This window comes from Arvicanthis niloticus, chromosome 2 (genome assembly GCF_011762505.2).
Source record: "Arvicanthis niloticus isolate mArvNil1 chromosome 2, mArvNil1.pat.X, whole genome shotgun sequence".
NCBI classification, from domain to species: domain Eukaryota; kingdom Metazoa; phylum Chordata; class Mammalia; order Rodentia; family Muridae; genus Arvicanthis; species Arvicanthis niloticus.
This window is the reverse complement of record NC_047659.1, coordinates 97,298,132-97,510,026: the sequence shown is the minus strand read 5'-3', so window position 1 is coordinate 97,510,026 and position 211,895 is coordinate 97,298,132. Positions and strand designations below refer to the sequence as shown.

Sequence of the window (211,895 nt, the reverse complement as noted above, 5' to 3'; positions counted from 1 at the left end):
ATACAATATTTCCCACCCCCTAGCCCAACACCATGGGGGTTGCTTTATCCTCTATTCTGTACCTTAAAAAACCAAAACAGCCATCCTTCGTGGGGAGCCTGGAGCATGCTTGCATTTGTCTACTTGGCATCTGAGAGTGCACGAGGTAGTTTTCAGGGGTTCTCTATCAATAATGACACTAGCAGCACACTTACCTTATCAGGTGGACTTGCAGGTCATTTTGAGCCCCAAACCAAATGTTTCCTTATAATATTATGCCTAAGATACATTCCAGAGGGGTCACTTCAAAGTGTCACACTCCAAAATTACTTCCATTAACTTTTCACTTGTTGAGGAACTACACTACTCATGTGAGCAGTGTAGGATGTTCTTTGGGTGACTAACCTTTGAGGGTTTTATTTTTGAATGCTACTTTTACTAATTATATAAGAAATTAACGGGGGCTGGAGAGATGGCTCAGCGGTTAAGAGCACTGACTGCTCTCCCAGAGGTCCTGAGTTCAATTCCCAGCAACCACATGGTGGCTCACAACCATCTGTAATGGAGATCTGATGCCCTCTTCTGGTGTGTCTGAAGACAACAACAGTGTACTCACATGAAATAAATAAATAAATCTTTAAAAAAAAAAAAAGAAATTAACACAATGTATTTCGATAACACTCAGCCCTTCCCCAGTTCCTTTCAGGTCTACTCTTACCTCCCTACTCACCCCTACTTTGAGGTTTCTTTGTGTGTGTGTGTGTGTGTGTGTGTGTGTCCATCTTGCCTTGGACCAGGAGTCACACTGTTTGAAGAAGACTGGTTCTTTGTCTTCCAGATGGCAATGGTTCCTCACCAGGTGGTGGCATTTCATTCCTACCTCTTCTCCATGTTCAGATTTTGTCCAGTTTGAGCTGGTGCCGGTCATCAGCATGCTGTCCCACTCACTGTGAGTTCTTATGTGCAGCTGCCTTGCTGTGTCTGGAAAACTGTGTCCTGAACTTACCTCTGGAGCTCACCATTTTTCTTTTCTCCCTTCCTTGTGGGGAGAGGTATGGTATGGACGTCCCATTGACAACTGAGCATGCCACAGCCTCGTATTCTCTGCACACTGACGAGCTGAGGGCTTGCACTAATTTCTATTTACTGCAAGACGCTTCTCTGATGAAGGCTGAGAGATTTTTCTGATCCATGGATATAGCAATATGTCATCAGGAATCATTTTAATACTATGTCCTTTTAGCAGAACAATAGAAGCACCTTCTCACGTAGGGCCTATGATCTGTTTAGCCACAGGCTCTTGGCATCATTAATAGTGCCAGTTATGGGTTCCAACTCATAGGACAGGCCTTTAGAAAGTGGTTGGTTACTGTGGTGGTTTTATTGAGCATGTTCACTGCTGCTCTATTCATAATAGCTAGGAAATGAAAACAACCTAAATGTTCCTCAACAGATGAATAGATAATGAAAATGTGGCAATATGTACATTATGGAATACTATTCAGTTGTAAAGAAACATGACACAATGAACTTTGCAGGTACGTGGATGGAACTAGAAAAGATCATCTTGATGAGGTAGTAGCCCAGACCCAGAAAGACAGATAGATGTCATATGTTCCTTATCAGAGGCTCCTAGCTTTGAATCTTCGGGTGTGAGTACATATCCTGGAGTAACTGCAGAAACCAGGAAAGTACAGAGGGACCGATGCTGGGTAGGGAGGGGGTGAAGCAATAAAGGGGGTGAACAGCAGAGTGCATGTGATCTGATGGGGCGGATGGGAAAAGTGGGGTGGCTGAGGCTTTAATTAGGGTTGGGAAACATACATTCAGAAGAAAGGAGGAGGGCAAACTAGTAAGGATGTTTGAAAAGGTCATAAGGAATCACACATTGACTATTTACCTAAAAGAAAAGAAATCCATAATACACTCTAGTTTGTATATGAAGAAGACACATGTATAGTTTAAATTAGGTTCTCTCATCTGGGCTGAAAGTGATCCCTCCAAAAGCCAAAGGCTACCTAAGAAAAGCCCCAACGTCTGACATGAGGAGCCATTTTTTAAGTTGTTGGTCAGGAATGTCCGAGAGACCCCCAAAACATAACATGCTGGTGCTCTTGCCCCTGGCTGTCTACCATAGTTGGAAGGTAAGTCCCTTCTGTTGAAGACACCATGAGCCTCAGACATAGGGCCCAGAGCCCCCAAGTTTGAACTTGTCTTATTATTTTCTCCTCAAGGACTAGCTTTCATGGTACCAGAAGGCACCATTCAAGCTTCCAAAGAAGAAAAGCAACCAAAAGTCTTAACAGAGATATGATGCCTATGAACCACATCAACTGTGAGCAGAGCACGATACCCCCATGGCGAGAATACCTTGACAGTAAGCAACAACTCTCTAGTTGAACTTAAGGCCTGCTCAACAAGAGGAAAATCAGATTTGTCATTAGAAACCTAGACAGCTACCCAGGGCCAGTGAAGTCATGGATCTTGGAGAAGAACCTACAACTGACACTTTACCAAACCAGAGTAGTTCTCAACTACACTTTAAATGTTTGTCCTTCCATCCTCAGGTTAGTGTAGTCCTCACTTCTAATCAAGGGAACGTCTCTTTCAACACAGATCATCACAGAAAACCACAACCAATCAAGACGCAGACATGGCTCAGGAAATAAAACAGCAGAAAGATTGTAAGAGCCAGAAATTCAGGGAACTGGCTCTGACACTGTTTTCTAGGAATGCTAGAAACCACACCCATGAAGGCTCACCAATGTGACGGTCCAAACAGGAGCTGAACAAGGACAACAGCAATAGACATGCTAACGTCATGCTAATGTGGTTGGGAGGGAAGACCAGAGGCCTCCAAGGACTACAGGCATCCAGGGACTACAGGCATCCAGGGACTACAGGCATCCAGGGACTACAGGCAGCCAGGGAATGCTGAGAATGGGAAACGCAGTCTCCAACAGAGAAGAGCACACAAACTGTTATTCAATCAAACGAAAATGTACAGATTAACATACAGACTGAGCAGGTTGTAGTTATGTATTTAGGAGTATACATGTATATTACATGCATATACACATACACATGTAGCAACAATGAATGAAAAAAGAGGCCCTGGATTTGAACAAGAACAAGGAGGGAAGTATGGGTTGGGGGTCGGAGGGGGGAAAGGGAAGGGGGAATATAGTGTAGTTATACTATAATCTCTAAAAAGAGAAATCGTTAAAAATATAAGTTGTTATAGGAAAAATAGGCTAGGGACCTAAACAGTATATTTTCAAAAGATAATATAAAAATATACAATATATATATAATTATATATAAAAATATATAATATAAAAATGGCTAAGAAGTACCTCAGAAACTGTTGATCATCCTTAGCAATTAGGGAATTTCAAATTCAAACAACTTTGAGATTTCATCTCAGCCCAGGCAGAATGGCTGTACTCAGCTGCACAATTGACAACAGATGCTGGCCAGGTTAGGGGAACAGGGACCCTTTCAGCCACTGTTGTAGAAACACAGCCTGGTGTACCACTCTGAAAACCAGTATGAAGCATCCTCAAAAAACTAAAAACAAATCTACCGTAGGACCAGCATATGCCCAAAGGATTCAACATCCTATTCCATAGACACTTGTTCACTGTGTTCACACGGTAGCTAGAGAGCAGGAACAATCTGTACACTCGTCATCAGATGGATGGGTAGTGAAAATGTGCTAACACACACAATGGAATATTCCTCTCTACGGAAAAAAAGAAATCTCGAAAATTTTAGGAAAGTGGATGGACTCAGAAAAGACTATATTGACCCAGAGAGTCACACATTTCCTCTTACCCATGCTCCCAATTCTCAGACATGGATGCAACACAGAGTAATCACAGAAACTAGGGAAGTATAAAGGGAGCATGTGGGAGTGTGAGGGGGTACCAGAATATAGGGGATATGAAGGAGGAAATGGGCAATCAGGATGGGGGTGCCCATGGGAGCCACTACGGAAGGAGGGAAGGGTGACACGCTTTACACCGAAGTCATTTGACAAAGCCTCAAGGAGTCATATTTCTTTATATGCATCTAAATTATATATATATATATATATATATATATATATATATGATTCATATATATATATATATGATTCATATCTGGCTCTTACAATCTCTCCACCACCTCTTCCTCCGTGTTCTCTGAGCCATAGATGCAAGAGCGGATTCATATATATATATTTAAATGAAGTTCTGCTTCTTGGGTTGACAGTGTTCATTACAAGAACCATAGACAAAAAAAAAAAACAAAAACAAATAAAAACAAAACAAGACAAAAACCTGGTACCCTCTTTTAAGAGATGATCAGGGTAGCTCATGAGACGCTCAAAACAATACAGATTATCAGCTAGGCCTCAGGGTCTGAGGGTGGGCCTCTAATGCTGAAGATACTACATCTGTAGGACATAGGACTAGCATGATTTGAGCTGGATCAAACTGCAAGCCTCCTTCCTGTAGCCTGGCTTCCATAGTACGGGAGAGTTCTATTCAAGCTGCCAAGGGAAGGAAACAGTTATTTTACCACCCAGCCGTGATGATGCATATGAACCATGACAGTAACCAGCAAGGCAAGATATGTATGAGGGTGGAAAAAGTGGCACCCGCACGTTGGTGGCAACCATCAGTGACCTAATAGGGCTTCATGCCCACTCATCAGGAGGGAGTCATGCCTGGTACTGGAAACTTAGCCAGCTTCCTGGGGCTAGTGAGTCATGAACCTTAGAAGAGAATCTAGCACCACCAGCTTACTAGACCAGCATAGCTCCTAACTATGTTTTAAATGTTATCTTTATGTCCACAGATAAGTGTAGCTTCCACTACTCATCAGAGAAGCTTCTCTTTTCACCAAATGGAGACCATTTCAGAATACCACAGCTGGACATGAGAGAGAAAGAGAGAGAGAGAGAGAGAGAGAGAGAGAGAGAGAGAGAGAGAGAGAGAGAGAGAGAGAGAGAGAGAGAGAGGAGAGAGAGAGATTCCTGGGAGCCTGAGTGCCGGTGGATAGATCCACATCACAGCTCCTGCATCTATGGCTCAGAGAACACAGAGGAAAAGGTGATGGAGAGATTGCAGGAGCCAGAATACCAGGAAGTCTGCTGTGAGACTGTCTCTCATAGAAATGGCTGCACAAACAAGGGGAACAACAGGAAGTATCAGGTGAAACGCCAACGTGGAAGGGGAAGTCTCATGTGGTTCAATCCCTAGGCAGAGGACTACAGACAATAATTGCTAAGAGAGAGAGAGTTAGCTTCTCCCTGGGACGATCCCCCCCAAGCAGCCCTGAAATCACACCCTCACAAACAACACACATAGACTCAGCAGATGGTACTGATGTATTTTTGCACATATCAATAATAACCAAAGAAAAAGAGGCTATTCATTTGAGAGCAAGGGAGGGAACAGCGAAAGGGTTGGAGGCAGGGGACTGAGGAGGGGCCGAAGGGGGGTAAGGAAAAGCAGGGACTGATGCAATTTTCCTTTGATTAAAATGGATTAAAGTTAATATATTAAAGTAATTCTACCCTTGGCCCATCATGGCACACTGTGCACCCTTTTCCTGAAAATCACCAAACCCACCCGTTTCTGCATAAACTTCTTATATTCTCTCTTTTCAAAAATAATCACTTAAGCTCATTTTAATATTTTTTCTCATTTTTATTTTGTTGTGCAAAAATATTTTCATTCTGAATTCCTTTTATTTGTGTTTCTAACAACCAGTTTTGGCTGGATAGAAGTAATGTTTGTTAGTTTTTTTTGATGAGAGAACAAAGTTAAAAATTTCAAGGGTGCCTCCAATGACTGATAAAATATTTCCATTTTTTGTTTTGCATATACAACAAAAAATGAGGGAAAATAGTCTGAAGCACTTTAAGATGCAGTTATTCCTACAGTCCACTAGATGGCAGTAAGACTCCGAGAATAGCGTTCCTATGGGTCTGAAAAAAAGGTGCCTGATGATCTGCTTGGAAAGATGCAGCACGCCTGGGACAATATTCCTGCGGGCAGAAATCTTCTAAAAACACTAACTCTTCAAGTGGTAAGGATTTAACTGTAAATTATTTTCATTCCTCACTAACTTATTATTATATAAGTTTAAAAAAAAGATTGCCCATGAATAGATAGACTCTCACATCAGGTAACAGCAGAAGTTACAGAATAAGATTCACCAAGACATCTTTTTATACTTAAGATCTCAGTTAAAACATCTAATCTTCTCATTTTTACTTCAACTATAATCCTGATATTAAAAAACTAGTGAAAAAATAGAACCCCAAATTAAACAAAGTATTAAGGTTCATTCCAACTGAGATTACAGTTGTGCAACCTCTTCGCTGCCTCTTAGGAACTTGCTAGAAACAGGTTCCAGGGCCTTCTGTCCACAAGTTCACATCAGCAGTAAGCAGGACCCAGAATTCATCTTGCTTCATAATGGCCTTTCTGAGGACCCAGGGGGCCACTCACCCTGCCTGCAAATTGCACGAGCCCCTAGGTCCCCTGTTCTTCATCTTGCTGTTTTGTGCTGTGCCTTGTACCACCTGCTACTTAGGGCCGGGCCTTGTGTCCCCTGCTCCTAAGCGCTGTGCTTGGGTTCCCTGGGATGGGATGGAGCATTGAGGACCCCAACCCGAGGAAACGCCAGCATGGTTCCAAGAAATGACTTAAGAGGAGACATAGCATTTATTAGCACATGTGACATGGAGCCTTGTTTCCCTAGGTGTAGAGGGGAAACAATCTGATACTATGAGGGTAGTCCGAGAAGGCTGCCAGGAGTGAGTGGGTTTTGAAAGTGGAGCAGAGGAGGTGGTGGTTGAAAAGGGCAGACACCACGGATAGGAAGAAAGGCATGAAAGAGCTCCTGATGCCAGTCACACCATCACTTACAAGAAGCCACTCCTCCCCATAAACTAAAAACATATGACTCAGTTACAAATGCAAAAGCCTGTCTCTCTCATCCGGGTTATTTGAGACTGTTCATGTCAGTCCCCCTCTGTATCAGCCTGTAGGATTTCTATTCCTTGAAATGAATTCAAGTGTCACATTGTTATTCCCACATATTCATTCCTCCCCTGTCCTGGCCTCCACACCGTTTCTGGGACTGCCTTCCTAACACACAGTGCTGACCACAGATGCTTCCTTCACTGGTTCACCTTGGATAGGGCTCAGTTCAAGGAGCACAGTGTCTCTTGAGAGAAAGTTGATCTTGGGAAGGCCTTCCTTTATGGTATCTTATGACGTTTACATGTCTATCTGTTGCTGAGAAAGCATGCATACCCATTTATATCTAAGCAAATTTTTGGCTCTTTTTTCAGATATGCAAGGTGGTCTAGAGTGCATATCTGCATTTTCTGGCCTCTCCTCCTCTACTCATAAGCAGTTCACTTAAGCCAAACTGACAGAGACTGATATAGCACTGTGTTTAAACCTGCTGCTCCAAAGACCGTGAGGGCAGAAAGCCCCTCCTATTTATGGAACCCCTGGGGTGTGCACAGACTGACATTTTACCACTGTGGTAGTTGTCTTCAAAGACGACTTCAGGAATCCATGATGCCTGGAACCCACATCCTGTGAAAACCACACACTGAGTCAGAGCCGACACTGGCACCAGAGCAGGTGTGGAGAAGGTGAAGAAGTGTCTCACCTGAAGTCAGGTTGTGAAACCCTGCAGTTTGGTCTCTGGATCACACACTTAGGGAGGGGCTGGTCTCTAAAGCAGCCTGATGGAGAGGCTCACTCAGAGAGAAACTGAGGCTCCCCACTCAACAGCCAACATCACTTTGCCAATCGTATAGATGCACACTCAGAAAGTGAGTCCTCTCATTTAGGGTTGAGTGTTCCCAAATCCCTCCCCCTTTGCACACTGTCCAGTTGTGTGTCTCTGTAGTGATTCCCATTGGCTGCAAGAAGAAGCTTCTCCGATGAGGCCAGAACAAGACACAGATCCATAGACATAGCAACATGTCATTAGGAGGGTCATGACCTGTCTACTGTCAGGTTTTAGCCATTTTAGCAGTGTCAGGCATGGGTCCCATCCCATGGAGTGGGTCTTTGCTGAGTGGGAACCTTGTAGTTGGCATTGCTGTCACTCTGGTTCCTCACCTGGATCTGCTCAGTACCCATAGGCCTCAGTTGTTTGTTTCTCTTGCTCACTGGTTCTCATTGCACTGCATTCAAGGTCCCCATGACACAAGAAGAAAAAGCTATATATGTGTGTGTGTGTGTGTGCGTGTGTGTTTTAGCTGCATGTCTGTTTGTGTCCCACATGCATGCTTGATGTCTGCAGAGGCCAGAAGGGGGTGTTGGATCTCTTGGGTCTGAAGTTACAGATGGTTGGGAGCTGTCATGTGGGTGCTGGGAGTTGAACCCAGGTCTCGGGAAGAAAAGCCAGTGCTCTTAACTGATGAACCTTGAAGCTTTTACTAATGTTCTGTAACAATTGATTCTAGTGCCAATTTTCTCTCATAGTGTCCTGTCTCTCTGTCTCTGTCTCTCTGTCTCTCTCTCTCCTCTCTGCCTCCCTGCCTCCCTCCCTCCTTTTCTCTCTCCCTCCATCCTTTCTTCCTTCTTTTCTTTCTGAGAAAGGTTGTCATGTAGTTCAGGCTTGCCTTGTACTTCCTATGTAGCTGAGGCTAGCTTTGAACTTGTTGCTTTTACCTCCTTCCTGCTTGCTTTAGAGGGGGCTGCACTCCAGGCCTGGTTTTTCTCTCATTGACACAATGCATTTCCTGTCTTCTTTGCTCCATTCAAATAATTCCAGTTTAGGCACACAGCTTCCTTCACAACAATGGAGAAGACACTTTGAATCTTAGGTTCTTCACTTGTTTCTATCTCCCATTGGCTTCCTTCCAAATTCCTGGCCAGAGCTCGCTGCCCCTCTTCCCTGCCCCTCTTTCCTCCTATTCTCTGTCAGTCTTCACAAAAGGACCTGGCTGGTGCTCACTCTCTGTCCTCCGATTTACCACAGCTCTCAGCGAAGAATTCTTTCCAGCTCCTCACTGTCCAACTCAAAGACCACATAGGCCCTTCAATGAAAACCTTTTTACTGATAATTTTATTATCAATCTGTTGTTGATAGAAATGAAACCCAACAGGGCCCTAATAAGCAATTGGGAAAGCATTAGGAGACAGCAAAAGCCACAAACACAGGCCTGGGTGGTGCAGAAAGAGGCTCAAAGGAAAAACACAACACAACAACAGTTAACAACAACAACAACATAACCCATGGACACAAAATAAGGCTAATGTTGAAAGAAAAACACACATACACACAAAAAAACCAAACCAAAAAACTTCACAAGGGGGAAAAAGGCAACGATTTCACAACAGTGGTTGGAAAGTCCAGCCCCTGTGGCAGGGGGAGACAGGAGTCTTACTAGGAATTTCAGGCCAGAAACGAAACAACCCCCCCCCCAAAAAAAACCTAAACTAACAACTTCCCCAATGGGTGTAGTGGTACATCTTTGTAATTTCAGTGTCCCAGAGGTAGAGGCAGAAAAATTAGGAGTTCGCGGTTACCCTCAGCCACACTGAGTTGAAGGCCAGCCTGGGCTATATGAGACTTCACAGAAAAGGAAAAAGAAAACTGCTACTCACGCTTTCTACAAGCAGATTATGGAGTCAGACCTGTGGGGTCTACGGGTTTTGGGGGGGGGGGAGCTCCCTGTGTATTCAGAGACCTTCCGGTATTAGGTCATTATCTGCCATGTCATCTCTGCCTAGGTACTCAGATGTGCAGATAGATAGAGACCTGCAGTCTGTCCAAGGCTGCTGGGTTGTGGGGAGCCAGAATGGCAGGGATGGGAGACCCCACCTGGCCCTGGGCTCAGGCAGCAGTAAAAGTAGCTCTGCCCTCTGACTGACTCTGTTCCCTGACTGATGAGGACCCCAGGGCTTGATAGAGAGGTGCCAGGCTCTCCAGCCTCACCCCTGGCTGCGTTTTTGGAACTCCTGCAACTGGTAGGGTACAAGGCTGAACCAGGTCCATAGGGCTATGGGTTACCCCGGTAAGGTTCTGCTCCTGCATGTGCCTGAACCTGAGGGACCAAGTCTCAGCTTACTTTTCCTTCAGGGTGAGCCTGGAGGCCAGCACCTTGCACTCCTCTGAGTTGGGGAGGACATCTTGAGACGTTTCTCTAATTCTGGATGCTGCTTCCAGCTGGACAAGGAGACCCAGGATTCAGGAGTCTGAGTTTGATCTCTGTGAGCTCATGATAGGAGGAAATCCATTCCTGCAAATTGTCTTCTGGCATCGCCAGGCACTCTGAAATGGGTGTTTTTATAGTCACCAAACTCATGCCTTCTGACTTCCAAAGCAATTTCCTCTTTCCAAGTAGAGAAACCAAGTCGTTGACACTTGGGAATGCCGAGTTCCTCCTGTGCATTTTACTCACTTTGGGAGAAAATACTTGGTCTGCCTTCTTGCCAGGTGATGCCCTGTCATCAGAGCACGGACTTTGATCTCAGACACTGGTTTAAATCACCATACAAGCTCTTTTCAAGGCCTGTCACACTCAGTGAGCTATTTAACCTTGGTTGCTCTCACCTTTAAGAGGATAGCATCCCCTTTACAAGGTTAGTGAACATCTTCAATATTTGACACGAAGAATCTAGTACAGTTTTGGTTTTGTACTGATTAAGCCTGGCTCTACAAAGGTACTCGTTACTGCTGTGGCTGTTTCAGCTCAGCTAAAGTGCCGTATCACAGAAGCAGGCAAGTTCTCCGCACAGATCCAGAATAAGGTAGAGCATGTCTAGAAAAAATATGACACAGAGTAGGAGATGTCTCAGAGTATTCTGATCGTCACTTTTTGTTTTTGTTTTACCGGTTCCTAGAAGCATGCCTGTCTGAGGGAAGCCGCTGGATTCTTCTAGCTCATGAAGTCTATATCATAAAGTTTTTAGTGTCACATACAAAGGTAGACAATACATTGCCTAAGATAATTTGGCTGTGGTTGGTAATATTTCAGCTCTCCATAACTGCTGACATGTGTTTAATCAATCTCAAATATTTAATACAGAAATGCCCCCCCTCCCTCCACCCATTGGAGATCTTAAGTCACCGTGCTCCCTGTTGGCCGAGTATTGAATTTTCTGTGTGTATCAAATTTTGTTTCATGGCCTCTGGCATTAAGAAGGCTATTCTTAGGTAGAGGTGAAGCTGAGTAGGTAGGAAATCCTCAGTGTTCAGAGGAAAGAAATGGTTGTTGATACCATTGAGAAAGTAATTTCTGGATCATGTAAAATTTATTTGCTACCACGATCCAGGTCTGAGTTTGTGTCTTGTGCATTTGACATAACATTTACATATGACGTAATAGGGATGTCACACCTGGAGTTAAGATAATCAAGAACACAGTGTGGGCTGTCAAAATAATGCCAGCCAATGGGGAAAATGGGCATTTAATCATGTGAAAATGATGCTTGGGCATCAGTGTCATCTGACGGTGTGGCCTTCCCATTCCCCCAACCTCCCCACCTCCTGGGGCTGTCAGCCACCTGCCCTCAGGGCCAATGGGAGCAAAAGCATCGAGCAGGGTTCCGACAGCTGTGTGATGGAAGAATGTCTGAAGACCACTATGGTAAGACAAATCTACTTTACTGTCCCAGGGGTAGGGTATATAAGGGCTTTTAGGGGTCCGGGTGGAAAGGGTTGATTGGTCATAATACAGCATCTAATTATTATTTGGGCAGGAAGTCAGAGCAGGACTCGTATGCAGAATTCTGCAATGCTTGCAGAGAGCTCTGTATAAGGTTATTTTTTGGACAAAGTCAGCACCTGTCTTTAGGGACACTCTCCAGACAGGGTCAGGCTGAGAAAGGCACTCTTCCATTTTGTGCTGAGCTCAGAAAGCCATCTGGTCATGGGGGACGATGATAGCAGGGCTCTCCCATGTGAGGGTATTGAATTTTGACTTTAGGAATTTCAGCAATCCTTAGTTATGGTCAACTTAATCACATTCACGCCTCTACCGTCTTCATGTCTCAGCTTCACGACCCTCTCACAATGTAACTTTAATAACATAATCCTTACCTTTCTAGTCCTGTATTAATTTGTGTCTCTATTTTGGAACAAGATCTTATCATAGGAAGAACTTTTATTTTACCGTATAAAATATTTATTCAAAGCATTTTGGGCTGGAGAGATGGCTCAGCGGTTTAGAGCACTGACTGCTCTTCCAGAGGTCCTGAATTCAATTCCCAGCAACCACATGGTGTCTCACAACCATCTGTAATGGGATCTGATGCTCTCTTTTGGTGTGTCTTAGGATAGCTATAGTGTATTCATAGACATTAAATTAAAAAAAAGCATTTTCTCTAACTTGTTTTGTATCAACAATCCATTTCATAACTGACTTTATAGCTCTCCCTTATTGTACAGTAGTATGATGGTTATTTTCTGTCTTATCTGAACATGCCCTTTTTCTCAATAAAACAGCTCAGATGCTAAGTATATCACAAAACAGCACAGCACATGAGTTCTAGACATGAGAGAAGCAGGTGGTTTATTAATGCAATATTTCTGTTCCCCCACATTTGCTCGTACATGGCTTCTAAGCCACTATATTACCTGGAAGACTCATCTACCTTTTTTTTTTTTTTTTTTTTAAACCAAAATATCATTTTAGTAAAGGCTGTCAACTCTAATGCTCATTTCAGTATCACGATGACCCTGGCAGTGACATTCTGTTCTAGTTTATCCCTCTATGTAGAGTCAATAAGCCACAAGGAAATGCTCTCCCTTATTCAAACAAATACAGAATATAGAATACTGCCTGGCAAGTCCGCCAAACACCTCACATGTGTGCATGTGTGCATGTGTGCCTTAATGCACACATTTAATCCCTCCATTCTGGGAATGAATTCCAAATAAGATTCAGGGATATGGCAAACAAGCACACCCATCATTTGGCAAAGGGCTGTTCTAAACATATCTCTTTGAATTAACTGCCCGGACTGTACCGTCGTTGGCTAGTAGTATTTGGACATACTGTAGGGCAATATCATCCATCTGAGGGCAAGTACTAAAATTATAGTCAAATAGCAAAGATGAATGTGTGTATCATCATCTCTTAAAAACCAACCCAATTTTGCTGAATGTGAAAAACCTGATTTCAACTCTAAAGTTAGAAAATGTTCAATGAAAGAACGGTTGTCTCCTTGAGATGTATAGGGTGTGGAGCTAGGCAAGTGTTTGGTGTGAGTGACTATGTTGATTTAGCTGTGTGACGTTTTTATTCATGAGTTCATTATAATAGTTATTATTTTCCTTTTATTGAAAATATATTTTTTTCTGACATAATATATTGTGATTATGGTTTCCCCTCTGTCTACTCCTCCCAGTTCCTCCTCACACCCTCCCATCCAAATTCACTTCCTTTCTGTCTCTCATTAGAAAACAAACAGACTTATAAGGGATAATGATATAAAATATAGTAAGATAAAACAAAAGCTAACACATTGGAATTGGACCAAACAAACAAACAAACAAACAGAGGGAAAAGAACTCAAGAGAAGGCACAAGAACCAGAGACCCACTCATTCACACACTCAGGAATCCCTTAAGAACAGTAAACTGCAGAGGACCTGATGCAGATCCATGAAGGCCCTGTGCTTGCTGCCTTGGTCTCTGTGAGCTTTGATCACGTTGATTTAGAAAAGGCCTTGTTCCCTTGTGTCCTCCATCCCCTCTGGCTCTTATACTCTTTCTGCCTCCTCTTCCATGGGGTTCCCTGAGCCCTGAGGAGAGGGATTTGATGGAGGCATCCCATTTAGAGCTGAGTGTTCCAAGGTCTCTCATTCTCTGTATAATGTCTGGCTGTGAGTCTCTGTATTTGTTCCCATCTGCTGCAGGAGGAAGCTTCTCTGATGCTGGCTGATGTCACCAGGAGTTATTTTTAAAAACACACCGTCTTTCCAGTAAACTTGCACCTCATGTATTTATAACTATGGGAAAGCACTATTATCCAGTCACTTATTTCTCTTAGTTCCTTTATTGCTTTTTAAATGCCACACAACACACAACCACCTATTCCTTCTCCAGTTTCCAATATGTCTGGGTTTAAATTCCTTTCCCACTTTTATAAATTTATTTTCTTTTGGCTTCCTTATTATAATTAGGACCCATTTAATCTAACTCTTGACTCTCTGGTTTTCATTCATTCGTACCAACAATAACGGTGACAATAATGGGAAATCCTGGAAGATTTTGGTGTTTTCCACGCTCAGATGAATAGAAAATAGAATGCAGAAAATGAAACCATAACACAACATAAAATAACCCTCCTATGAGATAACGTTTTTAGACTAGACTTATTAAACAAAAAACTTAGCATAACTGAAAACTGTGTGGACAGGAATTATCATCTACTCAATTGAGATTAAAATCATGATGGCTCTCACGTTTCTTCACCTGGTTTTCTAGGTCCACTCTGAAGAGTGAAGCTATAAAAAGACGGTAGGACACAGAGATGTATCAGTCTGTGCCCTTAATTTTCTTTTTCCTGTGACCTTTAAACATATGTATATATCACTAGCTTTGGAATATATATTTTTGCTTCAGACATGAAGCTCAAAGGTATGTATCCTGTTAACTACCTAATAAGTCTTAGATGTCTTATAGAAATGCCAAAAGCAGTAACATAAAACCCGCCATTCTTTCTATCCCATGGGCACTGTTCTCTTAGTCTTCCTAGCAAATTAAATAACAGAATCCATGATAGGTATGGTGGAGCAGACTTTTAACCCCAGCACTCAGAGGGCAGAGCCAGGCAGATCTCTTTAAGTTTGAGGCCAGCCTGGTCTACATAGTGAGGTTCATTCCAGCCAGAGTTACACAGTGAGATTCTTCTCTCTCCCTCTCCCTCTCCTTCTCCCTCTCCCCGTCTCTTTCTCATATATATATATATATATATATATATATATATATATATATATATACACATATACATATATATGTATATATATGCTGATACATATGAAAAATGTATTTTTAGCACATACACAATTTATTCTATACATGGAAGCTAAATTTCACTTTGAAAATGCAGACTCATATTAGGTCATATCTTTAGACCTTGTCTTTGCCTGAGCTTTCACCTCTCTGGTTTGGTACAAAATGTCCTTCCAAAGACACATATATTAAAGGTATAATCATCAATGCAACAGTGTTTAGAGATACAGTATTGATACGTTATTAGAGCTTGAGGCTCCAATTTTATCAGTGGACTCCCCACTGTTGAATTCTTGCTAAATGGACCATTAAAAGGCAGGGCATGCTCTAGAAGGGTATAATGTGTATCTGATTCATCCTTGTCAACCTCCTTTTCTCCATCATCCTCCCTTCGTTCTACCCTTCCTTCCTTCCTCTCATGGTTAGATAGTATAAAATTTATAAAAAATAATATATCTGTATTGAAAGCAGATTCTTCTCTCATACGATATACTTAACCTCAGTTTCCCTTCTCTCCACTCCTCCTAGCTCACCCCAACCTACCCTCTCGCCCAATTCACTCCCCCTCTATCTTCCATCAGAAACAAGCAGGCCTCCAAGACACAATAACCAACTAGGACTAAACAAAACACAATAAGGCAAGGCAAGAGGCCTGGCACTGAAGCTGGACAAGGCAACAGAACAGGAGGAAGTTCTCAAGAGCAGGTAAAAGAGTCAGAGACACACAGGAGTCCCATAATACACCGAGCTAACAGCCACAACATATACACGGAGGACCTGGTACAGATCCATGTAGGCCCTGTGTTTGCTGCTTCAGTCTCTATGTGAGCCTGTATGAACCCTGCTTAGTTGAGTCAATGGGCCATGTTCTCCTGGTGTCCTCTATCCCCTCTAACTCTTAAAACACTTCCTTTCCATCTTCCACAGGAGTCCCTAAACTCCAAGGGGAGAGAGACCTCCACTTTAGACTCTCTGCATGATGTCTGGCTGTGTGGCTCTGCGTTTGCTCCTGTTTGTTGCTGTCAGAGGAAGCCTCTCTGATGACAACTGGACAGGCACTGATCCATGAGTATAACAGAATATCATTAGGAGTTATTTCATTGATTTTTTTTTTTTTTTGGATTAGTCATGCTTAGTTCTACACTAGGTCTCTGGGCTATCCAGTCTCCAGTTTCTGGCCATCCAAGCAATGTCTTGGCATGGGTTCACTCTTGTGGAGTGGGCCTCAAGTTAAATCAGACATTGGTTAGTCACTCCCACAAGCTCTGCACCACCATTGCCACATTATATTGTTCAGGCAGGACAGATTGTTGGTCAAAGGTTTTGTAGCTGGGCTGGTGTCCACGTTTTTCTTTCAGTAGTACCTTTCTTCACCAAAGCTCTAGATTGTCAAGGTGAAGACTCCATGCAGGCACCAGCCCCACCTTTCTATGATTACTGAGCTGTAATGGGGTCTGGCTGTCAGGTTTTGGAGAACAATCTTCTGTCCTAGCATCAGCCAGAGTTGTTTGGAGATCACCACAGGATTCCCTTGGCCAACAACTCAACTGAATGCAACTCAGTCCTACCTTTGGAAGCCTTATCTGACTATAAGAGATGGTGAGTTGAACCTCTGTATCCCCCATTACTAGGAGGCCTCACTAGGATCACCCTCACAGATTCTGCTGTGCTGGGTTTTCACCCTTCCAAATGTGCCCCCCTCCAATTCCAGCTGTGAGCATCCTCCTTTGTATATGTCAGGCTCTGGCAGGCCTCTAAGGAGACAGCTATATCAGGCTCCTGTCAGCATGCACTTCCTGGCATCCACATCAGTGTTTGTCTTTGGTGACTGCACATGGGATAGATACCCAGGTGGGACAGTTTCCAGACACCCCCTCCTTCAGTTTCTGTCCCATGCTTTGTCTCCATATTTGTTCCTATGAGTATTTTGTTACTCCTTCTAACAAGGACCAAAGCACCCACTCTTTGGTCTTTCTTCTTCATGAGCTTCATGTGGTCTGTGAGTAGTATCTTGGGTATTCCAAGTTTTTGGGATAATACTCAATTATTAGTGAGTGCATACCATGTGTGTTCTTTTGTGATTGGGTTACCTCACTCAGAATGATATGTTCTAGTTCCATCCATTTGCCTAAGAATTTCATGAATTCATTGTTTTTAAAAGCTGAGTAATATTCCATTGTGTAAATGTACCACATTTTCTGTATTCATTTCTCTGTTGAAGGACATCTGGGTTCTTTCCAGCTTCTGGCTATTATAAATAAGGCTGCTATGAACACAGTGGAGTATATTTCCTTGTTATATGTTGGAGCATCTTCTGGGATGTCCAGGAGTAATATAGCTGGGTCCTCAGGTAATGCTATGTCCAATTTTCTGAGGAACCGCCAGACTGATTTCCAGAGTGGTTGTACCAGCTTGCAATTCCACCAACAATGGAGGAGTGTTCCTCTTTCTCCACATCCTTGCCAGCATCTGCTATCACCTGAGTTTTTGATCTTAGTCATTCTGAGTGGTGTGAGGTGGAATCTCAGGGTTGTTTTGATTTGCATTTCTCTGATGACTAAGGATGCTGAACATATCTTTAGGTGCTTCTTGGCCATTTGAGTTTCCTCAGTTGAGAATTCTTAGTTTAGCTCTGTACTCCATTTTTTAATAGTGTTATTTGGTTGATGCTGAGAAAGCATTTGACAAAATTCAACATCCCTTCATGGTAAAAGTCTTGGAAAGATCAGGAATTCACGGCCCATACCTAAACATAGTAAAAACAATATACAGCAAGCCAGTAGCCATCATCAAACTAAATGGAGAGAAACTTGAAGCAATCCCACTAAAATCAGGGACTAGACAAGGCTGCCCACTCTCACCCTACCTATTCAATATAGTAATGGAAGTCCTACCCAGAGCAATTAGACAACAAAAGGAAGTCAAAGGGATACAAATAGGAAAAAAAAGAAGTCAAAATATCACTATTTGCAGATGATATGATAGTATACTTAAGTGACCCCAAAACTTCCACCAGAGAACTCCTAAACCTTCAGCAAACAGCTTCAGCAAAGTCGCTGGGTATAAAATCAACTCAAACAAATCAGTAGCCTTCCTTTACTCGAAGGATAAACAGGCTGAGAAAGAAATTAGGGAAATGACACCCTTTACAATAGTCATAAATAACATAAAATATCTCTGTGTGAATCTAACCAAGCAAGTGAAAGATCTGTATGACAAGAACTTCAAAGTCTCTGAAGAAAGAAATTGAAGAATATTTCAGAAGATGGAAATCCCATGCTCATGGACTGGCAGGATTAATATAGTAAAAATGGCCATCTTGCCTAAAGCAATCTATAGATTTAGTGCAATCCCCACCAAAATTCCAACTCATTTCTTCATAGAGTTAGAAAGAGCAATTTACAAATTCATTTGGAATAACAAAAAACCCAGGATAGCAATAACTATTGTCAACAATAAAAGTACTTCTGAGGGAATCACCATCCCTGACCTCAAGCTGTACTACAGAGCAACAGTGATAAAAACTGCATGGTATTGGTACAGAGACAGGCAGGAAGATCAATGGAATAGAATTGAAGATCCAGAAATGAACCCACACACTTATGGTCACTTGATCTTTGACAAAGGAGCTAAAATGGTCCAATGAAAGAAGAATAGCATTTTCAACAAATGGTGCTGGTTCAACTGGAGGTCAGCATGTAGAAGAATGCAAATTGATCCATTCTTAAATCTCCTTGTACAAAGCTCAAGTCCAAGTGGATAAAGGACCTTCACATAAAACCAGATACACTGAAGAGAAGTCGAGGAAGAACCTCGAGCACTTGGGCACAGGGGAAAAGTTCCTGAACAGAACACAAATGGCTTATGCTCTAAGATCAAGAATTGACAAATGGGACCCCATAAAATTGCAGAGCTTCTGTAAGGCAAGGGACATTGTCAATAGGACAAAATGGCAACCAACAGATTGGGAAAAGATCTTTACCAATCCTACATGTGACAGAGGGCTAATATCCAATATATACAAGGAATTCAAGATATTAGACCCCTAGACCTTTCTTTACCTAACCTCTTTGGGTCTACAGATTGTAGCTTGGTTATCATTTACTTAATGAATAATATCCAAATATCCACATATAATTGAATACATACCATATTTGTCTTTCTGGTTCAGGATTAGCTTACTCAGGATTTTTTTCTAGTTCCCTCCTCTTGCCAGCAGAATTCATGATATAATTTTTAAAAAATAGCTGAGTAGTACTTCATGGTGCAAATATACACTTTCTTCACAGTTTTTCTCTTGAGAAACATCTATCCTACCAAAGAGTACTTGCTCAACTGTGTTCATTGCAGTTTTATTCATAATAGCTAGAAACTAGAAACCAAAGAATACTCGATAAAAAATGTGATACTTTTACACAATGAAGTATTATTTAGGTGTTATAAATGACAACATGAAATTTTCAGGTAAATAAGTGGAACTAGAAGCTAGAAAACTTTCTAAACAGAACACCAATAGCACAGGTATTAAAATCAACAATTAATAAATGCTGATCTTTTCAGGAAACTGAAAAACTTTTGTAAGGCAAAGGACACTGTCAATAGAACAAAATGACAGCCTACATACAGAATGGAGAAAGATCTTCACTAATGCCATGTCTGATAGACAGCTAATAGTAAAAATATTAAAAAAAAAAACCCTCAAGAAACTAGACATCAACTAGCCAAACATTCAACTCTTTGACTTTCTTTAAGGGATTTATTTATTTTCTCCAATTATTTGTGTTTTCCTGGATTTCTTTATTTCCTCTTTAAGGACCCCTATCACCTTCACATAATTGGTTTTAAGGTCTTTTTCTTGTCCTTCCTTGTTGGAATATTCAGGGCCTTCTGTGGTAGGATAGCTGGGCTGTAATGGAGACATATTGTTCTGGCTGTTATTGATTGTGTTCTTATGGTGGCATCTAGGCATCTGGGTTTGGGATGGCTATAGGTCTAGGTGCTGCTGATTTTTGGGTTGTTCTTTGTTGGGTGGGTGTTTTGTTCCTTGGTTTCTGTTTCCTCTCTGTATTTCTAGAGTATGATGGTCATGTGTTGCCTGATTTAATGACCTGTTTGGCTAATGTGTTCACAGGGAATGCATGCTAGTGTTGGAGTCTGGGATACAGCAACAAATGGGAGGGAGGCCAGGAGGGAATCGTCAGTGGGATCCACAAGAGATCTGGACAGGGGAAAAGAGAGGCCTCAGCTGATGATCTGTTCATCACCAGGGAGAAGCTTGAGAGATTGGTTGTGGGGGAACAGAGAGAGCTGAGAAGGACTGCAGGCAACCTACCTAATCTTCTGGCAGGTGTGGCCTATGGTTGGGCAGGAGGTGGGGCCTGGGACACAACAATAAGTAGTGGAGGAGAGAGGCCAGGAAGGGGCAGTCTGTGGGATCCATAGGGAATGTGGGTGGGGAGGTTGCAGCGGGACTTCTGTGACACTGCTCGAGGAGCCTGAGGAATTGGGTCTGAGGGAACGGAGGGGTTAAATCCTTTTTAACTGAGTCAAAAAGGATTCAAATGCAGATGTGAAAGAAGTTGAGTGAATAAATACTGAAACTGGATGCATCTGCTGCCTACATGATCCAGTAATCTCATAGAGATCATTCAGATACACCAGGCAGATACAGCTATACCACAGATTGTGCATCTATGGCTCAGAGAACATTGAGGAAGTGAAAGGCAGAAAGCTTGTAAAAGCCAGAATACAAGGAAGTCTGCTGTGAAGTAGTCTTCCCTAGAAATGATTGGATAGAGAAGACCAGAACATTGTACTGTCAACAGGCACGCAACATGGAAGGGGTAAAAGTTCATGGGGCCTTATCCCTAGGCAAAGAACACAGTCAATTATCCACAGCTGGGAAAAGCAGAGTTTGCCTTTTTCCAAGGGTGGGCTCCCTTATTGTACAATGTAGAGTGGTCAACCTTGAAACCATATACATATAAACAATGAAAATGGAGTCATCTATCTATCTATCTATCTATCTATCTATCTATCTATCAACTATCTATCTGAATAAGAAAGTGCTATGCAATTGGTTGATGTTAAATCACTACTACAGGCTGTAAGATCAACAAATAGGATCTCATGAAATTCAAAACCTGCACAGCAGAAGAAACTCAATACAGTGAATCTTTGACAGCTGTACATCTGTTAGAGGATCAGTGTCTAGAATATACAAAGAACTAAAACAACAATATTAACAACAATGACAACAACAACAAAAACCAAATCACCAGGAAGATAAACCAATCAAAAGATGAATGGAACTAAGCGGAAACATAAAAGAAGACTATAAATGGCCAGGAATGATGACCTTCTCACCCTTCTCCTTGGTATCTCCATGATTTAAAGGTACATAGAAAGCATGTGGCCAGTGCTCAAAATCTGAGGCCTCTACACGTCGCTCCTCTCTATACTTCTCACTGTGATAGCAAGTTCATGGAGAGCCAGGGACTTTGAAAGACAGGAAAACTACAAGGCAACCTTGCATATATGTCTTAATTGCTGTTCTATTGCTACGAAGAGATAATATGGCCAAAGAAACTCTCTTCCTTACACTTTCAGAGGGTTCGTCCAGTCTCCTCATGGCAGGGAGCATGGTGGCAGGCAGGCAGACCTGGCGCTGGAGAAGTAGCTGAGAGCTCATTTCTGATCAGAAGTTCCAAGTAGAGAGGTGTAGGAAAACTTTGCTAATTAAGGGTGAAGTGTACCATTGACCCAATAGCCTTCTGGGGCTCGGCTGTAATGGGGGACTCCCTTTATTAGCAGAGCTTCTTCCTCTCTGATCTTGTCTGGGGAATTAAAAACCCACACACATAGGCCTGAGGATATCAGGTAGCCTCAGTTACATTACAAGATCAATGTCCTTTCTCCTGATAAGAACCTGTTCAGCCAGCACCTGAGATTCCTGAAATGTTTCCCCATGCTAATGAGGCATTTGGTATCCTAAGCCCTCAGCCAATACCTTTGACTATTCTGGATGTTCCTACCTTTAGTCCTCAAAACTTTATAAGCCTCGAATCACCCAAAGTAAAGTAAAGTTAGCCCCAGTGTGTCATTCATCATATGTACTCACCCGGCTTCCTCCCCACCCCCCACTCACAGTCTCTGCTCCCACTGCCCTCATGGCTGAAGATCCACAAGAGTAGGGAAGACCTGCAGAGAGGGAGCCAGACTGAGCTTGGAATGGCTTTGAAACCTCAAAGCCCACTCCCAATGACACGCCTACTTCAACGAAACCTCCCAATCTTTCCAAATAGTTCCACTAATTAGGAACCAAGCATTCAAACTTAGGAACCTCTGGGAGCTATTCTCATTCAAGCCACCACAGTATGTAATCACTGTCTAGAGCTAGTGAACGTTGCTGAAACACCAGAATGGCTTCTGTAAATCCTGACGTAAGTGCAGAGAGAGGTGGTCCCGTTTACCTGAACTCCAGGATGGAGCAGGCATTGCCAAAGCAATCTACAGAGTCAGGGTATCCAGCACCTCCTCCTTGTGTACACTGAAACATCACACTTGCATCAATAGTTAGGAACCAGGAGCTCTACATTCAGGGCTGGATTAAATAAAATGATTCCACCTTGCACTGGAAACAAATGTGTGAGGATTAAGGAGTTTAATTTTGGAGTGAAATGGCTTTATTAGTGAGAATTTAGCACTTGCTTAGAGGCTCTTTGAAGCTACATCTGCATTCCTTCAAGTGGGCAGAACACTTCGCGATTGGATCGGAGGATTCCTTTCCTTCCGGGCTCTGCCCCAAAGGCACTGAGATTCATAACAGTTTTATGTTTGTCAGGTTTCAATTATGAAAACCTAAGAAAATATGTTTAAAAGGTTATAGACTCCTTGCTTAGTGGAAAAAAATCTGTTCATTTTGTTGCCAGGTGAAGTCCCTGTGAGAATTCTGGTACTTGACTTCCAGTTTACCCCCATGTTTTGTTGAACCTTAAAGATGGTCTAGAGCATGCCCAGTGAGCTTGTGACAGGTCAGTTGAAGCAGGACTTCCCAAACTTTTCTTACTCAGATCAGATCTCATTCATCTGAGAAATTTTATACAGCTCCAGGCATGCAAAATGGCTACACAAACCAAATATCCACTGATAAGAAATTGTAAAGAAGCTCAATCTGAAACAATTCTCTTATATATCATTTATTAAATATGAAGGCCAACTTGCATATCATATGATATACTTTTCTATTGCTATGATAAAACACTATGACCAAGGCAACTTATAGAAGATTTATTTGAGTTTGCAGTTCCAGAGGGTTAGAGTCCATAATGGTGGAGTGAAGACATAGTGGCAGGAACGGAAACCTGAGGGCTCACATCTTGAACAGCAAGTAAAAAACAGTGAACCAGAAATGGCAAAGTCTTTAAACTGTTTCAACCCACCCCCAGTAAAACACTTCCAACAAGGTCACCCCTCCTAAACATTCCAAACTACACCATCAGTATTAGGGACCGAATATTTACTTGCTTGAGTCTCTGGGAGACAGTTCTCACACATTCGGATCAATGTTTACTTTTGTACAAAGAATGAAACCTTGGCTGGATTCATGGCTGTTCAAGTGCTAAGAACAAGTGGCTGTTGGGTGCTCAGCACTAAGCAGGGTATTCACATCATCCCCTTCAGGGCTCCTGGAAGAGAGGATGGACAGAATGCAAGAGCCAAACAATAGGTAGGAGAGAACCATGAAATACTGTCTCATGGGCATGATGTGGCTGAGGCACCCATGAACTCTCTCTCTTTTTTTTTCTTTTTGGTTTTTTCGAGACAGGGTTTCTCTGTATAGCCCTGGCTGTCCTGGAACTCACTCTGTAGACCAGGCTGGCCTCGAACTCAGAAATCCGCCTGCCTCTGCCTCCCAAGTGCTGGGATTAAAGGCGTGCGCCACCACCGCCCACCCATGAACTCTCAACAGCTACTGTTTCTTTCAAGAGGTCTGCAGAAGAGTGAGGCAGCCAACATCTAGTTATAGATGTTGAAAGCGGTCAGAGGGCCCCAGCCAAGGAAATGAATGTCAGTTGAGCACGGTTGGAGGAGAGGAAGCCATTATCTTCAGTTATGTGGCCGCTGGTGAGTTACTTAAGCTCTAGTGGTTAGCTTTACACCCATGCTCACATAAATAACCCTGGCTGAGCCTAGTATTTGATTTTAGTCACAGTTTGAAACCAACGTTAAAACTAGACATGAAAGTGGCATAGGAGCTGGGTAGGAGGAGGGATGAACTGGTGGCTTATGGGAGGATTAGAGAGGACAGGAGAATGACTGTGAATATTATATACACATATGAAATTGTCCAAGTAAATTAATGAAAAAGCTTAGCTGCATGCTTGATATGTAGAGCATTTTAGATCTTATAAAGAACTGATTGGCACTTTAATTTTATGATTATTATTACTTCTAATACTGCAAATATTAATACGTAATACAAAATGGCAAAATTATTTCTATGACCACTTTAGAAATTGCTGGACATTCTGCTCTAATTCTCAGTAAAAACTTACTATTTTTTTTTATAATACTCAACAGAATTTTTAAAAACACTTACCGTTGAGTGTGTACGTGTGCGTGTATGTGTATGTGTGTGCATGTGTGTGTGTGTGTTAGAATGTTGTGGTGCACATGTGGAGGTCACTTTTCTCCTTCCACCTAGCAGGTCCTATGGAGTATGCTCAGATTGTCCAGGACATCCAAGGCTATACAGAGAAACCCTGTCTTGAAAAAAATTAGATTTTTAGATATTAAAATGCTTATGATTATGTGTGACTTCAAAGATCTGATGTAACTGTTTATGAATGGGATGGTGAGCTGGTTTCAATTCAAGAGAAGCTGATGTGGTAGGACAGGAAAATGAGTTGTGTAGGAGAGGAGGTGGGATGAGGTGGGGTGGTAGAGAGGATGGGGTCTGTAGGTAGAGAGGAGGGGGTTGGGTGGGTGGGGTCTGTGAACAGCATTTTTCTGGAGTGCAGGAAGAAAATAATAAAACTTGTGTTTATTCTTATTAACCCCACTTTTCCTCCTCCATCCCTCCTTCCCTTTCTTCCCTTTCTCCTTTTGCTTTCCCCTTCTCCCTCCCTCTCTCTCCCCTCTTGTTTCTCCTCTCTTTCATTTTTATTTCTCACTAAGGTCTTGCTATGAAACCCATGCTGGCCTCAAATCCACCATCCTTTTGTTTCAGTGTCTGTACTGGAACTACCATGTGTCCTGTCTCTCCTGGCTGACCACATCCCGTTGCTGGTGCTACTTTATATGGGAAAGAGATGAAAGGGACCCTGGGGACTTTGACCTTAGAGTACAGGGAGGCATTTAGTTGGATCAGGATGTAAAGGCTAGAGCTGTGGAATAGCACAGACACCTTCCTTCTCTCCTGATGAACCTCATGTGGCAGCCACTGAGAAGAAGGTTCTGGAGACAGTAGAGACAGACTTGCATTAGGAATAATTATGTGACAGGTGCTGGGTGATTGGTGCTTATTTTCCTTCAGTTCACTGCACATGAAATTTACATTCTAAGTCAATCTTTAGTCCATGTTACTCATTTGAGGTGCATTTCATATCAGCTTAATGTTGATAAAAATTTTGAAAAAAAAAAAAGGTTATATTGTCTTCAGTCTTACCACTATAGTGCTGAGACTTAAGACTGTCAAGTGCTGTGCACGGCCACACAGTTTACCCCTCAATCATTCTCTTCCTGTTGTGCTAAGGTCTGGTGCTGCTTTCCTTGGCTCTTCTGGTAACTGTAATTACTGGACTTACAATATTGGCCAATATTGGGTTTAAAAATGGTACAGAGGTTATGTTCAACCTACCTTTCATTGTAAAGTGTTTCTCATTTTAATCCCTTTAAAGAGATCACTTTATTTCTTGTTGTTTCTGGTCTTCTGTGGCATATAAAGGACAACTATGGGTCTTTTTCTAGGAGTTTGAGTTGTGGAATGTGCAAGAGGGAGAGATCATGATTTTTTGTCTATCTGGCTTGCTGTAAAAGCCAGGGAGCCCAGGACAATGCTATTACAGGACAGTGGAATTGAAGCGCCAGGGATCACAAGGGACTTACTTGCTCTGGTTGTACAGACATGATTAAACATGCTTGGTTCTAGCACTTAACTGGCAACTCTGATGCAACTTCTGGGAAAATTCTAGAAATAACTTCAAGCATGTTAGAAAAAAAAATGACCAGTCTTAGAAGGAGTAATAAAATATTCACGGGAGCAAGAATGGAGACAAAGTGTGGAGGAGAGACTGGAGGAGGGACTGTCTGGCTGTATTGGACATATGTTCCTGACCCATCTTTGCTTGCCTATATCCCAGATGTGACAAGTTGCCTTGTCTCAAGTTTTTAGACCTTGTGGGACAGAGAATCAAAAGAGAAATTATAATGACTCTTGTATTTTTCTTAAAGGTAACCAGTTATTCGGTTTAAAACATGTACTGGTCTAGAAATCAATCCAATATTGGAAATAATAGTCTTCATTTGGAAGGCGGGATCTGGTCATTTTCAGAGACATATTTGGAAGTTAGCTGCAGTTCTCTATGATGTTATGATAGCAAGAGATAAAGTTGGGACAGGATCTGGATTTCAAACAAAGGTTAGTGCATGTGTTAAGGCTCTTATAATTGTCAAGCTAAAATTTGTTTAGTCTCTTCTACAGCATTTATTGTAAATTGCATTGACTATATACTTTTTTATTTTTTTATTAGATATTTTATTTACACTTCAGATGCCATCCCCTTTTCCCATTCTCTCCCTTAGAAAACCCCTATCCCATGCCCCCCTTTTCTTTTTGCACATATACATTTTTTAAAAAATGTTAATCATAGGCTTTATAAGTTTGGTATTGCTCAATCAGAGGTGTAACCCACTATCCAACCTAGATATATCAACTATCTTTGACTGGTGGAGATACATGAATCTTTCATCACCTAGCTTCTCCTCTCCTTCTCCTCCTCTTCTTCTTACTCCTTCTCTTCCTCTCAGTATTCCTCCCACCTTAGCTCCTCCTACATATCACCCTTCCTGTTAAAATGAAGCTTTTCTCTCAAAATACAATTAGAGCATAACTACACTAATTTATGTCAGTAAGGTGCAAGATAGACCTAATACCCAGTCCATCATCTTGTTGACTAACCAGAACCTCTGGCATCCCTCCTAACTAAAAGTCTTAGTTCTGAACCTGGCTTTTTTTCTTGGCTTTAGAATGAATGTCAGCTGAAAAACATCCTCTCAAATCTTTTCTCTCAAAGTAAATAGCTGGGATTGGCTATGAGACTATAAGTCTTCAACCCTGTCAGATATCCAGAATGACTGAGTTAACTGAAATTATGGGAAGCACAAACCATAGCTTCTAAAACTTAGCCAATTTATAGAGACCGCTGAACACCTGGACAGTCCCTATACTACAAAACGTTGGAGCATCTGATCTTCAATTCTTGTCTAGTGGCTGTCTCACCACAACTGGAGTTAACTCCAAAGATGCTCAATTTCTTCTTAGAATTCAATATATGAAGCTGTCAGGAGCAGACAGGTCTCTAATCAAAATGAACATTAATACAGAAATGTTTGTAACATCAATTCTGTGGACTTCTGATGTTTTGAAAACCAACTATCCATGTAAGGTAATCTGGACTGTTGCCTGTTAACTCCACTCAGCTATCTCTAAATAAAACATAGAAAACACCCTAACAATAAACTCCAAGCCATGATTTTGCTATAGTCCCTTAACTCACAGGCTGACCATCTCAAATCAGTTAAAAAAGTTAAAGAAGGACTGGGTCTAAGCCTTGTATTCCTAAATGTGTTATACTGGTACAATGCCTATGAGAGTAACAATATTCATCTCACTCATATCAATAAGAAGCTCATACCAATAAAATTTGTAATCAAAGTAAATTGGTGCCGTTTAAGAATTTATATCTTCATCTTGATACTAATTATACAGATTTCTACTAATAGGTTATGGCTATGCAATAAACCCTAGCTAATCCTCTCTATTCCCACAAAACCACTACTTTTTCCTAGAAAGACAGCCCAACATTTACCACCTTAGTCCCCAAGCCCAGGGAATAGGGGCGCTGACTCTTCATTAGCTTCTTCAAGCTGATTATGGGCGTTGAGATATTAGAAGAGGAGTGGGAGGAAGAGCAAATTGACAAGCCTCTGATGCTGTGTCTTCACTGCCTCCAGATGGAATTCCCAGACCTCAGAGGTTTGAGCAGGTCTGCCCAGCTTGCTTGTTGAGTAGATACACCAAGGCTGATCATTCTGCAATATGCAATTCTCAAAACAAATTTTAGTATCAAGATAGTTTTTTTTTAATTGTGTTAGTGTGTTGAAACCTGGCATGTCTGTTATGGGGGTCTATCAGCCAGCTTTTATCTTATTGCCCTGAGTATTAGAAAACTTTGTTTCTCTGAAAAAAGATGAAAAGTGCTGGAAGAAGTGAGTTAGGCTTTAAGCAGAAGCAAGGGGGTAGTGGGCTTGATTATTGCTGGTATAACAGCTTTAATTACATTAATTGCTAGCACCACTGCTTCTGCAATAGTTTTGAGACAAGAAGTTAAGACAGCTACTTTTGTTAATCATCTGGCAAAAAAATGTTACTAATATGTTGCATATACAAGAGGATTTATATAGATGTTTGGAACAACAGATTGATGCTCTGTATCCTATTCAAATTATCAGAAGGAGGTTCAGGGTTTAAGAGTTAGGAGCCATCTCAAGTGTCATGACAAATACCATTGGAGTGGTGTTACTTCTGAAATTTACAATGATAGTCATTATAATTAGAAGAAAGTCTAAGGATACCTGTAGGGTATTTGACATAATTCTAACACCTCTCTGGATGCTTGAACTTTGCATAGTGAGATTACGAATTTAAAGAAAGCTGCTCTGTTGAGCTTTGATGCTGCAGATAATGCTGATAAAATTATCATGGCTTGAGATCAGTATTTCCATTTTGGTCAAACCTCAGTAATGTCATATATAGCTTGATCAGGTTAGCCCCTTTTGTCCTGGGAATTTTTCATTCCTGCCCATTGTGTTAAAGCCTGTCTCTAACTACATCAACAGGTCAGCAGCCAAAGTACATGACTTGAAAGTGAAAATGGTCCCCCAGACAGAGCTATTAATTTAACAGGCTGGCAAGCCATGGATGGGTACAATTCTGCACAGAGCCTTACCAACCTAAGACAGAAATGCATTGCTTTTGATAATGCGTATTCCACAATGGGTAAGGAAGGCATTCTTGTCAGAAAAACCTAAGACAGGCTCAGTCTGGTTTATGCAATAAAAAAGGGGGAGATGTAGAGAGCTTTTGTTGCTGCTGCCTGGCAGGTCAAGGACAAGGAAATGGGCTGCCTGGAAGGAATCTGACATAGGCCAAGGCCAAGGAAATGGAATGCAGGCAGGATTTTGATGTTAGGCTAGAACAAAGAAGTAACCTCAGGCAGAAATCTAAATCCTAGGCTAGAATAAAGAAGTAATTACAGGCAGGAATCTAAAATTTAAGCTAGAGCAAAGAAGCAGGCTTCAAGCATGAAAATGACTTTGAGCTAGGACAGGAAAGTCCTAGTAGGTTCAGATATTTTGGTCATCCTGATAAGCCCTTAGAAATAGTGATAGCAGGAGTGATCACGGGACTCTGTTTATTGTTCTGTGTGTTCTTTGACTATCTGGCTGTATTGTCTTCCTTGTTCTTGACTATTAGCATCTATTGTATTCTATTGTATTGCTAGTTCCTCAACCTAGAACTGACCTTAAATACTTGCATGTAATTTAAATGATATAAAAGCAAAAAAGGAGGAGGAGGAACGGGATAGGGGATTAATGGGGGTGGGGTGGGGAAAGGGGATAACATCTGAAATGTAAATAAATAAAATATCAAATGAAAACAAACAAACAAAAACCAAAGACATCAAGAATTTTGCAGGCAAATAGATGGATCTTGAGAATATCATTCTAAGTGAGGTAATCCAGTCCTAAAAGTACATCCATAGTATGTACTCACTTATAAGTGGATATTAGCCATAAAATACAGGATACCAGGAACAGGTCAATGATTGGGAGGGAAAGTGAAGAAGAAAAAACAAGCAAGCAAGCAAGCAAGCAAACAAACAAAAAGCAAAAGCAGAAAGAAAGAAAGAAAGAAAGGTGGATTGGTCTTCAAATGAAGAGTAAAGCATGATGTTTTTATTGCAATAATATTGAATAATTGATTATTCCACAGAGAAAGATAATATCAAACAAACATTTGTTTCTTAGCCTATGTCAAGAATGTACCAAGGAACACACATCAGTGTAAAGTGTCCTTAAAATGAATTCATCATTAATAAACACTTTACCATTAATATTTTGAGATGATACATGATATCAGCCAAATATGTTTGCATTCATCTGTATTTCTATGTTTGTTCATATTTGTGAAAGAAGAAAGGGTGAGGAGGGGAGAGGGAGGAAGGGAGGGAAAGAAACAATGAAACAACTCAGTATACCTTGTGCTTCTCCATACCCTCTGTCCCTAGTGTAGCCACCCTCACTGGGGATTCATTCATAGGCCTGTGAACACCAGACTACTCTTCTCTCATTCAAATGGTACAATGGTATTGAAAGTGTGTGGGAATTACAGTTCTTCAGAAATGTGATGAGATTGTATACTCATATACTGGGGTTGCTTCATATTAGCTCATTTGAACAAAATGTTCAATTTTTAGTCATTTTGAGTTGATGTTTCAAAACTGTTAATAACTGTTGTTATTAAACTTTCAATCAAGGAGACCTCTAAAAAAACAAAACAAAACAAAACAAAATAAAACAAATAAACAAAAAGTAAATGTTTCACCTCGGGAAAGGAGAGGCAGGCACATCTCTGAGTTCAAAGCCAACCTGGTCCAGGACATCCAGGGCTATACAAAGAAATCCTGTCACAAAACAAAACAAGAATAAAAGTACATTTTTTAAATTCCCCCAGCCCCCCAAAATAACCAGAGCAATAGGTTTGAAGACAGTACATATTCACACACAGAACTCGGAGGAGTCAAGCTGGAGCTGACCTGGAAGCCTCCTCCCTGAGGACCAGCTCTCATAGCATCTAAAGATCTGCACAAGCTGCCAAGGGAGAAAAGCAATTAATAGTCCTACCTGACTATAAAGCCTAGGGGCTGCAACAGTGACCAGCATGGCAGATACAGCCAGTGGTGCCATGGCGGCTGTTACATCTTGGGCATAAACAACAGCAGTCTAATTAGACTTAAGGACCTCAGGTAGGAGGTAATTCAGGCCTGGTACTGTAAACCACCGTAAACCTGTGGCTAGTGAGGCCATGGACCCTAGAGGACCTACAGCTACCACTTTCCAAAAACAGCACCATTCTTAAGTGCATTCCAAAACCTTAACATTATACCCACAGATAAATGTAGCTTCCATCTCTCATCGAAACACTTCCTTTTGCAGTAGATGGACACCATCATGGAAATCCACAACTGGTCAAAATGCAGAGAACTGAATGTGGGGTGCCCAACCTCACCTGAGACATCTATAGTACAACCAATCATACCTAAGACGCAGGGAACATCACAGACGAGGGGATGGAAAAATCATTAGAGCCAGAGGATCAGGACATATGCTGTGTCTTTTGTACAGGATAGGGAAGCTGCATTCTCGAAACCTTCACAGTATGGCTGCCTAAACAAGACCCACACAACGACAACAGCAGCTGACATGTCAGTGTGGAGTGGAAAAAATCTCACTGTAGATAAAGAGCTACAGACAATTAATGGCTGATGAGAGATGAAGACTATCTGCTCCAGGGACATGCTCCCTGATAGGTTATCTAATCCCAAGTGGTCACTCCTAAACACAAACACATATGAGCAACACTAAGTAGACTCAGCAGGTTGTGTTTAAACACACACACACACACACACACACAGACACACACACACACACACACACAGACACACACACGCACACGTACATATACATGCACACACACACACACACACACACACACACACACACACACCAATGATAATTGATAGTAATTAAGGAAGAAGAGATCACAAACTTCAAATGGGGCATAGGAGGAGCTGAAGAGGGAGGAAAGGGCCAGGTGAAATGATGTAATACAATACCTATGTATGCAATTCACAGAGATATGTGCAAAAAAAGGTAGTCACAAACTACCAGGTATGGGTGGCACGCACTTTTAATTCCTGCACCCAGAAAGCAGTAGCAGGTGGATCTCTGTGAGCTGGAGGTCAGCCTGGTTTTATATAGCAAGTTCCAGGCAAGCTAGGGCTATATGGTGGGGAAAAAAAGCATCACAAACTGAAATATTTTGTTTTCATTTAATTCCACTCAAGGAACCAGAATCCCTCAAAAGTAATCCCAAACTGAAAAATTAAAGATCTAATTCCCATGAAATCGACAAAAGGGTTAGTTAACCCTGGTGTCCTCTGCTTCGATGACATTAAGGATGCTGGGAAAGAAGTGTTGCTACACTGTGCCTTGAATGTTGCGTGTGCATGCTTAGCTTTCATTCCTGAGAGAGCCCAGCTCCCTCTGTGATGCCTCCCCATCGCTGATTGTTTAATCTTTGGGAAAACAGGTGGCACTCCAAAGATGCTTGCTTATCCTCCTCAGTCCTGGGCAGCTAGAAGGTTGACAAGTAGATGCTGTAGCTAGCTGGCTTTTCTTGTGTATCAACACAACCTCTACCTTGATTTCCACAGAAGAAGCCATCTTCCAGGAGCAGTCTCTTGGGAGTCCCCTTTTGTTCAGCCCAGCTGGCTGTAGTAGCAGGTAACTGTAGGAGGAGATGCTCCTGAGGGCTCAGACTCTTTCCAAGGAGTGCCCCCCACCCCTGCTTCCCCTCTCTGCTGGGGAAGCTGCTTTCTTAAGTGACAGCATCCTTTCCTGAAGACTGTTGATTCTGGTTGCCACCCAGCAGCTTCCGGTTGTGGTAAGTGGTCAAGGGTGTGTGTGTGTGTGTGTGTGTGTGTGTGTGTGTGTGTTTTGCTTTGTTTTTTTTTTTTTTTTTTTTTTTTTTTTTCTGGGAGTTGAACTTTTCTAGGATGGCCCCCTAGAGACTCAGTTTGTTTTCTGTAATTACTAGAGCTTTCAGCACAGCGCTGCTTTTTTGTGGGTGTGCGTACCCAGTGGATACTTGTTTGATCTATCTGCATTGCTGGGAAAGCCCCTTTCTTGGGAAGAAAGTTAGATCCAGGTTGAGGTGAGTAGGTGGGGGACCATTCCCTGGCTAAGGAGATCAAGAGGAGTTTGCTTGGGACTTACTGACATTTTCTTTCTTCCAAATTCCTGTTTTGGTTTGCTGTTTTCATTCTGTATGGTTGAGCTTTAGTAAATATGTGTTGTTTGCCTTGTCCTAAAAATAATTTTGGGGGAAATTAGTTGAGGATATGAGATGGGGCACTCTCTTTTCCTTGTAGTTGAGATTCAGATTTTTATTCTGCGAGTGCCGTGTCTAAAATGCTGTATGGGAGCGGAGCATCTTGGTTTTAGAGTATTGGGTAGCAGGTTTCTTCTGCACAGCCTGAGGTCCTGTTTATTCTGTGGTTAATTCATGCTTCAAATGTACGGCTCCCACTGGCTTGTGTTTCTGAGGCTCGAGGGATAGATTTTCAGAGCTAAGGTTTGTTTGACTAGAAAATTTAATCATTCGGCTGTTTTGTTCATAGACATGAGAGAGTTTCAGGTCTCAGGTAAACCACCGCCGCTTGAAGAAGAAACTGGTGAGAAATGTTATTTGGGGATTGAAGTGTTTTGACAAAAGAATGAGGAAACAGAAGGGTTCATGTGGGGCACAAATGCCTGTGTCTACAAACTAGCCCTTCTCTCTGATGTGGCTGCATGTCAGCCTCCACTGGAGATGAAAACGCAGGGGGATTTTGCACAGCCTTTATTTACTAATGGGTTTTGTATTGTTTGATACTGTATAAATGAATCTTTAAAAACAGACCAAATAATATTTTGTGCCCTTGGGAGATGGTTTGTAAGTGTATGCCTGAGCACAGAAGTGTTTTGTTCATGCACAATCACACAGAAATTTTTGTTAGTAGACAATACTTGAAATAAGAAGTCTTTCCCTCTCCTTTCTTCTTTTACATCTCTCTCTCTCTTCTCTCTCTCTCCCTTCCTCTCTCTCTCTCTCTCTCTCTCTCTCTCTCTCTCTCTCTCTCTCTCTCTTACATTTTGAGACAGAATCTCACTGTGTAGTCTCAGGTGGCCTTGGAAGTCGCTATGTGGACCAAGCTGGCCTGGAACTCACAGAACTCACAGAAATTCACCCACCCTGCCCTGTGCCTATGCCACCCTCCCTCTGTCCCTCTGTCCCTCTGTCCCTCTGTCCCTCCGTCCCTCCCTCCCTCTCTTATAGTCTCAGCTTCTGAAATCAAATGAACATTCCAGACACTCCTGTGTAATACATTGGTTCTGTTTAAGGATTTCTCCTGGAAGGCTAGCAGAGAAAGCAGCAGCTTCTTAGTTATCTTACATATTTTGCGTGTTGGTGAATACATCTGTAAGTGAGTGTTAGACATTCTGAGTGCTCTGCTTTCCCAGAAACACGTTTCTTCTTTATTATGGGCCCCCTCCCTTTCCCTTGTCTTTACTCTCTTGAGTGCGGTTTGCTGAGCGCCTCTCCTGTGCTGGTCCCTTCCTGGACTGGGTCTTTGAAGGGTGAATCTCCCCTTCACTCTATCATTGCTCTGTGATTGGCTCACTCTCCTCAGCTCCTGGCCTTTCTTTGCCCCTCTTTCGTCTGGTTCTTCGTTAGTGAGGCCATTCACTCCCAGGGCTTCAGCTCTCCCTCACATGCCCACCATTCCACACCTATACATTTGTTTGTTCTGCTTGGCTTTGAAGATGATCAAGAGGCTCATGTAATCAGATTGGATTTATCACTGTCCTTTTCTATTCTGATTCTGCTGTTCCATGTCCTCCTCTTCCTCGACCAGTGCTGTCATAGTCAATGTCATCTCTATCCCCTTAGTGTTCAAATACCATGGCTTAGTCATCACCCGGTGCTCTTGGTTCTGACTCCAACATAAGGATGCCATGTAGACAGTGGTGAGTTAGCCGCAGAGACTGCATGTAGCTCTGCTTTATCCTGGTCGTTGTCCTCAAAACCCTTTCCCTGTGGTCTGTGCTGTGACAGTAATCTTTTAAGCATTTGGACATGGGCTGGACAGGTGAAGAGGACCCAGGTCCAGTTCCCAGCACCCACAGGACAGCTTACAACCATCTGAAATTCCAATTCTAGAGAATCTGATTCCCTCTTCTGGCCTCCATTGATACCAAGCATGCATGGGGTGTACATGCATATATCCATGGGAATACTCACACGCAAAATTAAAAAAATACTAAAAATGAATAAAATGTATACAGTAGACTGTATCTTTGTAAGAAGACTTAGAGAATAATAACAATGGCTATGTAAGCAGAGTTTAATCATCTCATTCTTGTAGACTTTCCCTGTCTTTGTTACTGGCAGGGTTAATCACAGGTTCTTGACCATTGCAATACTGTGTCGTTTCATCTATAAAATGGGGACAATGATGGCTCATTCTTTAGCATTCTGGTGAAGACTGAATGAGAAAACACAAGCTGAGGGCTTAGCCTTGGATCCAGTGTGTGTGTGTGTGTGTGTGTGTGTTATCAGTTCACTATGAGGTCTGTTTATATTAGGCATGAAGCTGTTATCAAACCATAAAACATTAAATCCTCTCTTTCTCCTGTTGTTCCCCTGCCCACCTGCTTCCTCTTCTCTTCCCTTCTTCTCCTAGCCTGCCCTGCTGCCTTTCTCTGCACGGCTTTCCTGCTCCTCCTCTCTTCCAGACAAGCCTCCCTGCCTTCCTTCCCCTTATCGGTTCCCTATTTGGAGTCTGGCTCCCCACATTTGATTCTGCTAACCTCTAACCCCAGTTTTCCTTCCTCCATCTGTGAACACAGCCCATCAGCACGGTCTGGTCAGGAGCGAGACAAGGATGAATTCCTTTAGAAGCTCACAGACTGGGGAAAAGAACACAGGAGGATCTTGGGAATAGGGAATACAGAGGTGATGGAGACAAAAAATAGAGATAAACGTTATGTAAGAGAATAACTTACTGTTGAGGCATGGTAATTAGACAGTTACTCACTTATACGTTTGGCTGCATTAGCCATCACTTCTCTCTCTCTCTCTCTCTCTCTCTCTCTCTCTCTCTCTCTCTCTCTCACACACACACACACACACACACACAGATTCACTTCTATGTTTGTACACTGTGTGAAATCTATGTGCTCCATGATTGCAGATAGCTGCCACTGAAACTGAAGGTGATGGACACGTCACTTATACCTTCTGCCCTTTCTCACACTCAGCTGAACTCACGCAGGGCAGAAGCCTGGCTTTCCCCTTTCTCTCTTTCTGGTTTCATTTCCCGTGGTTAAGATTCATTAAGATCTCCCTTGTTCAGAGTCGTAGAGGCTCTAAGGGCCTGCCCTTGAGCTGGCAGACAAGGCTGACTATAGCTTGTTGGCCAGGTCTCCATGTCCATGGGAAACAGGATCTATGAGAGGTTTGCTTCTCAGTTCTGGGAGGCCGAGGCCTGAGGGAAACAAGGGTCAGCGATTGAGGAAGAACAGGCTCCTTCACGCATCCTCCTAGTCTTCCAACTTCAGGCCTTACTGCTTTTGCAGGTGGGGTTTCAAGGTTCACCCAAGTGCACACCTGGGAAGCAAACAACCTAAGGAGCAATAGGAAGAAAATCCAGGGAACAAGTAGAGGAGATTGAGAGATGTGTAAGAAGAGAGGAAGGGCATGGGGGGTGTGGGCTGGAGAGGAGGAAGTGGGAGGGGCACGGGGAGGAATGGGCTGGAGAGAGGAAATGGGAGGGACACTCATCTGCGGAGAGCTTCTCTGTTAATGCAATAGCTGGAGGAAGCCATTACATGTTCTAGAATCAGAAATTGAATCTTAGGAATACAGGCTGCTCAAAGCAATGTCTGTTTCTTTAGCTTATCAAGGTTGGTCAGTACCAAGGCTTACAGAGATTCGCCTTAGGTTCTATAGTCAGGGACTCTCTCTATACAGGAGGAAACTTTCCCTCTATACAGGAAGGAAAGCAGGAGTTCCAGCCATCAGAGGACAAGCTTCTAACCACCCCTGCCTCCTAGTCCCAAACAGCTTGGCAGCCTATGGCCAGATAAGACCTTTTGTCTTGTGGAGTTTGGACAGCACTTTAATAGAACACCAGAAACAGATATATCTTTCTGAGGAAGACCAACACTAGTATAGGGCATGTATGACACACAGCAAGAATGACAATTTATTAGTTTAAAACGTGTAAAACAACCATCAAGACGACCAGATGTTCACTTTAGCATGACCGACGTGTTCTTTCCCTGAAGGCTTCTGTGGGAAAGCAATTTATTACCAGTAGGTTGCTTGGTGAGTGTGGAATTGGAGCAGGGGGAATTGTTTGTAATAGCCTAATTGCTGAATGGACTCCAATCACTAGAGGGAATTTCCAGTTTAATCCTTAGCTTAAGGCACAGAGTCACCCATACCCAGCTGTGCCCACTTTCACCTTGAGGAGAAACCTCCTTGCCAAACAGCTATATGGGCAAGGCATCCTTTTCCCACACAGCTGCGTTCCCAGGTGTCTTGTTTAGTTATTATTTCAGTCATGAACTCCTTATTTTCTCTGCATTTGTTGGTATCCTCCTTTTATTTTTCTGTTTTTTTTTTTTTTTTTTTTGGATAGTTATCTTTGTGAGCAAGATTCAAAACTTGAACTTGAAATGGAAACCCAAAGAATAAAGAAAAGAGAAAGGACTAGAGGCACAGTTTAGTGTAAAACAAACAAACAAACAAACAACCATGTGTGTCAAGGAATGAAAATATTTTTGGAAGTACAACTGAGGTTTTGTTTTTTTAAATGTACTTATTTAATTTTAAATGAATATATGCTCACATATGTATGTGTGCATGTTAACTTTTTTCTGTATTTTCACACTCCTCATTCATTCATTCATTCATTCATATATATGTATATATATATATATATATATATATACATATATTTACCTACTGATATCAGCCTTCTATGATCCGTCTCCTTATTTATTTATTTATTTATTTATTTGAATTATCTGTTTATATCAGTCTTCTATCTACCCATGTATGTCTATTAATCATCTATGTATCATCTATTTATAGATCATCTACTTACCTACTGATATCTATTGGGGGTACTTATTTGTATCAATCTTCTATCTATCTACCATCTATTTATCAGTTATATTTAAGTTACTAGAACTTCTATAGGTGGGAACTACTTATTGATCCTTTGTGCTGGATGAAGCCAAGGGTAAGATATGATTTATCCTATAGTAAAAGATATTTTACAATTTTATATGATTTGGGGTAGTTTTAAAAAGTGGGGGGACATAATCATTTGACTCTCATCTACTTAGTACTTACATGTGTCTGGATTTCAGAATCTCAAGTTCCTAGTTTTAGGGCTAGAGTTTATGTCTCACAAACTTCTGTCACCCAATTGTGTTTACTGTATTTCCCTAGCACTCTAGTGACCCAGTGTTCAACAAGAGTTGACTTTCTCTTTACTCTGACACATTTCTTGGTGGAACAGGTGGCATGCAGGGTATTTTGGAGAGTTGCTGAATGTGCAAGACTGAAAACACTTTCTGTATAAGCAAGGGGCCATGAGTATGGAGCCTCAGAACTTGCAGAGAGCCTGGTGTGGTAGCATGCATTGGTAATCCCAGTGTTCCTATGGGAATACAGAAAGTGACGGCTGTAGACTCTCTGGAAGTGTGCAGGCTAACTGTCCTGGTTTATGCAGTGATGGATAAAAGATCCTGCGTTATTCAAGGTGAAAGGCCAGGTCCAACATCAGAGGTTGACTTCTGACATCCACATGTGAACCGTGGTACACTCTCATACACATGTGCCTGAACAACAACAACAACAACAACAACAACAACAACAACACACACACACACACACACACACACACACACGCATTAAAAAAGGAATGAGGCTATTTCATCTCTCTTAATGGCCCAGTCCTTCTATATACCACTAGCTCCTATCTCCTAAGCACCCTAAGCCCAGGTGAGGAAGAGCATCTAAGGGTGAGCGAATTTTGGTGAGGAATAGGAAGAATAGTATAGAAATTATAGTACTGAAGGAAGTTTCATTTTCTTCAAGTTTGACTGAAGTCTGCTGCACTGGCCCCAGTCTTTTAGAAACTCTGCCTGCTTGGTCACTGTTATAAGGAAAGGATTGGATTGGTGGAGATAGGCTTTAAAGCAAAGTCTTTCTGTTTTTCCTATAATGTTGTTTTAGAGATTAAAACCCTCAAATAAGATACTACTGAGGAAAAAGTTTCTAGAAATCACACAGAAGTAGTTTAGTTGACACAGCAAGGGTGATGCCACACTCTGAGTTATGGAGTAGAGAATATTTCTATAAGAGTAAAAGTGCTTAAAGTTGAAATGGATCTATTCACTATCTTCAAAATAAATGACTTCAAGACACTTTGGAAGGAGAGAGTGAGAAGCCGGAAGTGAAAACATAAGGCTGTTAGGGAATAAAGAGACTGTGAGGGATAGGGCCTTCTTTGAAGCCTCATTTGATGGGAATTTTGCAACTGAGAAGAATGTGCGGGAAGATTTAAAACAAGAGAAAAGCTGCATGGCTCTTCCACCGTAGCTCCCTCTGTAGTCTGCAGATGCTTTTAGCTTCATCCTTAACACTGGTTATCAGTTAGCACCACTCTCTCAGCCATCTAACAAACCAACAAGGGATTTTGGTCCTGTGAAAGCAGAACATGTTGATTTAGTCCCCAGGGACAATTTTCATGTCTTAACAAGTTGGCTTAGACTTCTTGATTGGTTTTTCTCTTCTGGCCAGATGGGGCACCAGGAGCACCAGATGTCATTGTCACATGCCATTTAATGTCTGCTCTGGCTCCTTTTGGTGATTATTTTGCAGAACAAAGCGGTAACGATAAAAATGCTCTATATGGTGGAAAGACCTGTAATCCCAGCAACCAGGAAGCTGAAGCAGGAGGATTGCTGTGAGTTTGAGGCTAGTCTGGGATATATAGTGAGTAACAGACCTTCAGATCCTGTACCAAAATAGATAAACAAACAAAATCATTAGGAAACCAGGAAAAAGTCCTGTGGGTGAGGACTGCTTTGCCTATGGTATTTTTCCAGAGGAAAGACTTACATAAAAAAAATCCTTTGTATTCTATTAGAAACTGATTGCTTCTTGGGGATAACATCTGAAATGTAAATAAAGTATCCAATAAAAAATTAATTTCAAAAAAAAAAAAGAAAGAAACTGATTGCTTCTGGGTAGAGGTAGTCATTGCCTTTAGTTAGCCGTGTACCCACCAGTGAGTCCACTAGGCTGAAACAGATAGTTCCAAACCCACAGCTACACAGATGCTCCTGCTTAAAATCAGAGAGTCTCAAAACAAAAAGAGAAGCATGACTGTGGGAAAGAGACTTGAAGGGGGGAGGGGAACATGGCAGGGGTGAGAAGGAGGTAAGGGAAGGTTGTGGCGACCAAATGTTTATAATTGTCAAAGAACAAAACTGACGAGAACACTCCTCCTGAGAATCTACTGAGAATCTGCAGTGCTCGAGGTTCTCCTCCAAGTTCTGCCCACTCCCGCCCTTCTTTCCCATGCTCTTCAACTTGCTATGACACCAAATGCACTCATCTCATTTGGTCCTAATCTGCTTTAAGGGTGTTTAGGAGATAGCCATATAGAAGACAGGGGATAGCAAGAGAGATGAAATACCCCCAAACCTCTAGGAGCCTCAAATGGGAATGACAAATCAAAGCCACGCTGGTGCTTGAGTCCTAGAAAGAAAAATCGATAAGAGAGGAGAACCTTTTGGCACATGTATGTCCTCATTCCATTTCTTAGGGAAATAGAGAGCATCGCTAATTCATGCTCAATAAACACACGGAGTAATACTGTGAGCCAGGCATGTGTCAGATGTCAGGAGTAAAACCATGGGCCAGATGAGGTTCTTGTGCCACTGGAGTTTGAGAAGTAATGAGAAGGACAATGTAGTAGACAAATACAGCCTAGAGTGCCATTGACTCTGGGATGAACAGTACCAGGTTTTGTGGAACACATAGGAAGTGGCTCGAGGAGGAAGTGCCATGTGAGTTAATATATGAGGTGAGGAGGGTGGGGCCGTGGTTACATGGCTATAAGTATAGGGAAGAGGATTCATGAAGGCCTCCAGATGGGAAAAAAGCTAAGCTGAGTATTTCTGAAGTGCAGACACGACGAGCGAACAAAGTGTGGAAGTGAAGGAAGGAGGGAGAAACCAGGTAAGACGCATGAGCAGAAACAAGATGGTAGAAGCCTTAACTTTTCTTCCCCAAGGCTAATGTGAGGTCTTCTGGGTTTCTTAGCAGGGTCATGACACGATGCCATATCCCTTTAAGGAGGATGTCTGTAGTTTTGATGTGACACTGGTCTATAACTTCCCAATCTGGACCAAGACAGGCTTGTGAGGATAGGCACAGAGGAAGAATGTCTATGGTCAGCCGAAATGTCCTAGATGACACCCACTGCCTAGGCAGGGATGTGGGTAGAGAGGAGGGATGATCTGGGCAGTCTTGGAACCAATGGCATGGAAAGTGTACAGGAGGGAGCAGGGGAGTTTCTAGTGGGTTATAATTACTCCTGCTTCTGGTAGCACATGGCAGCAATAGCCAATCTGTGTGCTTACCAGTTTTACTAATCTGGGTACTAGGAAAGTCTAGATTCCTACTCTCAGCGTCTCTGTTTGTCAGGTACCCCTCAGGGTGGTAACAGGGAGACAAATGGATGATTTCTGGTGTTTTGGACACCAAGGGACAACCGTGGGGATTGATGAACTTCCTTTTAAACGTCTTTTCTTGTAACTGCTAGGCCAAACGTTCGTCTTATTTGGTGTCTGTGCGTCTGACCACACAGTACTTCTTCCAGTACACTCCATACGTTCTGTGTGTAACTTCTCTGAGCAGGAAGCAGATACATCATTTCTCTCTAACTAACAGAATGCCGCCAATTCCATATGCCTGCTTGCTCTGCCACTTGTTTGCAAATCTTCATGAGCTCATTCCCATAGGTTATGAATGTTGTGTGTAATCTGTTTGTGCATTTGCTCTTTTTAGATCTTTGATAGGGTTTATCTCATAAAAAATTAGGCCAAATGCAGAAAAAAAGATAATAATGGTATTATTTTAGTATGTTGGATAACAACCAAGAGAAGGAGGTATATGTGGATAAGTGAGTAGAAAATTTTGGTGAGTTGCAGCCTGGTTAACAATTCCCTGTTATATATAGATCCCACATCTAGGAGAGTTATCAGCTCAGGCTGTGGGGAGGGTCTAGCACTTTCCAGCAAAAGGCAGATGCTTGTATAACCCTAAGATATTCCAATTGCTGGTGTTTGGGATAAGTTAGAAAAGTTGATTAAAATTTTATGCCAAATCCAGTACACACATATGTGCTTACCTCGGGTTGCCATAAAGCCTTTATTGGGAAGTTCAAAAATTTCACTATGATGTAACATAGTCTGCTGAGAAAAGCTGACAAGTTAGTAGAAATGAGAAAATGCTATGATCTTTGGTGACCAGTCACTAATAATTCTGGATACCAGGAGGAAGACCCAAAGTCAGACCCAACATGAACAATCCATTTTTTTGGTGGGCTGTTTCAGTGAAGCAGAGGGAATCCTATGGCCCTTTGATTGGACAGAGAGGGTCTGAGCCAACAAAAGATGATGAAGTAGAGAATGCCCACAGACCGATCTGTCCAGATTCTTCTTGGCTCTCATTTGTGGCATTTTTCCCCACTGGGGTGTGGAATTGGACACTTTAAACAATGGGGAAAGAGGGGGTCTTAGGACCTACAATCAAAAATATGTCAGAGGACTTCTTCATGGAGGGTTCTCTCCAGAACTATGGGGGGAGTGTTTAGGGGGAGCAGTTTAGCTTTTATGGCCAGATTTGAGGGAAGGGGACTCTGGGTTCTATGACCCATCTTAGGGAGGAGGAATTCTAACTTCTGAGACTTCTTTGAGCTGCAGGGAAGAGGATGAGAGCTCAGAGAGAAGGAGACCAGAGACAAGTATTGCTTCAAGGCCTTCACTTTGAAGTATGGTTTTTCTGAACCCCAATATATTTGTAATACAAACATGCATTTTTTTACGGCACAGAATTATAAGCATTTTAATCTAGACTTATTGTTCTTTATTATGTCAGCAACCTTTCATCTAAATTTTTGTAGGAAGACTGTTGAAGAGGGTTAATATAAAGATACTGAGCATCTTTCAAATACTGACGAGTGTTTCTCTCTCTTTAAAATGTAGGCCAACACTCATGACGTGGTGAAAACTCAGGGTGATGATGTTCTGCAGTAAGAAGAAGCTAGTTGGTAAGGCTTGAATTCTTCAGATGACACAAAACAATAGGAACTGTAACCCTATTTTATATTGGAAGTGTGAGTCATTCAGAAAACACATACACTGATGGTAAGTTAGAAGAGCTTTGACAATTGTGTTTACTCATGTACCTCCCGAGGGCTTGTGAAACAAAACCCAGAAAAGTCCTTACTAAGTTCCTTTGTGTGTTGCTGTGATCGCTCTCCGGGACTCCCCAGCTACCTTCTGATCTCTGTCAATTTGATTTTGCTTATTTTGAGGTAATTAGAAATGACATGCTGTAGCACATTCTCTTTCATCACTATTCTGCTTAGTGAAAAGGTTTTGTTGTCAGTCTGTGTGGTTGTATTGATCTGTGTGGCTGTGTCTCTCTGTGTGGTTTTGTATCTCTGTGATTGGGTCGATCTGTGGGTTGTTCCTCATTTTCTTTCTTTCTTTCTTTCTTTCTTTCTTTCTTTCTTTCTTTCTTTCTTTCTTTCCTTCTTCTTCTTCTTCTTCTTCTTCTTCTTCTTCTTCTTCTTCTTCTTCTTCTTCTTCTTCTTCTTCTTCTTCTTCTTCTTCTTCTTCTTTTTTACTTCAAAGCAGTGTTTTGTTGCAGAAATACATGAATACTTAAAACTGGTTGAGGTAACAAAAATACACTTTGTTTGTTTGTTTGTTTGTTTGTTTTAGTAACTAGTCTTCTGAAAATAGATTGAGTATACTTTCTCTGAGGTATTTGGGACCAGAAGTACTTTTGGGTTTAGAGTTTGTTTGTTTTTTACTTTTTAGATTTGGGAATATTTTCATAGACCTTTTCTTATTGAGTACTCCTATCCTGGAAAGGCAAAAATCTCAAATTCTCCAGAAATCTCAAAGTTTTAAATATCATGCCAGTGCTCAAAAAAGGTTGAGACTTTGGAGCCTTTTGTGCTTCAGAATTTTAGGCTGGGGTGCCCCACTTGCAGTAGAAACAGTGTTCAGTTTCAGAGAGTGTCCTGGTATGGGTTCTATTGCTGTTACAAGACACATGCCCATGGCAATTCTTACAGGGAAGTATTTAGTGGAGGCTTGCTTCAGAGGGTGAGTCCGTTATCATCATGGGGGTAGCATTGTGGTATGCAGGCAGACATGATGCTGGGGAAGGAGGTAAGCATTCTATGTCCATATCTGCAGGCGGAGGAAGAGAGCCACTGGGCCTGCCTTGGGATTTTGAAACCTCAAAGATCACCCTCAGTGACTCACTTCTTGAAACAAGGCCATGCCTCCTAATCCTTCTCTAGGAGTCCAGTTCTCTGGTGTAAATGTATGAGCCTATGGGGTCCATTCTTATGCAAACCACCACAGAGAATATTGAGTTTTCATTTTATCTTAGTCAGTCAATGACAACTACTATGCAGTTTTTCCTTCAGTGAACATTCTACATCTTATTACTAAGATTTCTTCATTTTTTTGACCATCGTGTTTAAAGGCAAAAGGTTGAATTTGAGCTTATATGATCTCTCCTTCTGGTGACATCTCTGGCAGATGGTTGGTGCCTGTATCCACAATTACCTCATGATGCATGGATTCCCTTGTTGAACACATTGCAACATTTAGACTCATAAGAAGCTGAATTCTGTCCCAGTGTAGTGTCTATCTGCAGATTTTATTTATGCCGTGGTGTGTGTGTGTGTGTGTGTGTGTGAAGGGAATCTGTTGACATTCCAGATGACAATCTAAGACTCTAGAATTCTTCCCATTTTTTCATTGTCATATGAAAGACTACACAAATCACTGTTACAGTTGTTATAGTGTAAACATGAGGACAACCAGTTTGAATGTGGCTACTTCCAACAAGCCCTGGTGTTGCAAGTCTTTGTTATGTTAAAAGACCATGGTCCAAATTCCAGGTCTAATTTTACCAATATTTGAAACAATTTCTGTGTACACATAAATGTAGACATAAAAAAGTGGGCAAAACTTTATATTTTATTAAAATGAGGAGTGGGAGGGGAAAGAGAGCAATGGGGAGACTAGTGTTTTGTTTGGAAGGGATATGATTCAAACTACATCTAGAGTACTGCATTTGATGAAGGAGGCCTATACCTGCCCTCTCCCTGTTCTTGTACCTGGGTAGATCCATCTGAAGTTTCTTAGTCACCTTTGCAAAATAGCATCCACCGTCTCCACCTTCCCAGACTCACTGCCGAGTCTTTGTCATCGGTGTGGCAGGCCCGTGTTTCAAATCTGACCTCACTGCATCATCTTTCTCTGGCTTTGCTTCCTTATTTGTAAAGTGAGGCTGGGAATAGCAAGTACTTAATACCATCGCTTTGAAGATTCCTGAAATAATGTCTGTGAAATACTTCGGTTATATCTAGATTTTAGCAAGTGCTCAATAAACATTAGCTCTTGCCATTATCGTTATAGCAAACATTAAGTCTCCAGTCATGAATCATGTGTAGAAAACAACACAACAGGGGCTTATGTAAAGATTGTATTTGTAGTTTATAGAATCCAGTTCAGGTATACTAAAAGGATGAATTTGCTCTGAAGCCATAGTAGCCATAGAGGGAATAAAACTTCCAAAAAATTGAATTTTCTGACTCTTTGGACTGGATGAATACATCTACATTGGCTTATCAAAGAGGAAAACAAACCCCAAGCCCTTTAGCATTTGTTTGAATCACCCAACTTGCTTTCCAAGCTCTTTTATGAGGACACACACACACAGACACACATGCACACACACACACACAGACACACACAGAGACAGACACACACACAGACACACACAGACACACACACATATAGACACACACAGACACACACACATATAGACACACACAGACACACACAGATACACACATACAGACACACTCACACACACACAATTGTGGGAACATTTCTTTTTCTGGATTTAATTCTATTCACTTTTTTTCTTTTTTATTGGATATTTTATTTACATTTCAGATGTGATCCCCTTTCCCCATTTCCCTCCCATGCAGGAACCCCCTACCCAGTCCCCTCTCCTCCTGCTTCTATAGGGATGTATCCCCACCCACCTGCCCTCTCCCACCTCCACACCCATGAATTCCCCCACACTGGGGCATCCAGCCTTCACTAGACCAAAAACTTCCTCTACCACCTATGCCCGACAAGGCCATCCTCTCCTACATATATAGCTGGAGCAGGGTGGGGGGATGTCTCTCCCTGTGTGCTCCCAGGCTGGTGGTTTAGACCCTGGGAGCTCTGGTTGGTTGGTATAATTGCTCTCCCCATGGGGCCACAAACCTTTTCAGCTCCTTCAGTCTTCTCTCTAACTCCTCCATTGGAAACCCCATGATCAGTTCAATGGTTAGCTGTGAGCATCCCTCTCTGTATATGTCAGGCTCTGGCAGACCTCTAAGGAAATAGCTATATCAGGCTCCTGTCAGCATGCACTTCCTGGCATCCACATCAGTGCCTACCTTTGGTGAGTGCACATGGGATGGATATCCAGGTGGGACAGTCTCCAAAGGACATCTCCTTCAGTTTTTGTCCCACACTTTGTCTCCATATTTGCTCCTATGAGTATTTTGTTACTCCTTCTAAGAAGGACCAAAGCACCCACTCTTTGGTCTTTCTTCTTCATGAGCTTCATGCGGTCTGTGAGTTGTATTTTGGGTATTGCGAGTTTTTGGGATAATACTCAATTATCAGTGAGTGCATACCATGTGTGTTCTTTTGTGATTGGGTTACCTCACTCAGGATGATATAGTCTAGTTCCATCCATTTGCCTAAGAATTTCATGAATTCATTGTTTTTAAAAGCTGAGTAATATTCCATTGTGTAAATGTACCACATTTTCTGTATTCATTTCTCTGTTGAAGGACATCTGGGTTCTTTCCAGCTTCTGGCTATTATAAATAAGGCTGCTATGAACACAGTGGAGTATATTTCCTTGTTATATGTTGGAGCATCTTCTGGGATGTCCAGGAGTAATATAGCTGGGTCCTCAGGTAATGCTATGTCCAATTTTCTGAGGAACCGCCAGACTGATTTCCAGAGTGGTTGTACCAGCTTGCAATTCCACCAACAATGGAAGAGTGTTCCTCTTTCTCCACATCCTTGCCAGCATCTGCTATCACCTGAGTTTTTGATCTTAGTCATTCTGAGTGGTGTGAGGTGGAATCTCAGGGTTGTTTTGATTTGCATTTCCCTGATGACTAAGGATGCTGAACATATCTTTAGGTGCTTCTTGGCCATTTGAGTTTCCTCAGTTGAGAATCCTTGTTTAGCTCTGTACCCCATTTTTAAATAGGGTTATTTGATTGTCATGTGTCTAATTTCTTGAGTTCTTTGTATATATTGAATATTAGCCCTCTATGGGATGTGGGATTGGTAAAGATCTCTTCCCAACCTGTTGGTTGCCATTTTGTCCTATTGACAGTGTCCTTTGCCTTACAGAAGCTTTGCACTTTTATGAGGCCCCATTTGTCAATTCTTGATCTTAGAGCCTAAGCCATTGGTGTTCTGTTCAGGAACCTTTCCCCTGTGCCCAGGTATTCGAGGGTCTTCCCCACCTTCTCTTCTATTAGTTTCAGTGTATCTGGTTTTATGTGAAGGTCCTTTATCCACTTGGACTTGAGCTTTGTACAAGGAGATTTAAGAATGGATCAATTTGCATTCTTTTACATGCTGACCTCCAGTTGAACCATCACCATTTGTTGAAAATGCTGTCCTTTTTTCACTGGACAGTTTTAGCTCCTTTGTCAAAGATCAAGTGACCATAGGTGTGTGGGTTCATTTCTGGGTCTTCAATTCTATTCCATTGATCTTCCTGCCTGTCTCTGTACCAATACCATGCAGTTTTTATCACTATTGCTCTGTAGTATAGCTTGATGTCAGGGATGGTGATTCTCTCAGAAGTACTTTTATTGTTGACAATAGTTATTGCTATCTTGTTTTTTTTGTTATTCCAAATGAATTTGTAAATTGCTGTTTCTATCTCTATGAAGAATTGAGTTGGAATTTTGATGGGGATTGCATTGAATCTGTAGATTGCTCTTGGCAAGATGGTCATTTTTACTATATTAATCATGCCAATCCATGAGCATGGAAGATCTTTCCATCTTCTGAGATATTCTTCAATTTCTTTCTTCAGAGACTTTGAAGTTCTTGTCATACAGATCTTTCACTTGCTTGGTTAGATTCACATCAAGGTATTTTATATTATTTGTGACTATTGCGAAGGCTGTCATTCCCTGATTTTTTTCTCAACCTGTTTATCCTTCGAGTAAAGGAAGGCTACTGAGTTGTTTGAGTTGATTTTATATCTAGCAACTTTGCTGAAGCTGTTTGCTGAAGGTTTAGGAGTTCTCTGGTGGAAGTTTTGGGGTCACTTAAGTATACTATCATATCATCTGCAAATAGTGATATTTTGACTTCTTTTTTTCCTGTTTGTATCCCTTTGACTTCCTTTTGTTGTCTAATTGCTCTGGGTAGGACTTTCAGTACTATATTGAATAGGTAGGGAGAGAGTGGGCAGCCTTGTCTAGTCCCTGATTTTAGTGGGATTGCTTCAAGTTTCTCTCCATTTAGTTTGATGTTGGCTACTGGCTTGCTGTATATTGCTTTTACTATGTTTATGTATGGGCTGTGAATTGCTGATCTTTCTATTTAAATGTCAATTAATCCCAGAAGCCACTGGTCACTGCTGCATCTCATCAGGGACCCCCTGGTCAGGGTACACTACTCAGTTGTATCAGTGTGTCCCTGGAGTCAAATCGGAAAGTCTGGAGGTTGGGCTCCTTGATTTAAAGCTCTCCCACTCACCATTATTCTCTGTCTTTAGATTAGGCTTCCAGTCAACAAGATTTTGACAAAAGAAAGAAACAAAAGTAATGAAGGGAAAGGCCTAATTTATTGATTTAGTTTGAGGGAATATACTGAAAATACACTTTACCCTGACCTGCGCCTTCCAGACCTAACCTTGTCTGTCTTGCCTCTTCCCACCTGAGGGCTATTTTTGTCTTTTTTTTTTTTCTGGTCTGACTCTTGTTTTATAGGTCTAAAAATCTGTGTACATGAAATAGCATCTTAATTGTATTTAAGCAATCCCAGCAAACAGTGTTCTAGAGGTCCTTTCCCCCTCTGTATTTGTGTCTTATGTGATTTAACAATGTCTTCCCACTTCCACTTCCAAACATAATAAAAGTGTTTTTTTTTTTTAAACTAAGATTGGATTTAACAAATTATTAGCACCAATCAGATAATTACTTCTTGGGGTTAGTGTGGGATTGGGGATTATAAGGTAACTATCCCTAGTGGAGGTTGAAGGTACCATAATTTCCACTGATATCTAAGGGCCACTTCCGATCCTTATTTGATCACTGTGGAGAACGAAAAAAGCACAGGATGCAGAGACAAGGGCTTTTCCAGCATTGCATTGCTAATCTATTTGTTTGAAGAAAACATCACATATTATTGGCCTTTTCAACTTTTGGGGGTGAAGATTATTTTATTTTACTTCATTTTTGTTGTTCTTTGTTTTAAAAATATATGTATGTATATGTAAATATACCTTATATTTACATATGTGCACATGCCACAGTGCATGTGAGAAGGCCACAGGATATGTATATATACATATATATGTATATCTTTATGTGTGTGTGTGTGTGTGTGCATGTGTTTGTTTGTATGCTCAGTGCCTGTGGAGACCAGAAGGGAGCAGTAGATCTCCTGGAATTTGAGTTACTCATGGCTGTGAATAGCCATATTACTGATGAGAATCAAACCCAGGTCCTCTGCAAGAACAGCAAGTGTTCTTAACCACTGAGCTATCTTTCCTGCACCAGAGTGATGGCTATTCCTGTCATCTACATGGAGTAGGACTTTGAAGGCATTGCCTATTTTTATATTCTGAAGTGGGTTCAGAACCAAGTTTAAAAGAATTCTTCCTCTTCTGTGGTACCTTCTGGAATCACTAAGATGCTTTATGTTTTGTCCAGCCACAACATGCTTCTGCTAGTTTTCTTAGTGGTCACAAACATACAAACCTAATTATCATCTTGACGTGTGTCGTGTGTGTCTTATATTCAGCCAGCAACATGGCAGAGCAGCTCACTAGCTGTTTTCTAGAATGTTCAATTCCAAACTCAGGTCACATAGCATTCAGCACAAGTGGAGTTGAGCAAAAACAACTGGGGTGATTGATTGAAGGGCACTCAGCCCATTTATTCATCTAAATAACCCAAGTACATTACTCGATTTAGTTGGATGAGCAGAAAATGAGGGCAAAAGTCCTCCAGGTTGTTTGGGATGATGTCCTTTGATCTGTTATGAAACATCTCATGAGAAGTGTGGTTTTTGGTTGTTGTTCTTAGCAGACTATTGTGTGTAATTTTGAAAACCATGCTTGCTCTTTGCCTAGTGCCTGGGCCAGCACTATGCTTCAAGATCAGCTGTCAGCTGTCTTACTCAGCCCTCGCTGCCAAGCTGTTCTGGTCTCACTCAGCTCTGTCAACTGGTCAAAACCACCAGCTCTGAGGCTTTTCCATGAATGCCAGGAACTGCATTCCCTATCTGATAGCCAACCACACCACAGCAAGCTCCACCAATGACTGCCCTGGCTGCGCCTTTTCTCCTGCCCACCTGAGTCTGCACAGATGGAAGACACCAGACAGTTCTAATGCTTTAAAATCAGCCCAATAACACAACTGCTGGGCATAGAATTTATTGCCCTAAACTCATCAGCTATCCTATATCAGAATTTCGCTGGTGGCTGAAGCTGCCACCTGTTCTAGTTGCCCCAAGGCCTTACATGGTATCCATCTTCCCTTCCCCAAGGCCGGCTCAAAAAGTCTTCTCTTTATCTCATTCCCTCCTCTTCCTCCTAGGACCCTGACTCCCACCTTTTTCTCTTTGCCCAGTGATTGGCTTCTGCCATCTTTATTGACCCAATCAAGAACCAATTAGGGAAACAACACCTTCATCTACAGCAGACTATAAAGTAAAAATCAGTAGTGGGGCTGGTGAGATGGCTCAGTGGTAAACGTGCTTGCAGCACAGGCCTGGTGACCTGAGTTTGGTCCCTGGTACCCTCGTACACCTATGAACAGGAATGACTGTACAAAGTTGTCCTGTGGCCTTCTTCCATACACTGTGGCATGTGTATATGTTCATGCACACACCATGTACACAATAAAAAAAAAAAACAACTGAAAAGGCAACAGGCAAAACTGTCTGTAGAATTGGGGGCTCACATTGAGTAGACACGTGGGTCTCGGCTTTGGTTGGCCACCATTTGCTTCTGTATTTTCTATACACCATGTTGCTATGGAATTTTAAGCTGTTATTTTTTGTTACACATTCTTAAGTGATTGGCTTGGAAATGATCTTTTATGGAAATCAGCAAGCCCATTTTCCTGGGTTCCGATTGGAATCTGGTGGGCCTTTCACTTTGAGGACTGACACCTTACTCTAGGTCAGAAGAAGTCTTGCACATCTGATTGTTTCCTCTTGTTTACTCTCTACATTCCCTTCTTGGTTTTCTTTTGTAAAATTTCCTTCACCTTACAATTTTGATATACACTTAAATCAAGTTTTTTCAATTATAGCTGTTCTAGTTCATCCATTAAGGGCTAGGGAGGTGGGTCAACACTTAAGAATACTGGCTGCTCTTGTAGAGGACCTGGGTTTGATTTCCAGTTGGTGGCTCACAACTGTAACTCCAGTTCTAGATGACCTGATGCCCTCCTCTGACCTGATGCAAGCTTCTGCATGTGATGGTACACATAAACTCACACTAGTGCACATACACATACATATAATCCAGTCTAGAGGACCTGATGCCCTCTTCCAGCCTTTGCAAGCTTCTGCATGTGGATGGTACACATAAACGCACACTAGTGCATGCACACACACATATAAAAGAGTCAAGGTTTTTTTCAGGTACTTTGATCTTTTCTTTTTTTCTCTTTTCTTTCATTGTTCATATTGTCCTGCTTTTGTTTCACTAATATCATGTGTGCCTGCATATATTTAAGGCACTAGGTAGAATTAAAAAGAAAACTCAGCTTATTCGCCCACCTTCCCAGCATCCTCTCTTTCCCTTGGAAGATGCTTTTGAAGTGGTAATATATCATTCAAACCTAGATCCTTTCTGCTAGTGCTGAAGTTGGTACCGGAGGCCTTATGCATGCTGGGTGAGCTCTCTACTGTTACATTCCCAGCTGCAAACAGAGACACTTTGAGAACGAAAAAGGACCCTGGTAATTACTTTGCAAACACGATACGTGCAGAATGGCACAGTCACTCTGTTTATAACACGCTCTCAACCCTACCTCTGTCTGGATCTGAGTTTGCCCTTGGCCTCTATGGCAGGAATGCTCTTCTCATGTGATTGGCTGGAGTTGCTTCTATTTTTTTTCACATTGACTTCTCTCACTTTCTAGTTTATTATCTAAACTTTCCTCAAAATTAATGGCCTTCTCCTGACAATATTTTCCCTCTTCTGCACATATTTTCCATAACTACATCGGGACATGAGAAGGCATCTGTTTGTCATCTTAATTTCTTTACATCTTTTACTAACACATGCTGACCCTTTGGAGCCAGAAAAACTTGGTGATTAATTATAGAGGTGTGGGGTGCTTCTGTAAATCCTACATCCCCCTGGTGACCAAACTTGTTTCATCACTGAAACCGTACCTGGAAAGAGCTCAGGAAACAAGAACTATTTAATTGTAAAGCATGCATGTCAGAGAAGACACTCCCAGTGGGAACTCTTGCAGGGGATCTGTGTCTAGCGTGTCTAGCTTCCTCTTCCAGGACAGGACTGTTCTTCTGTACACCGCAGCAACATTCGGAAGAAAGCTAATGTTTACAAAGATAATTGAGGCCTAGTGTAGCCGAGCTAAGGGCAGAGAACTGTAAAGATTTAGAGTCAAAACCAGGATGTTTTAGAATTTAATGAAAAGATTCCAAAATCTTCTGCCAGAATTAATTCATGAAAAATTAGTTGATAAAGACAATAATCACCAAAAATAAAGACACAATGATTAAGACTCAATCCTCCCCCCCCCCCAAAAAAAAAGACTCAATCCCAAGGACATAAAAGCAAGCAGAGGGCTTCCTGGATCTAACCAGGTCTTAGGGTAAGAGAGCAATATTTGATTATTTAGGGAGAGCTGGTGGGAATCTATTAGAATACAACCATGGAAGACATATATGGCTCAGCCAGTGAAGGCGCTTGCCACACAGACCTGGTGACCTGAGTTTGATCCCTAGACCCATGTAAAGGTGGGAGAAGAGAGTGCACAGAACTGTCCTCCGACTGTCACACTTATGCTGTGCAATGCAGCTATCTCCTCATACCATACACTCACATGCAGAATATTAATAATATTAATATTATATTAATATTATCAATTAATATAATATTAATATAACATTAATATTATATTAATTAATATTAATATAATATTAATTAATAAATGTTAATATTAATGTTAATAACTTAAAACATTTTAGAATGTGTCTATCTATAATTCTAGGTGGATAATTCCTCCTTGGTTTGTAGGTCAAGGCTGTGGTACTGGAATAAGCACGGTTTGCTGCAGAACTATAGAATTGTGCCCTTGCATGTGGATTACACAAATGTGGAACCTGAAGATGACAGTCCTTTGGATATGCATTATATAAGCCGGGGCCAATAATCATTCAGATGAGTGTATCCAATTTTTGACTTAGAGTTGAAGCCTCTAAGTCTCTTGCAGTGTGTTAATGGCCCAGGTTATTTCTTGCCATTTGGAAAGAGCCTTTCGTACCCCCTCACAATAATACCCACATTTTTTTTTTTTTTTAAATTTTGACAGTGTTTTCTTTTTTTCTCTTTCCTTCTTAATTTTGTGTTAAGGTAGTATTATACAAATAAACCACCTCGCTGGTTTAAGCCCCACTCTCCAAGTACGATTTTGGCTTTTGCCTTACTTGTTTGTTGAAAATCCAGAAAATGTAATGGTCAGGCCTTTAGAGCCAGGAGTGAGGTTTCTCTCAGGTGATTGAGTGCTTGGAAGGCTGCTTCCTGGAGGGATCTGTGACAGGAAGGCTCACTCAGAGGTTGTGAACGGATCCCACCAGCCCAGTCTTGCTATTATCAGCAGCTAGATGACTCAGGCTGGACTTCAGGAACATCCACAGAGACTTGACTTTCCAGGCAAGAAGAGAGCCATGCAGGCGGATGGTAGACAAACAGCGCATACCAAAAGCGATAGGGGCAGAAACATAACCCCAACACACAGTTGTCATTACTTAGGTGCAATCTTCAGGGTGACCTTCAGAGTGAGGAGAAGTGTCTTGATGTCTTAGTCAGTGTTCTAGTTCTGTGAAGAGATACCATGACCATGGCAACTCTTACGAAAGAAAGCATTTCGCTGAGGCTTGCTTATAGTTTTTGAGGTTTAGTCCTTTATCATCATGGTAGGAAGCATGGAAACATGCAGATAGACATGGTGCTGGAGAAGTAGCTGAGAGTTCTTCATCCAGATCGACTGGCAGAAGGAAGAGCACTGGGCCTACCTTTTAAAACCTCAAAGCCTACCCCTATTGACACACTTCCTCCAACAAGGTCACATTTAATTCATCCAGGCCACACCTCCTAATCTTAATCAAGTAGTGCTACTCTCTAAGTATTCAAATATATGAGTCTATGAGGGCTATTCTTATTTAAACCACTAGAAGTTGGTGATAACTTATCTCTCTGCTAATGAGATTCAAGCCAGATTAGATAATATTAAAGGCAGGTTTATTGAGAAGCTACTCTCAGGCAGGCGAGTTCACTGGCCTTAAAAAAGGAGGCCATGGGAATCATCATGGGAAGGAAGAGAGAGGAGAGGGGGAAAAGAGAGAAAGAGTGTGGGGGGAAGGGAGGTGTGTGTGCAAGCATATGCACTCGTGTGCGTGTGCGTGTGTGTGTGTGTGTGTGTGTGTGTGTGTGTGTATGTGTGTGGTCATTATTGTGTTTAGATGCAGGCACACAATGCCACAATATGTAGAGGGCAAAGGACAGGCAGGTGGTCTTCCTTTTCACCCTGTTTGGGGTAGACTCTCTGTGATTTTCCTCTCCATACACCAGGCTAGCCAGGCTGAGAGCTTCCATAGATTCCCTTGTCCCCACCTCCATCCCCCTGTAGGATGTTTTGAGATTGTAGACACCTATGCTGTGTTTGTCACAGGGGTTTGGGGATTTAAACTCCAGTCCTCCTGATTTTGAAAGCCCTTTTTACCAAGTGAAACATTTCCTCAGACCCATTTAGAACTTTCCAACTAGTTCCAACATCCAGGTTGGACAGAAACCATCACCCTTCAATTTACAAGAGAAGAACTCCACAGAAATCAAGGTGACTCCAGTGAAGTCACTTTTACAAGTTACACCTGTTTCTGTGGGTTTAACACGGAAACTCATACCTTATTTTTCTTTCTTTTAGAAGTGGAGCGGGTGGTAAAGGCCAATGACCGTGACTACAACGAGAAGTTCCAGTATGCGGTGAGTGAGTTGGGGGCGGCTTTTCTCAGGGCCAGCAGTGGGATTCATGCTTTCATAGAACCTCACAACAATGAAAAGCTTTCCTTAGCCGGGCAGTGGTGGCGCACGCCTTTAATCCCAGCACTTGGGAGGCAGAGGCAGGCGGATTTCTGAGTTCGAGGCCAGCCTGGTCTAGAGAGTGAGTTCCAGGACAGCCCGGGCTATACAGAGAAACCCTGTCTCAAAAAAACCAAAAAAAAAAAAAACTTTCCTTGTCGGCCAGTTTTACAAGCGCTGCCTGTACCATGTGCTTTTGCATGTATTTCTCCTCTGCTCTAAAAGCTCATATTTTCTCAAGAATTTATGCATAGGTCATTTTGATGTCCACGGAGGTAGTAAAATGTACTGGGAAAGTACTAGAATAGGCTGTTAACATATCGGCTGATGATGAAAACGAGGGTTGTGGCTGATGATTGACGGGTTGACTTTGAGCATCTTCTCTAAGCAACTTTTGGGAAATGTGGAAAAACATACGCAGGATGAGGTTCCTAAGTGCTGAATGACTGTTTATAAAGCAGATAGTGAGAGACATTAGTTCAAATGTTCACGCAGGTGTTGCCCATGGAGGGAGAGTTTTGGTCAAAGAACACTAGTATTTTGTTTCTATTGGCAGCATATTTCAGTGCACCAACACTGCAATTCAGTGCTGTGAAACACTAAGCAGAGGTCCCCACCAGCTCTTCTTTTATCCTGTGTGGTAGTCATATAGACCTGCAATCTAAATTTGACTCTCTGCAGGTTTCCACTCAGAGTCCGGAACTTGTTTCTCTGACTGGTTTCTCACGGTGAAAGAATGTATTGAGACTCTAACTTTATTCATCAATCTTGTGTCTGTCTGTCTTTCTGTGTAGGTCAGAGGACAATTTGTGAAAGCTTGCTCTTTCCTTCCACCTTGTAGGTCTTTGGGTCGAACTCAGGTCGTTAGGCTCTGTGGCAGGTGCCTTTACCCACTGAGCTGTCCGGTTAGCCCATACTTACATATTTTAAGATTTTGGGAAAAATATGTTATATATAACTTTTTGTGGGGATAACTTATGTATTTAAGTAACTAGCTACATTTAATTGTGCCAGTGTATAACAAGTACTTTTACTCTGTGACTATAAGCAAAGCCATATTTTGTAAGATTATACAGCTTTTTTCTCTGCTGTTTTTTTAAAATATAACCTACGAGGTATTTCAATCATAAATATATGGAAGATAACACCACCCCCTTGAACCCACCACCCAGGCAGAGTAAGCATTAACAATTTGCCATACATGTTTCAGGTCTGTCCTTTAAAACCAATAGTATATTAATGATGTAGTAATGATATAAACAAAAACTACAAATGTGTGGCTATGTTTTTTGTTGGTTTCCTACTAGTCCCAAGGTGTTATAACAGTAACCTGGGACCTGAGCAGAGTCTATATGGCTTCCCTGTTTTTGATTGAAGATGTATCAAGGAGAAACAAAATCCATTAAGCCTGCAGAGCCAAGGACAACAGAAACTTACAGTGAGAAGCTGCAAGTGTAGGTCATAGAGATTCATCTCTAGTGGGCAGTGATACAGCTCGGAGGGGCCTGAGGTGCCTGGTCTTTACTGGGCCTCTCCAGAAGAATGAGCTGTAGCTCTCTCAGTCTCACGGGGGCTAATTAAGGGCAATGACTTCATAGAGCCATTGTGAGGACTAAGGCATGAAAGTACATAGTGACTATGTGTTAGTCCCTGTACATGTAGGGTTTGAACTTAAGATTGTTTACTAACTGGAATACCTCTTTAAGGTAGGCCACTCCCTTAGGTGTTTTCTCAGTCTTGCCCAGCTTTAATGGAAGTCTATTTGGAGGGATCCCAGGGAAAACGAACATATTTATTAGAAAGACATTCCTACCAAAACACTGAGAAGAAAACAATAATAAACTCAGTCCTTTTATGGGAGAGATGAAAGGAGAAATGAGTTCTCACGTGTGGTGGAAAGAGCGTTTGGGGCTAACATGGGAACCATAGTTTGAAACTTTTCTCCCAGGACTAGCTTGTGATCTGATTGGTTTATTCCTCTGAGAATCATATATTTCACCTACAAATTGTGAGAAAGTTTCTGTTAGGGTTGCTTGCTGAAGGATTAAATTAGATAATTTTAACAAAATATTTGATAGTAATAACAATCATATCTATTACAGTGGCTCTCAACCTTCCTAATGCTGTGACCCTTTAATACAGTTCCTGGTGTTGTGGTGACACCCAATTATAAAGTATTTTCATTGCTACTTCATAACTGTAATTTTGTTGCTGTTATGAATTGTAATGTAAATATCTGTGTTTTCTGATAGTTTTAGGTGACCACTGTGAAAGAGTCGTTCAACCCCCAAATGGGTCTTGACTCACAGGTTGAGGACTGCTGGTCTATCAGATGCTTCTTGTGAACCAGCTTTAATTATGGATTTTTCTCTTAAACCTGATGGATCTGTGGGCAGGTTCCACAGTGAGTTTGGGAGTCCCTGTAGGGCAGTGATAGGGTATGCTATCACAGTGGTGGTAAGAAAATACATAGGCTTGTGAACTACTTACAGCAGATATCATGTTCCATGATGAAAACCCATGAGATGCCAAAAGTCTCATGACAACCTGTGCACTCTACAGTTGTGGAGAAAGGAGGGTGTCACATGACAAGAGCACAATGTCTGTGAGAGTGGAGCTTCCTCCTTAGATGAGCCAATCTGAAAGAATGCTAAGCCAGTGAAGTACTTGCCAGCTTCCTGTTCTATTCAAGGCATCAACAAAGGCCCTCAGCCTCCTTCAGCCTCCCTGTGGATCATGACAGACACTCGGTTGATAGTGAAGGCAGGAATGGTAACAATGACTGTTTGACACTCACGATGCTTAACAACTAAAGGTTATAGTCCTAAAGGTTATGGTTATATTACTAAATTACCACATTAACATATGTGATCTTCTGACACCAAGTACTTTTGTTGTCTCGTTTTATGTAAGAAGACACCAAGGCATTAAATAGTCCATGTAAGTGACTTTCTCAAATGTATATAGCTAGAATCTGTTGGTGCTGCTGTGAGGTGATTGGCATATACTCCAGTCTCCCAGAGCATCCACCCAGATGAAGGAGATGGGGCGAAGTCTAGGTACTCATCGAAATCAAGCAATTTGATGGTGGGAAGGCGAGACTACGTATGGCTGGTTTCCAGTCTGTGATTTTGCACATGATTAGCATGTTCTTCTTTTGAACAGTCCTAGAAAACAAACAAACAAACAAACAAACAAACAGAAAAACAAGTGTAGAGTCAACTATTTCATTTTTATTTCAATACAGGCTCTGATAATGTTAACCTTGGCAAGTTAAAAACTTGTTTTTGGAAGGTTCTGGGCATTGAAGTTGGGACTGTGCTTCTGCCAGGCAGTACTCTATACTGAGCTATGTCCACAGCCCAACTGACCCATTTATACTCTAAAGATGAAGGAAGGTAGAGGGATATAGGTTTTACAAAACAAGGATTGGCCTCACTTTAGACCTGTGCATATGACTAGTGGAGGAAAGCAATCATCTAAAACTCAGATAAATGATGCAGAGCCCTGAGCATTAAGCCTGCCTGAGCAAGCTTATTGAAGCTGTCAAAGGGCAGGATTTCAATACAGCAGGAACTGTTGTTTATGAACAAACTGTAAACTGCAAAGCACATAGCAAGACATAACCCAGGCCTAGAAAGCAATTACAAGCACCTTTGAGAGTTACAGGATTTAGAATATAAACAAAACGACGATGTTAACGGCTCTAATTTTTATTGATTGGTAAACATGACACTGAGAACAGAAAGGTGGGAAATGTAAAATCATGTGGGGAGTTTCAGATTGCCAAGAAATGGAGGATGGAGTAGGATTGGAGAGTGAAGGGGAGAGTGCTAAGGGCGGGGACGTTCACCTTGTCAGAAGGTGCCCTTGATTAATAATTAGACAACAATAGAAGTAATAAGCAGTTATATTAAAATTGGTTGGGCTGTTGGGATGGTTCAGCAGGTAAAGGGACTTGCTGCTAAGCCCGACAGCCTAAGTTTCAGCCCAGTGGAAGGGTTGAACTGATTTCTGCAAATTGTCTTCTGACTCCCATATGTATTTAGTGGTATGTGCTCCTCTCCATACAAGTAAGTAAATAAACAAATAAATAAATAATAGAAATTTAAAGTAGGTTAATGTTAAAAATGTTTAGTTATGTAAGCCAAGAACTTAAGATGAACGGTAGAAATAATGAAACACCGGGGCGGTGGTGGCGCACACCTTAATCCCAGCACTTGGGAGGCAGAGGCAGGCGGATTTCTGAGTTCGAGGCCAGCCTGGTCTACAGAGTGAGTTCCAGGACAGCCAGGGCGACACAGAGAAACCCTGACTCAAAAAGCAAAAAAAAAAAAAAAAAAAAAAAAAAAAAAAAAACTAATGAAACACTTGTAGTGATAATAAAGTGTGACGTTGGGGATGTGAGATGACTGTGTTTGAGAGCACTTGCTACTGTTCCAGAGGGGACACAGCTTGATAGAGTCTGTAACTCCTGCTGTAGGCCATCTGCCATCAGAAGCACCTGCGTGCCCATGCGTGTGCACGCGCGTGCACACACACACACACAAACACATACACAGACACACACAGACATACATACACACACACAGAGACACACACAGACACACACACAGAGACACACAGAGACACATGTAACTGTGAGCTTTTTCTTTCACCCATGTCTCAGTTCCCGAAAAATGACCTGGAGGCTTATGATTTATGAATAAATGCTTAGGCTAAGCTAGTTCTGTTATCTGATTAGCTCATAATTTATACTAACCCACTTATACTAGTCTATGTCTGCCACATGGTTCGTTACCTCTCCTCAGTGACAACTGACTTCCTTTGAGCCCCAGTGGAGAATCCTCCCACCTTTCCCAGAGTTCCTTTCTCTCTCTGCTGGATGTCCCCCCTTTAAATTCTACCTCAGCTTATTGGCCATCAAATTCTTATTTACAGGTGATGCTTCTACACAGTACACAAGAGATTATCCTTACAAACACACACACACACAGACACAGAGAGACAGACACACACACAAATAATAAAAAATAAAGTATTGTGATATTTTATGTATCTTTAAAAACTCCATTTTATCAACATAACTATGTATATATATTAATGGGATACAATATGATTTTTTCATTATTTAAATACTATATAATGATCAAATCAGTACAATTAGCATATTTACCATCTAGAATTGTATCCTTAAAAAAAAAATGGGTCTACTGTTATTCTCTGTGTGTGATTTAGTCAGTGGATCTCTCCAAGTCCACACAATGCGCCTCTGTTTCTCTGAGACCAATTGGCTCAGGAATAAAATGTCTCGTGAATCGATACATGATTCACGGTATTTTAAAAATAGAGACAAAATGAATTCTAAGTTCAGTATTCCAGGAGTGCCTGCTCTCTACCTAGAAACATATACGTTTGCTGCTTTACTTTTCAAAGATGATCTGAGACAGTGTCCAAAGTGAACACAAAGCTCAAAGGGATTAGGAATATGTGAGGAAAGTGATATAGGTGCTGGCTTTTTAAGTGACCTCAAAACACCTGTGGAAGGGAGCTGTCTGCCTACATTAGCAGTGTGTTCTAGTCCAGTGGGCTTATCTAGCAAGGGAGTACAGAGTCTGCTTCCCAACTTTAAGTAGCATATGCAATCTTCGAAGGAAGAGAAGACCAGCACACTAGAATAAACCAACACTGAGAATCGAAAAGAGATGCTAAATTCTAATTGTGTTATATGGTCTATTACATCAGGGAGAGGAGAACTCAATGTTAGTGAACATTTTGGAGGAAGTTTTGATAGAATGAATAGGAAATGATCTCATGTGCTTATTTGGACTCTCAGTGTTGGGAAGGACAGCACTGAGCAAGGGTCAAGTGTGCCATGTGAAATTATTGCAGTCCAGGCAGATGAGATGAAGCTGCTTGAAAAAGAATGTCATGCCGGGCATGTAATACATGCCTGTTGTCCCAGACCTCTAGGGCTGAGGCATAATTGCTGCATACACAAGCCACGCCCTGTAGTTTTTATATGGCATGACAGGCTCCTAGTAGCTGGGGACCCACCAAATAAAATAGGGTTATACTTGGACTAGAGATTAAATAAACTGCAGCTTAGTACTGAGCAGAACCTGGGTGTGGCAAGAGTTGTAGATTTAGAATTTAAATGTACTTAGGAGGACGTATGTGACATTGAAAAAAAAGGGGAAGTTGGGGATGGCTATCTGTGCAGTGAGGGGCAGACAGTCGGGGCTGATGAGTCAGGGGGGGGGTTGGGTGGGGGGGAAGCCTGAGGAGGAAGGAGAGCAATGGCTGAGGAGAACAGAGGAGAGGAAGATGGAAGTTTGGGGAAGGGAACAGCTCAGGAAATGGGTGGCCAATTGGTTCTAAAGGTGGGTGTAGAGGGGATTGAGAATCACAGGAAAACCCTGTTGATCACAACCAGCTGGAAGACCTTAAGAAAGTGGTTTTAATCTTTCTCCCCTTTGACAATCCATCAGGCTATACATGGCATGCAAAATATTATCTCCAAATTATGATGCCTTACTTTCAAACTCATGCCCGACCTTAGGATATATTCTATATTACCCAGCCATAGACTGTCACCATTTAGGATGTCACTTCTACATCCTAGGAATGTAGGAAACTTTGTGTGAATAATTGGTCAGACATTAAACATGGAGGTGCAACTTTACAGGATCAGATGTTCAAATTGCTATAAACTCGGCATGTAACATGTTAGCAAATGTTAACAACACTGCAATGAATATAAAATCTCATAAACCTTATACACACAGGAAGTATCACAGGCTTGATTCATGGCACGATAAGATCTGAGAGATTCTGATGGTCAACACAACACATCAAGCATGTAGTTGCAGTGCTAAACACAAACTTGGTTGCATTGGTAAAGATCTTGAAGGCATACATGCAACGGTCATGTTCTTCCAACTATTTATCAAATTTCTCAAAGAACATACAATAACACAGAACAGTCATTCTTCAACCTTCCTAATGCTGTGACCCTTTAAAACAACTCTTCACATTATGGTGACCTCCAACCACAAAATTATTTTTGTTGCTTCTTCATAACTGTAATTTTGCTACTGTTACAAATTATACTGTAAATATCTGTGTTTTCAGATGGTCTTAGGTGACCCCTCTGAAAGAGTTGTTTGACCTCCCAAAGGGGTCACCACCTACAGGTCAAGAACCACTGACATAGAGGTTCATGATCTAATTGTGCTTTGTGACCTGGATCAAGACTTGCTGATAGAACCTGAGCAGCGCAGTTTGGTCACACCTATAGAGAATGCTACTCTTATGATTAGCAACTACATATGGGTTCTACTTGTTCAAGGTCATCTCAGTAGCCTCTGCAATGTGGTGTCCTGTATAAAGAGAATGTCTGATTCCTCCCACAGATAGCCACTGGGCACTTGTGCCCAGGGACTGTACTGAATTGTGATGATGCAGTAGGATGGTATTGTGTGGGTTGGCAGACTTCCAGCTGTGTTAGTCGTGAATCACCCCTTTGGTGAAGTAATGTTTTTGACTTTAAGTTATTTCACTCTGTATGTCCAAGTGTCAATGTAGAAGGGCTCCTGTCATCGCTGTGACTGAATAAATAAATATCTGAAAGAAACGACTTAAGAGAAGAAAGCTTTCTTTTGACCCATCATTTTAGAAATCTTAAAATAGCTTCTGTGAGATAATATACAGTTGGAATTAGAAGAATTAAGATAGGTGATCCCTGATGGTAGAATTTCAGAGCCCTGTTAGAGGTTGGAGGCTTCCGGATGGACTTCAGCTAAGATTTAACTGAGAAGACGCAAGAGGAAGAAAGGCAACGGCCCCAGTGAAGAGAACCACAAACCCAGTTTCCTTTGTAGTCACTGCCCTTATGAAACAGGCCCATGATCATTGTGTGAACCAAGTGGGACAACTTAGCAACAATTTTGAAGCTAACGGAAAACCACTCTCTCCAACCGTCACCAAGTGGTTTTTCATCATGTTTTGCAGTTTTATCAGCTGGAACAACATGGCTCTATGATCAGATTGCTAAAATCACAGTTACTGTCATATCTTATGTTTTGTAGGTTGAAGATCAGTCAAAATATTCATGCAAAAATACAATATCTAACTCATGTCCACCGTTAGGAAACCAGTGCTCAGATTTTGTTGTTATTGTTCAGGTGACTATGTCTCTTCTTTGTAAATGTGATAAAATAGTTTGAAATGTGTTTAAGTGGTGGAATGGTTAAATCAAATTAATTAGCATATACCTTGCTTATTACACGTACTTGTTTGTGGTGAGAACCGCTAAAATATACTTTTAAAAAGTTGTCATTGTTGTTTTTGTTTTTTGAGACAAGATCTTAGTCTGTAGCTCAGGTAGGCCTGGAATTCACCATGCAGACTAGGTTGGTCTGAAATTCACAGCAATCCTCTTGCTTTAGCTTTCTAGTACTGAGCATATGAGTCTGTCTTAATTCATGTAATGTGATAATCTCCAGCTGTATTCCTTTTCCTGGAAAAAAATATTATATGTTCTTTTGAGACAAAGTCTCAATAAGGAGCCTTGGCTGGCCTAGAACTTACTATTTAGATTAGGGTGGTCTAGAACTCAGTATGTAGATCAGGCTACCCTAGTACTCACTATGTTGACTAGGCTGGTCTAGAAATCACTATGTAGACCAGGCTATCCCAGAACTCACTATGTAGATTAGGTTGGCCTAGAACTCACTATGTCGACTAGGCTGGTCTTGAACTTTCAGCAATCTTTCTGTCTCTGATTACACATGTATGCCATCACCCAGCAGGATAGTTTCGTTACTCTATTAATCGAGGCAAATTGACATTCCTTTGCTTATTTTGTCCTCTCTTCTTGATACTTCAGATATCCATTTTGCCTTTTGTTTGGAGGCCAAAGCAGAACAAATATTTCTCTGGGTCACGTGACAATCATGATACCTGTGAATGAATGCTTAAACCGGAGTCCTAGAATGATCACCTGGAATTCCATTTCTTTACAAAGAGCTTCTGCTTTTTTCTGTGACTGCTTATGGTAGAATGTTTCAGAGTCAAGCACAATATTCTAGACACCATTTGACTAGTTTGGTGTGGAAGAGGATGCGTTACTGCAGTGGATTTATTAATGAGTGGGAGAGAGTGGCAGCCTGTGGAGAGAGTTGACAGTGACCTCCCACTTCTACTGGTAGTGACAGGGATTGACACTCTGTTATTAAGCCTCCTTTACTATTGTGTGCTATGCATGTTTAGGGAGCATGACTTTCTAGTCTCCATCAATATCTACACTAATGGACCACTTGAATCAGCAGCTCTGTGGGTGGAGTCTAGGCATTTTTTAAAAGAGCCAGGATTCTAATGGTCAATCAGGGTTACGGATCATTGGTCTAGGACTGGGGAGATGGATTAGTGGGTAAAGTACTTGCACACACCTAGAGCAGTGGAGTTCAGATCCTTAGTACTCACAAAGATGCTGGGCACACATAGTGGCTTGCCTGTAATCCCCGGCTTTGGGAGTTAGAGTATCCATGGAGCATGCTGGCTAGCTAGACTAGCCGGATTGATGAACTCTGGGTTCAAGTGAGAGACCTTGCCTCAATATGTAAGTCAGGGAGCAATGACGAAAGACACCAATGTCAACCTCTACCCTCTACTTCATGGATATACATGCATGCATGTTTGTTCACACACATTCACCTGTACGCACATGGACTGGCCTGGATATGTGTGTGCATTCCATTGGATTGTGCTATTATTGTATTTTTTTGTCATACCAAAAAGTGTTTTTAGAAAATAAACATTTATTGAGGTTGGCCTGGATGGTTTATAATCCCAGCTGCTTAGGAGCGGGGTGAGACAGAGGAGTACAGTTAAGAGTGGGCATATAGCTTAGAGGCAGAGTGCTTGCACAGGCCACCACTCCAAAATGAGAAAACTTTTACTAAAAGGCAGAGAGCTGAGCCCAGAGACCTTTGTGTTTTGCCTCCTTATCCCCTAAAACGCACTGTCTAATTTTCAGGGCCACTGATGATCCTTTCTGGGAGTGAGTGACACAGAGCACAAGCTAGTGTGGTCACACAATGCCTCCAGCATTGATTCTAGATTTATTATTTATTAACTTACATGTAATGAGTATTGTGTCTGCATTTATGTCTGTGCATCACATGTGCCTGAGGAGGCCAGAAGATGTCAGAACTTCGGAAGCTATAGTTAGAGCAGGCTGTGAGCTGCCATGTGGGTGCTGGGAATCAAACCCAAATCCTCTGCAAGAGTAAGTGCCCTTATTCACTGAGCCATCTCTCCAGCCCTTCCAGTGTTGATTCTAAACACAGCAGCAACCTCAATGGATTCTTCCTCATGTGTATTGTGTGTGTGTGTGTGTGTGATGTCAGTGTGTGTTTGTGTGTATTGTGTGTGTGTGATGTCAGTGTGTATTTGTGTGTATTGTGTGTGTGTGATGTCAGTATGTGTTTGTGTGTATTGTGTGTGTGATGTCAGTGTGTGTTATGTGTGTGTGTCTGGATGAACTCTGCTTTCTTGGGCAAAAGAGAGAAGAATACCTCAGAGGAGATGACATGAAGGAGGAAAGTTGAGGTGGGAAAGGTTTGGCAACTGTAGCCAATATCCTGTTTGTTTATTCATTCAGGTGGCATGGGGCAGGATCTGGTTGCTTTGGTCGTAAAGCAGTTTTGTGCATTGGTTGTTATTCTTAACTGGGCTCCTCCCAGTGATGCTTGGCTGGATGGCTAGCTTGCCTGCCTGCCTGCCTTCCTTCCTTCCTTCCTTCCTTCCTTCCTTCCTTCCTTCCTTCCTTCCTTCCTTCCTCCCTCCCTCCCTCCCTCCCTCCCTCCCTCCCTCCCTCCCCTCCTCCTCCTCCTCCTCCTCCTCCTCCTCCTCCTCCTCCTCCTCCTCCTTCTTCTTCTTCTTCTCTCTCTCTCTCTCTCTCTCTCTCTCTCTCTCTCTCTCTCTCTCTCTCGATGGTTTCTCTGTGTAGCCCTGCCTGTGTTAGAACTAGCTCTGTAGATCTGGCTGATCTTGAACTCACAGAGAGATCTGCCTGGGATTAAAGGCAGGTGCTACCATGCCTGGCTTGGATAGTCACCTGTTAAATAAATAATTCAGTTCCCATGGCTCCTTGCTATGGAGCCTGGCATGTGGACTTCGGTTCAGTGTCTTACAGTATCTGATCAAACCAGCTTCCACAGAGACTCCAAGAAGACATGGTCTGCTCAGCACTCACACTGGGTTTCTACTGTGTCTCTTATTGAATCTGTGTTAGCTTCTGCCTTTTCATGCATGTCATTAGGGAGTTTCATTGTCAGTCCTGAAGCAAGATTAGGGCAGTGTCTCACCTAGCCTCAACATTTGGTGAAAATTCATTAACCTGTGCATGCTGTGGTCACAAAATATTGAAGAATGACATTTTATTAATTATTATTATTATTTTAATGATACAAAAAACTTTAAAGTCCTCTGACTCCCATCCCTCACCAACCTAGATACTTTTCTGTTCTAATTTCTGACCTGGTCCTCTGTTTATTCCCTCCTTTCCAGCACCTCTTTCCCAGGCAAAATACACCCAACAATTAAGATATTGCCTAATCCTGCCTGTGAAGGGTCCATGGACCAGGAAGACTGGGGCTGTTACAGTAGCAGGGAGACCTGGAGTGGAGCCACAGAGCACTGGGGGCTTCCTGCTAGTCCCCAGTTGCAGCCTTTGAGGGTACTGCTTGAGGCTCTATTACTATGTAGAAGCCTGGTGTGAGCAGAGTCCTAGGAAGGATTATTACTCTTTCTTGTTAACCAGACTCCTCCACTGTGCCTTTGTTATTGTCATAAACACTGAGATCCTGAAGTTTGGCCCAGTTCCCAGACTGCACAGCAGTGTGTGCGTGATCTATTTAGATCTAATTAAAAAAAAAAAAAAAAAACCAAACAACTTGGTATGGACTTCATGCTCCCAAACCTCTCTGTAGTCAGGAAAATGAGCCTGAATGAATGACTGAACTAGCTTTAACATCCACTCAATGCAATGCCTTCTTTGCTCCCAGAAGACTCTGAAGCTCTGAGATGGGCTTTGGCGAAAGCCAAGGGCTTTTGTCCCTAGCAGAGGCTGGATGTATAAGCAGGAGGCACAGACACACCCTGGCAAAGCAGAAGCAAGAGTCAACAGCTCAGTAGCAGAGCTCCCAGAAAGAGTCCCCGAAGTCCGTCTTGCTTTATGCTCTCTTCTCTTTCCAACCCAGCCTCTTTATAATTTAGCAGGAATTTGAAGTCATTTTTTCAAATGTCACAAAAGGGAAGTTAACATTACGTTTGGAACTATCTAAAATGTTTTAAGGGTCTAAGCATTCTGGACAGAGAAACAAAACAACGAAGTAGTGTGATTAAATTAACCTCAGAGGAGAATGTAATCTGTTCCCCTGGTAATTGTCCAAATTAGTCCTTTGTAGATAAATCATTATTTGTAGGACACTGTTAGTTTTAGAACAGGCTTTCAGATGCAGAAACACCAAACTGATGCCTGAGGGTGGAAAAGAGAAGGTCATTGTCATGGCTACCTGGCAGCTTCGGAAGGGCTCTTCTTGAAAAGGCACTGCACCACCGGGCTTAGATGGGAAAGGAGCTCCCAGGAGCAGCTTGGTGACACTCGGATTCAGGCTGCCTGCAAGTGACTGCTCTGGCTGATTGAATTAATGTGAACCTTTCACTGAACTGCAAGGATCAGAGGATCCTTTCCCAAGAGGCAGTCTGGGGATTCCGTATTTCTGATTCACCTGCATAAACACAGCGTTTGAACATAGGACTCCATGAAATGCTACGTTTGGCCTCAACCCTCAAAACTGCTCACAGCCTCAGTTTCAGTTTCCTCATTTGTAAAACACTGTGAAGATGGCTCCCTGGAGGTTCTGAGGACTGTGGACTGTGCTTGGCACATGGAAGGTGGCAACACCTCTTATCTGTGGTGAAACTGTCACCCCGAGGGCCGGCCGCTTGTTCTTCCATCCTTCCTGCGCCCTTTTTCTTTGATAGTACCAGTGATTGGCTAGCCATCTTCCAAGTGAGCACAGTCCCCACTTATGAAAAGACACTAAAACTCCGAGTACACCCAGACACATATAGTAGGTATTTTTTTTGCTATAGATACAATATGTATGAACACACACACAAAAAGTATACACGTGTATCACATATTGTTACATATATGCACATATGTGTGTACATGTAAATACTTTATGTATACATTATCCGTACCATAGAAATAAATCTATAGTAAACATACATCTATAGTAAAGAAAATCTACATTAAGCATTAGTTATCTCAGCTTTAAATTTTTAGCTAAAATACACCTAAAATTTTTCTTTTTTCTATTTTTTTTTTTTTTTTTTTTGGTGTGTGTTAACACGAGGATTGTTTTGGGAACCTGGAGGTAGGATGGGCACCACTAGTATCAGGTGTTTCCACAGTCTCATCAGGGTAGTCTTTCAAAATAATATATTTCTATTAATCTTTGAGAATTTCCTCCAATGTATTTTGAGCATATTCACTCTCCACCCCTAGCTCCTCCCGGATCCAGCCCTTCTCACTCTCCCAACTTCACTTCTCATTTCCCCATCAGGGTCATCTTGAAGTTATGTTAACTAGGAGAGTCTGGTGAGAAGGCTTCCTAAGGAGAAGCTTCTTCTCTGGTAGGGCCTTTCTTAAATAATGGCACCAGTTTACAAGTTTCTTTTCTGTTTATTCCTGCCTTTCTCCCCCATAGATAGAATGCAGATTTACTCTGTATAGATTTCTATCTGTCCATATTTGTAGTCCTGGCTCGACACATAGGAGACCCTTTGCAAACATGAGCTGAAGGAGTGAGCGACTGTGTAATGTTCCCTCTGCTGCTTCTCCCTACAAAAATGCATTTTGCATACAGCCTGGACCCTGGCTGAGGAGAATGCTGTGATGTTGTTGGTAGTCATCATCCATAACTACCTCTCCACACAGCTCCTTCTGCAGCATCCTCACCTCTCCGTTTTCCCACTCTGAGCCCCGAGGAATTGCACTAGGCAACATTTGACTACTATGGAGGAGCTTGGTATCAGAGAGACAGGTGCCACCAGACATGACTGAACTGCCATGTGCCCCACCATGCATTCTTTGGAGAAGCTTTGCGTAAATGTGGGTGTTTCACATATTTCCTGAGTGGTACAATTGTCTTCTGGCCACTTCCTCCTTTCCGAAAAGCAGTCTATGGGCACAGCTCTTTGCTTTTAATTCCACGGTTTAGAGATTCTCATTCCCTTAGCAGGGTTGTTCATTTCCCTGGAATCTAGAGTGTGTCATAGCAACATGACACATGAGTTTTCCTGTATCAGGAAAAGGTAGATATTTGTACAGTTGTCATGACATACAAGTGTCTCATCAGATGAGGAAAGAAGTCTCGATAGTGCTGAAATCATGGACTCTTGTGAAAGCTCCTGGGGATTGGCTTGTGGCATTCACAGAAACACACAGACCACCCCTGAGCTCATGGAAGGTCACATTCTGTGCTGCAGTGTGTTAGGCATGAGTAGAGATAAAGCCACACGTTACACGGAACACGAACGAACCTTGAATGTGTTAGTAATGCTTGTGTTTGGTGTTTGGTTGGAGGGAAAAAACCCTCAAACTAACTTAGATCATGGCAGATGTGAACAAAGTATAGTTAAAAAGCAGAGAGGAGATGGGGAGTCTCAAGGAAGGCCTGCTCTAGTTGCTCTCTCTCTCTCTTTTTAGATTTTATTTATTTGTTTTCTGTCAGAGTCTCAATACAAGGCTTCAAACTCACTGTGTAGCCCAGGCTGACCTGGAACTTTCCACCTTCTTGCCTCTACCTCCTGAGTGCTGAGAACGTGGGTGTGGACCGCCCCACTCACTGCTGAGAGCGTGGGCATGGCCCCATCATACTCTGCTGAGAATGTGGACGTGGGCCTCCACATTCATGTCCATTTTGTTTGTTTTGTTTTTGTACACATCCTAGCCCTGCATTGTAAGTGTTCACTTTATTCTTAGCAGCCCCAGGAGTCAAAGAGTGGTACCTGGGGCTAATTTCTTCCATGTTGGGATGCAACAGGCAAGAGAAAGTCTCTTCAGATCTCAGACTTGACATAAGTCATGTGTCATCTTTTTTTTTTCATCTCAAAAATGGAAAGATGGATTGTGTGGTTGGTTTAAGTGAATCTGAGCCTGACCCTGAAGTTGCAAATGGGAGTTGAACTCATCATGATGGAGAAGTATTGGAGGTGATTGAGAAAATAGTCAAATGCACCTGCTGTTTACAGGATTGAATTTGGAACATAAAAAGTGTGTGTGTGTATGTGTGCATGTGCATATGATGTGTGTGATGCATATGACACATATGTAGTATATATATGTACACACATGCATATATAACATGTATATATGTATATGATGTATAAATATATGTGTATATAGACAACACACACATATTATCCGAGATGTCACGCATTAGTTTCACTTCTGGCTGAGTGGGCCCTTCTGTTGTGCTGTGGCATTTGAGCTGAGGCCTTAATGTATGGGTGTAGCCATCCAGGGCCTTCTCTTCCCTCTTCATACTGCACAGGAAGTGTTTGAGATAGCCCTGGTCCACTATGAGCATTGATCAGGAGCGGCCTCAGGTTAGAAGAGTACAGGAACAAGAAATGATATGCTGGCTGGGTGAAGTCATAGACTAGAGTTTTTCTCACTGTGTCAGAGTTTGTCCCGTCTAGTACATTGGATTCAGGAATCCCCTTGGGGTCATTTCAGGAATCGCTCATGAAATCTCATGCTTGTATAAATACATTGACTTAGCAAAATGTTAGTTGAGGCCTCATCTCCATGGTAGTCCTCTAAATATGTGTGAGATGTTTCCAGGGAACCCCTAAGGAAGGTCCCCAAGGCTTTGGTGTCAATCTAGCAGTGCCTGGTGTTTTTTTATTGGCTCTGCTACGTTCAGCAGTATAGTTATGCGGCATGTGAGAATCTCACTGTCACAGAAGAAGCTTTCCAGGTTACTGGCATTTTCTTTGGTGGCCTGTCTCTGAAGAGGTTTTTAATTCCACTTTATACCTCTGCTGGAGTAGCCAGAGTGAACATAGAAAGGCTCCTGGTCACTGAGCTCCTGTTTGGAAAGCTGAAAAGAAGGTCTGGTTATCCACTCTATCCGAATTGCTACTCGACAGGGGCGGTGGGATTGCTCTCAAAGGAGACTGCAAAGGGCTACAAGGAAGTCGTAATTGTACACCAAGCCAACAACAACCAGGACTGTAACTGAGGCACCATGAGGAAAGAAGGAGATGAACTGTTTCCTTCGGTAAGAAGGTAGCAGAAGGCTAGGTTTGGGGAGTGAGGCAAATGAGGACTAATTCCTCTGTAAAGTAAGGGATGCTTGCTTGTACTGGACTGCAGCAGCAGCAGCACAGAGGTGAAAGTGTGTGTGTGGGTGCTCCACGTGCAGAGTCCCCATCTGGCATTATTGTTCCAAAGCTATGGAACCTTGTGTAAAAGACTCTCTCTGAACCTTTCCTTTTCCTGTAATGGAATGGAAAAAAATAGTACCCATTTCACAAGAATGTTCTAAGGATAGAACAAGTTACAAAAGGTCAAGTTCTTAGAATACTTGGTAAATATTAGCTGTCACCACCACCACCATCATTCACTGTTACTCTCTATACCACCAACTTGCTCAAACCTCTCATCATAGCTCTTTCAAACATCCGTAGTGGTATTTATATACGTGCACAATGAACGGTATTCTTCTGCAAAGAAAAATTAACTCATGAGATTTGCTGGTAAATGGATGGAACTTAAAAATATTATATTGGGTGAGGTCACACAGATCCAGAAGGATAAGTGTTGCATATTTTTTTCTCATCTGCATTTCCTAGCTCCACATCTTTAGAGATGAGTATAACCCAGAGTACTCACAGGAAGCAGGGAAGTAAAGGTGACCATGGGAGGAAGGGGAGGAGCACAGAGACGGGAAGAGCCAGTTAGAGATTTATAAAGGGGGAAATAAAAACAGGGGCTTTGATTGGGAGGTGGGGAGGGAGGTCAAGAGAACAGCCCTCATTCTTACTATGTTGATTCTGTATTTCATCATGTCTTATCACTTTAATCTTGTTATGTTATCTTTGTGAGCCAGATAAGAGTTCAGCTTCCTGGGAACATAGATAAATGGACTTATAAGTGATTAAATAAAACATTCATTATATTTTCAAAGATTCATGCTGAGATGAATAAAATATATTCAATATATAGCATTTAGAGTATGTGTGCACATATACACATATAAGCTCTCTACTTTATTCAATATATAGTATACAGAGTATATGTGTGCATATACACACGTATACTCTCTACCTTTATTTCTTAGTTATTTCAGGGGCAGGGACTCTCACAGGCTGTAGCTTGACAAGTAGGCTAGGCTGGCTGTCCAGTGATTACAAATGACCCCTTCCTCCCACCCCATTTCTGTTCATGGGCTCTGAGGGTGGAAGTCAAACCTTTGTGCTGCAAGGCAAACACTTTACTAACTGAACTGTACCTCAGCCTCCTGAATTCCATATAACAGTAGAACAGAGAGCTTACATCAATATGTACAAAGGGCACTGGCTGTGTAGCATGCTTTATTGCTTCAGTAATATTTTCTTTTCCCTTGGTCTTGTCCTTTTTAGCCTTATAAGAATACATAAATCACATGTACTTGAAGTTTTCTGATGGCACAAGAAGGAATTACAAATTAAAACAATAGTTTAAGGACACATGAAAGATTTTTCATATTAGTATTAAAAGTAAACGCTTAGGGAAGAAAACCGATATAATGAATGGTAGCTTCTACAGAAATGACTGAGTGGTCACCTCGGGTGATTAAAACTCAACATGGAAACACAGTGAGGTGCAATTTCCAAAATACTAATGAAATGCTAGGGTCAGTTAATAGAAGAGCTCAAAACACATGGCAGCTAAGTCCTGTTCTTGAGCCATGCCTGTGTTTAGTATTTGGATGTAGGCACTGTGTCTTAACACAAATGTAGAGAAGCTGGGATGGATTCTGAAGAGGGTGGCCAGGAAGGAACTGCTATAGAAAGTCATGGAGAAGCTGTGGGGTTTGGGATTGTGGGTCAGAGACAGAAGGTGTAGTGCGTTCTGTGAACAACCTTCAAATATTGGAATACATCATCAGGAAGGGCCTTAGACCGAAGGGACATGCCTTGGCACAGAGCAAGAGATTACAGTGAGGCAAAATTACTTTTTTTGTAATAAAGATTGTTTCTGGTAATTCCCTTCCAAAATAAGGACAGGCTACCTAGTAAGCAGTGGGTTTCTCATCCCAGATCTCTAGACATTGAAATCCCTTGTCAGTTTCCCAAATGGATCCTACTTTGGGGAGAGAGACCAGACTGATCATCATCCAAATGCAAATCTGTGCTCCAGCATGAGCCCAGGGATCCTCATGCAACACCACGGGCACTCCTGCAACATCCACCAGAGACTGCACAAGAGGAGAAACACCCCAGAAGCCAACCTGTGTGTGATAAGCCTTGACTCTCTGGGTGATATGACACAGAGTCCTTTCGACTAGAATTAGGACAATGTTATCTTGGGAAATGGAAAGGACTTGGGCCATGGAGCTTCGGACTTCCTAGACAACTAACTGCTCTATCTTGTTCTGGCATAAACTGTGCTTAGCTTTGTGCGTGTGAGAGTTATAATGGGCAACGCCTCTATGCAAACTAACATGATGCTGGTTTTTTTTTTTTTTAGGACAATCGTATCCATACGTCCAAGTACAACATTCTCACATTCTTGCCAATTAATTTATTTGAGCAATTCCAAAGAGTGGCAAATGCCTATTTCCTCTTCCTCCTGATACTACAGGTAATCTTTAAGCTGTATTTCTTCATTATCTACTTGTTGAAAGTATTTCTATAATTACTTAGTTAAATTGCTTATGGTTATATAAGGCTATTCTTATTAGATTTTTAGTGTTATTACTACTTTTTTATCTTAAAAATCAACTCCCATGATGAGAGAGAGAGAGAGAGAGAGAGAGAGAGAGAACATTTATCACTTTTCTGTTGTATTAGCATCTGTCTCCTTAGTCAGTCACTGCTGCTCAAGGATTTCGTGCAGTTATTGTCTTGAGCACATGTCAAGACACTGCCCAGGATGAAGGCAGTTCAATAAAACCAAAAGAACTGAAATTAGAGGGTTTGAAATTTCCCTCAGAAAAAATATAGTTAAGAATAACTGGATATTTCTTGTGCAAAAAACCAAAATCAAAACCAAAACCCAAAAACCAAACAAACAAAAAAACCCAAACCAGATTAAACCAGACCAGACCAGACCAGATCAAATCAACCAACCAAAAGAACCTAATGAATGAACAAATTGCTATTCATGAAAGGAAATGTAGCCCAGGATCTCTACTCCCAGTGTCATAAAGTTGCTTTTGGATTTTTGATGAGGCCTTTCACAGCATTCCAGAATTTGGAATTGATTTTCTAATAGCTCTTAGAGTCTCAGGCTTTTGTTCATACAATTTTATATTTGGAAGGGACAGTTGAGATGGCTCTTTTTAATATTATTTATTGATGAATGTCTGGGAATGTGAAGGGGAGATGATGTGTAAAGCAATGGATTAGCAACCAGGGAGCAATAGTAGCGTCTTCTGCTGCTCACCCAGTGTTTCTGCTGCATCTCCAGGAACCTTTTGCTTTGTTTTCTTATTGTGTCTTTTAAAGTTATTTTTATTTGAATGGACATGTAATGATATACATATTTATGAGGTATAGTGTGAGAATTCAGATCATGCATGTATGTAATGGTCAAGTCAGGGTGATTAGCTTTCTATATCCTTAGGCATTGATCAGTCCTTTGTGTTGGGAAGCCTTGACTCTGTATCTTCTGGTTGCTTATTTGGCCTGTAGTCACCAAGTGTGTTGCAGGATGCTGGAACTTAGTTCTATAAATTTTTTTTTTAGAACTCAGGTTTTTTTTTTTTTTTTTTTTATGTTTAAGAAATCGCACAGAATCTATTTTTTAAAATCGATTTAGTTTTGAGATATTTTTGGGGCTTGGTATCCCCTTCATGACAGTTTCTACTGGACTGTTCTCTGCCTGACGACCCTGAAGCAGATTCCCAGTGAATCCGATTTGTTTAAAAACCCAAAACAAAACATATTTGTCTAATAGGGTCACATGCTTGTTACTACATCTGTCTTAGGTAGTAGCACAAGAGGTAGAGGCACACAGGGATAGTGTGGGAGTCAAAGAGACCCAGGTACATATTTTAGCAGTGTTTGTGTTTGCTAGGATTTTCAATGCCTTAGATGCTTCAGTTGTAAAACTTGGATAGGAAACTAAGGACATGATAGCTTCAGATTGTTCTGACTCATTCACAATGTATTCTGTGTATGGTAGGGGAAGCATTGTGAATGTGGATTCATAGCCCATGAGTTTGTACAAATCATTCTAGCATAGAAACTAACTCAAAATTTCAGAGTATCCAATGATTTAAGATGCAAATACCTGGCTAGCCCCTTTCTAAGGTAGATGATCAGAGGCTCTCTGGCAAGTGTTGTGAGGGGGATTGGTAACTTCCTAAAGACTGAGATGAGAAGCTGACGGAGCAGTGACAATGTAACAACCAGCTGAAAGATGTGTGTCTGAGAAAGAGCTCAAGGACCCTGGTTTTAAGTTTTATTTTATTTTAATCAGTGTGAAAGTTGGCCTAAAAGTATTTCTCAATACGTTTTGCAATTGAATGCCTGCAATTGAATCCTCTTAGCTAGTTTACTTTTGTACAGCTAGCCGAACTAATCCCATTTATTTCTGCAAGTCTTATACAGTTAATTGACACAGTTTAGAAGATGATGTTTTTCTAATTTAAAAAGTCTTAAACAACTGAAAATGTTGCTTCAGCTTATTCCAGAAATCTCTTCCCTGACATGGTTCACCACCATTGTGCCACTCGTCCTGGTGATCTCGATGACAGCTGTCAAGGATGCCACCGATGACTATGTGAGTATTCACATCTGAGAATGCTTGGTGTTTCCATTTTAGTCGTATTTCTACCTTTTCAGAAACAGAGACCTAGCCAGAGGGGCTAAAGAGTGGCCAAGTGTGAGACAGAGGAAGGCTTGTAATTGATTTATGTGATGTTCCTTCACAGTTGTTGTATGTATAATTTTTAATAAATCCATAATTTGATCTGAGTCATTTAAAATTGGCCACACTCAAGTGTATAATGTACTTGCTTAATGCTGTATGTGTCTGTCCCCTAACGAAGTGCTTAACGAATTTCAAGGTATCCATTGATACTATGACATCTGAGGTTGAAAATGAGAAAGCCTGACACAAGTATGATGTGTGTGTATGTGTGTTTGTGTATGTGTGTTTATGTATGTATGCATGCATGCATGCATGCATATATCTATTTATACACACATTTTGAAATACAAAAGGAAAATCATTTATTCTTATAATTATGTCTATGAACTAAAGCTTCATGTCTTTGAAATCACCCCTGTTCATCTGAGGGTGTGGCTGAAATAACTTTGTCCCTGGGTTAGCTTATTGTCTCTATGATACATGTGTCTCTAATTTGGACTCGTTATTGGGCCTTGACAGTTCATATAGAAACTCTTATCTGAATGGCTTCTAGTTTTGGAGCCTAAAGGAAAGCTCCTAATATTTGGATTTTCCCTAGAGATATAAGATGCTTACTTTGCTGGAGCATACAGTACGAAGTTTGATCACTTGGTCGTAAAACATAAACTCATGCCAAGTGTGATTAGTATTTTATTCTGATTTCTGTTTTAAGTGGGTGGTGTTGCATAATATTACTGTTAACCACTAGGATATCTGAAGAATGAAATATATGTTGTTAAAAGCAATTCCTCAGGTTTTAAAAGAAAACCACAGGGCAGACTGATCTGCTGTAGCAAGTGCAGAGTGTGTATGTGAGGGATAGGACTTCCAGTTTCTGCTGGAAGCTCTCAAAACTGGTGTAGGTCTTCTCTGGACTATGAGGCAAAGGGCATGCCGTGTTCTTAGAAACAACTAGAAATGTGTAAGAATTAGAGTTGTGGGTCTCGAGGGCAGTATATGCGTGCACATAGAGAGAGGTTTCTGGTGCTGATGTGTGCGCCAGGATGAGCTGTAGGAAGGTGAGCATTGATATGCTGTGCATGGAACTCTGCTCCAGGTGAGTGCAAGCTGTACTCATGTTTGGACAGCAACATTGTCTAAACAGATGAACTCGAAATATGCTTAGTGTTGCTGTTAGGATCGATGGTGGTCTCTATTAAACTTTTTTTTTTCAGTTCCGTCACAAGAGTGATAATCAAGTGAATAACCGGCAGTCTGAGGTGCTCATTAACAGCAAGTAAGAAATCTGTTCTTTGGCCTGCCCTCCTTCCTTCCTTCCTTCCTTCCTTCCTTCCTTCCTTCCTTCCTTCCTTCCTTCCTTCCTTCCTAAGATTTATTATATGTAGTGTTCTGCCTGCATGTATGCCTCCAGGCCAGAAGAGGGCACCAGATCCCATTACAGATGGTCATGAGCCACCATGTGGTTGCTGGGAATTGAACTCAGAGCCTCTGGAAGAACAGCCAATGCTCTTAACCTTTAAGTCATCTCTCTAGCCCTCTTTGGGCTTTTTTAAATGATTGGCTTTCTATTTTAATTAAGTGAGTATTTTTGTCCTTTAACATATTGGAAGTTGAAGCATAGTTTGATCATTGTTTCATGAGTCTTTTTCACACTTAGCTAATTCTTTGGGAGTTTCCTTTGTGGAACACAGACATGTTTTTGATATTGTAGTACCAAGTAAGTAGCAACGACAGGCTTTTATATGCCTTCCATAGTTGAATTTAGAACACATTATCCACAGTAATATGAATTTCCCTCGTATTTGATTTTATGTATTAATAATATCACACATGGAAGCAGTACTTCTAGCATCAGCAGGGATTTCAGACATGAGTATGTTTACCCAAACAACAGGGAAAACATGAGAGAATTGGGAAGAAAAATGTCAAGTTTCCTTCTAATGTTTCTTTTTATCTTACTTAGTTTTTTGTATGGACCACTTTTTATATTTTTTAAATTTTTAATGTACTTCCTGAACTATCTTGTGCAGTAATAGGCGTCTGCATTTTTCAGGCATGTTTCATTTGCATGATTCTCTGTCTTCCCTGCCCCTCGTCCCACTGTATTCTCTCACCTCCAGCATCCTCCTGTTCCAAATGTTCTGCTGCCTTCCTCAACATCATCTTTTAAAACTTCTCTATTTTTCCAGCCTCATGGGCTCCTTTCTCGTTTTGTGGGCTCTACCTGAATTTACTCTCATCTGGACATACATATTTAACAGTTAGAGGCTAGGATCCACATATGAGGGAGAATATACTGACTTGTCTTAGCCATTGAGCTTGGGTAAATAGAATGTCTCTGTGAGAGGTGGCTCAGTGGTTAAGAGCACTTGTTCCTGCAAATGAGTTCCCAGAACTCACAACTGCCTGTGACTTTAGCTCTAAGGGGATCAAATGATTCTGACCTCAGAGGACAAGTGCATTCATATGCACACATACATAATTAAGACTCATAAAATAATTATTAAAAAAGAATATTTCAGGGCTGGAGAAATGGCTCAGTGGGAAAGAGCACTGGCTATTGCAGACAATCTAAGGTTTAGTTCTCTGTTAATTCCAAGAGTCCAGTGCCTTCTGCAGGTACCAAGTACACACGTGTGTATACAGACATAGATGTGAGCAAAACACTCTGACACACAGAATAAATTGAATATTGAAAAAAAAACTAAAGAAAATGGTTTCCGTTTCCAACCATTTGCCTGCAAATTACATAATTCTATTTTTCTTCTAGGCTAATTGAAATTCCGTGTGTATATATACCCTAGTTAGGGTTTCCATTGCTGTGAAAAGACACTATGACCAAGGCAACTCCTATAAACGATGACGTTTAATTGGGACTGGCTTACAGGTTCAGAGGTTTAGTCCATTATCATCGATTGTGAGAGGCATGGCAGTGTGTAGGTAGACAAGGTACTGGAGGAGCTGAGAGTTCCACATCTTGATTTGAAGGCAGCCAGGGTGGAGACCGTGTGCAGCAGGCAGCCAGAAGGAGGCTCTCTTCAGCACTGGGCAAAGCCCATCTACACAGTGACACACTCCAACAGACCCCACCTCTTCCAACAAGACCACACTCCTAATAGTGCCACTTCTTATGGGCCGAGCATACCCAAAGCACCACAGTACCCCATTGTCCTGGTTCATTGATCTGTTGATGGAGATGTAGAGTGCTTCCATTTCTTAGCTATTGTGAATTTAGCCGTGATAAACATGCCTGTGCAGCTGTCTCTGTGGTAGCACACAGAGACCTTGGGTATATGCCTGAGTGTGACAGTGGGGTCCTACGGAAGCTCTATCTTCAGTCTTTTGCAAAGCCACCACGTGTTTTCCACAGTGACTGCACTAGTTCACACTTCTGTCTGCAGTGAGAGTTCTCAAAACCTACATCCTCTTAAGCATCTGTTGTCATTTATTTTCTCCATGATGGCCATTCTGCTTAGGGTAAGATGGAATCTCAAGATAATTTAATTTTGCTTTATTCTGATGGCTAGAGATAGGCTACACTTTTAAAAGAGTTTCTTGGCTGTTTGCATTCTTCTAAAAAGTATTTCTTCAGATCAGCGGACCATTTGTTGATTGGCAGGATTTTTGGCATTTAATTTATGCAATTATTTATATATTCTTGATATTTACCCCCTTTCTGAGGCACAGATCACAAGGATTCCCTCCCCCCTTCAGTACAGATCACAAGGATCCCCCCCCCCCCCAGTAGGCTTTCTGGTTGTTCTGTTGGTAATCACTCTGTTTTACAGGAACGTTTTAATTTCATGTATTCCTACTTGTCAGTTCTTGGGGCTGTTTCCTGTGCTGTCGGCGTTTTATTCAGAAATTTGTTGCTTATTCCTGTGTTCTGAAATGTTTCCTCTGTGCTTTGCTTTAGTGGTTTCAGTGTTCTTGGCTTTAAGGTGTTTAAGAATAAAGTAAATATTGAAAAAAAAAAAAACAGAAAATGCTTTCCATTTTCAAGCAAAATTAAATTTCTATTTTTCTTCTGGGCTAAATGAAATTCCATTGTGCATATGCACCCCATTGTCACGGTTCATTGATCCAATTTGAAATGGTCATTTTTTGGGCATGGTGAAACATATGGATCTCTTTTCATTCTTCTTCAGGTGGATATTCAATTTTGACAACATTATTGAAAGGCTGTCTTTATTCCCAGTGAATGGTTTTGATTTTTTGTCAAAAATGAAATGAGCACAGCTGCGTGGGCTATCTATGGGTCTTTTATTATGTGCCATTAGTTTACACAGCTGTATTTATGCTGCTAACACCACACTGTCTTTATCATTATGGGTCTGTAGTATAGTTTGAGGTCAAGCAATGGGATGCCTCTGGGTGTGTTCTTTCTGCTTAGAAGTGCTTTGGCTAAATGTGATCTTTTGTGTTTCCATATGAACTTTAGATTTTTTTTTCTAGATCTCTGAAGAATGTCACTGGGACATTGGTGGATCAGTAGATTCTTTTGGATAGGATAGTCATTTTTCCCAGTATGAATCTTGAAAATCCAGGAACATGGAAGTCTTTCCATTGTCTCATGTCTTCTTCAATTTTATCTGTCAGTGTCTTAAAGTTTATCTCCTTGCTTAGCTTTATCCCCATATATTTTTGAATTATCACGAATGAACATTTTTCCTGATATCTTTTCCAGGAAGTCTGTTGTTAGTGCATATAAAAACTATTAATTATTGCATATTGACCTTGTATCCTGCTACTTTCCTGAGGCTATTTATCAGCTTCAAGAGTTCTTTGATGGAGTTCATTGGAGTCTTAAGTATAGAATTGTATTGTCTGTAGAAGGGATAATTTAATTTCTTCTTTTTGAGTTTTTACTCCCTTTATGCTTTTTTTCTTGCCTTGCTACAGTATGCCTATGCTGAATAAGACTGGAAAGGGCACCCTTGTCCTGTGCCAGGGTTTAAAGGAATTGGTGTAATGCTGGCCAGAGGCTACCACATGTGGCCTTTAGTATGTTGGGCTGTCTTCTGTCTACTTTTGATTTCATCAGTGCTTCTTTTTTCCTCACTTCACAAGGTTTCTCTGTGTAGCCCTGGCTGTCCTGGAACTTGCATTGTAGACCAGACTGACCTTGAACTAAGAGATCTGGCTGCTTCTGCCTCCTTGAGTGCTGGGACTAAAGACATGCACCACCACCCTGCAGTCATCAGAGCTTTTTATCAGTAAAGTTGTTGAACTTTGTCAAATGCCTTTACTGTATCTACAAAGAAGATCACATAGTTTCTGTCTTAAGTCTGTTAATGTGGTATATGACATTTTTTGATTTGTTATGTTGAACCCATCTTGTGTTCTTGGGATGAAATCATCTTGCTTATGATGAATACCTTCTTAATACGATCTTGTATTAGGTTTAAGAGCATTTTGCTGAGGGTCTTGTCTGTTAGAGGAATTGGTCTGCAGTTTTCTTTCTTTGTCTGGTTTTGGCAACAGAGTTACAATTGCTTCATAGCATGCATTTGGTTGTGTTTTTTCTCTATCCTTTTGGAAAGTTTGAATAGTGTCAGTATTAAATCTTTCTTGAAAATTTTGTAGAATTCAGCAGTAAATCCATCCACCCTTATCTATGATGGCATCTTGGGGGTCCCAGTCTTATGCAGGTCTTGTGCAGATAGACAGCTACAGGAAGTTTGTGAGTGCAATGCCTGTGTCCCCTCCACCAGACATCTTTGTACTGCACATTTCCTCTCTTCCCTAGCTCTGACATTCCTTCTGCCCTCCCCTTCTGTACTGTTTCCTGATGGGGTATTACATTTTCTAGTTGAGAATCTGCAACAACAAACCCAAACACCACTGGGCTTAGCGTGTCAGCTGCTGGTACACATTGTGTATGTTTCTCTGTATCTTCTAAATGGAAGGGTGGGGCTCTTGATCCATGGGAGAACTGATGAACTGTGCCATCTTATTTTATTGGAATGGAGACCTTTGGCTTACACAAGGGAGAAGATGCTCCTAGTACTTTCATCTTTAGCCTCTTAGGTTGCTTGTATATTATAGTTACACCATTGTGATCACATATGATTACATATGGTCACACCATTTTTGATCACATATGATTGCATTATGGTTACATCATTGTGATCACATAGCATATAAAAAGATCTTGCATATTTGAAGGGAAAACTTGAGGAGAAGAATCTTTCTGGTTTTCAAAAGCAATGTCACTGAGACATTCTTCCATGGGTTTAACAATGAATTCAGAAGTAAAGTAATGGGAATAGTCTGACGTGCTGTTTGGATTCAGTGAAAGTACAAAAATAAAATTTCTCTTTACTACATATTGCTAATTCACAATAAAAATATTTCAAAAAGTTTCACTTTCAAAAAATTAATTGCACTTTTAAAAAAGTCCTGGCTTGGCCATTTCCTGGGCAGTTTCTGTTTACCAGCTTTGCAGACAGAAGGATTTGCTTGCCAAAGGGCTGACTTTTGTACACAAGCTGCAAAGCCGTTATAGTTATTATAACAATTTTCCGTCATAACCAATGACTATGCTGCATAGATAGAATTTTTCAGGGTTGAGTTTCTAAAGGGCAACTATTTTCCCAAATGAGGTGCATCTTGATATAATAGGCTGTTGTAGCACTTTCAGAAGTCTGCGCATGGAGTTTTCAGCAGCAGCCCTATTTTCTTTTAAGGTTTATATAACACAGAATTGTTGAAGCCCCTTCAAAGAGCCTCTCACGCAATACTGACCCCAGGTTTTGTAGAGGAGGTTGACACCACACACCCTTCAGCAAACAATGTGGGAACCCAGCTCTTTTTCACCTCAAAATTGTCCTCTGGCCTTTTACTCTCCTTCGTCCTTCGGTGTCTGATGTCCAGTGTAGCTGGCTCTGCTGTCTTTCCTCAGCATCTGGGGCTCATCATGTGTGTTCCCCCTTTGCCACTCCGGATGGCTCCAATCTTTCTTGGCTCCAGTTGGACTCCATTCCAACCGATTCTCTTATTATACATGGGACTTACATATGCAGCAAGCCCTACTGTAATCTCTAAAATTTGGGTTGTTTTCTCATTTACAAAAAGTAATAGATTGAGGTTCAGAATCCCTTTTGAAAACCCAAGCCCAAGCTCCAGAGATCTTGGGAATGTGAGACTATTAACTTTAGACATGTAGTTTGGTTTCAACCCAAGCTCAAAGGATTTGATTGTCTTTATTGAAACGATGTTTTGATAGTATTTGGTTGACTATTCATTTGAATAAAATTTTCTTCACTAAAACTTTCTACTATTGGATCATTCTGCCTTCAGTTCCCTGAGACATGCGTAATGGATTCATTTTCTCCATGAATTTTAGATTAGCATATGACTGGTCTATTGTGGATAAAAATGTTAGAAAATTAAGACTATGCATAAAATACAGAAGTTATTGTTTGCTTCCCAGATCCATGTTAACTTATATTTGACACATTCTGTTGTTCTTTCTGTCTCCCTTGCCTTTTCTGTTCTATTCCTCTGTGCAATGTTCTTTTCAGATACAATTGTGATTGTACTATGTTCTACCATGCTGGTGACCTATCTACCTTCATCCTACAAAACTTATGGGTGTGGTCTTATTTGGAACAAAATTGTTTATTTTTGCAGGTATAATTTAGATGTTGAGATATGATGTCCCTGGATCAGGGTATATACTAGACTCAACCACAGATGTCTTGAGATAGAGAAAAGAGGACAATCTGGAGGAGGGGGAGAAGAGAGAAGGGGAAGGGGAGGAGGAGAGGGTGAGGATGAGGAGGAGGAGGAGGAGGCAGGCATTCGAGCCACCTAGCTTCATTAGAAGGAACCTCTAGGGCCACTGGAAGCTAGCAGCAAAGCAGACAGACCTTTTCCCATTTCTCCGAGGGATTTCATTCTTGTGCACACCTTGCCAATAGAGAGAATAACATTCTGCTCCTTTAAGTCATGTATTTGGGGTGATTTGTTACCACAGTCCAGAGAACACCTTTAGTGACTTCTAAATTAGATCTAAAGACAAAAGAAGCTTGGAAATGTCCTCACTGATGAGATGACTTGCAGGTGCAATTGACCAGTTACTAAAATAAGGAAGTGTGGGAGATCCCAGGAGACAGGAACTGAAACTTGCTGGAGGAATGAAATGGACTCCAAAGAATGGAGGAAGAATGATACTCCATGCCAGATGGGCAAACTACCAGGTCTGGCTGGCTCTAGACGCTGGCATGGAGGGCAGAGATGGCCCACGGGGCCACACAGACCTTGCCCTCCTAGTAAGGTTTTCTGAATTGGCTGGTTGACAGTTTGTGTTCACCCCTGGCCCCATCTGGTGTCCTTGTCCCTCCCAGGCATGTGTGTTCAGATTGGCCTCCCCTTCACACTGCTAAATTTAAGGCTTCATTTCAAATTAAATGCTCCCCTGGCTGGCTGCCTGAGGAGTCACATGTGGAGTGCTAAGACACTCAGGCAGGGGGATGAGGCCCTTGCTTTGGGAGAGGGGGTCTGGAAACCATATGAACTGTAAATAGTTTTAGAATATAAAAAATATTAAGTTTTCTGCCAGAAGGAAAGAATTGTCCCCCACCCCCCCTTTCTAGACTTAGTTATTAAGTGTCTGTTGGAAATTACTGGCCCTGATCGCACAGTCTGTTTACTGTCTCTATCAGCCGTAGAAGGGCGTCAACTCCCTAAACACTTGCACAGTAGAATTATGGTCTGGGATCATGGAGCCTGGATTTAAACTGCTACGTGCCTGATTTCGGAAGGGAATTTGCTTTCTTCCATATAATTTTTTCCACTGAAAGTTTAATGAAACAAATAGTATAATATATGCTTAAAGATATAAGAAAAAGACAAATTAAAAATAGAAAAAGGGACGTGAACCCTGTGCCACGGGTTGCCCAGGTTCTAAGGTGCTTCTGGCCTCAGGGACAGCTCAGTGAGCATTCTTCTTGGTTGTCTTTTTGCTTTTACACCCAACCCTTCATTACAGAAGGACATTTCAAAAGGCTTTTATTTTCCCTGTGCATTAATTTGTGTGGTTACTGCCAGCCTGGCAGGAACACCCTTTCTTTCTGTTTTGGAGACCAACTGCTGATTCTTCGACCTTCTCCTTCTTCCTTTTCCTTTGGACTACAGTGTGTCTCTTCTTGCATCTCCTTTTAAAGACTAAAACCAAAGGACCTTGGAGTTGAGAGACAATGAAGGACAGAAAAATAGTATTCAACAGATAGAGTAGAGAACATTTGAGAACAACGAGTACTTAAAAATGCGGATTCGAGGTTTTTTTTTAAAACTTTATCTATTTATTGTGTTAATTTTTTATTTCTAGATATTAAAATATAATTGCATCATTGCATAATTTCTCCCTTCCTGTTTCTCCCTCCAATCCTTCCCATGTATCCGCCTACTCTCTCTCTAAGTTATGGCCTCTTTTTCTTTAATTGACTTTAATTTTTTATCAACTTTTATTTTATTTATAAATTTTGTTTATTTTATTAAATAATTTTAATTTTCTTTAATATAAATGTGATATATATCATATATATTATATATACATATACGTATCATATACACACACACTCACACACAACCTGCTTAGTGCATATAGTGTTACTTATATGTATGTCATTTTGGGAGTATCTAGTGTTGGATATGCAATAGGGAGACTCTTCTCTGGGAAAGACTTTCTCCCGCGCTTAGCATTTCTTAGTTGCCTGTAGTCCCTTGTCTAGGGTTGGGGCCCATGAGCCTTCCCCCTTCCATGTTAGCATGCTGGCGCAGTCCCTGCTTAGGCAGCGTGTTGTTGAGGCTTCCACGGTGTAGCTTCCATGGCATTTTTAGGAGACACAATCTCACAGCTGACTTCCTATTTCTCTGGTTGTAAAAATCTTTCTAGCCCATCTCCAGCCTGGTTCCCTGTGGGTTAGGTAGGGATGTTGTATTGGAGACTTTGTATCCATTGGGACTGGGCTCTACAACTGTGCATTTTGATTGGTTGTGGTTTTCTGTATTGGTCTTCATTTGATACAAAGAGTCATTTCCGTGAAGGGGGATAAGAGCTCCACTGATTGTGGGCATAGGACAAATATTTAGAATAGAGTTGAGGATTGTGCTGGCTTAGTAAGGTGGTGGTTATCAGTTGGGGCAGGCAGCACATAGTCACTTGCTTCCAGCAGTTTGAGTAATATTTTTTTGGTAATGGTCTCTGTTGCAAAGAGAAGCTTCTTTAAAGAAGGGCTGAGACATTATTAAAATATATTATTGAGCTTATTTCCAGGAAGTTTATGTGAACTCACTCTCCTGTCTGAACTGATGAATGTAGTTTTCCAACAGCATCACTGTGACTTTGGGTATTAGCTTCTTAAAAATCTGGCTCAATTTGTTAAGTGTAGAGACACACCTTGCACACCTAATTTCTAGTGATGGTGTTTTCAAACATATTTATTAGCTGTTTTTAATTTTTTATGTGACATGTCTATTTATACACGTTATTTAATATTGGCTTGTATTTCTTTCTTTTTTGTCTTTTTTTGTTTCTTAATTCTTTTTATTTTATTTTATTTCTTTCTACAGTAATTCTGTTTTTTCTTTTTAAAGATTTTTTATTGGATATTTTATTTACATTTCAGATGCCATCCCCTTTCCCCATTTCCCCTCCCTAGAAAACTACTATCCCATTCCCCCTTCTCTTTTTTGCTTTTATACATTTTTTTTTTAAATGTTAATCAAAGGCTTTATAAGTTTGGTAATGCTCAATGACAAGATACCCATACAATCAGAAGTGTAACCCAATACCCAACCTAGATATATCAACTATCTTTGACTGGCGGAGACACGCAAACATCCGCCTCCATGTTCCCCACCCTTCACCTAGCTCCTCCTCTCCTTCTCCTCCTCCTCTCCTTACTCCTCCTCTTCCTCTTCTTACTCCTCCCACCTTAGCTCCTCCTATATATCACCCTTCCTGTTAAAAAAGAATTTTTCTCTTAAAATACAATTAGAGCATAACTACACTAATTTGTGTCAGTAAGGTACAAGATTGACCTAATACCCAGTCCATCATCTTGTTGACTAACCAGAACCTCTGGCACCCCTCCTAACTAAAAGTCTTAGTTCTGAACCTGGCTTTTTTTCTTGGCTTTAGAATGAATGTCAGCTGAAAAACATCCTCTCAAATCTTTTCTCTCAAAGTAAATAGCCGGGATTGGCTATGAGACTATAAGTCTTCAACCCTGTCAGATATCCAGAATGACTGAGTTAACTGAAATTATGGGAAGCACAAACCATAGCTTCTAAAACTTAGCCAATTTATAGAGACCGCTAAACACCTGGACAGTCCCTATACTACAAAACGTTGGAGCATCTGATCTTCAGCCTTCTGGCCCAGGATTATCTGACAGACCTAGTGATGCAGAATTATTAAGGGCTGATTACTCTGTCTTGGCAGATATAATCAGTCGACTCTTCCACAAGAGTGTCCTTTTCTGGACAGTGATTTGTCTGTAGATGAAAAGAGGCAATTCTTGCCTAGTGGCTGTCTCACCACAACTGGCGTAACTTCCAAAGATGCTCAATTTGTTCTTAGAATCCAAGACAGGAAGATGTTAGGAGCTAATCAAAATGAGCATCAATACAGAAATGTTTGTAACATCAATTCTGTGGACTTCTGAGGTTTTGAAAACCAACTATCCATGTAAGGCTAGGCTGTTGTCTGTTAACTCCTCTCAGCTATTTCTAAATAAAATATAGAAAACACCCTAACAATAAACTCAGAGTCATGAGTTTGCTATAGGCCCTTAACTCACAGGCTAACCATCTCAAATCAGTTAAAAAAGTTAAAGAAGGACTAGGTCTAAGCCTTGTATTCCTAAAAGTGTTATATAGGCACAATGCCTATGAAAGTAACAATATTAATTTCACTTTTATCAATAAGAAGCTCATACCAATGAAAACCTTAAATTTGAAATCAAAGTAAATTTTGTACCATTTAAGAAATTATAACTTCATCTTAATAATAATTATACAGATTTCTACCAATAGGTTATGGCTATGCAATAAATCCTAGCTATTCCTCCCTGTTCCAACAAAACCACTACTTTTCCTTAGAAAGACAGCCCAATATTAACCACCTCAGTCCCCAAGCCCAGGGAATAGTGGTGCTGAATCTTCATTAACTTCTTCAAACTGATTATGGCCATTGAGATATTAGAAGAGGGGCAGGGGGAAGAGTAAATTGATAAGCCTCTGATGCTGTGTCTTCACTGCATACAGCTGGAATTTCAGGACATCAGAGGATTGAGCAGGTCTGCTCAGCTTGCTTGATGAGTAGATATACCAAGGCTGTGTATTCTGCAATATATAATTCTCAAAACAAATTTTAGTATCAAGATAATTTTTTGTTTGAATTCTGGAATCTAGTCTTCTGGCGGCCTGCCTCTGTCATGTCTAATCCATATAATTCTGGGAGTTTCTATGAGGGTGTGCTCCCACCATCCTCCCATTCCTGCCTTCCTGCTCTTGAAATTCCCCAACACTAGGGAATCCAAACTTTCAGGCACGAAGGCCGTCCACTTCCACTGATACCTAACCCCTAACCCCATCCCCCCTCCTCCAATTACTATGATGGTGTGTTCCAACCATCCTTTCATTCCTGTCTCCCTGCTCTCGAAATTCCCCAACACTAGGGAATCCAAACTTTCAGGCACCAAAGCTGTCCACTTCCACTGATGCCTGGCAAGACCACCCTCAACTACCTATATAGGTGGAGCCATGAGTCCCTCCCTTTGTGTTCTCGGGCTAGAAATTTTTGAATGGTTGCTCCAGCTTGTTTCTTAGGACTATTTGCTTGAAAAATTGTTTCCCAGCCTTTTACTCTAAGGTAAAGTCTGTCTTTATCACTGAGGTGGGTTTCCTGTATACAGCAAAATTCTGGGTCCTGTTTACGTATCCAGTCAATTAGCCTATGTCTTTTAATTGGGAAATTGATTCCATTGATGTTAAGAGATATTAATGAACAGTGATTGTTACTTCCTGTTATTTTTGTTATTAGAGGTGGAATTATCTTTGTGTGGCTATCTTCTTTTGGATTTGTTGGAAGAGGATTACTTTCTTGCTCTTTCTAGGGTATAATTTCCCTCCTTGTATTGAAGCTTTCCTGCTATTATCCTTTGTAATGCTGGGTTTGTGGAAAGAGATTGTGTAAATTTGTGGAATATCTTGGTTTCTCCATCTATGGTAATTGAGAGTATTGCTGGGTATAGTATCCTGGGCTGGCATTTGTGTTCTCTTAGAGTCTGTATGACATCTGTCCAACATCTTCTAGCTTTTATAGTATCTGGTGAGAAGTCTGGTGTAATTCTGATAGGTCTGCCTTTATATTTTACTTGGCCTTTTCCCCTTACTGCATTTAATAATCTTTCTTTGTTTTGTGCACTTGGTGTTTTGATTATTATGTGACAGGAGATATTTCTGTTCTGGTCCAGTCTATTTGGTATTCTATAGGCTTCTTGTATGTTTATGGACATTTCGTTCTTTAGATTAGGGAAGTTTTCTTCTATAATTTTGTTGAAGATATTTATTGGCCCTTTAAGTTGAGAATCTTCACTCTCATCTATACTTAGGTTTGGTCTTCTCATTGTGTCCTGGATTTTCTGGATGTTTTGTGGTAAGAACTTTTTGCATTTTGCGCTTTCTTTGACAGTTGTGTCAATATTTTCTATGGTATCTTCTGCACCCGAGATTCTCTCTTCTATCTCTTGTATTTTGTTGGTGATGCTTGTGTCTATGACTCCTGATTTCTTTCCTAGTTTTTCTATCTCCAGGGTAGTCTCCCTTTGTGATTTCTTGATTGTTTCTACTTCCATTTTTCTGTCCTGGATAGTTTTGTTCAATTCCTTCACCTGTTTGGTTGTGTTCTCTTGTAATTCTTTAAGGGATTTTTGTGCTTCCTCTTTAAGGGCTGCTACCTGTTTACCTGTGTTATTCTCAAATTCTTTGTTATTTATGTCCTTCTTAAAGTCTTCTATCTCATCATTAGAAGTGATTTTAAATCTAGTGGTATGGGGAATTTAGGACTTTCTTGTGTGGGAGAACTGGGTTCTAATGATGCCAAGTACCCTGGGTTGCTGATGTTCTTGCGTTTGCCTTTTGCCATCTGGATCTCCTTAGTGCTACCTGCCCTGTCTCTGACTGGAGCCTGTCTTTTCTATTATTTTAGTTGTATCAGAACTGTATGGGGTGCGTGTTACTACAGGGGTTAGAGCTGGGGCCCAAGATCTGTTCAGTGCTCAGTCGCAGACAGGAAGGAATCAGTGCTTCAGGACAGGAGTGACTTCTTGGGTCCTAGTGGGTCCCAGTTACTCCCTGTTTGGGGCGTGTGTTGCTGTCTCCTTACCTGACATACTGCCTGGGTTAGAGCTTCTGGGAGGCCTGCTTCCTCTGGGTTCTGTGAGACTGGGGGCAGAGCTTCCACCCAGGATCTGCTCAGTGCTTGGGCCCAGACTGGAAGGAACCAGTGCTCCAGGCCCAGAGTGACTTCCTGGATCCTAGTGGATCCCAGTTACTCCCTGTTTGGGGCCGTTGTTGCTTTCTTCTTACCTAAGATACTGCCCAGGTTAGAGTTCCTGGGAGGCCCGATTCCTCTGGGTTCTGTGAGGTTGGGGGCAGAGCTGCCGCCTTGTATTTCTTTCTATTCTGCTAGGAAATATATTTTAAATACTGTCTTCTAAAAGAATTCCTCCAATGGGAAGCACGGTTGTACACTAGGATACCACCTCTGGATTTCTGCTGGCTTAGTGTGAGGTTTGGTTGACATTTCTCAAACTGGAATCGATGTTGCTCCCAGGCGTATTCCTCCCTATTTTCTTCTTACAAAATAGTACAGATCAAATACATTTCTATTTTAAAACTTTCCCACCCACTCCTTGCCATTGAAAGCTTCTGACTGGTGGAGTCTTTGTAGGACCACTTCTGGCCACTCCAGGACACGGGCCTTCACACAACTGCAGTGTGTTCTTTTCCAGCTCCCCCAACCTCAGGGACTCCCTCGTGTGCCCCTTATCTAGATATCTTCCCAGTGCTATGCCAGGCAGGTAGAATGGTCACTAGAGTCTTTCTGTGCTGCTGTGGCAATGGCCAATGCTGCCACAGCTCACTGCACATCAAGAAGTTGGTCTTCTTCAGCATTCCTTCTTGTCAGCCTTTTCAGAACTGACTGATCCCACGTTGGGTTTCTCATTTGCTGGGGTCAAGCTTGGCCAATAGTGAGTGTTCTGTATTTGTAGAATTCAGTAAAATGCACTTACTTGTTTTCAGCTAGCAGGTTGCATCCCAAGACACGGATTATCCCAGAGGCCCTGGAGACGGAGAAGAATGAAGGGCATGAGCTATCTTGTAGGAGATGCAACTTGACTCTCTGAAGTGTATTATTTATTTATTTATTTATTTATTTAAAAAGAACAATGTTTTTATTCTCCAGCTTGGTGTGGTTTTTGTTTTAACCATCCACCCCGCCCCTGACTTCTTGCTATTCTTGTATTATCTCTGTTATAATGTCTCAGAGTCTTTCCAGTATGAATAGTCATATGAAACTATTTCTCACCTTTACTCTAGAGCGAAATAAGTACATGATATGAGTGACTACATACATAGCTACTTCACTCAAATCTGTACTCAGCAAATATCTCCCAAACTCACAGGATGCCAGGTGTGGTTCTACATGTTAAGAATACAGAAACAAGCAGCTAGACACAGCCTTAGCCCACTTTCCAGTGGGAAAGACAGTTTTCTATGCCCCAGTGGATGGCTCCACACCCATACACATGTGGTCAGCACCAATTGGACATAAGGCGCTAGTTATTGGGGTTGAATGCTCTAGGTGGGGGTTGGAGCAGGTCACTAGTTCAAGTGAATATAATGGCATCTTGATAGAGGTAGGATTTGCCCCAAATTGGAAATGAGCCATGTCATGATAAGTGTTCATCAAGGCTGGGGTACTGGAATAAAGTGGAATTCTGAGGGACAAAAAGAAAGCCAGCTATGATTTTTATACTTTAGACAGGGCCTTGTTCTAGAGCTCAGGCTGATCTTGAGTTCACTATGTAACCTAGGCTGGACTCACACTTGTGGTTATCCTCCTGCTTCAGTATCCCAAGTGGTGGCATTACAGGCATGAGCCACTGTGCTCAGTCAAGAACCAATTCTTATAGGTAAGAGCAAAGAATGCCAATCTCAGTTTTATGTTATAAGTCAGGAGAGGCCATGGAGGTTTTTCACAGGAAAATTGTAGGGGTAACATAGAAATTTTTCTGGTTGCTGGGTAGATACTGGACATAAGATGAAGACAAGTTATGTCCAGGTGAGATGGCAATGTCATAGACTTTGGTTGCATCAGTGAAGGCTATAAGCATAAATAGGTTTGTCTGTCTATCAATCTATCTATCTGTCTATCTATCTATCTATCTATTTATCTATCTATCTATCTACCTATCATCTATCATCTATTATTGATATATCACCTATCTATCATCTATTTACCTATCATCTATCCTTCTATGTATCTATTAATCATCTATGTTTCAAAAACCAATCAACAAATCCATCAATTATCTATTTATTTATGTATACTTAATTTATCTATCAATCAACTATACCTATAAATTATTTATCTCTCTACCATCATCATCATCATCTATTTTTCTTTGTTGGGTTTTCAAACACACAGGCACACAAGTAGAACAGTACAATGAATCTTTACCTATATATAACCTCCTGATAGCTGTCATCAACTTCATATTTTTGTTTATCCTCACATTTTGTGTTTTTAATGATCTAATTATGTATGTATGTATGTGTCTAAATGAGAATATACATATGTGTATGTTTATGTGTATACGGGGTCCAGAAAAGGGCATTGGATCTCTCAGTACTGCAGTTAGAGACCTATAAAAATGCATTTATTTTTATTTAAATATTTATTTATTTTATATTTTTATTTAAAAGATTTAAAAAATACACTTACCCATCAGACTATATACTTACCAAACTAGCAGAGCTTCCATATGTCATCTGCTACCCATACTTTCAGATGTGTTTTGAAAGTATGGATGAAAGAATTCAGTACTTTATTGGATGTGTGTGAGCATCCAGGGTGTGTGATCAGGAGTTCATAGCTCTTTGCTGAAGCCCTGAAATGAGAAATGAGGGAAGAAACATGCGGTGGTGATGTTAGTGGCTGCTTCATTATTTTTCCCAAGACTGGGAAACGAGAGGCCTGTTGAGAAATTCATTCATTCTGTAGAGGTGGAGAAAGTTGAAAGTTACTAAGGGTCAAAGCCAAATATAAAGATGAAAGCATCTGAGTATCCAGGGTAATAGTGAGGGAGTCCAAGATTTGAAGAAGATAGGAAGAGAGAGGGCCTACTAAGGATCTGCGTGTGTTCGTTATCATCTAGTGTTGTGACAGAATGCATGAGAAAATAAAATTAAAAGGCAGAAAGGGTGATTTTAGTCCATGGTCAGTTGGTTCCATTGTTTTGGGACTTGGAGTGAGACTCAGACAGTCTTGACAAGGGCACATGAAGGATGAGACTGCTCATTTCGTCACTGAGAAGCAAAAATATGGCAAGGATTATGGTCTGGATCCTAATTGTCTCCTCAAGATACTCGCTCAGTGCTCTAACTTACTCTTTTAAGGTCCCATGAATTAAGTTTCCTCACCTCTCAGTGGTACCACAGACTGTGACCAACCCTTTAATAGAGGGTCTTTGGTGGCTGCTTCTAAATCATAGCAGAATAACTAGTCAGTAAAAGAAAGACACATGGATCTATTGTTCTGTATTTAAAGCAGCCATAGTAAAGAAGGAAGGGCAATCAACTGTGAGGAATAAGATAGAACATGGGGACTGATCACAGATTCACAGTGTCACTAGAGAGTCTGTGATTGGGCTGGGGACACATTCTCCATGAGAGGAAACTCAGGCAGCCAGCACACACACATGGGGAGCACAAATGGTGCCTTCAAAGACTTGAGATAGAAATAAGCTTCACTGCCCTTATGATGAAGTGCCTCATAATAGTAAAAACAGTCACAGCTACCAGTTGATTAGTGGCAAAGCTCAAGTTCAAGTGTGTGTTTTGTGGTCCTGCAGTCTGCACTCTTTTTAGTGTTTTCACATCATTTTTGTCATAATTAGGAAGCCAGTATTTTATCCTTGAAAAATTTAAGAATTAAAAAAAATCCCTAATCCAGGCTAAACAGAATTTTCTATTTTCAGGTATCAAGATTGCCCCTGTGATGTTACCCCCTGCAGAGAGAGTCCTTTAGTGATGTTTTTTAGTTTTTGTTTAAACGATCCTTCATGACTTGCTGTCCATACATTGGAAACACGAGCTTGAACTCTGTTTCTCCTCATAACAGAGGTGCTGAGGATACAAAGCGGATGGTCCAATGGGGAGGGTGCATTATCTAGTGATCACGAGATGTGATTTATCTCCACACTGAGAGAAATGCGAATGACGTAATGGTTGAAGCCTCGGGGAGAGAGATATTTTACTTATGACCATAAGTAAATCCTGATTGAAGTCATGGTTCTGAGAAGACAAGTCTGGAGGGATCAGAGTAATAAAGTCCAGGCATATACTTTCCCGATGAGCTCACTGTACATAGGGGGAAGCTTGGAATATCTTGAAGACTGAAAGTTAATATATCCTTTATTAGACAATCCCTCGGCTCTATCAATTTTTCTCACTGGACTATTGATGACAAATGCATGGCAAACACTTTACTAGTGAAGTAATTTTTTGAGAGTGCAGGTACTCTTCATTGGGGGCTGGAAGAATATTCATGTGTTCCAGGTATTAGAGGACAAAGATGATTTACTTGTGTCTACTTAAGAACAAGATTTATATTTCCCACTATTTTCTAGGTTATTTGGTGAATATAGTTTGCACTAATAGCCCTTGTAGCCCAGATACTCAGCATGGTGTCTAGCTTACAGTGATTATTTTGGCCAAAGAAGGGTGGTCTTGAGTTCATTAATGGAGGATGACATCACAAGTCATCCGGGTGGTCACTACTCAAGAATTTCACCCATATGTTATCCTGTTTCCGGGGAATCAACAGGATAGGGGATAGGCATCACAGTTTATTTTAAAGTGAATTAATTTTTTTCTTAGAAACTAATTAGAACTAAATATGACTGCAGATCTGATGAGTGGCAGGGCTCAGAATCTCTTGGGGGTTACTTTTACTTAAGCTTTGTGTTAAGGAATTAGGGGTGTTGTTTCCAGAAACATTAGGTTTTCAGAGCAGAGCCAACCACATCAAACCACTGAAAGGTGCTTTGTACCATCACTGCTGGGATTTCACTTTTCTACTTAACACTTTTAATATATTAAAATTATAATATATAATCTGCTTCAGTAGATGTTTGCTTGTCTGATAGCTTTCAAAATTTTAGTTAAGACTGTTACCAGAGGCAATAGAAAATGCAATATGGGTCCTTTATCCTGGAATTACAACATTCAGAGCTCTTTCCTGAGAGATGTGTCAATCAACTTCTTGTATGTTGATGTCTGTGGCTCTGCTGTCAAAGGATTCTGACTGAATGGCTCTGCTTTCTCTGGTCAGTCTAGGGCGTTTCCCTCAGTGTTAATGCATGCAAGCAAAGACAATAATTATCTTCTGAAATGATTTTGAATTCCCTATGGCCTCATTATGGATTGACTGTCTATTATCTGAATCCTTCTAAGAATTTATGGAAGGTAGAGGGGCTCTGGAAAGATTGATTAAAGAAGTTTCTTTTGTATAACATTCAGTAGCTCTATTGCTCAGGCAGAAATAGTAAGCAAAGAGATGAGCTTGCTTCCAAAAGGTAAGGTTTGATATTGTCCGTATGATTCTGCCTCTGAATAAGATACAGTGGGACTCATGAACCAGGCAGGACATCTGCATGGCTGGTTGCTCTTCTCAGCAACTTGTTAAACCATCTGCACTATAGCACTACAACTTCAATTTTCCTTCCCTCCATCCTTGGTAAATGCAGTGGGAAAGCCCTTCAGCTGCCGACCACAGCAGCCCACTCCTGTGATTTTTACCACTGTGTGGTATTTTGCTAAGAAAAAGGGACAAAAAGGAGGGAGACATCCTCATTCTTCAGAAGAAATAGATTCCAGAGATATGAGCATTATGTTCATTCTCAGTGTAATGAGATCCTGATCAACAGTATAATTATTAGTGGCTTGAGGACAAGCTATCCATTTTATCCTTGCTCATCTCTGACAGTGCTGGGGTTGAAAAGAACCAGAGCCTTCTGCTGTCTAGTGAGCATCTATGTTAGGAGACCATGACTGCATGCCATCTTTGGACCAGCTGGTGTTATATACTTTGACGGTGCATCATCACCTTGCTTAAATTGTTCCAGCTCCTTAGAGCTCACTCTCTTTTAAAGCAGGTAGGATATGCTTAACACAGAAAGAAAAGTAAAAACAATAGATGCAGATTTAGTAATGGTATGAATTTTGTAGCCAGACAAAGTTGGGTTCTAGTTGAAGCCTTTCCACTTACATGTAACTCAAAGAAAGCTTTCATAGGGCTAGAGAGATGGCCCAGTGGTTAAGAGCATTGGCTGCTCTTCTAGAAGACCTGGGTTTAATTTCCAGAACCTATGTGATGGCTCACAGCCACCTGTAGCTCCAGTTCCAGGGGATCCAGTTTCCTTCTCTGGCCTCCTTGGGCATTGTATACATGCGGTACACAGATATACATGCAGTCTGAATACCTAAACACATAAAATAAACAAATCAACAGAAGCATTCATTAATTTTTTGCAACAAATTGACCTATAAATGTCAACTTATGTAATAAAGAAAAACCAAGCGGTTTGACTGAGTACATGATGGAGACGAAGCATTGCCTTCTTTCTAGTTCCCTGAGTTTTCGTTCTCCAGAGGCAACTACTCAGCATCTCTGAGATGCCTTCGTAGAGGTTTTTCAAGGCTTGAGTAATCTAGTTTTCATGAAATTAATACAAACTAGCATTACCTGGAAGGAGGGAATCATAGTTGACCAATTGTATCAGACTGCCTGTGGGTGAGTCTGTGGGGACATCTTATTGATTAGTGATTAATGTGGGAAGTCCCATCTCACTGTGGGCAGTACCATTTCTAGACAGGTGGTCCTGGGTTGTATAAGAAAGCAGGTTGAGCAAGCCATGGGGGTCCATCCAGCTTCAGCACTTTCCCAGTGGTCTCTGCTTTAGTTCATGCCCTTAGCGAAGGACTGTTTCCTCCAAGTGTAAGATAAAACAAATCCTTTTCTCCCCAAGTTTTTGGTCATGGTATTTATCATCGCAACAGAATCAAACTAGAAGTATGTTAAAATATGTGTGTAAGCAATGGCCAGCATGACAGATAACCCTAAGGGTGCAGAAGTGGCATACATACCTTGGCAGTAACCAACAGCTCTCTAGTTCCTGCTCAAAAAAACAAAAATCATGCGTGGCACTAGAAACCTAGCCAGCTACCCAGGGCTAGTGAAGTCATGGGTCTTGGAGGAGATCTACAACTACCACTTTATTAAACAATCACAAGCCTTAACTATACTCTAAATATTTGTCCTTAGACTCACAGACAAGTGTAGTCTTCACCCTTCATCAAGAAAACTAACTTCTCTTTGGAACAAATGGAGACCATTACAGAAAACCACAATTAGTCAAAATGCCCAGTTGAGAGCCCAGCACAATGGAAATATCTACAATACAACTCTCATGCCTAAGGCTCAGGGAACACTGAAGAAGAGGGGAGGAAAGATCGTACGGCCCAGAGATTAGGGAGTTTGCTGTGAGACTGTGTCTCCTAAGAATGTTAGACGCAACAACCATAAAGTCTCACCAACATGGCTGCCTAAACAGGGGCTAAAGAAGGATGACAACAATAGACATGCAAACATGGACAGAGGAAAGCTCACAGGACCTCAGCTGTACACGAAGAACTGTAGGCTTCTAAGGAAACATGAGAGTGGGAGAAGTAGCCTTCCCCAGGGAAGAGCACAGCAACTGAGTATCCGAAACCAAGTGGTCAGTCCTGAAAGCATACATATGAGTAATGGTACACAGACAGAGCAGATTTTATTTAGAAAAATGTTTGCGTGTACATATACATAGACATATACACATACTACATATGCATATACATCACATGCATATACATATGTGCATGTAACAACAATTAACAGAAAAGAGATTATGAATTTGAAGGAGACCAAGGAAGGTGGTCTGTGAATGTATTTGGAGGAAAGAAAAGAAAGGGAGAAATGATATAATATAATCTCAAAAATGAAAGAAAATTAAAAAAGAAAAGCGTGTGTAGGAGCACCCTTGTCTCAGCACATGAATTTCTACCATGCAGGTGCAGGCCTGGACAGTCCTCCTTTAACCTAACAATGGAGGAAATTAGATCCTGTTTCATGTTAGCACATACAGACCCATCGTCATCTTCCTTTGGTTACATTACTTTTCTAAATATGCATGTAATAACAGTTAATTCTGCTGAATATGTATAATCTGTGATTAAGTAAGCATTTCATGGGAGTATTAGTAGTTTCTAACTGATTTCTGTAAGTAATGCCGCACTGAACACCCTTGTATACTCAGGTTTGAACTCCCATATAACTGGCTTTTTAAAGTGGGATGCCTATATCAAAGTGTGAGGGCATCTGGACTGTAAATAGATATCTCAAATATTCTAACTTCTCTGAACCCCAGGGTCCTGTATGATCTGAGGAGAAGCAGGGTCTAGAAGCAGGGTCTAGCTCATGCATTGTCGTGAGGAAGATAAATATTAATAGTCTTACTACATGAGGCAAATCTAAATGTAGAACTATTTACATTCAAATTACAGACTAATAGCAATAGTATTTAGTATCCTAAGTATCACAAAGGGTGTGCTTATACATAAAATAATTTGTTGCACCTGAAAACTCAAATGTAATAGGGTGTCATTTGTATTTTATATGTGACTCCCCATGTGAAGGAATCTGTGCACAGGGGTGCAGTAAGTAGGTACTAAAAAATGTGGATTGTAGCCGGGCAGCGGTGGTGCATGCCTTTAATCCCAGCACTTGGGATGCAGAGGCAGGTGGATTTCTGAGTTCGAGGCTAGCCTGGTCTACAGAGTGAGTTCCAGGACAGCCAGGGCTACACAGAGAAACCCTGTCTCAAAAAAAACCAAATAAATAAATAAATAAATAAATAAATAAATAAAATAAATGTGGATTGCTGGAATTCATGTTATATGGTTTGGGAAATGGTATTATTTTATAATTTTTTTAAAAAAATATTGATTTTTATATTCCTTAATTTATTTACCAGTCATTCAAGAAATCTGTATTGAATGGCATCAGAACTAGACAGTTACTTAAGTTCCAATGATACAGTATTGAATAAAAATGTCCCTGAACAGGGAATACTTCTGTATTTCCCACTGTTGGCATGTGCTGGATACTAAAGAAACCAAGCTTAGTGTGAGAGGGCTGAGTGGCTGATTAGGAGAGAACAATTACATTCTCACTCTCTAGTACCTTAGAACTTCCCTGGGAAATCCCCCCTCCCCTGCCCGGGAATTAGCATCACTAAGGTGAAGCTGAAAGTATTCTTTTGGAAAGGATGACATCATCACTGAAGGTCCCTTTTATAGTTGAACCTTCTGCCTTTTAGCTTCAGGGTCTTGCTTATGGGAAACTTGAGCCAAGAGTGCAGTGCAGTACTGCTGGATGCTATTTCAACCTTAGACTTGAAAACCCAGGGGTTTTTCAGCTAAGCCTCCAGCCCTCAGCATACTGTGTCTTTGCTGGAGAAAGTAGATACAGACTAAGTCATAACAGTTTTTGGGAGAAGTTACTGTCATCCACTTTTCTTAAACTCTACCCCCCATAATCTGAAGAATGATGTGTTCTGAATAGTCCCCTAAAGCATGTCTACCTGTTATCCTGTGGTTCTAAAATGCCACCTATTTTATGGGATCTTCTGGATCTAAATGTTTCGGCATTTAAAAAAAATTGGATTATTTACTAAGGAAAATGATACATTACTATCCCGTCTATTTTAGGAACATTTGGTTCAAGGAAGACATAGCTAGATCATATCTAACTGTTTGGTGATGGGGGAAAATCGTGCCAAATCTTTTTTTTTTTTTTTAGAAAGGGTTTCTCTGTGTAGCTCTGGCTGTCCTGGAACTCACTCTGTAGACTAGGCTGGCCTCGAACTCAGAAATCCTCCTGCCTCTGCCTCCCAAGTGCTGGGATTAAAGGCGTCACCACAGCCCAGCCGAGCCAAATCTTGAATTCTGAGAATCCCAGAGCAATTAAGTAAACTCGTTTCAGAAAACTAATAGGTTACAACTCCTATGCATTTGGGAGAGACTCTGCGGATGGAGGGGAAAGCTAGGTTGAAAGATGTAAAATCCTTGAGGTTGTGGTGTTTTCAAGGCACACAGGCTGTCCAGTGTCCCCTCATCAGAGCCTGCATCCCTTGAGACAGGAGTCTGGGCACCTCTGCAGCATGTGTGCACAGCTGCAGCTGGAGCACCCATACCCACCGTTTCAGCTGCCACACAAGATGAAATATCTCAAATCCATCAGTACTTTGAGGATATTTTAAGCAACTCTCTTCCCTAAGCTATAGGACATTGCGTTACTCTCGGTAGTGGTGGCAGCAGAAAGGGCAAAGGAAAGAGCTGGGTTCAGAACATAGTAATTGAAATCATTTGTGAGTCGCCACTGATTTTTTATTATTTTGTGAATTTTGCTACTTTGGTAGCAATGACCCTTAGTATATATTGAATACCTGTCCAAGTTTTCATTTGAGTAGTGTTGTATGTATTTTATAAGATAGAATACAAAAAACAATGTGCAAACCCCTATACTTCTGATGGCATTATACACATTAATTCTTGCGTAACAGCTTAAATAAAGGATTAATGAAGACATCTCACAAAGCCCATGTTTTTTCAATAACTCCAGGCACCTTTTCTGCAAAACTCTAATAGCAAGAGTGGAATTACTTTTCCCCCATCTAAAGAAGTCCACTTTGTGTTTCTTCGTAAGACTCAGACTCCATCCCAGTCTTACTTCGTAAGGGGTATGCTCTCTTCTTATTAGGGTTCTGCTGCTTGTGTGGAAGAAGTGTCTGCTAGTTCATGGTGTAGGTTATTTCAGAGGCAGTTGGGTGAGGCTCTCAGAGTGAGGTCCATTTCCTGTGGATCCTTCCAGAGGGTAGACCATAGAAGTAGGAGGTGTAGAATTTCAAAACAAAACTTAAGGTAGTCTTAGCTTCCCAAAACAGAGACTTTCGATAGGGACTACAGAACATTTCAGTAGTAATGTAATTACTGTAAGCTACAGAAGAAGTCCTCCACTCCATCATATCTCCAGCAGACAGACCCTGAGAGATGTCACTGATGCTACAAGGGAGGGATCCCCAGGAGAAATAGCAATACCCAGTACCTTAAAGAGAAAGACAAGTGAGGGTCACAAGGTTTCCTGTTTTCACAGCGCACTAGGCTAGACAGAATACTGCAAAGCATGGCACTGAAAAAAAAAAAAAAAGATCAAATTTTGGCTAGAGATAAAAATGCGGCAGCTGAGAAACTTCCAGAACAACATGTACTTGGATCTGCATTAAAGAGCAATTCTTTGAGCTTTTTAGCCAAATGACCCAACAGGGTTGATAGTGTGAGGCACATTTCACAGTTGTGTAAATATTTAAATCTGTTTTCCAGCCTATAAAGCAAGTAGATCCAACTAGTTTTGAAAAGCCACACATCAGAATTCACCTGGCTGCCTTGACTTACTGGGGACACCTATCTTGTTCTAGCATTCTTTGCTTCAAAGGAAGGCTTTCTAAGAAGCAGGATGAAAACTTTCAGTGTTGAAAGCAAAGCTGGTTTACATTTCATGGAGTTTCCGAAGGCAGGGTTCGTTGTCACAATATCCAGCAGCAGGTGGTCTGTTTCTGCAAGGTCTGTCTGGCTCTGGGCCATCCTGACTCACTTGGAACCCAAGGTTAGATCCGATGAACACAATCGCCTTTTATCCCAACCCTTTCTGAACTTGGTGCGGAGTGGGCATGGGACGCCATTACAAACACAACCTTCAAAGAAAGCTTGCAGCTTGTTGATCTCTGTTCTGAGCTGCTGTCTTAGCCTGTTAGATGCCACACCAGTCACATGACTTCTGAGACATGGTAGTGCTGTTCTGGTACTTACTAGATGGGAGCTTGAGGACAATGTATCTAGCTGGGTTTATTGAAAGACCACGCAGGCTGTATAAAAGTAGCATTGAGTTGGGATCATGGCATCTCACAGACCCTCAGCCAAGAGTTCGGCATCTTGACCTTTGTCTACGTGAGTACTACTCACTAAATAGCTATAGACATATCATTTAACGTCTCTGACACCCACACTCTTCATTGGTCATGAATTCGTCCACTGAATTTCCCTTCTTAGCAAAGTCTCACCTCATTCTTCTAGTCTGTTGTGTGCTTATGGATATTTCTCTTGACTCTACTTTTTATTCTACTCCATTAGTGAACAAAATATTTCTGTTCTCTTCTCAGACTGCAGAATGAAAAATGGATGAATGTGAAAGTTGGAGACATCATTAAATTAGAAAACAACCAATTTGTTGCTGTGAGTATTCACTATTGTATGATTTGATCTCAGATTAGAATGACACACGTTGAAGCATTGGCAAATTTACAAGAATCTAGAGTCACCAAAGAGGGATCACCATTATACATACATTATACATACATTATACAAACTCTCAATTATAAATACTTTAGAAGAGTGACTTTTGGTGACACGGTGACTTGGATAATGCAGAGGGTTTCTTTCTCTCTGCTCCCTTAAAAAAGCACACAGAAATGCAGAACAAACGAAGTCAATATGTGAATTATTTATGTAAATAGGGGTTTTAAAAACATTCTTATTAATCATTCCATTCATTTACATTACAAATGATATCCCCATTACCCCCTTCACAAACCCCCCATCCCATGACATCCCACTTTCCAGTTATCCCTCTGCCACCCCCATCCCACATCTGCCCTCCTCAAATGCTCATTTCCCTAGAAATGTTTTCATACATTTAGAATGTTATTTCTTAATATTACAATTGGTGTTTTTGAACTGCACCACATTTGAAGAAAGCACACTAAAGGTAAATTTATGTTATGATTCTAAATTGATAAAATGTGAATTACACTAATCAAATTACACTGATCAAATGCATCATAATTTATATTTGTAAACAACTAATGTTGTGATTTCTTATGTAAAAAACAATTCAGCCATTGAAATGTTAACAGGGAACCACAGTTCAAGCTAAATTTAAGGTGATAAAAATAGAACAGATCAGAAATTAAAAATTCAAATTATTATAGTGATTTATATGTATTAGGTCACTTATGAAAATTTTTGTGTTGTATGGAATTGTCTGAATCAAGTTATATTATTTATTAAATTTGAGATATTTTATAATAGAAAAATATGGTCCTAAAATCTCTTTAAAAGAAACCCAGTCAGGAGTGCTCGACACTTAATCTCAGAATCACCCTTTTACTGCTGCACCATCTGTGCGTTCAGTGTTCAGAGGAGCATGCGTGAAGAGCATGCGTGAAGGAGCTTCTGGGTAGACAAATCATTTGCAGATGAGTTCACACTTCAAGTGGCTAATTCTCTGGCAATCCTAAGGTTTTGGAAAATAGCTGGGAACCCAAACAAAACTAAGCAAGATGTCAGAATAGCCAAAACAGGTCTCAAAGTGCCCTGTGGTTTGGGCCCTTCGAAGACTCGGAATCGTCTGCCAGATTCTCATTTATAATCAATTTACTTTTATTTCATGTGACTTAAATGACACATCTGGTTTATTTTCCACTCATTAACGATTGGGAACATGACAGTAGGAGGTAGCACCTGTAAAAGAACACCCTCTATAGGTGCGGTTGAGGTAGATAGTTACAGGATCTGGCTGGGAATCAAATGTATGCTTACTGTTTGCAATGCCTTCTGTGAAATAAGTCCCAGGAGGCAAGTATAAGAATGCATTTTGAATTTTAATTGCTCTAAATTCAAATGGCTGATATGTGGCTCCCCCATTGGACACAGCAGATGTCAGGGTGCCAAGGCTTACAATCCTCTCATTTTTCCAATGTAGGGATGGCACCAAACCTACACTCTCAATACCCTCCATCCCCTCACTCCCTTCCTTCTCTGGCAAAATACAAGCAAGAGTCTTTGGTCCACATCCCAAAGCTCAACTCTGACTGTGTTATCAGGGAAGAGATAACACTTTTAAAAACTTTCCATTATTCTCTGCTTGACTCCTGCCTTTTGGTTAAAGAGAAAAAAAGGATCTGCTAGCTCCTCAGAGGCACCACAGTGCCTCTTAATGAAGTCACTTCTCGCAAGGTTTTCTATTCCACATCTATGAATAGTTTCAGAGGCAAGCAGACCTTTTACAGATGAAGTGCTGTAATCGCCAGAGAGGACTGGTGCATCTCCTTGGACCTGCCATCGGGGCTTATGTCTGGATAGTGACAGTCACAGATCTCTAGAAAAGACCCATTTAGGGCTTTCTACTCTGGAGTAGACCTTAGGAACCATGATCATGAAGATAATGATCACAGTGGCTAAGAGTGCCCCATACCAATATCACAATTCACTTTATATGTATTAATGAGCTTACTGCTCTTCTTGACCCAGTGAGGGCAGTTTCTGTACTGTTTCATTATTTCTACCTCATAAATGGTAAGACAAAGGCATGCTTTCCTCACATAGCTTACTAATGGAGAGCCAAGAGTAAAATCAGGAACATTCACCCTGACCCCCACTCCTTAAGCACTACAGTCTGTTTTTCTCCGAACGGTTGCTTTTAGTAGGGTTTCCTGTATTGGGGGCTCCAGACCTGGCTACTGGAAACCAATGATCTGTTGACTGCTCAGTTTTAGTGCATATCTATTTGCTCGAAGTTAGGACTTTCAACTCAGTTTATATCTGTTTATCAATAAATTCTGGACAAGAAGAGGTTCACCTGAAATTTGTAGACACACTGAGAATTAGGTACCTTTGTTTCGTTTCTCCTCTGACCTAGTTTAGTTTCTCTCTGTGCTGTGATAAAGACCATGACCAAAAGCAACTGGGGGGGGGGAAGGGTTTACTTTATTTTACAGCTTAAAGTCCCTCCTGAAAGCAGACAAGGCAGGAACTCAAGCTGGGCAGAGACCTGGAGGCAGGAGCTGACATAGAGGCTGGGGAGGAGTGCTGCTTACTGGCTTGCTCTTCATGGCTTGCTTGGCTTGCATTCTTATACAACCCAGGATCTCATGCATAGGGACAGCACCTCCCACAGCGGGCTGGGCCCTCCCACATCAATCACTTAAAAAAAAGGAAGAAAAAAAAAACTTGCCTAGAGTCCATCTGATGCACAAAGTTTACTCCATTAAGGTTTCGCTTCCTAGATGCCCTTAGTTTGTGTCAAGTGGACAAGAACTAACACACTTCCTTGTCCCACCCTTTCTCCTTCACTTCTCCCCCTTTTCTGTTAATTCAAGAGCACAGAATTTGGGGCTGAATTCTAGACCTCCAAATTTTGTAATTCATACATCACAGCGAGATCAGCATGCATTAGGAGAACCACACAAGTTTGCTGGAAACACATTCGTGTTCTCGATGGTGCTAAACTTTGAACCTGGAGCTGGGCACGCTGGTCTCATTCCCACTGGGCACACGTTCAGCCCTAGTGCCGGCCTTGTTGCTTGACCGCTGGTGGGAACAAACCTGCGACTGAACCTGAGCGTATTTGGACACGGAGAATTTGACTGTGGGACCCATGTACAAAAGCCTCCCTAAATGCGTGTGCTTTGCATGTTTGCTGCAGTTAAATTTTTTTACCACTTAAGTTGAGAAGAAATAAATATTTTTAATAAAACTCAGCTTCTTGTGAAAGTATAAAGGGACAAAACACAATTTTCTCCTCAAAAATGTAAGTCGAGGAGTAAGTGGTCTAAGTCACCGATTCAGAAGGAAGGAGTCTGTTCTGCCTAGAGAAAGGGCTTGGGTGTGAAAAAGGCCCCCGTATACACTATTATTCCTCTAGCTTTCTTTTTGTTACCAACCACCTTTTTCTCATTTTCTTTTATAAACAAGTTTGTGTGTGTGTGTGTGTGTGTGTGTGTGTGTGTGTGTATGCCTGTGTGCACACACATGGAATGCAGATGTGCTTGGCTGTGCTGGCAGATGTGTTGGAGACACAGGAGACACCAAGTGTCCTCTTCTATTCTTCTTTTATTCCCTTGAGACATGGCCTTTCACTGGACCCCGAGCCTGCTGTCTTTCAGTGAGGCTGCTGGTGCGCACGACTCAGTGGTTTGTAGCACCGGGGCTACAGTGATAGTTGGTCATGCCTGGATTCATGGCTGCTAGAGATACGAACTCAGGTCCTCATGTTTGCAAAGCAACTGTTCTTAGGCACTGGGCCATCTCCTCAGTCTCCTGTCTTATTTTCAATCATTTTTTTAAATTGAAATAATTTGATCACGAAAGCAAAGCAAAACAAAATTATATAACCAGTACATAGTGAATGATTCTCAACATATGCTAACTGGGTCTGAAGTTTTAAAGTTTGAATTATGTTGCCTGAAATTGCACACACAATTGCACACACTTTCACTTTATGATTTGTCAGCTTTGACTCATGGTACATGAGTTTTTTAGAATTAGTATCTGTACTGAAAGTACAGATAATGTGCATGGCAGCAGAGATGAAGAGCGCTGCAGTCTAGGAGGTCCTGGGAGCTCCCAAAGTGATGCTCACAGTTGTTCCACAAACGCTTCTTTCCCTCTGCTATGGCTCTGATATCCCAACACTCACGCACCAGGATGTTCTGAACAGCAGCAGACCAAACAGACATACCAAGCAAAGTGAGACATTTCTGTTTCTCACAGATGTCATCCCAGCACCCAGCAGCCGCCACAGCAGAGTGTTTGTCTTGTGATCAGGGCTGTGACCTGTTTCTAGTCCCATAACTTAACCCTGGAACATTTTTGAGGATGATGCCAACACTTTAGTCTCAGGTTCTTCAAGTGGGTATGGTGACACTCACCATGACCTCTGATGGCTACCGATTGCACATGAATTAAGTTAGTTCACTGCTGGATATAGAAGAGTTCCTTCCCACTTCCCGGCTGGGTGAGGCCTGACATACAGAGGCTCCTTGTCCAGACATGGGAAATAGTATTATCTCCTCACAGATTTCATTGCATAGGCAATGAAGTGATTCAGTTATGAGAGTGTTTTATAAGTTCTTAAAGAATTTCATGGCTGTGGATTGGTACCATTCCTAGGTATTTTCTTTTATTCTTTAACTTAACAAACATTTATACCCTTAAGCCCTGGAGACAATGTGTTTGGCTCTGAGGACTCAAAGATACCCAGTAGATTGTTCTCAAGTTTCTTCTGATGGGAATACTACTTTTAAGCTTCCACTAGGTATCTGCTTGGGCTTTTCTCTTACCCAGGAAGCTGGGGGAAAGGTGTTTGTGTTGGAGCATACTGCATGCTGCTTCCTTTGCGGGAGTCGTTGCCGAGTCCTTCCATCAATAACTGATAAGAGAAAAGACTAAGGGTTAATGGAAGGTGGCTTTGGCCTGGTCCAGCTAGGCATTTGAACAATCACACTTTCTCTCCCTGTTCTATGTCTCTGCTGTGGTCTCTTCATATTTTGCTTACACTACCCGCCCACCACCTCTGACAAAAGCTTGACCAAGGACTAACAAGGTTGTTGCTACAATTCTTTGCCCGTTCCTTTTCAGGATTATTGCAGAGTGCCTTAGAAAGTCTAGCTGTGCGCTGATGACTTCCACAGTTTACTCTACTGGATGGACACTGTCAATCCCATTCTTGCACACACCCTCTCTACTGATAACCCAAAAGCCTCTAAGCAATAGGGAAGAGACGAGGGAGTGAGCGAGGAGAGGAAGGGTCAGAGATACCAAAGGCACAGGTGATATGAGAGGGTTTAGGAAGAGGTAGGAAGGTAGGTTTCCAGGGAGATAGAGTAGGGACAGTTAGGCAGGAGGGTTAAGTGTGTTTTAGACTGGGAAGTTGGGTGAGTGCTGGATGAGAGACTTTAGCCACTAGGTGGCAGTGGAACCTTAGTCGCTCGGCTGAGCCTGCCGTGGCTCTGCCCTTGGTTTGCCGCAAAGGAAGCACTACCAGAGCCAGATTCAATATTGAACAGTGACATTGCATTATCATCTACACAGAATTCTGAAGAAAAGCAGCATCAGATACCACCAGGCATCTTTATTTATGCACCATAAAGAGTTTCAATTATGCATGATTACAACAAAGGAATTTTAGCTTTTGTTTGAATGTATCTTTCTGTCCTTAAGATGGAGAACCAAAGCTTTGAAGGGCATTTGCGTTTACCTCTACCATGCCGTCTGCCAGGACGTAGTGAAACCTAAACGCGTGACCCGAGATGAGGGTGAATCTACCCCCACAGCACAGATATTTTCTTTTTTGGGTCAGGATTAGGTGAGCTTTGGTGCAAGAGTTGGACATGCTCTCTGTGTGCGTTTACATGGAACACACTGAGGGGTTCATAAAGCAATTTCTGCCTTGACTGCTTCTGTGGTGATTGCTTCAGAGCTGAGAGAGAGTCACCAGGAGGCAAATGCATGTGTTCCTCTGTCATGGAGCCTTCATTTAGACAAAACTACACTCATCATCCCTCCCACTATGTTTTTGAGTTGATAATTTGAAAGATTCAGACAATTAGCTGAGTAGATTGATTTTTGAACTTAACATCTAAGACTTGAAGATAAAGCAATTGTAATGTTTCTCAAAACAAAAGATTTTTAGAGACTTAGACTTTTAATCATTCAAGACACAAGTAGAGATATGTTAGGCTAAAGTTTCATTATACATTGCTGAAACTTAGGCCAGTTAGTTCTTTTTAGGTGAAGCCTTCAGAATTACATTTATTTTAAAAATAAGAATTTTAATTTGAGGAAAAACAAAACAGTTTCTAAACCAGCCAGAATTCTAAAAGTGAACTGTGATGTCTTTTCTTTCCTTTTTTGGGGTGACATCTTTAGATGTTTTATTCCGTAAAATGTAGGAGAATTTGAATCTTATTTTAGTATTTTTTGGAGTCTAATTGGAACTTACTACCTTCAAAGCTTGGTTATAGAACACTGGTCACTGCTGCTGTTTTCAGGGTTTTTTTTTTTCCAATTTAACATTTTTATTGATTCCCTGGAAATTTCATATCATGTACCCTGATTAAACTCGTTTCTCCATCCTTCCATATCTCCCGTACACTGTTATGACCTGCCCCACTCAGGGAGGTAAAATAAAAAAAAAATAAATAGAAATAGAATAAACAAACCCCAAGTCCAATTTGTGTTGTCTATGTACCACTCACTGGAACATGGTCCAGCTCTCTGTGACCTGCCCCTTCCCCTGACGCGGTCACTCCAGCCATCAGTTGTGGAGAGCTACACTTCAATGTTTCCATCACACTTCCTGTCTAGGAGATGGCTCAGTCATTAAAGGCTAGGCTCACAACCAAAACTGGAGTGCTGTCTTTTCTAGAGCACCATTTTCCAGAGCACCCTCTGTGCTCTTTGGGCGGGCCCCACTTTCTCTCGTCTTTCCTGTGCTTAATTTTTCCACCGCTTCCTCATCTCTCCGCCTTGCTTCCACGCTGCTCTCGTTTACTGTTGTTTCTTCTTTTCTCTGGTTTTCCTTCTGTTCTATCTGTGCGTTCTCACCCCCTTGACTCCTTCCCTGCTTTGAGCTGCTTCTGACACCAGCACGCAAGGAGCAAGGAGGGTTAATTCTCTCATTTATTGGAAAGAGATCTCTGTTTTTCATAAGAAATTATTAAATCTAGAAAAATAGAATTTATATATGACTTTCAAAACTGGCAACACAAATCACCCTGGTCATACCCTGCTGGTCCAGAAGGGCGTCGGAAAAGGGGTGGGAGGGTGTGCCTCCCTCCTCAGTGTTGCGGGGCTAGGGAGGAGTGATGCAGGAGGGAGAGGTTTCAACAACCCTGATTCTTACCTGTCCCTCTGTATTGGTTTCTCAACCAGGCTGACCTGCTGCTCCTGTCGAGCAGTGAGCCACACGGTCTCTGTTACGTTGAAACAGCTGAGCTTGATGGGTAAGTATTAAATTAGAGCGGCTGCTTAGGCTGCAGTGTAAACTAAATGTTGTTTACTTGGCAGTAATTCTGAAACAATTTTCCTCCTGAATTTATTTGGGAAACGCTGGCTTGTCTCTTCAGCATATTTTCTTTCCGTATGTGAACATGAATAATTTTACACCAGTACACTTCAATGAGGCTCCTTTTGGGGTTTTGTTTGTTTAAATTTCAATTTCTAAGGTAAATGAGAGGGTGGGAGTAAAGGCTCCTGAGAAGAAAGGCCGAGATAATTTTAAAGGGCAAATAAAGACACACACACACACACACACACACACACACACACACACACACAGAGAGAGAGAGAGAGAGAGAGAGAGAGAGAGAGAGAGAGAGATATGAATATGACGTTGCTTTGACCCCAGCTTTGAGAGTCCAGCTCCTGACCACTTAGCTGTTCTGTTTCAGAGGATTCCACTGTCTGGCTGACATCATTGACTGCTCACGCTGTGTGGCACCGTGAATCTATATGTGCTCTGCTTACACTGTATAGGCACCGTCTATCTGTATATGTGCAACTCGGGTGATTTATTTTGCAGTCCTGATATAGGTACTGTATGAGACCTACATACAGAACATGAAGCCAAGGCTCAAACAGATAGGTAACTTCCTCAAGCTGATAAAGAGCAAAGGCAGGACTCAACTGGACAACACAAAGCACACAGTTTTAGCCAGTGTTTCTCAAGTTGTTGCCATGTTGCGATATTGGAGTAGTTCATCCTGCATAACCCAGGTTTGGGCAGGACAGGTTTAGACACAGCTAAAGCAGTGTTAAGAGGAAAATTAGTAGCACTGAAGCCATTCATACACTTGAAAAGAGAACTAGCCTCAAATCAGTTGTCCACTCCATCATGAGAACCTAGAAAATAGCAAAATAAATTCAGTGCAAGCAAGAGAAAAATTCTACAAACTTGAGTCAAACAGGGCAAAGTAAAACACTGGGACATGGTTGGTTCTTTGAGAAATCAGTTAATCTGCAAACATCAGGCAAAGCAGACAGAGAGGAAGAAGGGAAGAGACAGATGAGCAGTGTCATTAACAAATGGGGTAGTCACCAATGCATCCTGAAAATGCTAGCTGGATCATGAGGAACTGCTATAATCAGCTGAACACACATACTTTTGACAACTTAGATGAAATGAACCATTCCTCAAAAAATACAGACTATGTACTCATTATGAAACAGATTACTGAAATAGCTTTATAGCTAATAAGGAAATTAAGTTCATATGTAAGAAGTGAAACTAAACATCTTAGGCAAAAAAGGAGAAAGACTTCGAGGTTTGGGCTAGTCAAAAAATTGTTAGATTTGACATAAGAAGAGTTATTACAGAGAGTGAGGACTTAGCTCAGTGGTAGAGCACTCACCTGAGCAAGCACAAGGTTGGTTTCTCCAGAGAGAAGGGGGGTGGGCAGAGGGAGGGAAGAAGAGAGAGACTGGATTTCATCAAATTTATTTTTTGATCCATGAAAACCTTACTAAGAGGAAGTAGTAATAATGAGTTACTAACATGTAGAAAGTATTTGCAAAGTATCTACCTGAATTACCTTAACTAAATACAGATGCTTTACAAACTGAAAAAAAAACAAAAAAAACAAAAAAAAACAATGCTAGTTAGGAAATAGGCATTTTGTAACACTTCAATAAACATTTGACCAAGGGGACATACAGTGGGCAAACAAACACATGAAAAGTTACCCAACATCATTAGTGACATAAAAATGAATACCACAGTGCTCTGTTACCACAGATCTGTCAGAACCACGAGCACCAGCAACATTTCCAAAGCTGGCAGAGATTTGAATAGGCGGAGTCTCTCTCGTGTTACTGGAGGGAGCACACAGTATGATGCTCATTCTGGAAAAATAATTTGTTGGTTTCTCAAAAACCAAACATAAAAGTACCACACAACTCAGCAATTTCAAACTGGCAAACCGGACTTCTATTCAGAGAAATGAAAACTTACGTTTCCATAAACTGTATACTGACTACTTAGGGCACATGGTTTTCTTACATCAGAAAGGGAGCAATTCAGATATCTTCCAAGCGAATGGTTAAGCAAATTGAAGCATAGTGGGATACTGCTCAGTAACAAAAGGAACAACGGATTGATAGACACAGTGACGAGGCTGACTGATTCTCCAGAGGATTGTGCCAACTAAAACCAGCTAGTTCTAAAGGTCACACGGTTTCATGGAAAACAAACTAGCGTTTGTTGAAGAAAGAGTGAGGAGAGAATTCTGAGGAAGTGGGCATGACACTCTCTTTAGCATAGTATAGGAGAGACAGCCATACAATCCCCAATGGCCAATGGCCGTTAGCAGCAGCATCTGCTATCTAATGGATGTGTGTGGTCCTATTCATAAGAAGAGCAGCTCTCTGTGATCTGCCCAGGTTATTGGTTGTGCCATTCGATACCCAAGGGTTCCTTGAATTGATATTCTAAGAAGAAAGAAGGCTGCATTCTTTTCTCCATTAAAATTTCAGCTACTGTAAAAGTAGCCATGGCTGTCTTTTGCAAACCAAACTCCATAGATAGCAGGTGCCGGAGTGATGCTGGCCTCCATTTGGCAATGGTGTACCTAGTGCCAGTGTGTTCTATAGTTCATATAGTAGATGTGAGCAGGCTCGAATGAGACCGTGTTTCTTATGTTCTGTGTTCATTTGAACACAAATGTGAAGCAGATCTCTGTGTTGTTACACAGATGCACCATGGGTAGAATGCCAGCTCCAGATCATGAGGTGCACACTTGCTTTGCTGAGTTAGTATGTGGGGTGTGAGAGCCATTCGAAGCCAGGTTCTGTGGGTCTCCTCATTTAGGGTTTGTGTGTACTGCCCTCTACACAGTTGCTACCTCCCTTTCTTACACCAGAAAAGGAGCAGTTCAGTTATCTTTCAAGTGAATGGTTGAACAATAAATAATACTAAATAATACTAATAATACTAAAGTCAGAGACTGTTGGACTGTTTTATATAAAAATTCAGGTCATATCTTTCATTTTATAGGGAAACAAACCTGAAAGTTCGTCAAGCACTACCTGTTACCTCAGAACTTGGAGCAGATATTAGTAGCCTTGCAAAATTTGATGGTAAGTGCTTTAAACAGACAAAAGGAAAACATCTAAAAGCCAGAAGGCGGTATAAGAGCTAATAATCTGAGATCCTGTGGTGGTTTGCATATGCTTGGCCCAGGGACTGGCACTAGTGGGAACGGCCTTGTTGAAGGAAGTGTGCCCCTTTGGACGTGGGCTTTGAGACCCTTCTCTTAACTCCCTGGAAGCCAGTTTTCTCCTGTCAACCTTTAGATCAAGATCTTAGCTCCTCCCACCATGCCTGCCTACACACTGCCATGCTCTTTGCTTTGATGATAATGGACTGAATCTCTGAACCTGTAAGCCAGCCCCAAGTAAATGTTCACTTTTATAAGAGTTGTCTTGGTCATGGTGTCTCTTCACAGTTATGAAACCCAAACTATGACATATCCCATCTTTTTTTTTTAAATTTATTTTATTTTTATTTTTTTGGTTTTTCGAGACAGGGTTTCTCTGTATAGCCTTGGCTGTCCTGGAACTCACTTGGTAGACCAGGTTGGCCTCGAACTCAGAAATCCGCCTGCCTCTGCCTCCCAAGTGCTGGGATTAAAGGCGTGCGCCACCACTGCCCGGCATATCCCATCTTTCTTTTTTCTCTCTCTCTCTCCCTCTCTCTCTCTCTCTCTCTCTCTCTCTCTCTCTCTCTCTCTCTCTCCCTTCCTTTTTTCCTTCCTTCCTTTCTTTAAGTTAGTGGGAGAACACAAAATTCTTCAGGCATTGATGTGTGTCATTTTTGCTCATGCTAAGGGCAAGCATGGCTTCATCAAGCCACCACCTCGCACATTCATGTGCCTTCTTCTGTGGCTCCCATTCTCTTATGCCCACAGTGCCCTTCCTTTGGTAGCCTTTTGCCTCCTGGAGCTTGGCACAGACTTGCTGAGGGTAAACAAGTTGGCATTTTAGTTCCAGTCCTAGGCCTGGCCTTTCATCCAATGGCTCTATTAGACAATGACTTAGACAATGACTCCTGAAGACAGAGCTCCTATATTTTGCACAGTGGCATAATGTCTTGAAACTGATAGGCTGTTAATGAGAATCACCAATGAGAAAGTTATAGTCAGCCACCAGTTACCAAATGTTTTAGACCATGGTTTTATCATCATCATCATCATCATCATCATCATCATCATCATCATCACCATCACCACCATCACCACCATCACCACCATCATCTTCATCATTGAATTCAGCCTAGGCCTACCTCTTCAGCAGGTCCTTGCTTCTACATGTTTCTGGCTGTATTTTGTGCTAACATTATTTTAAGATCTATGGAGAGTCTCTAGATACTACCTCCCCTAGATAGCTGCATTTTATGGTACCATGACCACAAAGAAATTCCTTTAAAAGTAAAAGAAAGAAACACTAATTGTAGAGTTTTACACATCATGTAAAACGGAGGGAGACTGAGGCTTTCCCGCCACCCCTCGGTTGTCTTTTGCATCACTAACTTCAAGTTTGGCTTTGGGTTTCATTTTTCCCATATAGGTTGGCTTGACTTTTTGGAGTCTTATGAACTTAAGACTTTTCTTCTGAGGTGTTTTCTTTGGGGTTTATTGAGAAATAATGAAGATGAAAGGTCTTGGCAGTGCCCCTTGAGTTAAAGGTCAGGAAGTTTATATAAATCTTTTCCAACACACATTTTAGAATGTATATGGTCGATGCTTGGGATTTGCTTGTAAATTCTGCCTGGATTAATCTCTCTTAAATGACTGTTGTTGTAATGACTGTTTATAGAAAAATATTCTTCCAGATTAAGATTTAATTTAGAGGAGTAGCTAGGAAACTTTGAATAGCCTAAGAAATATTTTGATTATAACAAAACAAATTACGAATTTTCTAATGAAATAATTTTTTCAATGAAATGTTACTGTTATGTAAATCCAAGAAAAGTAGATTGTATTCACAAATCAAAACTCTTCTTAAAATACTGTGTTGACTGTTTATGGAGCCCTAAAAAGGCAATCTGAATATAAGTTGCCATCACTCATTTCTTCCCTGGCAGAACTGTACCTTTATACCTTCATCAGCCTATAATGAGGCACAAACCTAAGAGTTTTAGTTTTCTAACCATTAGGAAACATAAAATGGTTGTTTTAACCATTTCCTTCCTTTACATAGATTTTGACGCAGGTAGCCTAGACTACAATGCTTTTATAAGCAACCCTGTACTCTCAGTGGTTGTGAACACAGCAAAATTAATTTCCTGATCATGCAAATTCTGAGGTGGGTGGGGTATATGACCCCATTTTGTAGCCGTGGAACTTGAACTAAGGGTGAAGTTGAGATGGAGACACAGTACCTCTTACCCATTTTTCCTTTGGTATTTCATGAGCCTTGATGTTATTATAAGGAATATTAGGAAATGACAAATGTGACTATTTGTTGAGGGGTTCCTGACATGACCACCTGGCCTGCCATGCTTGCAACATCTGATCCTGGCATCTTAGGATTTTCACAGAGAAAATGACAAGTCTTTTGGAAGCCCAATCTCCAGTGTTGTGGAACCCACATAGAGCTCCTGCCTCCTCAGGTCAGAGGCCACACCTCTTCTTTCCACTGGCATCTTAACCCTGCTTCTCAGGATCTGTGCAGGTTCTTGACAACTACTCAGGCCAGAGACCATGCTTCTGTCACCTCCTGTACCTTAATCCTACTATCTTTAGGCTCACACCTGCCACCCAGGCACACAGTCTCTACTAACTCAACTAAGTACCTGCCAATGAGGTCAGAAGTCACAGTATAACTTAGCCTAGCTAGGTTCACCTCGGCTGCCTCACATTCAAATCAGGACTGAGTAACCCCCACCAAACTTCAAACCTCACCCAGATGATCCAGAACCAGCCAAGCTCCAATTACAGCAAGCAGAGACTTAAACGTCCACTTAACACAGCAGCATCAGAGACCCATACCAAAGACTGCAGCTGATGAAAGATGTACAAACCAATGTAAAAACCAACATTTGAGAAATAACTCAATGGGTAAAGTGCTTGACGCACAAACATGACTAGGAGTTAGATCCCCAGAACCCATGTAAAATTCAGATGGGAGTGGTGGCCCACTTCAATCCCAGCATGTAGGAAGCAGAGACAAGAACTGTGGCCAGCCAGACTACCTGAGGTGGCGAGCTCAGGGTTTAGCAAGGAACTCTGCCTCATTATACAGGTTCACATCCATGAACACAAACATGTGAGCACACATACACTCTCACACAGCACACATACATGATTCCAAATGAAAGCTATCTGGACAAAACTCCAAAAATTAATTGAAAAAATATATATTCAAAGAACGTTACAGAGGGCATGGACAAAGTCCTGTGGGGATTTAAAGAAGACAGTGATAAAGTGCTGAAAGAATTCCAGAAGCCTACACACAAGCATATACCCAAATCAGGAAGTCAATTCAGGATATGAGGATAAAATTCAGTGAAGAGATTGAATTGCAGAAGAAAATTCAAAATGAAATTAAGCTGGAAATGAAGAATTCCACAAGTGAAAGAGAGGGCAGTGGAAGCCTTGCTAAGGCATCGTATAGTGGTGGAACATCAGCCCCAAACCTATCACTGGAATTGGATTATCCAAACAGAGAAAGTGAATGCCTAGCACCCAGAAGCCGGCAGAACAACACAGCCTATCGCCATCACTCTTGGCTGACTGTTGCCATCATTGTTGGCTGACTATCACCATCACTGTTGGCTGACTGTCGCCATCAGTCTTGGCTGACTATCACCATCAGTCTTGGCTGACTGTTGCCATCAGTCTTGGCTGACTATCACCATCAGTCTTGGCTGACTGTTGCCATCAGTCTTGGCTGACTATCACCATCAGTCTTGGCTGACTGTTGCCATCAGTCTTGGCTGACTGTTGCCATCAGTCTTGGCTGACTGTTGCCATCAGTCTTGGCTGACTATCACCATCAGTCTTGGCTGACTATCACCATCAGTCTTGGCTGACTGTTGCCATCAGTCTTGGCTGATTGTTGCCATCATTGTTGGCTGACTATCATAATCACTGTTGGTTGACTATCACCATCACTGTTGGCTGACAATTGCTCTCACTCTTGGTGACTATCACTATCACTGTTGGTTGACTATTGACATCACTCTTGGCTGAAGATTGCCATTACTCTTGGTTGCTCATCAGAAAACGAACCTCATGGATTTGTTTATAGAACACAGAACAATAAAGCTCTGGCTCATGTTCAAAGCACTAGAAGGTACCAGAAGGTATTGGCAGGTACTGTGTAGCTTTGGGGAAGAAAAGTCATCAATGATTTTACCCAGCTGTAGATTATATATACAATATATATACATACATATATATACATATATATACATATATATGTATATATATATATATATATTTATATTACTTACACATGTCCACTGCTATGAGAGTATTCTGAGGGTTATCAACCACTTTGGGATGAATTTGAGATCTGCTTTGTTGGAAGGAATACATGCTTGGTGGTATATAAACTTGGCTAAAAGCTAGGGAGGTCATTGGCTGTACAGAATCTGCCACTGAAGCTTTGGTAAATTGGACATGCAGTTAAACTACCCTTTGCAGTGGGCAACCGTCAAAGCTGGGTCTTGCAACTCATCAAGGTGCTGAGAATAAGTGACCATTGAGTGCTCAGCCCTAAACAGGACATCTTTATCACCACCTTCAAATCCGAGTAGCATTGTGGAAGAGAGGGTGGAGAGACTGTAAGAGTCAGAGACTGGGAGGAGTTCAGTGAAACATCATCTTTTGGAAAGGAGCTGGCTGTTTCAAATATGAACAGACTACCTGCACAGGATTTGTAGGCACACAGCAAAGGAAAACAGAAAGGGGCTAATCACGAAGAAAGGGTTAATAGAAGTATTAGAGGAATAAGAGAGGGTTTAGGGGTATGAGTATAATCATGATTCCTTGCATACATGTACAAAATGGCCCCAAATTAAAAGTAAGGTAAGCTGATTATGAGAAATCAAGGGTATTTCTGTATATTTCAAAGTATTGAAGTTCTCAGTTCCTTAATTTCATCAGGATCAAGAATTTAGAGGTACTGTCCAAACCCAGACTAGGAGCAGGTTTTGGTAGGTGAATCTGTTTAGTTGAAGAGTTCCCATACAAATAAATATTTTATCCATTTCAAATATCTGATAAATAATATATAGTCTGTTGAACTTTATAAAAATATGATTATAATTTGATCTAATAATATTATAATATATACAAAATTAGTTTGACTAGACTTTTCATGGTGTCTTATGGGAATCAAACAACTTTTATAAACAAACACATGGAAATATTTGGTAATTACATAGTTGTAAACCAGATGTTTTTACACCTTGGGGAAATCCTCTAATATACATGTGCTTGAATGTGTTCAAGAATCTTTTGTATATTGTTACTGACTGGACTGTGATCTGTGTTTTGCAACTAGTGACACGTTTACATATTTTGTGTGACTGTTAATACCAGTTCTGAATTATTAGATCAAAGAGTCACAGAAGGGGTGACTCTTTAGTTAGGAATCTTTGTGTATTTTGTGGTCTTTTCAGTAAAGAACAGCATGTGTATAATTCAAACAAAGAAAAATGACATCTCTTCTTGGTTAAAATATATAAATAAGTAAATAACAAACTAAGTAAGTAAGTAAGTAAATAAATAAATAAATAAACAAATGGGATTGGTTAGCACCTTGTGACTTTACAAAACTTACCGGAAAACTCTTCTAGTCAAATGAACAAAAGTTCAGTCCAACACAACACAACTGATACATGGGACCATAGATCTCATTGAAAGACACGAAGAACAATTTCCTTTTGACTGGTGGTACTAATATGGCCATTGTGGTGTTAATATTGGGTGGCTTATGACTCAGTGTTGAGAAGGTTGTACAGGGGCTTGGCCTCCAAGAACTCAAATAGAATCCTCTGGCTTTAGAAATTATCTTTTTAAGGGAAAAAGTTATTTCAGTCATCAGATCAGCAGTAGTTGGGTAATCGCCTAAACATTGGGAAGTTCTTGGCTAGGGAGACTCTTAACCAGCAATAATTGTACCCTAGTAATGGTAGCCTGTCCTGTAGAAGAGTTGCAGTGGACAATCAAGAAACATCACTAATAATATGCAAAAAAGTAAAGCTAATTTGTTTTGGAAAATTTGGGGATATTGTGTACTAACAGTTTTTATTGGTAAACTCCATATTTCCTCTCTGAGTAAATAGTTTGAGAGACTTATCAAATTGGTAGCTAAGCAGTAATCCAGCAGGCTGAATTTGGAATTTAAAATGTCTTGGAAAATTCAAAATATGAACTTGTAGATTTTGCTCAGTATAGATCTTCCTGTGTCATTATAATGGATGAACTAGGAAGGGGTTTCTTTTCTCTTTAGAGGGAGAAATGTGATTAATTACTTTGATTATGTTTACACTAAAATGATTGAGGCACCCCATACCCCGCTAAGATTGACTATGTGAGAGATGATCCTGTTTTACCCCAAAATGGCTTTCTCACACCTTGCAGCCATTTCCCATCTCCTCTTTGGATGGAATTAGAAAGAAGAAAGCAGGGTCCCAGGATAGCCTCTCTTGGTTCTTATGCTTTGTTGGTGGGAAATATTTTTGTTTGTTGCTGATGAGCTTTAAGGTGACAGCCTGTTTTCATCATCCTACCTGGCTTCTGTTACAGTTAGGTAAGACTAAGATATTTAGTATTCAAATCCCATTTTCATGATTCCTGTCAAAATATACCTATCTTTCAATTTATCGCAGATTTACTGTAATGCCTATGTCATCTCTCAGCTTCTTTCCTTTTGAAGGAAAATTATGTGTTTGAGTATTTTATTTGCATGTATATACCATGCGTGTACCTGGTGCTCTTAAATGCAGAAGAAGGCATCAGGTCCTCTGACAGTGGAGTTAAAGCTGTCCTGGGGGTGTAGGTCACCGAACATGGGTTCTCTGTAAGAGCAGCAAGTGCTCTTTCTTAGCTACTGAATTACCTATCCAGCCCCCACAACTCCTTTCTTGTAACCATTTTTTCAATTATGTCTCCAGTAAATGTTTTAAAGATTTTGTTACGTAGACAGTACAGTAAGTTGTGAGGATACACAGAGATGAGCGTAGTGTTTCCCACAAAGGAAGCTGGTCACCCCTTTGGAAAGAGAGGAAGAGAAATGGGAACTTGCCTATTTTATGCCAATAGAACTAAGAAATGGGGAATAGCATTTTCTTTCTTTCTTTTGTTCTTTCTTTCTTTCTTTTTCTTTTTCTTTTTCTTTTATTTTGTCAGGTAAAAAATACTTTGGCTTTGTTTCCAATGTTTTGTTGTGTTGGGACCCTGTGTTTAGAACTTGGAGCAGTGGGGGCCACACTCTTAGAAAGCTGTGCTGAGGTTTGGCCTCCAGAAGCTCATATTAAACTTGGCCCTATCGTCTCTGTGCAGAGGCACCCTCAGTGTGAAGCCAGATGTGAGCATGTCTTCTTGCTGGACATAGTGAGCCAAAATATTCAAGGTTGAATTTACCTCCTTGTCAGCCTTTGCTTACGACACTGAAAATGATCAAACGGATCTGCCTTTTATATTGTTACTGGCAAAGACATGTATCGTGTTGTTTTTTGTTCAAAGAGCATTTGCTTTTGAACAGAGGCCAAATTTAAAGTTTGGGAAATTGAGTCTTGGGTGAAGAGACTGGAATACACTTCAAGGGCTTCTGTCAGCCTGTTATTTGTGCAGGTTTTTCTGGTGAGACCTCCTCAATTCAAGGTTATGTGAAACTCGGAAATAAAAGTTATTGGTCAAGGAAAAGATGATCACAAAATCCGAGAATTTAGAAAAAGCCTCTGGGGTCACAGCATAGTTTTCCAAATGATTTGAGCCAGTTCAAATCAGTTTTAATTTACTTTTAAATAAACAAATAAGCTATAACGAGAGCTAACCACAATTCAGCTACTTGGTCTAAGAAGCAACCTTGTGTAGGTTGTTTGTCTCTTTGAAATCCAGGCTAGCAGGCTTTCACTTAGTACTAACTGTCTGGGAAGGCCCAGAGAGTGACCAAATAGAGGCACTTTAGGCCAGTTTTTGTTAATTAGGAAATGGTAAAAGGGGGTGGGTTAGAGAGGGTTTCTTTTTTGTGTTTTTGAAATAGGAGCAGCCTGGCTGGTCAGGAGTGGTCAGGCTGCTTAAATTCTAGCTGCATCTGCATCTATGTCTATGAGCTCCAAAAGGAGAGCAGTATTCTAAGAAGGACAGGCAATGCAGGAAGCCTGCCAGTATCAGAAGGTGGCTTGGAGGGGGGTGGGGGTGGAGGGGGGTGGGGCGGGGCGAGCCATCTGCTGTGCTTTAGTTCTTCGGTCTCAGGAGAAGGCACAGTACCCAGCTCAATGTTACTGTGTGGCCTAGTGGGAGGTCATTTGCCGCACGTGTCCTTGAAGGGAATTGTAGGAGAAGCAAATTGCTTTTCACACACTCCTTCCATAAGGTGCCACTCTTAAGGTTTTCAGTACAGTAATAAAAAGCTGACCTAGATGGCATCTTGGCTTCGCTGGTCTCCTCAGCCAATGTTGAATATTGATGCCTCCCCCTTTTTTATTTTCCAAACTGCTTTTTTGGCTTCTGGTTTTAAAATGCACTTTTGTGGCTTGTGAGACAGCAAACTGCAAACTCCCAAGATGCTAGCTAATCTCTCTCTCTCTCTCTCTCTCTCTCTCTCTCTCTCTCTCTCTCTCTCTCTCTCATTGGATATTTTCTTTATTTACATTTGTTTTTCCCTTTCCAGGTCTCCCCTTTGGAAACGCCCTATCCCATCCCCCCTCCTCTTGCCTCTATGAGGGTGCTTCTCCACCCACCCACTCCAGTCTTTCCACCCTGGCATTCCCCTACACTTGGGCATTGAACCTCAGGCCCAAGAGCCACTCCTCCCACTTATGTCCAACAAGGCCATCCTCTGCCACATATGCAGCCAGAGCCATGGGTCTCTACATGTGTACTCTTTGGTTGGTGGTCCAGTCCCTGGGAGCTCCAGGGGATCTGGCTGGTTGACACCATTGCTTTCCTCATGGGGCTGCAAACCCCCTCAGTTCCTTCAGTCCCTTCTCCAACTCCTCCATTGGGGATGCATTGCTTAGTACAATGGTTGGCAGTGAGCATCCACCTCTTTATAGGTCAGGCTCTGGCAGAGCCTCTCAGGAGACAGCTATATCAGGCTCCTGCCAGCATGTACTTCTTGGCATCCACAATAGTGTCTGGGTTTGGTGACTGTATATGGGATGGATCCCCAGGTGGGGCAGTCTCTGGATGACCTTTCCTTCAGTCTCTGCTCCACACTTTGTCTCCATATTTCCTCCTGTGAGTATTTTATTCCCTCTTCTAAGAAGCACTGAAGCATCCACACTTTGGTCTTCCTTCTTCTTGGGCTTCATATGGTCTGTGAATTGAATCTTGGGTATCCAAGCTTTTGGGCTAATATCCACTTATCAGTGAGTGCATACCTTGTGTGTTCTTTTTTGACTGAGTTACCTCACTCAGGATGATATTTTCAAGTTTCATCCATTTGCCTAAGAATTCCATGGAGTCATTCATTGATTTTAATAGCTGAGTAATATTCCATTGTGTAAATGTACCACATTTTCTGTATACATTTGTCAGTTGAGGGACATCTGGGTTGTTTCCAGCTTCTGGCTGTTATAAATATGGCTGTCATGAACATAGTGGAGCATGTGTCCTTATTACATGTTGGAGCATCTTCTGGGTATATGCCCAGGAGTGGTATAGCTGGGTCCTCAGGTAGTACTATGTTCAATTTTCTGAGGAACCACAAGACTGATTTCTAGAGTAGTTGTATCAGCTTGTAAACCCACCAACAATGGATAAATGTTCCTCTTTCTCCACATCTTCGTCAGCATCTGCTGTCACCTGAGTTTTTGATCTTGATGCTAGCTAATCTTACCTCTGATTCTGATGTGAGCCAGACATTTCCACTTTGTCCTCCATCTTCCCCTTTCCCTCTTCCCCTGTCTCCTTTCCTTCTTCCCTCTGCTCTTTCCCAGCATTCCATTCTTCTGTATATTTGTTGTCATTGCTTCTAAAAATGTAGCCCACTTGTTTGCAAATGTATATGAATCTAATAGTTACATCTTGTGAAGGGTCTATGAAAATCATTTATTTCCCCTTTCTATCCAGACAACCCAACTCTGACTGTCCATGTTCTGTTTGAAATAATGGAATGAACCAATTCATTAATTTGGAATGAGCATTCCCTTTCTTGGAATTATAAAAACAAACACAACATTAACAACAACAACAAGAACTACAACAACAACAAAGAAATCTCCCAAAAGGAACATTTTCTGGCTAGGTTGAGCAAGCTATGTGATGCCTTTGAGAGTCCACAGAATTCTGAATCAAATCAACATAAGAGGCATGGGATCCTTGAAAGGAGTCTTAGCTTATGGAGCAAATGAAACCAGGTTTCTTTGGGGTGTGGTATTCTAGGACCACCAAGTCCTTACTATGAACATAGAAAACTGTTTAACTTTTGTTGTAAAACCAAAACTATGGCATCTTATTTAACTCTTTTGGCAGTTCACAGAACAGTGAAAAAAAGTGGATATCTATCATTTTATACTTGTAAAAAGTCATCTTGGTATATCCTAATAGTAAAGATGAGTACTTTAAAAAAAATTTAAGGGAAAAAGTCTCATGTATCTTGTAGGCTCTGTTCTTATTTGGTCAGTATAGACAATCTTGCTTCAAAATATGATGGATTTTATGTTTTTTTTCATGTTCCAGCTTATTTTTTTCCTAGGGAAGTCTTGCATATGAAACAGCATGCTTTCTGAAAGAGAAGGACAATGCCTTGCATTCAACAGTAGAGTGGTAAATAGCACGGTGGGTTTCTGGAGCAAGCTTGCAGTGGGTCTGATGAGGCTTTTTATTTTCCAGGGATTGTCATTTGTGAGGCGCCTAACAACAAGTTAGACAGATTCTCTGGGGTTCTCTCTTGGAAGGACAGCAAGCACACCCTAAGCAACCAGAAGATAATCCTGAGAGGCTGTGTCCTGAGGAATACCAGCTGGTGCTTTGGAATGGTTCTTTTTGCAGGTATAGTGTGTAGACCAGGGCCATCTCTGCGTCGTCCCTTCCCACAGCATTCCTGGTTCTCTATGGATGTGAATGTGCACAGAGTTTTTATTGAGTGCTGAGCATTGGCTCCTGAGTTGATCCCAGATTGTGGTACCCCCAGAGGAGACAATAGTACTCTGAATATAATCCATGTGGTCCCAGTGTGTGGGAACCACTGATATGTTGAACTCGTTCTTAAGGATGCTGAAGCCTTCAGCATCTGATGGTATCTACAACCTACTGTTCTGTTTCTTTCTCTTTCACCCCATCATATAAGCCTCATCTCCTAGTCTGTATAGTAAATGTGCCCTTAAAGTCAAAGATCAATATGAAAGAAATTCCCTCCCTCCACTGCAGCCCATGTTGCTTGTCATTTGAAAAAGTCAAGAGACTGATTTGAGAAAAAGCCTTCTTGGAGAGCAATCATTTCTGTTTGTTACCAGGATAGATGGGTCTGAAGGTTTCACTTAGTAGGGCTAGGAGGGATGGAGGGAGGGAGAAAGGATGAGAGAAAGGGAAGGAAGGTGGGAGAGAGGCAGGTAGGAAGGGAGATTTTCCCACTTTTTCTTCCCCCCCATTTTTCTTTTTCTTATTGTTCACTAACAATACATCGGGACCACAGCCTTCCCTCTCTCCATTCCTCTCAGTTTTCCCACCACCTTCCTTCCCCCCAGGATCCATTTTCCTCAGTTTCCCTTCAGAAAAGACCAGACTTCCCAGAGATATCAACTGAACACAGCATAACTAGATACAATAAGAATAGACACAAACCCTCACATCAAGGCTGGACAAGGCAACTCGGTAGAAGGAAAAGGGTCCCAGTACAGACAAAAGAGTCAGAAACCTCCCTGCTCCCACCACTAGCAGTCCCACAAAACCTCAAGCTAAACAACCATAATATATATTATCCATAGGACCTACTGCTGGCCCATGCAGCTCTGTGATTACTGTTCCAGTCTCTGTGAGCCCCACTTAGTTGATTCTGAGGGCTGTGTTCTCCTGGTGTCTTCGACCCCTCTGGCTCCGACAATCCTTCCTCCCCTTCTTCTGTGGGGGTTTCCCAAGCTCTACTAATGTTTGACTGTGGGTCTCTGCATCTTCTCTGATCAGCTGGCAGAGGAAGTCTCTATGATGTCTACTTGGTCACTGATCTATAAGTATAGTATTATAGTATTATAAGAATATCTATCATTAGGAATCTATAAGAATATCATTAGGAATCATTTCATTGTGTGTGTGTGTGTTTAATTTGCCGATTGTGTTTGGTTCTATCCAGTTTCCTGGCCTTCCGGGAAGTGTCTGGAATGGGCTCTCTCTCATAGCATAGGCCTCAAGTCAGACTAGTCATTGGTTGACCACTCCCATGAGCTCTGAGCCACCATTGCCCCAGCACATCTTGTGAGCCGGACAGGTTGTAAATCAAAGGTTTTGTGGCTGGGTTGGTGTCCCAGTCCCACTACTGGAAGTCTTACTTGGTTACAGAAAGTGATGGGTTCAGGCTCTGATCCTACATTAATTACTAAGAGTCCTCGCTAGAGTCATCTTCATAGGTTCCAGGAAGTTTCCACTGTACTAGGCTTCCACATCACACCTCTAATGCCCTTTCCCCAGTTTCAGTCACCTTTCCCCATCTGATCCCTCCTGCTCCCAACCCTACCTGCTCCCAGTCCACGTGCAAAATCTATTTCCTCGTCCTAGGAAGATCCACGCATCTCCCCTAGAACCCTCTGTGTTATTCAGCCTCCCTGGGTCTATGTAGTGCAGTGTGATTTCCTTTATTTAGCAGCTAATATCCACTTACAAGGGAGTACATCTGTTTGTTTCTCTGGGTCTGGGTTACCTCACTAAGGATGTTTTTTTTTTTTCTAGTTTCACTCATTTGTCTGCAAATTTCATGATGACATTTTTTTTAAACATCTGAGTAATGCTCCATTGTGTAAATGAACCATATTTTCTTGATCTATTCCTTGGTTGAGGGATACCTAGGATGTTTCTAGTTTCTGGCTATTATGAATAAAGCCACTATTAACATGGTTGAGTAGTGTCCTTATGGTAGGTTGGAGTGATTTTTGTCACCCACCATTTTTGTCTTCATTTGCGTGAGTCTGGGGTAGCATTTTCCTTCTCAGGAACAATAGCACAAGTTGACAAAGCCATTCAAATTCTACTCACAGCTTCATTTTCTAGCCTTTGATTAAAAAAACAAATTCTGTTTATTGTGATACCAAATTAAGATGTGTTTTGTGTCTGCTGATTATATGTATAATTGAAATCAAATTGTTTTTCTTAACTGACTTTTCTTAACAACAACAACAGCAACAACAACAAAAATGCTCATTAAAGACTCAGTGTGTTCTAAAACTGGGAAACGCCCTCCTAGTTGCTGCTAAATGCCCTCAGCTGTGGATCTGAGCACTGCTTTTTCTCCCAGGATTGCCGTGTGTAAAAACCCCAGCTAATCTCTAGAAATGAAGCAGAGTCGAGCTTTTGTGTGAGGTTGAACCTAGTTTCATGATTCTTTCATCAGATGCTTTTTTCTTTAAAAAATTTTTGATCTATCTATCTATCTATCTATCTATCTATCTATCTATCTATCTATCTACCTATCTATCACGTATTTATTTTTACTTATTCACTTTACATCCTAATTGCTTCCTCCCTCCCAGTCACCCCTTTTTACAATCCTCCCCCCCAATCCCTTCTTCTCCTCTGAGCAGGTGGGGCCCCCTTGGGTATCCCCCCCACCCTGGTACATCAAGTCTCTTTGAGGCTAGGCACAACCTCTCTCACTGTGGCCAGACAAGACAGCTCAGGCACAAGAGTATATCCCACTTACAGCCAACAGCTTTTGGGATAGGCCCTGCTCCTACATATGTGCAGGGAGGCCTGGCAAAGGATACTGTCAATAGGACAAAATGGCAGCCTATGAACTGGGAAAAAACTGCCAACCTTACATCTCACAGAGGGCTAATATTCAAAATTTGCGAAGTTCTCAAGAAGCTAGATACCAACAACCCAAATAACCCAATTAAAAAATGGGGCACAGAACACGCACAAGAATTCTCCACAGGGAATCTTAAATGGCTGAGAAGCATTTAAAAGAAATGTTCAAAGTCCTTAGTCATCAGGGAGATGCAAATCAGAACAACTCTGAGGTTCCATTTTACACCCATAAGAATGGCTAAGATCAAAAACTCAATAGACAGCACATGCTGTCGAGAACGTGGAGCAGGTGAAACACTTCGTCATTGCTGGTGGAAGTGCAAACTTGTACAACCACTTTGGAAATCAATTTGGCTGTTTCTCAGCAAACAGGGACTAGATCTACCTCAAGACCCAGCTGTACTCCTGGGCTATACCCAAAAGATGCTCCACTGTCCCTCAAAGACACTTGCTCCACAATGTTCATAGTAGCTTTATTCATAATAGCCAGATGCTTGTTTTCATTGGTGAGGTAGATAAGTCTATGGTTATTTATGTTGTATTTTCATCTTTCTTGCAGAGAAGTAAAAAGCCAAGCTTACTCAGACATTTCCTGTACTTTCTGTTAAAGAGCATGGAGATCTCAAACGGTTTCCGCATCTGAAAGGTCTTTTGGGAAACATTCTCTTGTTCAATCCCTGTTATCACTGACATGGGGATGCCTCATTCCATGGAAGGGCTCATTGCATTTGTATAATATTGTTCTGAATGACTAGTTCAAGACTCTGAGTCATATTATATGTGCTAGGACAGCTGTTGAGAGCCACTTCTGAGGGATGTTGAGGAGGGTTAAGGTCTCCTTCATAAAATTGTCTCTGGGGAAATCCTCTTATATAAATGGAAGGAGGTGTGTTGAACAGAAGTTTCCAGAGTAGGGATCAAGCAGATATGGGTTCAGGTTGTTTAGGAACTCTAGGCTCTAATCCCCATTATAAGACTTTCTATGCTCTTCCCTCTGTGGTAACACAGGATAATCATGAGCACACTAGAACACATTGCTCAGGTGCAATGATGATGGGCATGGAAGAGGATGCTGGATGGTATTTTTCCCATGCCCACTGTTTTTACCAACAGTTTTGAGCACACTGACCACTCTATGGGCTGAGCTAGGAAAACTGGACTATTCTCTGAACTTTGGGGAGAAGAAAGGGAGCTCTCTCTTCTTTTGTGCTATGTCCTGGGTGTTCACTTTTAGGGCACATTGGTCAGGTAGACATTTGTAAAGCAGACAATACCTGAATTGGCTTTAGTTCATAGAGAGCTTAGCTAGAATACTGGCAAGCAGAGGAATTCAGTGTGGTTTTTGTCCACGTCAATCCTGAATAGGTGGGTACCATGAGTACCCAAGTCTTGAGACATTTGAACAGGAAACAAGTTCTAGTTGGTTCTTAGATCTTGTGAAACTGAATCTAGAATTAATTATTAACCCTTCTTCTTTTAAAACGCGAATTATACACATTGATCAGGAGATATGGAGATAGAATTCAGAGGCATGGTTTACTTTACAAATCTATCGTTCATAAGTTTAATCCATATGGACACCTGGCCATGCTTCCCTGATGGTTTTCCTTTGTGCTCAAGGTGGGATCAAAGCTTTCTTCTGAGGGAAGAGGCCATACTCACTTAAGGAGTCTGTAGGGTCTGAAGCCATCTTAGTGCATATAAAATTTGTGCTCACTGTCACTCGTTTGCCCCATAGGTCTTATCTCCTCATTTTCCAGCCTTCTCTTTGCTTTGCTGGCTGGTACTTGTGGTTAAATATAAAGCCATGGATATAAAGCCATGATATCATGGCATTCCTTAATTTTTATAGGTTCCTTTTGACTGGAATACATTTTCCATTCTTTAACCCTAAAGTAGTTTCTGCCTTTTGTGGTGAAATGTGTTTCTGGAAGGTAGCAAATATATGCGTTCTGCCTTTTGAGCAAGTTTACTAGTCTGTGCCTTTTGATTGGGGAGTTTATAACTTTAAGAGTTATTATTGGGAGGTACATATTGATTCTTGCCATTACATTGATTTTGTTTCAGAAATGTTACTCTTTTACAGGTCCAGACACTAAACTCATGCAGAACAGTGGTAAGACAAAGTTTAAAAGAACAAGCATTGACAGACTGATGAATACCCTAGTCCTGTGGGTAAGTTTCTGACAGGATAATGAGTACTCTTGTGCTGTGGATGAGTCATTAGGAGGTTGACAAGTACTCTAGGACTACGGGTGAGTCCCTGACAGGTTGATGCATATTCTAGTGCTGTGGCTAAGTCACTGACAGGTTGATAAATAGTCTAGAACTATGAGCCAATCACTGACAAGTTGAATAGTACTGTAGTTCTCTTGGTGAGAATAGTATATTTGTCTATCTGCCTGTCTAATCTGTCTATCTGTCTGTCTATCTATCTACCTATGTAACTATGTATGTATGTATGTATGTATCTATCTATCTATCTATCTATCGATCTATCGATCTATTGATCTATCGATCTATCGTCTGTCTGTCACCTATCACCTATCATCTGTCAATCACAGCATAAGGTCACTGGCAGCACCCTTGTTTTTGTGATAGTAAATAAGATGACTCTCTCAGGATTTTTAAGTAGGGCATTTAATGCCAAACATCATTAATTTTAGTGGTTTAAAGTAATTCCATTCAATTAATTTTGTAGCACCAACTATTAAAAGAAGAAGACACTATGATATAGATACAAATTGGTAGTGTATGAGGGATACATGTTTCAATTTTTCTCTTATACCTAGTTTTTCTAATAAACCTTCAGGAAGTTTTTTCAACTTTGTCTTCATATGCTCCTGTTTCATTTATGAGAATGAAGAAGAAAATAGTTCTAGATTTCAGAAACAGCCTTGCTTGGAGAAAAAAAAAAAAAGGACACTTTCCTACTTTTTAGAGCCTCTTCTGCCTCCAGAGTGGCTAGGGTGAGCTCCTGATACAGAAGCAGAACAAGTTATCACAAATTTGTTCTCAAGACATTGCCTGCCGGGTGGTGGTGGTGCACGCCTTTAATCCCAGCACTTGGGAGGCAGAGGCAGGCAGATTTCTGAGTTTGAGGCCAGCCTGGTCTACAGAGTGAGTTCCAGGACAGCCAGGGCTACACAGAGAAACCCTGTCTCGAAAACCAAACCAAACCAAACCAAACCAAACCAAACCAAACCAAACCACACAAAAAAAACCAAGACACTGCCTTTGTGTCCTTTATCTGTGAGGCTGTGGGTTTGGACTCTGTACTGATGACTTAATTGTCTCTCTGATGTACTTCCAAAATGTTTGCTTTTCTAGTTCTGGTAGTGATGGTGCCATTAAAATCTGCTATACATTTTCACCTTGCCTCCCACGTATTTCAAAAAGCAAAGCACAAGGTGTTTTGGTTCATCCTTCTTTTTTCCCTGTCCTTATGTAAGGATTTGCAGACAGATATAGAGCTAAGAATTCTGACAGACACAAGCTGGTGACAGGGAGCATCAGTCAGTGTATTAGTGGCTTTTCTTGTTGCTGTTATCAAACACCTGACAAAAACAATTTAAAGGAAGAAGAATTTGGGTTGCCATACAGTTCTGGGGATGTAGTCAGAGCTGGTGGTGAAGGCGTGGCTTCAGGAGGGGGAGGCAGCTGATTACATTGCACCTACAGTAAGGAACCTGAGAGAGATGGATGTTGCTCAGATGGCTTTCTCCTTTAAATACTCTTCAAGGTGGGTCTTCCCACTTCAATTAATATAGTCTAGATAATCCCTTATAGATTTTTCCAGGGGCTTGTTTCCATGGTGATTCTAAATTCCATCAAACTGTCAACTGGGGTGAACCATTACAGTACATTGTAGCTGGAGCACAGATGTTAAACTGGGCTTTCCAGGGCACTGAGGCCTCACAGTCTTCTGACTTCAAGCATTGAAGTATGTGATTCATCACAGAATAAGGGTGTGACAATAACTGAGTGACAGCGTTAACCTACAGCATGGTCTTTTCTGTGCCTATCCTTTTATTTTGTTTTTAATCTGTGGATAATGATTGCATCTGACTCAGAGAGAGTTAGTGGGAGAATTAAGTGAGAAGTGTATGTCAGATATCTAGCTACATCTCGGTCATAAAATGCTAACTTTTATTCATATGCCTGGTTGTAAGTAAGAAAGGGTTTGTATAACTTGATTTTTAAATGGCAATTTCTTATGGGAAATTGATTTGATTAATTTGGTATTCATGTTAACTTTAACTAAATTTCTATACTTTTATTGTTATTTCAGATTTTTGGGTTTCTGGTATGCTTGGGAATTATTCTTGGAATAGGAAATTCTATCTGGGAGAGTGAAGTTGGAGACCAGTTCAGAACTTCTCTCTTCTGGAGAGAAGGCGAGAAGAGCTCCTTGTTCTCTGGATTCTTAACATTCTGGTCATATGTCATCATTCTCAACACACTTGTGCCCATTTCATTATATGTCAGGTGAGGTGAGGTTTATACTGTGAGGTCATTGGGTTGCTCACCCTGTGTATGATCTGCTATATCTGTCAGCAATGAGGCGACTTAGCTCTTTAATGCTGTTTAACTTGTACATTTTTGTATTATAACAAATGCACTTTTCTTGATTAGTATGGTTTCTTAGGGATGTAGTTTTTTTGGAACATATAAACTGCACTATAATCTCATGGAATTTGATCAGTAAAATTGAGTTGGTTTAACGTAGGAAAAAACAAACAAACAAACAAACCCGGGATGTTTCGAGATGTGGCCTTCCAGCCATTGGTCTGCCTCAGGTACCTGGATGCAGGTGCTGTCCTACCGTCTACTGCCCCTGTAACATTGGGAAGATCACCTCACCATCTGCTTCTTAGCTTGTTCACTTTAAAAAGTGGACAAAACATAAGTCCTGCCTCATAGGATAATCTGAGGACTCAATGAATGTCTGACATACTCTAAGCTCAATGAGTGGTTGTCTCCTATCATTGGAAGCATCATACATAAATACAGAAAAGATCCTACGTAAGGTTGGTGATAGCACCCAGCTATTTCTAGGTAACTATGATTCCCAATTCCCACTATCCTAATTTACAGTTTCTAGATTTAGTTCCACAGAGTGGTTAAAATGCTCTGTCATAATCTGTATCTGCCTTCAACTTTGTGTGTGTGTGTGTGTGTGTGTGTGTGTGCGCGCGCGCGCGCGTGCATGTTCTCTTTCCCTCTCTATGAATGAATGTTTGCTCTTTCTGTGTGCTCTCTTTCTACAAACATATGTATGTTTTCTTCTCTCTCTACCCTTCCCCTTTCTCCATACATGTATGTGTGTGAAAGAGTGTGTTCCATAAGATTTAGATAAGACTACCTGAGACATTCTCTATCCCAATTCTACCAAGACTGAGTTTTCTGAACGAAGACAGACTTGGCTGTTTTTCACACTCGCCATCAGTACTAACTATATACAAAGCCACCAGCTCTGACTCTCCTCTAATTATGACTAACTTCTCTTTTCTCTTTCCAAAAACTAAGCCACAGTGAAATGAAGAAAGTTAATGAACGAGAGTCACTCTTGTTCTGGATAGTGGTCAGGAAACTGAAATGTCAAGTTGTGGGAAATTGACTTGAAGTAGGGGCATGTGGCCACAACACCACAGATTGCTCCGGGCGGTCTGGAGCTGTGGGCAGCCTGGGTCCTGTGTAATCTGTATTCTACTGGCTCACCACTGCTCATCTGTAGTACCGAGAGTCTCTTGTGCTTGAATCCCATTATAAAGCCTGTAGTAAATGCCATTCTGTGCCAGAAAAGCTGTGATCAACTTTGTTGCTTTCTGTTTAATGTCCTGATAACCAACACTGCATAGATGTACCATCTCCCCATGTGCACAGTGGCTTGTCATTTGTATATTCACACACAGAGTTTTTGTCCTTGTGGAGAACATATACCCTTTGTATCTTCTTTGTACAGCTCTGACTTTTCTCATTTAATGATTTAAAAGGTTTTTACAGTTTGTTTTTTTTTTAATAAAAATCACGGCTAGGTCCTCAGGTTAACATTTCTTTTACTTTTAGTGTGTACTTGTTAACAAAAACGACATTTATAATATTAGGAGTCTAGGTCTTGGTCTTACATTGGTAATAAGATCCCTGACCTTCGAGAAAGTCCTTGGCTTCTCTTTGGCTTGTGTTTGTCAAATATGTGCTGCTCTGTAAAATAAGATGGGGGCATTAAAATGATTGATTTCTGGATTCCTTTCTATTCACACAATAGCACCCACCTTTTGATCCGTGTGTATATAATCACTTATATTTGATATTGGTACAGCACTTCATTGCATAAAACTAGTTTCTTCTGCATTGCTTTTTATGATTTCAAAACCGCTCTCTGCTGTTCTATAATTTGACATGAATATGAGGCCTTGCCATATTCCATGGACGGCTCTGTTTTCTTTTTAAATGTTTTGCATAAGACACTAAACATACTTTATCTCATTTATGCATCCCCCAAATCTTCTGAAGTAGCTCTTGTTGAAATGGGGAGTTGGTTTGTTCAGGATTACATACCTAATGGTCAGAGTGAAGATCTAAATCTGAATTGTCTGACATTTGCACCTTATTTCCCCTCTGACCTTAAATTGGACTTGGGACCGGTGAGAATAAAAAGCTGAGGTTTTCCTCTCACTGAATAACTGATTCTGATCTCAACTTGAGGGGAAAAGCATTTCAAGAAATTTCAAGCTGTTTGGTCTTAGATGCTCAAACACTAGGAACAGGAACAGGTGTGTCTATGATGAGGGCCGAAGGCCTCCCACAGAAGCCCTCGTTAGGCTTTTGGATAAGGTACAATATATAAACTAATGCCATGTGGTGAGAGTTCAGGATTCGCTTTGAACAGTTTATAATTCCAGGTGAGCAGAGACCTTTATTTTTATATTTCCATGCTGTCAGTGTGCTTATGCAGCAAGAAAGACCCAGCCACAGGTTATGTGTATGTGTGTGCACGTGTGCATGCATGTGTGAACACATGTGTGTATGTCTTTCTCTATGTGTGTGTGTGCATGTGTGTATGTCTCTCTCTTTGTGTGTGTGTGTGTGTGTGTGTGTGTGCACGTGCATGCATGTGTAGAAGAAAGGGCTGCATGTAGTACTTCCACTCCCCCAAACCCTCTCTTCCCAAGCAAAAAGGAGATATATCTTCTTTATAGGCTATTTTAAGGCTCAGGAATTTAAATGTAATTTGCAGATTTCCATTGGCTTGTACTGCAGCATGGGAAAATAAAAAAAAAATTGCTACAAAACTGCTTTGAATTTACAAGGAGCTACCAGGTTTGCAGACAATTCAAAGCTTCGAGTGATTTTTTCAGAGTGACCATCCTTTCAAGGGCAACATGTCTCCCAGGATCCTCAGGGAATGCTCAGGAGAGCTGGTCGTATTGAACATTACATTTCCACTTCTCCTGTTTTATGCATACATATCTATAATAAAGTTTAACTTACAAATCAGGCACAGTAATAGATTAACAAGAAAGTGAACAAAGGTAAAAATTATAATCACATAGTACAGTAAAAGTTACATTAACATGGCTTTCCAGTTTCAAAGTCTTACATTGTTCCATATGTAGGCCTGTTTTGATACATGATGATATAATGTCTGAATGATAGGACAAAGTGTGGAGGATGACTTGGGCATCGTGGTAATATTACTTAGACGCAGACACTGCAGTGCCATGCTTATAGATCTGGTAGCTAAGACGGCTGCTGTGTGATGAGTGGATGGTGTATGCTGAGGGGTGTATCAGCCAAGGGGTCCATCACATCTCAGATGTGGTACATCCAGACACAACAGGATGGGGTTACATTTCATCCTTTTGGAGCATTACACAACTTAAAGCAAAAATTGTTTAATTTTAGAATTTTCCGTCAAATAATTTTTGGATACAGTTAATTGTGGGCAACTGAATAGGAAGTAAACCTCCACTAAGGGGAGATTATTGCATAACACCATCATGAAGGCCAGGTTTGTACTGCCTGTAACAGATGCTGGGATTCTGGTCATAATTTGGGATTAATTTCTCTCTCTCTCTCTCTCTCTCTCTCTCTCTCTCTCTCTCTCTCTCTCTCTCTCTGTGTGTGTGTGTGTGTGTGTGTGTGTGTGTGTGTGACTTGGGTTAGTCAGTTAATCTTGCAAGCCATAGTTTCCTAATTGGTGAAGTTAGAGACTAGAGGGCCAGGACTTACTCTGACACTGTCTGCCTGTTTAGGACAGGTTAGATGATGACCTGGACTCTTATGAGTCCTAACACTTTCCCAGTTAAAGGAATAAGGAAACAGTAAGCTACTCTGCAAAAGCGTGAGTCAGGGTGGCTAGTTAGGAATGCAGGGAGAGGGGCAGAAGAGTAAAACCCACATTAGAATATATAAATGCATGCAGAATTAAGATCTGTTTGTCTTTCTATCATATGATTTTATGTAGTCATCATGTGATTTTAGTTTAGGAGAAACTCAGAGATGACCTGGCCCCGTGTTACTCCGAGAGGGAAGAATTGTGCCCAGCTTTCAGAACTAGATGCACAGCATTCAGAATTCCCATGGATCATCTAGCCTTCTTCTTGTAAAGATAAGAAAACCCACTCAGACCAGAAATAAACTGTAGGTCGCTGCTATTTGGTGCAACTTTATATTCTTTCAAATGCTCTCGTTAATATACAAAGACATGAATTGAAAGTCAATGAGCAACGGCAGGATTAATTCAAACTAAAATAAACTTATTCAGAAAAAAAATAATGCATACAAGTGGTTATAAACCTGGGCATCCAAAATAATACACACCCCTGCTAGAATTCAGCTAAGTATCTGATAATAATAATAATAATAATAATAATAATAATAATATATATATATATATATATATATATATATATATATATATATACTTTCTTTTAGATCAGCAAAAATTTAAAAACTTATCCATCAATAAAAACACATAATGTACAGGAACAAATCTGTCCAGCTATGGTGTGGAACTGTATAAAAATAAAGGAAAGCTGAATATGTTATAATATAAGTTCTTTCAAAAATGGGAGTCCTAGAAAAAAAACATATCCTTATCATTGAAGCTGCACATAGTTTTATGAAATAGTTTTTTTTTTTGCAAGCAGTTAACAATATAATACAAACCTAAGAAAATCCCTTAATAAAATTTCTACAAAAACTGATACCTTACGTTGTCATAATCTTTTGGACACCCACCCCACTTGGCATTATAGATGACAGACATTTGGACTAAGACCCTTGGCCACAGACTTCCCGTTTCTGGAGTTTGAATATATAAGCCATTACTGCACAAAGACCATACTCTTTTCCTAGTAGACGGACAGTGAGGAACTCTTGTTTTTAGTCAAAATTGATCATGGTTTGCTTACTGCTTAGTAGAGACTTATTGTTGACTTCTTTTGAAAGTAAAACCACATCAATGTCTGAGGGCACATTTTTTCCAACTAGATATATATCCAGTAAGGAATCATTTACTCTGAGATGCAGCTCAAGTTTCAAATGAACATGCCACACAAAACTCTCCACTGGGCTTGTTTAGTGTAGAGAACCACAGGCCCTTGCCTGACGCTTCCTGATGAGCCAGCTATATCGCTGCTTTATGATGCTGTAAGGAAATAGCTTGGGCACCAAGGGCTATGAGCAGTTTTGCAGCGGAGACATTTCTGAAGATCACTAGGAACTAGGGACAAAGCACTTATATCTTTTTCTTTTGTTTTTGAAACTCTTGAGGATTTTGGCAAAGCTTTGTGTGTTCATATAATAATAGATTCTCTCTCATTTTTCTTCCTTTCTTTTTCATGTTAATGGACCACAGTGTGGAAGTAATCCGTCTGGGACACAGTTATTTTATAAATTGGGACCGGAAGATGTATTACACTGCGAAAGCGATGCCCGCTGAAGCCCGGACGACCACACTCAATGAGGAGCTGGGCCAGATTGAATATATTTTCTCTGACAAAACAGGAACTCTTACTCAAAACATCATGACTTTTAAAAAATGTTCCATTAATGGAAGAGTCTATGGTAAGGGAATAGTTTATGGTACCAAATATATAATAAATAAGCAACATCATTAAAAAATAATATCCTCTTACCCAACCATCATGGTTTTCTTGTTAAGCACTGCCATGATACTTGACAGATAATGCACACCCATAAACTAGTTATTACACACATTTGAAACAATCTGATGGAACTTAGGATCTATTACCATCCATGACTAGAGAAGGTTCCCTTTGATACACCGCTCTGTGGATTTGCTCTGTAACTGCTCCAGAGGCCAAATTCCCTGGATGAGCCTAGGCAGCATGATTTATCTTGTTAAGCCAATGTCTTATGCTTCCTCCTCTGTTCCCCTGTGGGATCAATGTCAATATATGTGTTTCTGAGGATTTAGTCTTTCCTGAAATGCACATTTCTCCTGGCACCTTCACCTGCCAAGTTCCCCTTTGGATTCTTCTGTATGGATAAATGACTTGTATTTGGGAATCCAAGTGTCCTTTTGGTTCCTGGCCCATCTCAAGTGGATGTTAGCTAGCTATCAGACAATGTCTTCTGTAGAGGTCTGGTGGGACCTCTGTGATGTTCCTCTGGATCTTTTACCTTAACTCATGGAGGTCATTCATTTTGTCAAGGAGTTCCAAGAGAAGGTAACTTTTCACTATGTCTCCTAATGTGAAGGAAACTTCACACCTTGTCAAATAATTTAAAGCAGGATTTGACTTTGAAGGAAAACAAGGGATTGAAAAAGTCAATATGCTATACTGTCCTGTCTTGTGACCTCCTTCTCATTGAATCCCATCACTACCACCCACCCATGCAGTAATCGGGCCCTCGGCTCTCCTGTATCCCTAGTTCCCTATCCTGCCTCTTTGGTGGTAGACATGGTGATTTTCAACCTGAGCTTTCATGTGTGTCTTACATCCACATCATGCCTGCTAAATAGCTAGAACCATTACTTAAAATTTATGGACATTATTGTTTGAGTCTAAAAATACTTCCTTGACCTAAATAGTGGTGTAAGTAAGACTATTTTAGAATATTAGGGGATATTTTGAAATTTAGAGATCTTTTTGATTCATTTTAACCCAGTGATATAATTTTTAAGAAGCAGTCTGAAATTATTAGACATGTGGACCAATAACCATCTGTTGTAATGTTTATTGTGGGCTACTTTTAGAGACAACTTCTTGATATTTTCAGGTAGGTAGAGATTTCAAGATCTTTGTAAATTTGCATATTTAAAAACTGTATGAAGGCTAGTCATTTCCCTCATAGACTACAGGAAAGGAGCAGAAAGGGTTAAGTATCCTCTTTTGGTCCCAATTTATATATGCATTATAATTTATAAAGTATTTATATCCATGAAACATATTTCTCCTTGCACACACCAATACTGTTCAGAATTGCTTTTTGGGGTGGGGGGTACAGCTTAACTTGTTTTGAGTCATAGATCTGGACTTTGGGAAATTTTAGCTTTTCACTCTGACCAATTGTCTTAGTTTACCATTGCTATGATGAAACACCATGACCAAAGCAACTGAGGGAGCAAAGGGTTTATTCGGCTTACATTTCAAGATCACGGCTTATCATCAAAGGAGTCAGAACCTGGAGGCAGGAGCTGATGCAGAGGTCATGGAGGGGTGCTGCTTACTGGCTTGCTCTTCATGGTTGCTCAGCCTGCTTTTTATGGAACCCAGGACCACCATCCCAGGAATGCCACCTCCCACAATTGGATGGGCCTTCCCACATTAATTATTGATTTAAAAAAATGCCCCACAGCAGTGCTTAGAGCCCAGTCTTATGGAGGCATTTTCCCAGTTGAGGTTCCCTCCTCTCAGATGACTCCAGTGTGTGTCAAGTTGACAACAAACTATCCTGCACACCTATCTACGTCTTGTTTCTATACTCAAAATTATTATATTCTTAGATCTTTAATTCTTTTTCTGTTTTATCTCTAGCCCTGCAATGGGCTCTCTTTGGGGGACTTTTAAATACGAAGGCACAGTTCTTTTTCTTTTTTCCATCATTTAATTTGAATGAATGCATATGTGGTCATGATAGGACCATGGCCATGTGACTCAGATTTCTATTGTAGGAGGTTGGCTAGGTTCATTACAATCCCAAGGACTCCTCCCGCACAGCACATGAGACTGTGCCACTCACTGCGAAACAGCTGTTCAAACATGAGAGCCTGTGAATGACATGCCACACTCAAACCATGACATTCAGCCCTTGCTCCCTAAGCTCATGGTCATCTCATGGTCCACAATGTGTTTCATTCAACTTCACAACTTCCTATAGTCTTCAACACTCCTAATGTGTAAGATCCAAAGTCTCTTCAAAGACTCACGGCAATCTTGTAACTGTGATTCCCCTGCAAAATAAAGTTTGATTATTTACTTCCAAAATCCAACAACATAGAACAAACATTCCCCCCTTTGGTGAGCCTGCATAGAGCACCTTTCATATATTATTAAAGCTAGTTCTCAGGGAGGAGGTTTCCAGATCAGCTCCAGATTGATTTCTCCAAGTCCTGTGTCTGAAATAGGGGTTTGCCTTCATGTTCTAGGAGGTAACCAAGGACAATGACAATCTGTCATCTCACTAGTCTTTTGGACTCACCCTGACCACCAGATCAAAAGGTTTCCCATGGTAGGCACTGGGGTCTTTGTTAGTCTACGGCTCTAATGGGGAGCACTATCACCTAGTGTTCCCCATCTTAATTTTGTTTGCTCATTTTTATTAGTTCTTTGGGAACTTTGTGCAATGAATTTTGATAATGTTCACCCTCTCCCCTAACTCCTCCTAGATTCACACCAGCTTCCCTACCTATCCACTTGGTGTCCTCCCTGCATCTTTGCCTGTCAACTGTAGCTTATGCTGCCCATATGCTCTTGGATATGTGTCCTTTATTAGAGGATAGGCTACCTATTAGAGGCTACACTCATTATACTTCCCTCTGCCAATAGCTTCTTATCTGGGAGTGTGACTTTGCACCTATCTCTCTCCCTGCCCCCACACACTGGCATTTTGTATGACCTGAGACTGTGCAGGTCTTATGCATGGTATCTCAACTGCTGTGAGTTCGTATGTGTCTTTCTGTATCCAGAGAACAGTTTCTTTGCAGTCATCCACTTCTTATGACTCTTATAGTCTTTCTGTCCCCTTACCTGACATGATCCCTGAGCCTTGGAGGGATGGGGTATGTTGCAGGTGCTCCACTTAGGGCTGAGAATTCCACCGCCTCTCACTCTCTGTTCCTTAATCAGCTGTGGGTCTGTGTTAATCACCTCTACTGCAGAACAAATTTTCTCTGATGGGGGTTGATTGATGTGCTAAGCTGGGGCCACATGTCTCACCATCTTTTATTTTTAATGTATACTTATTTAGTTTTATCTTAAGCATAAACACTCCTCTATATTGCCATTTATAGGGATATGCATATTATGCCAATATTTGAATTTATATTCTATCTAGTAATAGTACTTCAGGAAAGAGTGCACTAATGGGCACTGACCAGATATATATGTAAAACTGAATATATATATATATGTATATATATATGTATATATATATATATGTGTGTGTGTGTGTGTGTGTGTGTGTGTAGCATATATATATATATGTAACATACCTACTGAGCAAGTTTTATTTAGAAATATGTATATATGTTCACATATATATGTGCATACAATAACAATTAATGGAAAAGAGGCCATTAATTTTAAGTAGAGAAAGATAGAACATGTGGGAGAGATTGAAGGCAGGAAAGGGAAGGGGAAATGATATAGTTATATTAATCTCTCCATAGTATTAAAAAAAAAAACCCCAAAGTGCAAGCAAAACAAAACACTAAATTTATTCTCTAAAGTTACATGTTTAAAACTAGTTTCAGTTTTACTTACTATTTACTTTCAGTGTTTATTTCAGCAGGTGAAGTGCCAGATGACGTGGGCCAGAAGAAAGAAATAACTAAGGTATCGAAGAGATATATTCCATTTTTTGCTTTAGTTTTAAATAGTATAAGCTTTTAAAGTATGGCACATTCTTTTTTTTTTTTTATTAGATATTTTATTTACACTTCAGATGGCATCTCCTATCCCCATTTCCCCCCCTTAGAAAACTCCTATCCCATGCCCCCTTTTCCTTTTTGCATTTATACATTTTTTTTAAATAATGTTAATCATAAGTGTTATAAGTTTGGAATTGTTCAATCAGAGGTGTAACCCACTGACCAACCTAGATATAACAACTATCTTTGACTGGTGGAGATACATGAATATCTGCCTCCCTGTCTCCCCCCTCTTACTCTCTTTCATCACCTAGCTTCTCCTATCCTTCTCCTCCTCTTCTTACTCCTTTTCTTCCTCTCAGTACTCCTCCTACTTTAGCTCCTCCTACACATCACCCTTCCTGTTAAAATGAAACTTTTCTCTCAAAATACAATTAGAGCATAATTATGAGTATGGCACATTCTTAAAAGCTTGATTTATACTATCCACTATGAGACATGTAAAAAAAAAAATCCCAAGAAATAGATTTACATGGCTCAAAATTTCTTCTAATAAAGGTTCCTTGGCCACACAGTTTCCAAATCTTTAGAGCTGTGCATGGATTCATCTTCCTGTTCAAATAGCTGGAAGAATGCAGGTCTCATGTCAAGGTCTCTACACTGGCAGGAAATATGACTGAAGATGCCATTGTGAATGCTGTGATCTTTGCTACTCGCTGATTCCCCACTCTTGTGCATGGTTTGCTTAGTGTGCTCCTGAACTGCAGCAATGTGGACGTACGACCCACCCTGACTCACATGAAAGATGTCACTAAAGGCTTTGGCCCTGAGGGCCAAGGATATGCAGTTGGTAATAAACCCCACCCCTCAAGCAAGCCAAGACACATAAAACACACCCGCCCCCACCTCTAAGCAAGCCAAGGCACATAATTGCCATGTCAGGTCAGAAGTACATCACCTCCCCAAGAAGCAGCACAGGCCACAATGTCATTCATCTGTGTGCCTATCACAGGCTGACTCTTTGAGCTGGTTGCGCTGAAAGTCTACCCTATTGGTCATGAGCCTGGATTAGGGGAAGGATGGAGGAGGGTAGACAGATAAATCCTGATGGATCATAATGAAGAGTATGGTCCTTGCTACTGCAAGTGCTGCTCAACCACGGGATTAAATATGATGCTGGGCTCTGTGTATGGAAGGTGAACAAGGACAAACAGCTCTGGAGGCCCCGCAGCTGATGAGAGTAACAGCCAGAGCTGATTCAGAGTGACAAGTGTCATGAGTCACAGGTCCTTGAGGAGACCAAGCCACACAGAGGCAAGGCTCCCTGGTGCTGGAGGCAGACAGGGCCATAGCTACTCTTGAGGGCACCCACAGAGATGATATGGAGGAGGTGGCTGGTTCGTGCTCATAAGCTCAAGCCCAAAGCTCTTTCAGAGAACCTAATGTGTTGGTGAAACCTCTGGGAAGCAGCCTCAGTGGGTTTCCCCCAGTGCTGGTCTACTTAGCAAGCAGCAGAAGCCTGACTGACAGAAACACTCTCAGCTCTACAAGGCTGAGCACCAGTGAGGGCTGCTGGCTCTGACTCTGCAGCCTGCTCTTATTGCAAGTCCTTAACCAGGGCCCCTCCCTGTCCCACTTTTCATTCCCCGTTCTTCTGAACAGTTCAGCCAGAGTCCAGGCCCTGAGAGTGGGAATGAACCACATGTCCTGCATCAGGCTCTGGGGTCTAGCAGGGGCAGTCAGCCCCATAATGCAGGATATAGCCTTGCTGCCTGGGCCGCAGGATTTTACCTATTGGAGATGTCTACTTGGTGGGCACCACCTCATCTTGCCATTGTACTAACATGTGGTGAGGCAAGGTCTCTGCACCAAAACAGGGTCCCAGCTGGGAAATTCAGAAGGCACTGGGTCCAGTGCTCTAGCCGCAGTCACAGGCCTGCCCCTGTTGTGCAGAAGCCCCGCCTATTCTTTGTTCCTCTTGGATAAAGCTAAACTCAGGGATCTGGCTGCTGTGTTGCAATAGCATTGAGAATAGAATGACTGGCTGGGCTGTGGTGGCACATGCCTTTAATCCCAGCACTTGGGAGGCAGAGGCAGGCAGATTTCTGAGTTCGAGGCCAGCCTGGTCTAGAGTGAGTTCCGGGCTACACAGAGAAACCCTGTCTTGAAAAACCAAAAAAAAAAAAAAAAAAAAAAAAAAAAAAAAAAAAAAAAAAAAAAAAAAGAGAGAGAGAGAGAGAGAGAGAAGAATGACAGGCTACCAGGGTCCCACAGACATAGTGGAGAGAAATGCTTGGAGTGTCCCACTGATATGCAGACCATCCTAGTCCACCCAAGCTTATTGAATGCTGTTGCTCTGGGGCTCTTTGCTGTCAGTCCTGGATTCCTGTGTGCCAAGGGGTAGTGAGTAAACTCAACATTGCTTCAAGCTCCAGCTCCAAACATCATTTTTTTTTTTTGCCCTCTGCTAGATGGCATTGTAAGTGATTCAAGCTACATAGTGATGGTGTGGCAGCTGCCTCTTGGCAGAGCATAGCTTAAGCCCTGTAGTTCCTATAAATACTGGATCAATGAATAAATGGAAGCATGGTAAGACAGAAAGGAGAATGTTGCCCAAAGCATCATTTCTTCATCCCCAAAAAGACACATTGAAATGTTTGGTCAAAACAAGAGTACATGAAAATAAGCATCTCCCCTCACCCCAAAGTAAGGATGGAATGCAAAGGGATTCTGGACATGGCAGGGTTGTGTATTTCAGGGTCTCTCTGTGATACATATGGATCCAGACCTCGGAGCCAAAGAAATGGAAGTCCAGCCACAGTGTGAAGCTAGCCTGTTAACTAGATAACAACAACAACAACAACAACAATATTATTCATTAATGACTTCATATGATTTCATCTTTGGAGGGAATACTTAATTTTAGTTACAAAGGTCCATGTGACCAGCCTTGGACATGGGAATAGAATGGAAAAGCGGAGGGCCAAAGCAATTGAATGGTTGTCATGTTCTTATAAACTGAGAAACTGAGAGAGAGTCTGTTGTGAAGGGGAAGGGACATTTCATTGCTTATAAGACTGTCATAAAGTTTCTAAACTTAAGGTTTAAATGTCTGAAAGACCACATGAAATCAACAAAAGGTCAAAAGGTGGAGATCAGGTTGGAGTTCTTAAATGGGAAGAAGTACACAGTGAATGTGCTGTGTGACACTATTCCTAAGGATAGAATGTGCAATGTGACACTATTCCTAAGGATATGAGAGCAGACGCCTATTTAGTCCAGATAGGGAACCGATGACAGACCAAAGCAACGACACCACCAAATTCCATCTTGATGAGCCAATGGGTTTTATTGTGTTTCCTTAAAGAAAATGGATGAGGGGTTATTTACAGGAGCAGAGTAGCTCAGAGAGCTGCATCACCAGAGCCCACCTTAATGTGGCAACCACCCATGAGAGCTGGAAACGTGCATATCCTACAGGAAGCTCAGAGGTTGGAGAGTGTCCTTTCCAGGTCACTCGCTCAGCCTGAGCCTTCCAAGGCAGCCTGGTTGATCTCAACCTCTTCCAGGAAGTGTTTCAGGGCTTACAGATGTCCTTACTGCTTATATACTTGTGGAGGAAGGGGTCTGTTGAATGTGGTTGGTTTCAGGGTTTCCTTGAAGCTATTCTGAGTTGTTTACTCACTGAATTTAAGGATCTTCCCTGCAAGAAAAAAAGTTTCATCCCACCCTACCTTTAACATTCTGGATCTTTATATATTTCCCTCAAAGATAGAAGGCTCTACTCTGCTACACAGGAATGTGTGAATGTCTATTAGAAAAGTTTTAGTTTTGAAACAGTCCAGGATAAATTAGTGGTTGCAGGGTTTTAAAAATTAAGACATATAATGGCAACCCATGAAATGTGAAAAGGTTGAAACATGGAAAAGACAATTGATTGCTTTTGGAAAAAGTTTGTTTTGGTGGTGGTGTTCTCTTGTAGAAAAAGGAGGCTGTGGACTTCCCAGGCAAATCGAAATCAGAAAGAACACTCCATTTCTTTGACCACAATCTGATGGAATCCATTGAGCTGGGGGACCCCAAAATCCACGAATTCCTTCGCTTACTGGCTCTCTGCCATACTGTGATGTCAGAGGAGAATGGCGCAGGTAAGTGCTGGATCGTGAGCCTTTGAAAAAAAATGTAACAAAGATAGGCATTGGTATTCAAATTGAAGGATTTCTGAAAGGTAGAATACTCCAAGCAAGGTTTTCTTGTCTCCAGCTTTTTGTTTTTATTCTGAATGCTTCTGAGAAACTAGGAATATTTTTTTTTAATTTTTTATTTGTTTTATTTATGTGTATGAATACCTTAGCTGCATGTATGTTTGTATACCATTTGTGTGTAGTGCCCACGGATGAGGGTCTCTGGTCACCTGGAACTGGAGTTACAGACATTTGTGAGCTGCTATGTGGGTGCTGGGCATTGAACCCATGTCCTCTGAAAGAGCAGCAGGCATTCTTAATTGCCAGGCCATCACTTCAGTCCCCATAAATACATTAAAGAAAAAGAGACAGTACCAATGGAAAGCTAAGGATCCAAACATGTCCTTTGGCTAGGATGAAATGCTTCTTATGATTGAGCAACACACTTGGCTGTGATAGTCTAGTACCCAGAGCACAGGGAAATACTGTTCACATAGCACATGTTCATGGGTGGAGCTGACCATACAGTGGGGATAAATCCTACATAAGAACCTGTGGTCATCAAGCTGATCAAGGACTTTTCCATGCTACGTGGTGATTTGGAGCTCAGGGTTTATTAAACACAGCAAACCCAGCTGGCTTATTTTACCTTTGATCCTGAGAGGCAACTGATGATGCCAGAGAATCAACTTCTTTTTTCAAAGTTTAACAATTTTTACCTGTAAGTGTTGTTTTCTCTTACTACCAAATATTAAGTTAAAATTACTACCCAAGGAAGTAATAAGTGCTGGATTAACCCATTCTTTAGATTTTAATTGCTTTCAAGTTTCACATAATTATATTTATGACTTTAATTGATCTTTAGAATATTAACACCACAAGGAATCGTTATATTCCCTTCTGGGAACTGCCTTAAGGAAGTTTCTTTCATTTCTGCCTTTTGAGTTAATTTCATTTCCCAAACCCTATTTCATTTTAATAGCACTCTCTGTTTTCCATTAATGTTATGATATTCTTTAGATCTCTTTGAGGATATTAATTACACTTAATTTGAAATTTGCTTTTGTTTCATCCAGTAAGTTGTATTTTATTGAGTATGTTCTCTCTTTTTCTCTCTCCTCTTTGTTTCTCTCTGTCTCTGTTTCTCTCTGTGTGTCTCTTTCTGTGGGTCTTTACCTCCCTCCAGCCCTTCCTCTCTCTCTCTCTCTCCCTTCTCCATCTCCCCTTCTCCTTCTACATCTAACTTTCCTGTTGTTCTCAAATGTTTGATGATTTATGGTTGTCTGTTCCTCTTTGCGTGAGAGGCTTTTTGCTTGGTGAATGTCGTTTATTATTATAGTATGTTGCTCAAGATCCTATGGATAAGGCAGATCTTGTAACTGATCTTCGGGTTGTGAGGTCCTCTGTTCTGGGAGTCATGTCACCAAGGTTACCATCTTGCTTTTCCAGAGCGGACACTAGAAGTCTGCCAGGGCTCTTATTAGAGGCAGAATTGCATACAAATTCCCTGTCTTGTTTCCCCTCTGACTCTGTGGAAGTCTGATGCTACTACACTCATTTACCTGTGGTCTCTGGTCCCAGACTCAGATCTTCACCCTCTCCGGAGGTGGCCTGAACAGGAGTAGTACTTCAGCCTGTCATTCAGAGCAAGCAAGTTCAACCACCTGCCTGCACTCCCACCCAACATTGCCTGCAATTGCTCTTACATTTTAGCAGTTCTTAACTGCTGGCTAATGCCTCTTGCCACTAAAAAGGATTTCTCGAGAGAAAGGAGTTAGATATGTGAATGATTTCAACTGTTTCTAACCCTTGTTTCAAGACACTAAATTCTATTGTCGGTTCCGTCTTGAGGAAATGTGAACTTGTTTTCATTTCAAAGCTTTCGTTGTGGGATAAGCCGCCCAGGCTCAAGAGAATCCCTATATGTTAAAGAACATCTCAAATTAAACCCTTCTGTAGCAATGTCACTTATAAAGAAGACGAGAGTACAAACTCAACACTAAAAGTTTTAATATTTAAAATTTAACTCATGGTGCTATTGCTGCAACTTGTGGCATTTGGCTCATGGGGAAGTTACTTGGAGACACTGTGGTTTCGGTCTGTGCCAGAGTAAAGTTTCAGAACAAGAGAGAGGGAAATACAAGCACCTTAGAAAGATTTTTTTTATTTTCTTTACTTTTAAAGTAAATGACAGTAAACCACGTTGCAAAATTTTAAAACTCTTTTACTGCCTTATTGTACCAATTTTAAAATTTGTAGAAGTTTGATAATAGCTTGGTATACATTTAATTTTCATAAATGTTTAATAAATGCTAGAAATGAGTGTATATTCTATGATTTGGGGGGTACTATAGTCTAAACATATACATTCAACAATTATATTCAATGATTTTTAAATTATATTACTCAAACTTCTGTTCGTTTGTTTCTTGTTTGTTTATTTAGTGACAGACTGCTATTCTATTGCCCAGGCAATCTTTGGGCTTCAGCCTTCTAAGTGTTTTCTTCCACAACTTGATTTTTCAGCTAATTAAGATATGCAAGAGCCCCTAATAGAACAGCACACTTGTATGTTGATAATTGTAGTTCTACCGAAGCTTGCTTTAGAAGGTTATGTTTGGTAATAATTCAGACTTCTGTCTTCGTTAGACCACAGCCTGTATCAGTAACCCTTGACCTCACTTTTCTCCCATCTCATTTTTGTCTCAGAGTTCACTGTGACTGTTTCTATTTCCTAGGTGTTTGTGCACTTGGCTTTTGTTAGCTTCCATTTATCTCTTCGCTTACATTATGGATACGTCTCTTGTAAATGATACATTTTAACATTAAAAAAAATCAGCGTAGATAAAGCTAAGGCCAAAGAGAACATTCGCTCTGTTTTCCTTTGTTGTCACTACACTTAGTTTTAAATACTTAAAGCTCAGTGGTTGATAGCATTTGGAGTTTTCAACCATCCTACTTTGTCTTCTCTTTGTCCTACCTTTCCTTTCTTAGACTTTTTCTTTTCTTTTCTTTTCTTTTTTTTCTTTTTTTTCTTTTTTCTTTTTTTTTTTTTTGGTCTTTTCATAGGTTTAGTCCTTTCTGTTCCTGCTACTTTGAAAACAATGAACCTTTATTATTTTAGCAGTTAACATTGGGACTTTAACATAATAAACTCAGAAAGCCTAAGGCTTCTTTTGAGTAAAACAAAGATCCTTTGATAGTTATCAGTGTTGCCCTGCCCATATGCAACATTCCTACCAGGCCTTCATTCCTTTTAAACCTCACAGGTGCTATGCTTATAACTGTGGCCAATGTCTGTGTGATTCACTCGTATGTATCTGCTTTGTTTTCCTTAGCATATCTATCTATCTATCTATCTATCTATCTATCTATCTATCTATCTATCTATCTATCAATTTCTACCTACTAGTGGTAAGTGCATAGCTTCCCTATTGCTGGTACAACCACAAGTGACTCTGAAGTAACTATGTTATCTTTGCTCCTTTTCCCTTTTTCATTGTTTGAGACAGAGTCTTGCTATCCACCCCGACTAGGGTGGTGTTCACTATGTAGCTCAGGCTGACCTCAAACTCATGGAAATCTTCCTGCCTTTGCCTCTTACCTGATTCACTCTTCTACTTGCTTAGAAATGTACTCGAGAATATATGCAGAGAAGTACGGTTGTTTTTTTTTTTTTTTTTTCCACAAGGAAACTATAGTATACCCATAGTTTACCACTAATAGGAAAACCAATTGCATAACAATTTATCTTTGAACACTATAAACAGTAAATATTGATCTATCAGTGCCTGCATCTTCTGATTTATTTTTCAAACACTATATAATTTTATGTAAGTGGGATTACTTTTATTTTTAAGGCATTTTTTTTTTAGTCTTTCTTCATGTTTCATTCTTTCTTTCTTCTCTCAGCTCCACGTCAGCACACACACTATTAAGCAACAAGCCCTTAACATCTTGATATGATCCTTCATATCTTGGTGGAATTTTATAAATTCAGTCTCATAAAAAAGGTCATTAGTGACTTAACAAAGAAAAGGCCAGACTGTGTGCTACCCCACTCCTTGTTGTTTGATCTTTTTAATGATGATATCGTCTCTTTCGGCCGTAGGACCCATCAGTATAAAAATGAAAATAAGAATTTAAGTAATCATTACTTCTAAAAGCTTACCTTGAGCATCATCTGGGAATCATATGAGGATCCTATTATGGTGTTTTCGTTAGGACCTGTAGTCACTGAAAGTGAAGACCTATTGTCTATGAGCCAAGAAATTTTTATCACAGTGGAAAGACAGACTCACAGTTGGACAGTGAATTCAATAGGAAAGTGTTTAGAGTTGATGCTGGAGTTAGTTATTAAAGAATGCATTGAGATTAGCATTTGGAGTATGAATGTGAATTATTACCCTCAGCACAGACTGTGTTTGTCTTTTTCCCTTTTAGGACAACTGGTTTACCAAGTTCAATCACCCGATGAAGGAGCTCTAGTTACCGCTGCTAGAAATTTTGGGTTCATTTTTAAGTCTCGAACCCCAGAGACAATTACAATAGAAGAACTGGGAACACCCGTTACTTATCAGTTACTTGCCTTTTTGGATTTCAACAATATCCGGAAAAGGATGTCTGTGATAGGTATGTTGGCTAGCTCCAATTATTATTGATCTTTTGGTGCTTCTGTAGTTATGCTGATGCTTTTCATGATAATTTGATTCTTGGCTATTTGCTACATTTTTGTAAATTTATGAACCCTTGTGATTCTTAACAGCCTCAAAAGTATAGTGATCTGTGAATAAAATTCAACAAGAGCTAATTACGTGCTTAATATTCGGAATTCTCTATCTGAAGTAATTGCAGCACACACTATTATTTTTATGACTGTTTTATAGGTAATCAAACCGAGATACAGAAAAGTTCAGTGGCTTACCTGAGTCCAAAAGCTGGTGACATAGTGGAGAGTCAAAACCAGAAGTCTGACTGGAGAGCTATTTAATTCTGGTTCAGGAGAGTTTCTGAACTGTGTAGCTTTTGCTGGTTGTTGTGGGCATTGTTGGGCATTCTTGTATCATTCATTATTTCTGCTAAGCTTCATTGGTCCTCCTTGTATCACTCATTATTTATTTCTGCTCAACATCACTGGCCATTCTCACATCATTCATTATTTCTGGTCAGCATCATTGACCGTTCTCATGTCATTCAATATTTCTGTTTATCCCCATTGCTGGAGATGGTGGCTTATTTAGTACCACATCACATCCATGCTTAACCCAGTGTTAACCCTTGCCACTGTTTCAGTGTCCTCAGATGAGTCACACACCCCCTTTCAAGTCCTCTTACATCACTAAGCAAGCTTTTTTCTTTTTATCTTTAAGAAATATCCTTTTTCTTAGTTCTTTGAGAATTTTATATAATGTGTTTTGATCATATTTACTTCCTCCCCAAACTCTTCTCAGATCAACTTTATCTTTCCCTACCCACCCAAGTTTACATCCTGTTTTTTTTTTTTTTTTAATTAACCTATTTGTATTTTAAGTCCAATTTGTGATGATAGTACATTCTTGGATGTGTGGCCTTCCACTGGAGTGTGGTCAACTTTCCAGGGGCTACTTAACAAAAACCTGACTGTTCCTCTCCTAGAAGCTATCAATTTCAAATAGTTCCTTGGCTAGGGGACTTCATGTCCACCCTCTCCCCATTTCATGCTGAGATTTGGTCTGCCTTGAGCTTGCACAGTTCTTCTGCATGCTGTCTCCAGTGCTGTGAGCTCATATGTGCAGCTGCCCTGCTGTCTTCAGAAGATACAGGTTCCTTGTAGTCATCCACTGTCTTTAAGAGGCTCTTAGACTCTTTCTGCTTCCTCTTCTGTAGTGATAGTTGAGCTTTGGGGTGAGAGCTATGATACAGGTGTCCCATTTAGGGTTGAGCATCCCATAATCTCTCATTCTCTGCATCTTGACCAGTTGTGGGTCTCTATGCTAATCACTGTCTATTGAAAATAGAAGCATTTCTGGTGAGGGTTCTGGCAACAGTATATCACCCTCACTTAGGACACAAGAAATAAAAAGATTTTAAGTCATTTGTCAGAGAGTATCACAAAGCACAGCTAGTCGGATGCAAAGAAAATAACTAAATCTGGGGTTGTCTTTTTTAAAGTTTAGCCGTGGCCAAAGACATACTCAGTGGTAAAGTGCTTTCCTGGGATGTGCAAGGCTCTGGGTTCAACCTTCAGCAGCAAAAAATTCAAACAACTACTCCTCAGATAAAGCTGGCTTCCTAACTTCTTGGTAGCTCACTTGCTTTTGACACTTTTAAGCACTAGGAAAATGGTTCCTAGCTTTTAGCCCCCATTAGAATGAGCTGAAAACTATTTACAGATCACTTGGCTTTGGGCAGAGTACCCAGGTTTGCATTTCTGATAAGTTCTATGTGATGCTGATGGTACACCATAGGGAACCACAGATAAAGAAACATCACCCTAGGATGACATTTTCTCATTGTTAGTCATTTTTCATTGGAATGTTTCTCAAACCTGTATCATTCTTTGTTATTCTCCAGAGTTTCTCTAGAATCCAGTTGAGGTTTTCCTAAATCTTTCCTTTCCAGATGCATCCTAGAATTATGTGCAAACCAATGTCTACCAAACCACATTTGTTTCCTCTAAACAATTCTATTGTCCTTTCCTCTTAGTTACCAGTAACATTGCCTCAGTTAGGGGTCTTGTCATTACTTACTTAAATTATTTCAGTGTCTTCAAAATTGCCTCATTTAAAGTAATACTCTATGCTGGCAATATGCTACTCTCTCTAAGGCATAGACTGATCATGTCACTACTTAAAAAAATGTTGGCTTCCCAGAATTCCCAGGTCAGTGTTCCTAGTGTGCGCACTTAGAAAAATGTTGGCTTCCCAGAATTCCCAGGGCAATGCTTTTACTATGATTCACAAGGTCACATGCAAAGTGAAACCAGCCTATTTTTCTCTACTTTCTAAGCTTTGTGTTCAAGCATCATCTCAGCTCACCATTCCTGGGATGCATTATATTCTTATATCCCCCATGTGCTTGTTGTTTCTAAATGTATACCTACAACAATTCTTTTCTATAATTCCCTTTTGCTGGAAATTCCTTCTCATCTGGTAATGTACAATTCAAATGTCATTTGTTTTTCTTCTTTTCCTAGTAACTATATCTTATGGTATTGAACAGAATGCTTTGTTCAATACAGCAGTGGGAGTCCATCTCCTGGGACTCATGGTTAGCTCAGCTCATAGGCTGGGTGGGTGCTACTTGAAGTCTGGTAGCCTTATCTTTAGACTCTCTAGGGCCAAGCACCCGACAGGCACAGGATCTTTACAAATATTCATTAAATGAAATTCTACCCAATATTCTGTAACTTATGAACATCTTGGTCATTGCATTAAGTGAATTCCTACTATGGAAAATGCATATATCTATAATGGTAGTGTTTGGAGTCTTTACGAGAAGGTAGTATGGAGAGATTGTTCAGGGCTACTCATTTTTATTTTTATTTTTTTATGATAACAGCTGCAGGCAGCTTCCATCAGCTAAGAAGCACACAGGCAGCTCCAGGTGTTGGCTCAGCAGGAGCTGTCCTCTCTTTACAACCCCAGGGGAGGTGTGAATGGTCCTCATCTGGCTCAGAGTGGATTTTATTTTGCTCTAAGGGTGTTGACAAAAACCTAAGATTGTTCTGTGGGGAGAAGTTTGGCTTTTGCTCAGCATCGGTCACCATTACGGGCTGTGGGGAATTCTCAGCTTAACCGCAGACATCAGATGTCTGCCTTAATGGATCCCATATGAGGAAGGGCAATGTTTAGCAGAGTGGGGCTCACAGGCTTTATTTTGGCTGCTTGGGTTTTAATCATTTTAGTCAGGGGGGAATTCAAGAGGAACTCTGCTAGGGCAGAAAAGTTTGTTTGAGTCTAGGCAGGAAACAATTCCAGCCTCCTGATTGTCATGTGGCCTGTTCTATGGGGACAATACCCCTGTGACATTGCTGCTGTCGCTTTCTCAGCCTCTGTCTTAGTCAGGGTTTCTATTCCTACACAAAACATCATGACCAAGAAGCAAGTTGGGGAGGAAAGGGTTTATTCAGCCTACAATTCAAAATTGCTGTTCATCACCAAAGGAAGTCAGGACTGGAACTCATACAGGACAGGAACCTGGAGGCAGGAGCTGATACAGAAGCCATTGGAGGGGTGCTGCTTAGTGGATTGCTCCCCCTGGCTTGCTCAGCTTGCTTTCTTATAGAACCCAGGACCATCAGTCCAAGGATGGCACCACTCACAATGGGCTAGCCCCCCCTCGAAAAGTAATTGAGAAAATAACTTACATCTGGATCTCATGGAGGCATTTCCTCAATGGAGGCTGCTTTCTTTGTGATAACTCCAGGTTATATCAAGTTGACACACAAAACCAGCCAGTACAGTCCCCCATTGCTCCTTCTTCTCCTTTTCTTCTCCTTTTCTTTTTTCCTTTTCCTCTCCTCCTCTTCTTCCTCCTCCTCTTCTTCTTTCTCCTCCTCCTTCTCTTTCTCCTTCTCTGCCTCCTCTTCCTCCTCCTCCTTCTTCTCTCCTTCATCTTCTTCTTATTCCTTCTTCATTTTATATTTTATTGTTTGTTTTGGATGTGTAATTCATCAACTTATTAATGTCTGATTTCAATACCAGCATGCTTAGTTTTCACTTGGGAACCAGAGTCCCGTTTTAAGTCAGTGTTGTTTAAATAAAAATTGATTTCTATAGTAGTTTGTCAAAGGTAGTAGAAACTACTAATTAACAAACCTGTGAATCTCATTATATTGTTATGGAAGATTCCATTGCACTAATTTGCATATAAAGGTCATCAGTAATTCAGTTCATAAACAACAACAATTAAGTATTGAACAGAGGCAGATGGCAGATAACCACCAAAGCATAAATTGCAGCAGCCCTCAAAAATCTGATGTGAGATAAAGAATGTTCAATTGTAAATATCTAGGTGTGGTGCTTATCACAATTCCAGCATATGGGAGGTCTAAGGGTAGCCTGGGCTATACAGTGAGATCCTATTATCGCCCCATCCCCCCCAAATGATCAAATTTTCAGCAAAAGACTGTAACTACTAAAGAAAAGTGCTTAATTAGCCACAGTCATCATATTCTATTCTAGACCCCTTCCTGGCTTGAACAGATAGATACACAGTACCCTGGGAACCTCTCTGCCCTGGCTCTTGTCATGGTCTTTTGTTTTAAGACTGTTGGCTAGCTGTTATAGCTGCATGGCCTGGTGCAGTTCTTCTTATACTTTGGCTTGAATTGCCTAATGAGGGGAAAAGCACTCATAGACATACACCCCTTTCCAGCCTGTTTCCTACCTTCACTTTATGACCATTAAATGGATAATAAAGTGTATATTTATGTTCTCCTGTTTTAAGACATTGTATTTGTAGAGAACAGTTTAAGTGGAAAGCATGAAATGAGCTTTGATTCAACTGAGGAAGCCTGTGAAAGTGTGCGTTCAGACTATGAAGTGAAGTTGTAGTTCAAGCAGTTGGATTTCCTAGGCAAAACCACACAACCTTACCATTCTTTCATTCATTCATTCATTCATTCACTCATTCAGTCATATTATTAACTGCTTACTGTGTGTCAAACAGAAAACCAAGCCTACAAAGTTGGGCCAACTCTTAAGTGACTTGAAAGTAAGATTTGATAGAGTATGCAGGTGAGATTAATGATGCAGGTAGTCTGGTGTGGGCTGCCATTCCCAAACACGAAAAACAAGGGGAACCATCCCTACCAATAACAGACTTCCAGTGGGAGAAAGGCAGAAAAGGGGTCTTTCTTTCAACTCTATGAGGTTTGTTTGTGGCTATGGTTGACCCAAGAGCAAATCAATGAGCTTTCCCAATCAACAAAGGGTGTAAGCGAACACCAGAGCAACAGCCTGAGGAACTAGGAGTTAGGAGAATCCCTGATAGGCAGACAGACAGGGAGATGAGCCACTACTAAGTTCTACAGATAGGAGCTTTTCTCTCACCCTTCTTTCCTGAGACAAAATCCTGCTAGTTTAAAACAAAGGCCTCGCTCTGTCTCCACCAATAGGACTCCTCTTCTACTGGACTACAAAACACGGACTAGGACAGGTTCATCAAGTCATGGGCCTTGTCTTTGTTCAGACTGACTTGTCCTAAGTTTGCAGAGGAAGAACTCTCAAAGATGCTTAAAACCTCCAGCCCTAGTGGAGAGACTGAATTTTGTACTCTGGAGTCCCTCTTTGCTTTGTTCTCTCTCTCTCCCTCTCTCTCTCTCTCTCTCTCTCTCTCTCTCTCTCTCTCTCTCTTTCTCTTTCTCTCTCCCTCCCCCGCCCCCCCGCCCCCTCCACCCCCCAGTGTGAGTGTTCTTCCATCTAATAAAAGTCTTTCTTCACTGCTTGGTTCTGTTTGCTCTGTGATTTTTGCTGCCTTTTAATTCTTCAAATGACAGAGAAAATGATTTCTATCAAGACTCCTAGATGGTATGATCATGAGTGGCTGGAATGCCAGGAGGGAACGGGTTGGTGTAACTGTGATATATTTGAACAGAAAGTCTTGAATTCCACACGAAGAACTTTCAAAAAAAAGCACTTAATTCTCTTTCATTCATATGGCTTAACTTAAACCTTCCAGCTATTTTGCAATAGTAGGCCAGGAAGGCTTGCGAGGCCATGTACATCAGACTAAAACTTGTTTCTGAGTTTGGGAAATACTTGTTTCTGAGTTTGGGAAATCAAAAACTTACAGTAGAAGGAATACTTTTTAAATTAATTGACCAAGAATAAAGCCAACTGACTTAGGTAGTGATTGTCTAGCCAAAGACCCTGAATCCTTTGGTCTTGGCATAAACCTTATGTCCATTTCCAGATGGGCTAGTTTTCACAGATTTCAGTAATATAATCTACTTTTCTAAACTCTGTTACTTTCCAGTTCGAAACCCAGAAGGACAGATAAAACTTTATTCCAAAGGAGCAGATACTATTTTGTTTGAAAAACTCCATCCTTCCAATGAAGACTTGCTGTCCGTAACATCAGACCATCTCAGTGTAAGTGCCATGTGTCAAGTTCAGCGCAGGAGATGCTCTTACATCCCAGTGTAAGACTTGCTAACAAACATCAGCAAACGAACTGACTTCTGAAGTGGAAGTCCTCTGGGGAGACATCCCACAGAGGGCAGTCCATGATGGTCTGGGAACAGGCTAGCAATGTGCACAGGCAGATTATCCTAGCAGAGAGAGCCACATAGTAGGGTGAGCTCAGGGTCCTTAAGGGCTCATATTTTATGGCTATGTTTAGATGGTAAAGGAAGGAAAATGGTCTCTGGAGCCAACTTTCCCTTTAAGACTTCTTTAATTCAGGCTACAAAATTTAAGTCCCTTATGTGCCCTGGAAGCTCAACCCACACATTCTAAGACTCGCCTAATTTTTTTTCAGTAACTTTCTGAAGGGAGTTCCTTTGTTCTTCTCTCAAGGTCAAGGGGCTATGAAATAAGAGGGGCATGTTGGGTTTAAACCTGTTATCTTAGTGTCATGTTAATAATTTATTTGAGGTTCTGGTTGACCCCTGTGAATGTTGTAGGGAATGGTTCAAAATTCTTCGTTGGATGTTGTTTTCATTATAAAATGTCCCCTCAAGTCCTCTAAAAACATAAAATGTAAATGCTCCACTGACTTCAAGTCTAAAAGTGATGGTTTAGTAATAACTGTTATAAACATAACTATTTTTCATTTTTAATAGAGCATTCTTGATTTTTCTCTTAATGTTTTCCAGAGACTGAAATGGTCTTCTAGGTTTTTTTTGTTATTAAAACAATATTGGAGTAATGACTATATGATTTTGTCATTGCTCAAATGCCAAGGCACTAGATAGTTTCCTTTTAAATTAAAGTTTAGTTTGGTAGTTTTTTGGGGGGAGGGGCAGGAAAGAATTGTTTTTAGGAAGATCAATGGGACCTGCTCTTTTCCACATTCATATTCCTTTGGCTTCTACATTCTACGCTTTTAAATTTGTATTTAATTACTGGAATTTAGATGCTTTTATAATAGGAAAAGGCCTTGTTCAAATGACCATTTTGTATTAAATGTGTTTCGTGACTGATTAGGTGACTTAAGTCATCTGTCTCCTTTTCTGGTGTCCTCTTAGAATTGATTCACCATTATGCAGAACAGAGAGGTAGTCAGTGGCAATGCACAGTGGGGTTTTGTGTTAAAGGCAAAGACACATCTGTGCAACTTGAAAAGACAAAAAAATGGTTTAAAGGCAGTAACTAGATTTCCAGACCAAAAGGGAATGCAGTAGTCTTAGAAGAGAGGGTTTCTAAATGTGAATGCAATGTCCCCAACTACTACCAACTGCCTGGTGATGAATTCAGTTAATGTTCTTTGTGGTCTGTCTTGGTCAAAGCACATCTTTGTACCATGCACTGCACTTTCTTTTTACTCTTTAGGGTGCTTTATGATTTAGTACATATCTGTACCATACACCAGAACAATAGAGAAACCATACTTAATGACCATCAGTGCCGGAAGGAGCAGAGATGGCTATAAAAATGCTTTACTTGTAGTTTGGAGGCAGAAGTGACATGTGAGGTTTTCAACATTACTCCCAAACTCAATCTATTTGTTTTTCGAGCTAATGTGGCTGTGTGAGACATATAGCAGCCTCTAATACCCTACCCATCACTCCTCTTAGGATAAAAGTACCGGAAGTATCATATGAGATTGTCTGCTCACCAAGTGTTCTAGTTTATTTGGCTTTTATTTCTGGGTCACAGTCCATCACTGGAGATGACAGGGCAAGAATTCAAGGCAAGAACCTCAACCTCTGCTTGTTGGATCCCTCTCTGGCTCACTCACAGGCTCATGCTGTCTTACATAGCTCAGAACTACCTGCCTAGGGATGACACTGCCCACAGTTGACAGGGCCCTCCTGCCTCCGTTAATAATCAAGACAATTTCCTATAGATATATCCAAAGGTCAATTTGATCCAGGCAATTCTTCAGCTGAGTATTTCCTTTTAGATAAGTCTAGGCTGTGCCAAGTTGACAATTTATGCTAACTTAGGAAAAGTATGGCCTCCTAATATTTTATTACTTATTTAAAAACTAGCTCCATAAAATATAATTTCTAACAAGTAATGAATGTTTGAGCTGGTCTGATTTGGTGATGGTGTCTTCAAGATTTCAAACAACTTTTTATTATTAAAGATAAAATCTTAATGTAATTAAAAAAGAAAAACATTTCACAGAAGAGTCTAGAGTTAAAGACCAGAGTCAGCCTGAAAGCTCACACCTGTAGTACCTTTTATCCCATTCTCTTCCTTTTCCTATAAAGGCAATTGTCATAACCACAAGGAGCAGACCAGACTCCTCTTAACCAACTATTTAGAATTGACTTATTCATCGGTTATTGCTTTTAGCTTCTATTGTGGAAGTTTTCAAGTATATGCAAAAGTTGGGCTCACTGAATTTTCAGCAAGGATGCATAACTATTGGGTGTGTGTAGAAAGGCTTGGAGAGAGAGCCTGCTCTAGTTCACAAAAGAGCTTCCTCTTTTTCCCCTGGCGAGCTGTGACTCCTCCAAGGACCTGTCTTCATCACAGGGACAGGAATGCCTCTTACAAGCAGAGAACACTTGCTTTCAACTGTACAGATAGAGTTGCGTCCAACACCATCTCTCTCTTCCCAATTAGGACACTTCAGCAGGCACTTTTGACTGCTTTTAGGGGGGAAGCTAGTGTCCTGCAGGTCAAACCTCATAGACTTAATATAAACCACAACTATTCTTTCTCATGTCTGAGGTAGCATGGAGTTACAGCCAGGACAGCTCTGCAGTGCTCTTGGGACAAAATGTGTGAATGAAACTGTCACCATGTTGTGGGGACTTTCACTATCCTTATTGTTGTCTACCTGTCCCTAAGATTACATCTTCTCTGACAGGAATTTGCAGGGGAAGGCCTCCGAACCTTGGCAATTGCTTATCGAGAGCTTGATGACAAGTACTTTAAAATGTGGCAGAAGATGCTTGAAGATGCGAATTCTGCCACCGCTGAGAGAGACGAGCGGATATCTGGGCTGTATGAAGAAATCGAAAGGGATTTAATGGTATAAGTTTCGAAGTGTGATGCTCTAGGCCTACTTAAGTCGTTTGCTAAATCATCCTGCACATAGCACATGGTTCTCTTTCAATGATGGGTCATGCTTTCTATGCTGGTTTTCAGCTTACTGTTTGGCCCCAGAGAATAGAGTGGTCTGGCCTTATCAGCAGTAACTTAAGCAATGGAAGTCCTCCTAAAGTAAAGGATTGTAGACTCCCTATTTACCAACCCCCAGTTTATCTTTGATACAACATATTCATCTCCTCTCTCTGTTTTCTGTTGCACATTTTTTAGAGCAGAAACAGTTGATATAGAGAGCAGAGCTATGGCTCTGAACTATTCCAGATCAGGAGACTCTGATGACGACTCAGAGTGGGGTCTGTTTTAAAAATCACTCTTCTCAGTGACCAAGGATGTTGGTAGCTGGGAGTAGTAGGAAGCAGGTCTTATCATTAGGGTGAAAACTGAACAGTCTTCACTTTTTATTAGAGTACCTGCTGGCTTATGTTTGTTTGTTTGTTGAGACAGGGTTTCTCTGTGTAACAGCCTTGGTTGTCCTGGAAGTCACTCTGTAGACCAGGCTGGTCTTGAACTCATAGAGATTTGCCTGCCTTTGCCTACCAAGTGCTGGGATTAAGGGCATGCACCACCACTGCTTGGCTAACTGCTAGCCCCTTAATGCATGGTATGGCACCATCATCTTTTGTCCCTCCGTTTTTTTGACTACAAGTTGAGGGCTTTCCTTTGGACCTCTCCTTTGCTGCTGAAAGTGGAGAAGCATCCAGGGACTTCTTAAATCATTAGAGAAGTAGTGTCTGCCTATTTATGCAAACGTGTCCTCTGAACATACCATCTCCTGCATGTAAATGCTACCTCCCTGGGCCTCTGTTATTAAGTTGGCTTGACTTAGGAACTTCATTTCAGGTGTCTACTAGATTGATTAATTTATGTATACATAGGGTGCTTACTACATCAACATTTTATAAACTTCCTTCATCTCCTGTTCCTTGACCTTTAAACTCTGACTGAAACAGAGATGTTACATGTGTTCCTTGCATGTATTAAGCAAGTTATTCTTTACTCTCCAATGAAGCTATTAGGTGCTACTGCTGTAGAAGATAAATTACAAGAAGGTGTTATTGAAACAGTCACAAGTCTGTCACTAGCCAATATTAAGATCTGGATTCTAACAGGAGACAAACAAGGTAATTTGGAAATAGGTGATAGTGGTGTTTGAAGTAGGGGAATTAATTCTTTGAATGAAATGTTAATCAAAAACTTAAAGCAATTCATCATTTTTCTAGTCCTTTATTTAGGAAAAGTTGGGCATGGGTGGGAGAGGAAGTCCTTGGTCCAGTGAAAGCTGGATGCCCCAGTGTGGAAGAATTTGTGGGTGGGGAGGTGGGAGTGGCACGTGGGTGGGGGCACATTCTCATAGAAGCAGGAGGAGGGGGGATGGGATAGGGGGTTCCTGGGTGGGGGGGAAATGGGGAAAGGGGATCACATCTGAAATGTAAATAAAATATCCAATAAAAAAGAAAAAAAGGAAAAGTCGAAATGTAAAAAAAAAACCCTTTAAAAATACGAACTTATTTTAAAACTAACAAAAATTTAAATTAAAAACTAATAAAAATAATAAATAAAATAATTTAATAAAAAATGCAAAAAACCCAACTAACAAAAATACCTTGTATAGTATATTCTCTGGTCAACAGTGTTTCTGTCCGGGTGCCACCCCTGGAGGCCCTGTACTCACCTCTAGTTTCTCCACGGCAGGTTGCTGTGTGAGATCTGGAAGGTCTCGAGTGTCGAGTAAGCTTCCGAGAGGCTAAGGGCACCAGCTGCTTTGCAGCTGCTTATGGACATGTTACTGTATTTGAACAACTGCTACAGCTGTTCCAGTGGACCTGGCTGAATCCCAGGACTGCCTCTGCGAGAGAACCGAACCTCTTTTAGGAATGACCAGACACTAAATGAGTATTTTTTTTTCTTAAGAGAGAGGAAAAAATAGTTTAATAAGCTTTTACTCTATTGCTAATGAAAGCTTAACATTTTATATTCAGTCATTTGGAAACAGAAAGTATTCAGCTAACCAGCATGTACTTTAAAGACTATATTTATTTTTTTTAGGTACCCTATACAGCATTTAGATGTTTGCAGATGAGATAAATCAATTTTTATATAACTATATATACTTGTCTATATTTTCATTATCTACCTGTCTATCTGTCTGCCTGTCTTTTTGTAGTTTTATTGATTTAACCTAGGGTCTCACACATGTTAAGCAAGCAGTCTTCTACTCAGCTGCATATTCTATCCCTCCTTACCTTTTGCTTTGAGGCAAGGTCTCACTGAATTGCCCAGGCTGGCTTCAAACCCTTCACAGAGGCAGACCTTGACCTTTGGACCCTCCCTGCCTAAGCCACCAAGCCTACCTACCACTTCTGTTTTTCTACCTAAATTATTAATTACAAAATTAAATAGCAGGAAATTGAAGCCTGTGGTACTCAGTGGATACTTACTCCATGAGACTTATTACAGCTGATGTGTATTGTGGGCTCAGCTATTCAATTATTGCAAGTACTTATGAATTTACCATTATTTATCTAATTGCTTTATACAAAAGATAGACTGAGATCTCATTATTTTTCTGTTTTGATTTAGGACAAGATCAACAATGTAGAACTAACATTTCATGATTCCATATTGTTTGAATCAAATGACTATTATATTAAAGCAGAAATTGCTGAGTATGCCAGTCTCTGGCAGAATGGTTCTGGGTGGTTCTTGGACTGATTATTAAATTCCAATTTCTTTCCTTAAGTGGTAAAACTATAAAAGGTTTCATGCATTCGCCTTAGATTATTAATCTATCATACTAGATTTGAAGATTAGCCAAGTTTAGTATTTTGGCACTCTAATGAAGTTAACTGAGGTTTCTGGTAAAAGGCTTGTTTTATATTTTCTCTTCGTTGTACCACAGGATCTTAGGATATCAAAATGAATATTTGTTTGAGAATCTAAAGATGGTTTTGAAAATCAAATGAGGCTCCATGGGTTCATAGATATGCCCACTTCCCCCAGAGGCTCAGTGAATGGCAAATTTGGTTACGAGGCTCAGGTCTTGGGCTTCTCTCCTGGTCAACTGTATTATATGATGTTTTTTGTGTTCACTAACATCCATGGAGCTGATAGGCTCTGGGGAAACACAGCCACAGCTCCAAAACGATATGGAAAAGGTAACACATTAATATAGAGGTAATCTTTCTTTGTACCAGAAACTGCCATCAATATCGGTTATGCCTGCAATGTGCTGACAGATGCCATGGATGCTTTGTTTGTGATAACGGGGAACACGGCTGTGGAAGTGCGAGAAGAACTCAGGTGCGTGTTGAAGGAAAGGGAGAAAGTCTGGGAAGGGGCGGGGCCATCAGGCATTTTCGTCACTCCTGTCAGTGTAGGTGTTTCTGTTCGCCTCCTTAGGTCCCATTCACAATCGGCACAAAAGGTTGTTATTAGCGTTGAGGCATTGCTTTCGGGTCTCCAACATTTCCTAGGTGTTTTCAGGGAAGAATCTCAAGTCATGTATCTTGTTCTTTAAAACGTTCCTTGGCAAAAACCTGGAAGATATTAAGCGAAGGTGAATGGTGAATGGCGGTGTCACAGAATGTGCGCTTTAAAAACACCAGTTTCCTGGCTTCCTTCCATCTCTGAGTCAGGTATCTGGGGTATGGAGTACTGGAATTAGTAGTTAATAGCACCTGCAGTTTGTGATAAGATAACTTTTGAAAACTCAGCTTGTAGGAGTAGGAGATTAGAAGAGTAAGTGCTCAGCCGAGGCTGCTGAGCGCGCCTTATAAGAACTGGCATGCTTGGCTGTTTCTACAGGTGCCATCTACTGTCAGAAAACTCCAGTGTTGGCTGTCACTGGACATTGCATTGGAGAACTAATAGTCTTACTATCGATATATCCACTTGTTATATTTATTTTCTGTTACTTAATCTGAAAAAAAAAACATTAAAAATCTACATAATTATTTTCCTCTAAATTTGAAAAAGGCTGGCTTGTAACAGCTTTGCCTGCTGCTTCTACAGCTTGTCTGACCAAAGCTTGGTGGACAGGGAAGGAAGTCTTAGTTGGCATTTAACCAACTGATATCTGTAGATGGATTCTGCCGTTGTCTCTTCCTTGTTGTGAGCAGAAAAGGAGACTCACCTGCTGGTGAACACGTCTTTGTCAAATAAAAAAATGGGGAACTTCATTCGTTATTACTAATATATATTTTAATTATTTGTATAGTTTTAAGAAAGGTATTATTTATTTATTAACAGCACACTGGCTATGTTTTTATTGGAGTTAATAATTTTCAGATAAATTTTGTGTCATTTTATGATAGAATTCATGGGGTTTTTGGGCTTTTGGGGGAAATAATAATACTTGGATACTTAATTAAAATATTATTTTTAAAGAAAAATTGTCATTTATGTTCATACATATAGATGTTTGTATATGTAATTCTGGAATTTCCATTCATATTTTAAAACCAATAAATCAAAAGATTTTCCCCCTATTTATTTCCTGGTATAGTTAGTTAATTTGTATTTTAATTATTAAAATTTAGAATATTTTCTCCCAACTAACCTATACAAATAAACCTGAAATTTCAAAAATATCATTCTCAGGCTTTATTGCAGGACACACAGTTTTTAAATGTATATATTTATTTTAGGGAAAATGAATCATGAGATCCCTTTTTAAAACAACAACAAAACTTATGGCATATGCATTGAATTTGTTCAGAGGCTAAGAGAGAACAAAACCAAAAGCAAAACACAAACCCAGAGTTAATGATGGTTTTCCAAGTACTTTTGGAAGTCTAAAAATTACAAACAGGCAACAAACACTCCCAAAGAAAGCATTAACATTGTTGTGAATGCCCAGGGATGGAGGCACATCAGTGTGAATGCCCAGGGATGGAGGCACATCAGTGTGAATGCCCAGGGATGGAGGCACTTCAGTGTGAATGCCCAGGGATGGAGGCACATCAGTGTGAATGCCCAGGGATGCAGGCAGCATCAGTGTGAATGCCCAGGGATGGAGGCACTTCAGTGTAAATGCCCAGGGATGCAGGCAGCATCAGTGTGAATGCCCAGGGATGCAGGCAGCATCAGTGTGGATTTCCAGGGATGCAGGCAGCATCAGTGTGGATTTCCAGAGATGCAGGCAGCATCAGTGTGAATGCCCAGGGATGGAGGCAGTGGGCACTGTCGGCTGTGTCCAAGCACAGAACCCTGTTCATTTTATGTTAGGCCATGTTTAAAGCAACAAATAATGCCTTCAAAGAGGTCATATTTCACTGAAGGTGGATCTGTCCAAAAACAATGTGAGGAGGAAAGGGTGTACTTCATAACACACTCCCAGAAAACAGTCCATCAGAGGAGGAAGTCAGGGAAGAATGCTGTTTCCTGGCTTGCTCCACGGCTCACCCTCAGCGAGCTTTCATACATATGCCAGACCCACAGTGAATGGGGCCTTCCCACATTACTCATCAATAGAGACGCTCTCTTACAGACATGGCCAAGGTACTCCTTCAGCCACTCATCATTTTAAGGAGATTTTTTTCTACTCTGCTCCCTAAGACAACTTTAACTCATCTTTGAGGCTTGAAGAAACCTTATTTTTTCATCTTAAACTATTCATTAGTAAAATTCTCAGTTGCAAAGATTTAGAGTGATATTGATGCTATGGTTTTCAAGAATCTAATTTGGAGTTCCAAACCAAGAGTTTAACTCCTTTGTTTTGTGTCTGGTTCTTTTCCTAGGCAAGGCATGTCTCTGAGTAAAGAGATGGTCCCTGAGTTCATAGGAACAGCTGAAGAAGGAATAGTTGAGCTATTCCTTCAAGATTCATCCAGCTACAACTGGCTGGCTACACAGATGTCATAGCTGTCATTTCATACAAGAAATCTGGGAAAATGTGTGTTACTTATGTACTCTTGTTGGGACCTTCAAATGGTAGAATTCTCCAAAAGGGAAAACTAGCAATGTATTTCAAAAATATAAACGTGCATGCTTTTACCCAGACACCTGTTCTAGGAATTTCTTCTAAGGAAATAAATGAACAAATGCATGAATATGTAGTTGGGGAAATATTTATTCCGGCATTGGGTATGATAATAGATCATTAGAAATAGCCCATATACCTAGTTGGGTAGAATTTTGTTAAATACTATGATATTGGCAAGCAATGAAATACAAAATAGTCAATAAAAGTGATTTTGCTTTTATTAACGAGATTATAAAATATACATAGAATAGTATGTTTTGCCAATACACACACACACACACACACAGCACTATACATGTATCCTCCTAACTATTTTTCAAGCCCTGGAAAATAAATGCCATGGTTCTTTCTAAGTAATAGAATTAGGCAACCAGCTTCTATTTATTTATTTATTTATTTATTTATTTATTTATTTATTTGGTTACATTATTACTGAGTAGTAGTTAGTATTCATGCAAATTTTTACAATTGATAAGAAACTAAAAGCATGTTTTCATGAGAAGGGAACTATTTAAAGGAAAATATTTACATCCAGGTGTAGCATCTCGCATTCCACAGAGCTACCTTGCTCAGCTGACTGGCTGGCGATGCTTATTTAAATCCAGAATTGGAGGTACTGTCATGCTTCGCATCTACCGCAGAAACAATGTGTGACAGAAAATTCTGCTGGCAGAACGCATTGTTTTTCCAGAATTAATATGCTGTCTACGAAAATTGAGGGGAAAGAGTTCCTAAGGAGAGCTATTGTTTGGAGGTTCCCACTACATTCCCAGTCTTGGTGATTTATATCTAAGCCCTGGGGATTAAAATCATAAATTTGTGCCCTTCTGTGTTCTCGTGCTATGTTTTTGAGTTCATGCAAAAAAAAAAAAAAAAAGTGTGTTGAAAGAGCAGGATCTGAGGGAGTTTCCATTGGATGGACAATACTTACATGTTTGTAGTTAAACCTGTTAAATGTGTTTAGATGTTGTCAACATGGCTGAGGAATTTTCATGCCACTCAGCTTGCACATAGCTTGCTTAGGGTTGTTAGCCAGCTTTGGACCTGTGGAATCCTTGATTGAGTTGGTTCCCATTGATGCTTTAGTGTTAGCAGCATGCCCACAGGTATAAGTTAAACCCTATGTTGACCACATGCCCGTGGTCTACAGGTAAGCCCTGTGTTAGCCACATGCCCATGGTTTACAGTTCAGTCCTGTGTTAGCCACATGCTCACAGTCTACAGTTCAGTCCTGTGTTAGCCACATGCTCACAGTCTACAGTTCAGTCCTGCCATTTTCTGAGGTTATTCATGGACTGTGTAATTTTAACAGAGCATATATCTTCTGCTCCAAAGAAAATAGACAATGAGGTTTTGCTTGGTCAGACAAGAAAACTCATCCAGTGTTTCATTTCTGAGACACTGGTCATATGCTTTGTTCTCAGAAAAATTCATTAAGCTGTGACCCCACTGAGACACTAGGACTCTGTACCCCTTCTCTAATCAGTAGAATCTTTAATCATTAGGACCATTTGCAAATGCAAATGTCCTGGGGCAGGTACTGAAAATTCTTTGTGTGATGTAGGCTGTTTATAAGATATTGGCCAGTCAGGAGTCCTTTTATGGAGAAGAACGTAACACCGACTATGACATCATAGAGTCTTTAATTACAGTACCTACCAAACAGGAGAGATATTGGTTTGAATTCTCAAGTTCTGTTCTCCTGGGTCAACTGTTTTAGTAGGTCAAGTTTCCTCTCATAAATTCTAACACTCTAGAGCATTAGATTTTGACTTCTGATGAGCAGACTGGTGCATGCAGTTGCCTTTTTTCAGAGGGTTGATACCCATCTAGGCCAATCCCCAATTTCTGATAATGGATTGATGTCTTTAATGGTCTTTGGGGCAGTGAGGGATGGTGAACTGGAAGCTTGAACTAAAAAGTTGATTCACTTTCTTCCTTCCTCACTCTAGGAAGGGTGGTGCTGTGCCTTTCATTGCCCTCTGTCATCGTATCTTACTGTAACCTACAGATAGCCCGTGGCTGGCTTCATATGCAAAGCCATTTGTTTTGGTAACCAAGAACTAGGAATTTGAAGTCCTGGGTCTGCCTTGGACTAATCAAGTGGCCAAAAGTCAGATAGCTAATCTGTCAGAGGCAACACAAGTTTCCAAGGAACAAGCAAGCTCAAAGCACTGGCCTTTTACCAAAGTCTAAATTATTTTCCTTTAAACACAGTGTCATAATTTAAATCTGTTTCTTAACAGATCTTTTTAATTCCTGGATCTAGAGTGCCAGGAAAGGACTGATAAAATGGCTCCTCCCTCCCTCCCGTCTCCTCTCTCCTTTGCAGGTTGAGTGCATGGCTGAGCACAGGCTTCACTCTCCTTTAGTGTGTTTCAGATGGTATGGGCTGGGAATGCTCCAGTCAACTCAACCCTTTGTGCGGCTGTGCATTACAACATTGAACTAAACTGCCCCTCATTACAAAGCATCTGTTAGTATTTGAGGTCCAGTTGTATGTGTGATGCCTATACACTGTACACTTTATCTTCATTCAAAGGTACTATGTGTAGCTTTCTTCTCTCCTAATAAATTGCATTTGCAAGAACCAGCTTGTGTTTGGAATGCTGAGTTCCAGGAAGTAAGAGAAAGGGCAGCTATGAACACCCACCCAGGTCTTACAGTGTGAGCATTTCAGTCTGGCAGGGAGTGAAGGCCTGGGAGGAGGGAGCATTAGCAATTTCAGCAGAGCATAAAAATTGTCCCTGTTCTGCCTGGAAAGGGGCTTGTGTCACATGTTAGGAAGACAGGAAGACGTTGTTGGGGAAAAGTCCTAAGTAAATAGGATTTCAGCCAGTGTGTTCATGAACTTCACCCTCCTTTGGAATGTTTTCGTTTTCCAAGGGGGAAATGGAGGTTGAGTCATTTACACAGCAAATGGGAGACTCACCAAACAGAAACCCCTGGGAGATGTTTTTTTTTTTTTTTTTTTTTGTTTTTTTTTTTTTTTTTTTGCTTCGGTGCTTTCTGAAAACCCAGTTAATGAGATGTGCAGCACTGTCAGAGACACGCTCGTGTCTAGGTATCATTTCTCCCATTCGTCAGATGGTGGTACCAGTTTTCATGACCACGGTGAGCATTCCTTGGGTTGCTTATCTCCTGAGGACATCGGAGCCTTCTGCTTGCAACAGTAATTTTTTGTGCCTGCTCTGTCTCCTTCCCCACAGTGCATTTCACACAGCCTTGTAACTTTACATATTCTTTTGTTCATTTCTGCAAACTGCCTGCTAACTGTCTGATATCATCCTTGGAAACAAGGGCGAGTGACAAGGCTCTTAAAAGTGCAGGCGTGATTTTGGTCCCGGACAGCAGACGGCAATGTTGAGTCGGGAAACAAGGTGGCCTGCCTTTGCTTCTTTCTAGGCCTGCTTTTGTAGTTTGTGCATAAACTCTTGGTGATACATTTTTATATGCATCACTGTATTTTAAATAATTCAAAAGCTGAAGGCAAAGTGTTTGTTTTCCTATGGTCATTCTCTCCTATCAGAGGAGCTTCAGTAGAAACTCATTGAAATAAATGTCAGGGAGACAGTTCATTTGCCATAAGTCAAAACATCTGCTAACCCATTCTTCACTTTCTGTTTTCTTCTGAAATTCGTCTATACATGTACTGGTATACTTACGTGCAGTGGCTGGCTTGGGCATCCTTCTGCTGGGGACATCATATGGCGGAAGCTACTATGGTCATGCTAACAGACCTGTTATTTATAATGCAGTCGCCCACAGGTCTTCTGAGAGGGAATTTACCTTCGTTTTAAAGACACCATCACATTTTTTTTAGTAGAACAGTAAAATGCCACTTCTAGTGGGGTTATGTCATCATATAAGCTACTGATTAGGTCTTGAGCATTGAGAGGGATTTCTATTTGTAACAAGCCCCCATGTTTGATGTTTGTAGTTCTTACAAGATCATGGTTATCATTTAAACTGATGGATATTTTTTAACTTAAAATATTCTATTATTTTATAATAATAAGTGGTTATTAAAATATTAAAAAATGTGTTTATAAGTGGACTGTCGTTTTCAGCCAGGTTATGTAATAATGAACACACACACACACATCAGAAGAAAGGGAGATGGAAAAGTGAAGGAAAGGAAAGAGGGAAGAAGGGGAGGGTTCTGTGTAATGAGGTTTCATTCATCACTTTTAGTTTTTGTTTAGCACATTGAAAAACACCATTTTCCAGAGAGTGGCTCTTTAGGCTTTCTGCACCAAAACTATCAAGATTCCTTAGTTAAAAAGAGTTTTTAGGTAGTTTAAAATGATTCTGTTTTCACTATGTTTACCTTCGTATTTCCTTCACTCCTACCCCCGCCCCCGCCCCCTCCCCCGCCCCAGACCCCATGCAGCTTTGACATGCATTGCTGCTTGCCCATCGGTTTTCTTGATGGACCTAGTACCTGGCCTTACTCTGAATAGTGATGGAATGAATTCACTTCTAGGCCAGACTCTTGGTTCAGTTATAGATAAGCTCTTCATGCTTTGTTATGCTTTTTAAATTCTCTTATTCTTTAAGGAAAGCAAAGGAAAATTTGCTTGGACAAAACACGAGTTTTTCCAATGGACATGCAGTTTATGGAAACAAGCAGCGGTTGGGGTTGGACGCCGGTGCAGGAGAGGCTGTGACAGGAGAATATGCCTTAGTCATAAACGGCCACAGTTTGGTGAGTTTGCCTGAGGCTATTCTTCTCTTTTTCTTTACTCCAATAGTCATCTCTTTTGTGCTGTTATAATGAGAGCCCCCTTTGTGTTTTTCAAATAAATGTCACTACAAGAGATAGGGCGTGCACAGGATTTCCTGTTTACAAAAGGAAAGACTTCCAGTGTGCCTTTCAGACATCATTGTTTGAAGGATCCACACTGGATGTGTGGCTCTGGAGAAACAATTCGCAGGGAATCTATGAATTTTGCCTAAACAGTCACTTAGCAGGATGGTTTAAATGCTTTTGTAAGGGGTGGGGGTGGCACAGCTCAGTGTGATTTAAGTGAAAGACTATGACTGGACAGACGGGTTTCAGTTACTGCTCTTGTTAATGTTTGTGATTTGCAAGTCATAACCTGACCTTCACAGAATTACCACGCCAAATTATTGCCATTAAGATACCTCTGGTGGTTTTTCTAAATAGCAACATTCTGCAGCAAAGCCAAACAATTTGATTTGATTAGGAAATCTGGTTCTTGTCATAATAGAATAAACTTGCATTGTACTTCTAACGCAGCTCAGGTTCCAAGCCCCGAAACAAAACTCAAACCGCTCCTCCTGAGTCTCTAATTAGAATACAAAAGCCCTGACTGCAGTCTCGTGAAATTATCATTTATATGTACCAAGAACTTAATCTCACATCTTTCTTTGGCTTTGATGCTCATTTTTCGCTTTGGAGTTTGGAAAACGAACATTTGTTCTTGAAGACAGTTTCTTAGTGGACAAAAGAAGTTGGATCTGAGGATAGTAGATTCCCCCTGTGACTGTCCGCCTGTTAGCTCCTAGCACTCCAAGCACTATCCAGCTGGATCCCAGACGCAGCAAAGTGCTGCTTCCACACCATGGAGAGCCGTGGAAAGTTACAGAGCTCAGCTGCAGGCCAAGCTCAGTCCAAAGTTGGTCCAGATGACATGAACTTTTCCCTTGCATAGATGAACACCAACTGAAAGTTATGTCAGTCTGCTGAGATCTGGGGTTGAGTGGCCCAGGCAGCTCCACAGGACAGAATCCCTAATGGGTTATTCTTTGGCGGTCCCTTGGGCTTGAGGAAGTCAGTGTTTGTAGGGCATGGGCTTTCCGGTGATAATCACCTACCCTGTCTTTTTCTCTGTTGAAAGAAAGCTCTAAGCTGGATGTTCTTCAGGAGCCCTGTTTGCTTCAAAGCCGGGTGCTCGTGAAACCATGAGATGTCCCTCTTCAGTTATGGAGAATTGTTGAGTACTGCACTGCCCCACACTTTGGGGCTACTATGTTGCTGTCCACACTGCCCCACGCTTTGGGGCTAAGTGCTCTGGTCAAGAGAGAGAGTGGGGATGGAGGGGCAAGAGACGTGAAGAATGGAGACAAGACAGAGTGTGTAGTCAAGTCTCGTTTACTGTCTCATATTCTTTCATATTGTCTCCTTTATTGCCTCCTCCTATTGCAAGGAAATCCTGGGTATTTATAAGCACAAGCAGGGACACACAGCTAAAGACTCTTTACCACGTGCACCATGCAGCTGGGGTCACTAAACAGCAAAACAAGCTATGTGGGATAAACAAGATGTTTGTCAGAGTGTGCTCAGCTGTTGTAGGCTGTTGAAAAACAAGTCTCTTGTCAGGGTATATGGCTCGAGATGGCTGCAAAGTTGATCTAGCCACTTTCTGCTAAAAGTTGGCTCCCAACAGAGAATTGACTGTATTTTTGCTAGTAAAGTCAGATTTTGTTTTCTTTTTAAATCATAGCTCCGGTTTTCTCAGATTCTGAAGCTTTTCTGAATGTAATCAGGCCTGTCTTCATCAAAACCCAAGTCTATGTTTTACTTGCTGATAATAAAGAAAACAGGGGGCCATTCTGAGCAAAAGAGCCAGTTATATGGCTTGTCTTTCAGAGCATGTGATATATTTGAGAATGATGATCCACAGTTTTTCCGAAGAACATAGGCTTCACTATAAAATTTGTATGCACCGGAGTCACAGTTTTGGACTTGTTTACCTGCCCATTGGCTCATACCGCTATTGTTTAGACAGACTGGCCAGGTCACAGTGCTGGAGTGGTAGAGAACTCAGACATGAATGGAGCGTAGTCCTTGTTTGTGGGATCACTGCATTGTTCTGATAGCAGTATGACGGATACTACAAAAGAGGAGTTAATACGGTGCTTTTAGAACACAGAAATAGACACATTTAATTATTTGTTTAAAAAACAAACAGAGCAGCCTTTCTGGCAGAATGGAGGTTGTTGAGTAAAAATGATAGCAAATACAAAGGTATAAAGGCAGTCTGGGAAACAGCGACGCGGCCTGACGGGGCTTACAAAAGGACCTAAAGGTGCTACTGAACATAGCCCCTGAAGACAGATGGGCCAAACTGGAGCGGGCTGCGGGTGGCTCGCTAAGGATTCACTCTAAGGTATCTATTACTCAGCAGTAACTTGTGCTTCCTTTGAATGTGTCTAATATAGACTACAACGTGAGATGACTCTAGAAAGGTCCAGTTAATTGGAGAGAATCATGCTCTCTTTTCAGTAATTGCTTAGGGTCTAGAAAAGCTCTCAGTATGTGGAACAAGGGTAGAAATTGGTTGGGGAACCCCAACTGAGGCATAGGTTGCCTGTCTCCCTCTTGTTCAGGCTCCTGATTTCAACTACAGTGCTTTTCTAGGGACAGCCTCTGCTCGTGTCCTTTTTATCTTGCCTGTGCACTGGCATTCATGAACACACTAACTATACTTTGCACACTAACGGTGCAAAGACACCAGCAGTGTGTCATGTAGAAATCACCACGGTTGGCGGTTCATTTGAAACTATTGTGGTATCAGTAGGTTCTAGCTGTTGTTTCCATTGATTTTAGTAGCTCCTAGTAGAACTTTCCCAATATCTATCATAGTTATACCTTGCCAAGATGGCAAGGTAACATGTCACGGAGGCACACCAAGGGCATGTCTCTTATTTTGTGTTAAATTTCCTTGAAACTTACCAACAGCTCAGTATGCATGTCTTTATTCTTGTTACTGCTTTTGCAACCCTGGATTGACCAAGTAAGGAAATGGTTCTGAAATGAAGTCAGTCAAGAACTATGATATTTGCTTTGTAACTTAACAATCGTCATGTGTTCTGTTTGTTTTGACGACACAGGCCCATGCCCTTGAAAGTGATGTGGAGAAGGATCTTTTGGAGCTTGCCTGCGTGTGTAAGACTGTGGTTTGCTGCAGAGTCACTCCACTCCAGAAAGCCCAAGTAGTAGAGTTGGTAAAAAAGCACAAAAATGCTGTGACTTTGGCCATTGGTGATGGGGCCAATGATGTCAGCATGATTAAAAGTAAGAGGGTATTTTCTCAATGAGGCATACTACACACATGGAGTCCTGTTTCAGCATGTAATACTATATAATAGAAATATGCATTAATTTAATTTTACCATGGTTCTTATATAAATTATACTTTCTGGGCCCAGCACTTATACAACTGTTAGTGCCTCTAAGACATTTCTCTTCAGTTAAACTACCTGCATATTTCTTAGTTTAGAAAATGACATGGCTTGCCTTCTACAGTTTGAGAGGGAGAAACCACTTAGGGCAGGTGAATGTAGCCAGGGCTGTGTTCCTAGCAGCTGGGTTGACCCCATCTTTGTTATTTTCAAGTGTAAAGTGTAAATTTCCAACCCTTTCCCAGCCCAGTTTTCTCTTAAGTAAAACTAGAGTCAATACTTAACTATGTGACTAGTTCATGATATACGTGAAAAACTATAATAACTATTATAGCTCTACAGTTATAAAAATGACTGACATAAAAGAGGAATAAGTTTCTTAAAGATGCTGCCATTTTGTTTGGGGATGAAACCTTTCCATCTTCTTTTCCCTTCAGGTGCCCACATTGGTATTGGCATCAGTGGCCAGGAAGGGCTGCAAGCAGTCTTAGCCAGTGATTATGCATTGGCTCAGTTTAGGTATCTCCAGCGGCTGCTTCTTGTTCATGGAAGATGGTCCTATTACAGAATGTGCAAATTTTTATGCTATTTCTTCTACAAGAACTTTGCATTCACCCTTGTGCATTTCTGGTTCGCCTTCTTCTGTGGTTTCTCAGCACAGGTGAGTAAAAGCCACCCTTTTTATTTCTCCCACGAGTGGCACCCTCTCTTCACACTGTCTTGCTGATAAAGAAATGACACTGATCTAGGACAGTATAACCATTCGGTGATTGAGTGTTGATGAGCTTTGAATCCAACTCATACAAAAATAAATGGGAAGCTGGAATTTTCTTATGTATAGAAGAGTAAATTACTGCTTCTTGCATATTTTAGCTTTTTATGAAATGTGTTGGTTGGTATGATAAAAGTTAAGCCTTATGAAGAGTTTTTGAAATTTTTATTTTAAAATACAAATATTATTTTAAAATTAATATTTTTATTTTTGAAAAAAGACTCACACGGTCATAGTACACCCACCTCATCCCAATTCCTTCCAGATTCACTTCCACTCTACCTACAAATTTATGTCTTAAAAACTTATTACTTGCCAAATCCAACTTATTTGTGCTGCCCATAAACTCATGGGTGTGGAGCCATTCACTGGCACATGGTCACCCTACCCGGGTCCACAGACTTAAAGAAAACTGAGTTTCCCTCCACTATTGGCCATCAACTACTAAAAGCTCCTCAGCCAAGTTGATGAGTGGGTCATGAACACCTTTCCTATCCAGGCTGGAATGGTGACTGGCCTGACCTTTGCAGGTCTCATGCAGGCAGACATAATCACTGTTTGTTCATGAGTGCAGGGCCTCGTGTCCTGAGGAGAATGTTTATCACGGGCATCTTCCTCCCCTGTCCTGACCTCTGGCTCCTATGGTCTTTCTGTCCCTTCTTCCTCTGTGGTTCCTTAGGGAGATGGGGTGTAATATAGATGCCCTATTTATAGCTGGGCACTCTACAGACACTTTTGATCAGTTGTGAGTTTCTGTATTAAGCGTCACTCACTGCACAGATAAACTTCTTTGATGTGTTCCAAAAGCTGAACTACTTGATGGGTACAGAGGTAGGGATTTAGAGGGCAGTATGATATTTTACACCAAGGAGAAGTGGTTGATGCTCAGACATTGGTGCTGTTTTAATATCATTCTGCCAGCTAAAATCCACCTATAGAGAATGTTGATATTATTGAAGCACCGTTTTGCATCCTTTGATCTTGCCATGCTGGCTATCGTTGTGGCTCATTGACTACAGATAGGTAGGATTATTGAGTGCTCTTCTCCCCTGACAGCTCATGTAAAACCTTCAGATATTATGGAAGCTAATACTCAGGGAGAAGGCTTCAAGGTCAGCTTCAGTTGACTCTTTCAAGACCTGTTTCTATAGGGTCTTCAAGTTCTGGGAGGCAACCAAGGGTAATGGCAACTGCTTACATTATTTTGGGAGTCTCATTGACTTACCTGATCCACAACTTTAGTGGATGTTGCTGCCCAAGCTGCCGCTCCAGTCTGCCGGTCAGGGTCTAGAGAGAGAGAGAGAGAGAGAGAGAGAGAGAGAGAGAGAGAGAGAGAGAGAGAGGATAAAGGGGAAGAGACACGAAGAATGGAGACAAGACAGAGGTTCTGATCAAGTCTCGTTTATTTTTGTTTTGTTTTTTTTTTTTTTTTTTTTTTGCTTTGTTTTTCGAGACAGGGTTTCTCTGTGTAGCTCTGGCTGTCCTGGAACTCACTTTGTAGACCAGGCTGGCCTTGAACTCAGAAATCCACTGCCTCTGCCTCCCAAGTGCTGGGATTAAAGATGTGCGCTACCACCGCCCGGCTCAAGTCTCATTTATTGAAGGGAAATCTGGGGTATTTATATGGTTTTGCCACGTGCCTTGTAGGTGTTGATATAAGGTGCACGTGCCTGTTCCTTATAGGCATGTATGGCATGGATAGCACGTGGACCGCATGCCTTGCAGCTGGGGGCTCAAGATGGCTGCAAAGCTGATAGCCGCTTTCTGTTAAAAGTCGGCTCCCAACAAGTGGAGGTTTCCTCTGCACTAGGGTTTTCATTAGATTCCATGTAATACAAACTCATGAATATTTTCTAAAATTGGTAGAACACAGCAATGGATTCCCTCCCAGCCCCCACACCATGAGGCTGTATATAGCAAGAAACCCATTCTAGAGCTTGCTCCAGAGATGGAAACTGGAGTCCTTGTGTGTGGTCTTTGTTTCAGGGGTACTGAGAACTGGCTGTGATGGCCACTGGGAGGTGGGGCTGGAATTGGCCAGGCTTGCTGTCTCTTCTCCCTTGATTAGCACCAAGTGTAACGTGTTTTGGCTTCCCCTCCAAGTCCTGTTCTTCTAAGGACAATATGTTATAATGAGGCACATACAAAAAAACCAAAAAAAAAACAAAAAACAAAAAAACAAAAAAAAACCCAAAAAACAAAAACATGTTTGGAAGAGACACCAACCAGTCTAAGCAGGTTGAGAATTTAGGTCAGGGAGACATGCTTGCCACCATTGAAACCATCTAGGCATCTTTGGTCTCCATTGCCATGTGCTGGACATGGAAATTTCCTCAGCTCCTAAAACCCACCTCTTTTAAAGAGAGCTGACAGAGATGCTTTTATTTCCAACCGGTCTTCTCCCGAGTGGCCCACCCTTCTCTATTCAGTCCTGGCAGAGGTGAGACTTATACACATCTCCCATGTCTTTGAATGTTTGCTTGCTTAGCAGCAATTCACTTCATTCCAGTTTAGGGCAGGTGTTCTATTGGCCTGCTGGGCCACTGCATGAAACGGAGGGAGGTAATTTCCACTGACAGAGAACTCGCAGTCTGGGAATGATTTTATTTGTAGAAATGCGAAACGGATGTTAAGTCGCTCCACCATCACATTTCTCTTATTTGTTCAACCAACTTTTTTTTCATATTTTTTTTTATAAATTTTATTTTGCTATTTTCTCCTTCCCTGATTCCTCTCAGATCTCAACTCTCTGCCCATTCGACTTCATGTTCTTTTTTCTCAAAAACAAACAAACAACCCAGACATCTCCTCTCAGAAAAGATCCAAAACAAAAAAGGAATTAAAGAACTCCAAAACATAGTAAGACAAAATGCCTAACCCGCACCCCCCCCCAAAAAAAAAAACAGAACGAAATAAAAATTCCACAACAAACAGACTTGGAGGGCTGGCCAACTACTCCTGGGCCTAGAGCCTACCCTGGACTGCGGTTGATATGCCCAGTGACACTCCACTGAAGAAAGCCGACTTCCTCTCCCAATGGGTATCAATTGCAAGTAGCTTCTTTTTAGGGGTGGGACATTGTGTCCACTTCCTGTTGTCTGTGCTGGTATTTTGTCTGTTTGAATATGTGCAAAACTTGTGCTCATTGCCACAGTCTCTGGAAGTTCACATGCGTACCATTCCTGTTGTGTCTGGAAGACACTGTTTCTTTCCAATCACTCACCAGTTTTGACTCTTAGAGTCTTACTACCTCCTCTTCCACATGGAGCCCTGAGCCTTGATGGACATTAGATAAGAGCCTCCCATGTAGGACTGCGTGCTGCAGAGTCTCTCACTCTGTGTGTTGTCTGGTGTGTGTCTGTGTTAATCCCCAGCTATATTGTAAGAAGCGGCTTCTCTGATGAGAGTTGGGTGATGTGCTGATATATGAATATAGAAATACAACACCAGAAATCATGTTATTGCTCCATTCCCTTAGCAGAATAATAATAGTGGTTTTCCTGTAGGCCCATGACCTATCCAGTCTGATGTTCTTGGCCACTTTTGCTGTGTCAGGTATGGGTTCCATCTCATGGAGAGGGCCTTAAATCCAATTTTAAATTTAGTTGGATATCCCTCTAATATATCTTTCACTCTCACACCAGTGTATCTTACACATAGGTTGTTTTTGTGGGTCTCAGGTTTTGTAGCTGGGTGATAGTGATGACTCTCTCCCTCCTCCAGAGGCATGCAGAGAACATTCTGGCACTGTGAATGCCAATAGGATGAGGCTCCTAGTTGGGCACCAGCTTGACTTTTTGTTTGATTATATGTAAGTGGCGCTCTCAGCAATAGGGCCGTACCATCATGTTGTGGAGAGCAACCAATAGCCTTGGCAATAGCCTATAATGTTTGGGGGTGGGGGTGGTCTGTGGCATCCTTTTGGCCAATAATTCAACAGGATGTAATATGTACTTGGCACTAGGGGTTTTAGTTGGTGGCATAAAATTATTTTTTTCCATCATATAGAAATGACATTTAAAATCATTTCATATATGTATGTTTTTGAAAGCTTGTCTTAGTCTGCATTCTATTGCTGTAAAGAGACACCATGACCAAGGCAATTCTTATAAAGGAAATCATTTAACTGGAGCTTGCTTACAGTTTTACAGGTTTAGTCTATTATCATCATGGCAGGAAGCATGGCAGCATGCAGGCAGACATGGTGCTGGAGAAGGAGCTGAGAGTTCTACATCCAGATCTGCAGGCAACAGAAAGAGAGAGACACTGGGCCTGGTTAGAGGCCTTGAAACCTTAATTCTCACCCTCAGGATACCCTTCCTCCAACAAGACCACGCCCACTAATCCCTTTCAAATAGTGCCACTCCCTGATGACCAAGCATTCCAATATGTGAGCCAGTCCTACTCAAAGCAGCACTAGAAAGCTTCTACAGTAATAGGTTTCCATAAGTTTTAGTGTTAGTTGTGCCTCCCCATATTCCCTCCTTGACCCTTCTCTCCCCTCCCCCCATTTATCACTCCATAACACTAAATTTTATTTCCTCTTCCTTGGAAGAACCCCCACCGTCCACCCCATGTCCTTTACTAGGTACCTTACCTCTCTGTTTATTCAGATGATAGCAACTTATCAAAAGTTTAAATACTGTCTTTCACATATAAGAGAAAACATGCAATATAATTCAAGAAATTATCCTGTGTGTGCCTGGGAGGAGGAGGAGCCCAAGGACCATGGAGCATATGTGCAGATAAGAGAACAACTTTCAGGAGTCTGTTCTCTCCCTCCACCATGTTGGTTCTGGAATCAAACTCAGGTCGTCAGGCTTAGGGGCATCTTTACCCACAGCCATCTTGACGATCCTCAGAGTGTATGCTGAGGTAGAACCTTTGCTCTGTCAGAGAGTTTAGAGGTAGGGAGTGGAAACCTTTTTTTTTTTTTTTTTTTTTTTTTAAATAAAAGAAAACCCTGAGTTCCTCAAGAACTGGGAGTCAGTGGTGACATGATCAGGAGCACAGCTCTTGCCCTTTTAGTTCTCTGTCAACTTGGCTCGAACAAGCTTCACCTGGTGCCCTGCCTTCTAGAATCATCTGGAAGCTTGAGTCTACCTTCTATCAACAAATGCTCCAACTCAGCTGCCAGCAATGAACAAACATAACCTGGCATGGTGAGATTTCCAGCTGGGTTACCAGTTTAACAGAGCTTGGATAAAGGTTGGCTCATGGCTCATTCCTCAGGGCATGCCTTACCCTGATTCATGCCTTACCCTGATTCACTGTTGAAGCCTACATGAATTTTTCTTGAGCTTAGCGTGTGTGTGTGTGTGTGTGTGTGTGTGTGTGTGTGTGTGTTATTGTTAATAGCCGTGACTTATTTTAAAAGCACTCAGTCCTTCAGGGGTTTTAATAAAGATGAGTTGTCCCTCCAAAAATTGCTGAGGCCCAGTTTAGGAAATTCACATTTGAAACTGTGTAAGTGTTGGCACTGAGCGCTTGAGATGATATTATCTGTTGACAATTTATCATTGTCAGGGAGATACAGAGATATGTATCTCTAAAAAATTCTGTGTAATATGGAAGCAATTATCTTGTCAAGACTGGAAGAGGTTTGTCAAATACTATAAGAAAATATACAGTGAGACTTTGGAAAGCGATGGGAAAGACTGAGGCTAATCTCGAGGCCCAATGGCGTCACAGGTTTTGATACCTGAGGCTGGTTTCCACAAGGCAGGAGAATTACTCTGCCCTTGCCTTCCAGATGTGCCCTGTGAAAACTCCGGGGACAGGCTAATGCTCAGCCTTGGCCCTTCTACCCTATCCTACTAGTGAGTCTCTGCTAAGTATGCAGACCAACAACTGACGAGCTAAAGTGGCACACCTCCTATTTATCTCCCAATGTGTCTTCTTTAGCAGAAAAATGTTTTTGAGAGATGAAAGAATACAGCTTTTCTCTCTGCAACCCACCCCAAACCTGAGGATATAGATTTCCAAAGAGGTATCTTATATGTTATTTGACATATTTTATCTATCCATCCATATCTATCTATCTATCTATCTATCTATCTATCTATCTATCTATTGGTGGTTCTGGTGGCTGGTTCATGCTAGGCAAGCACCATGTCCCCAGACCAAACCCCTTTATGATATTATTTGTAACTTATCACATGCTAGACTCTGAGTTAGTTTCTTGGGCTCCTGGATGAGAATGACTCCAAGAGCTGACAGGTTGATAAGATGGGGCTGGGAACCAGGATGTAAGTAATTACAGGTCAATGTTATGAAGCACTGAGATGTAGTGAGTCACGGTACTAACAAGGGGCCTGGAATCCGGCCCTGGAATGAGCCTGTGGGAGAAAGGCCCTTGTGGCGTTTCAGCCTGTGGATGCTCTTGGCTTCCAAACTGCTTCAAGCTGGTGCCCATAACCTGGGAAAATGTGTCCTGAGGTGAATGGGTGGAATTCACTACAAGGGATGGGAGTGGGCTAGCTCAGACAGGCATCCTAAAAGACCTGCCACCTACCCTAAGCTGATTCCTCAGGACCAATCAAAGCTGAGCAGGCTGGAGTCAGAGGACAGGCACCCCAGCTGAGGTGCTGCAGGAAGTACAAGGGTGACTTTATGAATTTGAAGAATGATTTGGTGATTGAAGGCTATTACAGAAAGGGACTAATCTCCAAGTTCCTTTTCTCAAATGACTCTAGCTTGTGTCAGGTTGACATAAAACAAACCAGCACAGATACACTGAAAAAAAATGTTCCTCCTTCTTGTGTGAGAGCTTTGCTGGAGACATACAGCATACATGTTCACTCACACAAGAAATGGAACCCACAGTGGACTAAAGTAACAATTGCTGCAATGTCCATCCTGGTGAACCAACCAGTTTTCCTTGGAGTCACTAACAGGAGTGTGGGTAAGGGATTACTTACAGAGTCAGAGATGATGTACAGGTGGCTGTGTGTGTCAGCACAAAGCCACATGGTGACATGGTGACACTCATAAAAACTGTCACCCAGTGCAAAGCTTGCAGACAAGATGAATGGTCTGAGTGTCTCTTTTTCTGCTCAGCTGGTCAGGTTCCTCCTGCTGCTGGGGCTGTTTACTCATTTTATAAAGCTGGGGGTGGTGGGCTTCTAGAACCTTCCAAGGTTAAGCTTTTCCACATATGTCATATGTTTATCTCTTGAATTTCATGTCCCCAACTCCCGCTGCCTCACCATTGGGGTGCCCAGAGTGCTGCCGACATTCCATTCAGGGAAGCATTGCCGTGGTGGTTCTTGGTGTTGCTGGTGTGCCACTGGGAGTCCACTGGGGTCCTCAGTTAAGCTTCCCCTGAAGGGGGCCCACAAGCCAGGCAGAATGGTGAAGGCAAAGTCCGGGACAGTGGCAGAACCTGGTGTAATTCCTCAATGCATGCTGAGAGTATAGAGGGGCTCTTTACGAGGAAGCAACCCCTACTCCCGTGAGCCTTGATGAAGAGATGGTCCTTGCTTGTTCAAATGGCTTTATGTGGTGGCTAATGTGATTGCACATGCCTTACTCAGGGTTTTATGTAAAGGGACCAATTGTCATGGTCCTTTCAGTGAAGTGTCAGTAGGTAGTTTCTTGTTCCAGAGCAGGTACAGGTAGGCAGGTGATAGCCTCACTCCTAGCATTTTCAGTTCTGAGATTCACAGGGTCTGAGCTCACTCACCTTTACCAGTTCCTCTGTCTGGTGGCTTGGTCCACTTGCCCCATATTGGTAGAAAACTGCATCATGCATCTCCTCCCATATCTACTCACCTTCCCCACCCCATTCACTCTTCAGATCTAGTTGACAGCTACACTAATGCTCAGGGGCCTTTTTCTCACTGCAGGGTCCAATCACAGCTGAAAATATCTCTGAGTCCAGTGACCAGCAGCGCTGTGGTCTATGATATTTAAGCTCAGTATCTCTACCCAGAGCATTGTTGGTTGGAACTTGGCATCTAAAGAGTGGCTTCCACTTCTCTTTCTTTAACAAATCTATCTTCATTTCAAATGCAAAAGATGCTACTAAGACATAGGAAACTTCAAATTCAGATTTAGCCTTTAAAGATACCAGAATGTTTTCTCTTTAAGACAATTCACATCTGTAGGATGTAATTTAAAGGGTCATCTTATTTATGTCACTAAGCAGAATCCACGTTAACGTCTTTGATGCATTTGATTTTAAAGATCCACAGTGCTTTAGCACCTTCCCACAAGACAGTGGGCTTCAGAATACATTCCAAATCTGATAGGTTGATCCAGAGTCTTTTCTTTTTTTCCCAATATTTTTTTAATTTACTTTATATCCATATCTCAGCCTCCCTCCTTCCTCTCCTCTCAGTCCTGCACCAGGGTGGGGTGGTATCCAAGGGTGGCTCCCCCTTCTCTGAGGTGAAGAGGAAGGGGTAATGGGGAGAAGGATTTGTACTTCTTGATAAATTTCCATGTGAGTGATCATGTTGAACAAGTACCACATGTAACTTAGTATTTGATGTAAAGCTATTTCTTAGTACACATTGAAATATAAATGAATGAATGCTATCAGGGTGGTTATTGGTTAGGCTCCAGAGGTCTGGATTTTGATGTTTACATATCTCTATAAGAAGAGACTCTGAAAGATTCTCTCTCCATCTTTCTATTACATCAACAAAAATGGACATGTAATTTTTGTTCTACTAGTGGGACTTGAGCAAAGATTTTGTTTGTTTTTTGAAAGCAGAGTCTTTTGAAAGCCAGACTGACCTCAAACTCTATGTAGTTGAGGGTGATCAAGATCCCTGCTTCCACCTCCTGGGTGTGGTGATTTCAGGCCTGTACCTCTGGCTTATATAATACTACAGATCAAATCCAAGGTCCCACACACACTGTGCAAGTGTTCCACTGACTGAGCTGCAGCGCCAGCCCCTATGCACGGCTGCACATGGGAGGGGATGCTTTCATTGACTTGCTTATTATATCCAGTGCAGTGAGCACTGAGATCTGTGCTCCTTTTGCTCATAAGAAAAGATATGAATATAATATAGGGGTAGCAGGTTCATTTTTGTGTTTTTTTCTGGGAATACTTTAGTGGATTCTTTGTACATCACTAAGATCATATGTTTGAACTTATAATAAGCCATTAAAAAGTTGGAGAATGCAAGCCCCACCACAAGAGTCTGGTGTCTCACATGTGTCTGGTATTGGGTGTTGCTTTGGTATGCTGCATGCATTAGCTCATCTCACCCAGACTGACACACAGTGAGGAGGATATGATGCCCCTGCAGAGATCGGATAGAGCTGAGCATGGTGATGCATGCCTTATAATCTCAGCACGTGGGAGCCAGAGTCAGGAGGATAGCTTCAAGTTTGAGACCAGCCTGGGCTACCTGTCTTAAAAACAGCAAGAAACAAATCAAGCAAAAACAAAATACCTAGAGATAAGGAGATAGAAGTTAGAGAGGCCACAGCCCCAGATCAGGGGCAAAACGTGGGGAGAGCTCATGTCTCTGCCCTTGACCTCTGAGTTACTTAGCCCTGACAATGAATGTTTTCACTCTGTGGACGGTATTTCTTATGAACATTTCTTTACCCCTTCTTTTCAGACTGTCTACGACCAATGGTTCATCACTCTTTTTAACATCGTTTACACATCACTGCCCGTTTTAGCCATGGGAATTTTTGACCAGGTATGTGGGGTTTTGCTATATTTGTTGCTTTCTTTTTCTGTTGACTCTTTCAGCTGTTGCTAGTTAGCTTTTAAGTAGAAGGCTGATCCATGGGAAGATCCCTAGGAATGCAGTTTTTAAAAGGAGTGTTACATGGGTCACAAGGCCTTCTGGGTCCCTTTCCCTGCCCACTGCTTCTCCAGAAAGGTTCTCCATCCAAGTTTGCCTCGTCTGTTCTGAGGGACTTACATCTTGCTTTGTTGACTTAAGGTCCTGGGAAGTCATGCATGAAGTTTTCCCCTTTCATTTGAGTCCAGCATTTCTCAAATTTCTCTGATTGTATCTTTTTAAAAATATAAGTTTAAATTAATTTTTTGAGAATTTCATAAACACATACAATGTATTATGTTCACATTTACTGCTCCCAACTTCTTACTCCTGAGTCTTCCCAGATCTATCCCAACACTTCACTGTCCCTCTTAACTCTAGATCCCCCCTCTCTCTTGTTAATGACCCACATAATCCAAATTGTCCTGCCTATGTACATATGAATGTGCAGCACCCACTGGAGCAGGGTTGACATACCAGGGACAGTATTATTAAATTGTGACTCTCCCTCTCCTGGTAGCCATCAGCTGCCATTATGAGCCCCTCTCCTATCCAATCTGGAAAGGCTTGATCTTGTACAGAAAACCACAGTCACTGGGAGTTTACTAGGGCAGTGACCATGTGATGTGCAGAAGAAGCTGTTTTCTCCACTCCCCACCCCACTCCCTGATCTCTGGCTCATACAGTATCCTACCCCCTCTTTTGGGATATTCCCTGAGCTTTAGAGCAAGGCATGTAATACTGAGATCCCATTTATGGCTAGGCATTCTATAGACATTATCCTTTGTGCTTTGACCAGTTGTGAGTTTCTATATTAAACTCATCCACTTCACACAGAAGCCTCTCTCATGGGGACTGGGAACTGTATTAATTCATGGGTGTAAAAGTGCATATTTAGAGACCAGTTTGATACTGTGCCCATTTATCAAAATAAAATTAGTAGATTCACCCCTAGGACTGACAAGGGGTATTAGACAGATATACTGTTCCAACATGAGTTGCCTCCTGTGGAACAGATCTTATCCAATCAGGAAGTATTTAGTATTTTTATAGCACACGTGCCTCTGTTGCACCCATGGGTGTATCTTGCCAGGCTGTTCTTGCAGCTTGAGGGTTTCACAACTGGGTAAGACTGTTGATCGCTTTTCTCCTTTGGTGGCCTGCATAGAATCTTCTGGAAGTGTGAGTGTTAGCCTGCAGGGAGGAATTGTCTTGGTCAGAACAAGCTTGATTTTTCCATGTTCTGTGACCAAAATGTGTGGTGTCTTCAGCAATAGAATTTCACCAACAAGGTTGGGTGGGGGGCAAGAACAATGGCAATATTTTATTACTATTCTGGGCTTCTCCGGGATACTCCTGACCAACAATTCAATGGGAGTTATCCCACACTTAGTACTTGGATTTTTATTTACCAACTTATGGCTTTTGGGAGAAGTATTATTCCCTAAGAAGGGTAATTCTAAGTGTGTTTGTGAATGTATGCGTCTCTCTCTCTCTCTCTCTCTCTCTCTCTCTCTCTCTCTCTCTCTCTCTCTCTGTGTGTGTGTGTGTAAAGCTTGTAAAACCGTAGGTTTCTATATGGCTTTAAAAATGTCCCAGTGTTAGGCATCCCTCTTTCCACCCTCTCCTCTGCCCACCTTTATCCCTTCCCGTCTTAGACCTTCCTCTCCATCACTCCTCTTTCTCACATTACTTGTATTTCATTATCCTTCCTCCTTAAGATCGTTCTTCCCCCACCAAGGGCCCCTCTCCAGTTTCCTGGCTTCAACCATTCCTACAGGCTAAACACAAAAATGTAAAGAGTCGATGCTCGGATCCACAGACCTTTCGCTTCCTTATGTAACTCTGTCTTTACTGTTTTCCTCCCCCCACCCCCATTAAATGTTAGAACATAGATTCTCTAGCTTCCCCTAGCTCTGATCAGGTCACAGTGACCCTGCAGTCTGTCAAGGGTTGATAGGCCACTTCTGTGATTCTTAGAGCACACACATTTGGCAGGGAATGTGGAGGGTAGCTTTCCTGTTTTGCTGCCCAGGACAAAGACAACTTTGAACTATGTCTGCTTTCTAAATAATGCAATGTGGAAATTTCTGTCAGATCCTTGGGAGTCTATAGCAGTGAAACAAAACAAAACAAAACAAAACACAACAACAACCAAACAAACAAACGGTTTGTTCAGGAGACTTTAAGGCCGCTCTTTTAGCTTCGCGTCATGCTAGCTATGGTGGCTGAATAAAAGGTATGGTTGGGGGGAAGGATTTTATTGTAGATATGAGGGAGAGAACAGCCAGAGGCATCTGGAAGGCTCCAGACTGTACTGGGCCATGAGTTGGGGTGGGGGTGGGGAGGTGACGGAAAGCAAGAGGGGCGGGGCCCAAATGGACCAAGAGTGCACATGGCTGAAATGCCAAGAATGAGAGGCTTGGGAAAGGAAGTGAAGCCCTTAGGCTGGAGCCCTTGGGTTGAAGGTAGAGGTGACTCGATGATAAGTTCTGCCAGGAGCCACGGGTACTGAGTGAGCCTGGTCCTGGGTTTCTTTGAGACCTGACAGTGGCTAATGCTCTCCCAGTTCAAGCTTTGTCCTTTACTCTTCCTGCATAGTTAACAAGGCTCTTTCTTCCAGTGAAACTTATTCTGAAGGGTGCTCCCTGTCCAGTCCTTTCATGAAGCTGTTGCTTTTAGCTTCCAAGATCAAAGTGCCTCTGAGTACATGCACTGTGTGGGGAAGTTCCATGCTAGCTTCTGACAGGTGGAGAGAACTGTGCAGGGTTAAGGAAAAATGGGTGGCACATAAAATAGCAGCATGGACACTGGAGCCTTCTTGGCCAGTGCAGAGCAGAAAAGAAACCCAGGGCGCTGAGTGGCCCATCTAAGGGAGATGAGCACACACAAGCCCTCAGTCATGGAGAGAAAGAACACGGCCTTTTATCTGGTGTTTATGTGTGTGAGACAGGAGAAGAGGAGAGAGATCAGTTACAAGAATGGTAACTGCTTCACGGCCCACTCTGTTTTGGAACATACTTCCTGGCAAAGGGGGATGGATGTCTGGCTGCCTGTGGGGGAAGTGGAGGCCTAGCCAGCAGTTTCCATGGCACGACCAAAGTGTACTGCATTTTGAAAGGTTTTTTTTTTTTAAAGTATTTTTGAGACCAGCTTTTCTCCGATCTGTTATTAGCGCTGTTTACTAGGCTTCGTCTTCTGGCCCACAGCTATCTGTTGCACAATACACACCCTCACACTGCGAGGTCACTCCCTTCTCCGTTCTCTCTACTTTGTAGTTGGTTCTGAGTCTCCTGTCCATATGTAAAAGAGAGACATCTGCACAAAGCACTGAACTTCAAAAGACCTTAGATGTAAAGGATTAAGCACATGCTATTCCAAGTGCTGGTGTTTACAAGTGTTTCTTTTCTTGGTGCTTTGTAGCTGCCCACACTGTGGAATCAAATAGTAAAAATAAAGCAATTCTGGGAAAAAAAAAAAAAAAAAAAAAAAAAAACCCAAAACAGTTATTGTGCAACTTGAAAAAAGCAAAGCAAAACAAAACACAAGAAACCTCCTTAATGCCATCAAGTTGAATGGTTGTTCCACTCTTTTCTTGGTTTGTCCGCCTTGGCCTTTAAGCTGATGGCAGAGTCAGGGGTGCTGGGCTAGAGGGCCCCAGGGACCATCTGTGGTGTCACTCATTTTGTCTGAGGGTGAGCAAGCCCTGAGAGGTTCTAGTCCTAGACAGGCCAGCCAGCCAGCCACCCAGCCAATCTGTGGCATAACGAAGACCACCACAAGCTCTCTTGAGATTGGGTTGCTACATTTTATTGCCATTCTTTATTATTATCATCATTTTATTAATGTTTTACGTTAGCATAGATTACTGACTGTTCAATACGGGAAAAGAACGTTGCAGAAACATCTCTCCACTATCTGTCACGACAGTGGTTTCTTTACTGCTTGTATTTTGGCAGATGAAGAAACCAAGACTCAGGTTAAGTAACAACATTACACTGCCAAGTCTGTTGCCAGACCTTCAGCTCAGCACTGTGTGGTTTTAGTGTCTGTGTAGGTAATGACACCAGACACTAGGACAGGGAGAAGGCACACTTGTATCCAACAGTGTCTCCAGGCAGGACTTCTTAAAGAGAATGTGTCAGGATTCGTAGAACCCCCTTCTATGTAGTCTGGGCCATCCTACAAGGCTGGAGGAGAGATGGACCTTCCCCAGAATTCCCCACTTATGGCTGCCACTTCTCCACCTATGCTCTTCTGTTTTTTGTTTGTGTGTTTGTTTGCTTTGTGTTGTTTCATTTTGGTGTTTTGAGATAGTTTCTTTGTGTAGCCTAGGCTGTCCTGGAACTAGCTCTGTAGACTAAACCCTCCTTGAACTCAGAGATATACCTGCTTTTGCCTCCAAGTGTTGGGATTAAAGTCATGTGCCACCACTACCTGGCTGGTCTTCTGTTTTTGTTTAGTCTTTTATGCTGGCCATCCTTTTGGTATTGGCCCTTGGTTTTGATGCTCAAAGTGTGGTCATTGACATCACTTTGCAGCTAGCCAGAAATGCAGACTCTCCTTTATAGATTCATATTTCTATTAAACTTTAGAAAAAGCAGTTAAGTTTTTCTCTAGAACTTGTGGCTGCTAACTATGGAACCTCTTATTCTGTCTGGTTCTGTTCTCCTGAGCTGTTGGCAGTTACTGACTTCTCACTGGATAAATCACTCAGATACGGAGCGTTTAGTTTCAGCCCCCTTCCCACTTCCAACACCACATGGGATTCCTCCCTTCTCTCATAGTTCCTCCTCATCTCATCCCCAAATTGCCAATTCTAACTCCTCAGCTCTCGGCATCCATCTCCAGATCACTACCACACACACACAGCACATTAGCAGTTTCCTTCTGGTCCATGGCTATACATACATGGAATCCTGGAGCTTGATTCTTTCCCAGACGGCATCAGCCACAGCAGGCTGCGGAGGAGGTAGAGAACAGATTTTGATTTGAGTTTAAGTAGGTGCATTCATGTTCAGTCAAGTCCTAACTCTGCTATATAAGATCTGTGTAACCTCTCCTCTGTCTCTCCTGGGGATGGAAGCCTCTTCAAAGCAAATTGGGGATCATTTATAATTGAGTGGGTTCTTCTGGGAAAACAAAATAACGTCTTGTTCCTGCCCAGGGACTAGTAGGCAATAGAGTGTGACCTACAATGACCTTGTCTATTTCTGGAGATAGGGAATATAGGACTTCTCTGACTCTTGCCCAGTGCTCCTTCTCTGAAATTACACTCTGCTTCCAGGACATAAGTGAGCAGAACAGCATGGATTGTCCTCAGCTCTATGAACCTGGACAACTGAATCTCCTTTTTAACAAGCGAAGATTTTTCATCTGTGTGGCACATGGAATCTACACCTCGTTGGCCCTTTTCTTCATTCCCTATGGCGCCTTTTACAACGTGGCTGGAGAAGACGGGCAACACATTGCTGACTACCAGTCCTTTGCCGTTACTGTGGCCACATCTTTGGTCATTGTGGTCAGCATACAGGTAAACCTGTTCCATAAAGCACTTCTGCTTTGGTGTGTCAGGTTTACATAAGTTGAAGTTCACTGTCAGCTGATTCGACTTCTTAAGGGGTCAGGGAGAAATCCCTGTGTGTGTGTGTGTGTGTGTGTGTGTGTGTGTGTGTGTATGTATGCACTCGCCTTTGTCCATGCAGGAGGAGGCCAGAGGCTGATGCAGGAGGAGGCCAGAGGCTGATGTCAGGATGTGTTCTGCAATCATTTTTCTACCTTATTTTTGGAGACAGGGTATCTCACCAAACTTGGAGCCCCCCATCTCAACTAGCTTGGCTATCTGCTGAGCCGCTGTGATCTGCCATCTCTGCCCACCCAGCACTGGGGATACAGGTGTGTGATATGACATCTAGGCTTTTACACAGGTGCTAGGGATCTACACTCAGATCCTCTTGCACACACATCGAGTACTTTATCCACCAGGCCATTGCTCTAGCCCCAGGATTTTCTTTTTAACTGCACATTTTGAGATGAAGTCAATAATCTTTAATAAATAACAAGATGTGGTGAATTAGCATCAGGAGTTTATAACCTCTGTGTGTGTAGAACACAGAAATCACTTAAGTTGGGTATTGTGTATAAAGAAAAATGATTAGGGATCGGAGGTGTGGCTCAGTGGTAGAGTGATTATCTAGTGTGCTCAAAGCCATGGGTTCAAGGCTAAGTACTGAAAAAAAAGTAGCCTAACAGTAATACACACACACACACACACACACACACACAGCACTAAGAGACTGAAGCAAGATTATTGCTCAAGGCTGAGCTTCTGTGTAGGACCCTGTCTCACACTGTATATATATATATAAAAAATAATAAAATCATACTTCTGTTCCCTTCTTGTGTTTGGAGAAGAAGCATTTCCAAGAATAACAAAAGTTTCCTATAATTTCAGACTTAATAAGTCCCAGGTTTTAAAGTGACAACTAGAACTTATTTGGCAATACAGTTTTAAAAATTTATTCAAGAGGCTAAAATGGCACATCAAGAAGACACTTCTGAGTGGGGAGTCCTTGGTGTTTTGTGCTGGACTTTGAGTTGTTTTCTAGTGCAGATATAGATGAGTGGATTCACTCAAACATCTGGTCCATTAACACCTCTAGCACCTGACTGATGGGGTGGGTGATCCCATCTCTGCGTTTTGTTTTTGATGATTGAGCAAGCTGTTCAAAATCAGAGGGCATCTTAGTCTCAGGTTACAGACATAAATGGCCATTTCTTGAGTATTGGGTAAATGAGGGAGATGATAAATGGGAATTTTCTCTCTACTGATCCTATCTTAAAAAAGAGTTTGTCAGGGTGTGTCCAACCACTAGAAAGAGAATAATTAAAATGGACTTGCCTTTTCAGATTTTATCTGTAGTCTTTAGACACATCCATGGCCAGTTTTCAAATAGTCTGAGAATAAGTTCCCTGTGTTGAGCCTAGGACAAAAACTGATTTAGCTGTGGATGGTCTCTCATGAGGTTCAGAAGTCTTCAAAAGCAAGGCCCTGTAGGAGAGCCTCATGCAGAACTCCGTCTATAAGTGCACCTATAGGAAATTTGGAAAGAGGGGAAAAGTACAGAAAAAAAAATGAATATTCACCCACAGTCCCATTCATAGTGATGTTAATATGGCAAAAATAATAGAAATCAATTTTGTGTAATTTTATAACTTTGTTTCTCATTTAACTTTGTCTCGTAAGTTTGTATTTAGTTTTTGGATTATTCTCCAAAATGTCCCTTTTAACAACTGTAATGCTTTAGCATAGAACATGCCATAATTCACCAACCAGGACACAGCGTTAAGTTGCTTCTCTTCCTTTCAGCATGAAAAACAGCACAGCAGCAAACTTTTATAAGGTCTAATTCTCAGTGCTTCATTATTGCCTTAAAGTGTGTTCTTTATTGATGTTTCATTTGTTTGTTTGAGACAGGGTCTCACTGTGTGGCTCAGAACTCACTAAATAGGCCAGACTACTGGCTCCTAACTCACAGAGATTCATCTGCTTCTGACTCTCAAGTGCTTGGTGTAAAGGTGTGTGCTGTGCCACCATGCCTGGCTAGGCTGTATTCTTAAAAGGAAGAATTCTGAGTTTAAGAATATATGAAAGTTTGGTGTTTTTTATAACTCATTGCAAAATATCTTCCCAAATGGATTATTTTCAGCTGCTGAGTATAGCATACCCTTCTTAGCCAGGCCTTCATGGATAACAGATCATTGCCCTAAATTAGTTCACAGTAAATCCGCAGCCTTCGGTTGCCTGGGAAATAATTGATGTGAACTAAAAAATATTAAGTTCATGATTTAAACAGGATTAATTTTAAAAGAGTGTTATCTTTTGAAATAATTGTAAATTTTCAGAAGTGTTGACATTGCAGGAACAGTACTTGTGTCTGTTCAACCTGACTTGTTGGGACCACACATAACTGTGATGTGCCTGAGATGGTTACAAGAAATTGTCATGGATACAGAATCATTCCCTAAGCTATAGGTGTGGCTCAGACTTCTGTAGCTTATCTGTTAGTAACTTTCTCTATTCCAGTGTTCAATACAGGATTCCACAGTGTACTGCGCTGTCATGTTGTCATAGTCTCTGACCTCTGATGGCTCAGTGGTCATTCTTCATCTGTAATAACTTTGAAGAATAGTGGTTAGATCATTTATAAATGCTCTGAAGTTTGCAGTGTCTGATGTTTCCTTGAGAGGAGATAGGCTGCGGACTTACAGGGAGAATCAGGCCGAGGTGCTGTGTCCTTCATGTTTCTTCCTCCCTCTTACTCCCTCTTAGGGCACAGTCACTCTTGTACCTGGAAATGTTGTGTGTACGTATCACATTCACCTTGTCTGTTTGTCAGTTGATGGACATCTAGGCTGATTCCATTTGCAGCCTAGTAAGTTATATTGTAGCATGCAGGGTCCAAGCACTGGGCAAGACTGTCATCCCACCCAGAAGTCTACAGAGTATCACTATGTAAGTGAGCTAGCAGGGAGGAAGGTCCCCAGTCAGTTAGAAATTGATTTCTGTACCTCCTGCAATCAAAGTGTGTGGTGTTTTCTTTTCTTTCTTTTTTTTTGTTTTGTTTTGTTTTTTTTGTTGTTGTTGTTTTTTTTTTTTGTTTTGTTTTGTTTTGTTTTTCGAGACAGGGTCTCTCTGTATAGCCCAGGCTGTCCTAGAACTCACTCTGTAGACCAAGCTGGTCGTGAACTCAGAAATCCGCCTGCCTCTGCCTCCCAAGTGCTGGGATTGTGTGTGGTGTTTTCAACAATAGAGTTTTACCATCTAGTGATGGTGGTTAGCCAAGGGCAGTGGTGATAGTCTGGTTGTTTGTGGGGACCTCTGAAGACACCTTAGCTGACACCTCATAGAGGGTGTTCTATGTATGACACTCAGATTTTTGTTTAATAACTCATGTCTTTTGGGAATAACACTGTCTACACATACAGGGCACCCCCATCCAATCTCTTCTTTAAGCTCTTCTCCCATCTCCCTTCGTACCACATGCATTCCCTTCCCTCTTTCATGAAAAATTTCTGGCTTTTTGATGTCGATAGACAGCCTAAAGAGAACTTACAAACCTAAAAATGCAAAGCTAGGATTCACATTTGAAAGAGGAAGCAGCCATTGTCTTTCTGGGCCCGGGTTCTCACCTGGTCTAATATTTTCCAGTTATGTCCATTTTCGTACAGATTTTTATAGTTTCATTTTTCTTTACAACTTAGTTTAATTCTATTGTCTTATGTATTTGTTCACCGGTTGATGGACATTGAGGCTGTTTTATGTCCTGCTATTGTGAGGAGAGCTGCAATGTTCAAAGTTGTACAGGTATCCCTGGGTAGAATGTAGAGTCTTTGAGTGTGTGCCCACGAGTAGTATGTACAGATCAAATAGCTTCACTTTTAGTTTTCTTGCACAACCACCACACTGATTTCCATAGTAGCGACACCAGTTTACACTCCTGCTTACACCAAATAAGGTGCCCCCTTCCCCAAGACTCTCATTAGCACTGGTTGACATCTCCTTCATTGATCTTAGCTATTCTCAGTGGGGTGAGGTGGAATCTGTTAAGCATTTTTAATTATAACAAAATGTTTTACAATCTTGTTGTAGGTCTTCCTTCATCTACCCGAATGAAACAAGTATGGAGCTGTTTTTTTTTTTTTCTTCCAGCTTTTAAACTTTTTTTTCCTTTTTATTGAAATAGATTTTTTTCCTCACATAACATATCCAGATTACAGTTTCCTGTTCTTCAACTCCTCCCAGTTCCTCCCCATCTCTCCTCCCATCTGAATCCACCCCCTTTGTGTCTCTTATTAGAAAATAGACTTTTGAGAGAATATCATATCATATCTTATCATATCACATCATAAAACAAAACTAACAGATCAGAACTGCGGTTCTGATGTGTGTCAATCATGTTGAATTAGAAGGCCTTGTTTCCATGGTGTTCTCCAGCCCCTCTGGTCTGTACACTCTTTCTACCTTCCTTTCCACAGGATTCCCTGAACCCTGAGGGGAAGGATTGGATGAAGTCATTTCATTAAGGCCTGTGTGTTCTAAGGTCTTTCACACTCATGTCTGGCTGTGAGTCTCTGTCTGTTCTCATCTGCTGCATGAGGAAGCTTCTCTGGTGCTGGCTGAGCCAGGCACTTCTCTAGGAGGATAGCAGAATGTCATCAGGAGTCCTGTTATTGCTACTTTTAGTTTTTCTATAACAGTGGTATTTGGTTTTACTCTAGGTCCCAATGATGACCAGTCTCAGGCTCTTGGCCACTCAAGCAGTGTCAGGTGTGGGTTTCATCTTGTGGAGTGGGCCTTAAGTCAAAGCAGATATTGGTTCCTTCCACAAGGTCTGTGTCACCACTGCACTAGCTTATCTTGTAGCAGGACACCATCGTAGGGTTTGTTCTAGGCTGTGGTTTGGAACTGTTTTGATTCATCTTTTCTCCCTCTGTCTTTACTCTTATCCTCAATTCTGGTTTATAAATGATGGCTATGCTTTGTTTCAGAATGCTACTGAATATTCCTTTAACATAGGTTTTGAAGGTTTCAAATGCTTTTCAAATGAACACTATAGTTCATGCTCGCATCATTTTTTATTTAGAACTGATTATAAATTTACTAGAATTGTTGCATGTCACCTATTTAATTCTACACTTCAACTGTTTTGAGGTTTTTGTTTTGATTTATTTGGTTACAACAATATGTCAGAAATTAGTTCAGGATGAGTATTTGATGTTAAAATTTGAGCTTAAACATCCTTTATCTTTGTATTTAAACACTACATTGAGCAAGAATAAGACGCATTAGCTAAAGCTCCCCCTGCCGCATCCCTGCCCCTTGTCAACATTATTACAATGTAACATTATTGTTACATTTCTATATCCCAGCTTCACTGTGCTAGAGTGATGTCAGTTGATTCTTTGTATATTCTGATAGCACCTTTTTGGTCTAAAAGCTTATGCTCCTTATTTGCTTTCACTAACACCGCCAGAATGTGATTTGCTTTTGAACTAATTTGCCAGGGAATTTGAACAGTGCTCTCAGTCTGAACATCTAGGCTACTGCTGGCTGAAGACAATTCTCTTTTATCATACCTTTGATCACCACTTCTTTATCCTTTATTTTGTTCAAAGATCCTAGTGACTGTATATTGGGCTCACGACTCCGATATCTACAGATTCACAAATGGTTTGCATTCTTGGTGTGTGCTCCCTGTTGTTTGCATTTATTTGTTCCAGGATGTACAGTCAGCACTCACCAGTGGGGATTCCCCTCTGGTTTTTCTGTTTCATGGTTTAACATCACAAGTGGAATTTTATCCTCAGGTTTGGTTTGTGTCTCATGCTGCTTAGCTGTTGCCCTAGAGCTTCTCAGTCACATTGGTTGGTTCTATTTCAAGGGGGAGACATCCCCTCTCTTAGCAGCCCCCCCTTTTTAAAAAAAGTGGATTATGATTTCTTTTCCTTCTTATAACATGGACCAGGCTATTTTCTTTTGCTGGTGATGAAATGACAGGTGGTGGAAGATAAACTTGCAGGTTTTGGTTTCCTGTCCTGGTTTCCTGTCCTGGTTTCCTGTCCTGGTAGTCCAGTACACTAGATAATTAGCAGATCTCGACCAGGATAGATTGCAGGGCTGTCTTCAGGTGTAATGATCCTGTAGTTTATTATCTTCTGCGTCTAGTGTCTTTAGTGCTGCGATACGTCAGAGGGCAGCAAACTGCAGTAGGAGGGGAACATATTCCTGTGTCTAGAGACGGATGTATTTATGCTGCAGATAGAGTAGGAGTCCTTTACCTGCATGTCTCCTGAGGGCTCTGCTGCCACACAAGGTACAGGAAAGGAAGAAGGGATTGGGGACACATTCCCAGACCACACAAATTTTATGACAATAAGTCAGAGATTTTTCTTTTTTGTGATCTGAGGAATGTAAGAAAGGTTTCATTGGAATGAGTTGGGGTGGTCATATAAAATATCACACTATCTTATAAAATTATTAAAAATAAAACCCTTGACATTTCACCTCCTGAGGCCGTTTTAACCTTGGTAGATACAGTCGTCCATATACCTAAGCTCTAGACTCTCGTCTAGCTTTGCCCCTTGTGTGCGTACAGACGTGGAGATGTGTGGTTGGTCCAGTAATCTTCATGTTCCAGAGTAATCTTGGAGGCAAGCTTCTGTGTATGTGATTTTTTTTATGTCTAAAATGCCTCTCTTTTTGCATTTGGCTTTATTTGCAGATAGCTTTGGACACAAGTTACTGGACTGTGGTTAATCATGTCTTCATCTGGGGCAGTGTTGCTACCTATTTCTCCATCTTACTGGCCATGCACAGTGATGGTGTCTTTGGAATCTTCCCACACCAGTTCCCCTTTGTTGGTAAGTGATCCTACCTGTTGTGAGGCATTGTGTCATACTCTAAGCCCTTTGTCTTTATGACTTGTTTTTGTGTGTGGGGATAGAAATGGCCAGCACTCTTTTTTTTTTTCCCTAGGAGTTGACTGTTACACCCTAAGCCTTTCAGACCGGAAAGAGGTTCTAAGAGACTGCTTTTTTTTTTTTTTTTTTTTTTTTGTTGTCAGATAGAACTTATAAGCTCCCATGGCCCAGATGAAGTAGGCTGTGCATTAGAAGGCAAGGGACATAACATGTGTATTTGAAGCCAATAAAAAGTTTCTTTGTTATAAAACAGTAAAGAGGGGGAAATGGCCAGCTTTCCTTATCAGGTTCCCACCAGCATATCTGTCAGAGTTCTCCCACAGACATCATCTGCATTTAGATGAAAGAGAAATGGTTCATAAATTATAACCCTCTACAGATTTCTGAACATCCTTCCAGACGTGGCCAGAAGAGAAGGCTGCATAAATGTAAGGGATTAAAGGCCAGCTCTACCACTTAACAAATTGCGTGGTGTTGAACAAACTTTCTTCCCTTTTCATGATTTAATATTTATCTATGAACTGGGTTGCTAATTGTTCCTATTTTCAATAGCAAAAAGTGGAGATCAAATGAGTTACTACATATACAGCATTAGGATGGATCCTGGTTAAATAAATACTGACTCTGGTGAGAATTGAGTGTTTGTCTTGGTTAGAGTTCCTATTGCTGTGGGAAAACATCATGTCAAAAAGCAGCTCTGGGAGGAAAGGGTTCTTTCATCTTACATGTTCTGACCACCATCTGTCATGAAGGGAGGTCAGGGGCAGAGGAACTAAAGCAGAGGCCATGAAAGAACATTACTTACTGACTTGCTCTCCATGGCTTTCTCAATCTGCTTTCGTATAGTACCCACAGATGACTAGCCAGGGGTGGCACCACCCAAGATGGGCTGGATCCTCCCATATCAATCATTAATTAAGAAAATGGACTATAGACTTGCCCACAGGCTAAGGTTATAGAGGCACTTTCTCAACAGAGAGTCCTTTCCAAATAACTCTAGCTTGTGTCAAGTTTACATGAAACTAGCCACCACAGTATTATTATTCAAGAAATTGTGACTTGATTATGTTTGAGGGCATCATGGGAGAATTTGGATGTCTGATGGGGTGTCAATGAACCCCTACAATTCACTAAAGTCTTGAAGTTACATTATTTAATAAAGAGGATACGTCCAGCGTTCCTGTGTTAAGGTCCACACTCCAAAATGATTCTGCCAAGATCACTGACTTTTACACAAGAACCATTAGTACACTTTCCAAGAAGTTTGGAAATCCCTACTGCAGGTAAGTAAGGAACAGAGATTTTCTGACTTCGCTTCAACAAATTAGAAAAGAATATGTTTAGAGACAATTCTTTGATCTCAAGCAGGTAGCATAGCACTTCAAGTTCATTCTCCAAATACCTCAGCTTAGAAAACAATTTCTGGTGAGCTCTGTGTCAAAAGGGTCACAGGATTGATTTTTGAAGTGGTGGTCTTCACTGAGGCCTGGGTTCTGTTTCCATCCAGCTGTGTGTGTAAGTGTGGGGACACTGTGCTTCAACTTTGTCCGTTCTTACACATACAGTAACCGCTTCAAGTCCTAACAGTCTTGCTCAGTATACCACATTAATACTTTGTTTAGCAAAAGATTCCAACCATGTAGAGGCATGTTGGTTAGTCATCAGAGCATGCCAGTTAGGAAAGGGAGGCTCATGAACTGTTTTAAAATTTCAGTTTATTTATTTACTTTTGTGTAACCAAATCTTAAACGTTTGGTACATTTCCAGTCTATGTTAGACCACTCTGACATGCAACATGGGACTGTTTCCCCTAGAGAATGTAGTTTGTGTGCAGACTAATTCTTTTTTACTTAATCACACGCCATTCCATGAATTAATTACTGAGATCCAATGAAAGTTTACAAAAGTTAGATCAACACTGGGGTTTTCTTAAAAAAAAAAAAAAAAAACAGAAAGGAAGAAAGAAACAAACAAAGAAAGAAAGAATGAGAGGAAGAAAGAAAGAAAGAAAGAAGAGAAAAAAAAGAAAAGTTTTTTCCTTAGTAACCAGCATCAGGGAGGGGCATGGCTTTAAAGTGAAACTTGTTTTTCTCAAGGTTGTGGTTAATGAGCTTCAAGGAACTTAAAAAGACATTTAATTGATTGAATCAAGTTTGTTTCTGCCCTTGGCTTACAACAACTGGAATTGGCTGCTCTTTGGTAGACAGATTTACTTTCCAAAGCCAGGAAAAGCAGACATACCAATCAGTGGCCAAACTCTCATACCCAAAGCCAATTCGAATGGTGTTAACACGGGTGCACTGAAATGAAGACCTGGCTGCTTGAAGGTATCATGATGAATCCCTAGAAAATGAACAGGGACAGGGATGGTGTAGTTCCACAAAATCTGCCTGCCCCCTTCTTGCTGCCTTGATTAGACAAACAATAAATGTGTGAGAAATAAGGGTAAAGTCTGGAAGCTGGCTCCAGGCTTGGCAGTGAGTTTCTCTGGCCTGCCATCTCTCATGTTGGGTAGCCAACTCAGTGGTCCTGGGGAACTCTTCTCTTCAAACCAGGATACTCCAGGATTTCCCCAGATCTTTAACTCAGAACCAAGGGAGCATCAAAGAAATAGCAAGTTCCTTTTGAGGCAGCTTTTCTGGGCTGTTGTCTAGAATTTCAAAGGTTACTCTTGTGCTAGATGTGGCGTTTGCCTATGGCATAGACAGTCAGTGAGGCCATTGTTTGTGAATAGGCCTGCATCAAATCATTAATCGGAATTCTAAACTGGTCATGGATTATGAGGTTGAAAGGAAGGAACCAAGCAAAGCTGGAAGAAGCCTGGGTGAGAGACTGCTTCCTCAAGCTAGCATTTCCCCCAGGCTTTCATAATTGTGTCAAATATTTTTCCTTTAAATGCATATAATTATCAGTCTAATTCATAACCACTAACTATAACTATAATTACTTTATATAATTATAGAGATTTTATATCAATTCGGTGTTTTATAACCAGGGTGTCTGTGTCTCTCTAACGGCAGGAAATGCGCGGCACTCTCTGAGCCAGAAGTTTGTCTGGCTCGTGGTTCTCTTGACAGCGGTGACATCAGTCATGCCAGTGGTGGTGTTCAGATTCCTGAAGATGTGTTTATACCCAAGCCTGAGTGATCAGGTATGTTTGAGACACCGTGAGTCCTTGAAGGATGGTTGGTGGCTTTCATGAATGATGTCCCTTTCTGTCCAAAGAGATGCACAGGAATGACTAAGAAAATTTTCCTAGGTTCCTGGCATCATAGCAGAGTAGATGATACTCTCCCCAGGTATATTGGGCTATAGGTGGGTGTGGAGTGATAGATTCGAAGTACTTTTACCCCTGACTCACTCGAATCACTTTGGAGCATTACTTTAAGAGAAGGGCAAACTACAGGGAAGGCTAAGGAATACCATACAAAGACTCCTAACAAGTCGTGTGAAGCCGTCTCACCATTTGAGTAGAAATAGAGTATTGGCTTGGGTAATAAGTGAGACCTGTTACCCACTGAGCAGATTTTAAAAGGGAATAGCAGCATGCTGAGTAGACTGGGAATACAGAGATAGAAGAACAACAGAAAGAGCACAGTGTAGAAAGAAATCTGGATCAGAGATTAGAATAGATCTCAATGGCTCAGAGGAAACAGTACAAATAAAGCCGTGCTGGGCTAGGCTGAGACTCAGGACAGAGAAGAGGAGGAGAGGGAGACATACTTTAATCATCTCACAAAGAAAGGTAACATGTTTCTAGGGGTACCGAGGCCAGATCAGTGAAGTTAAGGGCTCTGAGCTTTTCTTACCGTGATGTTTCTTACATTGTGGGGCAGAGTATGAAACGAGTCACAGAATCCCTGTGTCTGTCCTTTTATGTTGGATCTGAGCTGAATCCAACCCATAAAATGATGGGCAATCTGAAGATGCCAATTTTGCTTGTGTTAAGGTTGATTGTCAAATTTTGCTTAGTGAGTATCCTCAGACCTGGAAATTAGAATTGATCACGTATGCAAAACCTCTGGTCATCGTCTTCACTCACTTTCCTAGGGAGATAGAAGGCAGGTTGAAACCCACCCAAATGATGTTTAGGTCTTACATTTTTTTTGACAACTATTGGGTGTGTTTACCCTGTCAGATCTCAGGGACATTATCTAGCAGCAGGAATCTGGTCCTCTGCGTCTCCCTGCCCCCCTTTTGACAATGTTTCCCAAGCCTTTGTTGTAGGGGCTGTGCTATAGATGTTCTTTAAAAGGCCACACCTCCATATTTGTGAAACACATCACGCACACCCATACACTCATACACACACACACACGCCCCAAACCAGAATAAATGAAAACCCCAAAAGTCTCATGATAAGTTGACCTTCCATGAGGGGGAGAACATTCTGAGTCTAATTTCTGAAATTTTCTCCTAATCCAGTTACTAGTGACTGTAGGATCCAGATAGCCTCTGAAAGGGAAAGAGAAAAGACTGGGTATTGGGACAATAAACATAATATTTCTATACAAAAATATGCTCAAGATCTCGGGCTCTGTTCCCAACCAAAGCAACCCCCACCCCCAACTCACCATACAGCCCATGAAATTGAGTCAGTAATGAATTTTATTGGAATATTTCTTGTTTATATGAGAATTTTTTGGTAGGGAAAAAATTGATTAGTGCCTAGTGTCATCTTTGGGGTGGAAAATGTTATGGCTTTAGGCTTAAAGCTTCCTTTTGGAGTAAAGGCGAAGATTTTCTTGTAGACTTTCAATTAAGTAACAAAAATGGCGTTCATTTTACTCAGTGGCTGAGTATCTGGAGTCTAATATCTGGGCTCATGGTTGTGGTGCTCTTCTTCCTCAGATCCGCCGGTGGCAGAAAGCTCAGAGAAAGGAAAGGCCCCTACGAAGCAGAAGGCCTCAGACCCGCAGGTCAAGCTCCAGAAGATCCGGATACGCGTTTGCTCACCAAGAGGGCTACGGAGAGCTCATCACATCTGGAAAAAATATGCGAGCTAAAAGTCCAGCCCCAGCATCAGGGCTGGAAAAGATGCTTTATAATAACACGAGCTGGATTGAAAATTTATGTAAGAAAACCACAGACGCAGTGAGCAGCTTTACTCATGATAAGACGGTGAAATTGTGAGTCAAGATAGACTTGACCACAAAGCCGTCTTTTCACCTCATCTGGGGCTGAGCGTAGGCTGCTCAGGGGCCAAGAGCAAGGCAGATCACATTGCTTAACTTAAATCCATGGCCTCCAGCTGCCAACGCCTGTCAGATAGTGATGTTTTCTGCAGGATTCCGGGCCAGATGTGCACTGTCCAATCTGTGATTCTGTGCACCAAGGCCTCATGGGACAAGTGCAGATTTTTTATTAACTTAAACACCAATCCATCCGAACTTTGAATCTTATGTATGGAAAAAACGGCTTGTAAATTAAGCATCTATGTTGGACGGGTTTTAGATATGTAAAAGCATACATTCCAATGATGTGTTTCAACCAAAAACGCATGTTGACAGATATACCATGTATGTGAAGAGTGCCTTTCTCGGACGCAATTGCAGAATTTAAAGTGTGAAGTGTGGTGCTCTCAGGTTGAGAGTCAGTCTTTCTCTAGACTTGAGCTCCCCTTGCCAGGACAACAAAGCCTTCCATGCCTGAAGAATGCATTAAAAAGTCTGTGGGGTTGTCTGTTTTACAAACAAGGACAAAAGCAAATGAGTGTCTCTGCAGAGGGGCTGCTAACATGGTCAGATTTATAGAGAGTGTTCAGAATGATCCATGTGGAGACAAAATACCAGAGTGGCTCCTCTATTGTCCCTAATGTTTCAGTGACTTGTATGACAATGTCAGTAGTGATCCGCTGCACGTTACACAGATGCAGGCAGAGCCAGCAGAGTGGTAGAACACCGCCCTTTATTGACAGTGTTCCATGCAGCCCATGGGCAAATGCTGCTGACAGATGCCATTTTTAAAAACTTGAGAATCGAAAGGAAGTGAATCAATGGCAGTCTCTTAGTATTCACTCAGGCTTAGGCCATTGAGACTCAGTTCCTTTTAGCGTCTAGCTGTCCTGTTTATGACTCAAACATCTAAATGTATAGATATATAGATGAAGCTGATTTTTAAAATAGACATTGCAGCCCAATTTGGGGATCTATAAGTGAGTCACTAGTTTGTTTCCTTTATAAGATTCTGTGTTCAAATTGCTGCTGACACCCACTTACCTCTGTGATGGGGAGGGAATGTGCCTTTCCTAGACTCGGTTTCCTCCTCTACAAAATGAGGATGTACTATCTACCTCACGTGGTTGATGACCATCAAGCACAAATTCTCAGACCATCAGAAACACAATTCTCATATGAATGTGCAAGTTAGGTTTTAGCTAGCTCACCATCAGAGCAGCAAAAATGAGTATGGTAGAAAGCAAATAAAACTAGCCTGGGGGAACAGATTCATCTACAAGGAAATAAACAAAACCAAACCAAGCAAACAAAAAGTCAGGTTTTCTAAAAATCAGCCTTTAGCTCGCTAGCCTTCTTTCTCTGGGTCTCAGTCAATCGCTGATCAACCAAAATTGCTTTTCACAAAGAGCTTGTTAATCTTGTGTGGCCTTGATAGATGATGGGTTGGGGTGGCGTTAATAGGACAGTGTTCCCTGCCCAATTGATCCTGATTTTTAAGCCTAATTTTTCCCAAGTGGTACTCAGTGAGATAATCTGTATACAGTAGCTACTATCTAGAACCTTTACCCATACCAAATGCTTGTAGTGATTCCTTTTTCTATACATATCTACCTAGAAAAAAGGTAAGATTTTCATGTCTAATGATCAGCTTCAGTGTGCTTACTTATGTTTTATAACAATTTCGAAAACTTTGGAAATTTCCAGTAAATGTTTTGCCACCATTGGTGTTCGATGTTTTCTTTCTTTCTTATTGAGAGCTCCCTGGGGAAATTTTGCTATATTGTGCTAGCTCTCTCACTTGAGTTCTCTCTCTCTCTCTCTCTCTCTCTCTCTCTCTCTCTCTCTCTCTCTCCTCCTCCTCCTCCTCCTCCTCCTCCTCCTCCTCCTCCTCCTCCTCCTCCTCTTCCTCCTCCTCCTCCTCTCACCTGCTTACTCCCTGTCCTTCCTTTATATATCTGGGGGAAATATATGTCCTTTTTAGCATGGAGTCAAGAATTAGATGGACCAACTGGATTCATGTGCAATACTAGAACTGGCCGATTTGGCAAGTTCAGCACAAAATTTAAAAGGTCATTTATAAACAGATAGTTGAAGAGAATTGTGGGAGAAACATTTTATTGGTTTTATTTTGGTCTTATAAAAACCAAATAAACACACACAGCCTACTTTAAGATACCGACCATACGGAGATCATTTTAAACCTGAAGATGAAAGTCAGTGTGGTGGGTGGAGACATAAACAAAATAAACACAATTTTAATTTACATAATGTATCAGATTATCTGGGGAGTCTCCCTTTTTAAAAATATATTTAGAACTTAAGTTGTTAACCTTGACGTTGGAAACCTCAGGAGGCTGAGTTTGAACTATTACAGGTGAGAGAAAATTGTATTTCCTGGGGGTGGGTGTGCAAATTGTATTTCCTGGAGGTGGGTGTGCAAATTGTATTTCCTGGGGGTGGGTGTGCAAATTGTATTTCCTGGGGGTGGGTGTGCAATCGTTGCTGCTCTCAGGGATTTATACAAAGAACGGACAGGAGAGAGAAAAAGTAAAGGAAGTAAAAGGGGAGGGGGGGCAGGCATTGTTAGTTTTACGTTTCTTGAGATGGTATGATTCTAAGTAGCAAATATGATCAATGTCTTGAAGGAAAAGAAGCCACAGGAATAGAGACTTAAATAACAAAACATCTTCACATCCTGTGTGTGCTCAGGAAAAATCTTCTGGATCAGAGCCAGGAACTCTGGCTTCTCATATCAGCATCTTGCTGCTGATACCTAAGGAGCTTCGTATCCTCATTCATCATCTGGGAAGTTGGACAGATTGGTCCCGAAGGTCCTTTCTCATTTGCCCATTCTGCAGCCCATCATGGTCCTCTGCACTGCTCTGTGGCTTTGGTGGTTGGGAGTGAGAGGAGGAAAGGAGAAAGGGGGCAAATGGAACCAAACTGGATGCTCTCTTGAGGATGGGGCTGTCGCCTGTACTGTTTATGTTCATCTAGAACAGTCCCTTTCTTGGCTCTTGACAGAGGTGCTGTTTCTATGGTGGTGTTGCTTCTAGATTTTGCCGGATACAGACCGCTCTCTCTTTCCTTTCTTTGCTACCATTTTAATATCAAACATATATAGACCAGAAGGTCAGCTTCTCCTGGTAAGTGAGAGGAAGGCCATTTAAAAGTATCTTTGCCTTGTCTGGAGCTGGGTTAAAAACAGCACCCAAGGGGCATTCCTCAGGATAATGGAGCACTGGGCAGTGTGCTTGTGCCTTCGGATGTGTTTTCTGGTCTGTATATTCAGTAGTGTTCAGTACGCTCTTGTCCCGGACTGTTTTTTTTTTTTTTTTTTTTTTTTTTTTTTTTAGCAAACTGAGGCATGACCAGACACAGTGCTGAACTCTCTTTGATATTTCACAGAAAGGCCTACTCTCCAGTCAGACATAAGAATACACGCACAAGAGAAGCAAACACATCTCGAAGGGAAAAAATCTTTAGAAAGGATAAATCAGAAAGCCTTACCTACTATTTTACCACAATAAATTACAGCATTTTGTATGTATCTAACCAAAGTCCCTAAGACTGATTAAACTGGTTATAATTTTCGACTATGTCTTGAAACGGTTTTGTCTTGGTGACTAGAGGATTAAGGGAGAATCCAGAAGCAGCCTCTTAGGTTTGGTGGGGGTTTTGGGTCGTGGGTTAGATAACCATGAGGAGCTGTGATTTCCAGTTTTGTACTAACATCTGGCAAAAAGTCTGCAGTTCACTTTACTGTGTCAAAACAATTCCTCACCAGGAAATCATAGACTTTTGCAATTCTTGAAGCCAAGCCTTCTGCAAAACTGTCTGGAAGCCAGAGATACATGGCCCTTGTATTTCAGAGTGCTCATTTAGACAGACTTGGTGAAACTCTAGGTTTACAGTTAAGACTTAACCAAGAAGGAGACTTATCTGGCCCGAAATTTCAAAACTCCCTGGGAGACCTATTCTGAGATTGATGCAGAATGTAAATCAGCTTTGAGATAGATGCATAAACGTCCAGAGTATGAAAACTGAGGAGTTGGCAAGAAGTCTCTGGACATCTCAATTTGACCTTCATAAAGACAAGTTTAAATTTTTAATGAATTACAGCCCTGGAAATATACAGAAAAATTTTACTGAATCAGCATACATGTGGTTACCTTAGTTTGGAAATAAAATAATGATCTGTCTGCTTGTTCTCAATTTGTCACATGTATGTCCGTGCTCCCAGTGCTTTAGGCAAGCCCTAATGGTGACATTTGGTGGCTGATGGTTTTATTCTGGCTCCTGTTGTGGTCATCTCTGTATAGAAGGCAGCATTGTACAGATATTTAAACATAAAACAGGACACAAAATATGGACAGAAATTAGACTGACTACATACAGAGCAGCCCCAGAAAGAATTGTTTTTAACCAAATTTTTATTAGGAAATTTAAATGTACGTGAGGCAAACTGATGAAAGATGAAAGATCAAGATCAAAATAAAGTTAAACTCAGTTGGAACAGTTAAATGTATAGACATGTGCAAAAAAAAAAAAAAACCCAGACTTCCATGGCATTTTCATAAGGATTACTAATAAGAAGAGGAATACTGTCACAGGGAGCTGCCAAAGATGACCACTCAGACATAGCTTACAGCCAGTTGAAAGTCTTTACTCCAGCCAGCAGGGACTACATTCAGCTTTTTGGGTCCTAAGTGTGGTCCAGAGTGTCCAGAGTATGGAGTTTTGAGGACAAAAACCATGTCCCAGCATTTTTCTTGGTAGCACAAGGAGTTTCACAGAAGCAAATAATCTAACAGAAACCAAGATAAACAGCTGGAGGGGTTTCTGTGCAAGCAGGCAGTTTAACAGAAGCTAAGATAAGCTGTTGCCTAGAGGGGGTTGGTTCTACATAGTTTAACAGAAGCTAAGATAAATTAGTTGGGACATCTTGACCTCTTGGCTTCTAAAATAGAGTTTGGTAATTTTCCATGGGATTTTCCATCATGGAGATAGGATTCTAGTTACATCTGAAATGGCCTCAGCAAGAATACAGTATGGAGGAACATCTGTCATGATACAAATGGAAATAAGTTTGAACAGCAATTCTTAACAGAATTGGGAATTTACAATAGCTTATATATGGTCAGATGCTAGCCTCACCAAGCATGGCCTTTAGGTTATAAATACAGGATAGAAAACACCAATGAGGTTTAATTACAGAGTAATTCTCTGTTAGAAGTAATCTTTTCCCTCACATGGGTTGCTGTCTGTTTCCTGAAGTCTACCTTTCCTCACTCCTATCTAAATACACATACATAAAAGATTAGAAGTTCAGATCCCCACAGGAGAGAGAACACATGCTGTTTGTCTTTCTGAGCCTAGGCTACAGAGGTACATTCTAATTCTAATTTTTATTACCCACTAATCTGTAGATGGATGTCCAGGATGATTCCATTTCCTTGCTGTTGTGAACAGAGAAACAACAGACATGGATGAGCAAACATCTATTTTTATTTTGATGAGCTGAGGTCTTTTGTGTTCCCTAATGAATTTTAAAATCATTTATTCTGTGTCCCTCAAAATAAAGTTTATATTTTGATGGAGACTGCTTTGACTCTGTAGGTTGTTTTTGGTAAGATGGCCATTTCCACAGTATTAATTCTTCCAGTACAAGAGGATAGGTGCTCTTCCCAGCTTCTAGCAAATTCTTTAATTTCTTTCTTTATTATTTTAAAGTTTTCGTTGTAGAAGTCATTCACTTTCTTGGTTAGGTTTATTTCAATGTATTTTCTGAAGAAATTTTAAGTGAGATTATTTCTCTAATTTCTTCCTCGGAGATACCAATGTTTGCCATTGGTACATAGGTAGGCTACTGATTCCTTTTGTACATTCATATTATATTCTGCTGTTTTGCTGAAAATGTTTATCAGTTCTAGATGTTTTATACTGGGGTGTTTAAGATTTCATAGAGGGAACCGTACCATCTGCAAATGCTCTCTGACTTCTTCCTTTTCTATGTGTATAACTTTTATTTGTTTCTCTTTTGTACTGCTTTAGCTACAACTTCCAACACTTTATTAAATAAGATTGGAGAAAGTAGACACTTTTGTATTGTTACTGAGTTTAGTGTCAATGCTTTTAGCTTTCTTCCATTTGATATAAATATTGATCAGGGGTAAAATAACATTAAATTGTAAATGGAGATGAAATAGCAGTGTGATCTAGAGGGGAAGTTCATTAAGATCAGAGATGTTTATAAGGAGGTGGAATAACAGAATGATGTAAGAGAAGGGAAACATTCCACCCCTCAGAGAAGCTCCTTAAGCTCAGGAAATAAACAACTGAAGAGCTCCAGGAAGTCCCTGAAATTGACCAGGTTTACTAGGCTCCTTCTCCCCAGGCATATATAAACTGTGGGGACTGCTGGGAAACAGTCTCAGACAAGCAGAACTTCTGAGAGCTGCTCAGAAGTAGTGGATATCAGCCCATATCAGCTCTATTGCCTGAGACGCGGAAGGACACTCTACAAGCTGTTGTACTGCCTTTCAGCCTGCACAGTGTGCTCCTAATTTTTAGCTTTTGTGAGCTATCACTCATGCTGGAGTGGACTTTGATGCTGCAACTGTCTTTGAGTCATTTCTGCCCCTTTCAGTAACTCCTCACCCATATTCCTGTAAGTAACCTCAATAAAATCCATCAGATTACCAAGATGGACTTTGCTGTTCTTTGTTGTTCTTTGGTTTGTCAATAGGTCTATCTGGGCTGAATATACTGTCCCCTCCCCCCAAGTCTCCCCAGAAATAGTGTCACAGAACAGAGCACAGCTTTTGAGAATTAGTTCTCTCCTTCCACCTCGGGTTCCTGGGATAGAAGTCAAGCTGTCAAACCTTCATGGCAAATGCTTAGACCCACTGAGCTATTTCACTGGCCTATCCAATGTACACCTTTAATGTTGTTGTCAAATATTAGGTTATAGTTGTATGCACTTGTATCAGTGTCCTGTGTTTTATTCCACTGGGATAAATTTTTGAGCCAGTACCATACTGCTTTTATTACAATGGCTTTGTAGTGTAACTTAAAGTCAGGTGTAGTGATACCTTCAACAATATTCTTTTTGCTCAGGATTCCTTTGACTATCTAGGGGTCTGAAGTGCTTCATATGAATTTTAAGATTTTTTCCCCCTGTATCTATGAAGAGTAGAATTGGAATTTGTATTACATTGAATCAAAATGTTAGTTCTACCTGTATCATGGGATGTCTTTCCACCTTCTGGTGTCTTTAATTTTTTCTTAAGATCTTTAAAATATTCATTGTAGAAGTCTTTCAGATTGGTGGGTTTGTTATTATTATTTGTAACATTGATATTCATTTTTTATTTTCTCCTGTCTTATTGCTCTATGACCTCAAGCACTACATTGAATAGGAGTGGTAGAGAATAGACAGCTCTTTCTTGCTCCTGATGTTAATGAAAATGCTTAAGGTTCTTTCCATTTAGCATGATATTGGCAATGGGTTTATTAAGATATGTTCTCTACATCCCTATCTTCTCCAGGATTTTTATCATAAAAAGATGAAAGATTTTGTTAAAGCTTTTTCTGTATCAATTGAGATGATCGTGTGATTTTGTCCTTGAATCCATATATGTGATGAATTTTATTTACTGTTTTATGTATGTTGAAGCATTTCCTATAGCTCTGGAATGAAGCCAACTTGATTTCAAAAAAATGGTCTTTTGGGATTTGTTCTTGTGTTTGGTTTGCTATGGAGAAACTTTGCATTCATCCTTATCCAGGAGGTGGGTCTATAATTTTCTTGCTGTGTCTTTAACTGCTTAAGATATAAGGATACTACTGGCTTCATAAAAAGAGCCTGGAAGTTTTCCTTCCTTCTCTATTTTATTAGTTAACTTAAGAATTAGTGGTAGTTCTTTAAAGTTTTGGTAGAATTCTGTGGTAGACTCAGCCTCAGAATGAAACCCCTTGTTTTGGAGGGGTTTGTTATTTCTTTTGTGTTATTGTTAGAGACCTGTTTAAATTGCTATATCACTTGGTTTAACTTTTGTAGTTCATATTTGTCTAGAAATTAATTTATATTTTCCAATTGGTTAGGACATAGCTTTTAAAAGCATGTTCTGATGGTTCTCTGAGTTCCTTTGTTAGCTGTAGTGATTGGAATGTGTCTCCATTTCCTTCTCTAATCTCATTAATTTGTATTTAATTTTACTACTCATTCTCCTTTGGTTAAATTGTTGGAGGCTTTATCAATTTGGCTTATATTTTCAAAGAACCAACTTTAGTTTTATTGATTTTATTTATTAACTTCTGTTTTGTTATTTTCTGCTCTGGTTGTTATTCATTTTGTAATCTACTGCTTTGAGGCTTGCTGCCATTTCCTGTCTTAGGGTTTCTGTGGCTGTGATGAAACGCAGTGCCCA

At 41.2% G+C, this 211,895-nt stretch overlaps 1 protein-coding gene across 6 annotated transcripts; it reads left to right on the top strand.

Moving 5' to 3' along the window:
- Window positions 1-32,639: 32,639 nt before the first annotated feature.
- Atp8b4 (ATPase phospholipid transporting 8B4 (putative)) lies at window positions 32,640-205,184 on the top strand. Of its 6 annotated transcripts, none has more exons than XM_076929685.1 (28): window positions 32,640-32,980; window positions 43,435-43,499; window positions 55,941-55,999; window positions 74,913-75,026; window positions 77,073-77,171; window positions 78,476-78,537; window positions 103,877-103,949; window positions 111,429-111,499; window positions 114,547-114,629; window positions 125,564-125,722; window positions 130,773-130,861; window positions 132,978-133,174; window positions 138,552-138,760; window positions 142,670-142,716; window positions 146,734-146,899; window positions 151,379-151,567; window positions 157,895-158,010; window positions 160,904-161,068; window positions 162,155-162,266; window positions 164,340-164,445; window positions 171,689-171,836; window positions 174,989-175,172; window positions 175,717-175,940; window positions 185,633-185,716; window positions 191,091-191,336; window positions 198,088-198,226; window positions 201,307-201,437; window positions 203,138-205,184. In XM_076929685.1, the coding sequence occupies exons 2-28, from the start codon at window positions 43,469-43,471 to the stop codon at window positions 203,417-203,419; spliced, it is 3,585 nt and encodes a 1,194-aa protein (XP_076785800.1). In that variant the 5' UTR covers window positions 32,640-32,980; window positions 43,435-43,468; the 3' UTR covers window positions 203,420-205,184. The 6 variants fall into 6 exon arrangements, with proteins under 6 accessions (XP_076785800.1, XP_076785802.1, XP_076785801.1 ...); XM_076929686.1 differs by lacking the exon at window positions 32,640-32,980 and adding an exon at window positions 33,104-33,250 and having other exon boundaries at window positions 174,989-175,043; XM_034495825.2 differs by lacking the exon at window positions 32,640-32,980 and adding an exon at window positions 33,104-33,250.
- The last annotated feature ends 6,711 nt before the right edge of the window (window positions 205,185-211,895 follow it).

Coding starts and splice junctions, on each gene's coding strand:
- Atp8b4 (XM_076929685.1), top strand. CDS start 43,469: ATGATGTTCTGCAGTAAGAAGAAGCTAGTTG. Junction 78,538..103,876: donor GAGGTGCTCATTAACAGCAA/GTAAGAAATCTG, acceptor TTCTCTTCTCAG/ACTGCAGAATGAAAAATGGA. Junction 103,950..111,428: donor AAAACAACCAATTTGTTGCT/GTGAGTATTCAC, acceptor TTTCTCAACCAG/GCTGACCTGCTGCTCCTGTC.